At 53.7% G+C, this 255,529-nt stretch overlaps 6 protein-coding genes and 3 long non-coding RNA genes across 22 annotated transcripts; 5 read left to right on the top strand and 4 right to left on the bottom strand.

The window, feature by feature from the left end:
• Positions 1-28,491: 28,491 nt before the first annotated feature.
• Positions 28,492-90,734, bottom strand: NUDCD3 (NudC domain containing 3). Of its 2 annotated transcripts, XM_086697182.1 has the most exons (7): positions 90,232-90,731; positions 84,911-85,209; positions 52,493-52,625; positions 39,433-39,576; positions 31,906-32,094; positions 29,609-29,837; positions 28,492-28,611 (listed from the first exon to the last, which is right to left on the bottom strand). In XM_086697182.1, exons 1-6 carry the CDS (start codon positions 90,421-90,423, stop codon positions 29,727-29,729), a joined length of 1,068 nt encoding a protein of 355 aa, XP_086553308.1. In that variant the 5' UTR covers positions 90,424-90,731; the 3' UTR covers positions 28,492-28,611; positions 29,609-29,726. The 2 variants fall into 2 exon arrangements, with proteins under 2 accessions (XP_086553308.1, XP_086553309.1); XM_086697183.1 differs by lacking the exon at positions 29,609-29,837 and having other exon boundaries at positions 90,232-90,734.
• LOC147583393 (uncharacterized) lies at positions 90,502-95,705 on the top strand. Its single transcript, XR_015248174.1, has 3 exons — positions 90,502-90,978; positions 93,096-93,276; positions 95,341-95,705. It is a non-coding gene; the product is annotated as an uncharacterized LOC147583393 (long non-coding RNA).
• NPC1L1 (NPC1 like intracellular cholesterol transporter 1) lies at positions 94,259-114,183 on the bottom strand. 2 transcript variants are annotated; one of them, XM_086697180.1, is made up of 19 exons: positions 110,098-114,183; positions 107,747-109,275; positions 105,777-105,877; positions 105,123-105,295; positions 104,796-104,924; positions 104,330-104,512; positions 103,768-103,882; positions 103,534-103,661; positions 103,095-103,232; positions 102,884-102,973; positions 98,704-98,894; positions 98,465-98,589; positions 97,844-97,970; positions 97,703-97,758; positions 96,810-96,960; positions 96,469-96,700; positions 96,268-96,381; positions 96,025-96,187; positions 94,259-95,817 (listed from the first exon to the last, which is right to left on the bottom strand). In XM_086697180.1, exons 1-19 carry the CDS (start codon positions 110,149-110,151, stop codon positions 95,621-95,623), a joined length of 3,996 nt encoding a protein of 1,331 aa, XP_086553306.1. In that variant the 5' UTR covers positions 110,152-114,183; the 3' UTR covers positions 94,259-95,620. The 2 variants fall into 2 exon arrangements, with proteins under 2 accessions (XP_086553306.1, XP_086553307.1); XM_086697181.1 differs by lacking the exon at positions 102,884-102,973.
• LOC147583392 (uncharacterized) lies at positions 95,973-99,999 on the top strand. Of its 3 annotated transcripts, XR_015248176.1 has the most exons (6): positions 95,973-96,160; positions 96,478-96,672; positions 97,249-97,352; positions 97,721-98,582; positions 98,746-98,885; positions 99,227-99,999. It is a non-coding gene; the product is annotated as an uncharacterized LOC147583392 (long non-coding RNA). The 3 variants fall into 3 exon arrangements; XR_015248177.1 differs by having other exon boundaries at positions 96,503-96,672; positions 97,721-98,885; XR_015248178.1 differs by lacking the exon at positions 99,227-99,999 and having other exon boundaries at positions 96,503-96,672; positions 98,746-99,026.
• An 11,538-nt stretch (positions 114,184-125,721) lies between the features above and the next one.
• On the bottom strand, positions 125,722-133,527 carry DDX56 (DEAD-box helicase 56). The gene is made up of 14 exons (XM_086697179.1): positions 133,381-133,527; positions 133,131-133,292; positions 132,519-132,679; positions 132,196-132,366; positions 131,988-132,078; positions 131,224-131,468; positions 130,798-130,917; positions 130,197-130,310; positions 130,026-130,120; positions 128,894-128,967; positions 128,672-128,761; positions 128,427-128,532; positions 126,364-126,440; positions 125,722-126,054 (listed from the first exon to the last, which is right to left on the bottom strand). The coding sequence occupies exons 1-14, from the start codon at positions 133,438-133,440 to the stop codon at positions 125,977-125,979; spliced, it is 1,644 nt and encodes a 547-aa protein (XP_086553305.1). The 5' UTR covers positions 133,441-133,527; the 3' UTR covers positions 125,722-125,976.
• A 1,955-nt stretch (positions 133,528-135,482) lies between these two features.
• TMED4 (transmembrane p24 trafficking protein 4) lies at positions 135,483-138,617 on the bottom strand. The gene is made up of 5 exons (XM_025923143.2): positions 138,460-138,617; positions 138,240-138,340; positions 137,951-138,076; positions 137,550-137,696; positions 135,483-136,946 (listed from the first exon to the last, which is right to left on the bottom strand). The coding sequence occupies exons 1-5, from the start codon at positions 138,584-138,586 to the stop codon at positions 136,797-136,799; spliced, it is 651 nt and encodes a 216-aa protein (XP_025778928.1). The 5' UTR covers positions 138,587-138,617; the 3' UTR covers positions 135,483-136,796.
• An 8,916-nt stretch (positions 138,618-147,533) lies between these two features.
• Positions 147,534-213,768, top strand: OGDH (oxoglutarate dehydrogenase). 5 transcript variants are annotated; one of them, XM_086697174.1, is made up of 24 exons: positions 147,534-147,655; positions 163,305-163,553; positions 174,173-174,364; positions 175,920-176,022; positions 181,537-181,581; positions 189,018-189,133; positions 193,588-193,742; positions 193,855-194,001; positions 194,188-194,278; positions 194,649-194,828; positions 197,826-197,954; positions 206,691-206,870; positions 207,175-207,327; positions 207,825-207,927; positions 208,043-208,171; positions 208,292-208,442; positions 208,683-208,810; positions 208,915-209,093; positions 209,486-209,557; positions 209,866-209,994; positions 210,341-210,413; positions 212,277-212,440; positions 212,528-212,682; positions 212,818-213,768. In XM_086697174.1, the coding sequence occupies exons 2-24, from the start codon at positions 163,332-163,334 to the stop codon at positions 212,936-212,938; spliced, it is 3,117 nt and encodes a 1,038-aa protein (XP_086553300.1). In that variant the 5' UTR covers positions 147,534-147,655; positions 163,305-163,331; the 3' UTR covers positions 212,939-213,768. The 5 variants fall into 5 exon arrangements, with proteins under 5 accessions (XP_086553300.1, XP_086553302.1, XP_086553303.1 ...); XM_086697176.1 differs by lacking the exon at positions 175,920-176,022 and adding an exon at positions 175,712-175,802; XM_086697175.1 differs by lacking the exon at positions 147,534-147,655 and adding an exon at positions 162,245-162,381.
• Positions 213,769-222,800: 9,032 nt separating this feature from the next.
• Positions 222,801-224,242, top strand: LOC147583391 (uncharacterized). The gene is made up of 2 exons (XR_015248172.1): positions 222,801-222,852; positions 223,123-224,242. It is a non-coding gene; the product is annotated as an uncharacterized LOC147583391 (long non-coding RNA).
• Positions 224,243-227,589: 3,347 nt separating this feature from the next.
• ZMIZ2 (zinc finger MIZ-type containing 2) lies at positions 227,590-242,446 on the top strand. 6 transcript variants are annotated; one of them, XM_086697169.1, is made up of 19 exons: positions 227,590-227,715; positions 233,368-233,501; positions 233,661-233,775; positions 234,075-234,277; positions 234,521-234,713; positions 234,956-235,219; positions 235,381-235,557; positions 236,096-236,173; positions 236,359-236,527; positions 237,115-237,259; positions 237,645-237,855; positions 238,205-238,310; positions 238,445-238,602; positions 239,153-239,220; positions 239,526-239,594; positions 239,827-240,077; positions 240,443-240,612; positions 240,692-240,931; positions 241,601-242,446. In XM_086697169.1, exons 2-19 carry the CDS (start codon positions 233,452-233,454, stop codon positions 241,706-241,708), a joined length of 2,775 nt encoding a protein of 924 aa, XP_086553295.1. In that variant the 5' UTR covers positions 227,590-227,715; positions 233,368-233,451; the 3' UTR covers positions 241,709-242,446. The 6 variants fall into 6 exon arrangements, with proteins under 6 accessions (XP_086553295.1, XP_086553294.1, XP_086553298.1 ...); XM_086697168.1 differs by lacking the exon at positions 227,590-227,715 and adding an exon at positions 227,923-228,077; XM_086697170.1 differs by lacking the exon at positions 227,590-227,715 and adding an exon at positions 229,129-232,130.
• The last annotated feature ends 13,083 nt before the right edge of the window (positions 242,447-255,529 follow it).

Raw genomic sequence — 255,529 nt, 5'->3', positions numbered from 1 at the left:
TGGTGATGATGATGATGGTGGTAATAATGGTGATGATTATGTTGGTGATGATGATGGTGATGATGGTGGTGGTGATGGTGGTGGTGGTGGTGATGGTGGTGGTGATGATGATGATGGTGGTGATGATGGTGATGATGGTGATAATGGTGATGATTATGTTGGTGGTGATGGTGGTGATGATGAAGGTGGTGATGATGGTGGTGATGATGATGGTGGTGATGGTGATGATGGTGATGGTGATGATGGTGATGATAGTGGTAACGGTGGTAATGGTGGTGATGGTGGTGATGATGACAGTGATTATGATGATGGTGATGATGGTGGTGGTGGTGGTGATGGTGGTGATGATGAAGGCCATAGCTACAATTTACAATGTACCCACTACATGCTAGAAACTTCTATAGTTTCAACACCCACCACTTCCTATAAACCTCATAGCAACCTGGCAAGCTATGGGTTATCATTGACCTCCTTTTACAGATGAGGAAACTGAGGCACAGAAGGACTCAGGTGACACAGCTAATCTGTGGCAAAACCAATATTGTTGCCCAGACCGCCTAACTTTATAGCTGGCACCTGTAAGCACTACACTCTGCTCATGGGTGACTGTGGGCTTGTTCATGTGGCTACTGTGTGCCAATTCTGTGCTTGGCTCTGCCCAAGCACTGGGTCACCCCAAGGAATGAGGTAGACAAGGTTGCTGTCTTTGCAGGGCTTACGCCCAAGACCAACAAGAAACAAATAAGAAATGTGGCATATAAGTAAATTCAAAACAAAGTGATTTGCTAGACTGTGACAGAGCGGCAAATTCAGAGTGTGCGCCCAGTGAGGGCCTCTCTGAGGAGGTAAGGTTTCAGCTCAGATCTGAGTGACAGAAGGAATGAGGGGAAAGGGCACTGCAGGCAGAAGCAGCGGCTGTGCAAAGGCCCTGTGGCTGGAAGCAGCTGGTGTGTTCCAGGAATGAAGGTGAAGAAGAGGGGCCGCAAAGGTCCCCACCCCCTGCCGTCTGTCCATCTGCATCTTCTGCCCGGCACCTGAGTCCTGCAAAGGAGCGCAAGCCGTCTACGTGACTCACAAGCAAAGAGACAAAGCTAGCTGGTAAGTGGGCAGCTCACATGGGCAGTCTCCTTGGGCCTGAACAAAGGTTCCGCCCAGGGACACAGGAGCACAGACCCTCCAGACTCCTTTCTCACTAGGCACCCAAGCACGAGCTGGGGAGCACCATCTGGCTGAAAGACACCACACTGCCCGGGCACAAGTCATCAGGGAACACGCTGAGCACACACCTAGAAGGCTCCCACTGAGCACATTTCCAGGCCAGGGCTTGGCCTTGTTCCTGCCACATCCCCAGCACCCCGCTGAGGCCTCTGGCTGCCTGGGCCCCCTCCCTGGCCCCCAGCAACTGGCACCTCCTGCCCAATTTCCTCCTGGGCAGTGTCACTGCCAGCCTCAGATATGCCTTGGGCCCTGGGCCCCAGAAGGCCAGGCACCATCCCAACCCAGTACCCCTGACCCAGTGTTGGGCTTGCACAGTATCCCCATTGACCAGGCCTGCTCAGGCCAACGACATGACCAGGCGACATGACACCAGTGCCCTAAATGGCCAGGAGGGGTCAGGGAGTCACTCCTGGCCACTGTTCCCTCACCGTGAACACCAGGGACGCATTGTGGGAACTGCCTCCGGGCATGAGTCAGGCCCCTCCTGTACCTACCTGCCCACCATCTTACCCTCAGGCCCAGAGGGCATGAGCCAGAGGCCTGGGGTTCCTGGCATGAACCCCACGTGGCATGACCCACGTGGATCAGCCTGGGGCTTGTGTGGCACAGACATCCACTCCCATCTCCCTGAGCAGGCAGCCATTCTGGTGCTGGTGGCTGCTGGCCTCCATGGAGCCCCTGGGGGACCTAGGCTGCCCCCAGCTCTCTGCTGTAGTGCTCTGACATGGAGATCCGGCCATCATGTCTGGATAGCCAAACGGAGGACAGACAGTGGACTCATCAGCTTTGTCCAGAGTCTAATCACATGACTTCATTCAGCCACAAAGGATGCTGGGAAAAAGTCTTGACCCAGCTGAGCATCTGTCCTTGAAGAAGAGGGGGGCTGTGTGTTGGGGACCAGGGGTGCCCCCACTGCCTGGCCACGTGTCCGCCCAGAGGACATCAGCACTGCAGACGGAACAGGGCCGTGGCACAGCTGGCTGGGCCTGGACCCGGACTTGGAGCCTCCTCCGCTTAGGGTTTACTAGGAGTGATGGATGCCATGCACGAATGTGACCTGGCAGCCATTTCGGAGAAGTGTTCACCAGTTTCTTCGAAAACAAAACATGGGAAGGAGGGGAAAGTGGGTGATGGGCATTGAGGAGGGCACCTGTTGGGATGAGCACTGGGCATTGTATGGAAACCAATTTGACAATAAATTTCATAATAAAAAAAATAAAACAAAACAAATACGTTCGCTTGGACCCACTAATTCCTCTCTTCGGGATTTACCCAGAAGAAACAAAAAACATATGTCAGGAAAAAACCCAAAATTTGTATAAAAATGCTACAGCTCCCCTGGGAGCAGCTGCACTGTAAACGCCATAAACGTATGAGAAAGAGCAGCTCGGGTGAGGCGTGGGGACCACGTCTGAGCAGAAGCGGCTGGACAGAGAACACATCACTCCAGAGCGGAGCCACGGCTGTTGAAACCACAAAGTGGCTGTGCCCGCAGAGGCGCGTGGCCCGAGGGAGTGTCCTGGGATGGTGGATGTGCTCTGGGTTTTCGCAGTGGACACGGCTGTCACAAACCTAGCAATGGCACACTTAAAATGGGTGCCTCCGTCCGTCAGTGTAACTTGCACGTCAGTTGCATCGGTGTCACTGGTGCTGGTGTCCCATTCGGGGACATGAGGGGACAAAGTAAATCCCATGGAATCCTAGAGAGGCAGGCTTCAGTGACAACAGTGCATTACAGTAAAAAAGAAATAACTGAAGGAAGCCGAGGAAACCCACCCTGCAGAAAATTAAAACGTCAGACGATGGAAACCACCAAACACCTGCACGACGGGACCCACGGGAAGCCGCAACACTCCGCACGAGACAACACGCAGCCCCAGAGGAGACAGGCCAGTTCGACCTCCCAGAAAACAAAAAATAACAAAATAACCCCAAGAAAGGTAAAGGGAACATGTACTAAAGACCAGATAGAAATTAGTGAAATGAAAAGCAACCCAGAGCAGAGGTAATCAGCAATATCAAAAGCTAGATCTTTGGAGGAAAGAAAGGTTTTAAGATTTTATTTTATTTGTTTAATGTTTATTTATTCTTTGAGAGAGAGAGCGCATGCACACAAGTGGGGGAGGGGCAGAGAGAGAGGGAGACACAGAATTCGAGGCAGGCTCCAGGCTCTAAGCTGTCAGCACAGAGCCCGACGCGGGGCTCAAACCCATGGGCTGTGAGATCATGACCTGAGCTGAAGTTGGGCGTTCAACTGACTGAGCCCCCCAGGGGCTTTATTAAAAATAAAAGATTTTATTTTTTTAAGCAATCTCTACACCCATTGTAGGTGTAGAACTCACAGCCCCGAGATCAAGAGTCCTCATTCCTCTAACTGAGCCAGCCAGGAGCCACTGGAAAAAAATTTGTGTGAACAACAAAAATACATCTTTGACAAGTCTGGTCAATAACAAAAAATAAGCCCCAAAAGGAGGTAGAAAAAGGGGGACAGAAGCGAAATAAAGAAATTATAAAAGAGCAACGGGCACAGCACGTACCAATAAATGGAAAAACATAGTTGAAATGGAAATTTTTCTAGGAAAATATAAAATTACACATACTGACTCAAAAAAAGTGAAATGCCATAAAAGAAACATAAAGGCTGTGAACTCTGCACAGTAAGAATGCTTTCACTTATTATATTTTTCAAAAGTGAAGAGTGTCCACGAGGGAGCACGAGCGAGCAAAGCCAGCAGCCCTGATGAGGGAGCGACCCAAGCCAGGCCCGCGAGCCCCTCTGTCCAGGTGCCCCGGGACTTCTTCCTAACATCGAGGGCACTTCTCCTCGGTGTTCATCAGTGTTACTTACGCCCACGAACCTGGGAGAACCCCCATTCCTGCCCCCACGCCCTCTGTCCACCTGTAGGGCAACTGACCACAGCAAGGGGGTCCCCGCAGCCCAGGGTGGGGGACATGCCAGGAAGTGAGCGGGGTTTTGTAGGATGTGCTGGCTGAGTCCTGGGTGCCCGTGGGGGCTCAGTTATTCAGGGTTTCAGAGGAAAGAAGGATTTGTAATAAAGACATGCACAGAGGTGCTATTTATAACCAAGAAAACTGGAAACAACCCAAATCGCCCCCGCAGGGACTGGCCTGGCAGATACACAGAGGAGGGGGAAGGAGATGCCACGTGACTCATGGGGAGGGGGAGCTCAGTGGCGACAAGAGCCTGGTGCGTGGGGAGAGCCAAATATAATGCAGTTTGCACACAGCGACCATAATTATGGGACACTGCAGGCATGGGCTCATTTACAGGTGTCAGGCCAAGGCCGCGGGAAATCAGGGAGCAACCCCAGGGTAGCCCTCCTGCGGGTGGGGCCTCTGCGAACGAGGGCTCCAAGAGGTGAGCCAACAGCAGGAAGGGGGTGTGAGGGGCCAGCTGTCTGCCAAGGGCTCCCCAGCCCTTGCCAGGCCCGTGGGACGTTTGTACAGAGCCACCTGCCCAGGGCTCCGAACAATGGACACAGACTTTAAGATCACAGGCCTTTGCCCAGAGATGCGATGCTCACCTCTGAGCTCACCGCCTCCTTCAGGGGAAATGCGGGTGCTGGGCCCCCAGGAGCAGGAGGGGAGGTGACACTTCAAACCCCCTGTGAAGTATCACTCCCCCCACCCTGTCCTGCTTGAATTATCCTTCCTCTGAGATGCTCCACACGCTCTGACTGTCTCCACTCAGGGGCCTCCCGGGCTTCTGGATGCTCATCCATCAGTGGGTGGAGGGAGGTGCAGGGGGACCCCAGGCCTGGCCCTGCCCTGGCCGCGGCCCCTGCCCCACCTGCACCACACCCCCCACCTGGCAGGCAACAGCACTCAGGGCTCCCACACAGCACAGTCACAAGAGGAGGGCTCCCTGAGGGAGGTGACTACCAAGTCCCTCTCCACATGGCTGGAGGGCAGGACCTCAGCCGGGGTGTCCACAGATGGGCCTGTGAGCCTGGGCCCTCACGACAAAGCTGGTCTAGCTGTGGTCACCCTGGGTCAGCCACCCTCACACGACCACGGCTCCTGGGCCTGGTGGACAGCGGCAGCACACCCCCCTCCCCCTGACCCCGGCCACCACCGATCAGGCCTCTATCATTGCAACCAGGTGACTGACCTTTGCGGGACCCAGGGTCTCCCCTTCCCCAACCCTCCCCTGCCCCTGAGAGAAACGGGAGTCACACCCCGAAAACTGCATATCTCCCCTCCTTCACAGTGTTGACATTAATGATGCTAGTAACAGCTACCATCATTGGCAGGGGCTAGAAGGGTCCATTTGGAAGGGCACCTTGGAATCAGGGCTTGGACGCCACACAGGTGAGTATGGGCTGCAGGGCTGCATGGGGGTGGCAGAAGGTTTATGGTGGAGACACTAGGTTCGCTCAGGGATGTGGAGGGACAGGAACCATCAGAGAAGGGGGTGGAAGCCACAGCCTGGTGAATGTTGCCAGGACGGGAGGAAAAGCCAGCGGCGGGTCTCCGGGGAAGCCAGCCCGGAGGGGAGGCCTGAGAAGGGGCAGGCAGAGGGTCAGGGAACAGGACAGACGCCACCCCGAGAGCCAAGGCTTGAGGCAGCTCTGGGCAGGGAGGTGTCACTGGGTGGGGAGACAGTGGCTGGGGAGCAGGGGGACGGGGGGGGGGGGGACGCAGCCCTTTCTCCTCTGGGAAGAAGCTGATTGGTGATTTCCATTTGTGGAAATTATGGATTCGCTGGTAGCCGCCCAGCCCTCCCACCATAACCTGGGCAGGATGTACGACACCTGCTCCCAGGCCTGAACACCAGACGGTGCCAGGCTGGAGGACCCGAGGGAGGGACAGCTTACAGCAGCTGGGCTTGGCAGTGCACAGAGCACCGGGCGCAGAGGTCGCATGGACCCGATGAGGCAGAGACCAGACTTGGGGCCGTGGAAGGGAAGCAGTGGGTATGTGTGGGGCAGGACACTGGGGAAGGAGAACTTAGGGATGGTCCCCAAACCACACGTGGGGATCCACGAGTCCTCAGGTGTCCATACACAGCACGGAACTGGGTTGTGCCAAATTACAGGGCCCGGGAAACACCTCAGATTTTCTGGGATCTGCAATAACAAAGCACAAAGTCAAGCCTGAACAAGTTCAAGGTCATCAGCCAGTGGCTGAACTACCTACAAAAGCAAGTCAACATTCTTCAGAAGAAGTTAACAGAATCTTGCGTTTCACAACATATTAGCCGCCATGTCCACACTTCAATTATTATTTTTTTAATGTTTATTTATTTTTGTGACTGAGAGAGACAGAGTGTGAGCAGGGAGGGGCACAGAGAGAGGGAAACACAGAATCTGAAGCAGGCTCCAGGCTCCGAGCTGTCAGCACAGAGCCTAATGTGGGGCTTGAACCTGTGAACTGAGAGATCATGACCTGAGCTGAAATCAGACCCTTAACTGACTGAGCTACCCATGTGCCCCCTTTTTTTTATTTTTTATTTTTTAAATCAATTGCACTGTTCAACTAAAATTAATCACTAGGGGGACACCTGGGTGGCTCAGTCAGTTGAACATCTGACTTTGGCTCAGGTCATGACCTCATAGTTCGTGAGTTCAAGCCCCACATTGGGCTCGCTGCTGTCAGTACAGAGCCTGCTTCAGATCTTCTGTCCCTGTCTCTCTACCCCCTTCCCCACTTCTGCTCACTCTCTCAAAAAGAAATAAATCTAAAAAATAAATAGGGGCGCCTGGGTGGCTCAGTTGGTTGAGCGTCCAACTTTGGCTCAGGTCATGATCTCACAGCTTATGGGTTCGGGAGCCACATTGGACTCTGTGCCGACAGCTCGGAGCCTGAAGCCTGCTTCGGATTGCGTGTCTCCCTCTCTCTCTGTCCCTCCCCCGCTCATGCTCTGTCTCTGTCTCTCTCAAGAATAAATAAAACATTAAAAAAACATTTTAAATAAATAAATAAATAAATAAATAAATAAATAAATAAATAAATAAATAAAATTAATCACTAGGTATACAAAGAAATAGGAAGATGTGATCCCCAGGCAAGACAGAAGAAGTCTACAGGAACTGAGACGCTGACCCCCAGTGACCCGCATGCTGGCCTTAGCTGACTCAAAGGCGGCTATATAAATGTGCTCACAGAGCTGAAGAAGCTATGGTCTCACTCAGTGCATTGATGGGAAATGCCAGCCCCCAAACAGATTAACAGACATGACCTGATATGCAGATTAAGAAGTGCACAGGCTGAGTGGACCCTCAGAGACCTTGCGGAACAACGTCACAGGGTCCTCTAGGAGTCCCCAGAGGAAGGGTGTGAAACTGAGGCCGAATAAATATTTGAAGACACAGTGACCAAAAAACCTTCCCAAATTTAGTGGAGAACCTGAATTTACACATCGAATAATCTGCACCAACCCTGATTAAGATAAATATGGAGGGAACAACAGACACAAAGTTCCGAAAACCAAAGAAAATTCTGGAAGCTGCTAGAGAGAAAAGACATATCACTCACGGGAGCGGTAAGACTTATGACTTGTCGCCAGAAACAGCAAAGCCAAATGATGGTGAAATGGAACCACCGAAGTGCCCCTTAAATTCTCAGCCAGCAAAAATGTCCCGAAAAAAACAAGGTTGACATAAAGACATTCCTATAAGTGAAACTAAGAGAATCTGCTGGTGGGACAGCAGCAACACAGCCCAGGCTACGGCCGAGCCCTGGCTGCGGGAAGGGCTGAGGGTAGACAAGCAGGCAGGGGTGAGGCACAGGCACCATCACCAGAAGCAGGACGGAGCCACATCGCGGCATCACCCCTGCGTCCCTGGGAGGAAACACGGGGAAGGAAACCAGGACTCGTGCGCTGGGTGGCTGGCCCCCACCGCTCACGCCCTGCTGGTGGGGCAGTGGGGTGATGGGCTGAATGCTGAGCCAGAGGACATTATTCAGGCCACAGCAAACCTGGCCTGGGGTCAGCGGAGCAGAAGGCGATACTGGAGCGAGACCGATGCCTGACGTTCACAGCTGAGCCGCGTTTACACAGGAGAGGACCCTTGTTCCGCATGAGGGCATGAAGGAGTAATGAGGCATCGTGCCCATGGCCCACTGTCAGATGCGTCCGAAAAGTATGAACCCAGGGAGAGAAAGACTTGTAAGGGAAGCGCAGTCGCGTGCTAACTTCTGGGGCTTCGGAGGGAGAGTCAGGAGCTCTTTCTGCTGTTGCAACTTTTCTATGAATTTGAGATTATGTCAAAATAAGACATGTGATTTTTTACATGTTTATCTATTTGGGGGGGGGGCAGAGAGACAGAGGGAGAGAGAGAATCCCAGTCCACGCAGGACTTGATCCCACCAACTGTGAGATCGTGACCTGAGCTGAAATCAAGAGTCGGAGCCCTCCAGGTGCCCCCAAAACAAGACATTTAAACATTTCTTTCAATGTTTATTTATTTTTGAGAGACAGAGAGTGAGTAGGGAGAGGGAGACACAGAATCCCAAGCAGGCTCCAGGCTATGAGCTGATAGCACCCAGCTCGACACTGGGCTCGAACCCACAACTGTGAGATCATGACCCGAGCCCAATTCGGATGCCCAACCGAGCCACCCAGGTGCACCTTAAAAAGCAGCAGCTTCCTTGGAGCAAGAAGGAAGAAGAGAGAAAGCCCACAGGAGGGTCGTTCTTTTTCCTGAGAGCTAACCTCTGTACAGACAGGTGCCCGGGTCACCCACCCTCCTCCACCCGCACAGCCCAGCGTGGCCTGTTCACGGGGCAGACAGTTGGGGCTGCATTCGGTCTGGTGTCTGGCTTTTCCTCCTCAATGCTGTGTCCGCGATACTCGAGGGTTCTGTTGTGCCACTAGTCTTCTGGCCCCGTCCTGCTCCCATCTCGGGGAGCACCGTGTGCATTTCTGCCGGCGAGTACCTAGCGGCGGGATTTCAGGGTGGCCAGGTATGCGTTCGCCACCCACTTTCGCGGATGCGGCAGAAACCTCCCAAAGCGGCGATACTGGGTCTCGTTCCCACTGCACGGTGAGAGGGTCTTGGGGGGTCCACGCTGGCGCTGGGGGAGGGCCAGCCATGCAGCCAGCGGCCTCAGCCTTCGCCTTCCCGTAACTCGGGAGTGACCACCTGCTCGTGGACCATCTGGGCCTTTTTGTGACATGAAGCTCGTGTCTTTCCCCCAATTTTCTCCCGGTTGTTTGTCGTTTTCTTATTGATTTGGACAAATTCTTCACATATCCTGGATCAGAGTCCTTTATCACATGTGTGTGCTGCAAATATTTCTTCCCGCTCCGTGGTTCACCTTTTCACCTGCTTGCACATTATTAATAGTCTTTTGGAATACAGTTCCTAATTTCGGTGGGACTGAATTCACCAGTGTCTTCCTCACTGGCCCTGTGCTGTGGTATTCGACGTGAGGGGCTGCTGTCTGCCCACAGATCACAAAGATGCTCCCTTACGTTTTTTCCTACAGTTTTATTGTTTGTGCCTTCTATTCTATGACCCTGATGAATTAGACGCGTGTGCATGTGTGCACGCGTGCGTGTGCGTGCGTGTGTATGCAGTACTGAGTAGGCCTCAAGAACTGTTCTCCACACACAGATTTAATTTGCCCTGCAATAATTTTGCACAAGATACTTCGTCCCCCAATTTATAAGCAAGTGTTAATTTTTCCCCACGTGTGTGGGCCTGAATCTGGATTCTGCTCCATCGGTCTGTTGTCTATCCTTGACCAAGCACCAAGGCCACCTTGGACAGTTACTGTGGCTTTGCTGTGTGATGCCTGTCAGGACCCATCCCTCAGCTGGGCTGCCCTCCTCCCTCCTCGTCCTGCAATTCATTGTATCTGTTCTCTGTCCTTCACGGTATCAGGTAGATCCTAGAATCAGCTTGTCATGTACACACACACACACACACACACACACACACACACATACACACACACACGGTTGTTCTGGGGGAGCAGTGTGCATGAAATTAGCTCAGGCTATAGAGAATTAAAAGTGTTTCCTTATTGCGTCTTCCAACCCACAAGCACGGTACACACCCTTCCATTTATTTAGGTGAGCTTCAGTTTACTTTGATAAAGTTCATGATTTCCTGTGTGGACGTTTGTCTTTGTTAGATTTATTACTGGGTACTTGATTTTTTTTTTTTGGTATTTGATTTTTTTTAAATATTACTATAAATAATTCCTTTTTAAATTTACTTATTTATTTTGAGAGAGACACAGAGAGAGCCTGCGACCAGGGGAGAGGTAGAGAGGGAGAGAGAGGAAGAGAATCCCAATCAGGCTCCGCACTGTCAGCACAGAGCTTGACGTGGAGCTTGAACCCACGAACCATGAGAACATAACCTGAGCCGAAATCAAAAGCTGGACGTTTAAGTAACTGAGCCATCCAGCCGCTCCTACTATAAATAATTCTTAACGTTTATTTATTTTTGAGAGAGACAGAGACAGAGAGAGTGCAAGCCGGGGAGAGGCAGAGAAACAGTGAGACAGAATCAGGGGCAGGCTCCAGGCTCCGCGCTGTCAGCACGGAGCCCGATGCAGGGCTTGAACCCACGAACCAAGAGATCATGACCTGAGCCGAAATCAAGACTGAGCCCTCCAGGTGCCCCTGATTGTTACTCTTTTGAAGTTCCTGCTGGTCACCGTAGCTCTCTAAGACAATCTTTGTGCTCTGCCTGGAGGGGTTCATGGAGGTTCTTGAATCAGTGGACTGACAACACTCAGTTGTCTTTTTTTTTTTTTTTTTTTTTTTTAAATTTTTTTTTTCAACGTTTTTATTTATTTTTGGGACAGAGAGAGACAGAGCATGAACGGGGGAGGGGCAGAGAGAGAGGGAGACACAGAATCGGAAACAGGCTCCAGGCTCCGAGCCATCAGCCCAGAGCCTGACGCGGGGCTCGAACTCACGGACCGTGAGATCGTGACCTGGCTGAAGTCGGACGCTTAACCGACTGCGCCACCCAGGCGCCCCTGTTGTCTTTAAAATTCTCAGCCATTATGTCCTCCAACATTTCTTCTGCTCCAGGAAGAAATCTTTCTTTTCTGGTTTCTTTCTGGGACCTCAGAACTTCTCAACACGTCCCACAGACCTTTGTATTTTCTCTCTCTCTCCCGTCTCCGTGCATCAGCCTTGAGATTTCCTCCAATCCCATCTTAAAACCACTCATTGTATTCTAAACATAAATCATTGTGTTTTCAGCTCTAGAATGTGTTTTGTCTCTAGTGAAATTCTTCATCGTACTATTTTCTTTAAAATAGTAAAGATGTGGGGCGCCTGGGTGGCTCAGTCGGTTAAGCGGCCGACTGTGGCTCAGGTCATGATCTCACGGTCTGTGAGTTCGAGCCCCGCGCCAGGCTCTGTGCTGACAGCTCAGAGCCTGAAGCCTGTTTCAGATTCTGTGTCTCCCTCTCTCTGACCCTCCCCTGTTCATGCTCTGTCTCTCCCTGTCTCAAAAATAAATAAAAACGTTAAAAATTTTTTTTTAAATAATAAGATAAAATAGTAAAGATGTGCCTGGGTGGCTCAGTCGGTTGAGCTTCCGACTTTGGCTCAGCTGATGATCTCACGGTCTGTGAGTTCGAGCCCAATGTTGGGCTCTGTGCTGACAGCTCGGAGCCTGGAGCCTGCTTCGGATTCTGTGTCTCCCTTTCTCTCTGTCCCTCCCCTGACTAATGCTCTGTTTCTCTCTCTTAAAATAAACATTAAATTTTTTTAATAAAATAAAGTATTAATAGTAGTTACTTGATAGTCTGATAACTCCAGTATCTGTGTCATCTGAGAATCCACCTCCTGTTTTCTCTTGGTGCATCTAGTAATTCATAATTGAAAGTTGGATATTGTCCATGAGAAATTACAGAGACTTTCTCCAGAGGGTCCACTCCGTCCATCAGGCGCAGCCAGGTGTGGGCAGACTCCCTCAATCACGACCATCCCTGGGGTGTAGCTGTCCCTGGGTCCCAGCTCAGATCCTGAACTCCCATTTTTTGTCTCTTCATAACCATGCAGTTGGTGAAAACACCACTCAGCTTTTCACCAACTATCTTATTAGCTTCTTAGCCTCGTTGCACGTATTTGATATGCAGGCAAAGGCTTCGGGGGAAAGACGTGAGTTTGGGGCATCCAGCCTCTTGAGTTCTGGCCATTTCAGCCTTATAATTAATTCTCTCTCCTCCTCCATGAACTTGCTGAGGCTCTGCTGGCTCCTTTACCTGTTAGCAGTGACAGCCCAGGCTCAGCTTCCTGCCTCTCTTCCAAGTCAAGAATCAGTAAACATCTGAGGGGTAGGTAGATGGTGTGTGAAAAGTCTGCTCACCTCCCTCTGATTCTTTTCTCTGGAGACATGGCTCCTCAACAAAAAAATTTTAATGTTTATTTTTGAGAGAGAGAGAGAGAACCAGCAGGGGAGGGGCAGAGAGAGAGGGGGACAGAGGATCCAAAGCAGGCTCCGAGCTGTCAGCACAGAGCTCAATGCGGGGCTCAAACTCACAAACCGTGAGATTGTGACCTGAGCCATCCAGGCGCCCCTCATCTAGATTTTCTAGTTGTTCTCTGTTGAGGCAGTGATCTGCCCAACTACTCCACCATAACTACAAGTGGAAACTCAAGGAAGGCTCATTTCATAGATGGCACGAAATCAGATGTCTGTCTAGAGTAAAAATAATAAAAATAATGATGACAGCTCTGCTTATGGTTTCTTTACTATGTAACAGACTTTGTGCTAAGTGCTTACATGTGCAGTTTGATTTTTGCAGCTACCTCATGAAAAAGGTAATGTCTGTTCCCATTTTACAGATGTGGAAACTGAGGTTAGAGAGGTAAATTAATCAGTACAGGGCATCTGTCTGTTCCCAGGATCCAAATACACAGAAAAAGAATTTAGAAGGTTTTTTTTTTTTTTTTGTGATAAAGCAATATGTAACATAAAGCTTGCCGTTTCAACCACTTTTAGGTGTACAATTCGGTGGCACTAAGTACTTTCACAGTGTCATGTAACCACCACCGTCTATTTCCACAACATTTCTATTGCCCCAAACAGAAACTCATCACCCCCTACCCTCCAGCCCCTAGGGACCTCTAACCTACTTTGTTCCTATGGACCCATCTGTTCCAGATACTTCAGACTCGTGGAACCACACAACATTTGTCCTTTTGTGTCTGGCCTATTTCCCTCAGCATAATGTTTTCAAAGTTCATCCATGACATAGCAGGTGTCAGAGACATATCCCTTTTTATGGCTGAGCAATGTTCCATGCACGTCCACACTACCTTTTCTTTATCCCCTCATCAGGTGATGGGCACTTCAGTTATTTCCACCTTTTGGCTGCTGTGAACGACCGTGGGTGGCCATCAGCTGGAGACCCTGTTTTCAGTTCATCTGGATACATACCTAGAAGTGAAATTGCTGCATCATAGGGTAGCTTGGTGTCTAACTTCTAGAGGAACCACGACACTATTTTCCACGGCAACCGTCCTGCTTCACATCCCCATGAGCAATACATCCCTGATTTCTCCACATCCTTGACAACACTTGGTATTTCCCTTTCTTCCTTCTTTTAAATACAGCCATCCTGGGTGTGTGACGTGTATCATATTGTGGTTTTCACATCTTTCTATTCACTGATGGTACTGAGGACTTTTTCATGTTCTTATCGAACATTTGCGTACCTACTTTAAAGAAATATCGGGGTGCCTGGGTGGCGCAGTCGGTTAAACGTCCGACTTCAGCCAGGTCACGATCTCGCGGTCCGTGAGTTCGAGCCCCGCGTCGGGCTCTGGGCTGATGGCTCAGAGCCTGGAGCCTGTTTCCGATTCTGTGTCTCCCTCTCTCTCTGCCCCTCCCCCGTTCATGCTCTGTCTCTCTCTGTCCCAAAAATAAATAAACGTTGAAAAAAAAAAATTAAAAAAAAAAAAAAAAAAAAAGAAATATCTGTCGGGGCACCTGGGTGGCTCAGTGGGTTAAGAGTCCAACTTCGGCTCATGTCAGGATCTCACAGTTCGTGGGTTCGAGCCCCACATAGGGCTCTGTGCTGACAGCTCAGAGCCTGGAGCCTGCTTTGAATTCTGTGTCTCCCTCTTTCTCTGCCCCTGCCCCACTTGTGCTCTCTCTCTCTCTCTCTCTCAAAAATAAACATTAAAAAAAAAACTCTATTGAAGCCCCTTGCCAATATTTTAGTTGGATTGTTTATCTTTTTATTATTGAATTGTAGCACTTCATTCTCCATTCTGGATACTAAACCCTTACTTTTTTCCATTCTATATGTTGTATTTTCACCTTCTTGATAATGCCTTTTTGATGCACAAGCATTTAATTTTAATAAAGTCTAGTTTGTCTAGATTTTTCTTTTCTTGCTTGTGCTTTTGCTGCCATATTTAAGAAGCCATTGTCAAATCCAAAGTTATGAAGATTTATGTTTTGTTTTAGGAGTTTCATGGCTTAACTCTTACATATAGGTTGTTGATCCATTTTGAGTGAACTTCTGTGTGTGGTGTGAGGTAGGGGTCCAACTTAATCCTATGAAACAGGTGGATCTACAGGGGCAGAAAGTAGATTAGTGGTTGACTAGGCCCGCAGGTCTGCGGGGTGATAGGAAGTGACTGCTGATGGGTGTGAGGTTTTGGGGGGTGAAGAAAATATTCTAAACTTAGACAGTGGTGATGGTTGCATAACTCTGAATACATTAAAAATACTGAACTGTACCCTTTAAAATGGTGCATTTTATGCTATGTGACTTATACCTCAATAAGGCTATTATTAAAACAAACAAACACAACAGCTGGTGGCCCGTAGGAGGGGACAGGCCCGGCTGCCCTCCCATGGCCCCTGTGGCTGCCAGCCAGGCTCCTGCACCAAACATGCGGCCCAGGCCAGCTTCTTCCTCCTCCTCGGGGCCACATGTTAGGTAATAAAGGGTCTCTTTCATGAATTTTCCTCCCACTTTGGCCCCAAGCCCAAATGCTGCTGTCAGCCAGTTTTTCTGGCAAATCAGTCCCAAGTGTGAAAGAGGCCACAGGCAGCAGCCTTGTGCCCCCCTCTCTCCCTGGGGGGTGGGGGGGGGGGTGGAGGGGTGTTGGGGGCGCCAAGCACCGGAGTCGCTGGATTCCCAGATGAGGCAGAGGCCTGGCTTAGCCCAGGTCCCCTCTGTGGAAGGAGGGGCTGGGACTTGGTCTGTCCCCTGCCGTGACAGCTGGCAGGTATCTGGGTGTGTTCCCACTGGTGGTGGGCATGGGCTGGCATGCTGACCAGTCCACCTGGGGTTCCAACAGGGACTTGAACATACAGATTTGTGGGAGGCTTCTCAGGAACCCAGATTTGCACTGGTCGACCGGATGAGGTGTCTCTGGGGGTGCTTTTGTGGGCGGGGGGTGGTAAGTTCTCTCTGTGCAGAGCACAGCACGGCCCCTAGACATCAGAGGCCACATACAACCCACTGCCTTCCTGCATTCAGAGGGGCGGTGGCTTGGGCAGGAGTCCGCATCCTCCCACAGCACTGTTAGCAGGGCCCCGGAGGGGTGGCCTTGGTGGCCTTCCCAGGAAGAGGACGTGGACAACAAGGGCTGAAAAGGAGGAGAAAACAGGCATCGGGTGAAGAGTGGTGGAGAGACCACATACTGCCCCTGGCACACGCTGGCCCCCTGGGTGTGGCAGAGGCCCTCCCCACCAGGCCCGGAGGGCACAAAGCCCTCCTAGCCCCAGGCACAGGACCCAGGCTGGCCCCGTGTCCTTCATCTCACGCACCTGCAGCTCTCCATCTGTCCATCTGGATTCAGCAACGGTGCGGCTGCTGCAGACCGGCCTCGGATTTACCTGCAGTCACTAAGATGCCCCCACGTGCTGCAGCCAGGTCAGCAGTTCCCGGCCTTTCCGCTCGCAGCCCACGAGCATCTCAACCTCAGGGGCCCCCACCCACTCCCAACCCCCTCGTCTGCCTCCCCAGGGCTCCCGGCCCACGGTGCTACCCCTCAGTGCACTTTCCCCGCTCATGTCCACCCTGCCTCAGGGGTCAGGCCCTGTGCAGAGGCCACAGTGACCAGGTGAGGGCAGGGGCGTTTCATCCCAGAAGGTCCCCTCAGTGGGGTCCCCCTGCCCCCTGCCCACCCACCCAGGCCCTGGCCCCTCCAGAGTCTGGGTATGATATGTGCCCCTGTCCGTTTGTCTGGTGGGATAATAACCAGGATGTCCCCATGAAAGGTGACGTGCACAGCACCTGTGTCCCTGCGCCCCCTCCAAGGCCTGCGCCTGGCTCCCAGGAAAAGCCGTGCAGCCAAACTCAGCACAAAGTGGCAGCTCTGGGGTTGAACTCTACCTAGCAACAAGATCAGCAGCTGATGTTGCAAACTTATTTTTATCTCCGGGATGAACGGCTAAAAACCGCAGCCTCCTCCCGTACCACCTGGGGACCCGCCCCCCAGACCCCGCTCCACCCTCCCTTCTCACTTGTCGGGGGGGTCTCTGAGCCCCAAAATGGGGGGTGGGTCCTCAGAGCCTCCCGAGTGTCAGCCCCAGGTCCCCGCCCTGTTCGCCTCCGCATCCCAGTGTCTCTGCACTTCCCATCCCGTGTCACCACAGCCCTGACACTTTGTCCTCTGTGGGGAAGGGATTGCGGGCCCGGGGCCTGCTCTGCACAGGATGCTCTGGACCACGTCCGCACTCCACTGCCACCCTTCTTGCCACCTTCACAATGATGCGAGCCTGCCTGCAGCCTAAAGCCTCCTTGTAGGAGCCATCCTGGTTCCTGCTTCTCTAGAGAAGATACTGGGAGCTTCTAGTTCTAGAAGAGGGCGGGGCACTCTCTCCAGCTCCTCCTCCCTGGATGCAATCCAACAGACATCACAAAGACCCTGAGATGGAAAAGAGACAGCAGATGAGCCAGGGGCCTCAGGACTGGAGAACCGGGTGCCATGTGTTGCTGGGTCCCCCACATAACCCAGGCTGGGCACAGCAGTCTGCACCTGGAGCTGCCATCCAGCGTCCACAAAACAGACAGAGGACAGAAGAGCTGCTCTCAGGGGGTGGGGTGGGGGGCAGGGGGCAGCATCCCGGAGCCCTGTATCCCCGGTGCTGAGTGAAGCCAGGCCCAGCAGCACTCTGAAAAGCAAACACCAGGACCACGGCCCATGAAAAGAGGCCAGAACCTTCGCAGAGGCGAGGAAGGGGGACTGCTTTGCTAAAATAGGAGACTGAAACCAGGTCAAGACTGTCCTCACTAGCAGCCAAAATATCCAGGATACAAGAGAAAATCCTGCATCACCCCAGAGCCAGGAGAGCACAGTTTGAGTGAGGAAAGACAACCCACTGATGCCAAGGCCAAGATAAATCAGACACTGGGGTTACCACACAAGGTTCTAAAGTAGTCACCACAAAAATGCTTCAACAAGCAAGTATAAATTCTCTGGAAACAAATAAAAAAATAGAACATCTCAGCAAAGAAGTTTTTTTGTCTTGTTTTGTTTTGTTAGAGACTGGGAGAGAGAGAGAGAGAGAGAGAGAGAGAGAGAGAGAATCCCAAGCAGGCTCCATGCTCATTGTAGAGCCCAGTGCGGCACTCAATCCCATAACCCGGGGGTCATGACTGGAGCTAAAATCAAGAGTCAGAGGCTCAACCAACTGAGCCATCCAGGCGCCCTACAGTAAAAAAGCTGTATGTTTCTTCCTTATAAATTAAAAAAAAAAAAAATGTTCTATAAAAAATTAATAGAACTGAAAAATGCATTAACCAAGTTAAATAACTTGCCAGATGGACGCAATAGCAGAGTAGAGATGAGAGAAGACAGAACCAGCAAACTTGAAGGCCAGACCAACACGGTTTACTCATCCTGAACACAGAGAAAGCAGACTGAAAAATAAGGTGAACAGAGCCTCGGAGACTTGTGAACAATAACACGAGACCCACTTTCATGTCATCGGAGTCCAGAGGACAGGGAGACAAAATTGGGGGGGGGGGGGGGCAGAAAAAAAATTAAAGAAATAACATCGGAAAATGTCCCAATTTTAACAAAAGACATAAACCTACAGATTCAAGAAGCTGAATAAATCTCAACAGGAAAAGCCTAAAAAGATCCAGACCCAGATGCATTATAATTAAACTTCTGAAAACTGGGGGCACCTGGGGGGCTCAATCAGTTGAGCATCTGACTTCAGCTCAGGTCACGATCTCGCGGTTCATGGGTTCAAGCCCCTCGTCGGGCTCTGTGCTGATGGCTTGGAGCCTGGAGCCTGCTTCGGATTCTGTGTCTCCCTCTCTCTCTGCCCCTCCCCCACGGTGTGCATGCTCTCTCTCTCTCACTCTCTCTTTCTCAGAAATAAATAAATAAAAATAAATAAAAATAATAACCTTTTGAAAACTGATGACAAAGAAGAGCATCTTAAACCCCGCCAGACAGGGGCGCCTGGGTGGCGCAGTCGGTTAAGCGTCCGACTTCAGCCAGGTCACGATCTCGCGGTCAGTGAGTTCGAGCCCCGTGTCGGGCTCTGGGCTGATGGCTCGGTGCCTGGAGCTGGTTTCCGATTCTGTGTCTCCCTCTCTCTCTGCCCCTCCCCCGTTCATGCTCTGTCTCTCTCTGTCCCAAAAATGAAAATAAAAAACGTTGAGAAAAAAACAAAACAAAACAAAACAAAACAAAAAAAAAACAACCCCGCCAGAGAGAGATGACAAGTTCTGGCAGAGAAGCAGCATTCAAATGGTAGCGGCCTTCTCACCTGCAGCCACAGTGGTCAGGAGCGTGTGGCCCGGCATTCCTTGAGTGTTGAAAGAACAGAACGTCAACTGCACACTCCACCATCAGTGAAAGTGTCCCTGTGGAGTGCAAGGGAAAGAGAGAGACCCCCAGATGAAGAAAAACTGAGTGAATTTGTTGTCGTCAGACCTTTCTTCAGACAATGTCTCACGGAAGGTCCATAGACAAGTCTTCACGGGAAAAACGATGGAAAGGGTGGAAGTGGAGGCAGACAATAGACTCCTTCGTTCCGTGAATATTTGTAATCATGTCTTATGAAGCAAAAGTTTTCTCACCATCTGATGTGCCTCAATGTAGATGAAACGCTTTAAAGTTTTGGAGGATAAAGGGACGTTAACGGAAGTAAGGTTTGTACACTCACTCAAAATGACGGCAGTCCTATATGTCTATGGGAATGCCTACGCAATCCCTAAAAAACTATACAAGGCGACATATATTTAAAAACATGACAGATACTCTGGAAGGGAATTGTAAAAAAGGCTCAAGAAATCTGCAGGCCAAGAAACACTAAACAGAAGAATGAGATGCAGAGAAAACAAACAGGAGGCAAATAATAAAGTGGCAGAGTCTTTATTCACTTAGCACTAATTACCTTAAACGCACGTGGTCTAAATACACCAATTAAAGGACAGGTTGGCAGAATGAATAAAAACATGACCCAACTATATGCTGCCTCTGAGGAACTCACTTCAAAACAGGCCAACAGTAAAAGGCTGGGGAAAGATACATCATATAAATATTAATCAAAAATATTATTTATGTCAATACAGCAGAAGTGGCTGCCTTATGTTGAGGTAAAGTAGACATGAGAGCAAAGAAAATTGCCAGAAACAAGGACAGAGCTGATCTACCCAACAGCCACAACAGTCCTGAATGCGTGTGCACCAAACAACAGAGCTTTTGAATCCATGAAACAAAACCAGGAGGGTGGAAAGGAGCTGACAAATCCAGTTAAAATTGGGGACTTTCAGAAACTGACACCACTACAAAATCAAGAATGCACCACGATATGGCAGAACTGAACACCACCAACCATCAGGATCGAATGATCTATGGGACACTCTCTCCACCCAGCAGCAGAATACACATGCCTCTCACGTGCCCACTGACACTCACTGACATAGACCATATTCTGGGCCCGAAAACAAACCTTGAGAAATTTAAAAGAATTGGGGTGCCTGGGTAGCTCAGTAGGTTAAGTGTCCAGCTCTTGATTTTGGCTCAGGTCATTATCTCAGGTTCGGGAGATCTAGCCCCACATCTGGCTCCCCACTGGGCATGGAGGCTGCTTGTGAGTCTCTCTCTCTCTCTCTCTCTCTCTCTCTCTCTCTCTCTCCCTCCTCCCTCCCTCCCTCACATTCATGCTTTCTCTCTTAAAAAGAAAAAAAGAAATGAAATCACACAGAGTATGCCCTCAGACAATAATAGAATTAAAGTGACACCAATTAGAGAAAGACAACAGAAAAATCTCCAAACACTTGCTTGCCAACTTAACAACACATTTCTGAAAGAGGAAATCTCAAAATTAAGATAAGTAGAAATGAATGAAAAAAAAAAAAAACCCAAAAGTGAAAGCTGCTGGGTGCAGCTAATGCAGTGCTGACAGAGACATTTATAGCATTATGCTTACATCAGAAAAGATCTTAAGCCAATTACCTAAGTTCCCACCTCAAGAAACTGGAAAAAGAGCAAAACAAGCTCAAAGAAGGCAGAAGGAAGAAAATACAAAGATGGAAGGAATCGATGAAATAGAAAACACAGAAACTATAGAGAAAATTAATGAAACAAAAAGCTAATTCTTCAAAAACAAAAAAAAAATCAATAGAATTAATAAGCCTCTCCAAAGATTGATAAAGACAGAGAGAAGACACAAATAACCAATATCAGGAATAAGGTGGGATATGACAGACCCTATGGCCATTAAAAGGAGAATAAGAGGGTGGTGTGAGCGCATTAACTCTCATAAATTGAACAACTTAGAAGAAATGGACCAGTTTCTCAAAAATTCCAAACCACCAAAAACTCAGATGAAGTAGATAACCTAAATAGTCCTATGACCATTAAGAAAGAAAGAAAGAAAGAAAGAAAGAAAGAAAGAAAGAAAGAAAGAAAGAAAGGAAAGAAAGAAAGAAAGAAAGAAAGAAAGAAAGAAAGAAAGAAAGAAAGAAAGAAAGAAAGAAAGAAAGACACACAAAACCACAGACAAATCTCTTGTCAACTTCTACACATAAAAAAATCCTCAATAAAATATTAGCAAATTGAATTCAGCAGGGTATAGATCAAATGTGAGTCATTCCAAGTATGCAAGGCAGGTTCAATATTCAAAAATCAATCATTGTAATATACCATGCCAACAAGTTAAAGAGGAAAAGATCATATTATCATATAAATTTATACAGAAAAAAAAACATTTGACAAAATTCAAAACTCATTCATGAAAAAACTCTCAGCACACTAGGAACAGAGATGGGTTTCCTCAACCTCATGAACAGCATCTACCAAAACCCTAAAGCTAACATCATAGGTAATGGTGAAAACTGGATGCTTATCTAAGGTCTGGTACAAGGCAAGCAAGTCTGGGTTTGCCACTCTTGCCCGGCATAGTACTGGAAGTTCTAGCCCCTGCAATAAGGACGTATAATTAAGCAAAAAGCTTCCAGATTGGACATAAAATTATCTTTATTTGTGGATGACATGATAGACTACATAGAAAACAGAATCCCGAGGAATGTACAAAAACTCCTACAATAAACGAATGGAGTAAGCTCACAAGATACCAAACCGACAAAAGTAAATTTCATTTCTGTATATTAACAACAAACGAGGAAACCAACAGTAAAGATGCAATTCCACCACTACTAATTGGTCCAAAGAACACAAAACACTTGGCATAAATCTAACAAAATGTGGGGCGCCTGGGTGGCTCTAACCCAGTGACGCGTCTAACTCTTGATATCGCTCAGGTCATGATCTCACATTGGGCTCTGTGATAACAGCGTGGAGCCTGCTTGGGATTGTAACTCTTCCTCTCTCTCTGCCCCTCCCTCTCTCTCTCCCCAAATAAATAAACATTAAAAACATAAACTATACTTACAGAAATAGGATTTAAAAAAAAAAATCTAGCAAAATGTGTACAGAATCTACATGAGGAGAGTTACAAACACCCATGAAAGAAACAGAAGATCTAACAGCTTGGGAGAGACATACCATGTTCAAGGATCGGAAGACGTAACATGGCAAAGATGGTGATTCCTCCTAAACTGGTCCAGTTTCAATGCAGTTCTTACCAAAAGCCCAGTGAGATTTTTTTGTAGACACGAAGAGGCTGATTCTAAACTTTATAGGAAAAGGGAGTGACCTTGGAATAACCGAAACAATGATGAATAAGAAGGATAGCACCCACAGGGTCAGGGCTGAGCACACCGCTCCAGGGAGGAAGGCAGGGCTGTGCTGGTGGGGGGCGGGCACACAGAGCTGTGGAACAGAGCTGAAGACTCAGAAGCCAATCCACATAATTGCGTCCAGTTAATTTACAGCAAAGGAGCAAAAACAATTCAGGAAAGGAAAGAGTCTTTTCAATAAATGCCGGAGAAACTGGACTATCATAGGCCAACCTGACCCTAAGCTTCACGCTTGACAAAAATGAACTCAAAATGGATCATGGACTTCAATGAAAACACAAACTATAAGACTCAGAGAAAAAAGAAACAGGAGAAATCTTTGAGATCCACACAAAGATTTTTTAGACTCTTTTAGACACTGAAAACATCATTCATAAAAGGAAAGTCCAATAAATTGGACCTCATGACATTAAAAACTTTGCTCTGAGAAAGAATAAGATAAAAGGCTAAGACGACTAATTCCAGACTACGAGGAACTGCTTGCAAATCACACATCTGACAAGGGACTTTTATCTAGAATATATTTTAAATTGTTAAAACTTAACAGTAAAACAATCCATCCAATTAGAAACCAAGCAAAAGACAGGGCAGACATTTCACTGAGGAAGACGCGCGGCTGGAGAGCTCCGGACAAGTCCAGCCGTCCGGCCACCGGGGAAATGCAGCTGCCAGCCTGGCGACACGCCAGCACACACCTGTCGGAGAGGTTGCCCGAATTAGCGTCCTGCTGCTGCCGTGACAAAGTACTAGCAACTCAGCGGCTTGAGAAAACACAGCTATTATCTGATGGTCCTGGAAGGCAGGAGCCTGAGACGGGACTAGAGTCTGTGTCCACAGGGCTGATTGCTTCGGAGGGCCTGGGGGAGAACCCCTCTCCTCGCCTTTCCCACCTTCTAGAGGTGCCCACTTTGGGTGGCTCACGGCCAGCAGTGGCTGGTTTCAAAATGAAAACTTGTGTTCACACAAAAAGCCTCCACGTGAACGCTCAGAGCAGCTCTATTTAATAGACCAAACTGGAGGGGCACCTGGGGGGCTCAGTCAGTTGAGTGTCCGACTTCGGCTCAGGTCATGATCTCAGGGTTCGTGAGTTCGAGCCCCACATCGGGCTCTGTGCTGATAGCTCAGAGCCTGGAGCCTGCTTCGGATGCTGTGTCTCCCTCTCTCTCTGCCCCTCCCATGCTCATGCTCTGTCTCTGTCTCTCAAAAATAAATAAAGATTTTAAAAAAAAAATTTAATAGACCAAACTGGGAACCAGAACGTCTTGGGCCCCGTGCGCGGCCCATTCCTGTCCAGGGCCTCGCACCAGCAGCGGCAAGGAGTCAGCTCCTGACTCACACGGCTGGCATGAACTCGAGCTGAGAACGGCGGTCTCAGGGAAGTACCACGTGATCCAGGAGCACAGCCTTCAGCACGCCTGTGATGGCGGTGGCCGAGAACTGACGGGGGTTCCCAGGGGTCCAGGAGCCTGTGGCCACCCCATGATGAACAGAGCAGATGCACAGAGCGTCATGTGATGAAACCACAGCGTTGCACACGCTTGGGGACGCATAGCGCTGGGAATCCGAGTTCCGTGGGCTGTCCCAGTCAGTCCCCTGGCTTGCCCTTGTCCTGCAGCCACTGGGGGAGGGGCTGAGTGAACGGGGCCCAGGACACGCCACAGACTCCTTTGACCCTCAAACAACACAGTTTGAATTGTGCAGATCCATTTATATGTAAATTTTTTCGATAAATACAGCACAGAATTGTAAATGTTATTTTTTCTTCCTTCTGGTTTTCCTAATAACACTTTCTCTTCTCTGGCTTCCTTTATTGTGAGAATACAGCATGTAATAACGGACCACACAAAACACAGGTTCACTGACCGTTACGCTACTGGTAAGGGTCCAGTCAACAGTGGACCATCAGTAGTCAGTTCAGAGGGTCCCAGGTTATACAGCGTCACCACCTGTGCTGTTGGAGGGCTAACCATATAATTATCTCAACGTCAGAAGTCAAGAGTTAACCCCAGGGGTGCGTGGGTGGCTCAGTTGGCTAAGTGTCTGACTCTTGGCCATGATTTCACAGTTTATGGGATCGAGCCCCGAATCCGGCTCTGCGCGGACAGCTCGGAATCTGCTTGGGATTCTCCCTCCCTCTCCAAATAAACATTAAAAACAATTTTTTTTATGGGCGCCTGGGTGGCCCAGTCGGTTAAGCATCCGACTTCAGCTCAGGTCATGATCTCAAAGCTCTCATGGGTTGAAGCCCCGCGTCGGGCTCTGCGCTGACAGGGAGGGAGGGAGGTGGACCAGGAGGTCAGCTGGCGACCACCCTACAGGCCAGGCTGTGCTGGCTTGGGACCGGGTAAGACAGGATCCAGGAGGGAAGCAACAGCCATAGGGGGCAATCCCTCCAGCACCACTGGGCAAATACGCATGCAGAAACCCCCGGCCCCCAAGGTCACAGCTCCCCCCACTCCCTGCCGCTCCCACAGGAGTTTCTGGGGCTGCTGTAGCCGGCAGGCTCAGGGGCTTAAGAACACAAGCTGTCCTTAGTTTGGAGGTCAGAAGTCTGAAATCAGGAGGGGCAGCATCCCCACCCCCCACCATCCAGAGGCCACCCGCCCCACCCCTGAAGCACATCACCCCCACACCCACTTCTGTGGCCATGTCTCCTTCTACTACCTGGCCCCTCCTGCCCAAGGGGCTGCCTGTGAGGACACGGGGCCCCTGGATAGTCCAGGACCACCTCATCCCAGGGCTACCACCTGGCTGTAGTCCCTGTTAGCACAGTCAGGGGACATAGCCCCGGTTCTGGGTGGGGGGCTTTGTGCTGCTGGCCACCTCCCCCCACCCTGGCAGCCCCCGCTCTGAGTGGCCCCTCACCTGTCCTGGGTGGGCGGGAACTGCAGCCCAGCCCCCACCTCTGCCCGGGACCTAAATCCCAGAGCCGGTCTGCACCCCAGGCCCCTGGCTCTGGCCCCTGTGCCCCAAGCACATTCCTGCCCTGGCCCCCCAGCCCCCGACACACACTATCTGGGCTTTCCCTCTGCCAGGGTAGCTGGCTCTGCTCCATCCAGGTCAGCTGGGGTCACAACGGTGCCCCCTCCCCACTGCCTGGTGCAGTGGTGGCGCCATGCTGGTCAGTTCTGCCTGCCAGATCCCCCGCCCCAGCACTCCCTGGCTCCCAAGGTTACAAGAGCGCCCAGAAACCGGAACTTGGGTAAAATCTCCCTTTCAACGCCAGCAACAAATGCAGATAGTTTGATGGGTGTGAGTTTCACTTTGGGACGATGAGAAAGATCTGAGGACAGACAGTGGTGACAGAGGTGCGTACTCAAACACGGTTAACCGGTGAGCTTTAGGTTTGGGGCTTTACCACATTTTAAAAGCTGTGGCCTCTTGACAGCTGTGGCCATGGCTGCCAGGTCACCTCCCACCTGGAGGTGGGGGAGGAGGTGGGGAGGGGGCCGAGGGAACCAGGCCCAGCAGTGGGGGTCCCTGAAGGACAGGGTGCTGGTGGTGGCTGTCAGACTCTCTGGTGTCACAAGGGTACAGTTGAGGAAGGTGGGGTCAAGGGTCCAAGGAAGATGGTCCGGGGCGTGGTCCAGCTCCCAAGGGGGCAGGAGTCTGGAGGGTCCAGGGTGGGTGGGAGGTCCGGCTCTTGGAGGCAAGGGGGCAGCAGACAGTCGTCCCCCAGTGCTGAGCCCTCTTTGTGGGACCCCCAGAGGGGCCACAGGCACTGACAGGGTTCTCTTGCGGAAACTGAGGAGCAAGGGGCCCTCTCCACACTTCCGTGGTACCCTCTGGCCTGGGGTGAGGTTGGGGAGACCCTCAGGTGCACCCACCTCTGCAGGGGCCACAACGCCCCCACAGGGGTCAGTAGGGAGCTTTGGAGGACTGCCATCCTGCACCTGGGCCCTGACCTGCACCTTCCCGGCAGGTGAGCAGACCTCACCACCCCTTGTCCCAGCCCTGGGGTGCACTGGGGGCTCTTCTGGCCTGCAGAATCCATCCTCAGTCGCGTTCACCCCAGATCTTTGTGCTTTATTTGGATCACGAGCCCAGGTAACCCAGGGCTCTGGTTACAGGGCTGCGTACTCAACTGTAAACACAGAGTGCACACTGTCCTGTGACTATCAGGGGCAATGACAATCCCTGCCGAGTCCCAGGATGCACTTTGTGACCTCTAGTGTGCCCGGTGCTCCAGAAACACGGCCTGCCTCCCCTTAACTGAGGGGGTGGACACACCTGACCCATCCAGAGACCAGGACAGGGACGCACCTGGCCTGCGGGGCAGTCCTGACCCTGCCAGGTGTCCCTGAGGATGCTGGCACTCCAGAAGGCAGGGGCGGGCCCTGCCCCCTTCCCCACCGGAAGTAGAGACAGGGTGGGCAATACGCCCCCCTGCCCACTCCCTCCCTCACCACGTGGGCCCAAAGTGTCGGTTTAAATGGGGAGAGGTCACCTGTCTGGGTAAGGGAAAACCTCGTGGCCAAGGACCGTTCTCTCCTTCCAAGTCCCTGCCTCCTCCTCCCTCAGTGCCTCTGCTAGCATCTTGAGCCCCGGTCTAAGGTCTCCTGTCCCCAGGCCCCCCTGTGGCTGCTATCAACCCCTCTGAGGACAGCACACCCTGGATGGCTCTGCACTTCCCCACTATGGCCCACCGGGGGCCACACCCCAGGCCACAGGATGGTCCTGACCTGGCCAGCTTCCTTACTACTCTGCCCAACGGGTGGGCTCCCCCTGGCCTCTGGCCCCACCATCTCTACACCTACACTGGAACCCCTCCTTAAGGAGGAGCCCCAGGAGAGCAGCTGGCCCAGACCCAGATTAGGAAGTGGTCGGCCACATCTCAGGGGCCCCTCTTGGAACGTCTGGGCTGTGGGGGTTCTGTCGGCAAATGACGCCGGGGGCCTAACCCCCACCTGCAGAGTGCCTGGCCACTGCCAGGCCAGTGCCACGTGTACAGCAGAGGCCGGTGGGCCCTGCAGGGCATGGGGCAGGAGCGGGCACTAGCTCCAGCCTCAGGGGTGTCACCTCTGCAGGCCTCCCACACTGTGTGGACCGAAAAGAGCCCATCCGGCTTTGGTAAACAAGCCTGGGAAGCAGAAGGCCAGGCCTGGGCTCCTTCTCCAGGATGGAGGTCTCAGGTCTGCCTGGCAGGACACCAGTTACCCAGGACAGCCACGTCAGGCTGCCAGGCTTGCTGTCCACAGCAGGGGTGTGCCCCCATCCCACTGTGTGACCCCCTCCCCTCGACACGAACAACACTGAGTCCCGGGAGCCCAGACTCTCCTGGCATGGGCTGCAGTGTCCGCGCACCTGGTCCTGTCCCCTGACCCCGTCCAGGAGGTGCCGCACTCTGGCAGACCTGCGTGGGCAGGCCGACCGTAAAGAACCCCGCCAGGTAAGAACACTGCCAGGCTGGTGCGGCTGGGCGCTTGGGGAGCAGAGCCTGAAGTGACAGAGGTTAACTCCCCACACCTCCACCCCCCGAAGCCGTGACAGTGTCAACACAGGACCGTGGCGTCCCCACCATGTCCACATGAGCGCCAACCTGCTGTCTAGGGGACTCACAGGCAGCAGCTGGGCCTGCCCGTGGGGCAGACGTTTCTGGGCACACATGTCCTTGTGCAAGAGCTACGGCCCCATGGACGCATTTCCACACAGATCGCAGACCCTGTTCCCCCTCCCACACACCTTGGGGCAAATGTGAAAGATGGGGCCACTCCTCCCTGGCGGGTTATCTCTGGCCCTGGGCATCTGTGCGTAATGGGGTCATGTGCCCCCTCCATTGGTTCAAAAATCGCAAACCAGGAAACAGCGCCAGCCCTGCCCACTGAGTGCGGTCCCCCCCGCGACAGAGTGCACAGGAACGTGGGCGTGAGGGTCCACTGGCCACAGTTTGGGATCTCTGCTCACCCTGGGTTTCCAGAACCTGCCGCAGACAGATGGGGGCCCTGCAGCTACAATCCTTTTCTCTTGATCCAAAACTCATCAGATTTCCGAAAACCACAGGTCAGAGACCAGCCTGGCTCACAAGACACCGAGGCGTTCTCGGTGGTTTGCAGTGGACATGAGCCAAGGACCTTGTGGCTGGAGTCCCAGAAACCTCCACACACACACAGACAACGTCTCAAATGACACACAGGGACCCTGAAGTGCTTAAATACAGATTTATTGCAAACAGACACTGGAGAAGGGGGACTTCGCAGGCAGGCACCCCGCGGTTCCTCGGACCTCCGCTGACGGAGCTCAGTAGCCGGTCTGCGGCTGCCGTGTCTAAAGAGAGAAAACACGCAGGCTGCACGGGCTCCAGGGCCCAGGCCAGCAGCGAGGGGCAGAGGACGCCCAATGGAAGGGCAAGGGTGGCCCAGCAGCAGCCACATGGACAGGTGCCTTGGCCCCACCGGCCGCTCCCAGACGCGGGTGGGACATGGTCACGGCAGGCAGGGTGGGCAGAAACGCAACACTGAAAACAAAGTCGGGCAAAGGAAGACACGTGACCACAGAGTCCACGGCCCCCCCATCTCCCAAGTAGCACACCCTCACCAACAGTTTTCACACGCGCACGTCAACACACAGGCGTGCAAATCCAGGGGGCCTGAAGAGGGGTCTCAGCAGCTTGGCGATGCCCTCGATGGCACCAGAGCCACCTGATGCCTGGTCGATCAGGAGACTCAGGGGTTCCCCACCCACTTCTGGCCACCCTGAGCCAGAAACCTGTCCCCACACGACTGTTGACATGCCAGCTCCCAGCTACTCAGGTGAAAGGAGGGGTCTCCTGAAGGACCACCCCCAGAAGGAGTCCTTCTCCCCAGCCCCAAGGGCAGAGCCCACGAGGGTGGCCCACGGCGACGGCCACGGGGCTGGCAGAGCAGAGGTGGCAGTGGCCCTGGGCTCAGTGGAAGAGGAGGGGCCGCGCATCGTGGTCTCTGTGATCTCCCGAGGACGCCCAGTCGGCTCTCTTACAAGGACCGGGTCCACAGGAGGACATCAGAGGACAGTTCCTGCTGCGCCTGTGGCCCACGTCCCCAAGCGGCGACCAAGACCCTACTCTGCTCCTCGACGGGTCTGAGCAGGCAGCGGACACACACAAAGGCCAAGCGAGACCACACGTGCGTGCCCAGAGTCAGGTCAAGGCTCGGACCCCGTGCCCCCTGCACCTGGGGGTGCTGGCCCAGCACCTCCCCCCCCGCCCCCCCACGGGGAAAGCAAGCAGAGCGCGCACAGCAGCGAGAAGAGAGCGGGGGGGGGGGGGGGCCAGTGGCCCGCTCACCCCACACTGCTCCGGAACAGTCTGGAGATGCGGGGCTGGGAGCCACAGGTTCACCCTTGAGAGAAAGGCTGGCAGGGGCCAACCAGATGGTGAGCCCCTGCGGGAGGGCGCCAGGGCGCTAAAACTGCACGGCCCCCGGGGAGATGTTGAACATGGCTGGGTCAAACCGCTGGCCTCGGAAGGGAGAGCCTTCTGCATCCCACCCCTTCTTCAGCATCTCATGGACTTTCTACAAACAGAAAACAGACACAGAGGTTAGCCGCACAGCCCAGAGCAGTGCTCACTCGGCCTCCTCCACGGGAGGACCTGCCTGGGCGACCGCAGGCCCTCACGCACACGCCCCACACACAGGGCAGGGGGAGAAACCCTGGTGTCCAATGAGGCTGAGGGACTGTCCTGACTGGGACCACTCTTCCCCGTCGCTAAACCCAGCGGAGCAGGGGCGAGCACATCAGACTCGCACCAGGGACCTGGACACCAGCCCCAGCCGACACAGAGTGGGTACGACGGGACCCCCACCCACTGCTTTAGCTCCAACTCCCTCCTGCCACCCCCTTTCAAGCCCTCTCCTCAGTCACACTCTCTCCACGCTGGACATGACTTGCATGGGCCCTGCGTCTCCGGGGTAGGCCCTGAGCCCACTCCCCACACCAGCCCTGCCCCAGGCCCTCACGGGGAGCCACCAGTCAGCCCTGCTGCATCTCTGGCCCCACACATCGCCCTTCTCCCAGGGACCAGCTTTCCTCCAGAGGCCACCAGTTGAGCTGTCCACAGCTGTGCGCGGCTTCAGCACCTCTGAGCCTCCCCTGCTCCCAGCACAGCCTGCCTGCGGCCCTCGCACTCTCCTTGTGGCCCAAACCCACCCCCCACACCGTGCTTCCCCCATGGCCGCGTGCAGGGATGGCCCTCGTTTGCACATACTCCTCCCCGAATCCCCACCAAGCCCGGGCGCGTCCCAGACAGCAGAGCCTGTGCCACTCATTCACTAGGGTCTCACCCGGGAGAGGGGCACGTGTGGCCCCTGGCTCCCTCGTGCCTGCTGAAGGTGCCCAGAAAGCATCGCTCGTGCCCCGGGGCCAGCATGCTGTCCAGCACACAAATCCGTCTGGACTCCCCTCCGACTCCAGGCACAGAGCTCATCCCACGAGCCGGCAGCATCTTCAAAGCTCTTCAGACACTTCCCCGTCGGCTGCCTGGCCTTGGGCCTGTCAGCAAGGGTCTCCTGCTCCCCCTCGGGCCTGAGCACCCGGCCCCCTCCCGGGCAGCGACCCTAGACCCTCCCTCGGGGTCCACGTCCACTCAGCTTTCATCCGCCAGCCACAGGCGACCGTCACGTGACTAAACCAGCCCGGCTGCTAAACTCGCACAAAGACAAGTCCCCTGCCCGCAAACTCCATGGTCACAGCCAAAGACTCGGCCCAAGAGGTACTGAGAGCCTCCCCTCCTGCCCTGTGAGCCCTGGTGATCAGGGAGCCCGGCTGAGAGAAGATTTGGAGACTGGGGGCAGGAGCCCACTCGGGATGCAGCAGTCAGCGCTCCGAGTGACCCTCGCAGGAAAGCCGGCTGCACGGGGAGGAGGGGATAAAGACAGGGCAGGCAGAAGGGACACACCAGCAGTGGACCCCCGACATCGGCAGGACCACAGTGAACGCCCCAGGACGCAGAGGACACCTCCGAATCTCAACGCCACTGGGGGGCTCCTGTGTGTGACGCACGTGGAAAAAGAAAACAAACCCTAGGATGTGGGTGGCTGTGGTGCCCAGCAACACCCCCTCACCCGTCCAGCCCCCTTAAACACTGGGGTCCTGGTTCCCAACAAGGGGAGCAAACAGTAACCTGAGAAAGGTGACCCTTTCTTCTGCTCTTGGGAATGAATGAATGCATCCACCCCACCCTCTTCTCTGCCCCCAGCGTGGGCCTCTGTGGACAAGGGGCCCCTCCCGCCGGCCCCCCGGACATCTCAGGCCTCTGACATTTGTTCCAAAGGGACTTGGAAGGAGGCCTCGCGGGGCCCCTGGTCAGACTCCCATGAGCCCTGTGGGAGGGAGAGAGCTAGGGTCACATGTGGAGTTACCGCATCTGTGTGGACCTGCCCGTCGTGGCCCCACCACCTGGGCTCTGTCCAGGTGTGGAACACGCGCCCCATGCCAGACAGAGACCAGGCGACCGGGCTAGAGCGGCCTGCGAGGACCCAGCAGACAACCGGCTATGCCACGGCAGGAACAGCCCCGCCACGCCACCAGCCCCCACCGGATCTTCCCTGCCCAGCACAGCCCCTCCCCTACATGCCCCCTTACCAGCTCATGGCTCTGCGGCTTGCCCTGCAGCTTCTGGTGGTAGTCAAAGGTGAGCCTATCCAGCACCGCGTGCTCCTCCTCGTCCACCGTGGCCATGGAACGCTCCTTATTGATCTTGTCGATGTCGATGTGCTCCTCACCCTCCAGGACTGCGCTCCACCAGTACTCACCCACCTTGTTCAGGCTCACCTGGGGCACATGGGGCAGGGGGGGCAGGGGGGTGCAGAGCTCAGTGCATATGTGTGTGGGGCACCGGTCAGGGGGCACATGGGGGGGGGAACGGGGCTCAGTGTGTATGGGGCACCGGTCAGGGGACACGTGGGGGGGCCGGGCTCAGTGTGGGGGGGGGCACCGGTCAGGGGGCACATGGGGGGGACGGGGCTCAGTGTGTGTGGGGGCACCGGTCAGGGGACATGTGGGGGGGCCGGGCTCAGTGCGTGTGTGTGGGGGGGGGGCATCGGTCAGGGGGCACATGGGGGGGTGGGGCTCAGTGTGTGTGTGGGGCACCGGTCAGGGGACACACTGTGGGGGGGACGGGGCTCAGTGTGTGTGGGGGCACCAGTCAGGGAGCACATGGCGGGCAGCAGGGGGCTCAGTGTGGGGGACGGGGCACCAGTCAGGGGCCCGGGGGATCAGGCCTTGCCCCACCCCCCACATCCTCTCTGAAGCCCAGGACCCCACCCAGCCCCCCTCACAGCCTCCCTGCACCACCAGGGATACACTGGACCCCAAACAGGAGCCTCTATCCACATCCTTCGGCCCGGCCCTGCCGGCTCACCCGGCACATGCCAGTGTCGGGACTGCATACGGGGAGGGCCCAGACTGCACGCCTCCTGGGGACTGGTGGCCAAGAACTGACAAGTGGGCGGCCCACTCTCCCTCACACTGTCCATTTACCATCCAATGGCCTGAAACCCGTCATGACCCAAAGGGCCAGGTGGGAGAGCAGATGTGACCAGCCAGCAGCCAGAGCAGGTCCACGTCGGGGCAGCACCCTGGGAAGAGGGTTACTGGCTGGAGAGCGATCATGACACCACAAACCCAGACCTGGTCCCCACCAGGGACATTTGCGAGGTCCCTGAGATGGATTCGGGCTGTGGGCACTGATACAGGGCGGGCCACAAGTGAGAGGATCACAGCACGGTGACAGCGTGGCATCAATGTCAGCACAACAGAAATAAGCCTCCCCTCTTCCGCACCGACTGTCCCAGGGGGCGTGGGGCTCTGAGTGCCCCCGCCTGCCAGCCCAGCAGAGGAAGGACTTCTCCCCGCCAATGCCGTGGTCTGCGTGTGGGGTGGATTTTGTTTCCAGATGCTCCGTTCAGCTGGCTTCTTACGGACTCTGCTCCTCAGTTTGGGCCTGGGGACCCGACCTGGCCAAGGCCCCAACACTGAGAATCTTCACTGAGGTGCAAATCTGTGTTCCTTCCAAAGCAACGAAAACCTCCCGAGTGGAAGCGTACTCCATCTTCATCGTTCCTGGAGAGATGCCCAAGGTGCTGATCTATCTCGGGAAACACAGGCCCTCTAGGCTCATTCTGTGTTCCCTCCGCTGTCACCCTGGCTGGGGTCTCTGCAGACACCCTGGAGGCCGCCACTCCAGGAGCCAGCCCTGCCCTGCCCCAGGCTCCACCGCTAGCCCTTCTCACCCGAACCACGAACCACATGCAGGGTGTCTGGGCAGGTGTGCACGCATGACCAGGCCCCGTGCAGCCTGGGGATAGGATGGGCTGATGCTGCACACAAAGAACACAGTGGGCTGCACTGCCCGCGCATCTTGGGTCCACACAGCAAACACTCCCAGGCCCTTTGCAAACCCAACAAAAACCAAAACAATCCCAATACCACTTTTAAAAAAATTCTTCTTGAGGTGAAGCTCACAGGAGGCGCCTGGGTGGCCATTGGCTGAGTGTCCAACTCTTGATTTCAGCTCAGGCCATGATCCCAGGGTCACCGGGTGGAGCCCCACGCTGGGCTCTGCACTGGTAGTGTGCCACCTGCTTGGGATTCTCTCTCTCCCTCTCTCTGTCCCTCCCCCACTCATTCTCTCTCTCTCTCTCAAAATAAATAAACTTCAAAAAACTAAAGACAACGAGTCTGTGTCAGTGCATACACAGTGTTGTACAGCCTCCACCTGTATCCGGTTCCGCAACGGGGTCACCACCTCAAAAGGAGCCCTGTTCCCGCAAGCAGCCCCTCCTCCCGGCCCTGAAACACGTCACGTGTCCTTCAGTGCCCCGCCTCTTGCACTCAGCATGGTGTCCTCGAGGTACATCCACACTGCAGTGGCCAAAACAAGACGGCGCTGAGGAGACGCCCTTGGGACAGAGCTTGAGGCCCTGGGTCTAAAGGAGCCTGATGGCTCAACGTGGGGTTTTGATTTTTCACTGTAACATTGTTACTTTCCTAAAAATCAGGTTTGTGGAGTCTGGGGGTACGTCCTGAGCCCCGACAAACACACAGCCACACAGCCAGCAGCTCCGGGTCACGAGTCCTTGACGACCAAGGGTGCAAGCACCTGTTCTCAAGTTTCTCTGCCATCATGGTTTTTTGAACATTTTACTTGCAATAATTCCAAACACATCCGTGCGCTTTTCCCCGGACCTCCCAGCAACATGCTTTATCATCACGAGTCTGCACACGAACCCTGTTTAAGGACATGCGTAACACACAGCAAACTCCAGGATTTTTTTCTGAACCACCTTGACCCTTGACCCCTGATATTTCCATGAGGACCTCCTTCCTCTACTAGAACCGCAGCTCACCTTCCCTCCAGCACGGGATGTGCGCTGGGGTCCTGTCCCCACTCAACTGGAACATTCCGCGGCCTCTCCTAAAGACCATTCTTCATTTGGGGTTTGTCTGGTGTTTCCTCCTGATTAAACTCAGAGAAGCATCCCCAACAGGACACAGCAAAGGTGACGCTGTGCCCTCCTAGCATGTCCCCCGTTTAGGCACAGACGTCATGCAGCCACATGCTCTGTGCATTCCTCCTTGACCCCATCTTCCCCACACTGGTGGCAGGGGCCTCCTCCTCCACGACAGCTTCCTCCTGGACGCCCAGTGTTTCAAAGGCCCCCACTCACTCCCGTCCCCAACTACGCTGGTGTTCAGTCTCCTGGCTTGACAGGCCGGCGAGCTCACTGCCATCTGGTAACATGCCCCCCCTTACCTGGCCTCCCTCCAGGATCCTGTACAGACTGGGTCCCAGACCCAGAACCAGCTTCCTGAAATGTCCTCACAGAAACTTCAAGCTCCACATGAACAAGCTCATAACGCCCACAACCTGTGCGGGTGAGTCACCACCTCTGCCTCCCCCACCCCCCTCCATGGCAGAGCTGTGTCCAAGCAGGCGGCCAAGTGCCTGCTGAGGTGCCCTCTGGACAGTGCAGGCTGGGGAGGCAACCATGAAAGCTGTGGACAGGGGCTCCGCGGAGGCGCATCAAGCCCAGGACAGATGACAGGAAGTTGCCCTCTGCAGGCGCTTCTGTGAGGGGATGGGGATCTGCATCCAGAACCTTCCAGAACCTGCCGGAGGCGCACCATGAGGGACGGGATCCACATCTAGAACCTGCTGGAGGCGGTGCCATGATGGGTAATCTCCTGGTGTTCCATGTTGTCCACAAGTTTTTTAAGCTTACAAATCAAAGCACCACGTGGGCCAAACAGGACAGGGCCACAGTGTGTGGTGCAGGTGTGGGGGAGGTGGGAGGACCCACGTGCTGAAAGCACAGGGCAGCCAGGTGGTGCTGAGCAGGGTCTCTGCGGGATAGAGGGACAGTATCTGGGTCCCCTGGGAGCACGGCCCACCGGTCCTGTCAGCACATCCCTACTGCCCTGGCCCCCCGCCCCCACTCCCTGCTGGGGCTCAGGGACACCTGTGGTGGTGCCAAGGTGCTGACTGTCCCAAGAAACTCCCAGGACCCCGGGAGATGAGAGTGCTGAAAGCCAAGGGCCTGCATTTCATTCTGGCGACTGGTTTTCAGGCTTCCGGCATACGCCAAAATGCTAACGTTATTTAACCTGCATTTGGGAGGAAGAAGGATACGCTCTCTGTGACACTGGTGGCCACCAGCGAGGAAACAGCAACGGGAAGGCCCTTCCTGAGAAACCCACATCCCCACCAGCAGAGGGAGAGAGAGAGAGAAAGGAGTGCAGGGGGACCAGCAGTCAGGACGCACAGGGACCCAGGTCACCACAGAAACAGCGCAGGGGGGGAGCCCCTGGCAAACGGCCAAGGACCACAGTCAGCCTGCAACTCTGCTTCTGAGAACTGAACTTAAGGACCTAAGTCAGTCATCCAAGCACGCGGAGGCACAGCATGTACACATGCTCACCCCCGTGTCCCCCGAGCAGACATGGGCCCCAGAACACCCTGCACCTGCTGAGCCAACCTGAATGGCTAGAGGGTCAGCTGATGGACCACCCCCGCCTGGGGTGCATCTCAACCCTCCACCCCCAGACCCTCCCCCTGGCCCCGGCCCCCGGCCCTGGGCACCAAGCCACCAGCACCACCTGGAGGGGAACCGAGGACAGTGTGCCGGGCGGTTCTGGGACAGAACGGTCGGGGGAGGCGCTGACTTCATGTCTCTTGCCTGAGAGGCATTCTCGAGTGTGGGAGGGAGGGAGGCAAGAGCTGTCATCCGGTTTTAGCTGCCGCCCCTGCCTGCTCCGAAAGCAACCACTTGGGCGAGGGGGGCGGCTGGGAAGCAGGCGGCCTCGACTGTCAGGAGGTCAGGGGCGCGGACCAAGGACTCTGTTGAGGTGAAGGCAGTCCTGGGGTGCCCACCTGCTCTGTGAGGCCCTCGTGGACACACTGACACCCGAGGCCTGTGCCACTGCCCCAGGGCAGCAGGGAACACTTGCCCTCTCCGGGTGAGACCAGCTGGCCCCTCCCGAGGGGTCCAGGGACGGGCTGTGGCCCCAGTCTCTGCCTGTCTTCATGTTACTACTGATTTGCGCATCCTCCTCTGTCTCACACTTCCCTCTCGTCTCCCGTGAGGTAGCACGTGCAGGTTCCAGGCTCTGGTGAGGACACCAGGACATGTGGGGCCCTCTGCAGCCCTCAGGAGAGGGGCCCTTGACCATGTTCCTTAGCGGCCCACATGTCGAGAGTGACCGACCACGGCTCTCGGCCTCATCTCGAGGATGAGGAACCGAGCTCCCATGGCTGATGAGGTTCCCAACGCCAGGCAATGCTGACCAGAGGAGGGGCCCCGCCAGCCCTGCCGTCTGCCCCCGATGCCCGAGCAACACGGGCTTGTTCCCAGCAGCAAACACAAGCAGGGCCTTCACGTGTCAGAACAGCTGAGCCACGGTATCATCTCAGATGCATGACCCCAAACATCACCGACAGATGAACTATCAAACCCAGACTACGGCCTGTGGTCGGGAGCGAGGAGACACGGGGGAAAGACTGCATCCCATGGGCAGGACACATCAGCCATGCCATGGCCAGGCTGAAGAGTGAGCTTGGGGACAGACAGGCAGGCGGTGAGGCCCGCACACACGTGGCTCCAGCACAGACAGCCAAGCACTCTGCAGACAGTGGGGAGGGACCTGTCCGGCACCCGGGGATCCAGGGTTTCCACATGGACCCTGCTGGCAGGAGGTCCACAGGGAAAACTCCTCAAAGCTGTGTTCCTGGCAGCAACAAGTGCACCAGCTCCGGGATGGCGAGGGCGACCACAGGAAGGCCTCCAACCGGCCACAGGCACTTCTCCCGGCCCCGTCCTGGGCGTCCTGCAGCGGGAAGGCCGACAGGGAGGGAACAGGCAGGCTTCAGCTCGGGTGAGCCACTTCCAGGTGCAGGGTCCGTGTCCAGAAAGCAAGCTTCCAGAGAGTTTACCGTGTTACCAGGCCACTCTGAGAGCCCGGCCCCCTGTGTGCTTGCAAGTGGCAGCCGGGACGATGAATCGCACTCCGGCCCGGCCACAGCCCCACTTAGGCACACGCGCACAAAACAGAGACAACATGGCCACGAGGACGTCAAAGTCACCTCTGCCAAGCAAAGCCATTACGAGACGCACTACCGAGTCATGAGCAGCATGTTTCCACAGCAGTGATGTCAGGTACACCAGTCACAGTGGATGTGAGGCCAGCCTGTCCTTGTACGGACATGGTTTCGTGCATCCCAGAGGAAGTGTCAGGGCAGACAGACTGCATGGTGAGGGCTTCCCAGCCATGCTCCTCTGGGGAGCACAGCAACGGTACCACCAGGACTCACCCTGGACACTGCTCTGGAGCCACTGCACCCCTTGTCCACGGGCTCCGGCCTCACAGCTCCACCTGTGCCACTGGAGCTGCCAGCAGCTGTCATGGGGCGAGGGGCAAAGAGACCCTGACTGTGCCTCCCACGACCATGGGAAGTAAGGCCGTCATCGTGAAGGTATTTTGCAAATGAGAGGAGCTGGAGACACCGCCGCCCACATGGCCGGGTGCAGGGATGGCTTTGGGGGGGGGGGGGGGGGGGGATGGGAGGCACAGCCTGACGGCCAGAAGGGCTGAGCCCCAGGTTGACGAGAGGGAGGCGGTCTCACGGAGATAAGCCTCGCAAGGACAAGGACGTGCAAAGCTAGGTTCAGAACAAGGGCCAAGCAGACCTGCCTGTGCTCTGCGACCCGGTGTCGTCGTCATGCGGAGGGGCCTGTGCTCTGCGACCCGGTGTCCTTGTCATGCGGAGGGGCCTATGCTCTGCGACCCGTTGTCCTCGTCACGTGGAGGGGCCCCATGTGCCAAGGGACTCCAGCACCCCAGCACTGACAGACCCCTCTCCACCCCACGGCCCTGACGGTCCCCACAGACAGGCTGGCCCACTGGCACCCATCCCGCGGAGATGCTGATCTTCATAAAACCGAAACACACATTTTTTTGCTTTCTTCTTTCCTTCCTTTCTGGCACACGTGAAGAACGTGCCTTTAAAACCCTCAGGTTTTGTCCAAAGACCTGGTATCTTCCTGTCTGGTGAGGCACCCGTGCCATACGAGGTCCCGCTGGGCAGCACCCACCGACCAGGCCAAGACCCTAAAGAGGGGGCGGAGCCATGGAAGGTTCCAGTAAACAGGGCACTGAAGCTCCTGCTGGGGCTCTGCAGCCCCGAGTGGCTCAATGAGACCCCCGCTGTCCAACGAGCGGTCCGACTGTGCTCTGCGTCCTCTGGTGCAGCATCCCGGAAATCCAACCTGCCTCTCAATCCTCGCCTTACTTGACTCTGCCTCCGACATGACCCAGGACCTGGCAAGCGGAAGCCTCTGGGACCAGGGGTCACATCCAAGCGAGCTCTGCCATGCAGGGATGACCCTGCCAGGAGCCTCTCCATGCTCACCGAGTGCAGCCACCACGTGTGCCCGAGGACGGACCACCGTGGGTCTCATGTTAACGTGGCTCCACTTCAGAGTGCCAAGTGGTGGGGGCCTGTAGGGCCGAGGCCAGCAAAGGCGCCCTGAGAGGCGCCCTAGACCGCAGGACCCCCCCACTGCCCCCAGCCCCCACTCCTTCCCGCAGCCCAGCATGGATGCCCACACTCACCAGAACGCACTTCCCAGGCTCCAGGCTCCAGAGGGAGCTCTCAGTATTGACTTTGTGGGTGAACTTCCCTTCCATGAGGACGTGCTCCCCAGCTTCCTCCAGCACGGCCACCCGGATGGAGCTGCTGCTCAGGGCCACCGAGACCTGGAACCGAGGAGAAGGGAGTCACCTGGCACCCCAATGGGTGCCCAGCACACTCCAAAGCAGGAGCCGGGTGCAGACCAGAACACGACACAGGACTACCCGGGGGCAGCAGGCAGCTGGACGAAGTCCATCATCCCAACCAAGGGACACCTGAGGAGGCCTGCGCATCAATCTCCTTCAAGTAAATGTACTGCAAGTTCTGTTTCCACGTGCGCAACGATGACATGGGGAAAACCACTGGCTTCCCACCAAAGCCCCTGCTCCATCAGGGGACCGAGCCCCACGCGGCAGGCAGGCGTGGGTGGCGCAGCTGGGGTGTGCCTCCCTCTCCCATCCCGCCGTCTGGCAGGGGGTGCAGAGCCCCCCCACATGCCCTCTTCCAGGAGCTGCTGAGGCTGCACCGAGCAGAGAGGCACCCACCTCGCTGGCCAGCACCCAGTGCTCCCAAACCCCTGGAGGTTCATTAGATCACGAACTGGACAAGGAGAGCAAACCAGTCCTGTCCCTTTTCAAACTCTGAAATCTGTGTCTATAATGCAAAGTCTTTTCGTGACCGCACGTGAAGAATGCATCAGGTGAAGGGACACTGGAGGTGGGAACCCAGGCCTTCCTAAGGGTGGGCTCCATCCGGTTCTGTGTGGAGGCGACACCCGCCCCCCCGCCATGTGACTCCACAAGTGCTCATTAAACATAAAGTGTTGAAAACAAACTCTGAGAGTCACAGATAGATATTCAGGCTTGGCTGCTGTAACCTAACGTGAAGTACCCTCAGGTGGAAGATGGCCCGTGGCAAGATACCATTCCATCAACTTTGGCTTTCGGAGACAAGGAGAATTCCAGGCCGCACCTGGGGACGGGTGAGCCACTGCCCACACGTGTCCCCACACAGGCTGGGTAGCATCCTGTGGGCACGACTGCCCCGCACCTAACCTCTGGGAGGGTTTACTGTCGACTCGGCCAGCTCTGTGAAGACATGGGTACAACCCGGCGTTACCCGGCACCCAGCACACTCCTGGGGGATCCAATCACTGGCCCGTCAGATGTCCTTGACCATGAACCTGGGCTGCAGCGGAGGCACCCCAGGAGCAAGCTCGCTTTAATAAAATCCTCCCAGTCGGCCTTACATAACCGTAATCTCCAAATTCGGGCAAGCTGCTCATGCTGCTGGTCTTGCACAACAGGGGATGGGCCAAAGCACCGAGGGGACCCAGACAGGACACGCTTCCAGTTCGAGATGTCACTCTGGGAGGGGTGAGTATGTCCCAGCCTCTGCGACCCACAGAAACAAAGCACAAAGAGGAAAAGCCCAGATGGCACAAGGGAGGAGGTGGGAGACCAGCACAGACAAGCTTCCAGCAGCTCCAGGGAGACCAGCACGAGCATGGGGACAGACAGTGTGGAGCAGGGACAAAAGACTGGTCTGCACCTGGGGGCCGTGGCCACCTGGGGCTTCCGGCTGGCAGTCGGCAGGCAGGGAGGGCAGACGCCAAGCAGCTCAGAGTCAGAGTCAGCCCGGGGACGGCTGTGCTGGGGAGGACCCATCAGAAAGGACAGAACACACCGTGGCCCAGACCAGCGCGGGGCGCCATCCCAAACACCCTGGTCAGCAGTGTGACGGGCAGTGTGTGGGGGCCATGTGGGCGGCCAGCCCCTCAGCCCTCCTAGGTGGGAGAGGAGCAGACCCCAGACCGATATGGAGAAAATCATCAACACCATCCCCTACCCTAAAGAATGTGGAAAATAGGTTTTTAAATAAAAAACAACCAGGGAACTCAGAATTGCATCCTGAAGGAAAATCTGCAGCATGGAACACAAAGACTAGAGAACTAATTAGGAAGAAAGGAAATCCCAAAATATTTCCAATACACACCCTCAGAGAGATGAGAGGAGTGTGGAAGCAAAAAGAAACAGGAGAACAGAATGCTCACACATACTAAACACACAGAGGCTAAAATAAAACTCCCAACAGCAAGGCTGGAAAGCATCAAGGGAGAGACAAGATGCATCAGGCGGTCAGTGTGGCATGCCATAAACCACGGCAGCCACGGGACAATGCTCCAGAGTTGAAGGAAAACGTGCCTGCTGACAAAAAACCCACTGAGGGCTACACAGAACGAATGAAAGATGACTCACACAAACTCGTGGTTTCATAACCTCAGGTGTTTAAGGCCCCGAAAGTTCCCCAGGGAAAAAAAGTTTACTCACAAAGAACCTGAATGGAAGATCTCTAGAATCAGTTACACTGGATGCAGAAGCACAAGCAGGCCATGCCTTCCATCTTCCAAGTGGAGAATTTTCGTGAAGTTAGATTTCTATTCATACCCAAACCAGAGAATAAGCAGAGGTTTAAAATAACTACATTTTAAAACATTCGAGATCTCTGGATTTATAACGTATCTTAAGAAAGTTCCTTGAGGCTAAACCACAGCAAAATGAGAAGAAAATTAAACCAGAGGAAGATCTCCCGCACAGCTTGGTGACCGCAGCTCACATCCCTGTCTCATGTGCGCAGGTTGCTAAGGCAGAACTGAAACACTCCTCACACACACACAAAACCGTAACTACGTATGGCAAAGGAGGCCACCAAACCTGCCATGGTGATCATCCCATGATACACACGGACTTCAAATCAGTACTCTATACACCCGAGCTAGTAACAGCATTATATGTCAATTATATCTTCCTAAAACTGGGGGAGGGGGAAGAGGAAGGTGCAACAGAGATCCCCAACATACTGAATTTCATCTAGAAGTGTGGTGAAAGGAAGCTCCTGGATGGGAGCTGTACAGAACTCAAACACAATCGGCCCAGGTTGGAATGAGAGGTGAAAGGACCTCGGGAAAGTGGTTTCTAGACAATACACTGTACCAGAGAGTCTGGGTGGCTCTGAGGTTATGATGAAAGCATACTATTTTTTACAAGAAAAAGAAAGCAAGAAACACACCAGGAAAACAAGAAGCTACACAAGAAATTTCCTGATCCGAAACAGAAAATAATGGAGTAAAACCCTGAAAAAGCTTTCTTCCAAAAAAGCAACAAGAACACTGGTGAAAACTGTCAATATGTAGTTTCCAAACTTTGGAAACTAACCAAAGGTTTGCAGGAATCCAGAGAGCATTTATGCAAGCAACACAAGCTTTGTGACCTTCTAACTTACCCTAGACCCATTCTCACTCTCCAGTCCCTTGGTAACCCACGCTCCCAGCACAGTATGGCACACCTGAGAGAGCAGAAAGGGGCTGGGGCTCCTTCAAAACTCCATTCCTAAAGAACTGTGAGTACCTGTCCTATGTGACAGTTCCCTGGAAGATCCCACCTGTTAGGCTGGTTTTGAATGGATTCAGAAAAGCCTTTTCCCCAGAGAGTGTTTGCTGCAAACAATTACAGGCTAGTATTTTAATTTCACTGTGGACTGCAATAGTGGATAACAGCTGAGGCAAACAAAAAAAACGCTGGGGAATACAATGTTCATGGAGGTTTTGAACATTTGGGCCACGTGAATGTGCAGGCCGTGTGCAAGCTTAGGAAAAATCCTTAGGTGAGGCCCTAACCCCTCACCACCAGCTGACTTTGAGACTCTGCATGAGCAGGAAATGGAGTCTATGGCAGACTTTTCAACTGCGAGGCTAAGTGTTAAAGGCATGCCCCGATATGTACATGGAGCTCCATGGAAGAAAGATTCACTGGTTCTAGGTGTTTAAGAAAGTCTGTCCAATCGGGACACCTGGGTGGCTCAGTCGGTTGAGCGTCGGACTTTGGCGCAGGTCATGATCTCACAGTTTGCGGGTTCAAGCCCTGCATCAGACTCTGTGCTGACCACTTGCTCAGAGCCTGGAGCCTGCTTCAGATTCTGTGTCTCCTTCTCTCTCTGCCCCTCCCCCGCTCACGCTTTGTCTCACTCTGTTTCTCATAAATAAACAAATGTAAAAAAAAAAAAAAAAAAAGTAAGTCTGTCCAATCATTTGCTGATCACTAAGCTCACCAAATAAAGACTTCACTGGCCACACATGATAAAGAATACACACTTTAGAAAATTAGTTCAGAAAAGTCATCAGGGGCAACTTGGGTGGCTCAGTCAGTTAAGCATCTGACTCTCAATTTCAGTTCACATCATCATCTCACGGTTGTGAGATCGAGCCCACGTCAGGCTCTGCACTGGGCATGGAGCCTGCTTAAGATTCTCTCTCCCTCTGTGCCCCTCCCCTGCTCCTGGGCTCTCTCTCTTTCTCTTAAAAAGACAGAAAGACAGAGAAGAGAGAGAGAGAGAAATAGAGAGAGACAGAGAGAGAAAGAGAGAAAGAAAAAAAAAGAGAAAAGAAAAGAAAAGAAAAGAAAAGAAAAGAAAAGAAAAGAAAAGAAAAGAAAAGAAGTCATCAAACAAGAACTCCATCAAGTACCAACAGCAACAAACCATGGAGAAAAGGAGAGTCTGAGTTCCAGAATTACCACATTGTTAGTTAAAACGCCCAATTTTCAACAAAAAAAATTATAAGACTCACAAAAAACAAAGACAGCCCATACACAATGTACAAAAACAAGCAAAATCTATTCCTGAGGAAGTCTAGACATGAACTTAGTAGAAAGTCTATAAATCAACTATGGTAAATACACTCAAAGAGCTAAAGAAAACCATGTATAAATAACTAAAGGAAAGTATGGGAACAGTATCTCATAAGAAAATCAATAAAGAGATAGATATTACTTTTTTAAAAGAACCAAATACAAATTCTGGAATTCAAAAGTAACTGGGGGAAAAAGAACTGAAGCAAAAAAACCTACTAGAGGGTCTCAGAAGCCAATTACAGCAGCCAGAAGAAAGAACTGGAAAATTTGAAGATAGGTCAAATGAAAGTAGTCAGTCTGAGGAACAGAAAGGAAACAATGAAAAACTGAACAGAGCTTCAGAGACCAGGGGGATGGCAAGAAGCATGCCACAACGTGCATAATGGAGCCCCAGAAGGAAAGAGAAAAAGAGTAGAAAGAATATATGAAACATGGCTGAAAACCCACATTCAAGAAGCTCAATGAACTCCAAGTAGTATAAATCCAGAGAGACCAAGACCTAGACGCATCCAGATCAAACTGTCAAGAAAGCCAGAGTCAGAGAGAGAATCTTGAAAGCAGGATGTGAAGCCACTCAACACCAGGCATGCTCCTCAGCAGGTGCACCAGCTGGTCCACCGCCAGAAACCAGGTTAGAAGGTGGTGGGAGAGAGTACTCAAAGGGTGAAGAGAAGTAGTGTCAACCAGGAATTCTATACCCAGCAACACTATCCTGCAAAAATGAAGGAGAAATTAAGACATTCTCAGAGTAAACAAACAAAAATCCTGAGGGAATTCACTTAACAGGCTCATCTTTCCTTGCACAGGCCCTGCAAGAAACACTAGCCGTCTTCAAGCTGAAATGAAAGGACACTAAACAGTAATTTGAATCCACATGAACAAATAGAGAGTGCTGGTAAAGGGAAATACAGAAGACAGCGTAAGTGTGCCTTTCGTTTGTTAACTCTTCTTCTCTCCTATTTGATTTAAAAGAACTGTACCACAGGGCGCTTGCTGTACTGGGGCGGGGGGCGTGGGGCGGGGTGCTCAGTCAGTTAAGCATCCAACTCTTAATTTCAGCTCAGGTCATGACCTCACATTTTGTGAGATCAAGCCCTGTGTCAGGCTCTGCACTGACAGTGTGAAGGCTGCCTGGGATTCTCTCCCCCCACCCCCCGCCCCTCCCCTGCTCATACACATGCTTTCTCTCTCAAAATAAAAAAATAAACTTAAAAAAAAAAAAGAGCTGCAACACAAAGTAGCAGAGAACAGAAATTACCATATAAAACCCAATTCTGGGGGCGCCTGGGTGGCTCAGTCGGTTGAGCATCTGACTTCAGCTCAGGTCATGATCTCACGGTTCATGAGTTCAAGCCTCGCATCGGGCTCTGTGCTGACAGCTCGGAGCCTGGAGCCTGCTTCCAATTCTGTCTCCTCCACTCTCTGCCCCTTCCCTGGTCATGCTCTGTCTCTATCTCTCAAAAATAAATAAACATTAAAAAAAATTTTTTTAACCCAATTCTGCATACACATTGAAGTTAAGTCTATATTGACTGTAATCCAGAGAAAACAATAAGACAATAATCCCCAAAATACAGTTTAATAAAAGATAAGGTAATTAAATTTTTTTTTCAACGTTTATTTATTTTTGGGACAGAGAGAGACAGAGCATGAACGGGGGAGGGGCAGAGAGAGAGGGAGACACAGAATCGGAAACAGGCTCCAGGCTCCGAGCCATCAGCCCAGAGCCTGACGCAGGGCTCGAACTCACGGACCGCGAGATCGTGACCTGGCTGAAGTCAGACGCTTAACCGACTGCGCCACCCAGGCGCCCCAAAAGATAAGGTAATTAAAATACTACACTAGAAAATCTCTAACACAAAAGAAAGCAGTCATAGAGGAAAAAAGGAACAAAAAATTTCAAAACGTACTACGAAGATCCAAAACTGTGGTAGTGGCATAAAAATAGACATACAGATCATTGGAATAAAATTTAAAATTCAGTAATAAACCCATAAGCTTTATAGTCAGTTGATTTTAAACAAGGGTGCCAAGGCAATTCGATGGGGAAAAGAAAAGTCTTTTCAATAAACAGGACGGTGACAGGGATGTCTACATGCAAAAGAATGAAGTCAGAGCACTCCCTCCTGCCTTCTACAAACATGAACTCTAAATGAATCAAAAACCTCTATGTAGGAGCTAAAACCATAAAACTCTCAGAACGAAACAAAAATGTAAATATCCACACCATGGATCAGGCAACAGTTTCTTAGGTGTGCATGTGCAACCAAAAATAAACAGACAATACGGTCTAGACTTTATAAAGATTTTTGTGCTTCAAAAAACATCATCTCTTGGAGTGCCTGGGGGCTCAGTCGGTTAAGCGTCTGACTCTTGGTTTTGGCTCAGGTCATAATCTCACAGTTCTTGAGTTCAAGCCCCGCACTGGGCTCCGTGCTGAAAGCGCAGAGCCTGCTTGGGATTTCTCTCGCCTCTCTCTCCGCCCCTCCCTGGCTTGCTCTCTCTCAAAAAATAAACATTTTTTTTTTAATTAAAAAATCAAAAAACCCATCATCTCTTGAGAAAGTAAAAAGACAACTCATGGAGCAAAAGAAAATATCTACAAATTATCTGACAAGGGTATAATATTTATATTTAAAAAGAACTCTTACAATTCAACAATAAAAAGAAAGCAATTTTTAAAAAGGCAAAGACATTGAATAGAAATTTCTCTAAAGAAGACATACAAATAGCTAATAAGCACATGCAAAGATGCTCAACACTATGAGTCATCCGGAAAACACAAACGGAAACCACAACGAGATAACTCCGGGCAGTCATCAGGAGGCAGACAACAGGTGACAACAGGTGTCGGGGACGTGGAACAGGAGCCCGCACACACTTCTGGTGGGTATGTAAAATGTTAAAGCTGGTGTGAGCACTTTGGAATACAGTCTGCAGCCCTTCAGAAAGGGAGCTACCTTTGTTACCGTGTGCACCAGGTACATATCCCTGAGAACTGAGAATGTGTGTCCACGGGCGGGGAGAGAGGGAAAGACAGGGCTGACACACGTGGGTACGCAGTGGGAAGGGCAGAGATGCCTCCTCCCCTCCCTCGCCTCATCCCAAGTGACCAGGCCTGAGATGCCGGGGAAGGACCAGGGAGGCGGTCCCAATGTAGAAACAGAGGTTGAGACCACCCTGGAAAAAAATCTCATGTTCAGGAATGTCCTGTCAAAGGCCAGAGGCCATCACCCCAAGGTGCTGACAAGGACCCTACCAAGGAAGCCCACATGAGATCAAGAACACCCACAAGGTTGAGAGATGTGTCTCTTACTGAACAATAAATAAAGAAAACATGCGAACGCACTGTGTGGACACATCCAGAGAACACATCCACATTTACTAAACATGATTAACCTTCCATCCCACCCAGGACCTGCTTTCAAACCAAGAGCACTCCCTCCTCACCAGCACGCCCACCACCCTTATCCACACACAGCGATCTGTAGCAGAGCCTTTCCTTAAAATAACATTTTTAAAAATCAACACTAGTGTCCATTTCCATTCTCAGTTTTAACTAATTCTGTTCAAGTTCTCCCTGTACTTTTTGAACAGGAGCATTTCTGGAGTGTCTCCACCTAATCAAATACAATAATCAACTTCCTAAGTGACAAAATTCATACTGTGTTAGTTAGGCTCCTGGTTAGTAACCAATGAGATAAAGCCCAGATCACCACACAGCAGTGCCTTCCATAAGAGAAAAATCATTTCATTTCCGTAACAGTTGAATGAGAAACCATTAGAATTTAGACAAAACTGCTCAAAAGGGGCGAGAAAATCCAAGTGGATTATAAGGCAGCAAAGGTTCAAAGAAGTTCCATCAAAACACAACCTACTCCGTTCTAATTCCAGATGCCACAAGAAAAGAGACTAATTTGACTACATAAAAATAAATTAAGTTCCCCAAGGAAAAAAATACCAGAAGCCAACTCAAAATATTAGTAACAAAATGAGGTAATAGGTCTGCAACACACACCACAGACCGGGGGCTGACCTGAGATTATAAAGAGCTCCTAGAAATCATTAGGGCAAAGGGCCTAACGTCTAACCAGCACACGTAAAAACATGCTTAACCATACTCCCAAGAGGAATACAAATCCACATACACCCAGAAGCTCCCTTTCCACCCATCCAGCTTCTACCACCCCCAAACCTGATGCTGTACCCCTGTGCACGATGACGACGGGAACGTGGATCGGTGCCCACCCCTTTGGGGGCCATCAGCAGTCCTAAAGGGATGCCGCACCCTTTGCACGTGCGACAGTGCCTCCCGGCACGCGTGCTACGTGGCACGCGCACGTGCAGTACGGAACGCACCAGAGGGCGTTCACTGCGTCCCCGTCTCCAACAGCAAGACACTGGCAATGACCGCAGTGCCAGCTACCAGGCGGGGTCAGGAACCGCCCGCCCCTGAACATGCCCAGGACGTGGCAGCGCACACTCACACGTGACCCAGAAGCTCACGACATGGTGACTGAGGCCAGGGCAGGGACTGGAGGAGGACAGCTGGACAGGGGCAGGCCTTGTGAAAACATCACATGTGAGCACCCTACCGCACACGCCCCTGCATGAAGTGGATAAAAATGGTCCTGGGACCACAGCTCTTCCCCACTCCGAGAAGGGAGCTCCGCTGCTCGCTCGCTTAGCGCTTGCAGGACAAATCCCACAGGTGGCCCCAACAGCTCAGGGCCGAGCGCCACAGCAGGAGCCTCAGTGCCAGTGCCGCGGTGGGAGGTTCCCGTGGCGAAGGCGCAGGACTCATCCTCAGCAAAGACCACACGTGGTCCCCGGGGAGAAGGGGGGTCATGCATTCCAGCCGGGACTCTGTCTGCACGCTTTTGGCCAAGGGCAATGGCCTAACGGGGCAGGAGCGGCCCGGGGGCTCTCTCGTCTGCACAGGGGGTTGGCCTCAAAACTTCCGGAGCTCCACTTCCCGGCGGCTAAGTCCTGGCGTTCGGTGAGATGCCAGGAGTGACTGGTGCCGGGGGATGCCAGCAGGGGCAGAGGCACCTCCACCCCAGCGCAGACGTCCCCTGCTCCTTGGCACAGCGGGCGAAGGGCGGCTGAGTGCACTCACTCCTGCTCGAGGCGAAAGCCTCTAGAGTTTGGCTCTAGATTCACCAGCAAAAAGGCCACGGGAAAAGGCAGGACCCTGGCCGCCAAGGGCAACGCATGCGCTCTCCTCCGCCTGCTGCACCCGAGCACCAGCGCAGAGGGACAGCGGTCGCTCTGCTGCTGCTGCTGGCGCCAGTCACCGCCGGGCAGGAGGCCCGGGGACCCCTGCTGCCCCCTCATGCACTCGCAGTGCCACGGGCACACCCACCACCGTGACTTCACCACTGGACCGCTGCGACCACAGCCACCACCTCCACGATGATTGACAGGTGCCACAGTCAAAACCCTAAAATAAACACTGCTGACAGGTAGCTGTGACAGGCACCTCGGGGAAGGGCTGGAAAGCAGCCAGTCCAGAAAGAAACTGACTACTCCAAGGGAAAAACCCCTGAGACCAGCAAAAGCCAAGACATCCAAAATAAACCTATTGCTAAGTTTTAAGTGAACTGTAGGTAAAACTCTTAGATCACTAAAAAATGTGAGAGGCCACAGAGTTTCACAAGAAGGTTTCAGGGGGCGCCTGGGGGACTCAGTCGGGCTGATCTCAGCTCAGGTCATGATCTCACGATTTGTGAGTTCAAGCGCCCTACATTGGGCTCTCCAGAGACTGCTTAGGATTCTCTCTCCCCGTTTCTACCCCTCCCCTGTTTCGGTATAGGAATAACGGGGAATTTGACGATTGCCAAGAGATTATCTTAGAAGTTCCCATCACAAGAAAAACAGTGTCACCATGTGAGGTGACAGGTGTTCACCAGACTTACTACACCGATCATTTCACAGCACAGACATATATCAAATAGCCATGCTGCACACCAGAAGCCAGTATGCCTATATTACCTCAATTTCTTAAAAAAAAAAAAAAAAAAAAAAAGCCGTAACATGGACCAAAAATACTCCCGAAGAAGATAAAGAAAACGTGAATCACGTCAGAGATGAAGCCAGGCCGGCAGAAATACGGTCATCAGGTGTCATAAAAATGCCAACACAGAAATCACCTTCTTCCAGCACCGTGCTGGTCTCGCAAATGCACCAGCGGCCGACGCACCGCGGGCAGCCACCACTCCCTGGAACTGCCACACCAGTGCCGGCTGTCACTGCCTGCACCCCACAAGGTCAGCCCCAGAGCAGCAATCTTGTCCAAGCCTTGGGGACCATCCCATGCTCAGTCAAGGTCTCAGGAGGGAACGAGCACAATCCAGAACCACCCTTGGTGAAAGTAAGGACATATCGAAGTCACAACACATGCATCTGACCCCCAGGTGCAACAGCCTGTCCCCTAAGGGGACACGATGAAGGGCACAGAACCCTCAAGACACAGGGCTTGGGGGAGAGTCAGCATGTATGTTTCCTGGGGTGGGAAGTACAGCCAGAGACCAGGTGATCTGGGTCTCCAGAGTCAAAGAGAAAATAACCAGTTTCAGGTTAGGCCTGATACAAATTCTCCTGAAGAAAGTTCCAGAAGTTTGTGGAGAAGTAGGAAGATAGGAAGTGGACCAGGAAGCTGGAGCTATCTTCAGCAAAGTTTGTAGCCAGCGCTTTTCTTAACTGACTTACCTGCATACAAGGTAATCCCAACACAACATGACGCCTGCCCCACCGGGCCCCAGAGAATGCTGGGCCAAGTCCCCCCGCACTGGAGCCCCAGAGGACACTGGGAAAAGTCCCCCCTCCCCCGCCACTGGAGCCCCAGAGGACACTGGGCAAGACTCCCCCCCAACACTGGAGCCTCAGAAGACACTGATCCAAGTTCCCACCAACACTGGAGCCCCAGGGTACACTGGGCAAAGTCCCCCCTCCCCCCCACAGGAAGACTGGCCTGCACCCACCAACACGGGAGGGGACATGGTCATCAGAGCGAGATGCTGTGTGGATGACCCCTGGTCATCAGGTCTAACGCAGACCTTGAAGTCCACGTGACAGGGGTCACCGTGCTCTGGTGACATCTCTGCACACAGGTGGGAAGAGGGAGGAGGGAGAAATGAGTGGACGCAGTGCTCCAGCTAGCATGGCCCAAGACCCCTGACCCACAACCACATGGAGCCAAGAAGCCTCGGGGCTCCTGCCTTCCCTCCCGACACTGGTGGGAGTGCAACTTCTGGGGGCTGCCTGGCCCCTGCCAGTGTCCTGCGCACGGTTGGGCCCGTTCCAGGTGCAGCCTGGGCAGTCTAGGGTCAGCACCTCAGGACAGAGGCCCCAGAGGGACTAGCTCACCGCCCAGCCTGGTTTTCTTCACACACAGCCAAGCCAGCCGAAGCTGGTGCCGCTTCACACGGCAGTCATTTCCAGAAAATGTAGGAGCTAGCCATGTATAAGCTCTACTTTGCATGTTCCGGAACCTTCTCTTTGAAAGAAGCCAGCGGCACTGCTCTTTGAAAAGCTTCAGAGCTTTTCAGAGCTTCAGAGGCAGCGCACCTGCGCTGACCGCAGTCATTCACACAAGTTCCCAGAGCACTCGGTGATCCCAGGCACAAGTGAGGGGCACCTGTGTCACCTGGGGGGGGGGGGTGGCAAGGAACTGCTTGGCCCCGCCATCTTGCCTACGAAACACGGAAGGCACTGCTTACTGCGCAGGCTGAAGAGTCTTGTGAAGACAGAAGCAAGAATACAGCTTCTCTGGCAAACAGCACTCAGGGGACAACCTCACAAATTACATGGGGTTTTTCCTTTAAAGTGAGGCCTCCCTACGTGCACAACTACTGAGTAAACATCTCTCTCTCTCCCCATCAAAGGTTACATTTCTACTCCTGCTCTCAAGTAGAGACACCAGCTAAGGCTGTGAGCACCCCTGCTCAGGCCGATGCCCCCCCCTCCCCCGCCCCCCCACCCCGTGACCACCCAGTGCTCCAGACAGCACAGGCCCAGGAACCATGGGCCACTGCACAACCTGGGGATCTCCGCCCTGCCTCTCCAGGCGCCTGCTCCATCCGTGAAATGGGCGTGACGTGGATCACCCTGCCTCCCTTGTCAGGCTTTTTGTGGGGACGCCACGCAATAAACCACGGGAGGGGGAGGACACTGGAGCTCAACACCCAGCAGCAGGTGCACCCCAGCAGCACAGCAGGGCTGGCAGTCATGTCTGCGGCTGAAGGACAGTGGAGACCACAGGACAGGCCAGTCGGCTCCAGCACAGCCCACACCAGACAGCCGCGGCCACAGAGAAAGCTGTGTGGAGGAGCTGGAGGGGCCCCAAGGTTACCTGCCTGCCCTTCACCACGTGCTTGGGCACCGGCACCTTGAGCTCCAGGTCAGTGTAGTCCTGCGACCAGGTGTAGTTCTCACGCACGGCGCCATTGTAGCTGTCGGGGTTTCTCTGGAACTGCTCCTGCCTCCTGGGGAAGAAGGACAGGTGAGATAGCACCACGCCCCAGCCACGCCCCACCTCCAGCTCCCAAGGGGCTCCCTCTCTGAGGCAGGGTGACTTCCTTCCTGGTCCTCCTCCTCAGGCCTCCCGGGGAACCCAGGGACAAAGGGACATGCTGCAGAAAGTCCACGAATGCAGCACGCCGGGGACGGGGTATGTGGCCGCGGTCAACGGCACAGCCTAGCCTGCTGGCCTTTGTGGACCCCAGAACGCTGCTCAGTCCCTCAAGCGAAGGGCCTCGGTAATACGGCCCCAGGGCTCCTGCTCCCCCAGAAACTGTCCAACAACTTCCGCCTGCAGCTTCCACGCAAACCCAAACGCAGCCCCGCTTTCTCCTGAGACCTGAGTGGTGTGCTGGAGCTGCCTGAAAAACCCGTCGGCCACACCCCACTGTCCCTGCAGGGCCAACCCAGCACGGGTGCACACGGGCCTGGCCGAGCGCCTTGGCTGACATTACAAATAAAACAGGAGAAGAGATTTGCTGTTAAACTTAACAGTGCTAACAATAGCATAAACACCACATAGAAACGTTTGGACTCTCAAGCTTACTACGTGAGTTTTAGATCTAAATTAAGGACAGAAGCCTAATTGTGGACAAGGCAACACCATTGAGTGAGGCCGTCCCAACAACAGGTGCAGTTCGCCCACCTTCTCCAGCCCTCAGGGAGCCCGGCACCCACACGTGGAGGCAGAGGCCTGAGGACGAGGCTGCACTCATGGGGAGACACAGAAGCGAGCACATGTTCATCTGTGCAGATGAAGACGCGCAGAAAAGGGTCGGAACACGAGCACCCCCGCAGCCCCCCATCTCTGGTCAGGTGGTGGTTCGCAAGTAACGTGTGTACCTCCTGTGGGTCTGCCTCGTACACTTTATATGTGAGGCTGGCATCCATCATCGCCCAGCTCTGGCAGCTGATAACTGGCTGCTATCGGGGGTTGAAGCGTGACCCCAAAAATTCTATGGTGTCCTACCCTCCAGCCCTCAGAATGTACCTTATTTAAAAGTTTAAATGAGGGGGCGCCTGGGCGGCTCAGCTGGTTAAGCGTCTTTACTTCTGCTCAGGTCATGATCTCACGGTTCGTGGGTTCAAGCCCCACGTCGGCTCTGTGCTAACAGGTCAGAGCCTGGCACCTGCTTCAGATTCTGTGTCTCCCTCTCTCTCTGCCCCTCCCTCTCTCATGCTCTATGTCTTTCTCAAAAATAAATAAAACATTAAAAATAATAAAAATTAAAAACAAAGTTAAATGAGGTCACTGGGAGGCCCTGGTCCCACCTGGGTCCTTCACAAGGGGAGACCAGGACACGAAATACATGCAAAGGGACGGCGGTGTGAGGACGGCCGGGCAGCTGCAGGCCAGGGGCTAGTGGCTGTCCACATCCCCAGAAACTGACAGAGGCACGGAGGACCCCACCCAGAGTCTGGAAGGGAGCTCGGGAGAGAGCCCCAGGGAGCAGGGCAGAAGAGGCGGGAAAGGTCAAGACCAGGCAGGCTTGACACGGATGCCAGGACACAGAAGTCTGCAGAGGCCGCTGGGCTACATGAGGAAAGCGTGCGGCTTTGAGTATGGCGTGGGTCCATTTACTAAGAGACACTCATGGGCGTGTGGGTAAAAGCAAGCGCCAGAGTGTTAAGTCTCCGTGGTGTCTCGGGTGGGAGACGAACAGGAAGTTTGGCTTTCTTCTGTTCCTTTAACCATTAACTTCCTTGCAACACAGACATCCTATCCAGAGAAAAAAGGCTCTTCTTCAGGACTCCTGGACAGGAGGCGGCAATCCAGCCTGTGTCCCCAGGACCAGGCGGCCATCGGCCTGCAATCTGACACCCAGACACCTGCACCGGGCCCGCCAGCACCCGATGCAGCTCCAGAGCCCTGGCGTGACAGCCATGCTGGAGTGTGCAGCGAGCACCCGAGGGCCTGGCCAGGATGGGGATGGGGGGTGTCGTCCTCCCTGCACAGCCTGCCGCACGGCCTAACGGAGTGTGTGCGTTAACTATTCAAAACCATCCAAGTTATGGAAACTCAGAAATAAAATACACACAAAACAGAGGCCAACATGGTCTGGCACTTGGCAGAAATCCAGAGACAAATCTTGGGACCCCTCACAGAGGAGGGACAGCCACATCCCACGACACAGGGCTGAGCCTTCAGCCACGGCCAGAGCTGCTCCTGCTCGGGGGTGCCCTGCACCCCAGAGCTGTGGGCTCACAGAGGGGCTCTGCTCACACAGCACCACAGAGCCCGGCACCCTGCTGGGTGCTTTTTTTAACACTTGGAATCCACATTCTCTTTAAATAAAGTGGATTATTTGCAGTCAACGATGTGTAAAAATAAGCCTCCTGTCATGTGCAGGTGTTCTGGGCCCCCTTGCCCCATCATCCCTGACTGGCCGTAGCCACACCCCTGCAGCTGCAGATGTAGCTGCAGAGGGGAGGGGAAAGGAGGGGAGGGGAGGAGCGTGAGTCAGCACGCAGGCCTCCCTGCAGTGTGGGCATCCCAGGAGCCCACGGCCGGCCACGTGAAAGGAGCTGCCAGGCCGGGCTCCTGTGCCACAGCCAGCACCCCCTCCCCAGGGTGGGAGCTCTGCTCAGGTCACTCCCGCCCCTCCATACCCCTGCGCGGGCAGAAACCAATGCCCCTCCAGCAGTGGCCAGCGTGACAAGTGGTAGGCGAAGGAGTCGCGGCCTCTACAGGCGCTTGAGCAGGAGCTAGCACCGTAGGGCATGGTTTCTAACTGGGGGCACGGGGGCCACCCTCGGGCCCCTTCCAAGGTTCCAGGAGTGGGGGTGGCTCCCCAGAGTGTGCCCATGGGAGGGACCAGGGCCTGTGCATGTGTGTGGCATGAGTGTGTGGAGTGTGGCACGTCTAAGGCAGTTTACCCTCTCCCCTCGTGGGACACCTCCGTCCCTGCCACAACCTCCACCCCCTCAATGCTCCCACCACCTCCATCCCTCCCACGACCTCCCTCACTAACCCCACTGCCTCCAGGACCTGGGCAGGGGACACAGCAGGTAGAGGCACAGGGACTCTCCTGTGGGCTCCTGCACTCCTGAGCTGGGTGAGGGGAACCCACCCTGGAGGCCAATGCCCTGCTTCGGGAGCCTTCAAGCAGGTTCGTGGGCCCCATCTCAGCACCAAGACGTGACGGCCATGTTCCCCACACACCTTGGACAGGAAGGGTTGGACCGCACAGTCTGTGCACAGTGACCCACACAAAGGGCACCAGGCAGGCCCAGCGTGCTCACAGCCTCCTGCCACCTCTTCCAGGCTCCTTGAGCAGCAGAAGCCCATGACCTCGGGTCCCACGCTCCAGGTGCCTGACACCCCGTCCTGCCCGGGGCCACTGTCCCCCTCACACTTGGTCGCCACCCTCTTCAGCGCACTCCCACCTGGAAAGAAAGTTTGGCTCAGGACAGAGGCTTGTCACCATCCTGCCCCAACAAGGGGCCTAAAATCCATCCCGTTCCGCCAGCGTACGGCAGGCAGAGGAGCAGAGAACATTCTCACCAGAACCAAGTCCAGAATGCTAGAAACTACAACAAAGTTCCATGTTTCTTTACAAGTAAACAGCAACAGTTAAAGAGGAAAGCACAAGAGTTCTAAATCAGAAGGCCTGGCAGACCTGCCGGAACGCTGGTCCAGAAAAACCAGCCATGAGAAGACAGAGACACTCAGGAAAACATGAACACAGACTGGGCACTGAAATTCACGACAATCACATTAAGCTTAAGTGTTCGTTTTACTGACTTATGCACGGTGAAGTTTTGTGATTTCTGGGTGTGTCCTATCATGTCTGGGGGCAGGGAGACGAGACAGGAGTCGAGAATGCCACATAAGGAAGTGGAGGGAAGCTTCGAGGGCATGGATGGTGCCACTCTCTCCTTTCGTGGAATCTTTATAACCTAAGGGTTGGTCTGAGCACCCAGCGGGGGACCTGCTGGCCCGGGACCACCCCACACCTGCGGCGTGCCCAGGCAGGGGTCCTGCCCCCCGAATACACAAGAGAGGAGTCTCGTGGCTTCCTGTGTGCTCGTGCTTACTGGCCACACGAGCTCCTTCTGAGCCACTTGCGCTGCAGCCTCTGTCGGTGCTCCCTGGCCGCAGAAGTGCTCTTCACGTGCTGGAAAGACTGTCGGTTCTGCAGCTCCCACGTGCTGCCTCCTACTTTCCTCCCGGCGTCGCACTAACCCGAGGCCCATCTCGGGACACACTTGCCGCCCCCCCACCCCCCACCCGGCTTCCATCCCTGTGCCCTGAGGCCATCAGCCCACGTCCTACCTCGCTCCCCTGCGTTCTTGCTTCTGCTCCTGACCAGTCGTAGCAGAAGCCTGCGGGACAACAGTGTGCCGCCATGGGGACACCCAGGGCACTGATGCCCCCGGCCTGTAGCTCCCGCTCACTCTGCCCCCAGGAGACTCTCCACCACCGCCATCAGCGTTTGATACAAAGTTCTTGTCACAAAGTATATTTTGATAATCTGCCTTTAACATTTTAATTATGGAGCACAATTAAAAATACCAGATGATTCACCTGAAATACCTGAAGCCCCTCATAATACGCCCATGAATAATTTGATAGGTTTTAATGCAAACTGCTCGGAAGGTCAGCCCGCAGAAACACCATCCACATTTACTATATGCTGTTTTCATTAACCGGCAGCACAGGTTTCTTACAGCAAGACTTCCTCTTAAATCATGTCATTTAGAAAAAATTTTTTTTAATGTTTATTTATATTTTGCTGGAGAGAGATACAGAGCACAAGCAGGGGAGGGGCAGAGAGAGAGGGAGACACAAAATCCGAAGCAGGCTCCAGGCTCTGAGCTGTCACCACAGAGCCCGACGCGGAGCTCGAACTCATGAACTGTGAGATCATGACCTGAGCCGAAGTTGGACGCTTAACCGACCGAACCACCCAAATGTCCCTCACGTTAATTATTTTGACAAGAGAAAGAACATTCCAAATATTTTCCAAGTACGTGAATATATAGTACACATTTTCCAACAAAAATGAGGTAACCTGCACATACATGACAAGTGGAGAAGGCTGAATTCTTAGTCTTAACTCCATTTTCTTCTCCTCATCATCCAAAATCAAACAAGTCATGACCAGCTTTTTTACTACCTCTGCTCTCAACAGACTCCCCAGCTGAGCAGTAATCCCACCCAAGAAAACTGCACCAGACCTCCAACACTCACCGACAGCAGGGACAGGAGGGCCAAAGGCCCAAACATCCACCAAGGCATGCAGAGAGCCCTTGATGGCAGGAGGCGGGGCCGGGGGTACCATGGAAACCCCAGAGTGGCTTCCCCAGGGAGCAGGGTTTACAGGGTCAGGACCCCATCCCACCCTCACTCTGCAAGACCCACTTCTTATGGGGCCACCCCTCTGCCCCCCATGGCCCGCTTCGGGTACGCCAAGGTCGGGGGAGGGGGGGGCAGCAGGTATCAGTCTCATTAAAAGTAAACAAGAAAACGTGGCAGAAGGACACTGGGAGGCCCAAAAGCGGAGTGAAAGCAAAAACGTCAGGGTGGAGGGGCGAGCCTCAGGCACACACAGCCCACCCTCTGCTCATCCTGGCGCCCAGGAGGGGCAGCCCATCCCATACTGGTGAACGCTGGGACACCCAGGATGGGTGGCCCGAGCAGGGGCAGCACACACAGGGTGGGGTGGGAAGGGAGACCAGGCCAGCTCATGGGGTCCGCGGGAGCACAGAAGGCCAGGGACACACCAGTAGGTGGCCCTGCAGCCAGCAAGTCTACGGACCTGTTTGTCATCGCCTCTCATCACCGCACACCCCTTCCCTACCCGTGGAAGGAGCAGTCCCACCTAGTGTGCCCGCTGCTGCAGGAATGCTCAGGTCCCCATCACACGACGCATGTGGCCCCATCCTTCTGCCTGGCCCTCACACCCACTTCCTGCCAGCCCTGCACTGCACCTGCACATCGCAGCCCATGTGCCCCTCGGCCAGCCCCCCACCCTTCCCAAGATGCTACCAGCAGCAGCACCACAGGAGGGCTCCAGACAGGTGACATCAGCACACCAGGCCCAGGGAGCTGAGCACCTGGTATCAAGAGGGGGGACGTGCCGGCCCGATCCCACTGCCTCCGCCCTCTCCCAGCAGCAGTGTCACCCGGTCCCTGTCTGCACGGGGACCATGACCCAGGAAGAGTGATGTGAGCCGCTGCAGGAACGGACTATTAGGAAACACGGACACCGGGCACCCCCTTCCCCGTCCGTGAACAAAGGAGCACACACAAGTGGAAGCATCCAGACAAGGACACACTGCTCACAGCAGTTCAGAAGGAAGGACAGCCGCCAGCACCGTTCTCTAACACAAATGATAAATGACAGGGTTCCCTTACATGAACACCTTCTCCGCACTAACGCGTGTTCACAAACAGCGTGCCCGGCGAAGGGGAGATTCCTTCATGCAAAAGCCCCAAGAGTCCATTTTCTTGCAATAAGCCATGGTTTTAAATTTGCCTGGATTTGCTCTCATCTCAAACACAACAGGTGTTCTCAAGACAGATGCATGAGAAATTTCATGCAGAAACCTTCCTACCTCCAAATATAGAAACAAGACCCATCCAAGAATAGGAAAGGTTTTAACTCAGGCTTTAAAATTTAAAAATTAAGTCAGGAATTCTCAGGTCAAACTCTGTTATCCCAAAGTAAAAACAAAGTTTTAGGAACTCTTTTCTGAATTGAAAAACAAACTTACAAAGCAACCAATTTACACCACAGAAGCTCCAAGGCTCCATAAGGAGCGAAAGGTGGGGTCAGTACTGGCAGGGGCGAGGAGTGTGTCCAGGAAGAGGCAGCCGTCCCAGCCACACGACCCAAGGTTTCTTCCACATGGCACTGGAGGTACAGACGCACCCACACGTGTCTCCGTCCTCCTGTGTGCATCCGCCCGCCCGTAAGATGACCCTGCAGCTGTGAAACGAGAGCAGCAGCTACAATCCCACTCAGAAAACACAAACTGTGGGACGGAGGCATGACCACAAAGAAAAAGCCAACCCAACACAAGGACCAACAGCTACAGTGGAGGGAATCATGCATGAGTTTCCCAGGGGAAAAAACAAAACAAAACCAGGGGCACCTGGGTGGTTCAGTCAGTTAAGCTCCAACTTCGGCTCAGGTCATGATCTCACAGTTGGTGGGTTCGAGCCCCACGTCAGGCTCTGTGGGGACAGCTCAGAGCCTGGAGCCACTTCGGGTTCTGTGTCTCCCTCTCTCTCTCTGCCCCTCTACCACTCACGCTCTGTCTCTCTCAGTCTCTCAATAGTAAGTAAATGCTAAAAAAGAAAAAAAAAAAAAAACAAACTAAAATGACAGAATAAAAAGAAAGCAGCTGGGACACTGGAGCTGGCAATACAGTTCCTGAAAAACAGAAAAACTAAATGAAGATAAAGAAAATAAAGGGGAGGGGCGCCTGGGTGGCTCAGTCGGTTGGTTAAGCTTCCAACTTCGGCTCAGGTCATGATCTCATGGTCCGTGAGTTCGAGCCCCGCGTCGGGCTCTGTGCTGACAGCTCAGAGCCTGGAGCCTGTTTCAGATTCTGTGTCTCCCTCTCTCTGACCCTCCCCTATTCATGCTTTGTCTCTCTCTCTGTCTCAAAAATAAATAAACATTAAAAAAAATATTAAAAAATAAAATAAAAAATAAATTAAAAAAAAAGAAAAGAAAGGGGAAAGGAAAAGCAGAAAGAATTTAAGGAGTGTCAGTGGAGACGCGGGACATGCCCCCACAGGCTGACAGGCGCCCAGGGTCTGACCCAGAGCTGCACCTACATGCTCCGGGGCCCACCGGGAGCAAGAGTCCAAGTGATGGCCAAGTCCCTGGGAGGTCACCACCACCCCGATACCCCAAAGACACAGTCACCTCACACATGCGAAGCTCCGATGGCCTGCGTGATTCCCAGGAGGCTTCCTTCATTGTGCACTGGAGCCCCACTGGGTGATGGGCAGACCGCCCACCTGTCAAACTAAAAGTCCCTTATCCCCAGATGCCCTTAATCCCAGGAAATCAGTAAGGTGGTGAGATGTCAACAGCCTCCTGTCATGGTCGCTTCCGCTGAAGGTGCTGGAGGATGTTCTTGAATGAGACATGGGAAGAGCGAGGGCCCCAGCTCCCATCACACTTAACTGGAGTTTGGGCACTGTCCCCACGACTAGGGAACAGACAAGGGGCCGCTGTGACCACTTCCATCCAGTACTTTGCTGGAGGTACCGGGCAGGGTGACTGGGCAAGAAAATAAACAAGTAAAACACTTAGATTGGAAGGAAAAAGTAAAACTCTATTTGCAGATAATATGGCCTTGCATAAATACATTAAATCCTTAAAAGCCTACTAAATACTTTCAGAAACCTGGGTGGCTCAGTCGGTTAAGCATTGACTTCGGCTCTGGTCATGATCCCACAGTTCATGAGTTCAAGCCCCACATCAGGCTCTGTGCTGACAGCTCAGAGCCTGGAGCCTGCTTCAGATTCTGTGTCTCCCTCTCTCTGCCCCTCCCCTGTTCATGCTCTTGCTCTCTCTCAAAAATAAACATTAAAAAAAATTGTTTTTAAAAGAGCCTACTACTTACAGTTGATGAGTTAAGCAAAGTTACAGCTTACAAAACCAATATGTAAAAATTAATTGCATTTCTATACAGTAGCAATGAACAATCCAAGAAGAAAACAATTCCAGGGGCACCTGAATGGCTCAGTTGGTTGAGCGTCCAATTCCTAATCTCAAGGTCATGAGTTCAAGCCCCAAGTCAGGTACAGAGATTACTTAAATAAATAAAATTTAGAAAAAGAATAAAATGCTTAGGAATAAATTTAACAGCAAAAACACCTCACAAAAAAATTAATCTCCAAAAACAGCAAAACATGGTGAAAAGAACTGAAGATAAACTGAACCAAAACAGAAAGGCCTCATAAGTTCATGGACTAGAAAATTTAAATACTGGTAAGCGGTAACTCCCCGAACTCATCTACAGCCAATGCATAAATGAGTACCTGTCAATACCCCCCAACAGGCTTCTGTGCAGAAACTGACAAGCTGACCCTAAAATCTATATGGAAATGCAAGGGCAGAATAGCCAAAACAATCCCAAAAAAGGAAAACCAACAGCAAGACTCACACTTCCTAACCTCAACGCTTATAGCGAGCCTCGACAGCCACGACAGCGTGGTACCCGCATGAGGACAGACATGATAGAGAGGCAACAGAATAGAACTGAAGGCCCAAACACGCACTCTCAAGTTCACGGCCAACTGCTTCTCAACAGGGAAACCAAGTCCGTTTGTGATGCTGGGACAAGTGGATACCCACATGCAAAACACTGAGGTTGAACCACAACCTCAGACACACAGAAACGAACTCAGAAGGGTCAGAGATTGCAAGAGCTAAAATTATAAAACTCTTAGAAGAAAATACAAAAGTAAATCACTGTGATCTTGGGGTAGGCAATGGTTTCTTAAATACGATACCACAAGCATATGCAACTAAAGAAAAACTAGATAAATCAGACCTCATCAAAATTAAAAACTTCTGTGCATCAAAGATCGTTGTCAAGAAAGAGAAATGGGAACCCACAGAATGGGAGAAAATACTGACAAATCATTTATATGAGAAGGGCCTAGTGTCCGGTATATATAAAGAACTCTTCCATCTAACAGTAAAATGGTAACCCAATTAAAAATGAGTGAATGGCCTGAATAGGCATTTCTCCAAAAATGATACGCAGTCAATAAGCACATGCAAAACATGTGCAACATTTTTAGTCACTGGAAAATACAAATCTAAACCATCAAGACAAAAAAGACAGATAATCACAAGCATCGGCAAGGCTGCAGAGACGGGAACCCCCTCACGGTACTGGTATGCAAGGCTGGAGCAGCTGTGGAAAACTCTGATGGTTCTTCAAAAGGTCAAACGCAGAGCTACTGTATGATTCTGCAATCCACCCCCAGGTATATGCTGAAGAGAAACAAAAGCATGCGTCCACACAGAAACACATACACAGATATTCACAGCACCACTATTCGTAACAGACAACCCAAGTGTCTGTTAACTGATGACCTAGTAAACAAAGTGTGGTCCATCCGTACAATGAGGTTTTGACCAACAAAAGGAATGAGGCCCTGATACTTGCTACAAATACGGATGAACCTGGAAAACACTATGTTGAGTGAAAGAAGCCAGACACCAAGGCCACAGACTGCTTGATTCCAAGTACACAAAATGCCAGAACTGACAAAACTATGGAGACAGAAAGTAAGCTGGTGGCTGCCTAGCGACGGGAGGTTAGGGAGGAAATGGGGAGGGGAGTTCTTTTTGGGGTAAGAACGATGGCTGGAATGAGGCCGTGTGATGGCTGGGCAGCCTTACAGATACACTAAACACTGAACTGTACCCGACAGTAAGTACTTTTACAGTATGTGGATGATTATGTCCCCATTTCTAAAACCTGTGTGAGGATATTCTCTGTGGTGTGTAACATTAGCTACAGAATTAGGAGAATTTATTTTTATGCATACGTACTTACAACTCTCCTGTTACAACAGCCAAGTAGTTTTTAATATTAAAATGATCTAGGGCACCCGGGTGGCTCATTGGTTAAGCGTCCGACTTCAGCTCAGGTCATGATCTCACAGTTTGTGGCTTCAAGCCTCACGTTGGGCTCTGTGCTGACAGCTCGGAGCCTGAAGCCCGTTTCAGATTATGTGTCTCCCTCTCTCTCTGCCCCTACCCACTCACGCTCTCTCTCTCTCTCAAAAATAAACAAACATTAAAAATTTTTTTTGATTTTATATATAAATTATTTTATAATTTTTAATATATAGCAAATATAACTTTTTAATTGGACACCTAACAAGATACTAATAATGATGAAACCAGAGAAGTTTTCTGTTTTCCAAATTTTCTAAAACCTGCTTTTATTATTACTTTTATAATTAACCATTTTCCTAACAAGCTGTAACACATAGTGGGAAAGATACCATTCCTAAACTCAGCACAAACAATAAATATCTGGGTATTAACTGAACTCAGGACACACGAAATCTGTACCTAATTCTGCAGGGCAACTGTCAGTAACTGAATATAAGGGGAAAGGAGGGAAATGGGAGCCACAAACAATGCAACGATACACCAGCTTTCAGTAGCAGAGTTAGTAAGACTAAGCCAGTGACAGTCTTCAGGTTAACACGCAGTTTCACTGGGATACCAACTGAAGAGCCCAAGGTTATAAAACAGAAGTTGGTCACAGTGGTGTTAATTTTAAAGGAATCAAACAATATTAGAGAACAGTCTGGAGTCCTTCTGTAGATGACAGAAGGGTACATCCACCCCACAACGTGAAGGGAGGCAGAAATTGCTACATTGTAGCACAAAGGAAATCACCCAAGACAAGACACTGTTTGGGAAAATCCTCCCCAGGATGCAGTGGACCAACCGGAAAAAGGAAAGTGGTGCATAAGAAGACACGCTAAGTTTTATTTGTAAAACTGGCCCAAAGGGCAGCAGCCAGATTCCAGGCCCTGGAGTAATGAACAGAAGCAAACACTGAGGGCAAGTCACTGTGCAGGACATGTCAGCTCTCTTCCAACGGACGCAGGACAAAGCGTAAGGAGCCACCACACGTGCAAGGGTGCCGTCTCAAGCCACGTGCTGTCCACCCCACCCCCCCCCCCCCCGGCCCGCCCACAGCCCGTCTGCAGAGAGCAGACCACAACCACAGGCCCTTTTCAAGAACTGGCAGTGCGGGTGATACCACTACCACCTAAGCCACACTGGCCAAGACAAAAGCCTGCCATCAGAAGAAAACACTTCTGAGCACTGTGGCCTGGTGACTCCTGTCCCGCACCAAGGACACGGGAGAAGAGACTAGAAGTGCACTGAGAAAATAAAGGCGAGACAGAGCCGATGCTCCAACTTTTGGGGGAAAAGGCCCAGGTACAAGAGAACCACAGCTCGCGACACCACACAGAGCACAGCACGCTCCGGGGAAGGTCACCGCTGCTCAGGCATGGCCACCACACCTCCCATGAAGCCCAAACGGGAGGGCCTCCCGTTTGCTCTGTTGGAAGAGCGCGGTCTCCTCCGAGCCCGTGTGAAGTGCGCCGTCACTCTTTCCCTTGGCTGCACCTGCTCCTTCTGGACCCCCACCCACCCACCCCACATGGCTCCCCAGGGCCTCCCCAGCCCACCTTCAGTGGAAGGAAGTGGGAAGGAAGAGTGTTGGATGGCCCGCGGTCCAGACTGAGGCTGTCTGTCTGTGCCACCTCGAGGTGAGCCTTTCCTACATCTCCCACTACCCCCCTGCCCCCGGTGCCCGGAACGGAAGGACACAGGGAAGCCCGGGAACCAAGCCCAGACAGAGGGATGTGGCAGTTGCTGGGGGCCACGAGGAAGCTGCCCAGCGGTGCGATGAGCAGGTGACGATGGGGCTTCCACAGCAACAGCCTGGTGCTCAGACCCAACCGCCAAGCAGGTGGTGTCCCAGGGAGGTACTCGGCACCGTGGACCAAGAATACGAGCAGCGTGGGGGCAAAGGCAGAGTTCTCCCACAGCCCTGAGCCACGGGTCTGCATGGACACGCATGGACACACAGGGGAGAGGGAGACACAGAGACACGTGTCTTACCTCTGCCTCGAGGACGTATAAAGTGACTTCATCAAACAGCCAGACCCATTCTGCTTACAAACACCACATTCCGTGAACTGCTGTGAAATTTCGCACGAAAAGCTTACCATCCAGGCTCTGGACTGCGTCCTCAGCACCCTCAGCATGCCCGCTACGGAAGTGCCTGCACGCTGTGTCTCAGGGGACATTTCTAAGTAGGAATTCACCAGTGGACCTACCGCCTTCACTCCCCATGGAGCACAGGACCCTGAAGCAGGTTGCTCCCCACACGCATCCCAGCCGACGGGCGCTGCTGAGCACCGGGGGCCTGGAGGGAGCAGGCGATTCCAGGGCCCCGGGCGCTGTCCTCCGCCCCACACCCCCCCACGCACACCCCAGACACCAGTAGGCAGAAGCCTGTGTACAGATAATCTCAGCATAGACAGAAACCCTAACATTTCTCACGCAACTCACCACAGTGTGACTTTTGCAGGCACACATCTGCATGCAAATGTGTTCAATTCTGGGCTCTGCGAAAAGTCTCCTGCCCTCCAGAAACTCACACAGGTGTAGCACTGCTCTGGTGACTGCGCAGGGGCCCGACCTCAAGGTGGGAAGGGCAGTGCTGCAAACTATTCCTTATAAAAAAGGAGCACTGGGCGGGCAGGCCTAAGAGGGTAGTTTACAAGGAAACCTTGTGTTCACATCCTAAACAGACACTAAGCCGCCTGCAGGAGAACCACCCCTGGAGATAAACACACAGGTGTCCACGGCAAAACAAGACCTAAGGAAGGACGCTGCCGTGGGGTCTACACCACCAGCTCTTCCCTGCAGACAGAGCCACCTGCCAGCCGGCCTTCCGAGCGCACAGGAGCAGTGTCCGCAGGACTCAGAAGATGCAGCGGCTCAGGGAAGGACGGGTACCATTCACACTGCTTCACGGCCTCTGGGCTGAAGACCTCGGACCAGCCGGCAGGACCCTCCACTCATGCAGCAGAGACGTGCACTGGTACAAGGGCTGGTCCGTGGGCACACAGCCTGACCCAGATGGACAGGGGAGCACGGTGGCCCGGCCAGCCTCAGGGAGGTCCACACGATTCCTAACAAGTGTGCCAGGCCAACAGCAACATGGGGCTCACACACACACGCACACAGCACACAGACACACACACACAGAGACACACACAGCACACACACAGCACACACACACAGATGCACATACAAAGAGACACACACAGCACACAGACACGCACAGATATGCACACAGCACACACACAGAGAACCACACAGCACACAGACACAGACACACAAAACACAGCACACACACAGCGCAGACACAGCACACACACACACAGCACACACAGCACACATGCACACACAGACACACACACACAGCACGTACACACACAAACAGCACACACAGCACACAGATCACAGGCGCACACACACACACACACACACAGAGCACACGGATTGCAGGCATGAACAGAAAAGTGACACCACACCAGGTCACTTTCACAGAATCATAAAATAAAGCACAAAATGGAAAAATGGGTGAAATCCTTCATAACCTCAGTGTAGGGAAACCTTTCTAACTCAAAACCCAGACACAAAAGAAAATAAAGGTAGGATGAATTTTATAGCATTTTAAATGTTAAACACCTTTGCTTGGAGAAAAAACTATCACAAGCAGTATCAGACAAATAAAAACAGACAAATTAGGGGCACCTGGGTGGCTCAGTTAAGTGTCTGACTTCGGCTCAGGTCACGATCTCACAGTTTGTGAGTTCGAGCCCTGTGTCGGACTCTGTGCTGACAACTCGGAGCCTGGAACCTGCTTCAGATTCTGTGTCTCCTCCTCTCTCTGCCCCTCCCATGCTCATGTCTCTCTCTCTCTCATGCTCTGTCTCTCTCTCTCTCTCAAAAATAAATAAATGAATAAATGAATAGTTTAAAAATTTTAAATAGGGGCGCCTGGGTGGCTCAGTTGGCTGAGCATCTGACTTCAGCTCAGGTCATGATCTCACACTCCATGCGTTCGAGTCCCGTGTCGGGCTCTGTGCTGACAGCTCGGAGCCTGAAGCCTGCTTCAGATTCTGTGTCTCCCTCTCTTTCTCTGCCTCTCCCCTGCTCATGCTCTGTCTCTGTCTCAAAAATAAATAAAAACATTAAAAAAAAATTTTTAAATAAAAACAGACAAACTGGAGAAAAATACATCACAGATGAAGATCGAATTTCCCCAGTCTGTACGGAGAGCTCTTAAAAACCGAAGTACAAGATAAGAAGGTCCCACAGAAAATGGACGGAAGACATAAGGAGCACTCTCAGAAAGAGATACCAGGGCCCTTCGATGCACAGAAACACAACACCTCATGCGCGAGAGAACTAAACACTCGAACCTCACGTGCCCCTCTCGGGCCAGTACAACTTGGACAGTGTAGCGCGCTCCCCTGGCAGCGTGGTCCCCTGGTGGGGACAGAATGCCACACATGCGTGTGCACAGCCATCCATACAGGGGGCTGGGGTGCCCATCTACCAGAATGGGGTGCACAAATGTAGCACCTGGGGGGCAGTGGGAAAAATGGGGGGCCTGGGGAAGCTTCCAGTCATTTCTCATTGAGGAACACCTTGTTCCAGGTGGTCATCTGTGGCAGTGCTTGGCCTGTACAAATGCCATCAGCCGAGACTTCACAACCACACCCGCAGATGCGTGTGGCGCAGCAGGCTGGCTCAGGGGGCCTGTCTCCCTGGACCCCTGCCAGGTAGCTCACAGTTAGTCAGGAGACACCCGACAGACACGGGGCTCAACCCCATTGTCACAGCCGCAAGACACTGAGGACAGTCCCCACGACGCAGAGTGTGGTGGAGAGCGGACACATGGCTCAGGGAAGGGCTGCCGCAGGGACCCTGCCAAGTGGATGGGCAGAGGCAGCGTCAGGGTCCCCCTCCTCTAGGGAGGAAAGAGCCAGCACAGGCCAGGCAGGGTGATACTCTCGGTGCCTGACAACCTGAGAACATGGCCTGGACCCTGGGCTGCAGGCCTCACGCCTCAAGCTTAAGTGACACTCACGCACAAGAATGTGCACAGCCCATGTGCAAGAGGACAATGGAACGAGAGCAAGGGCACGGGAGGGGCTGCCTTGGAGGAAAGGAAGGAGCCCCCACTGCACAAGGCAGGTCCAGGGAAGTCCCCACAGAGACTGCCCAACAGAGGAGGGACAGCAGGGGACACTGCCCAGGAAGGCCTGAGCTCAGAGAGTGGAGAGGGTGTGCAAAGAAGGCAGAGTGTGAGGGGCGGAGCAGGGAGGAAACCTAAGAGGTGAGGGCCTGCCGGGTTCACAGACATGTTTGCACGTGTGCACACGTGTGTATGGGGCAGCCAGTTTATACACTCAAGGGAACGAGCAGGTGACAGTGGGGGAAAGGCTCCAAGCCCAGCTCCGGAGCAGGGGGCATGAGGCCCAGCTGGGAGGACAGATGCCTGGTGTCAGGGGCTCCGCTGACACAGAACCACAGCCGGCACAGATCCCCCCCGACCCCAGGTCACCCCAGAGACACGAGACAGCACCGCCACAGAAAGGAGACAGCATTCACAGCACTCCCGGGAACCTGGAACGCATGGCCATGGTTCCCTGAACCCTGAGAAGAGCCGGCTTCCCGGAAAGGAGAGGGCACAGGATCCCACAGGGAGCAGTGACGCCCAGGACACTGCAGCAGGCAGACCACATGCGCCAAGTGACACCGGGGAGGGACACAGACTCAAAAGTATCCACGGCCGTCTTAGAACCACCATGCTCTCTTAAGTCCACACCTTCATGGGTGGGAGCACCATGACCATAAGTGCATCTACAGTTGCACAGGAGCGGCTTCATCACCTGTGTCAAGGAAAGATCATGACAAATTGCAAAGAAATCTACTTTCTAGATGAAATCTACTTTAGGCTTCTCCAGACAAGTGCCCCTCAAGGGGACAGCAGGCTAAATGGGAAAGAAAAGGCCCCGTGGTCCAGCTGATGTGGGAACGCATCACTCTATCCCAGGACCCCCGGGGTAAGGGTGCAGACAGATAACTCACGTCTACACCAGAAAGCTTTAACTCTTGAGTGTCTGCAGGACAGAGGGGCCGACATTCAGTGGGGGCCCAGCCGGGCACGACCCCAGCAACCAGAGAACACATAATGGTCATTACCAGTGTCAGAGGCGCTTTTAATCCTTTTGTCTTGTTTAAATACGTATCTCCGAGTTTCCCCCAATGAGTACGGGTCACTTCTGGAGACCTTGTGGTCATCTGTATAGTCCCCACCCTGCCAGAATTCCAGAAGAAGGCCAGGTCGTGGAGCACAGCCCAGCAGAGTACACTGGGCACCCACCCTGGAGGACACGCAGCATCGAGGTCGATGGGGATGCTCGTGCAAGACATACCGTGGGCAGCAGGGATGCAGATGGCACGGGGGGAGGCCCCGTGTGGGCAGGGGTGTAAGAACCACACCTGCTCACTCAGGCGTGGAGCCCAAAGCTGGTCCAGAATGCAGAACCCGTGGCGAGTGCCCTCACGCATCTCCCAAAAGGCCTCTCCATGGAGAGACGAAGGCAGGGGTCCCAGTAAAGCAGACAGAGCCCCACTGCACCCCCTCTTCCACCACCACGGCCCCTTCAAGTATCTGCAGGCAGCATTTCCAAATTGCCAACAAAAACCTACGTTTCAGGAAAAAGGAAGCTCCAAGGCTGGAGAGCTACCATGGAAACAGATCTAAATAAGGGCTACAGCAGCAAAACCCCAGGCGCTCAAGCAGAGATCCAGAGCAGGGACACGATGCCGGCACAGACAGGCCCGCAGCCGGGACGGGCTGCCAGGCCCGCAGAGTCTCGTCCCAGGACCACGCTCGGCGGAGCCCTTCCCCATGGCCCTGTCATCCCACAGAGGACCCTGTCACCAGAGAGGGCCGTGCTGACCCGCCAGAGAGGGGACCGCACCACATTTGTGGGCCCTCGTGGGGGGTGACTGCTCCCTTTCTTCCTGACTCTGACGCAGGCTCTGCTGCTTTTGTTATTCCGAGAGCCTGGGACCTGTTTTCCTCGGGGGTCCTCCTGTTTAGGGCGCAGGGTGGGCGGTCACCCGGGAGCAGGTCAGGAAGTCCGTCATTGCCACGCCCACCCTGTGCAGTACCCACCATGCCGGGGCACAGGCACTAGGTCACGGCCACAAGAGGAAACGAGGACCCGAAGTCTGCTCTCCTGGGAGAGGGCACAAGCATCAGAAATGACAACCTCCTCCCGTGTTCTGCTTCCCGGGGGCCTCCTGGAAAACGCTCAAGTGTTTCTAGGTCACAGCTAGTCCCACCGCCCACTTACTGCAGAGCGCTGGAGCAGACAAAGCTCTCAGGGAGTCTGACTGCACAGGGACGCTGGCGGGGGGGAGGGGGGGGGGCGGTGTGGACAGAGGGATGGCCCAGGCAGGGCACTGGGACCAGTTGGGGGAGCAACCCAGACCTGTCCCCTGTCCCCCACCCTACAGGTGCCAGGAAGGGAGCATGACACACACACCCCCCCCTTGAAGATGCTATGCAAGCACATGGGGACTTGGGGCCACTGCCGTGGACACCTGAGGGCACTGGCTGCCTTCCTTCCAACGTCCCCTCACCAACCCCCAGACTGCACCTGCTGTCAGCCACACCACACCCCTGCAGCCCCTCGCTGACCCCCCCCCCAGGTTCCGCCCACTGTCAGCCACACCACACCCCTGCAGGGAAGCAGCTCCTTCCCACCCTGCAACACGACGGTGCCGCCCAAGGGAAACAGCACCACTCATACAATCAGGGACCATGACACGCCACCCATCTCCACCGCCTCCGGTCAGCAGACCCCCTGGGCTGGCGCTCCTGAAGAGAGACGAAGGGACCCACACGCTCAGTGCACAAGCACCACTGAGAGAGAGCGGCGGGCCCAGCCAGGTTCCCACGCCCGAGCACTGCCTCACACGCCCCTCGAGTGAGCCAGGAAGCCAACGGCTTCCCCCCAGTGCATGCAGGGAAACAGTGGCCCAGAGGCCAGCGGCTGAGCAACATGGGACTGGCATGTGAATGCATTTTCCTCCAGCCCGCACCATACATTTACAAAAGGGAACATGGGCTGTGATCGGGAAGTGAAAAGCTGAGGACGGTTTCAGCGGGTGACAAAATCCAGACCAGGCAACGAGCATGAACAGGCCTGGCTCCAGCTCCCGGTTCTGGAACTGTGCAGGAGGATCTGCACACCACATGGCGTGACAACACGGACACATGCTCAGAAACTGTGAAAACGTGTCAACAGGACAAGTCCACAGGATGGGGCACCCTGAGCAAAAGAACCAGAGGCGGACACCAGTGAAGACGCGTCCACACAAGCACATGGGCAGCTGAGAGAGCAGGGAGGGGGGAGAAGCTGTTCCACAGGACAGCCCCATGGGCACCTGCACAAGGCAGTCTGGGACCTCAGCAGTAGCTGCTCCGGGGGCCAGGGGAGTGAGGACCAGGGTGGCAGCCGGGCGGGGACCAGGGGCAGTGTGGGAAGGCGGCCTTCAGATGAGCCCTGGGCAGCCCCCACTCACAGAAGACACTGGCATCTGGGGATGTGGGAACTCTCTGTAAGATCTTTGTAACAGGTTTCTCAGCAAATCTAAATAATCTAAAAATACAAAGTGTTTTCAGAGACCTCGAAACAAGCAGCAGGAGAGCACCCGCTGGCCTTGCTCCGCCGCCCCAGACCCAGGCCTCCAGGCCTGGCTCACAGCACGGCCATCCGACAGGGCCTCCTCCGTGGGTCCTCGCGGCAAGGGGCGCGACCAGGCCTCCACACACCCTCTATCAGCACCCCCTGGATGCTCCAAGTCTGCCTGCCACCCACTGTGGGCTTCCAAGAGGATGCCACTTCCAGGAGGACACGTGCAGGCCAGATCGCTCCTGCTCCCGAGGGAAGGCTCACAAGCCTGAGGCCTGTTCAGACGGGCCCCCTGGCGCACCGTCCAGGGCGCTGGCCTGCTGCGGCTCATGCCACCAGGGAGGCTCTCCGGGAAATGCCACAGAGGCTTCCAGGCCCAGCAGGGAGGCTGAAGAACACAGAGTTGCCATAAAAGACAGGAGAAAGAGAGCAGGCGTAAGGCAAGCGCCATTACTCTGAAAACTCGAGGGAAGCCGAGCGTTACTAGGTCATGGCATCCATCAGATGTGCTCAAGCTCAAGGGTTTATCATGTTCTAATGTGACTTTAAACCGGAATCATTCATTCGCTCAACTGGTATGAGTGCCAACTATGTGCCAGGTATGCTCCAGGCGACAGGACACAGAGTGGACAAGACCCACAGAGCCAACAGCAGTACCCTGATTCCAAAACCAGAGGAGACCCCACTAAAAAAGAGAGCTACAGACCGTTATCACTGACAAAGACAGATGCAAAAATTCCCAATAAAATACTAGCAGATGAAATCCAACAGTACATTAAAAAAAATCATTCGCTACCATCACATGGGATTTATTCCCAGGATTCAAGGGTGGTTCACTGTTCACAAATCACATCCTAAGAGCAAGGACAAAAACCATATTATTATTTCAATGAATGCAGAAAAAGCCTTTGACCAAGTACAACATGCGTTCGTTGATAAAAACCCTCAACAAAGTAGATTTAGAGGGAACATAACTCAACATGATAAAGGCCATCGTAGGAAAAACCCTCAGAGAATATCATACTCAGTAGGAAAAAACTGAGAGCTTTTCCCCTAAGTTCAGGAACATGACAGGGATGTCCATGGTCACCACTTCTATTCAACATAGTACTGGAAGTCCTAGCCTCAGCAATCTGACAACACAAAGAAATAAAAGACATCCAATGCAGCGAGGAGAAGTCAAACTTCTTTTTATAGGTGATATGGTACTCTATATAGAAAACCCACAAGACTCGACCAAAAAAACCACTAGAACTGACACATCCAGTAAAATCTCAGAACACAGAATCAACGTACAAAAATCGGTTGCATTTCTATACACTAATAATGAAGCAGCAGAAAGAAAAATTAAGGAAACAATCCCATTTACAATTGCACTGAAAATAATAAAATATCTAGGAATAAACCTAACCAAAGAGGTGAAAGACCTGTACTCTGAAAACCATGAAACACTGATGGAAGAAACTGAAGACAATACTAACACACGGAAAGACATTCCATACTCCTGGATGAGAAGAACAAACACTGTTAAAATGTCCATACTACCCAAAGCAATCTACACGTTTAATGCGATCCCCATCAAAATACCAACAGTGTTTTTCACAGAGCTAGAACAAAACAATCCTAAAACTTGTGTGGAACCACAAAAGACCCCAAAGAGCCAAAGCAATCCTGAAAAAGAAAAACAAAACTGGAGGCAACACAATTCCAGACTTCCAAATTATATTACAAAGCCGTAGTCAGGACAGTGTGGTAGTGGCACAAAAACAGACACACAGAGCAGTGGAACAAAACAGAAAACCAGAAATAAATCCACAATTATACAGTCAATTAATCTTCAACAAAGTGGTAAACTATATATAATTGGAAAAAGTCTCTTCAACAAATGGTGCTGGGAGAACTGCACAGCACCATGCCAAAGAATGAACCAGGACCACTTTCTTACACCATACACAAAAATAAATTCAAAACGATGGAAGATCTAAATGTGAGATAGAAACCATCAAAAGTCTGAAGGAGGGGGGCGCGTAGGTGGCTCAGTTGCTTAAGCATCTGACTCCATTTCAGCTCAGGTCATGATCCCACAGTTTCTGAGTTCAAGGCCTGCACTGAGCTCTCTGCTATCAGCGTGGAGCCTGCTTGGGATTCTCTCTCTGCCCCTTTCCTGCTCACATTTTCTTTCTGTGTCTCAAAATAAATAAATAAACTTAAAAAAAAAAAATCCCAGAGAAGAGCACAGGTAGTAATTTCTCCAACATCAGCCATAGCAACATTTTTTTAGATATGTCCCCTGAGCCATGGGAAATAAAAGCAAAAATGAACTATTGGGACTTCATCAAAATTAAAAGTTTCTGCACAGCAAAGGAATCAATTAAATCTAAAAGAAAACATATAAAATGGGAAGAAATATTTGCAAATAACATCTCAGATAAAGGATTAGTGTCCAAGATATATAAAGAACTTATACAAACCAACACCTCAAAATCAAACAATCTAATTAAAAATAGGCAGAAGACATGAACAGATATTTCCCCAAAGATGACCTCCAGATGGCCAACAGACACATGAAAAGATGCTCAACATCACTCATCATCAAGGAAATACAAATCAAAACCATGATGAAATCCCATGTCACACCTGTCATAATGGCTAGTATCAAAAAGACAAAAAAACATGGTGAGGATGTGCAGGAAAAGGAACCCTCGAGCACTGTTGGTGGGAAGGCAAACTGGTGCGGCCACTCTGGAAGAGAGTATAGAGGTTCCTCAACAAATTAAAAATAGAAATGTGAACCGGTAATTCCACTACTGGGATTTTACCCAAAGACTATGAAAACACTAATTTGAAAAGATATATGCACTCCTATGTTTACTCCAGCATATTTACAATAGCCAAATTATGTGAATAAGCCAAGTATCTATCGATGGATGAACGGATAAAGATGAGATATATATACATGATGGAATATTATTCGGCCATAAAAAAGAATGAAATCTTAACCACTTGCAACAACAGGGATGGATCTAGAGAATATAATGCGAAGCAAAATAAGTCAGAGAAAAACGATTACCATGATTTAACTCATATGTGGAATTTAAGAAATAAAACAAGCAAAAGAAACAGAGAGAGAGACAAACTGAGAAACAGACTCTTAACTACAGAGAACATACTGCTGGCCACCAGAGGGGAAGTCAATGGGGCAGAGGGGAAACTGCTGATGGAGACTAAGGAGGGCACTGGTCATGATGAGCACTGATGATATGTGGAACTGCTGAATCGCTATACCAGGCCAGGCTGCCCCTACACGGCTTTCAGCCCCTCAGACCCAAGGCAGCCCTGGCCCAACCCGAGGCCCCCAGGACCAGCCCCTCTTTTGCTCTTCCCTCAGCAACCATCAGCCCCATCCTTCCAGGTGCGCTGGGCAAATTTCAAGGGTGAGAAAAAATGCAGGAACATTTAAAATTCTAAATGTTAAAAATGTATATAACTTATTACTAAATACAGTTGTTATTAAGAAATAGATACTAACTATTCTGTATTCCTGAACCATGCAGAGGTTAAGGGCGCCAACTGCTCCCTGCAGTGGAAAATCCACCTCTGACTTCTGCCTCTCTAAAACCTTACCTAGTAATAGCCTACCACTGCCTGGAAGCCTCGGTGATAACAGTCAGTTAACACATACTTCGCATGTTCCCTGTGTCATATGCTGCATTTTTACAACGACGTCAGCCAATGAAGACAAAGTCTTACTACACTGACGTTCTACAGGGGAACATAAAACAGGACGAGTAATGAAGACATAGCCTGTTCTCAAACAAAAAGACTCAATAATGTAAAAATGTCGATTACCTCTAATGTAAAACATAAATTTAATGTATTTCAATGAAGATTTCAACAGAATTTTACATGGAAAATTTTTCCAGAAAAGCTGGGGGGTCGGTGGGCAGGGGACAGGGAGATAAACCACTAGTCCACCACGTGCGAAAACGTGTTATAATAAAGTGCTGGTAAACAAAATAGCCTAGTCCTGGCAAACAAATAAAACAAAGCGTTTAATACCTGTGAGTAAACAGAACAGAAAAGGAAAAAAAAACACAGCGACATACACAAAGCCAATCAGAACCCAACATATGTCAGATAAAACAACGCAACAAAGCGAAGAGTGGCCAAGCGGCGGGCCAGGGCCTCGGTGGGCGTCCAGGGTGGGTCAGGTGCCACCGAGAGCCTGGCAGTAGGAAAACTGGTACTCTCTCTGGGGCCAATACGGCAATACCCGTCACAGTTACACACACTGCACCCTCTGACCCAGTAACTCCTGTCCCGGGAATTCATCCAACAGATATTCATACACATTTTCCAAGAAACACGCACAGCGTATTCATTGCAGCATCATCGGTGACGGCAGCAGACCAGAAACCACCTAATTACACTCCCCACGGGGGCCCTGGTTAGTGACGCTACACCCACCAGGTGGAATACTTGAAGGCAGTCAGGAGAAAACCTGGCAACAGAGTCACCTGGAAAGCTCCTGAAAATCGCAACCCATGCTTCCCCCCCACCTTTCCCACCAAGGGCAATTCAATCAGATCAGTAGGGGTGGGTCCAGGAGTCAGCTTTTAAAGCCCCAAATACAAGTGATTTCAAGGACAAGCTGGGGAGCGGGGAGGGCTACACGACAGCAGGGCTGTGGGCTGTGTAGTGGAACACTGCCCTCCCCACCAAAGGCAAACCCAGGTTCTGCTCATCTCCAACGCAGCCCCAGCTCGGGCGGGTCCTTACCTGCGTGACGTGGGGGCCGTGAGGACACAACAGAGCCCCCAAGCGAGAAGAGTGCCTGGCAGCAGGGAGACCCCAGCACGCTTGCAGGTGAAACAGAAAGTCCACACGCAGCACAGCATATGTGATGAGGGACACAACACAGACATATGTATACACGTAAACGTAAAAAATAAAAGTTGTAGAGAACATGCGCATTTCACAAAAGAAAGTATGGACGATGGTTCCTATTAGGGAGAACTCATTTCCACTACACACTCTTGTAACTTTCCAAAATGTTCACCCAAAACGTAACTGCCAATTTACTTCACCCTATAACAATCAGTTAGCGGGAAACAACATACCAACAACCTGTTTGCTATTTTTAGGTGCACTCTTTGCCCAACATGGGGCTTGAACCCATGACCCCGAGATCAAGAGCTAAGTTCTCCACCAACTGAGCCAGCTGAGTGCCCTGATTCTTTTTTTTTTTTTTTTTTTTAACAAATCAACTGTGAGAAAATAAAATAAGTAGGTCAGCTACAAATGGTATGTGGCTGGAGCCTTATTTACAGATTTAAACAAATCTTTATTATTAAAGTAGGGCATAGAAGAAAGCTGGAAATTTAAACGCTAGTTGAAAATATTGACAGGGGCGCCTGGGTGGCTCAGTGGGTTAAGCGGCCGACTTCAGCTCAGGTCATGATCTCGTGGTCCGTGAGTTCGAGCCCCGCGTCGGGCTCTGTGCTGACAGCTCAGAGTCTGGAGCCTGTTTCAGATTCTGTGTCTCCCTCTCTCTGACCCTCCCCTGTTCATGCTCTGTCTCTCCCTGTCTCAAAAATAAATAAAACGGTAAAAAAAAAATTAAAAAAAAAAACCAAACTATTCTTAAAAAAAAAAAAAAAAAGGAAAAAAGAAAATATTGACAGATGAAGTGGAATTTGCTTTTTGTTGTTTTCATTTATTTTGTGAGCAAGAGCACGCGCGCCAGCAGGGGAGGGGCAAGGGAGGAGAGAGAGAGAATCCTGAGCAGGCTCCAAGCTCAGCACAGAGCCCAATGCGGAGCTCAATCCCCTGACTGCAAGATCACAACCTGAGCTGAGATCAAAAGAATTGGACACATAAGGGACTGAGATACCCAGGTGCCCCAGAATTTGTTTTAAAATGACTCCACAGGGGGCCGTGTCAGGTGCCGAGGCTGGTGGCCGGCAACAAGTGTGTGTGGGTTCCTTATGACACGCTGTCTGCTCTCCTCCGTGTTTAAATTCTACCTGATGCGTTCTTGGCAAGGTGCATATATTTCCTTTTCAATGAAAAAAAAAAGCAGCTAGCATAAAACGTTACATTCTTTAATGTTCTAGAAATATGTTTAACTACAAGCTGGTTGTTTTACTTCTGAAAAGTATTTCTCAGATCTGGTAATAGCTGCTTTTTTTCTTTTTTCTTTTTATTTATTTTTGAGAGAGAGAGAGAGACAGAGCACAGGCAGGGGAGGAGCAGAGAGGGAGACACAGAATCCGAAGCAGGCTCCAGGCTCTGAGCTGTCAGCACAGAGCCTAACACAGGGCTTGAACTCACAAGCTGTGAGATCATGACCTGAACCGAAGTCTGGCGCTCAACTGACTGAGCCACCCAAGTGCCCCAGCTACTTTTTTCTTAACACAGCAAAGCAAACACATCCAAGTTCAGGCCTTGGAGAGCACCAAATACTTAAGGCTTCGAGTCCCGCTGATGCTGGCCCTGCCTTCTAACCACAAGGTTTTAAGCAAATCTTCGGCACTTACATCCCAATCCCTCTATCTGTAAAAATCAGCAGACTTCCAGGGGGATGAGCTCCCCGGGTTTCCACACGCCTCCCCCCAACACACAGATGCGCTCCCCCTGGCCTCCACCTCACAGGCCAGGATGCAAGGTCACTTTTCCCACACAGTTTCAGTACCCAACGCACTCAGTACAAGTCACTGTTCTAAGATGTACAGGCCAACCTCTTCTAAAGATGAAGCCAGTAAGCTATAAATTAACTGCAAAACAAAGACAAAACTGCAGCTTCTAGAAAGAAAAAAAGTACTTGTAACCAACAACCTGAATCAGACTCTCTGGATTTGGAGAACTCATACCCTGTGGAGGGCACGTGAGGGGGGCTCGGAGAAGGGGCAGTTTCAGAGCAAATGGTTGGAGGACGACAGCAGCGTCCACCCCAGATGGGCCGGAGAGAGAGACGGGTGGCTCATGTGAGAGAAGGAATACTGTTCGCAGAAGCTCGTGCCCGCTCACTATGTGCGGGGATCCGCGTTCAGCAGGTGTGATGCAGCCAACGGGGCGGCTACACGGGGTGGTGTTGTGGGGTGGTGTTGTGGGGTGGTGTTCTGGCATGTCCATGTGACTCTGGCAAGGGGCCTCCTGCCACGGGCACCCGGAGAGGCCAGGGCCAACAGACAAAGGACCCGTTTAGAGACAAAGCCAAGAAGCCAGCTCATCAGGAGTGGATGCCCCGGCAGGAAGCAGCACCCCTAGGGCACGGGACCACGGGAGACACGCTATGAAACCGAGTCAGTACACCTGTCGGGCTCAGCTCACATGTCCAGCAGGCTGCTGCCCCAACGCTGAAACACGGCGGAACCACCAGCGTTGAGTGGACCGTGAGGTGAGGACAGACGGCCAGGAGGCTCTGCTGAGTGTGGGCGTGGACGGGAGCACGGAGGAACAGGGGGCTGCGCCCGGGTCTGGGGGCAGCCAAACCGGGACAGAAACAAAGCAACTGCCAAGAGTGCCGCTAGGAAACCTGAAAGCTCTCCTCCAAATGACTCCGTCCCCATCCCAGGAAGCACCTGGATCTGTCCCACAGCAGGACACAAGGGCCATGCCACCAAAACCAGGGACCGCAGCAAGCAGCTGTCCAGCGCACCACACTCTTCCAGGAGACCCCCTCCCCCCCACCCCCCGCCACTCAGTGGAGTGCTTCCTGCGCAGGGAAGGATGGCCTGGATGCTCCCGGGGCACACACCACCCTCAACATGGGCAGCCTGGAAGCACCCTGTCCCTCATCCAGGCACAGCTCTAAGGGCAGAGACACTATTTCCAAGTGATCATTTACTCCCTGATAATTATTCCTTTATTTTCTTCTCTTTTAAAGAGTTCTGTTTGTGACTTCTAAAGGCAAAAGCCAGACAAGGCACAGCCTCTGCGGATTCCAGTAGGCTCGCCAGCACCAGCCAAAGCAACCATCACTGCATTACCTACAGCGCCACCTGCTGGCCAAGAGGGGGGCTGCAGGAGACCCCAGACCCGGAATGCAAGAGGGGAGACCCCCAAGGCTCCGAGAGGGGCCTCAGAGGCCTTTGATGCTACTGGAATTCAGCCCCTGTCCTTTCACAGCACCAGTGATGCGGGCGGCATTTCTGAAAGCTGCCCAGCACCCCGGGAGTCCTCCGAACCCAGGGCACAGGGCCACGCACGGGGCAAACGCCAGGACTCAGGCAGTACCTCCTCCAGTCTTTACTGTGGACGCTCCTTGCAGACACAGACATGTTCTCAATGCTAAGCTGCTGTGTGCACAGGGACATCTGCGCGCCCAAACGTCCTCTCTCCGCTAAAGAACAAAACTAAGCACTTTAAGCAGCGGGGAGGGGCATTCCTGAACTTCACTGGAAAAGTCCTGACAATGACAGCAGGGCAGCATCGAGAATGAAATTCACAGCCACGGGAAAATTAGATCCAATTCAAGTTTCCCTCAAATAACCCCTCATTCACCAAAAAAACCCCATATGTGTGGCTTTAAGATAAAAATCAGTATGCAATTACAGACAAATAAAAACATAGACTGCAAAAATTGGGAGGAAGAAAACAGACCCATGGAGATGCCTGGCTGGCTCAGTTGGTTAAGCATCTGACTTTGGCTCAGGTCATGATCTCACAGCTTGTGTGTCGGGCTCTGTGCTGACAGCTCAGAGCCTGGAGCCTGCTTCGGATTCTGTGTCTCCCTCTCTCTCTGCCCCTCCCCTTCTCATGCTCTGCCTCTCTTTCTCAAAAATAAACAAACATTAAAAAAAAATTAAAAAAAGAACAGACCCGTGGTTGGCATAGGTCCAGATGGGGGACTGGGTGGGACCCTGTCTGAAGCACGATGGCGCTCACAAGACCACACCTGCAGAAGTCAGTAACTACTGCCAACGAGCAAACTGTGCTGCAGGGTGAACTACATCACAGCAAGACAAAACATCCCTCTACCATCCACAACCAATAGCTGATGACAAACATACACACATAAGGCACAAAGATATAGGTTTTCACTCTCTTACTTGGTTTTTCCCTGGTGCCTATGCTGAATCTGTTTAATTCAGTAAGTGTATATGTGACTTTCCTGTCCAACGAGAGAAGGGAGAGTCTCCCGTCAACACTGCCAATCCGGGCAGGACTGCCAGCACACGGGTGGCAAACAGGAGGAGCAGAAATCAGCCAGCTCAGACCCAAAGTGCAGGTGACTTGCTTGTGAACAGACGGCCCACACTGGGCAGGGCCCCTGTGTCATTACACTACTCAGCACAACCCCAGAGAGCTACAGTTTATAGGACAAGCGATCTTGAGCACTGACCGGAAGGACGTGGGGTGCCACTAACGGCAGAACCGGGAAAGGGTGGCTTTCCATTCCTTCCCCAGGACTGCCGCAGCCCTGCGGCTCCGCTCCAATGAGAGACGTGGGAGCCACAACTTCCTGATCCGCTCACGGAAAGCCAGTTAGGACCTGAAGGCAAAGAAGGTGCCCATCCTTGGAAGGGTTGGTCCTGCGGCACGAGGCCAAGGATCCCGGAACACACCCCAGTCTTCACTCTGTACCCACACTGGTGCGCAACTCGCACAACTCAGGCTGATTCCAGCCCAGAATACAACTTGTAGGTTCGAGAACAGAAAAATAGGGTCTCAACATGTGAATGAAGCAGCCATTCGAACCCTAACCCACAAATTAAAAACAAATCCCCTTTTAAAAAAGCTTTTTGAATTATTTTTAAAAATGAGATAAAAAATTTAGTAAAACAAAACGTATGCTCATTGTAGGAAACTTAGAAGATACGGTAAGGGGGGAAAGATGATAATAAAAACCCAAACCACCACTCTCTGATAACCAGGACTCACCATTTATCCCCTCGAAGGCTGTGTTCTCTGCGTGCGTATAACTTCACGGTTTTCAAATTCGGCATCACACTGAAAACTGCTTTTCTCACATAACATCATACAACAGGAGTATCTGTGTGCAGCAGGGTTCATCCACAAAGACACGACCAGTAGCACGCCATGCAGACACTCGGAGAGTCCCGCGAGGAACGGGCTCATGTAGCTGTGGTGGCTGGCAGGCCACAAGCGGGCTCTCTGGGAATGGGGCAAAGCTGTTCCACGGTGTGAATGTCTCCTGCTTCAGGGAAGCCTCTGCCCTGCTTCCAGTGCGCTTCACCTCACTGATAAGACCCACTCAGGTCACCAAGGATGATGTCCCTCACCTGGAGTCCAGTGGTTACGGGCGCCGGTGACCTCCACAGAATGCCCCACAGCGACCCCTGGGATGGGGCCCACCAGGCCACCACGTAAAATGGGCCATCACGACACCCACATTGGTCACCTTTTTTAAGACAGTCTATAAACATGAGTAACTCTGTACGCTCAGTCTTCCGTCTGATACCCAAACATTTTATGCAAAGACCACAGAAAGCAGGCAGCTACACACAGAAAAACTCAGAAAACTGCCCAGGGTCCCTCTGAGTCTTTGCCAAACAGTCAACTGTCCCCACATGAGCGCAACCCCAACAGGGAGGGACACAGCTTCTGGGAAACAGGCGCCCCTGGAGTGCGATCCCGACAGGGACTGAGATAGCCCTGGAATAAGAGATGCTCTAGACACATCCCCAACAAAGCTGAAAAACATGCTTCTGAAAAATCATACTAATCTGTGATAAATAACTGTGAGGACAGGGGCGGCTGGGTAGCTCGGTTAATGGTCCTGGACTCTGTTTCAGCTCAGGTCACAATCTCATGGTTCGTGGGATGGAGCCCTGAGTCAGAGCCTTGCATCAGAGCCTGCTTGGGATTCTTTCCTTATCTCTCTCTCAAGTAAATAAACCTAAAAAAAAAAAAAAAAAAAATGAGAACAAAACTTGGCACTCTTTAAAGGAAGAAAACAAAATCCAGAGATGTAGCTACATAACATCAACAATGTCAGGCATCCAGTAAAAAATTACCAGATATGTCAAGAAGCGGGAAAATGTAATCCCAAATCAGGAGAAAGCAATAGCAAACAGCCAATAACAAACCAAGAAATCAGAGATGATGAAATTGGCAGATAAAGGCTTTACACAGCTATCATGTTTATGAGATATGGAATGTGTTTAGAGAAAAACAATGAAGGTAGAGATCGAGGCCATAAAAAAGAATGAATAGGAATTTGGAGAGCTGGAAAATAAAAAGCGTGCTGATGAATTTAACTGAAGGTTAGACACTAAAAAGGAGAAACGAGTAAATGTGAAGACAGGGAGTTAGACACTGTTCCAAAGGAGGCACTAAGGATCTCAGAAGGGTGTAAATGCAACAGAGGCAAAAGGCAGCTGAGAAACCCCCAGGGTACAAACACGGAGAACACCACACCGCAGGAGGTTGTAATCAGATCCTGAAACTAGTGATAAATATCTTAAAAGCACCTGGGAGAGGGGACCCACCAAGGGGAACAGAGAATACTCACTCACTTCTCATCACAAGACAACAAAATAATGAAACGACATTCTTTAAAACACTGAAGAAAAAAAGTTATCTGGAATTCTACAGACCACAAAAGTATTCTCAGAAATCAGCATCAAAGAAAGACATTTGCAAACCAATAAAAGCTGACGGAATTCATCTCCAGCAGATTTGCACTACAGGAAACGTTAGAGGAGGAAGGAAACGGCAAGACCTGGTGACTCTCTGCCAAGACCCCTCCACTTCCAGGCCCCATTTTGCCCCCTTTTCTTTTTTTTTTAAATTTTTTAAGTGTTTATTATTGAGAGACCGTCAGAAATAGAGCACGAGCATGGGAGGGGCAGAGAGAGGAGGAGACACAGAATCCGAAGCAGGCTCCAGGCTCCGAGCTGTCAGCACAGAGCCCAACGCAGGGCTCGAACCCACAAACCGCAAGACCATGACCTGAGCTGAAGTCAGATGCTTAACTGACTGAGCCACCCAGGCACCCCCCATCTTGCCCCTTTCTGACCCAAGATCCACCTGCAAGAACTGCTCGTCTTCATCAACAGGCTTGCCCCGAGAACTGCTGACCGTGAGCCCCCCTACCTAGTACGGCTGTCATGACCCCGTAGTCTCGCCCACCTAATCTCATGGAACGAACCCTCCCTACCCTACATTTTGTGTCGCCGCAGGCTGTCTGCTTTGCTTGTCACCGTTACCAAAGAGCTCCATTCACAGACCCTCTCACTTGCAGCAGAGAGTGCGACGAGAGGGAAGAGCATGGAGCAGTTACGGGGGAGAAGGGACAGAGGTGGAGAGCGGACTGTGCTAGAAGAGAGGAGGCCAGAAGCAGCCGTTGCCACCACCTCGCTTGCACACAAGGAGGTGCCAGATCTTCACACGGTGTAGCCCTGCTCAGCGCCAGGAAATAGAGCCCCTGGAAAGGGAGGAGAGTATGGCCCCAGGCACGGGGGGATTCCAGCATGGCCACACACAGGCTGCAAGACCCCAGGCTCAAGTGACAGTCACAGAGGACTTCGAGGCAGGTGCTGCATTATCACCTCTGCTCCACAGGGGAGAAAGCTGACACACAGGTTGGCTACTTGCCAACCACCCCATTCACGACATGGCCATCTCCCAGGGGACTCCAGGTACACAGTGGGCACATGTCCCCACAGCACCAAGACACAGCCTCCACACAGGCGGGCGGGTTGAATCAGGGAGCCCGGTGCTCTCATTCCGGCTCTAGCTCTCACCCGGCTGCACAAGTGGGGTGGATCACGGCCCCGCCTTATGGGGAGGACAAGAGGATGAGGACAGAAGCAGATTGGCCTCCTGCCCCATATGGGCACACTACTGGGACGCACCACAGCTTGGGACCTAAACGTGGAGAGTCGGTGTGGTACCAAGCAGGAACCAGGGACGACCATGCCACCCACCGGATGTCGAGCAAGAAAGAAACCGCAAAGGAGGAATTCTTACCTGGGAAGGGCTGGTGGCCCTTTCGCAGCCTCCGTGGCACCTGCACACGCTCCCGCAGGCTCTGCCTCCACCGAGCTGGGGGCCACCGCCGGCTCAGCGTCCCGGGGTCCCGGTGGTCCTGGAGGCCCGGGGTCTGTGCTGGGGCCGACCTCCACCTCCTGCCCCGCGGCCGGCACTGGCTCCTGCTCGGCTGCGGCCACCGCGGCCTCCTCCACCTCCTTCCTCCTGGCCTTCTCCTCCAGCTCCTTCCTCCTCTTCTCGTCATCCTGGCGCGCCATGTGCTCAAAGGCTGTGAACACCTACAATCAAACAGCAAACTGGCCGTGAGTTTCCCGACCGGTACTGAGCCACACATGCCATGCAAAGGTGGTCAAACGTGGTAAGTAGAGAATGGAAAACTAGTAGACCACAGACGTGCTCCCCCTGACAAAACGCAAACGCACTTCAACTTCACCAGGAGCTGCCGTGAAGGAATCTCTAACAGGAGTTCCAAATGCGCAGAAGGGAAACCAGGTAAGCCAACGCTCATGGCACCTATGCGCCCACCGGCTAACTTCTGGGTCTAAAGGACACGTAACTAAATGGTCTCACCTGTCCTTAGTTCTTTTTACAGCCCCCGGTGAGACCTGCTTGCCACGGGAAGAAGACACCGTCCTGGTAGCAAGAGCTGTAAAGACGCCAACAATTCAGACTCGAGAAGAGAAAACAGGAAATCAAGTTGAACCCACTCAGTACAGCAGAGTCACCAGACAGCTGCCGTCTTCCCACAACGCACAGGTGGAAGGGGTGTGGCTCTTAAAAAACGTGGGAATTTCATCCCCCAGATAGCCATGCCGTGTCTACAACGAACAAGGAACACAAAAAATCCAAGTAACAGCTCCTACCCTCTACGAACTCAACATTCTGGTATGAGGACCAGCCCCTACTCTTTTCTGGGACGGTCACACCCACACAAGCGCTCGGACTCTCCACCTGAAGAGCACACAAGAAACATGGCATTTCGTATGCACCTTTCAAGGGCGCACACAACTTCCAACATGGCTAGCACAGACCCGTCCATGACAGCGCCACTGGGAGAGACCGTGAGGAACCGCTGCGGTACCTCGCTGTGGGCGCACAGATGCTCGCTGCAGGTCCCAGAAATCTAGGAAGTTCCTTGGAAGGAAGGGGCTCGGGTAGACCTTGAAGAAAAGGAACGTGTTACCCTGGGGGCTACAAGGGGCAAGACCAGAGCTCCGAGGGGTGGGGCCATGGGGGGGGGTTGCTCCTCTGGCAACTGGAGGCGGGAAGACTGGGAGAGCCTCCCTGGGAGGTTGGAGGGGCCCAGCTAGTAGCCCTGCTCCCCACAGGTCCACACAGAAGCCTCAGTCGTAGCTGCCACAACCTGGGAGCAACCAGAATGTCCCTCAGCAGGTGAATGGATACCACATGGCGGTCTGTCCAGACAGTGGAGTATTACTCAGCACTAGGAAGAAATGAGCTATGGAGCCGTAAAGAGACGAGAAGGAAACTTAAATCATATCACCAAGTGAAAGATACCAATCAAAAAAGCCCATACATGTTCTGTAGGATTCCAACTCTATGACATTCTGGAAAAGACAAAACCACAGGACAGTAAAAAGTTCAGTGGTTGCCACGAACGAGGCAGGAGGGAGGAATGAGTGGAACATGGCAGATTTTCCTGGCATGAAAAATACTCTGTGTGACAGACACCAGTTAAACACTTGTCCCTACCTCATAAAATGACATCACTAAGACTGAACCCTAAAGCCAACTATGGTTTGGGTAGTCTGACACGAAACACAGGTGCATCGACTGTACCACAGGCACCATCTGGTGGGGATGCAGGTAATGGGGGAGGCTGAGGGGACAGGAGGTACATGGGAAACCTCTGTACTTTCCCCTTCAATTTGCCTTGAACCTAAAACTGCTCTTGCAGAATGGTCAGAAGCAGGTCGGAGTCCCTTTCCAAAGGACAGGAATGCAGACATACGTTAAATAATCATGTTCCACATTCCATGTGCTGAGCAGGAAGACAAAACAAAAGGTCTCTAACTAACTACTGAACTATGCCAAATGCTTTCGGATTCCCCAAAACCTTCCCAAAGATGCTGTGAGGAAGACAGCACTGACATTTCCAACATGAGGAAACACTAAGCTCAGAGGAGGTAAGTGTCTTGTCTGAGTCCTGCAGGCGAAAGAGAAAAATAAAAATATTACAAGAACACTGACGTCAAAAGGCCACGTCGGCAGAAAGAAGCAAAACCCTAAAGCTGAAACAAGGCAACAATTCCAGACCCATTTCTACTCCTTCAGAGAACCTGAGCCTGACAACATTTCACACCCGTGCTTGCAACACCTGACTTCACCCTCACAGCCATACAGCCCCGGACACCCGAGACCCTCATCCTAACTTCACAAAAAAAAGGAACAGCAAGGACTCTGTCTCCTCACCCCCCGGGACCTCCCCGGCCCCTGGGCCTGGTACTCCTCGCTGCATCCACCACCTCTGCTGACTCAGCCCCCTACCTCCTCTAACCTGCCACCCGCCTCCCCTGTCCTTGGCTCCGGTCGTTACAGACCCAGGTGCCTGCTGTACGACCACAGCACCATGGAGCTGGAGGAGAGGTCTGTGACCTCCAATCCACTTCTCTACTGACAGAGAGGAGACGACCCTCCCAGCAGGTCCGGTGAGGACAAGTGGGGAGGCTCTCCTGATTCTGGGGCAAGAGACCTTCTACTAAGCAGGCTTCTCAAACTGGACCCAAGAAAAGCAAAAAGTATCAAATGAATGAAGTGTCACTGTAAACTATTTTGTTCTTAAAACACATAAAAGGGACATCTGGGTGGCTCAGTCAGTTGAGTGTCCGACTCTTGATCTTGGCTCAGGTCATGACCTCAGGGTTCGTGGGATGGAGCCCCACATAGGGCTCTGTGCTGACAGCGCAGAGTCGGCTTGGGATTCTCTCCCTCTCTCCCTCTCACACGCATGCTAAGTAAATAAACAAACAAACAAAAAATACACTAAAATATCACGGCAAGGAATACAACTTGCACGTGCATCTTTCCTGCTGAAGGTCGTCCCTCAAGCTCTGCACCCAGGCTGGCCAAGCCCTTAGAATTAGGAGAAAGAATCGTGCATCACACCAACAGTCCAACCTCAATATATCAGGACACTTTCAAGTTCCAGAATGGAGCACCCCAGCACTCCCATCTGAGCCCTGCTTGCCTATGTTCAGGACAGACTCCAACCACCCACCTGAGGTGGGTCTCTTGCCCACCTCAGGAAGGGGTCTCTTGCCATCAAGTCAGGTGCAGGGAAGAAAACCCCTAAGAGGCAAACGAGCAGGGATGGGGGGTCAGGAGGACACAACACCAGGAAGGAACACCGTGCCACAGCAAGTTACTCAGTGGGACTCGGCATCTTAATGTCCCACCCACAACGGAACTCCCGTCCAACACTGAACTCACGAGTCTCCTGCCAAATGCCTCTGTGGCCAGAACAGTCCCCCCAGGATTCACCCCCACCCACCCAACAAAATGCCCTGGGAACATCTGCTTCTTCAGAGTCCCTAAGGCATTGCTGACTGCTGGGAACAAACTGCAGAAACACCGCTCCTCTTAACCATCACTAGGAAGTGTCCCCTGGGTACTGCCCTGCCCACTTCCTCCCCTCCCTTACTGCTGCTCAGGCAGCCTCCTGCTTCTCCCATCCCTTCACTGGGGACACCCCTCAAAATACTGCCCTCCACCTTCGGCTCTTCTCTTCCCCTCAAACCACTCTGGTTCCTCCATTCCGTGGTTCCAGAGCCTGCCAGCAGGGACTCTTGTCTGCAATCTCAATCCTAACTTGTCTGAAACTAAGCTTTTCCCCCTAAACTCAGGGGACAGTTCAATTAGTGCATGATTATTCCAAGTTTGAAACCACGGGTCATCTGTGACTCCTCCCTTCCCACCTCCTCTTCCTTACACTGCTCACCAGGTACGGACATACTTCATCCCTGTTACTAGAAAAATGAATTCCCTCTGCCCATTCGTGTGTGAGACAAGCGCAAAGACCCACCTTTCAGAATATTGGTACTAAACAAGGTTAACACCCAGCACGCTAACCAGTACATACCCGCTGCTCAGTAAATGTTCCTTTCTCCTCCACATCTTTTCTGCAAGCTACTGTCACCCCAAACAACAGTCTTCCCGCTCTACTATGTTAAGATCTGGACCCATAAAGATGAAGTTCCGAGTTCCAGCTCTACGGTAAGTTCCATCCAATCACCTAACCTTGCCGAAGTGGCACCCTCATCTCACATAAAATTCAACCCTGTTTCCCTGGGGCTTGCATGAAAGTGATAAGCTACCCTTAGCAGTCTGCCAGAAACCATCTCTGACGGTCCTCTGATCACCCAGATGACACTCAGCCACCAAAGGCACGAGAAACAGCCTCAGTTCCGACCCAGAGTACCAACACCGCCGATTCATCTTCAGTAGTCACTCAAACACCCTAAGCTTTCGCTTCTCCACAGGAGCACCAAGAAAGTCACGGCCTGACCACTGGACACTCCACCGAGAAAGTAACGGCCTGACCACTCGCTCAGGCTGTACACAATCTGTAAAGCCCGGGGAGGTATTACCAGCATTTCCATCTACCCAGGCTCAACGCTTGGCTGAAGACCTGCTTCCAATCCCGTCAAAAACTCCACCTCCCCTACAAGCCCTTTTTCCTGATTTCCACACCACGTCTCTGACCCCTTCCCGGCAATGGGCTTTGTCACACAACCGGCCTCACACAGTTCTGTCCCTGTCTGTGCTCTGTCTCCCCGACAGGAAGGAAGACGTCGCAGGAGACTCGGAGCCGTGCACTCGGACTGTGCGCCTCCAATGCCTGCGGCAACTGCGGTGTAGCACCTGCTTACTACGGGGACGCTCCTGGGCACCCGGTCGACTTCGACGCCCGTCCAGCGCTCAGCGAGTTCGCCCCCACGTGAGAGGAGGACGGCGAACACGGCCTCGAACCGCCGACTCCGCGGCCCCCCTCCCGCCTCCACGCGTCGTGCCTGTGGGGCGCACAGGCGCCCCCGGGGCGTCCCGCTCGGCCCCCCTCCCTGCCGGGCCGTCCTGGCACCTCCAAGCGCCCCGAACGCCGAGCCAGGCCCGCTCCCGCGGGACGGTAACTCGACACCCGAACGGCGCCTCGGCTTACTCGCAGGCGCGGCCGCGGGAGGCTGGTGGGGGGGGGGGGGGGGCGCCCGAAGGGAAACTGAGGCCGGGCTCCGCCGCCCCCACCCCCACCCGGCCCCGGGCCCGAGCCGCCCGCCGCGCGTTACCTGCAGGACCAGGGCCTGCGCCGCCCCGGGCGGGAAGCCCATTCGGTCGGACGGATGGCGCAGCAGGCGGTAGAAGTCGGTCTTGCGGTAAAGGAAGCCGAAGAGCACTCGCAGGAAGTCCTGGACGTTGCCCACGTGCTGCAGGATGCCCAGCAGGGCCTGGTCGTACAGCTCGGCCGCTCCGGGCTCCATGGCGTCGCCGGCCGGAGGGACTGTGCTCACTGCGGGCGCGGCCCGGACGCCGGCCCACGGCCACTTCCGGCACGCTGCGCTAACGGCTCCGCCGCCCGGCGCGACTTCCGGTCCGCGCTCGCTCCAGCCCCCCGCGGCCGGGCCGGGTCGGGCGGCAGCGGAGCGTCCCCGCCGAGGGCCCCGCCCCGCCTCCCGGCCGGCTCTCCCGGGCGGCCCCACCAAGGGGCGGTCTTGGGCCCCGAAGTGGCTGCTAGGCGCGGGAAGGCCCGGGGCGGCGGGACCGAGAGCGCCCGGCAGCCATGTTGCAAGCGGGCGGAAGAGGTTCTGTTCGGGCAGCGTCATGTGATCCCCTGTGTCGTCACGAGGTGGGCGGGGTGCCGCCCTTTGCCAGCAGGGAGGCTGGCGGGTCGGCCTGGATGGGGCTGGCGGTGTGTCAGGCTCCCAGTGACGTGCAGGCCGAGCGAGCGCTACGTGTGGACGCGAGTGTGGCAGAATCTGTGAACACGCGCGGCGTGCATCGTGTCTTCAGTGTCTGTCACTATAATCCTCATTCAGGTACCCGATAAACATACGCCAGAGGACTATCGAGTTAACCGAGTAACCAGTAATATGGTAAAGCGGGTCCCAAGAGTATTGGCAGGAAGCGGGTATTCATAAACATTTCGAGGAAACCGAGTAAGATCGTTAGGATGGGTACAAAGCTGGCCGGTGTCCCGCAAAATAATAAAACCGTAGGTTACCTTTTCTACTGGATACAAATGATTTCCATGACAACTGGACTAAGGTCTGCAAATGAACACCTATCTTCAGAGTCAACGGGCTCCAATTAATTGTAAATAAAGTCAGAACCAGAACCAGATAAATCACCCTAGGGCAATGGTCCTGAAACCTCTGGGTCATTTACACTCCAGGGGAACCTGGGTGGCTCAGTCGGTTAAGCATACCACTGGATTTCAGCTCAGGTCATGATCTCACGGTTTGTGAGAGCCCACACTGACAGCGAGGACTCTCTCTCAAAATAAACTTTTAAACTTTTGGGATTCCCCCCCTCAAAATAAACTTAAAAAATTAAACATTTATTGAAGACTCCAAAGACCTTTGATGTGGGTTGTGCTTATAGTTACCATAGTGTGTTATCATTTTCCTAATGTTTATTTTTGAGAGAGAGAGCTCAAGAAGGGGAGGGAAAGGGAGAGAGGGAGAGAGATAATCTTAAGCAGGCTCCATGCTCAGCGCAGAGCCCAACTGGGGGCTTGATCACATGACCACGAGATCATGACCTGAGCTAAAATCAAATGAGTTGGACTTTTAACTGGCTAAGCCACCCGGGCACCCCCACATGTTAACATTTTTGTGAGGAAATAATGTTCTTCAAAGCAATGAAGTGTAGCGAGAAGCGTAGCATAGTTTTACATTTCTGCAAATCTCTTTAATGTCTGGCTTAATTGAAGACACCAAGATTCTCACATCTTTTGCATGCACTGAATTGCAATATGTTGTTTTGATTGAAAAATACGAAGAAACCCAGTCTCACACAGATTGTAATTGGAGATGAGAGGAATATTTTAATTGTCTTTTCAAATAAAAGTATTTTTTTTTAAACCAAAATTGAACAGGTGGTAGTTTCTCAACAGTGGTAATACGGAATCTGAAACAATATCCATACCCATGGTATGTCCTGCACTTTGAATGGATCTTTTATATGCATGGTTTTGTAACACCAGACTGGAATGCAGAACGTGACAAAACAATCAAACTGTGTTACAAATGTAAGAAGCAGTGAGGAGGATGGTAGGAAAACACGCTGACCTAAGTGACTTTGGAAATGAATGGAGTCTAAGACAAAGGGCAAAAGGAATGAAAAAGGGCCGCTTCGCTCTACAGCTGTTTGCCATGGCAGTGTGGGCTGTCATCTCTGAAAACACTAAGCATATACAGTGGAAGGCAACAATTAGGCAGATCGAGTTGGGGGTAAAGCCAGGCTTCTTGCTGTTGGCAGGAGAGGTTACAGAGAAGCAAGGGAGAAGTCTAGAAGTATTCCTGAGGTGATGAATTCCCCCTGGAGGCATCAGCAGGAACTCCAATTTAGCTTAACACAGCTATAGATGGCTACGTATAGGAATATTTCTAGAAATGTGTACATATAGGGGCGCCTGGGGGGCTCAGTCGCTTAAGTGTCCGACTTTGGCTCAGGTCATGCATGATCTTACCATTCGTGGGTTAGAGCCGAGCGTCGGGCTCTGTGCTGACAGCTCAGAGCCTGGAGCCTGCTTCGGATTCTGTGTCTCCCTCTCTCTCTGCCCCTGCCCCGCTCATACACTCACTCACTCTCTCTCTCAAAAATAAACATTAAAGGGGCACCTGGGTGGCGCAGTCGGTTAAGCGTCCGACTTCAGCCAGGTCACGATCTCGCAGTCCGGGAGTTCGAGCCCCGCGTCGGGCTCTGGGCTGATGGCTCAGAGCCTGGAGCCTGCTTCCGATTCTGTGTCTCCCTCTCTCTCTGCCCCTCCCCGGTTCATGCTGTCTCTCTCTGTCCCAAAGGTAAATAAACGTTGAAAAAAAAAATTTTTTTTTAAAAATAAATAAAAATAAACATTAAAAAAAACTTTTTTTAAGAAATGTGTACATATATGTGTGGGTTCACACACACGTATATTTCCTTGTTGTCTCAGCTGAGAGAGCCCAACAGCAACAATGCCCCAGCAGCAAAGCATACATGGAACACCAGATCCTGGGTTCTAATCCCATCTCCAGTAGAACGGCCAGGGCTCCTTGGAGAAATGACTGATCCTAGGACCGGGGCAGAAAATATACAAGCTGAGCCTGGACCAACTCGTAGTGCCAGAAAGCAAGGTAAGTGCTCAAAATGGGAAAACCCTCCATGCTGGGGGTGTGACAAGGGACAGGAGCCAACAGAAGGAGCCCCCTGGGGGGGGTGCCTGGGGGGCTCAGTTGGTAAAGCGTCCAATTCTTGGTTTTGGCTCCGGTCATGATCTCAGAGTTTTGTGGGTTCGAGCGCCGCATCAGGATCTGCACTGGCAGCACAGAGCCTGCTTGGGATCCTCTCTCCCTCTCTGCGTGCCCCTTCCCTGCCCGCGTTGTCTTTGTCTCTCTCAAATAAATAAATAAAACTTAAAAAAAAAAAAAGCTCCCGATAGCCCAAGCTGGAGCGATCTGAGCAAGAAAATAAAGTAGTGCCATATTAGAACGCAAAGCACAAAAATGAGTATCCACGACTCCATACTGTATATGTCATAATAAATAAATAGATGCAGGAGAATAGACAATCTTTCTGTTAAGAAGAGTTCCAAATTTATGTAAATACTCCACCCTCCAGAAGGTGGGACGTAACTCCCCACTCCCTAAGTGTAGGCTGTGCAGAGTGACTTCCCTCCAAGATGCACAGCACGGACAGTGTGGACAGGGGCAAAGGATAACTGTGGAAGAGATGCCAGGCAGACATGACCTTGGCCAGATGAGGAGACTCAATGCCAATGGTGGGAAGTCATGGGGACAGTGTGCACCCCTTACGTGTGCCAAGAAGGGTGCTGCACCTCTGAGGTCTCCCTGCCAAAAACCCATAACCTTGGTCTAATCGGGAGAAAAACACCAGACAAATCCCGTTAGAGGGATAGACATTCTACAAAATGCCCAACCAGTCCTCCTCGAAACCGTCAAGGTCATCAAAAACAAGTCTAACAAACTGTCACAGCCAAGAGCCTAAGGAGACGTAACAACTAAATGTCACATGCTCTCCTGGACAGGATCCTGGAACAGAAAAAGGGACACTAGATAAAAACTAAGGAAATCTAAATAAAAGTATAGACTTTAGTAGTAATTATCAATACTGGTTTATTAATTGTATATTGACAAATGTACCATACTAATATATTGATAGGGTAAACTGGACGTGAAGTATGCAGGAACTTTCTGTACTATCTTTGTAATTTTCCTGTAAATCTAAAACTATTCTAAAATTGTAAAAAGGTTTCTTTTGAAAAATGTATTTAAAAATGATTATCACCCACAATGCTACCCTTTCCCCCAAAGAGCAAGTGGACATACAGTGTTGTTGGTACGGGGAGGGAGGCCCCTCACCGAGGCCGGTGGGTGGGGTGTGAATAGGGCAGCGCTTTCCAGAGGCAGCTGTGGGTCCCCTGCAGTCCCTCGACACTGCCTCCAGGCAGCTCTCCCACACCTACAGACACATCAATGCCTGCTCAGCCTCACAGAGTTTCATCTTCTGCACCTGAGATCCCCTTGGTGTGATGAATTTCAGAATTTAGAAGGTTTTTAGGAAAGTAATTTGATGCTTACACTGCCTTAGATATTACCCCCCATCAGGGCCCGGGGCCGCACACAGCACACAAAGGCACAAACGTGCCAAAATATCTGACTGCTCACATCAAGGAGACAAAGGGCGTAAGGACCCCAGTCGTAAAGGTGTAAATAAACACCTCTCATCTGGTCCAATGAGATTGTCCCAAATGTACAAGAGAAAAAAAGCAAACGCAGTTTTCAGAGATTTGGGGATTTGGAGATTCCACAGAAGTGATTGGCACTATACTGGAAAACAACTGGGACCAATCTGCCCACCAGCAGGGAACAGACAGAATCATGGTGTTCGTGGGGCCAGGCCGGCTCAGTCGGTGGAGCACCTGACTCTTGATCTCAGGGTTGTGAGTTCGAGCCCCACAGTGGGTGGAGGGATTAGAAATGAAACCTTTAAAAATAAAGCAATCGTGCTCATTCATGCAATGGAATAATCCAGGGCAGTCGCAGTGACTGGACCACAGGGACCAACGTGAATAAATGCAAAATGCATGGGGCATGGGGGAAGCTAGTGAAGGGATGTGTCAAGTCATTTATGGAAGACGTTTAAACGTGGAATGATACTCTATCTCTGTTCACATATAGACACGGAATTAGAGTGTAAAAACCTGCTCCGGGAAGACATACGTCAACTTCAAGAGACAGGAACAGACCACACCCATGCTGCCACATGCCTCCTTCATCCTAATCTTGTCCTCCTGGGTCCCACCTGGTGGCCAGAGACCAACCACCCGCCTTGGGCACTCCCATGGCCACTGCCTCTCCTAGGCCCTGAGTGGGAGGACGGGTGAAGGGACCCCCATTAGGGAAGCTGCACAGCCCCAGGGGTCAGGGCTGGTGAGCCAGGACAGGAGCTCTGGCCTCCTCAGAACTCCTGCCCACCGCGGGACAGAGAACCGACAGCACCACCCATGCTCTTGGCAGGATGTTCAAAGCCATGGTTGATGTAGGTGCTGCTGGCTGTGGATGTCGGGGCCTGGTGGGTCGGGCAGGAGGCCACCCTGGCCCTGGCGGCCTCCTCCATCTTCTGCTCCAGCACTAGAGCCACATTGACATCGGGCCCTGCAGAGGAACAGCCCCAGAGGCCCAAGTTCAGGGAGGCCACGTGCTGGGCAGGAGATGGTGCGGGGGTGGGGGAGGGCCCCCTGGGTTGGGACTGCTGGGAGTGGGTGGGGGAGGGCCCCTGGGTTGGGACTGCTGGGAGCGGGTGGGGGAGGGGCCCTGCTGTGCTGCAGGCCAGCAGGTGCGGGAAGGCCTCTGGGCACTCACCCACGAAGCTGAGGACGACTGGCAGGAAGACCAGGCCGTGCAACAGGCCCAGCAGGGTGATGAGGAGGTTGAGGCGGAAGAAGAAGATCTGGATGAGCTGCGCCTTGGCCAGGCCCAGGACGAGGATGCCCGGCAGGTTGGTCATGGCCACGCCCGCGAACACCTGGGGGTCACAGGCCCTGTGAGACGGGGGCACAGGGTGGGGGGGGGCGGGAACTGCAGGGGGGTGGCCGGCCCACTCACCGCGCTGCCCATGAAGATCGTGGCCTCCTTGGCCCTCTCCAGCCGGGTGAGCCGGGTGCTGATGGCAAAGGCGCGGGTGATGTGGGACACAAACTCCACGGAGATGCCCACCGCCTGGGGGCAGAGAGGGGCGTTAAGGCATGCGAGGGCCGGGGCGTGGGGTCTCTGGAAGGAAGCAGAGTGTCCGGCGTGGCGCATTACCGTGACCAGGTTGATGAGGGACACGGCGTTGTAGCTGATGCCCCACAGGGCCATGAAGCCCACGGTGTCCACGAGGATCATGACGATGGAGAACAGGTTGAGGAGGCCGGAGCGCAGGTCCATGCCCAGCAGCAGGCAGCAGACGGCGAACGTGGGCAGCAGGCACATGGCAAGCATGAAGAGGCCTTCGGGGACCACCATCAGGTACTGCTCGTAGAACACGTTGGTGATCCTGTGGGCGGGGCAGCGGAGCGCTGTCACCGCTGGGGGCTCGCCACTTCCCGCCTCCGGCTCAGGCTCCAGGCTCCCGGGGACCCTCCCACCCCTGCCATGGGCCTCACGTGTAGGGGAAGACCTCGAAGGCCGGGTCGGTGCCCGGCACCTGCCGCAGGTGGGCAGTGATGTTGGCCGCCAGTGCGCGTGCCGCCCGCAGGGCCTCCGTGTAATCCTGTGAGTTCCGCAGTGGCTTGTGGTAGGCCATGAACCTCGAGGCTGCGCCCCCGCGGGGCCAAGGAAGGTCAAGGTCACTGCAGGCGCCCTCAAACCCCAGGGACACTTGGGGGATGGGGCTGGGCAGCCACCAGGATGGAATTCTTAACTTGTGAGCGAGGGGCCCTGCCTTTGGGGGTTGCACCCCTGTGGGAGGCCCGCCCGGCCTGACTGCCACGGGCGCAGCCTAAAGACACCAGGATAAACCCAGATGCTGTTGTCCGGGGTTTCAAAACATGCATCGGATGTTTCAGATTAATTCAATTACTTTTTCGATGTGCGTCTTCCTAGAGGGAAGATCCAGAAAGGGAGACAAAACCCTGCAAGTAGTTCACCTGACAGGGCTGTGCTGTGGGTGACCCCTGGGCAGGTGCAATAGCCATTCGCTTAACCAGGTGACCGCCTCTGGGCGTGATTTGTGCATGTGAGGAAGGGGTGTGGGTGGCTTGGTGCGGCACCAACTGGTGAGAGTCTGTGAATGTCTCACCGACTGAGGATTTGGGGCAGGGCGTGGGGGAGAAAAAAGCAGGGCACACAGGGGTAAAGTCTGAGAACGTGGAGCTGGGTAACACGACCTCTGAGGACAGGGCCAGGGAAGGCCAAAGCCCCCACGAAGGAGGGAGGAGAGAAGACTGGAGGCTGAGAGGCTCTTCCCCGGGGCTTGCAGGGACCCACCCCCCCGCCCCCGCCACTGCCCTGTGAGCAGCTGACTCTGGTCTTGCCTACCAGGTGAGGTCACGCTTACCTAAAACTTGGTTACCAGGTCCCAAATCCACGGAGGTGCTATACGCTGCCAGTCCACTGCCGGAAAGTCAGAGCAAAGGCTTCATCAAGGCCATGGCCACACTCGGGGACCGTCCCCCGCCAGCACCCACCCCAGGCTTACCCTTTGGGACACTTGATGTTGGGTGGGTCCTCCAGGAACCAGGGCAGGTATTTGTGGAACTGGTCCACTGATGGCCGGACGGGGCCCAGAGTGAAGTTCACACAGCTCTTCAAGCAGGCCAGGGAGTCTGCAAAGAGAGCAGGGGCTCTGGGCAGAGGCGTCACCCCCCCTCTGGCTCCATTCCCACCAAGGTCCCCACATACTTCCACCACCCAACAGCCATGTGACACATGTGGTCTGGAGGGGTCTGCCCTTGTCTCTGTAGGACAGGGCTGTGGAAACTGCTGGCAGCTGTAGGCAGGTGAGGAAGAGATGTGCAGGGCAAAGAAACAACCCCCTTGGGCCTCCCCACTTCCCCTACAAGCGCAGCTGCTCTGGGACCAGAGCCACATGCTAACCTGGCCCTCCACCACCCACCACCCTCGAGTGTTGGTGTGCCCAGAGATCACCACTCAGGGGGCGCCTGCACAGTGGGGCGTGGTCACCCACACGTGTGCTCTGAGCCCACACCCCCACCCCAATCGACCCTGCAAGTGGGCCTCGCCAGTCTGCTCCTCTCTTGCCTCAGTTTCCCCAAGCTGTGTTAGGTAGGCCATGAGCCCCCAGAGGCCCTGCACTCACTAACGGTCGAGGGGCAGAATTTGTCTTTGTTGGCACCAAAGGCATACAGGCGGCAGCAAGAGGACGGGGTCAGCCAGTCAATGAAGTCATCCACCCAGGAAGAGGCAGGGATGGCCAGGTAAGACCTGAGGGCACATGGAGAGGAGGCTGGGGTAGGGGGACCAGGTGGGCAGTTCTTCTGGTGGCCCCAAGGTACTGGGTTTCCTCAGAGAGTCAGGAGGGGGCAGCTGGCCACTCACTCGTTGGGGAACTCAGTGGCGAACTGTATCTTCTGGGTTAAGGAGAAGCTGTCGCATCCTGCGCTCGAGCAAATGGCATTCATTCCTGCCTCACTGGAGAAGTTGTAGCCTCCAGTGGTGACGAAGTAGACTGGAGCCCCCACCTCAAAGTAGCGGTTCAGAAAGAGGAAATAGTCGAGCAGGTAGGAGTCCTGGAACAGAGGACGGCCAGTGAGGCTGGGGCCAGACTCACCCCAGGGGCGCACTACAGCTGGTGCTCACGGAGGTCTGCAGCACACCCAGGGGCGCGATCCAGCTCATGCTCACAGAGGTCCGTATACACTCACAGAAGTGTGTGCAGGAGGTACACACATGGGCGCACCTGCTCATAGAGACGTGCTCACAGAGGTGCGTGTGCACATCGTATCCTAATCACCAGTACACACACAGAGCCACATACTCCACCCCACGTGAATACACTCTGACAGGCATACAAACATGCATGCACGTGTAACACGATCCCTTCCTATTATCTCCCTTCCAGCACAGCCCACAGGCGTGTGCACGTGGAGACAGGTGGTGTGTCAGGCACCTGCATGGCCTGTTCCTTTCTCCCAAAACCTCTGAGCGCTGGAAGAGAAGACGGAGTACGAGAAGCCAGGAGTCCACCCCCGCCCCCAACCTAGACACAACTGCACAACCCATCTGATGGGGTCTGCAGCCCTGGGGGCAGTTGAGGGCTCACAGCTTCCAGGGAAAGGCCTGGATGGTGAACTGTGCTTCGTGTCAACACCTTCAGCTCCCAGCACATGCAGGTGTCCCAGGGGCAGTTTGTATACCGCTTGCGGGGTCCAGCGTGGGACATAAGGACCCCACACTCTATACATGGCGGATTTGCGTTCTGATTGCCGGTCACTGAGCTTCTGATCTCGGTGGTGCAGAGTCAGGCTATACCGTGGTCTCCCCCGCCTCCAGCTGGCCCGACTGCCAGGATATTTAAATGGCAAGTGACTGGCTTATTTTCCGCTTTATGTTTCCCCTTTTTCTTTTTTGGGGAGCCAGCCATTTAAGGAATAGGACATTCAAACGCAAATACCAAAGTCACCGCACATTACCAGGGAAAGGCACAGGCTCATCAGACTTTAATTTTATACCACAGGCTAATCTCCCGGACACAGACACAGCAACGTCACATTTGGGGGAAAAAAAAAAAAAGCAAACCTTAGAGAAGGGAGGAGAATCTGATCTTCAGAGTTACCATATGATACAACTCAACTGTGTGTTTTTCAACAACAACAAAAATCGCAAGACACACAATCAAAGTGTGGCCCATACCTAGGAACAAAAACTAATCAACAGATGATCTTGAGAAAGAACAGACAGAATCAGACAGAAACTTTAAAACATCTGTCTTGGGAATGCTTACAGAGCTAAAATAAGATACGGACAAAGTCAAGAAAAGAAAGTATGGACAAAGTGGAAAGACCACCAAATAGAAGACATAAAACGGAGACCAGGAACAAATTCCAGAGCTGGAGAGAAGGAGAAATACAGGAAAAATTCTGTTCATAGATGACATGATGGTATGTATATAAAACTAACATTCCACCAAAAAACCCCTTAAAACTGGTAAAGAAATTCAGCAAAGTGGCAAGTTACGAGATCAACACGCAAGAATCAGTTTCATTTCTATACACGAACAATGAATAACCCAAAAAGGAAGCCAAGGGAAGTGCAGTTATAAGAGCATAAAGCGAGGGGCGCCTGGGTGGTGCAGTCGGTTAAGCGTCCGACTTCAGCCAGGTCACGATCTCGCGGTCTGTGAGTTCGAGCCCCGCGTCGGGCTCTGGGCTGATGGCTCAGAGCCTGGAGCCTGTTTCCGATTCTGTGTCTCCCTCTCTCTCTGCCCCTCCCCTGTTCATGCTCTGTCTCTCTCTGTCCCAAAAATAAATAAACGTTGAAAAAAAAAATTTTTTTTTTAAAAATAATAAGAGCATAAAGCGAATAAAATACTTAGGGATTAACTTTACCGAGGGTGGAAAGACCCGCATGCTGACAGCCATGCCATATCTCAGAAAGAAATTAAGACACAAATAAATGGGGAGATGCCTGTGCCCACGAGCTGGGAGGATGAATATTATCCAGGCCACCAAGGAGCCTCCAGCTTCAGTGTGATGCTATCAAGATCCCAATGACGTTTCTTACAGAAATAGAAAAATTCATCTTAAAATTCATAAGGGACTCCAAAGAGCCAAAATAATCTTTAAAAAGAATAAAAGTTGCAGGACTCACATTTCCTGATCTCAAAACTGACCACAAAAGCACAGTAATCTAAGCAGTGAGGTGCTGGCATAAAGACAGACACACAGACCGATGGGACAGAAGACAGCCCAGATGTAAACCCTTGCGTGTATGGCGACATAGACTCTGACAAGGGTGCCAAGACCATTCTGTGGGGAAGGGGAGTCTCTTCAACGCTTGCTGCTGGGGACACGGGATGTCTACACACAAAAGAATGAAGTTGGACCTTCAAAAATATACATAACTATGCACAAAAATTAACTCCAACGGACCCAACACTTAAGGGCTGAATTTGTAACTCCCGGAGAGGAAAGCACAGGGGAAACCTTCCAGATACTGGGTTTGGTGATTATTTCTTGAATGACCCCAGAAGCCTGGGTAACAAATGGAAAAATAGGCAAATTGGAATTGATGAAAACTTTAAAAAGTTTTTTAAAAGGTTTTATTTTTAAGTAATCGCTACTCCCAGCACAGGGCCTGAACTCACAACCCCGAGATCAAGAGTTGCACACTCTGACTGGGCCAGCCAGGTGCTGTGAGAATTGAAAACTTCTGTTCATCAAAAGACATTTCTGATAGAGTAGAAAGGCAACCAACAGAAGTGGAAAAGACATTTGCCAATCATGTATCTGATTAAAAATACTCAGAATATCTAGAGAATTCCCAAAACTGAGCAAAGAGACAAACAAACAAAAACAACCAATCTGATAAAAAATGAGCAAAAGACTTAAACACACATTTCTCCAAAGAAGACACACAAATAGCCAATAAACATATGGAAAGATGCTCAGCATCGCTGATTATCTGGGAAATGTAAATCAAAACCTCAGTGAGATGCCCCTTCACACCGGGCAGGATGGTACTATCAAAAGGGGGGGGTGGGGTGCCTGGGTGGCTCAGTCGGTTAAGTGTCTGACTTCAGCTTGGGTCATGATCTCACAGTTGGTGGGTTCGAGCCCTTCGTCAGGCTATGCTGACAGCTCAGAGCCTGAAGCCTGCTTCGGATTCTGTCTCCCTCTCTCTGTGCCCCTCCCCTGCTCGTGCTCTTTCTCTCTCTCTCAAAATAAATAAATAAAGTTAAAAATAAATTACAGTTAGCGTTATCACGTGGCCCAGCAGTTCCTCCTCTGGGAACACACCCAGAAGAATGGAATGCAGGTTTGGAGAGAGATCTCTGTGCACCTGCGTCTGCAGCAGCCTCATTACAAACGCTGAGACAGGAAGGAAGCCTTGTGCAGAGACAGGGGTAAAGACAATGCAGAGTGTGTGTGTGTGCGCGCGCGCGCATGAATGTGTGAGCATCGTCAGCCTTGACAGGAAAGGACGCTCTGACACCAGAGAACCTGACGCCGAGTGGAAGGAGCCAGACACAGAAGGACACGCACTGAAGGGGGGGGGGGTCCTGAGAGGGGTCCAGTCCACAGAGACAGAGAGGACACGGTGGGTACCAGGGTGGGTAGGGCAGGGGGAGTCGGTGCAGTCACCCTCGTTGCCATCCTCCTCAGATCCTTCGCATGCCTCTCTTCCACTCACGAGGCCATCTGGCCCCTCCAGCCATGGAGGTCTTACCTTCCACAGAGCCTCTGACCTTCCGTGTCTCCCGGGCCCGAGGAGGTGGTGTGCCAGCACAGGGCAGGCATGAGGTGAGCCGTCAGTCACTCTGCCTGGATGCTCGCCCCACAAGGCCAGCCCCCCATGGCCTGCTTCTGCCCCCCAGGAGCCTTGGGGCTGGCGCCGCCCCTGTGCATCCACACACCGGCTCAGCTGCTCTCCCGGGTCCCCGTCGTGAACAGCCCCACACTGCCCACCAGGTCCCCCCGCCCACACCTGGCCCCCGGGGGTGTGCCCTGTCCCCCCTGAACCCTGGGCCACCGAGCGGAGGTCACAGGGCACAGCTCACCTTGGGAAGGGCCAGCTCCTGATCCAGCCCCACACTGGCCTGGCACATGAGGTACAGCCCGGCTCCAAACAGGCCCGTGAACAGCAGAAGCTGTGGGGGGGCGGGGGGGCAGGGGGGGCACTCTGGAGCTGGGCCGATGGCGTCCCAACCACCCCGCACACGGGCGAGCTCGAGGTCCCTGCGGGCAGGCAGACCCTCCCACTCCACTCACCACAACCACACGTGTGACCCGGTGCAGCAGGAGTGGGACATAGACCTTGCGGAAGAATCGCAGCAGGAGCCCCTCGCTTTGGCCCGGGGGGGGCAGCTCCCGAGCGCCAGCACAGCAGCACACATCCATCCTGGAGGCCTGCAGGGGCGCAGGGTGGGGGGACATGCCAGCGTGCTGTGTTCTCAACTTTTACTTTCCACGGTGATGAAACACCGCCACACTTTGCACTGTCCCTCTCAACATCTCACTTCTAGCTTTTCTTGGCCCTTTGTACCTTGCAGATTTGATCCTATTCCCCTAAGTTATCAAACCAAACTTGCTTCTCCGTGGGGTCCTAGGGACTGCGTGGCCCGCACAACCCCACATGCCGTCCCTGCACCCAGCCCCGCTCTGTGAGCCGGCTCTGCCGGGCAGGTCCCGGGTCCTGCCCCAGCCCTACCTCCTGCCGCCTACTGTCCAGGGACAGCAGGGCCACGAAGGCTGACACCTGCAGCAGAAAGTCCAGGATGACAGCCAAGCCGGAGGTCAGGGCGAAGGTCCTCACCGCTGGCATGGGGGTCAGGGCCCCTGGGGGTGCAGGGGTAAATCTCAGGGTGCGGCATCTGCTGCCACAGTGGAGGGAAGGGGCCGCCCACACGCACCACCCCGGTGGGGAGGGGCTGCCCAGCCTCACCGAGAAAGAAGCAGATGGCCTCAGACAGGCTGCAGAGCAGCATGCTGGGGGCCACCCTGCCCAGTGCGCGGCCGATGTGGTCCTCTCGCCGCTCTCCAGGCCTCCGCGGCAGCCTCTGTGTGGGGACACCAGGGACAGCATCCAGGGCCAGCAGGGAGGGCACAGCCCTGGCAGGAAGGCCCTGCCCCAGTGAGGAGCAGACCCTGCGAACACCCTGCTTCTCAGGGTCTGGCCGGGAGATGTGCTTGGCGTGTTCCAGGCCATGCACGGCACACTCCTTCCAATACATCCCTGGGTCCCTAAAAGTGCACCAGTGGGAGAGGCTAAGTCCACGGGGATTGCATGTCCGTGGACTGCTACAGAGAAGGCCAAGTAGTGCCTCATGACGTTCAGCACAGGGCAAGGAGGCACACGTGGTAGGAACGCACGTGTGTGCAAGATACAGGATGCTCCGTTTTGCACAGACTGTGGACACGAATGCTGGTGCAGAAGAGGAGTGCGCCAGAGGCCCAAACCCGTACAGGGCTGGGTCTGCGAGAAGAAGAGAGCCCCGCCCTCTCACCTGGTACTCGAGCACTAGGATAAAGATGTTGTCAGCACCCACGGCCAGCACCAGGAAAGGCACCACCTGCAGGATCACCAGGGAGGAGGGGACGCCCAGGTACGAGAAGAAGCCCATGGCTGCCGTGACTGCTCCCAGCACCACGGCCACCCCGCCCAGGCCCAGCGTGGCCTTGGCATCCACCTGCAATGGAGCGGGGTTCAGTCTCCTCAGCTGCCCCAGGTGCCTCCCACCCCGAGCTGGAGAAGGGTGGCAGGCCTGGGGCAGGCGTGCTGGGGGTCTCTGCGTTCCCACATCCCCCAGCACAGGTCCTGCCCCAGGAGGATGGGAATCGATCATGAGGCCTTTTGAGCAGAAGTATCACTCCTTGGGGAGCCACTGCGGGGATGTCTACAGGTTGCTCTGTGGAAGGTTCTGGATGCCCCGACAGGCAAGCCCACCCCACTGGGCCCCTCCAGATCCTTACCGCCACCCGGCGCCAGCTGGAGTAGCTGCCCAGGGCCAGGGAGATGTACAGGAAGATCACAATGTAGCTGACCCCGAAGACCGGCAGGTCCTGGGCCGTGGTGCGATTGATCTCGTCCTCCAGGGAGCGCTGTGGATGCACACCCCCCGGCCCCGCTGACCTGAAGGCTCCGTAAGCCCAGCCAGGCCGCTGGGTCCTGTCTTCCTCGTGGGCAGCTGCAGGCCCAGGGTCGCCCGGGGTGGGGAGGGGTCCAGGAGGGGGACACAGTGACCCACCAAAGCCACCTGGGTCGCCCGCCCCTCCAGAGGCAGGGAGCCTGAAGCCTACCTCCGCCATGAATGTGACCTGGAACCTGCCGGCTGTCCGCTGCTGGAAAGCTCTCATCGTCTCCAAGAAGGCCCCCTCCCAGAGCTTTGCCTGTGCCAGCCGGGAGTCCCGAGGGGCGTAGTTGTTAAGGGAGAAGGTCATGATCAGGGCCTCTGCCTCAGAGTAGTCTTTCCCTGGGATAAGAAATGTTCAGCCACCCTCCTTCCTCACCCCTGCTCCCCTCCCCACTCCAGCCTCACCCCTGCTCACCTCCTCCCTCTGGCCTCACCTCTGCTCACTCCAGCTCCATTCCCCCACTCCAGCCTCACCCCTGCTCCCCTTCCCCCTCCAGCCTCACCCCTGCTCCCCCCCCCCCCGCCTCTAGCAGCACCCCTTCGTCCCTCCCCAACCGTCCATATCCAAGTCATTGTCTTACCCCTCCACCCCACTTCCCTCTTTTAGCCAAGGGCAAGCCTGTGAAGTCAGGCACAGAACCAGAGGGCCTGAGCAGGCCGGGAGAAGATGAAAAAGATAGCAGTCCTTTGGCCCCAGCCAGCCCCCCACAAGCCTGGCCACCCCAGGCAGTGAGAGCCCATCAGTATTCCCACCCTCCCACCCACCGTCCCTGCCCCATATTGCCTCCTTACTGGCCTTCCCCAAAGCCACCCGGCTTACCTCTGTAGCCCCCCACAGCAAGAAAAGGGAAGACAGGGCCCCCGTAGTCAGCCATGCAGCTCAGGGCTAGGGCTGTGCCGTCCTTGAAGGTGAGAGGGGCACTGGGGGGAGAAGGAAGGACCTTTCCTGGCCCCGTGCCCATTGCCAGCCCCAGACTGCCAGCACTGTCCCCTGACCCATGGTCAGAACCACTTTTCCCCAAAAAATTTCCCTCAGCCCGACCCAGAGTGGAGCAGAGTTCTGTGACCAGGGCTGTGTGAGCTCTCCCTTCACACCTGCTGACTCTGCAGGCTCGAGACCACATCCCAGACAAGGCAGGTCCATGAGCGTCACACACGTGGACTGCCGGGGGTCACCAGGACTTAGCCCTGGGAATCTGGCACAAGCTCCACTCCTACAAGACAGCCTCGCAGTGTTCAGCCTGTCCCCCCGCCAGCCTGGAACCCCCAGGCCCTGAGACCAGATCTTCCTTTCTGTGCACAAATTACTAGCCCAGACCCCTTGGACATGTCTCTACTGAGCCTTCCTGCAAGTGCGTGTCGGGTACCCTGACAAAGTGGTCTTTGTGAGTGAGCACGTGGGTCACCAGCTATCCTGGGCATGCCGGTTGCTATGTGACCTTGAGCCACTCACCACACCCCTGGCCCTCAGTTTTCCTGTCTCTGGAATGGAGATAATCAGACCACCCCAGAGATGTTGTGAACATCCAAAATCAAAATAATGCCAACACAAGGACTGGACCTGGGGACAGAGCTCCTTCCCTGACTCGCCAGTTCTGAGCGCCAGCCAGGACCAAGACACCAGTTCTGGGAAGCAGCCCGAGGGGTGGAACCCTGGGTCCCTCACCTAATGCAGTGGTTCTCAGTGCGGTGTCAGGGCCCGGGAGTCTTAGACACCCTTTCGAGGGTCTGCAAGGTCAAAACCAATCTCATAATAATATAAGGTGCTTTCCGCCTTTTCCCCTTCATTTGCCATCGGGTATAAGGGATAGAGACAGTCTGCTGATGTGCCTTCAGAGTCCATATCGCAACTAACATTTAGGAAAAACCACATGCTGAGTTTGGGTGTATATCAAAGAAAACCGCCAAGTACGTGGGGAGGCTCTCACGATGCTCCCCCCTCGTCCGGCCACATGGGCGTGACGTCAGAGATTCTCACTACGGCCCCAGCCAGCAGGCCACATGCAGAAGCCAGAAGCCAGCTATCCCCCATTAAACAAGACAACAAAGGGATCTGTAAAGATGTAAAACAATGTCACTCTTATCACTGACTCTTCTTGTTTGGAAAATAGTTATTTTGTATAAAAGTATGCTATTCATGTTGACATGTAATGGGGCTTGTTACTGTCGTCTCATCATGTGGTGGATGTCAGTAGACATAGCCTCTACCTGGGCCAGAGCAAACCGGGGTATTCGGTCTCTTGTGACAGTGTCAGCAGGCCCAGACCAGGCATTGTGGACCTCTGCACACTATAATCTCAGGGAGCCTCGGCCACTGCCCGCCCGGGTGAGCCTTCACTCTCAACCCCAAGGCCCAGCAGTCTCACTACTGTCTCATTTGCAGCACAGCAGAGTGGAGGCAGCTGGGGACCAGACCCCAAGATTACCACGGTGTGTGGCTGCACCCTGCACAGGGGCACCCAGCCCCTGCTGGGTGACCCTGCGGTGCTGGGGGCCTGCATGGACACACACACATCACATTGCTCCATCACACTCAAAGAAAGAACAGCAAGGAGGCAACTGCTCTGTCTGAGCGGGGTCAGAACCAGGGAGGCCATGATGGCCACGCGCAAACCCACGCCAGCCAGTGGGAGCCACGGCGGGGGTGGCAGGGAGGAGTGTGGAGAGGAAGGGTGTGTTGCAGCCCCTGAGACAGAGACGCGGGGCCACATAGGACCCCAGGGGCCGGGCCAAGCCCCGCTGCACCTGGCAGTCCCCCTCCCTCCCCAGGGCCAGCCGGCGAGGACTCACTTAGCGCAGTAGAGAAAGTGGTCCCTCCAGTCCACTTGAGAGGTCTGCCCAGTCAGCGTCTGGTTGGCCGTGAGCAGCAGGCGCGTGCGATTGTTCTGGAAATACTGCAAGAGGCTGTTGACGCAACAGTCGGAGAGGCTGGTGTTGTGTGGGTTGAGGGGCGCGAAGCACACGTCCTGCAGCGACACATTGCGCTGCTCCTCGGGTGACCACACCTGCAGGTGTCGCAGCGTCTCCTGCAGCTCCAGCACCTCCAGCAGGACGTCGGGGGCCAGAACCCCACTGAAGTTCTTGGGCCCCAGCAGCAGGGAGTTGTAGCTGGAGCCAGGCCGTGTGGGTGCCGTCAGGATCACCTGGTTGGTCCGCAAGAAGGGGCCGAAATGCTGGTCATGAAACTCCTTCTCTCTCCGGGCCTGGCTGCTGGGGGCCGACCACAGCTCCACGGGGTCCGTGGTCAGCTCCATGAAGGCCAGGCCTCCTGAAAAGGCCACCACCACAGCAATGGACACCAGCAGGATGCTCAGCGGCCACGAGGCCACCCATGTGCCCCAGCCCTGGAAGCACCGGCTGAGGAGGCTATGCGTGGACAGGCTCAGTTTGTCAGAGAGGCTGGTGCCCACCGTGGGGTCCCGCATCTTGCCCTTGCCCCAGTGGGAGGCCAGGCGGGGCCCCACCAGGAAGGCGGTAAGTACAGCAAAGGCCGAACAGAGGGTGATGACGAGGGCCAGCCCGCCTGCCATCCGGCCCATGTAGAAGGTGGCGTCCAGGGCCTGGGGCTGGGCGATGGCGGGGCACGAGGCGGCGCAGTCTTGGCAGGAGCAGGCGGCTGTGCCGTCCGCCTGGGACTCGTTGCACGGTGCCACCTCCCCGTTCAGAAGCTGCACCCCACTCCCCGGCGTCTGACCAGGCTCCAAGAGGTAGAAGGTGATGTCCAGGGGGGCCAGGCCATTTCCTGTGTCCCCCTGGAAGTTGAGCCAGCGCTGAGCGTTGCAGAGGGCGGAGCCATAAACGCCACACATGGTGCCCACAGCTAGCGTGGCTGCTGCAGGGACACGCACCCGGCTGCATGAGTCGTAGGTCCGCCTGGCGAAGCTGCTCTGGTAGAAGGCCTCGTAGGCCACTACAGCCGGCGGCCGGCCGTCCCCGCGCCGGGCCACGCGTGTCACGTTGACAAACAGGCTCTGGTTGGGGCTGCAGGTGTTGTGGCAGTGCAGGCTCACGAAGTTGTCGGTGCAGGCGGGGCAGCGTGCGAGGAGCGCCTTGGTGACCGCCAGGCTCGCCTCCAGGGACACCAGCTGCTTGGCAGAGCAGCAAGCGTAGGTGGTGTCGGGGCCAGCGTACAGGCGGGGGCAGATGCGCCGCAGGAGGGCCAGGTGCTCGCCGGCCAGGAGGCGGGCGGGTGTGTTGGACAGGCAGGACACGTTGGCCAGGGGAGCCAGGCCTCCGGACAGCTCTGGGTTCTTGCCACACTCATCGTAGAAGGCGCAGTAGCCAGACCGGTGGATGGGTGTGTACAGCTCGGCCTGGGCCTACGGCGGGATGCCATCACCATGGGGCCCAGCGCCACTCGCAGCGGATGGCCTCGGGGCAGGGGCGGGCATGGGGTGCACAGCCCGGGGACCTGGGGAGGGACGGGCGCTCCCGCAGTTTTCAGGGCGTGATGACTGGACAAGCCAGGCCTGTGTCCCAGGTGATGGGGTTACTGAGAAGAGGGAGGTGGCCGGCAGACCTGCATTTAGCAAGGTCATGCCGGAGGGTGAGGAAACAGGTGGGGAGAACGGCGGAGCAGGGCGGGGACACCCTTGGAGGCTGCCACCTAGTCCTGCTGAGAAACGGCAGCCACGACAGGTTGGGGGGCTGCAGGCTGCATCTGGGGGCCCAGGGCCCCTCTGGGAGATTCTGTGCAGACCTTCCCTCACCTGCTTGGGGCTGACAACCTTCAGCCGCCCCCCGCCAGACGTGCCACAGCCCAGGAACTCCTCCCCACCTAGCGTTCAACCCTCATTGGGTGATTCCCATGCACCCCCAGCCCACCCCAAAGGCATCCCACGATGGGACCCTCCTTCGTCCCTCCACTGGCCACCTGAGGCCAGGACATCCGCAGGCACCAGGGATGGGAGGCACACAGGCACCCCCTATCCCCAGCACTCGTGTCCACCTCACCCTATGACCCTGAGCTATGGGCCACCCAGGACCCCCGCCCACACTCCTCTTTTGGGGCGCCTGGGGTCCCTCATCTATCCACAGACCAGCCCCTCAGAGTCAGGCCCTTCTCACTGTGGCCAAGCAGCCCCCTGCCCGACAGTTCTGCGGGCAGCAGTGGAGGGGTGACCACTGGCACCGGGACTCACCGAGTGCAGGAGCAGGGCCCATAGCAGCCAGCCCCTCAGTCCGGCCTCTGCCATCCTGGCTCTGGGAAGGCGTCTAGGGGAGAGGGGCCAGGCCACGGGGACAGCTGAGGGCTGGCTCCTGGGGACACACAGTGCCGGTCCAGGCAACACATACACTTAACCCGGGGGTGCTCAGCAAGGCAGCGTCCCCGTTGGGGAGGGCCTGACCTGACTGGTCGGGGACCAATGGGGCTGAGCCCCACAGCTCCCAGCTGGTTAATGATCCACCTTCTGCCCTCCCACCTGAGTCCCACCCTCTCCACGAGCCTCCAGGGGAGGTGCTGGGGTCTCCCCTTCATCCGCTTCCCAAAGCAAGGACTGGCCCCCAGAACCCCTGCTCGCCACAGCCTGCCCCCCCTCACCCAGCCCAGAGCCCCTCTCTCTCAGCCCCCTCCTGGGAGCCAGCCAGCTCCGGCTGGGACACACCTTTGCACTGTCAAGCTTAGCAACAGTTAATTAATATTAACAGCCTGATAACAGAGGGGACTGTTATGGGTGGAGTGACCAGTGACAAAGCCCCCTCTGGGTGGAGGGGGCAGACCATCTCCCGAGGGGTCTGACAGTCCTAGAGGTCCCAGATGTGACAGCCACAGCCCTCCTCTGCCTGCCCGGCTCTCCCATCTCGTCCCCCTCTCTACTGTCCCTACAGGGGCAGAGTGTCAGCGGGAGCCCCAGGTGTGCAGCAGACACCTTCTCTCCCTCCCCCGGGCTCTCCCTATCACCAGATGGGCCAGACCTTGGCCCCTATGCCAAGGCTGAGCTGATAAGGGAGCCTGTGGGGAGCGACTCCTGTCGCCCGCCCGCCTCCGCACAGCAGGAAGGAAACGTATTTCATGGACCCTGGCCTGACTCAGAGGAGCCATGCAAGCCGACAAGCCAGACAAGCTGAGGGGGCTCAGGCCCCTCCCCAGGCCCTGAGTCAGCCACAGGTTGGGGAAGAATCCAGCACAGCCCGGGGCTGTGCTGGCTGCCGGCCGCCATCCAGTTCCCTGTGGGCCCAGCCCCCTGTACACCTGGTGCCAGATGCTGAGACCCCAGCCCCACTTGGGGTCTCTGTCCCTGCTCCTGCGTACCCTCCCCAAGAAGCCCACCTGAGACAGGGATTTCCCTGCAAATAGTTTACTGAGAGGCGACCCCACATGGCACCAGCAGGGACGGGGAAAGGGCAGGAAGCCACATGGGCACCCCGGGGCTTGCCAGGGACTCCTGGAGACTGTGGGGCACATACCGCATCTCCTCCAGTGGCCGGTTGGGGACCTGTGACAGCTTTAGCCCCAGGCTTCTCTGGTGTGTGGGGCCACTGCCCCCTTAGTCCTAGTTGTGTCCCAGCAGAGGCTGGCAGATGGAGGCCCCCAGAGACGGAAGAGCCATGCAGAAATGAAGGAGGCTCGCAGAGGCAGTGGGGTGGGGGGGGAGGCCCACAGAGGCAGGGGGCAGGGAGGGGGTAGGCCCAAAGAGGCGGAGCCCAGATGCGTGGTCTGGGGTCTTCCCTGAAACACACCCAGGATGAAAGCAGACCTGGGCTCTGAGCAGATGAACTTGCTCTCCACAATCCCCTCGGCATCTCTGAAGTCACACTGCCACCCAGATCTGAGTTGTGAGTGTGTGTTCGCTCTTGACTGCCACTCTTTCTTCTTTGAGCACACATCCCCCACGCCTCCTTCCCTCTGATCAGCGCATTCCCTCTGGCTTGTGTCCTACAGAGTGACAGATCCAGTCTCCAGGAGCCGGAGGCTGGGCATCCCATTAGTTTTGGGTTAATGTCTTCATGCCCAACTCTATTTTCCTTGACTCCACATTGATGTAAACCGAGACCCTAGAGATGAGGCTAGTGCGCCAGCGTAGCAGGTGCGTGCTAAGTGCACGGCCCAGGAGCTCTTCCCGTGCACTAATCTAGAACACGTCGAGTGATTACCACACTCTTGCTTCATAGTATGCGGTTTAGGGCTCAGATGACTGAACCCCCAGGACTGAAATGCTTCCCACAGATGCCAGCAACCCAGTCAGCAGCCTCACCTTCACCGTCTATTGCATGTTGTCAGACTGGACAAACAGAGTCAGTAAGAGGACACCTCATTTCCCGCTCTCCTTTGTTTCCAGGGAGAGGGGTGTGCCTGCTGAGGCTGGATAGGAGTGAATGGGGCAACAGGGGTGGGAGGTGCCAGCTGCCTGCAGGGAAGCCCCACGGGGTCGGGTCTGGTGGATGCCTGGCAGTCTGTCCCGGTCCTGCACTGCTGGCTTGCTGCAAGGTCCAGGGGTGAGGCCGTGACGCTCAGCCAGCCTTTGGCTGGGGCCATGGCACCTGGCTGGGTGTGTGCCATGCACTGACCAGCCACATGGTGGCCAGCCTGCAGGGGAAGACCAGGGGTCCGGTCACCTCGGGGCAGCCTTCATCTTCCCCATTGTCCAAACCCTGCCACTATTTGCTAAGGACTGTGTCCTCTGTTCTCCCAGGTTCCTCTGTAGCTGGCGGTGGCCCTGGGACCTGATTCTGGCCCACGTGAAGGTCTTTTCTTTTTACATAGGTGTCATTTTCTTTGAGCAGTCTCATGTTTGCAAATAAAAAAAGTGAGCAGAAAGTACAGGAGCTCCTGTAGACCCATCACTTCCCCACAGCCCATTACTCTTACATTTGTGGGGCACATCCGCCGCAATTGATTACCCCATAGCGACATGTTATCAACTCAAGTCCGTGGCTTACGTTAGAGTTGTCTCTTGTCTCAATACTCTGGGGGATGTTACAGATACGCAGTGAAATGGGACCACTATCCTATCATACAGAATAGTCTCTCTGCCCAAAAACCCCATGCTCCACCTGTTACTCGCCCTTCAAACCCCCGACAGCCACAGCTCTTTGCACAGATGCTATTCTGCATGGCAAAAGACAAATAGCCTGGGGGCGCCTGGGGGACTCAGTCGGTTGAGCGTCCGACTTCGGCTCAGGTCATGATCTCTCAGTTCCTGAGTTCGAGCCCCGAGTCGGGCCCTGTGCTGACAGCTCAGAGCCTGAAGCCTGCTTCAGATTCTGTGTCTCCCTCTCTCTCTGCCCCTCCCCTGCTCATGCTCCGTGTTTCTCTCTCAAAAATAAACATTTTTTAAAAACTTAAAAACAAAAGACACATAACACAAACATTCCTGTCTTACCCATCTATAAGCACACAGTTCAGTGTATTACGTATGTGCGCTCCATTGTGCAGCCACTGACGTCGTCCATCCTGTGAATATGAACTCCTGTCCCTGCCAAACCCCAACTCCTCCAGCCCCTGGCGACCGCTGTTCTGCTTTCCATCTGTCCGATTTTGGCCACTGCATGCACCTCACATGAAGGGAATCACACAGTATTTGTCTTTCTTGTGATTGGCTTATTTCACGCAACATCACATCCTCAAGATTTGTCCATGTAGTAGCAGGTGCCAGAAGTTCCTTTTTAAAGGCTGAGTGATATTCCGCTCTGTGGACACACCACACACTGCTTATCCAACCATCCATTGATGGACACTTGGGGTGCTTCTGTGTTTGGGCCACTGTGAATAATGTTATGGATATGGGTGTGCAACATCTCTTCCAGATCCTGTTTCAAATCTTTGGGGTACAGTTCTAGACGTGGAATTGCCAGGTCATACAGTGATTCTATTTTTAATTTTGTGAGGAACCAGCATACTGTTTTCCACAGTGGCTGCGCCATTTTATATTCCCACCAACAGTGCACGGGGACATTCAGGTCCTCGATCTTCAAATTTTCCACGTGGTTTCCTGTTGTTTCAATGGCAGCCATCTTGATGAGTGTGATGTAGTATCTCACTGGGTTTTGATTTGTATTTCCCTGATGATCAGTGATACTGAGAATCTTTTCATGTGCTTATTGGTCATTCCTACATCTTCCTTGGAGAAATGTCTATTCAAAATCTTTGCTCATTTTGTAATCAGACTGGGTGTTTTTTAAATTATTATTTGTTGAATTTAGTTGTCATAAAATCTGGATATTAATCCTTTATCAGATACATAGTTTGCATATATTTTCTCCCATTCTGTAGCTTGCCTTTTTTTTTTTTTAATTTTTTTTTCAACGTTTATTTATTTTTGGGACAGAGAGAGACAGAGCATGAACGGGGGAGGGGCAGAGAGAGAGGGAGACACAGAATCGGAAACAGGCTCCAGGCTCCGAGCCATCAGCCCAGAGCCCGACGCGGGGCTTGAACTCACGGACCGCGAGATCGTGACCTGGCTGAAGCCGGACGCTTAACTGACTGCGCCACCCAGGCACCCCTGTAGCTTGCCTTTTTACTCTCTTGATAATGACCTTTGACACGTAAGATTTAAAATTTTTCATGAAGTCAAATTTGCTGATTTGCTATCTGTGCTTTTGGTGTCATAGCCAATGAATCACCGACAGATCCAATGTCACAAAGCTTTTGTTTCTTCCAAGAGTTTCATAGTTTGAGGTGTTTCATCTTTGATCCATTTTGAGCTAATTCTTGTGTTAGTACGGGTCCAACTTTGTTCATTATTTCACAGAGTGGATATATACTTTTCCAAGCATTTCATGAAAAGACTGCCTTGGCTACCTTGTCAAAAGTCATTTCACCTTATTTGCAAGGGCTTACTTATGGGCTGTTCATTCTATTCCACAGTCTATATGTCCATCTTAAGTCAGCACCACTGTCTTGATTACTCTATTTTTGTGGTAAGTTTTGAAATCAGGAAATGTGATGTCCTCAAACTGTTCTTTTTCCAAGTTTGTTTTTGTTTCATTGGTTACTTGAGGTCTCTTGAGGTTCCACTATGAGTTTTAGGATAGATTTTTCTGTTTCTACAAAATATGACTTTGGGATTTTGATAGGGATGCATTAAATCAGTAGCTCACTTTGGATAACAATATTATTCCAACCTGTCCATGAACACTGGATTCTGTTCCATATTTACATCTCCTTTGATTTCTTTTACCAATGCTTTCTCATTTTCAGTGTATAGATCATTCACTTCCTCAATGAAGTTAATTCCTAAATATCTTATTCCTATTGATGCTATTGCAAATGAAACTATTTTTCTCAATTTCTTTATCAGATTGTTCATTGTTCTTGTATAGAAATACAACTGATTGTTGTGTGACTTTGCAACTTTGCTAAATTTATTTATTCCAACAGGTATTTTTGTGAAGTCTTTACATTTTTTTTAAAAAATTTTTTATTTTTTTTTTAAATTTTAAAGTTGATTTACTTTTGAAAGAGAGAGAGAGAGAGAGAATGGGGGAGGGGCAGAGAGAGAGGGAGACAGAATCCAAAACCGCTCCAGGCTCTGAGCTGTCAGCACAGAGCTCAATGCAGGGCTCAACTCACAAGCTGTGAGATCATGACCTGAGCTGAAGTGGATGCTTAACCAACTGAGCCACCCAGGCGCCCCTTGTCTTTAGGGTTTTTTATATAAGACCACATCATTCACAAGCAGAGATCATTTTACTTCTTCCTTTCCAGTTTGGATGCTTTTCTTCTTCTTCTCTACTCCCTGCTCTGGCTGAGAATTCCAGCACGAGGTTGTATAGAAGTGGTGAACATGGGCATCCGTCCATCTTCTTCCTGGTCTTACAGGAAAAGCTCTTAGTCTCTCACCACTGAGTATATTTGCTGTGGGTTATTCATAGATGACTTTCATTATGTTGAGGGATTCCTTTCACTCATGGTTTGTTGCACATTTTTATCATGAAAGCATGTTGGATTTTGTCAAATGCCTTTCTCCATCAACTGAGATGATCCTGTGGGCTTTTCCTCTACATTTAGTTGATGTGGCATATTACATGGCTTGATCTTTGTATGATGAAACATCCTTGCATTTCTCGATAAATCCTACTTAGTCACGGTGTTTAATCCTGTTAACATGTACTGCCATTTATTTGCTAGTATTTTGTTAAGGATTTTTTGCATCAATATTCCCAAGGGATATCCTTTTCTTGTAGTGTCTTTGTCTGGCTTTGGTATCAAGGTAATCCTGGCTTCTTAAAATAAATCAAAAGTGTTCCCTCCTCTTCAATTTTTTAGACAAATTTGAGGAGTATTGGTGTTAACTTTTCTTTAAATGTTTGGTAAAATTCGCCCGTGAAGCCATTGGGACCAGGGCTTTCCTTTGTTGGAAGATTTTTTTTTTTTAATGTTTATTTATTTTTGAGAGAGCACGAGCAGGGGAGGGGCAGAGAGGGGGAACACAGAATCTGAAGCAGGGTCCAGGCTCTGAGCTGTCAGCACAGAGCCTGATGTGAGGCTCAAACCCACGAACACGAGATCACGACCTGAGCGAAAGTCAGACACTTAACTGAGCCACCCAGGTGCCCTGGAAGATTTTTTCTTTTTTAAGTTTATTTATTTTGAGAGAGAGAGAGAGAGCACCATCAGCGAGTGGGGTGGGGAGGAGGGTTAGGGTTAGAGAATGAGAGAGAGAGAATCCCAAGCAGGTTTCACACCATCAGCACCAAGCCTGATGTGGGGCTCGAACTCCCAAACCATGAGATCATGACCTGATCCAAAACTGAGAGTCAGATGCTTAAGCGACTGAGCCCCCAAGGCGGCCCAAGATTTTTTATTAATGCTTCAATCTCCTTGCAATGGAGGTCTATTCAGATTGTCTAATCTTTCGTGATTCCGTCTCGATAGGTTTTGTGTTTCTAGGAATCTATTTTATCTGGGTTACTCAATTTGTTGCCACACAATTGTTCACTGTGCTCTATTATTAACACTATATATCTGTAGAATTGGCAGTATTTGTCCCGGATTTCATTTGATTTTAGTCATTGGAGGCTTCTTTCTTTAGTCAACCTAGCTAGAGGTTTGTCAATGTTGTTGATCTTTTTGAAGAACCAACTTTAGGGTTCATTAATTTTCTTTGCTGTTTTCCCACTGTTTCATTGATCTTTATGATTTCCTTTATCCTGCTAGCTTTGAGTTTTGTTTCTTCCTCTTTCTCTAGCACCTTAAGTTGTAGAGGTAGGATGATGATTTGAGATCTTTTTAAAAATGTAAACATTTATGAATCGTAACTTTCCCCCTCAGTAACTGCTTTCACTGCATGCTGTTAAGTTCTGGTATGCTGTGTTTTCATTTTCATTCATCCTTAAGTATTTTCTGACTTCTTTTGTGATTTATTCCTTGGGCCATTGCATGATGTTTTTATGAGCGTGATGTATAATTTCTACAAGTTTGAGCTTTAGTTTTCTGTTTCTGCTTTCTAACTTTATCCAGTTGTGATCAGAGAATATATGTCCGATGATAATTATTTCTTAAATGTGGAGATTTAATTTGTGGACTAACTGCATGTATATTTGAGAAAAATGTGTATTTTGTTGCTGGCAGGCAGAGTGCTTTGTATTTGTCCATTAGATCCAGTTGGCTTATTGTGTTGTTCGTGCTATTTCCTTACTTATGTCTGGGTGTCCTATCCATTATCGAGAGATAGAGCCATGGACTCTCTTACTCTTGCTGTAGGAATTCCTAATTCTCCTTTCAATTCTATTAATTTTCCCTTCATAGATTTTGATGGTCTGTCATTAGGTGCATAAATGTTTACACACACTTTTCCTGTACTGACCTTTTTATTAATATACAATGTCCTTCTTTGTCTCTTATAATCTTTTTGATGTAGAGCCTATTTTGTGTGCTATCAGTATACTGATATACATAGTATGGTATACTGTAACAGTATACCGATGCCTATAGGCACCCCTCCTTTCTTTCATTTGCATGGAATATCATTCTCCATCCTGTCACTTTCAACCTGTGGGTGTATTTGAATCTCACAGGAGTCTCTTGTAGACAGCACAGGGCTGGATCGGGTTTTCTTACCCATTCTGCCAACTTTTGATGTTTCATGGAAGAGTTTAACTCATTTACATTGAAAGTAGTTACTTTAAATTTAGTAATTTAAAAAGGAGGGACTTACTTCTGCCCTTGTGTCATTTGTTTTTCATATATCCTGTAGCTTTTTGTCCTTCATTTTCTTATTTTATAGTGAAATGTTTAAATTCCTCTCTCATTTCCTTCTGTGTACATTCCATAGCTGTTTTCTTTGTGGTTGCCATGGGGATTACATTTAACATTCTAAAATTATAACAGATTTGGATTTATCCCAGATTAATTGCAAGTAATATACAAAACCTCTGCTTCTTTATAACTCTGTCCCCACCTCTTGCAGTTAATGCAAAATTACACCTTTATACAGTGTGTGCCCCCAAACATAAGCTTATCATTCTTTAAAATGCCTTAGTCTTTTTTTAAAAAACATTTTGTTTTTAAAAATTCTTAAACATTTATTTATTTTTGAGAGAGCACAAGCAGGGGAGGAGCAGAGAGAGATGGAGACACAGAATCCAAAGCAGGCTCCAGGCTCTGAGCTGTCAGCACAGAGCCTGACGTGGGGTTTGAACCCACGGACCGTGAGATCATAACCTGAGCCGAAGTGCTCAATCTACTGAGCCACCCAGGCACCCCATCCAAGCTCTTGATTCCCCTCAGAAATGTTGATAAAACAACAACAGGGGCACCTGGGTGGCTCAGTGGGTTGAGCATCCGACTTCAGCTCAGGTCATGATCTTGTGGTCTGCAGTGCGAGCTCTGTGTCGGGCTCTGTGCTGACAGCTTGGAGCCTGGAGCCTGCTTCAGATTCTGTGTCTCCCTCTCTCTCTCTGCCCCTCCCTCAAAAAGAATTATCACCAATCCTACTTAAACTGTTCCAACAAACTGAGGAGGAGGGAACACTTTCTAATTCATTCTATGTGGCCAGCATTACACTGATACCAAAGCCAGACAAAAACATTACAAGAAAAGAACATTAGATCAAGATCCCTTATAAATACAGACGCAAAAATCATCAACAAAGAACTAGCAAACCAAATCCAATAGCATGTTGAGAGGATTGTATGTCATGATGAAGCGGAATTCATCCCATGAATGCGAAGACAGTTCAACATAAGGAAATCAATCAGTCTGACATTGTCACCTTACTAGAACAAAGGGGAAAAGCCACATGGTTCTCTCAGATGACGCACACAAGCTGACAAAATCAAACACCTTTTTGTCATCAAAAACATCAGGAATAGAAGTGAACTTCTTTAACATGATAAAGGACATCCATGAAAATCCCAGAGCAAACATCACACACCATGATGAGCAGCTGAACATTTCCCCAAGACCAGGAACAAGCCAAGGATGCCTCTCAGCACTGCTATTTGACATCATCCTGAATGTTCCAGTCTGATCAGGTAGACAAGAAACAGAAACAGAAGGCGTCCAAACTGGAGAAAATGAAGTAAAACTATCTCTATTCACAGGTCACATCATCCTATATGTAGAAAATCTCAAAGCTACAAGAAAGTTACTAGGGCAGGATAAATGAATTCAGCAAAGGGCAGGATAAAAAATCAGTTACACAAAAATCAGCTGCATTTTCACACACAAACAATGAGCAATCTGAAAAGAGAATTAATAAAAGAATTCCATTTGCAATAGGCTCAAAAAGAATATACTGCTCAGGGATAAATCCAAGGCGGTGGTGGACTTGTACGCTGAAAACTACCAAACATTGCAGAGAGATGAAAGGAGACACAAAGGAGGGAAGGACATCTCAGGTTCGTGAACCAGTAGAGCTCGTGTTGCCGAGATGTCCATACTACCCCAAAGCAATCTACAGATTCAGTGTGATTCCTATCAGAATCCCAACGACACTTTTGCAGAAATGCATACGGATACTTGAGGGGCCCCAAATATCCAAACAATCTTGACAAAAAGAACAAAGTTGGAAAACTAACACTTCCTGTTTCAACAATGCCTACAAAGTCACAGTCCTCAAGACGAGTGTGGTACTGGAGGAAGGACGGATGTATAGACCAGGGACAGGCTTTCCATCACATGGTGCAGGGAAAGCTGGATGTCCACACACAAAAGAGTAAGGTTGGACCCTTACCTGTCACCGTACACAAAAACTAACTCAAAATACACCAAATTGGTGTGCCTGGTGGCTCAGTAGTAGCTTAAGCATCCAATTTCGGCTCAGATCACAATGTTGCAGTTTGTGGGTTTGAAGCCTGTGTCAGGCTCTGTGCTGACAGTGTGGGGCCTACTTGGAATTCTGTCTCCCTTTGTCTGCCCCTTTTCCGCTGACTCCCTCTTTCTCCAAAGTAAATCAACATTTTTAAAAAGCAGACCAGGGACACCTGGGTGCCTTAGCTGGTTAAGCATCTGACTCTTGCTTTCGGTTCAGATCATGATCTCGAGGTTCATGAGATTGAGCCCTGCATCAGGCTCCACGCTAACAGTGCAGACCCTGATTGGGATTCTCTCTCTCTTTGCCCCTCTCCCACTCACACTGTCTCTCAAAATGAATAAACTTAAAAAAAAAAAAAATGGACCAAACTCTCAAGAGGTAAAAGTATAAAACTTTTTTAAATTTTCTTTTAGTGTTTATTTTTGAGAGAGCAAGTGAGCACGAGTGAGAGGGGGAGGGGCAGAGAGACAGAAGGAGACACAAAATCTAAAGCAGGCTCCAGGCTCTGAGTTGTCAGCACAGAGCCGGACGTGGGGCTTGAACCCCTGAACCGTGAGATCATGAGCTGAGCCAAAGTTGGATGCTTAACTAACTGAGCCACCCAAGCTGCCCCCTATAAAACTCTTAGAAGAAAATTTAGAGGAAATTCTTCACGATGTTGAATTCAGCGATGGTTCTGATGCTATAGCAAAAGCACAGGCCAAAGGAACAGTAAATAAATTAGAATTCATCAAAGTTGAAGTCCTTTGTGCATCGAAGGACACCATCAAGAGAGTGCAATGGTAACCCACAGAATGGGAGAAAACATTTGCAAAGTATCAGAAACATATCTGATAAGGAATTAGTATCTGGAATATATAAAGAACTCCTAAAATAACCAAGGAACTCACCCAACTTAAAAACAGACAAGGGGCCCCTGGGGGGGGGGGGTTCAGTCGGTTGAGCATCCGACTTCAGCTCAGGTCATGATCTCAGTCTGTGAGTTTGAGCCCCACGTCGGGCTCTGTGCTGACAGCTCGGAGCCTGGAGCCTGCTTCAGATTCTGTGTCTCCCTCTCTCTCTGCCCCTCCCCTGCCCACACTCTGTCTCTCGATAATAAATAAACGTTATGGGGCGCCTGGGTGGCGCAGTCGGTTAAGCGTCCGACTTCAGCCAGGTCACAATCTCGCGGTCCGTGAGTTCGAGCCCCGCGTCGGGCTCTGGGCTGATGGCTCGGAGCCTGGAGCCTGTTTCCGATTCTGTGTCTCCCTCTCTCTCTGCCCCTACCCCGTTCATGCTCTGTCTCTCTCTGTCCCAAAAATAAATAAAAAAGGTTGAAAAAAAAATTTAAAAAAAAAAATTAAACAAACAAAACAACCCACCACCCAGACTCCAGCGTGCTTCCCCTGCTCCACCCAGCATGGCACTTGGTTGGCTGCCTTCTCTGTGTGTGTCCTGCTCCTGGAGGCTGACTTCCTGGTTCCTGGGTACAGGGATCCTGAACACACATAAGGGTCCCATCAAGACATTTCAGTGGACAGATTAGATCCTTTGTCCCTGGAGCTCAGCAGCAGTCAGGACTGACAGCTGCAGAAGCTCGAGAGCTCAGGCTGTCTGCTCTTTTGTTCCCACTTGCCCATGGGGCAGCCACCAGCATCTCAGGAGGGAGCCCACTCCTCCAAGGCCACTGCTGACGTGGGGAAGGGCCAGCAGCGAGGCCAGCTGTCTGCTTTATAGAACCCTTACACGGACAGACCTCAGGTCCTTCCCGAGGACTCCCTGGACGGGCAGCTAGGACAATCCATCCCTCACTGCTGCCTCCATGGGCACCCCTGGCCCATCTCCAGGATCTGGCAAAAGAAGACGTTAGATGTTAACGTGACAAGATGTGGGCAGGGCTGAGAACACAGAAGTCAGACCACCAAACAGGGCTTGGAGTTCAGGCACCCGGGCTGAGTGGGGACAAGGCTCGGAAAGCTGACCCCTGATGCCTAGTCTCTACTTGACAAGCATGTGGCTCCTCGTGTCCTTCCCAGCCCTTGGAGCTGGCTAGGCAACTTCACAGTAGCCCTTCCATAGTGGTCTCTGTTGGCACTGCCCCTGCACTTTCTAATCTGGAGCTGAGTTGGGCGGCGAAGGGACCTGAAGCAGGTCACCAGCCAGGGGTCCCACAGCCCCCATCCAGGGAATGGGCAAGGGCAGGCGGGGGTGGGCCTGACGTCACTAGATAGATACCCAACAGCTTGGCAGCCAGCCCCAGGCTGGGGCAGCCCCATGGTCTCCGCCCTGAGTCACGGAGGGGACACACAAGGTGCGTCCAACCCGCTGTGTCAGAGGGCAGAGTCCAGCCCGGTCGGTACATCCTTTCCTTTCACTTTTCATTGTAAACAGTCAGGAGCCTCTGGCACCAGGACAGTCCCTTAGTCGAGCCCCTACCTCTGGGTCTTGCATCCCAAGGTGGACAGCAGGACGGCCAAGTCCGTACTAGAGACACAGAGGAGGGTGGCCAGCTCAGGTGGGGAGTCAGGAGGGCTTGCTGGACAAGGCTGTGCTCTAGCAAGGGAACTTCCAAATTTAGAAAAGGTCAAGGGCACCTGCGTGGCTCAGTTGGTTAAGCATCCAACTTTGACTCAGGTCACGATCTCATGGTTCATGAGTTCGAGCCCCACGTTGGGCTCTGTGCTGACAGCTTGCAGCCTGGAGCCTGCTTCAGATTCTGTGTCTCCCTCTCTCTGCCCCTCCCCTGCTTGTGTTCAATCTCTCATAAAATTTTTTTAAAAATTCAAAAAAAAGGTCAGCCAGGTAGATCTGAATTTCAGACAATGGATAACATTGCACGGGACACACTTATGCTAAAAAGTGACAGCCCTCATCACGTATGTTACAGATGATCAGGCTCGACAAGGGATGGGACAGGACTCAACCTGAGCTCTCTCACCTGGGGTTCCAGAGTGGGGTCCGCAGATCCCAACACCAGCCCAGTCTGTCCCTCAGCCAGGTGCCACTGGCCTGGCTTTTCTCTGAGCCTCAGTTTCCCCATCTGTAGAATGGGATAGGTGCATAGACATGAAAGCTCACCTCTCAAGGGGTCTTGAGCCCAGCACCATCAGCCTCCCCTGGCAGGAAGGTCGTGAGGAACACAGAGCCCCAGGCCCTGCCCGAGACCTGGTGGCTCAGACCTACATCCCTGCATCGTAAGGGGAAGCCTGTGCCTCAGGTGTCCGCAGAAGTGAGGGGAGGGGTGCCGTGAGCAGAGCCCCCGTGGGCATGTCCCACACAGGAACACTTGGATGGGTCACTTCACTCCACTCACAGAGACACAGGGGAAAACCAAGAGAGGCGAGGTCCCCCCCTGGAAGCCAGCTGGGCCGGCGCACCGCAGTGTCACAAAGAGCCCCTGCCTATGTGCCCACTCTGCTCAGTGGACAGACTGCTGGTGGGCTCGTGGGCGAGCAGACACTGAACTCTAATGTCCCGAGAGGCATCTGTCCAGTGGTGCCTGGCCCACTCCCCACGCAGGTGCGTGAGCACCACCCCCTTGTGCATGCACAAATTGCTGTGACAGACAGAAACAGGGCACCCCAGCACTTCCTTCTGCAGGACAGAGGCCAGCATTTGGCAAGGGTGCCTCCCTGCACGTACCCCACTGGACTGCCCCTACCTCTCAGGGACCCTGCCCCTAGGGACCAAAGTGCCTGGAACGCGTTCCCCTGAGTCACTGGCCCGCGGCAGATGGGTATCAGTTAGCTGGAAACACTCTGGGTCCAGAGGTTTCTAGGAGCACAGTGTTCTTCCGTCCTTTATCTCCACGGCCCCTCGGCTATCTGATCCGGATGCTCCTCTGCTCCAAAGCCACCTGTTCCTCCCTCCAGCTTCTCAGCACTTAGCACAGGACTCTTATCTCAGAAATAAATTACTTCCTCAGCCTTTCCCTATTTGGAAGACACCACTTTGTTTTCTTTTCGCCCTCAGATGCGTCAGGATCCCACAGGCTGTTTCCAGTCAGGTCTGTCTCAGTCAGCACGCTGCCCAGCCCCCCACCCCACCCCTGCACCTGGCAGGTCCCAGCAAGTGTGTGGTTTGCGGCTCGGGTGCAGTGAAGAGCGGATTCCCACCTCCCAGAAGCACCCACTCAGGCGTCCGTGTGGGTGTGACTCTGCCGGCTTGGGGTGACATGGTCCCTGCACTCTGCCGACCTTTCGGCTGTGAGCCTTATGCTTCAGGCTTATTGCAGGCTCACCCAACCCCACCCCACCCCTTCTAGGTCCAGGGTGTCCGCCCACACGCCCACATCCCTAGGGCCTGTCCGGCTCTGGTTTGGACACACATTGGATGGACAAGTCTAGCCCCAGAATGTAAATTAAGTTTCCCCACATGTAAATTAAGTAAATGGACACAGCAAGGCCTATCCCCAGGGTGGGGTGGGGACTAGATGACCCTCTGTGGCGTCAGGGTGCAGGGATGCCCCACTCTCTCCACTGCCCCAGCTGGCTGACATTCTAGCTCAGGGAGGGGTGCGTCAGCACAGCCCAGCTCCCACGTGCCTCAGACGGCACCTGCCCCATGGTGGTCAGAGTGCTGGCCAGGCCAGCTGCTCCTCCACTGGGGTGGCCGCTGGGCCAGCACAGGGCCCACATCCCATCCACCAGCCCTCACTTGCCCCGTGAGCTCAGTGCGCCGGGAACTTCTGAACCCTGCTTCCCACCCGAGAATGGGGACCGGCCTTCTCCAGAGCTTGTTGAAGACAACAGGTGTACAGCCTCAGCTCTGTCTCCAAGTGGGGACCAGGCCCAGGGCAGTCCCCTTGGACCCAAACCCTCCTGCACCTGGATCCAGGCTGCAAGCTCACTGGCCAGGAGCATGTGGAGGTGGTAGGGTCAAAAGGACAGGGAACCTTGGGGAGAAGGCTGCTGTGCCCTCGTAGGCAGCCCAGAACACCCAGGGCCCTCCTGTGCTCAGGGCCAGGCCTCGGCTCCTCCCCGCCTCATAAAGAAGCTTCAGGCCTGTTGGAACCCCAGTGGCCCCCCGCGCTCGCTCACAGAGCCCCACCAGCACACCTCAGAAACCCTCAAATGCAACAGCAGCAGGAAAGGTCAAGCCCCAGCAACCCCAAGCGCCACCACACCCTCACAGGAAGCAAAGACACAGCTTCCTCGCTGCCCTATGTTCTCTCCCAACCAGCCCGGCCTCACAAGGCCCACAGCAGGTGACAGTCACACCAGGACACGGCACGAGGGAGACCCCTGCCTTTGGACAGCAGCAGACGCTGGGATCTGCTCCTTCTGGGGCCTTCTGGCTGGGTGGAGAGCCTGGAACGCTGCACATGCACACACCCTGTGACGACTCCCTGGGCTCCCTGCCTCCGGGAGGCATTTACGACGCACCCAGGCTTGGAGGGGGAGGTGTGGGGCTCACGGCTGGGAAGGCCCGCCTCCTTGTGGTGCTCCAGGGGAGCAAGGTCATCCCAAGTCCTGGGCGCGGCAGTGGTTGGGCCAGAGACCCAGGCGAGGTGGGTCACAGCGCCGCACGGCTGACCTCTGCTGGCCCGGCAGGTACCACACGCAGCAGGCAGAGAGCCAGGCGCCGCCTCCTGGATTCGGTTTAATTCCCAAGGTTTCCAGGGATGAGCATACCTTCACACAGAGAGGAAGCACAGGCCAGGCCAACCAGAATCCTTATTCTGTCGAGGAACAAAGTGCCAGCCTGGTGGCACCAGGAACCAGCACCACCACGGCGCTGCCTGCCCCACCATCCAGACCATCCAGGGCGGGAAGCTGGCCTCCGCTCCCTGCTCAGCCCCAGAAGGCATCCCCAAGACCAGAGGCTGCACGCACAGCCTCAGGGAGGCACAGCGGTGGGCCTACGTCTCTCCTCTCTGTGCCTGAAGCTGCGCAGTGGGTTCCGGGTCCGTGCCTTCTGCGGGGCAAAGTCACAGGTTAGCCAGGAAATTGGGTTCAGCGGAGACAGACTGGGAGAGATGGGAGGCGTGGTCCCCGCTAGACAGGGCGGGCATCGGGGGCAGAGCAGACCCTCATGTGTTCTTGAAGCCGCTGGCAAGCAGCCCAGGGAGTGTCTGCCCCCACGACTAACCTGCAGCCCAAGAGCATGGGCCGAGTTCTCAGGGCCCTTCCCCCACCTCCCAAGGGCAAGGGACATGCACACCCCTAGGACAACGGAACGAGGTAGGAGAGCCCTGCAGCATCACCAAGGACCCAGAAAACTTACCTTGACCTTGGCCTTCTTAGAGGCCAGCTTCTTCCGCTTCTTGGGAGGGCGGACGAGACCACGCAGAGCAGGAGGGACTAAAAGACACATAGACCCCATGGCTGCCACCACCCCTGCACGTAGCCCACCTGCCCACCCACTCCCCTGGTGACCGGCGGGCTGGCTCCAATCTGCCCCTATGTCCAAGGGGCCCAGGAGCCCCCGCTGCCTCCCGCCACGTGCCCAGGGCTGCGAGGGTGGCTGTGTTCTGGGGCAAGATTGCAAAGACACAGGTTAAGTCCCTCCCCGACGGTGTTTGTTTGCTGTGTTAAGAACGTGGCAGAAAGATAAAATCACATGCATTTTTAAGGCAAAAAAAGATACTTCTGAAACAGAAAAAAAGCCCACGTGTAACTTCTTCACATGTGGTCTGTTATTACAAATTCATACCCAAGCAGAGCACTTCCCCCACATCCTTTCTACACCCACCAGGCCACATAGTCACTGCTGCCACCTGCTGTAATCCTTGGCCTCTGACCTCACCACCACCTGACCTTGGCAGGGCACCCACCCAATCCCCACAGGCCTCCACATCCCACTGCCGACCTCTCCCACCTCACCTGGCCCCCTAGGCTCCCCGCCACACACTCTTACCAAAGACTTTGCTCCTGTGGGATGCAGGACAGGGTTCCCTCACCCCCTTCTCCCTGTCTCTCCAGGTCAGTCCTTGGGGACCTGGCCCCCACCAGTCCCTCCAGGTCAGTCCTGGGGAACCCGGCCCCCACCAATCCCTCCAGGTCAGTCCTGGGAAACCCTACCACACCAATCTCTCCAGGTCAGTCCTTGGGGAACCTGGCCCCCACCAATCCCTCCGGGTCAGTCCTGGGGAACCTGGCCCCCACCAATCCCTCCAGTTCAGTCCTTGGGAACCCGGGCCCCACCAATCTCTCCAAGTCAGTCCTTGGGGAGCCCGGCCCCCACCAGTCCCTCCAGGTCTTTGGGGAACCCAGCACCCACCAGTCCCTCCAGGTCAGTCCTTGGGAACCCAGCCTCCACCAATCCCTCCAGGTCTTTGGGGAACCCGGCCGCCACCAGTCCCTCCAGGTCAGTCCTTGGGGAACTTGGCCCCCACCAATCCCTCCAGGTCAGTCCTTGGGGAACCCGGCCCCCACGAATGCCTCGTCAGTCCTTGGGGAACCCGGCCCCCACCAATCCCTGAAGGTCAGTCCTGGGGAACTTGGCCCCCACCAATCCCTCCAGATCAGTCCTGGGGAATTCGGCCCCCACCAGTCCCTCCAGTCTTTGGAGAACCTGGCCCCCACCAGTCCCTCCAGATCAGGCCTGGGGAATTCGGTCCTTCCAGTTCAGTCCTTGGGGAACCTGGCTCCCACCAATCTCTCCAGGTCGGTCCTTGGGGAACCCGGCCCCCACCAATCCCTGAAGGTCAGTCCTGGGGAACTCAGCCCCCACCAATCCCTCCAGATCAGTCCTGGGGAATTTGGCCCCCACCAGTCCCTCCAGTCTTTAGAGAACCTGGCCCCCACCAGTCCCTCCAGGTCAGTCCTGGGGAACCCGCTCCACCAGTCTCTGTGGCACCTTCCCGTGTTCTGAATCCTTCTGTGCTGCTGGCCCAAGCCTCTCCTGCACACCCACGGGCTTGAGAGGGCCAACTCTTACTGGCCCTTCCCCCTTAACCCGTCTTCAGCAAGTTCAGCACAAAAACACACATGCTTGTTACCAGAGACACCACACACCGGACACCGTTACCAGGATTACGGCTGCACAAAGAAAACTAGACACCTGGACCACCTGCTTGAATTTTGGCCTTGACTGTACCCCAGAAGCCGAACTCATGGTCCATTCCTGACATGACGGTAACCTGGGCATCTCTGGTCCCCATGAGGCTCAGACAGGCCTGTTCCCCAATCCCCCACCCCTGCTTCACCGCCTGCCATGACCCCCTGCCACACTGGCCCTGCTGCATAACCAGCGGCTGGGATGGTGCTGCTGGGCCTGGGTGCGGCCTCTGCCAGTACCTGCAGCGTGGGGTCCCTGTCCCCGCCCACACAGGGGTATGCGCTCACCTAGGTAGTCAGGGACATGGCCCAGGTGGGGCTTCACCACAGCAGGGTGCAAAGGCAGATCGTGCCGCAGCAGCTGGAGGTCCCGGGGGTTGTCTTCGAAGTATGTCTGCAGGGGACACGGGCGAACAGCAGGCTCGCTCTTCCTTCTGAGGCCCTCCTGTGAGCAGCTGCGCCCCACGTGCTCCCTGCTCAGAGCCACATGTGTCCCCCACAGAGGCCGAGTCCCCCCCATCACTGGCCCTCACCTTGAGCCTCTCTGAATGCAGAAGTTCCTCCTTGATCTCCTTCAACCTTGCCTCTCGGATGGCCTGTTTTGTCACTGAGCGCATGGCGTCCTGGGTGTGCACACCAGAGGTCAGGACGGCGAGGCTGCCCAATCCTCCCTCGTGCCCGGCGTTCAATAGCAGGGGTCTGACCCAGGTCCCTGAAGAATGGACCCCCCTCCCCCCACCCCATGTTCCACTTACCCTGCAGCGATACCGGAAGGCCTCAATCTCCACCATGCGGAACTGGTAGGGAAGCAGGACAGGGGCCTCATTCTCTGTGGAGAGAACAGCACAAAGGGTCCCCTGGGCTGAAGGTTCAGGGTGGGTCTACTGGGGGGTCACCTGCTCAGAGCCCCTTGTAACCCCTCCCTGGGGCGAAGCAGCCCAGAGCCCAGCCCACTGCTTCCCTGTGACGTTCATGTGCACCGAGAAACCGGAGTCTTGTGGATGGCCCACGACAGCTGCTCCAGGACACTGTGGCTGGGGCAACCCATCATCCCCTGGGTGCCAGACACATCCTCAGCCTCGCAACCTGCCCACTCTCGCCATAAGAGCAGCAAAAGTACGGCAAAGGGCAGCACAGAACACCACCACCTGCAGCCACGCCCCGTTCTGAGCAGGAATGGCCACGCTGGGACGCTCAGCATCCGTGACAAACCAGCGTCCCAGCTGAAGAAGCCAGGGCACAAAGCACCCCTCGCACGCCTGCCAAGCGGTGCCCCAGCCCATCTTCTGCACGAGCCCACAGGCTTAATGCCACGTGGTGAATGGTGTCTTTCCCGCACCCCCAACACAGGCAGCAATGAGACTACACAGAAGCCCTGTCCGGACCTCCTTCCAGAACCTCCTGGCTGGAGGGCAGCCCCAGCCACGCCCCTTGCACGGCCCGCCCCTCGGCCTGGAAAGATGCCAGCTACGCTGCTGCAACGTAACCTTGAAGACACAGAGGAGCCCAGACCACGGCTGCTGGGCTACCTGGGGGTCAGGGAAGGACACCCCGCGTAGCCTCCTCTCCCAAAGTCCTCTCCTAGGACACCACCAGCCCCCTCCCTTTTCTCCAAACCCCCTCCCCTCCCTTGGCCCTTCTGCCCCTTGAATCAGACAATAAACGTGACTCTGACCACCTGCCCGACAGCTCTGGACCTCGGCTTAATCATTTGTGGGGGATGCCGCCTGCCACCCTGAGTGTGAGAAGGTGGAGCAGGAGGGAGGGGCAGGGCAGGGCCGAGCAGAGCAGGGCCGAGCAGGGGTGCTACTGCCCACGCTGGTGTCCCCGCTGCCATCCCCACCACTGCGTCTGAGGTGTGGCTGGAGAGGAGGGCTGGGCTCTCACCTCCACAGAGAAGCTCCTCGATCGTGTCCAGGTGCGACTGCTCAGCGGGCAGCACGAAGGTCAAAACCATGCCTGGGTTGTTGGCTCGCGCCGTTCTGCAAGGACACGTGGCCCGGCATCAATCTCCAGCCTGAGGCCCACTGCCTGCCCGCCACGCCCCAGCTCTCCTACCTGCCAGCCCGATGAATGTAGGCTTCAGGGGTAGGGGGCAGATCAAAGTTGAGCACAGCGCACACGTGGTGGAAGTCTATGCCCCGGGCCACGCCGGCCTCCGGATCAGAAGCCCTGTGGGGAGACATCCCAGTGTCAGACTGACCTCCTCTTCCCTCCAGACCCGCGATCTCCAGCCTCTCAAGCCTTTTAATTCACAACGTCTCTCAATAAAGCCTGATAAGAAACCATAAAACCCTAATGGGTTTAAAACCCTAGAATTGGTACTGTTTCAGGACCTGGGGTAGTGGCGGCGGCCAAACCTTTCACCCTGACCTCAGCGCGGGGGGGGGGTGGGGGGGGGCGGGGGGCAAACTCACTGCATCACAAAGCGATCCGAAAGCCACACCTGGAGTCTGTCAGACTCACGTTCCCTTGGGGAACCTGCTCCTCACCCATCACAGACGCACACCCAGCACAGGACGGCCCACCAACAAGCCAAGTTTAGCCCTTACCGCTGCCCTGGGGCGCGTGCAGGTACACCCTTCACCCCTCTTCTGTGGACCCGCAGGCCTGAACACCAGACTCCCTGCAGGGGCTGGGAAGAGAGACCAGCACTCACCTGTCTCCCTTGGGGCCCTTGCCTCGACGCTTGCCCTTAACCGGGGCTCCCAGAACTTCGGTGTCAGTCGCTATGACACAGTCGTAGAAGCCTTGGTTGAACTGTGAGATGATGTGGCACCTGTGGCCCGAGGGCAGAGGAAGCGTCGGGTCCAGGAGGCAGCTGGAGTCCCCCTCCCACCCTGACATCATCGTAACCACCACCCTGACACTTTCCTCCTCTCCAACTCTGTTCCTGCTCAACCATCGTGCCTCAACAGCCTCAGCTGAAGACAAAGCGACGGCAGGAGTTGTAACAGGGAAAGTCAGCGAAGATCAGTCAGGCCCACAGCCAGGCCTCTACTTTGTGCTTAAGAGAGAACGCCAGCCACGCCCACCCCCACCAACCCCCTCGGGCGCATCTCAGCTGGGGGGTGGCGTGGCCCACCTGGAGCGCAGTGGCAGCTCCCCGTTGAGCACGCAGGCGGGGATGCCAAACTGCTCCAGGAACAGGCGCAGCCTGTAACTCCTCTCCAGCGTGTTGACAAACAGCAGGGACTTGCCCGGGATCAGCGAGAGCTTGAGCAGGGCGTACAGCAGCAGGAACTTGTCCTCCTCGGTCTCACAGACCACCTGAAACTGCTTTAACTGGTCTGGCCCTGGCAGCTGGGATTCCTGCAGCTTGAGAGTAACCTACGGGAAGACGGCCCCGCGGCCCGCGGTCAGGTCAGCTACTGCAAGCTGCTGGCCAACCAGGGCACAAAAGTGTGAGCCAGGGCACCCTGTGTCCCCTTCATCTGGGCGCCATGACAATTCAACGCACCCTAACCGTCGTATGGGTGGAGGACACAAGACTACGATGCGCTAGAGGCACGTGACAGAGAAACACAACATGAGGAATGGCCCTCAGGAGGAAAGCCCTACGGCAGTGACCTTTCAGAAGAGTCCAGCTCACGTAAGGTGAGAGCTTCGGCCATGCTGCTCAAAGCAGTCTTTCTGACCCTTGGGGGTCCCTGCTCATACCCTGAACCACCCCAGTGGACATACGTGTGGTTGTCTGTAGCAGACAGCGTGTTAACAACCGCCGACCTCTAGCGCCTCAGAACCAGAGAGGCTCACGCCCTAACAACCGTCCCACCCGAGATACCAAAGAGCTCCTTCGAGAAGAGAGTTTCACATCAGCGGCTCCAGCTGGTACTGCAGGGCCCTTACCGGGTTATGCAATACCAGCTCCTTGAGGGCCTGCACGTCCTCGTTGAAAGTAGCTGACATCAGAAAAGCCTGATAAATCCGGGGCAAGTGACTGGAACAAAGCAGAACCTGTCAGACTCCAGCTCCGAGCCACCAAGTGTAGCAGGTGAAGCTCCAGCCCCCTGCTCCAGGCCCTGGAGCCTGTTCCCACCCCACGCATCCTCCTTACCAGAGCAGACTCTTGAGTTCCTCCTCAAAACCAAAGGAGAAAAGAAGGTCAGCCTCGTCCACCACCAGCAGCTCCAGGGAGTCTCGCAGGGTCAAGCTGTCTTGCTGCAAGTGGTTTAAGATTCGAGACGGGGTCCCCACTACTATATCGGGCTTCTCCATCAGCACAGCTCTGCAGGCAGGCAACACCTCAGTATGGGGGAGAAGAGCGCAGCTGGGGCCTCACCCCTGCCTGCTCCTCCTCATGACTGCATAACCCCCCCCCCTTAGCCCCCCCCAGGCCGATGCCCTTCATTCCTCCACGGCCCTGCTGCTCTCACCTACCTCTGAGAGGCTGAGTCTTCAGCAGCGGAGACATCCGCCACCCGGATGTCCCGAGCGCAGTAGGCGGCCAGCTGCTGAACCATGGACCGGGCCTGCCGCGCCAGCTCCTTGGTGGGCACCAGCACGAGCCCTCTCACAGCCTGCTCTACCGCGGGGCCAGTCTGCAAGAGCACAAACGTCGGACTTCAGCGGGTCAGCCCGCGGCCGCAGAGCCATCGGACGCTTTGCTTTCCTTTCCTCCGTCTCTTCCGGGCAATCTGACCCAACCGTGGGAGTTTCCCCATAACCACCTGGCTGTGTCCTCATCAAGCCCTCGCTCACTTGTATTCTTCTCAGAACGGAATGCTCTTTCCGCAGGCGTCGACCCTCACGAACGGCAACTTACTTTGCGGTTACAAAGTTACTTAAACGCTAGAGGTTCACGTGAGTTAAGCAGAACCGGGAAAGGTACCCGCTCTCCATGGCACAGAGAAGGGAGTGTGATGCAATCTCTACGCAAAGAACAACGCTGGCAGCTCCTGGGCCGGGGCCAGGCAACCTCGGTTGCAGCCCAGTGCGCGGACCAGCACCAGGCTCGCCCCTCCCGCCCTCCGGGCTCCCGCCCCGACCCACCGCCTTCCTGTGGAGCAGCAGCTGCAACATCGGAATGGCGTAAGCGGCCGTCTTCCCCGAGCCCGTGCGCGCCCGAGCCAGGAGGTCCTTCCCCTCCAGGGCCAGCGGGATGGCCTTCTCCTGGATCAGCGTGGGGCGCGACCAGCCCAGGTCGGCCACGGCCTAGGAGACACGAGGCGCGGCTCAGGAGGCGCGCGGCGCTGTGGCCGCCCCCGCCCCGTCGGCCCGGCTCCTCAGCCCTCCCTGGTACCTGCAGGAGCCGGGGGTCCAGACCCATGTGCTCGAAGCCCAGCACCTCTGGGTCCGCCATGCCGCCTCTCTGCGACGCCAGCGCAAACGCACCGCAGTCAGAGCGCGACTGCGCATGGGCCACACCCCCCGGAAGTGCTGCGGCCTGGGCTTCCGGCGTTCCGGCTGGGCTGTGCGGCTGCGGCTGTGCCCAGGGTCCGGGGTCGCAGGCGGAGCCTCATCTTCAGGCCCGGCCGGGCCGGTGTTCCGGCGACGGAGGCGGGGCTGCGTGGACGCTGGTGGGGTTTTCTCTGTGCCCGCCTCCGCCCGCCCACCAAGGGCCCGGACCCGCCTCCTGTCCGCAGTCGTTGCCTGTGGGTCCACGTTCAGTTAGCGCTGCCTCTGTCAGCCTCGCCCTAGGAGTCCCGCCCGCACTGCCTCCACCGGGAGACTTAGCGTCGGGGCCTGCCTGTGTGCACCCGCCGCCGGGGAGGGGGCCCCCCGAACCCGCCCCCGGGTCGCGGTGTGTGCGCCTCGCCTGCCCCCGGGCCGCCGCGCTTGAGGCCACCTTCTCGGCACCTGCGGCGTCCGTGGAGTCCAGGCTGCAGTGGGAACCGAGCAGGGGGTGGCGGCTTGCAGAGAAAACAGGTGACCCTGCATGCACCAGCACAAGGGCTCAGGGCCCCGAGGCACTCCACAGGACAGACAGGCTGCAGCACCTAGGCCGTACTGGGATGAGGGCTGGAAAAACGACTAGCATGAGAGAGAGGAAGGTCGGCCGGCCTGGAGTTCCCGAATGTGGCTACCCATCAGTTACCTGCACAACGTGGTTAAAAATAAGGATTCTCGGTGGCCACCTGTATTCCCTACTGCTGCTGTAACAAATCAGCATAAACTTAGCAGCATAAAACAACACAACTATTGTCCTATGGTTCTGTAGTTCACTCTTACGAGGTCTCACCAGGCTGAAAGAACTTTGGCAACACTGCATTTGCTTCTGCAGACTCAAATAATTATTTGCTTTGCCCTGCTTGCCTGGGGTCCACTTCCTTCATCCTCAGCGCCAGCAATGGAGGGTTGAGTCCTCACGTCTCATGGCTGTCTTTTGCCTCCACTTTCAATGAACCTTGTGATGCCGCTGGACTCACCCAGGTAACCCAAAATAATCTCCCTAGTTAATAGCAACCCTCATTTTCCTTTGCCCAGAGCTGGAGACCAGGCCTCTCCCCCTACCGTTTTTTTGTGGTTAAGGATGTCATACTAAGAAAGGAAGAATTTCAGAATGTAATCAGGGTAGTATTGTGAATAAATCAGATTTCCCTGAATCTAGCCAAACTTGTTTTCTAAAAAAAAAACCCAAAAAACAAAAAACCTTTCATAGACCACAAGGTATGTGAATGTCACACACCAGCACGAAGATCCTCCTCTCCACAGCCACCACTTGCTGGCCCATCATCTTTCATTGACCTGCCCCATCAGTGGTCCATGCCCCTTCCTTTCAAAACCTCACAGAAGAAACCCAGAACTCACAGACCTACTGGCATAACCAAGATCCACTTGACTGTGTCTGTAGTGGACAGACTGGAAGCCTGCTCTGGTTCTTAGCTGTAGTCTTCTGCCCTCCCTCAGCCCGGGCTCCAGCAGAACAGCCACAGTCCCGGCCACAGCCCTTAGTCCCCAGGCGCCCCAAGCCAGAGGTCCGCGTGGCTAACAAGTTCCAGGGCCACCTCTTTTTCCCTGTGTTAATTCTCACCTAAGAAAATTTTAAACTAGGAGCACCTGGGGGGCTCAGTTGGTTGAGCACCTGACTTTGGCTCAGGACATGATCTCCCAGTTTGTGAGTTATAGCCCGACACTGGGCTCGCTGCTGTCAGCCTATCAGTACAGAGCCCGCTTTGGATCCTCTGTTCCTCTCCCTGTTCCACCCCTGCTGGCACTCTCCCCAAAGTAAGTAAATATTTTTTTAAAAATTGAAAACTAATTTTAAGTATTCAAAGAAATTTTAGAGAAGTCAGTTACAGTAGTTCACTTACTGGACTGTTACACAACCATCCAGAATCAGAAACAGGAGAAACACTTAATTTTAAATATGCTTACACATATTGAATGACAAAGCCTAGAAAACAAACTTGCATGTGTTTTTATGATTAAAAACATGAACACATGTGGAATAGTATGGGATGCAAAGAAAAAGATTTAGTTCTGTGGGTCAAATAATGTTAAATGAACAAATGCATGTAATAAAACCATGAAAGAAAAAGCCAAGAATGGGCAAGTTTACTACAACAGGGGGACAGTGTACTAAGATCTGTAAAAGATTCCAAGGGCCAAGAAACAGGTAGTTCATCTGCTTGCGCGATTCCCTGCTGATGGGCCTGCGTGGCCGACCTCTGTGAGTGGCTGAGCAACTGCCCTGTCCGTCCCACACCCATGGACACCCATCCGGCCAAACCCCTGCAGAATGAGGCCACACTGAAGCCCACTGTGGGACAGCACGGGAGCCAGCAAGGCCAAGGGCCTTTCTTCCACTTCCTTTCGTGCCTCCCCTCTGCTCACCACCTCTTACTTCATTTCAAACACAGCTACTACAACACATTTTATTTCACTGGAAAAATCTGTGTGAAGAACCAAACGTGGCTCCTGCGAAAAAACATTTACCATGGCTTAAATCAAAGTGAAAAGAAGAGGGTAGGAGGGCCCCGCCGGGGCTAGCTCTGTGACTGCCTCACTCTCAGAGACCCTGCGTGATGGAAATCGCAGGTGCCTCAGGGAAGTCTCTGCCCAGCCGCCTGGGGAGGCAGTGAGAGCACCTATGATGTCTGTGAGCTGCTGCGGCCCTTAAAACTGTTTGGAGAAACAGCGAAGGGGAAGCTGCATGGGTGTTTTCACCTAGTCAAACACAGGCAGGAACACTTCAACTAGGAAGTAAAATATATATAATTTATCAAAAAATAGTTCTAATATATAGAAAAACATTGCAATTCTCTGAGGCCTCTGCCCCTTATTTACATTCACAAAGCCACTGAGCAAACCCAGGACTAACAAGGGAATAGGGAGGCAGGGCCGCCCCTGGCTGGGCGTTTCAGCTGCCTACTGCAGAAATAGAGAGAAATTAAAGGGGTAGCAGACACTTTTTCACTTGCTCTTTTTGTGCCAGGATGGGGGGGAATCCCTGGATATAAAAGACCCAAGACTAAGTCCCGGGTCAGTTCCGACTCCAAACAGACCCCAAATGGACCTTTGGAAACTCAGACCAATGTCCTGGGTTCTTGAGAACCAGTGTGCACAAGTGGCTGACGCGAATGCTTTGTTGCCATGGAAACAATGTGGCTTGTGGTCTTTTTTCATTTTTTTTTCCCTCAAAATCCAGGTGGAGAAGTTATCAGGTGGGGAAAGTACCAAAAATTGATGTGACGGGAGGATCGGATGGAGAGGATACTACACCAGCTTCTTGGCCTCAAAGAAGCTTTTGAGGTGACGCATCTGCCAGATTCCAGTGAGGATGAGGATGACCGTCTGAGCAATTGACCACCACAGGACCCTCTGGTTGGTGCTCTCGCTGGTAAGACGGAAGCGCTCCTCACGATACTGCGCAAGACAACAGAGGTGGGTTAGAGGCACAGGGGAAACGTCGCCGGCTATTGTTAGGCTCCTCCCTCCTGCACAGGATTGAACTTCAGGACCAAGTGCCTTTTGAAATACCGCCCCTGAAGGGGCGTCTGGGTGGCGCAGTCGGTTAAGCGTCCGGCTTCAGCCAGGTCACGATCTCGCGGTCCGTGAGTTCGAGCCCCGTGTCGGGCTCTGGGCTGATGGCTCGGAGCCTGGAGCCTGGAGCCTGTTTCCGATTCTGTGTCTCCCTCTCTCTCTGCCCCTCCCCCGTTCATGCTCTGTCTCTCTCTGTCCCAAAAATAAAAATAAAAACGTTGAAATACCGCCCCTGATCCCACTGGCAGTGGCCCCAGGGTGGCATGCTGCCCTCCGCAAGCATCCCTGCTGGGTGGGCAACAGCTACTGCTAGACTGGGGACTGTCCTCTCTTCGCTTGGTCTACAAAGCTTGAAGACAGCTATGGAGACCGATACTCCCCCGTGTCAGCTGATCCCCCAAGTAGGAGAGGCCCCAAGCAGAAACTTCAGTAGGCACAGAGGATACAAAGGTCAGTAGCCATGTCCCAGTACAGTCGCGTGCTTACCCTCTGGTAATCCTGCTCCTTCTGGATCTGCTCCACCTGATCAAGCAGCTGTCGAGCTCGGAGCTGCAGTTCTGTCAGTTTATCCTTGGCGGCAATCTCGGGGTAGTTGTTGGCATGCTCCCCACCCTGGATGTCTAGGTGCACACGCTACAAAGACACGGGGTGAGCGCCCCAGGGTCCTAAGGTCAGAAACCCTCTGAGGTTACAGTGTCTGAGCCCAGGGGGCCTCCGACTCTGTTCCAGGCTACAGAACCTCCTCTGGTCCCTGGCTGTGGGATAGGAGTGCTGCGTCTGTCTCCCTGTGACCGTGTCACAAAGTGTCACAAACAACAATGGTCATGAACTCAAAACTTGACAAAATCAAACTCAAGATTCTGTGGCCAAAGAGAACATTCTCTTACCAGTCTGCCGCCAGCAAAGAGGGACATCCTGGTGGAGTTGGAATGCAGGCAGATCTGGTGGTCACCGGGAGTGTGAGAAGTAAAGGTGAAGCGGCCCTCCGAGCCATACTGCCGGGACAGCACCACCTGCAACAGGACAGAGAGAGCCCCTACCTGTACTGTCACCTGTCCCAGGGCACGCTCACGTCCTCTGAGCTCCGCGCGTCCCAGACAGCTCTAGCGAAGGAAGCCCGACGGAGTCTGCAAAGCGCCCCTGCCCCAGCCTGAGCACGGCCATAGGGGGCCCTACCTTGCCTTCGGGATCCTTCACCTCCACGTGCATGCCCAGGCCCGGGGTCGAGGGCAGAAAGACTTCCTTCTGCTTGTCCCACATCTGGGTGCGGTAGTTCCCTGCGGAGCAGACAGAGCCGTCACGACCCGCCTGCTCCGCGCGACTCCCACGCTCCGCGGGGCGCCGTGACCGCGTCTGGGGGACACGCTGGGCCCTGTCCTCCCTCGCCCCGCCTGACCGATGACCATGGTCTCGTCGGGGATCTCCTCGATGAAGCAGCGCTTCTCGGTCTCGCCGATGTGGAAGTAGAGGCCCCGGGCGCCAGCTGCGCACAGCGCGAGCAGCAGCAGCGCCAGTTGTCCCATCGCCCGCCGCCACCCGCCCCGACACCTGCCAACGAACGCCCTCGGCCCGCCGCGCATGCGCGCGCCTGCGCCCCAGTCCCGGCGCCGCAGCGGGGCCAGACGCAAAGTGCGCATGCGCTGTGACGCCGGCCCTGCGTCCGTCCGGGTCCGCGGGTCTTCCAGGCCGTGCAGCACGGCCGAAGAGGAGAATGCGCATGCGGGGGACGCCCGGGGCCCCTTCCCGCTTCCCCGGAGATGTTGCTCTCCTTGACATCTACCTAGCGCGCCCTCCTGTGCGCACGCGCACCCCTGCGCCCCACTTCCAAGAGACGCTGCGCAGCCGGGGTCGGAGCGCTCGCGCGCTGATTTGCTCGCTCCCCGACTCTTCGCCTGGCGTCGGGTCCCGCCTGCGTGGGGGGCGTCGCGAGCACTGGCCGAGGGCCCGGCCCCGGGGAAGGAGCTGGGGCCCCGTCCCGCGCGGGGGAAAGGGTGGGGCGGCTGGAGCTAGTGGGGCTCTGGCGTGACCCGCGGTTGTGCCGACGTTTCCCGACCCTTGCGTCGGAGACACTGGCTGAGCGGGTGCGGGGACAGAGACCACGTTGACCGGTACGGGGACTGATGGCGACAAGAGTCCCTTAGTCAAGATTTTACTGGACCCTGGGCCTGCGGGGTGAGATGTGGCGACGGCCTCGTTTTGTACCCGCAGTCCCCGTGGCTTTCTCAGCCTGTGGACTGCTCGCTGTCCCCAAGGTGAAGATTTGGGACGTGCGTGACCTGGATTCGGGCTGTCGGGCCGCTGGGAGGTACACCTGGGGCCTAGCGCGGTTGTGCTGAGCGCCTTCCTGCTAAACACAAAGAAACCCTGCAATACCGTCCTTGCCGAGCTGGGCAGCAACACTCCTGGGGATTAAAGAACGCGGTCGGCAAGGCAGGGCCTCCCAGGCAGCTCTAGTGGGGGAGGACCCAAAGCCTGTTTTTAAATCTCTCTTCTTCTGAACCTGGAAATTTGGGTTTGGCATGAAACCTCCAGGTTTTTAAATATAGTATGTGGCTCACTTCTGTCTAATGGAACGGACAGTGAACACACTCTGGCCACGTTGGGCAGTCTGACCTCCGGTCAAATCTCGGGCCAGGCTTCGGGTTACAGGACTCTCCCTGCCTGCTGTTGCGGCTCTCCCTTGTCCTTTCGTTGAACGAGCTGGTGCAAACTGGCAAGAATCTGGGCTAGAGAATGAGAAAAACTCAGAACGAGCAGGGCCATGAGGCGTGTTTACATCTAGTAACACCGCCTTCTGCGGGGCAGAGGAAGACGGAAACCAAAGCACACCATTACTGGACATGCAATCACAGCAGAGGGTGCTACATTTTTTATACTTTCCAAACACACATAAACATATAAATTACAGGCAACATTCATATACTCATCACCTGCCTTCAGCAAAAATCAATTTTTGGCCTTTGTTTCATTTTTTCCTGCACTTTCCCCCTAAAGTATATTAAGTATATTTTTCCAGACATCACATCTATTTCACCCATCAGTACTTCAGGGTGTGTCTCTGACAAGGACTTTACAGAATTAAATACAATTCTTTAATGCCCTCTAATACTTGGCGTATGAGAAGTTTCCCCATTGTCTCAGAAAACTTGAGATTGTTTAATCAGGATCCAAACAAGGTAAACCCAGTGCATTCATGATAATCTCTTTTAATATGTAACAACTCCCCTCCCGTCTCTGCTGTTGATGATGATGGTGCCATTTATGTACTAAAGCACCTGCATCGTTGGACATCGTGGGTTTGGCTGGTTGCATCTTCACATGTCATTTGACATGCGTCTGTCACTGCTACATCCTGTAAACCATTAAATCCAGAACCTGGGAGGATTTTCAGTAAAACTAAATGTGTGCATACATGACAATCACTACTCCTTTTGAAAGATACTCAAATCGCCTCATAAGACATCCAGTTTCTCTAAGCCCTTTTAACACCGTTCTGGTAGTCTTAAGTGGGTTCCTCGCTTCTGATTTTGAGAAATGGAATTTACATTTATAATTTTGTGCATTTTTTAAAGTTTATTTTGAGAGAGCGCACACATGCTCACACAAGGGAGGAGCAGAGAGAGGGAGAGAATCCCAAGCAGACTCCTCCCTGTCAGCGCAGAGCCTAACGTGCAGCTCAAGTTCACGAACTGAACCGTGAAATCGTGACCTGAGCTGAAATCAAGAGTCAGACACTTAATGGATTGAGCCTCCCAGGTACCCCTTGTGGGCTTTCTTTTCATAAAGACAAACCCTAAACTTTGTCCTAAGTAACGGGTAATCTTAAAGAGACAGCATTACCCACAGGAGAAAATCTAAGTTAGGTAATCTAAATCTAAATCCCCAGGCCCAAAAACTTCTCCTCAAAGGTGGTGTGGCAATTTCTTCCAACACTTACCTAAACTAGCTACCCCCTCACTCAACCAATATCTAAGAGCAGCTAATTGTGCCAGACGCACTTACCTTTTTTTTTTTTAATTTTATGTTTATTTTTGAGAGAGAGACAGTGTGAGCTGGGGAAGGGCAGAGAGGGAGACACAGAATACCAAGCAGACTCCAGGCTCTGAGCTTCAGCACAGAGCCCAATGTGGGGCTCAAACCCATGAACCATGAGATCATGACCTGAGCTGAAGTTGGATGCTTCACTCACTGAGCCACCCAGGCACCCCTGGAGACACACTATTCTAAGCCCTGGGGACACAACGGTGAAAACAAAAATCGTTGTCCTTGTGGATTTATTTTGATTATTGCCCTTCAATAAATAACATATAGCTTGTCAGCTGGAGGTCAGTGTCAAGGGGAAAAATAAAGGAGGGAAGCTGTTAAGGAATGCAGGGGCTGAATGTCATCTGTGTTTGAATCCCTGGAAGCTATGAATGTGACCTTACTTGGGGAGTCTTTCCAAATGTACTTAAGGATCTTGCTGCTTATTCATGTGGGCCCTAAGTCCAATGACAAGTGTCTTTATAAAAGATACAGAGATACCCGCATACCCGCAGGAAGGCTGCTATAAAACAAATGTTGGTGAGGATGTGAAGAAATCAGAGCCCCTGTGAGCTCTGTGTGGCTTTGTGAATGGTACAACCACTATGGAAAATAATATGCAGGTACCTCAAGAAATTAAAACCAGAACTGCCCAATGACCCAACAATCCCCCTGCTGGGTAGATCTCTAAACGTGATGAAGGCAGGATCTTGGAAAGGCACTGGGCACGCCCAGGCTCACAGCAGCACTGCTCACAGTGGCCAAGAGTAGAGGCGACCCAAAAGTCCATCAACGGACAAGCAGACGAGAGAGAAAACATGGTATATACACACCATGAAATATCATTCAGCCTGAAAAAGGAAGGGAATTCTTCAATGTTACCACATGGGTGAACCTTGAGGACGTTATGTTAGGTAAGCCTGTCACAAAAGATGGATGCTGTATGATTCCACTTACAAGAGGCTATCTAAAGTAGTCAAATTAGTAGAGACAGAGAAGAATGCTGGGTGCTGGGGCTGGGGGCAGGGGAGGATGGGGAGTTGTCTGATGGACAGATTCTGATTTGCAAGATGAAAAGTTTTGGAGAATGGTTTGACAACACTATGTCACTGAACTGCACACTTAAAAAGAGAGAGCTACACAGAGAAAAGGAAGCAGACGTGTGATCACAAAGGCAGACGCCGCAGGGGTGTGGCCACAAGCCAAGGAATGGCTGAAGCCACCAGAAACTGAGGGAGAAACAAGCAAATCTGTCCTAGAGCCTCTGGAGGGAGCACAACTCAGCTGACATCTTGATTTTGGACTTCTGCTCTCTGGAATTGTGAGAGTAAGTTTCCAGTTTGCTTCATTCATTCATTCATTTATTTTTTGTTTTTTGTTTTTTTGAGAGAGAGAGAGAGAGAGAGAGAGAACATGAGCAGGGGAGGGGCAAAGAGAGAGGGAGAGAGAGAATCCCAAGGAGGACCTGCATTGTCAGCACAGAGCTCAATGCAGGGCTGGAACCCATGAACTGCGAGGTCAGGACCTGAGCCAAAATCAAAAATTGAACGCTTAACCCACTGTGCCATCCAGGCGCCCCAATTTCTGTTGTTTTAAACCACCATGTTTGTGGTGACTGGTTATGACAGCCACAGGAGACCAACGTAGAAGGTGTCTGGTTAGAGGCAGGGTGGGGTACAATGGAGTGGACAAAGAAGGATCACCAAGAAGGCGCCATGGGAGAGAGGGCAGGTCACATGGATACCTGAAGAAAGAGCAAGAGCCCCAAGGCCGGTGTGGGGTGTGAGAAGGTTAAGGGGGCCAGTGTGGCAGGAGGATTAGGTGTGGGGGATGGGGTATGAGAAAATGAGGTCATAACTGGAGGTGGGAGAATCGGGTGGGCCTGTCAGGCCACTTTAAGGACTTTGGCAAACAAGAACCAAGAGCCTGTAGGGGATTCTGAGTGAAGAATACCTTGATCTAATTCCTATTTTAAGATTTTCATCCTGTCCAGGCAGCAAATGATCACTGCCAAACACAGGCTCATCAATGGATCAAAGGATCAGAATGTTGTTGTAAGTAATGGTTCATCTAAATCAGGTCTTCTGTCCTATCTTCCAGTTCACAGGAAACTCAAGAGTTCAAGGGCAGTGTGAGGAAACAATAAGGAAGTTCAGAAGCTGGAGCGAGTGGTGTCTACCTTCTAACAACCGAAGTCAAGAGGAGATAGAAATGTGGGGCGGGGGGGGGGGGGGTTGTACTTGAAAACTACTGAAAGGAGAGAACTAGAGATGCACAATGACAGAAGGTGTGTAAGCCGTCATGGGACCCGTGTGCTAGCATATCTGCCGTGACCTGTGCCAACCTCCCCGCCACCCCCCACCCCCGTGTCTGCACACCGCTCTGCCTGTGAAGAGGTGGAGTGCATCTCCGCCCACAGGGACCTCCACTGGCCGGTGGCTTGTCCTGCAGACTCAGTGCGTGCAGCAGTGCAGGGAAGCTGTGTGGGCCCTGGGCCTGAGCCCTCCTCAGAGGACTTGCGGCTCCTGCTTCCCCTCCCTGGGAACCCAGGAGGCATGAGGCTCAGCGCACCCCAAGCAGCCACCAGTCACTGGGAGGACGCCGTGTTGGGATACTCCCGTCCCAGGGCGGCTGCCCTGGCCAATGCCACATGGAACAGAAATGCACCATCCCCACCAAAACCACGCTTCACAGTTTTGCAACTGGCAAAGCGAGGATGTGCTCTATGAGCTGATACAGAAAGACACCTGTGATGTATTCCTAAGTTAGAAAAGCAAGGTGCCAAAGAGAGTAGGGAGTGGCTGGAAAACACTGGAAGACTCCATAGAAGATTCCAGCATTAGTAGTCACTTAGAGTAACACGAGTATTCAGCCAACACACACTGGTATGGATGTACAGGTCAAAATATAGAAATACTTTCCGGGTTGCTGAATGGCCACTCCCCGAGCCCCTGGATTCCCTCCACCTCTGGTGTCTACCCCAAGATGATAAATCCAACAAATACAGAGCTACCCCTGGCAGGGATGGGATCTGGCAGGTCAGCAGGCATTGAAGTGGATGGTGACAGGGTGCAAGAGAGACTTTGCAAACTGGACCTTTTAATATCTTACTCATTTCTGAACCATAGGAGTACGTCCCCTATATAATACAATAGAATTTAAAAACTAAACTGCAGCTACCACCACCCTCAATCCATTTGATGGACTTAAGCTGCTGTCAATCGCTAGCTTGTTGGTTTGTCCTAGAATGTCAACTCTGTGACAACACAGTTCCTGCCTTTCTCCTGAGTTCACCTCTTATGCCCAGAACCTAGGGCCAGACAGGTATAAACACCTGTTGAACGACTGCCAGAAGTATACTTTATAAGAAAGCACACTGAGCAGAGGCCAGAGGATGCAGTGAAGGCAGTGCACAGAGGAAAAATTTATAGCTGTAAATGTCTACATTAAAACCAAAGCGGGGCGCCTGGGTGGCTCAGTCGGTTAAGCGTCCCACTTTGGCTCAGGTCATGACCTCACAGCTCTTGAGTGCATCAAGCTCTTGGCTGTCAGCACAGGGCCTGCTTCAGATCCCCTGCCCCCCCCCTCAAAAATAAATAAATATTAAAAAAAACTAAAACCAAAGACATCAAATCAAGAGCCTAAGCTAACGCTGAGAAACTAAAGAAGGAAAAACAAAAAAACAAAAAACACTAAACCCAAAGCTAGCAAAAAGAATAAAAATTTAAATAGAGATAAATAAAACAGAGAATAGAAAAACAATAGTCAATGCAAGCAAAAGCCGGTTCTTTGAAAAGATCAACAAAATTGACAAACCTTTAGTTAGACTGACAAAGAAAAAGAAAGAAGACCTCAGTCACTAAAATTAGAAACAGGAAGCAGAGACATTTCCAAGGACTTTTCAGAAATAAAAAGGAGAGAATACTGAACAACGTCACACCAAGTAAGGTGATTTAGAGGAAACTCCTAGAAACACACAAGATTAAGAAGAAGCCCAGGACCAGATGGCCTCACTGCTGAATTCTACCAAATATTTAGAGAATTATCACCAATCCTACTTAAACTCTCCCAACAAACTGAGGAGGGAACACTTCCTAACTCATTCCATGAGGCCAGCATTACACTGAAACAGAGAAAATACCACAATAATAGAAAATTAGACCGACTTCACTTAGGAATATAAATGAAAACACTTCAACAAAATACTAGCAAATCCAACATATTAAGAGGATTATACATCACGACTAAGTAGGATTTATCCCATGCATGTGAGATAAGAAAACCAATGTAATAAATCACAGTAATAAAATGAAAGAGAGAAAAACACATGATTGCCTCCACTGATGCAGAAAAGGCATTTAACAAAATCAAACACCCTTTCATTATCAAAAACACTCAGAACTAGGAATAGAAAGGAACTTCCTCAACATGATAAAGGACATCTGCAGAAATCCCATAGCAAACACCATTTTCAATGACGACAGACTTAAAGCTCTCCCCCTAAGACCAAGAACAAGACAAGGATTCCCACTTTCACTGCTGCTATTCAAGATTGTACTGGGTGTTCCGGCCAGATCAATCAGACAAGAAACATAAGGCATGCAAGCTGGAAAGGAAGAAAACGTATGTTCACAGATGACATGATCCTATGTATGAAAAAAATCCCAAAGAATCCAAGAGAAAGTTACCAGAGCTAATAATGATTTCAGTGAAGCTGCAGGCCACAGTATCAGTACACAAAAATCAACATGCCAGTAATGAACAACCAGGAAAGGGGGCTAAGATGGCAAGTCCACCTACAAATGCATCCAAAAACACACACACTAGAAATAACCAAGGTAAAAAAGGCTTGCAGACGAAAACTAAAAATAGGGGCACCTGGGTGGCTCAGTCGGGTAACCCCCCAACTTCAGCTCAGATCATGATCTCAGGGTTAGTGAGTTCACTCTGTGCTGACAGCTTGGAGCCTGGAGCCTTCTTCAGATTCTTTGTCTTCCTCTCTGTTCCTCCCCTGCTCACGCTCTCTCTCTCTCTCAAAAATAAACAAACATTTAACAAAAACTTTTAAGAAGAAAACTAAAAATATAGCTAAAGGAAATTAACACAAATAAATGGCAAGAGCCCATGGACTGCAAGACTTAATCGAGTTAGGATCTCAGTACTACCCAAAGTGGTCCACCAATTCAGCACAGTCCCTATCAAAATTCCAAGTTTTTTTTTTCTTTTTTTTTTTTTTTTTTGCAGAAGTAGAAAATCCTTAAATTTATATGGAATTAGAAGGGGTCCCAAATAGCCAAAACAATCTTGAAAAAGTGGAATAAAGTTGGAGAACTCACACTTAAGGAGTCCAATACTACAAAGCTCCAGTAATCAAAACAACGTGGCCGTGGCATAAAGACAGACCCACGGAATAGAACTGAAGAGTCCAGAAACAAACCCAACTTATATGGTCAACTTATTTCAAAAAGGGTGCCAAGTCTATTCAACGGAAAAGAATCCTCTTTTCAACAGCCGGTGCTGGAACAGCCTGAGTTCATAAGAAGCTGGACCCCTAACACACACCAAACACAAAAATTAACTCAAAATGGATAAACCACCTAAACATAAAAGCTAAAACCAGCCAACAGGCACTTGAAAAGATGTGCAACATCACCGAGGCACAGGAAAGGTGCTGTTGGCTACCAGCCGTGTGGGGGGGGTGGGGAGCAGGCACAGTAGGTGAAGGGGATTAGGAGACCTAGACTTTCGGTTATAAGCTAACGGAGCGATGGGGACGTAACGTACTGCACAGGGCTATGGTCAAAGCCGTTTATACTCTAGCTCTCTATTTCTGCCCTCCAAAAGTGTTGGGCCTAAGGTCCGCGACCTGTGGACACGGGGACAGGGGGGTGGGGGAGGGACGTGCAGACCCGTGCCCGGGAGAGGAGGCTTCCCGTTGGCAGCGGTCAGCGCGCAGAGCTGCGAGGGGCTGACCTTCCCAGCCGGGGGTCTGCACGCCCTGCCACACTTCAGCAGTACTGCAGGTCCGCGGGATCCCGCTCCGAGACCGGGCAACGTCCCCCGCCCGCGGCCTCCGAGGAGGAGCCCTGCACGACTTCCAGCTCGGGAGAAGGGGCACGCACTTTTCCTGTCTTGCCAGGACGACGACCCCGCGGAAGGCTTCTGGGAGGGCGCAGAGCAGAGTCCAGCGCCCCGCCGCCCCTGCGAAAAGCCTTCACGTCCACGACGGCCTCAACACCCACTCGCGACGCCCCGAGGTCTGCCGTCCAACTGTCTCCTTCCGCTCCGACCACGCCAACCCAGGCAGGGAGCCCACCGCCGGCGACACTACTGGGCACGCGCAAAACCCAGCGCTCAGCAGCACCCGAACCCGCCCCGCCCACCACAAGCCACTGGCACGCGCTGCAGCAACGCCGGCGCGGCTCTATGACGCCCAGGCGGCAGGGGTGGGCCTTCTCTTCCGGGGGCGGGGCTGCGTGCTGACGCCACACGCCGGGGCGGGGTCAAGAGTTTGGTGCCCCGGAGTGGGGTGTCGGCGCTTCATTCGGGTGGAGCTGAGCAGAGGACAGGTAAGCGCGCGCTGCCCCCGGGCCTGGCCCGGTGCGAGAAGACCCGCGCCCTTGGGTAGGAGGCGGGGGTTGCAGCAGAGGGCGAGGGCGCCGCGTCCTCGTTGTCACTGGCGCTGCGGTGACAGGGAGTGAAGCCGGATGGAGCAGGGCTGACGGAGGGAGGTGGGCGGGACGGGACCTGACGGACGGGTGTGACAGCCATTGGCGCGGCGAGCGCCGCCTGACAGGCAGAGATTGGCGGGTGCGGGCGCGCGCGGGCGTCGCGGGGGGCGCGGAGCGACGCGCGATTGGCTGAGGCGGGCGGGGGGGCGGGACGCGCGGCGGATGTGAGGGAACGGGCGCCAGGCCGGGGTGACCCCCAAGGTCGAGGAGGCGTCACGAGGGAGCCTCCCGTCTCTGTCCTCTGCGCGGACGGAAGGGTGGCGCGCCCTTGACGGGACGGCTTGAGGGCGCCGGGCCCGTGCTCCACGCCAGAGCCTGTGCGGGGTCCGCCTCTGTTCTGGCTGCGGGCGCCGCTGGGGAGACGCCCTAGAGTGTGTTTACCCTGCTCAGCTCCCCTCGTGCTCAGTACGCCTCCTCCGGACTCAGTACCCCGCCACACCCATCCTCCCCTGTTCCTGGGGAGACGCCCTTGAGCAGACTTCCCCCGGCACCCTGTATATTCAGGACCCATCTTAGTACCCCACCACACCCATCTTCCTTGCACGGCTAGGATGATGTCCTCGAGTGGACCAGCACCCTATGTGCTCAGTACCCCGCCAAACCCATTGTCTTTGCACTCCTGAGGAGATCTATGAGCATATTTGATGTTTGCAGCACCCTGTGTACTCAGTACCCTGTCTCACCTATCTTCCCTGAGCCCCTGGGGTGACAGTCGAGCAGAGCACCCTGAAGCACCCTGTACTCAGTACTTGCCCTATGCAGTACCTCACCACACCCATTTTTCTCCCTGTGCTCCTGGGTTGACACCCTTGAGTCCTTAATTTCTTCAGCTCCCTGTGTAGTCAGTACTCCTCCATCCTCAGCACACTGCCACACCCATCCTCCCTGCACTCCTAAGGTAACACCCTGGAGAGATCACCCTACAGCACCCCATGTACTCAGTACTCCTCTGTCCTCAACACCCGTGTACTCAGTACCCCTCTGTCCTTAGCAGCCCACCCACCACACCCATCCTTCTCCCTGCACTCCTAACTAAGGTAACACCCTGGGGAGATCACCCTACAGCACACCCTGTACTCATTACTCCATAATACCCCTCCTTTTCTCCCTGTGCTCTCAGGGTGACACCTCCCAGCATCACCACCCCACCACATTCATTCTATTCCCTGCGAATCTCCTTGCCGCACCCCTTGGTATTCATCCTTCTTCAGGAGGTTTGATAGCCCGTGTTGAGGTGATGCACATTTCTTGGAGCAGCATGCTAGTCCTGTGCCGCCTCCCCTTTGCGAAGCTGCCTGACAGAAGTGTAAGCTGTACCAGAATGTAGTAGAAAACTTGCAGCATGGGGGGGAGAGGTGTGATGTCTGTCTTGGTGCTCCTCCGTGCCTCGTTCTGCAGTCCTGTCCTGTGAAGCAGGGACTGGACGCTTGCTGCCAGGCTGACAGCTCTGAGCAGCTTCAGGACAAGTGGCCTGGAATGAAACCTTGTTTGCACAGTGGCGGGGGCTACAATAGTCAAACCGGTGTTTTTGTGAGGACACACTTCATATGAGAACATGCAATACTATTCTAGCTTTGCCAATTAGCTGAGGATCGTGGAACGTTGGAAAAGATCAGAGTTTCCTGATGATTAAGAGTGCTTTCCACATTTCAGTTTTTTCTTTTACACACACCTCTATGGAGACACAGTTCACACGCACCGTGCAATTCACTCATTTAAAGTATATGACTAAACAATTTGTAGTGTATTCACAGTTATGCAACCATCACAGTTCAGTTACTTTTAAAACCTAATTTCAGGGGTACCTGGGTGGCTCAATTAGTTAAGCATCTGACTCTTGATTTCAGCCCACATTGTGATCTCACAGTCATGGGATCCAGCCCCAAGTCAGATTCTGCGCTGACGGCATGGAGGCTGCTTAGGGTTCTCTCTCTGCTCTTCCCGCATGTGTGCACGCTTTCTCTCTCAAAATTAGTAAATTAAAAAAAAAAAAAACTAGTTTCAGAAACATGAATTTCTGTTGGTTTCATTTAAATTTGCACAGTTTATTAAATGGCAAATATTTGCCATATTTATTAAATGCATATCACATGTATATCATATGTTCATGTATCTGTGCTTATGTGCATATCAGATCTACTTTTAACTGGTCTCACTGCCCCATTAAAAAAAAAATGTACCGTCTACCTTTTAAATTTGTAGATAGTTTTTTATTTGGGGATAACCGTATAATTATTGAGATATGTTTTGAGAATTGTACACATAAACATATTACATGCAGTTACAACAGATAGTACAGAGAGATCCCAGTGTTCCTTTATCCCGTTCTTAGAGTGATAACATTTTGCAACAACTATAGTATGATATCACAGCCAGATAATGGCACGGATAACAGTGAAGATATGGACTATTTCCGTAGTCACAAGGATCCCTCCTGTTGCCTTCTTACAGCCACACCTGTTCCCTCCTGCCTCTGTGTCCTTAGCTCCTGGCAACTACTAATCTCTCCATTTCTATGATTTTGGCAAACAAAGCATGTTATGTAAAGAGAATCACAGTATGTAGCCTTTTGGGATTGATTTTTTCCTACTCATGATTCTCTGCAGGTGCATGCAGCTTGTCGCCTGGATCGGTAGTTCCTTTCAGGCTGTGGATGTACCACAGTTGACTCATGCAATAAAGGACGTCTGAGTTGTTTCCATTCTCTGGCAGTTATGAATACGGCTGCCATAAACATTCATATGCAAGTTTTCATGTGAACATAAGTTTTTGTTTCTCTGGGACAAATGCCTAGGAGTGCAATTACTAAGACATAGAGTGTTTGCGTTTTTACTGTTTTAAGAAATAGCCAAGTTTTTCCAAAGTGGCTATACCATTTTACCTTCCCACTAATAGTGTATTTGAGATCCACTTTTTCCACATCCTTGCCAGCACTTCAGGATGATACTGTTTCTTTATTTTAGCCATTTTAATAGACGTGTAGTAATGTGTCATTGAGGTTCTAATTTACATTTCCCTGATGGTTAGTGACGTCATACATTTTCCCATGTGCTTCCTTGCCGTCCGTATATCTTCTTGAGTTATGCCTTTTTTGGGGTCTTTTACCCATTTTATGATAGATTTTTTTTTTTGTAATGTTGAGTTTTGAGAATTCCTTATATACTCCAGTCCTTTGTTAGACACATGATTTGCAGATATTTTTCTCCTAATCTGTAGCTTATCTTTTTATTTTCTTAACAGGATCTTTTGCAGAGGAAAAGTTTTTCATTTTGATGCAGTCCAGTTTATCAATTTTGCATTTTATGGATCATGCTTTTGGTGTCAAAATTAAGGACTCTGCTTAGCTCTAGTTCCTGAAGGGTTTCTCTTAGGTACTTTTCTGTAAGTTCCATAGTTTTGTATTGTGCACTTAAATCTCTGATTCATTTTGAATTAATTTCCATATAAGGTGTGAAGTCTAGTTTGAGGTGTTTTTTTGTTTTATTTTTCAGGTGGGGTTGGTTGCCTGTGAATACCATTCATTGGTTGCCAACCAATACCATTTGTTGAAAAGACTTCTGTTGAATTGCTTTGGCATTTTTGTCACAAATTTGTTGTGTTTATGTGGGTCTGTTTCAGAGTTCTCTGTTCTGTCCCATTGGACTTTTGGTCCATCGATACCTCATGGTTTATGATTACTGTAGCTATATAATAAATCTTGAAATTAGGTGGATTGGGATTTTGATAGGAATTGTGTTGTGTCTATATATCAGTTTGGAGATGATCAAAATCTTTCCCGTGTTCATTGTTCCCATCTATGAACAGTGTGTCTTTCCATTTATTTAGATTTTTTTATTTCTTTCATCAGTGTTTTGTAGTGTTCAGCATACAGGTCCTGCACCTGTTTTGTTAGACTTACACTAAATAATCCTTTCTAGGGGCGCCTGGGTGGCGCAGTCGGTTAAGCGTCCGACTTCAGCCAGGTCACGATCTCACGGTCCGTGAGTTCGAGCCCCGCGTCAGGCTCTGGGCTGATGGCTCAGAGCCTGGAGCCTGTTTCCGATTCTGTGTCTCCCTCTCTCTCTGCCCCTCCCCCGTTCATGCTCTGTCTCTCTCTGTCCCAAAAATAAATAAACGTTGAAAAATAATCCTTTCTAACATTTTATTTTTTTTTTTCTTTAGAGAGAGAACATGTGCATATGAATTGGGGGAGAGGGACAGAGGAGGAGAGAGAAAGAATCTCAGGCTCCATGCTCAGCCTGGAGCCTGATGAGGGATTCGATCCCACAACCTGAGCCAAAATCAAGACTTGGATGCTAAACTGATAGAGCCACCCAGGCACCCCTAATATTTCTTTTTTTTAAAGTTTTGGTTTTCTTGTGTTAAGAGCATATAGAAATGTTAATGATTTTTGTATGTTCGTCTAGTATTTTATGATCCTGCCAAATTCACTTGTTGGTTCTGTGATTTTGTAGATTCCTGGAAATTTTATATCAAGACAACCATGTCCATATGCAAACAGTTGTAGTATTCTTCCCTAATCTCTAATCTGTATGCTTTTTAGTTTCTTGTTTTCCGTTTTTGTTCTGGCTGCCGTTCTCAGTACTGTGCTGAGTAGCAGGCATAAGCATAGACGTCCTCGCCGGTGTTGCTCCCGGTTTTAGAAAGAAGTATTCAGAGGGGCGCCTGGGTGGCTCAGTCGGTTAAGCATCTGACTTCGACTCAGGTCATGATCTCGCGGTCCGTGAGTTTGAGCCCCGCGTCGGGGTCTGTGCTGACAGATCGGAGCCTGGAGCCTGTTTCAGATTCTTTGTCTCCCTCTTTCTCCTCCCCTGCTCATGCTCTGTCTCTTCTCAAAAAAATAAATAAACGTTAAAAAAAAACTTTAGAAAGAAGTATTCAGTCTTTCACTGTTATGTATAATGTCAGTTGTAGGCCTTTGTGGATGTGCTGTATCAAATTGACATTCCCTTCTGCTACCGTTCTGAGGGTTTTTATCATAAGTAGCTGTTGAATTTTGTGAAATGTTTTATCTGCGTCTATTGTTATGATCACGTGATTTAAAAAATTTTTAATGTTTATTTTTGAGAGAGAGAGACAGAGTGTGAATGGGGAAAGGGCAGGGAGAGAGGGAGACACAGAAATCTGAAGTAGGCTCCAGGCTCCAAGCTGTCAGCACAGAGCCTGACATGGGGCTCAAACCCACAAACTGTGAGATCATGACCCTGAACCGGAGTTGGACGCTTAACCGACTGAGCCCCTCAGGTGCCCCTCCTGTGATTTTTCTTTTCTAGCTTGTCAGTATGATAGATTATGTTGTTTTTCTGAATATGGAACCAACCTTACATTCCTGGAATGAGCCCCACTAGGTCATGGAGTATAATTGTGTTTATACATTCCTTGATTCTATTTGCTGAATTTTGTTAAGGATTTTCTTTTTCATCTGTACTCATGAGGAATATTACTTTGAAGCATTTTTTTTTTTTTTTTGTACTGTCTTTGGGTTTGGTTTCAGGGAAATAACAGTTTCATAAAATGAATTGGTTTCTCATATTTTCTGGAGGAGATTGTGTAGGATTGGAATTAATTAATCTCTGAACATTTGGTAGGATTCCCCAGTGAAACCGTCTAGGCCAGAAAATTACTTTTTTAAGATTTTTAATTATACATTACATTTCTTCAATAGTTGTGGGGTTGTAAAATCATTTTATATTGGGTTAATTGTGGTAGTTTGTACTTCTGCCAAATTCCTCTATATACTTGTGATCTAATGTCTAGCTGTTCTACCTCTTGTTGAAAGAGGGCATTGGAAGTTGGAAGTCTCCAATTATAATTGTGGGTTTGTCATCTTTTTAGTAGTTTGATTCACATATTTTACCCTTACGTTGTTTGATGCATGCAGTATCTTCTTAGTAGATTGACCTGTTATCATCGTATAATGTCTCTGTCTCCAGATTTTCTTGGCTCTGATGTCTACTTTGACAACATAGCACTTCTGCTTTCCTTTGATTAACATTTGCATGATATGTAATTTTTCATCTCTTTGCTTTCAATTATTCTATATAATTTTGTTTGAGTTGAGTTTCTTGTAGACATGCATATAGGTGGATCCTGTTTTATTCACTTTGCCAATCAGTGTCTTTTAATTGCTGTAATTAGATCGTTTTATGTAATTGTTGGTATATTAGGAGTTGAGCTTGTCATTTTTTTTTAATGTTTATTTATTTTTGACAGAGAGAGCATGAGTGGGGAAGGGGCAGAGAGAGAGGGAGACACAGAATCCTAAGCAGGCTCTAGGCTCTGAGCTGTCAGCACAGAGCCCGAGACGGGGCTTGAACTCACAGACTGTGAGGTCATGACCTGAGGCCAAGTAGGACGCTCAACCAACTGAGCCACCCAGGTGCCCCGAGCCTGTCATTTTTTTAATCTTCTTTATTTTTTGTTTCTCTGCTTTCTTTTTCCTGACTTCTTGCAGATTATTTGAACACATGTCAAAATTCTACTTTTACTTATAAATGCTGATTTTGAGAATGTCTCTTTATATGGCCTTCTTAGTGATTGGCACGGTATTATATGTACACAATTTATCACAGTCTGTTGGTGTTACCATTTTATCAGTTTGAGTGAAGTGTAGAAAGCGTGCCTCCATTTACATTTCTTTGCCCTCCCTCATTTAAAATTGTCTCAAGTATTACCTCTACGTATGTTTAGAATCACATCAGACATATTGCAATTTTTGCTTCATCCATTATACAGAATTAGAAGATTCAAGAGAAGAAAGAAATTATATTTACCCATATGTTATTCTTTGTTATTTCATGATGTTGGAGGATTCTTTTTTTTTTATATATAGTATGGTGTAGATCTTTCTGTACATCTGTACATATGTGTATGTGTAGTTTAGGATACTGCACTAGCAATCACTGACAGGCAAAGAGATACACTAAGCCAACAAGAGAGATAAAATGGAATTATAAAACATACTTAACACAAAAGAAAACAGAAAAAGGAAATGAGAACAAAGAGAACAAATAAAAAACAAAAAACAAGATGATAGATTTAACCTAAACCATAACAAAAATCACATCAAATGTAAATGTTCTAAAACATGATTCATTAGGTAATTAAAAGGTGGAGATTTTAAGATTGGATAAAAAAGCAGGCATGAGGCTCTGGTCAGCTGACCTAACCACTTAGATGTTAGATAGTCTTGTTAAAGGAGGATTCCTCATTTTATCATTTCATTTCTGTTTAGAGAATTTCATTTAGCCATTCACTTAGGTAGGTCTGCCTATCGTCTCTTAGTTTTTCATCATCTGAGAATGTCTTGATTCCCTTTTCATTCCTGAAGAATATTCTCACTGGACATAGAATTCTGGGTTGACAATGATTTTCCTTCAGCACTTGAAACGAATTGTGCCACTTTCTCTTGGCCTCCATAGTTTCTGGTGAGAAATATGCTGTTCAAATTGTTTGTAGTTTTCAAGTTTGATTAGGGGGGCACCTGGGTTAAGCGTCCGACTTCAGCTCAGGTCATAATCTCACAGTTAGTGAGTTCGAGCCTCATGTCAGGCTCTGTACTGACAGCTCAGCCTGGAGCCTGCTTCTGATTCTGTGTCTCTCTCTCTGCCTCTCTCTCTCTCTCTCTCTCTCTCTCTCTTTCGAGAATAAACATTAAAAAATTTTGGGGGGGCGACTGGGTGGCTCAGTCGGTTGAGCGTCAGACTTCGGCTCAGGTCATGATCTCGCAGTCTGTGAGTTCAAGCCCCACGTCGGGCTCTGTGCTGACAGCTCAGAGCCTGGAGCCCGCTTCAGATTCTGTGTCTCCCTCTCTCTCTGCCCCTCCCCCATTCATGCTCTGTCTGTCTCTCTCTCTCTCTCTCTCTCTCTCTGTCAAAAATAAACACTAAAAAAAATTTTTTTTAATCAAGTTTGATTATAGTGTGTCTTACAGTGGATTTCTTTGGGTTTATTCTTTTTGGGGTTCACCCAACTTCTCAAATCTTTAGGTGGTTGTCTTTTGCCAAATTTGAGAAATTTTTGCCATTATTTCTTTGAATACTCCTTCCACCCCTCCCTTTTTCTTTTTCTCTTGAGATTCTGATGACATTTTCATGTCATCATTAATATGATGGCATTCACATTCATCATTAAATCTTGTATGATAGTCCTACATGTCACTGAGATGCTGTTCATTTTTCTTTCAGTCTGTATTTACTGTTCAACCTGAGTACTTTTTTTTGTTCTTTCTTCACGTTCTCTGAGTTTCTTCTGTCCCTTTCATTCTGCAATTTAACCCATCAGATTTTTTTATTTTGGTTATTTTTGAGTTCTGAATTTCCATTTGGTTCTTCTTTATGTCTTCTCTTTCTTTGTTGAGGCTTTTAATTTTTTTTTTTTTTTTTTTTACTTGTTTTCAAACTTGTTCATAGTTGCTCAAGGAAGTGTTTTGAGGCTGGGCTCCTTTAAAGTCTTTGCCAGATATTTCTGACAGGTCTGTCTTCTTGGTGTCTATAGATTGTTCTTTTTTGTTTTGGTTGAGATCACCCTGCTTTTTGATGTGATGAGTGATCTTTGGTTAAATTTTGGACATTTTGGGTGTTCTGTATGTGAGACTATGGATCTTAAATGTCTGAACACAGGCTTCTGCTGACACTGTTGGGCGTCATTGGGTGCTGCCTCATTACTGCTGGGCAAGGGTGGAATCCAGGCTCCCCACCCAGCCTCCTTGGTGTCTGCAGGGAGGGAATCCTTGTTATTGCTGTGTGGGTGAACGTTCCCCAGTAGGCCTTTGTGATTCAACCCTGCGTGGGAAAGGAGGGGTGCTGCCCTGTTGCTGAGGGCACAGGTGGACTGCAGGCCCCTTCCTGGCCTCCATGGACCTGCTGGGGGTCATCCGGTGGGGATGGAAGCCCCGGATCTTCTCTGACACCATCAGTTGGGGTAGTGGTGGGCCACAGTGTTTTCTGTGGGGTTAGCCGCAGGCTGCAGTAGAGCAGTTATTGTCTAGAAATGTCTGTCCTTTGATCAGAGAGAGCAGGGGCTTCTGTTTCTATTGGTCGGCATTTCTGGATTGCCAGCTTCTTCAGCACCTAGTCTGGGATATGTGAGGCAGAAAGAAAGTTGAGGACTTGATGCTGTATCTTTTCGAGCCCCCAGATCCCTTTCCACTCCTGTTTTGTTGGATTTAAGTGTAACGTCTTATTTCTTTAGCTGCATTTAGTGAGAAACAAGTCCTTTATGTGCCTTTAAAATGTTTAATAAATATTGACAAATAGCCTTGCTTTAATAAATACTTAATCATTTATACTCTGGTCATTGAAGGATGCCTGCTTGGCCGCACCCCAGAGCACCGCACAGTGGCAGTCTGGGTGAAGGCGCCCCGAAACCTGGTGGGGGTTCTGACCTCGGAGGTGGAAGTCTCTCCCAGCAACCTGGTCAGTTGCCCACTCCATGGTAATCTGGGAACCTTGCACCTTGGGAACTTGGTTTTTAAGAGAGATGAGTTGGTCTTTTTCCTGCCGGTAAGTCGTAATTCTTTAGTCATAGAACACTTTTAAAGTGTGCAAAAGTATTTTCACTTCTGCATCATAATCACAAAAAGCGATGCCAGGGAGCACACCTGATGGCAGAAGAGCCTAAATGCAGAGCCTGCGATGTGTCTGAGGCTTGCACAGCAACGTGGTCACTTTGCCCGTGTGTCCTGTGGGCTGACCATCGTTTCTACCTGGTACCAACAAGAGTCCTTTGCACTGAAAAATGGTCCTCACTACCTCCCTGTCCTTCAGTTTGTTGCTGGACGAGGCTTCCCAAGTAAAAGACTTGAGTTCTTTGAGATTGTCTGCCAGCGAGGGGACAGTTGATATCTGTGCTCTCTGTGCACGTTTCTGTCTGTGTCCAGCTGCGGGAAGTACGGTAAAGGTGGCCGTGCAGTCACGTAGCATGCGTTGTCTTCTTGATTCGTTACCTGAATCTTCCTGCATCCAAAACCGTAACAGAAGAGAATGGGGAACGTTTTCAAGATAAGTTGTTATGCTTTTAAAACTGCTGTCCGGTAACATGCACAGGGAACGATCACATCGCGATCGCGTGCTCGTTTCCTGGGACTCCTTTCCTGGGACTCCTTTCCTGAGGAACTGCCCAGCCTGTGCTTGTTAGACCTTGCCTCTCTAATTGCACCCCTGCCCAGCTGACGTGACCCTGATAGGCATCAGGAGTCAGTTTATCTCTCCACTCTGTGTACGGGGAGGTGGCCTTGGGTAAAGTGTATGCCCAGCTGGGGAAGGTCCAGGCACAGGTAAAGTCCTGTCTAACATCAGCATGTAGGTTCTGAGGGGCAGTAGATTGAACCCTTAAAAACAAAGTTTGCTTTGGTTTGTGTTTATCTTAAATGTTGTTTTTTCAAATGGACAGGTTTAGACCTACGTCTTGAAATTATGGGTCACAAGTAGTGTCACTTTGATACTGGTAGACTCACTTTTATTTTTTCTTAGACATAGTTCTTTTTTTTTTTTAATTTTTTTTAATGTTTATTTTTGAGAGAGAGACAGAGTGTGAGTTGGGGAGGAGCAAAGAGAGAGGGAGACCCAGAATCTGAAGCAGGCTCCAGGCTCTGAGCTGTCAGCACAGAGCCCGACGCGGGGCTCGAACTCATGAACCACGAGATCATAACCCGAGCTGAAGTCGGACGCTTACTGACTGAGCCACCCAGGCGCCCCAGACATAGTTCTTTTTGAAACAACTTTTGGCACAATTCATATACCATACAATTCACCCGTTGAAGTTTTACGATGGGGAATTCTCCAGTATGTTAGAAGGTTGTGTAACCATCAGTATAATCTAGTCATGGAGCATCTTCATCGCACCACCCCCCCAAACTAAAAAACTGCACACCCATCAGCAGCCATGTGTGCACTCGGCCCCACCCGCCGGCCCCCAGCCCTGGGCAGCCACCCGCAGGCTTTCTGAACGTTTTATAGGAGTGAAATCACACAGTATGTTTTCTGTGGATGATTTTCTTCACATTCTGGAAGTTTGTCTGTGTTGCAGCACATAACAGTATTTCCTTCCTTTTTATTGCCCACTCTATTACATTTTGGGGCTAGTATGAATAATGCTACTGTGAACACTCACATACAAATGTTTGTGTACACATATGTTTTCGTTTCTCTCCTTTATGTATCTAGGAGTGGAATTGCTGAGTCATATGGTGACTTTCTGTTTAACTCTTTGAGGGCCTGCCAAACTGTTTTCCACGACGGCTACACCAGCTTCTGTTCCCACTAGCGGTGCAGGGGGCTCCAGTTCCTCCACGTCTTCAACACTGATTTTCTCTCTAATTGTACCTAGTCTCCTTGCGTGAAGTGGTCTCTTACGGTTTTGATGTGAAGTTTCCTAATGAATGATTATTTCGAACAACTTTTAATGTGCTTATTGGCTATTTGTATATCTTCTTTGGAAAATTGTTCATATCCTTTGTTAGATTTTTGATTTAGTTATATTTCCCTTTACTATTGAATTACAAGAGGTGTTTTTTGGGGGTCGCCTGGGCAGCTCAGGAGGTTAAGCATCTGACTTCAGCTCAAGTCATGATCTCATGGTCTGTGGGTTCGAGCCTTGTATCAGACTCTGTGCTGACATCTCAGAGCCTGGAGCCCGCTTCAGATTCTGTGTCTCCCTCTCTCTCTCTGCCCCTCCTGCACTCACATTCTGTCTGTCTGTCTCTCTCTCTCTCTCTCTCAAAAATAAATAAACATTTTTAAAAAGAGGGGTTTTTTTTTCACGTATTCTGTACATAATCATATGATTTGTACATATGTTTTCCTATTCTGTTTGTGTTTCCTCTCTCTTGTTGGTGTCCTGTGACAACAAACCATGGCTTTTATTTTGATGAAGTCCAATTTATCTGTTTTTTCATTTGTTTGTACTTTTGATATCCTAACTAATAATCCATTACTTGACTCAAGGCCACAAAGATTTACTCCATTTTAACTTGGAAATTATGAAACTTCCAAGGGTCTTACAGTTTTTTAGTTCTTCCGTTTGGGTCTTTGATCCATTTTGAGTTAATTTTGGATATGGTGTGAGATAGGGCCCAATTTTGTTCTTTTATTTGTGGAACCCCACTTGTCCCAACACCATTGGTTGAAAAGACTACTTTTTCCCCATAGAATTTTTTGGCACCTTTGTGAAACAGAAATACTCATCCAAATGAAAGTCAGAACACTTGGACTTCTGGGACAGCCCAAAGGTTTCATGAAACTCTTTGAACAATTGAATGTCTCTAGCAAAGAACACGCTATTCTTACAGTTGACTTTGGAATTGGAAGGACGGAAACTGATTCTTCCAAAGTCTGAATGTAACCCCAGGGTCTGCTCTGGATCCATCTGATAGTGGACAGAGAACAGCTGCTCCTGGTTACCCTGGGGTGGAGGTAAGGGGTCCCGAGCGATATGCTGACAGACAGTCTTTGTGATGAGTCATCTTTTTTTTTTTATTTTTTATTTTTTTTTTTTTTTTTTTTTTTTTTTTTTTCAACGTTTATTTATTTTTGGGACAGAGAGAGACAGAGCATGAACGGGCGAGGGGCAGAGAGAGAGGGAGACACAGAATCGGAAACAGGCTCCAGGCTCTGAGCCATCAGCCCAGAGCCCGACGCGGGGCTCGAACTCACGGACCGCGAGATCGTGACCTGGCTGAAGTCGGACGCTTAACCGACTGCGCCACCCAGGCGCCCCAGTGATGAGTCATCTTGAGGGAAGTTTGATGCTTGCGATCTGTCCCGGTCATTGCGCTGGGCAGCAGACTCTGTGACTGCAGACAGCTAGAGAACACGGTTCATTTGCACGTGGGATTGGAAGGACAACTTTGGGTGGAACAGAAGAAACAAGTGGTTTTGTGATTGTCAGTGTGGTCCTTGTATAATTGGGCACCACGGCAGCTGAATGATGACAGTGAATGGAGGTGAGACTGCTGTGTTCCTGGAGGAGAGCCTGACTCAGAGACGGTTGCGTGGTTCTGGAGGTCCAGAGGGCAGCAACACCAGAGGGGAGACATGAGCACTTTCCTCTGGACGTAAATAAGAGAAAGAAGACTGATGTCCAGAGCAGCAGGCATGCTTTCTGCCGTCACTGTGTGTGAAGGTGCTGGTCTGCCTTGACATGTTTGTGAATGAGCGAGGGGCGAGGGGCCGGGAGACCCGCCGGCTGAATGTGGAACGTGTGACTTGAGTGAAAACAAAACACAGGCTACGATTGCATTCTGGGGCCATGTTCAAAATACATGGCCTGTCTATCTTTAAATTTTTTTTTTTTAATTATTTTACAGAGAGAGCACATGAGTGGGGGAGGGGCAGAGAGAGAGAGAATCCCAAGCAGGCTCCCCGCTGTCTATCAGCACAGAGCCCAACAGAGGGCTCGATCCCACAAACTGTGAGATCATGACCTGAGCTGAGATCAAGAGTCAGATGCTTAACCAACTGAGCCACCCAGGCACCCCCGTCCATCTTTAATTTTCAATGGGCAAGTTTTCATTTGTTGTTGGTTTTCAGAGCACATGTTCTGCTTTTTCCTTTTTTTTTTTTTTTTTTGAATTAATTAATACCTATACTCAACGTGGGGCTTAAACTCTCAACCCTGAGATCAAGAGTCACATACTCCACTGGCTTAGCCAGCCAGGCACCCCCCCTGCTTTTTCCTTTTGCTGACCTGTCTCTTCCAAGCCACAGAGCCGGCTGGGTGCCCTCTCCATCACAGGCCTTATGTGTACTCTGATCGTGTTGGGGCCAAGAGGAAGAGTTCTTGTAAACAGTACAGAGGGTAGTTTACTCAACATGTATTTCTGGGGAATTCTCAGCACATTTCAGAGCTTGGATCTCCCTCCGGTAGATGGGGGGTGGTGCGTGACTCCAGCCAGGGCACCTACTTTGAGGCTCTGGCGTGAGTGATGTGGTAGGCCAGCAGCACACAGGGCAGCCCTGGGCGGGGGTCTGCGGTGAGCCTTGCCTCCCGCCCTCCTGGGGTCCCCGGAGTCTGAATAGAGGTGCCCCTGGGCAGCTAGGATTCTTGGGAGGAGGACGGCATAGGGCCCCTGCCCTCAGACACGCAGGGTTCTTAGACATGGCTGCAAGTGGTTCAGGGTACCCTGGGAACAGTCTGGCTCTCGCATGGTCTGGTGGATACAGCCGCTTCTTTTGTAGTGTGGCTGTGTCGGACAGGTATACATGTTAAGCTTAGTAAAATTATGACCGTCAAGCACTATGACTGCCAAGCACAAGGTCCACTCAGATCAGAAGCAAGTAAGTGGCCCCCTCTCCCCCCTCCCTCCCGGAGTCCCTGCCCTCCCGCCCCGGCCTCTCCCTTCCTCTTCAGCCGCTGAAGGGCCAGGCAGAACAGGAAGACAGGGTTTGCATCCTGGCTCTGCTGTTGACGGCCCTGTGACCTTGGGGACTTTCTTTCAAGAAAGAAACTGAAACTCAGAAAGGCAGTCCATAAGTAGAGGAGCTGGCACCTGGCTTCTAGGGGTTTTGTGTGGTTCGTGGAGTCCTGTCGTGTCTCATTGCTGACCGTCTAGCGGCACAGGGCAGGTAGACATCTCTTTAACCATGGCTGTGCGTACTTTCCTTTTGAACCTTTGTTAGAGCCACTCACTCCCCTGGCAGAACCCCCTTGCCTCCCCCCCACCCAGTGCTTGTGAAACATGGCCTTGCTGCGTGTGGGGTGTCAGGATCCTCTGTGTGGTCCTGCCCGGCTCACCCCACCCTCCCTGTCTTTCATCAGACAATTCTTGCTCTTCCTCTGGGCCCCTTCCACACTTTTCCACCTCCGTCTTTCCTTCTACTGATTCTTTTATGATTGTTTTCTCTTCTGCCTCAAGATAAATTATTTGAGGGTGAACACAGTGTTTTTCTAGTTTCTCTGTACTTTCCAGAGCACTCTGGGTCCAGCAGGTGCTCAGTAGTTCCAGGATAGATTAGAAAATGTTTTTCTCAGGGCACCTGGGTGGCTCAGTCAGTTGAGCGTCCGACTTTGGCTCAGGTCATGATCTCACAGTCCGTGAGTTCGAGCCCCATGTCAGGCTCTGTGCTGACAGCTCAGAGCCCAGAGCCTGCTCCAGATTCTGTGTCTCCCTCTCTCTCTACCCTACCCCACTCACACTCTCTCTATCTGTCTTTCTCTCTCTCAAAAATAAACACTAAACAAATTTTTTAACAAAAAAAGAAAATGTCTTTCTCGCTTTGTAATTAATCCTGATCTAATCCCATTGAATAATCCTTGTTGCCTTTTCTGTGATTGTGTCACACGATGCACAGACTTGACAAGTATCACATGTCGATCGTTGCTTCGTTTCCCTCCTATGAGACCGAAGCTGCGTCTCCCCCTCAGTGTCATGTCAAGTGTGGGCCTGGGCACTGGGGCGGGGCGCAGGGTCCCTGGTGTGTCCGCCAGTCTTTCCTGGTGGCCTTGTTCACTAAAACACTTTCTGACTTCTCTTCCCTTTCTTGTGCAGACGCTCGCGAGAGGCTTCGGGACGAGAATGTTTCACTTAAGGACTTATGCTGCTAAGTTGAGGCCGTTGACGGCCTCCCAGACTGTGAGGACGTTTTCACAAAACAGATCGGCCGCAGCTAGGACGTTCGGGCAGGTTCGGGGCTATACCGCCCCCGTTGCTGCTGAGCCCTTCCTCAGCGGGACTAGCTCCAACTATGTGGAGGAAATGTACTATGCGTGGCTGGAAAACCCCAAAAGCGTACACAAGGTAAGGCTCTCCGAGCAGACGTCTTCCTGTGTTTGGTGTCTCGGCCTGCCATCGGCTGGGCATCCAGGTAAGTGCCAGTGTGCTGAGGAGCCCTTGGGAAGGCAGGCGGCTGGGAGCCCCACCGACCGGAGTCCTCCACATCAGCCCGACCACGACCGCCACGCCACCGGAGGAGCGCTTCCCTCCCCTTGACAAGCCGCGCACTTGAGACTTGCTTCCGGGAACAGAAGGCCCATCTACCCTGCGAGGGTGTGAGAAGGACGTGCTCCACCTCCAGCATCTCCCCGAGGACGCTGCAGGACACAGACAGCGGAGACAGGCCGTGGCCAGAGCGGCGACCCTGTTGGATGCTCCCCAGTCCTGTCATGCCAGGAGCACCTCAGAATCATCACATTGGTTTCTGCGCAAATGGCATTTCCAGTTAGCGTGCCGTGTTTTTCCTCCTGTATCTGGAAGTGAATTCCCTGCAGGCTTCTTTCTGATGTATTTCTGTTGCCTGTGAGGCACGTCCTCCCGGTCACCCATGTGCATGAGTCCGTCCACAGGGCAGGCCTGGCCTCTAAACTTGACTGGTTCTGACACCCATTTCTTGTGTTCACATTGGGCGGTGGCCCCACGGTAGGAACCAGAGGGTGGTGGGTCCACAGGTTGCCGTCATGCCCCGACGCAGGCCAGGGGAGGTTTGGCGGAGACAGTGCATGTGAGGTGCTCAGGGCCTGTGCAGAGGAAGCGCCCGACGGAGCCTGGCTGCCATGCGCTGCCGGCCTCGCCCCTTCCTCACTTGTGAATCTTAGGGTCTCATCATCTGAAGGCAGCCTGCTTCCATCAGGCCCCCGAGAATCCGCTTTACCCTGAAATGGTAGTGGTGTGTAAGGTTGGATACGTTCATGTGACTGCCAGAGCCACCGGCCCTGTTTTGTTGCGAATGCCCTCCTGGTCTGACCTCACTGCTCAGGGCACCCAGCCGGTCATTCCCTACCAACCTGGAGGCCACTGGCTCCCTGAACAAGGTGAAGCCTGGTTTCCTGTGAGAGTAGGTGTTCCCTGGCCTGCAGACAAAGACTGTCCACAAGTGCGCTGTAGGAACGGCCGTGCCTGGCCAGCTGGCAGGCACTCTGCAGGCAGGTGTGCACGGTGCGCTCTGGAGGGGTCAGGTCGGACAGTCATCTGGTGCCCCAGCCTGTCCCTCTGCCTTCCTTTCCCCAAACACAACCTCTTCGTGGAACTAGCCACGTCTTGTATGTGTGCTGATGGGCCCAGGCTCAGGAGCGTCCACACCAGTGCCTGGCCTCGGACTGCGTTGCAGTTAGGAAGCGCACCGTGGCTCCGGCACAGAGCACAGACAAGTGGGGCTGACACGGCACCACGGCTCCTGCCGGAAGTTTCTTGAGAAGGTTTTTATGGGGATCTGATTGTAGACCATGACGCCTAAATGGGGCCAGTTTTCCTTGAAAAAAATTTTTTTTCTAGGTTTGCTGTTGTTGTCAGTAGTTTGAGTTAATATCATTATGACTATTATTACTGGGTTTTTTTTCCAAAATCCTTTTTAATCTTTATTTTTGATAGCGTGAGCAGGGGAGGGGCACAGAGAAAGAGAAACAGAGTCCGAAGCAGGCTCCAGGCTCTGAGCTGTCAGCACAGAGCCTGACACGGGGCTTGAACTCACCAACCACAAGATCATGACCTGAGCCGAAGTCGGACACTCAACCGACTGAGCCACCCAAGCGTCTTTGATTATTACTGGTTTTGGGGGTTTTTTTTAAGGACTTTTTTGAGAATCCAAGAAGTAGTGCATGCAGTCTGGGCTGTCGGGGAGCCCCCTGATTTCATTCCCACTCATCATCACCAGTAACAGGACTGGTCTTAGGCCAGCTGAGGCCCTGTGGACCCCTGGGATTTACTCTTTAGACCAGCTTTTGGTTCAGCAGAAAAATTGAGGGTCAGGTATAGGGATTCCCCATGTACCCCCGGCCCCCATGCCCGGTCTCCCCTACCATCGGCACACATGCTGGGGTTACGACATTTATCAGGCTGGGGAACCCACACTGACACATCTTCTTCGCCCAAAGGCCCCTCGTGGTGGTATGTGTTCTGAGGGTTGGGACAGGTGCCAAGTGACATGTATCTCTGTCATGGTTTCCCATGGTATCCCAGTGTTTCCACTGCCCTCAAAGTCCTCTGCACCCCACCTGTTCTTGGAAAGTGTTTTTACCACATGGTTTCAAGGAAGCCCCTCAGAGGTTCTCAGGCCGGGAAGGGGTGGCCATGGTGCCCGTCCATCCTGGGAAGGACAGCACACCAACAGGTCCACTGACAGGCACAGGTGCCGTGGGGCCGGGGTTTTGGGGGGAATTCAGGAGGGGCATGGCCCTTGGACTCTGCAGGCCAGAGCGATCACCACATGGAGATGCCACAGAGACATGAAGGACGCCAGAAAGGCACTTTTCAGTTCAATGAGAGAGTACGCACAGGCTATCATCCCCGGGTCCGATTTTACATGCTAGTTTCTGTTGCCAGGGTTCTTCAGGGGGTGCACGTCAGTGGGTGTGTCCTCGTCCACCATCCCTACCCTGTGGAATTGATCACTTCTCCAGGTTTCCTTGGAGGCCCCACACCTGTGTACGTGCTGTTGCAGAGACACAATCTGGAACTTTCACCAGATTTTAGAGGCATCAGCGACTACAGAAGTCCTCAGAAATAATTGACTACATTAAGAATGCCTCATTTGTTCTCGTGTTTTAGAACCCATGGTTCAGGAAGAAATGACGATTAGATTTTCAGGTTTAGACTGAGTGCCTCTGATCCCCCACTTGTGCGTTGTTGTGGGGTGCAGCCTCCTTGTCCTGAGGGCTGCTTCTGTTCCCTCCTCCGTTGGCACAGAACTTGTTCGTATTCGGCAGGAACAGCACAAGCTTAGCATCTCCCCTCCCTGCCCTACTGCACTTAGCTTTCTGATTACTTCTGTAACATTTCCTGTAGAGAGAAGAGTACGAAGTGAGCCTCTGTGAGGAGACCCACATCCACCTTCAACGGCACTCTACAGTTTGCTAGGCCTTAAACCTCTTCCTTCCCCGCTCATTTGTGCTGGTTGGTTTCTTGGGGGCAGGGGCGGGGGTGGGGGTGGCTGGGAGAGTCTGAAGGCAGATCCAGACCTGAGTCATTTCCACACGGCTCTAACCAACACAGGGATGTCTTCCTAACCACACCTAACAAAGTTAACAAGATAATTCTCTAACACCTAATTCTCAGCCTCAGCCAGCTGCCAACTGGCCAACTTACGGTTGGTTGTCATACCCCTGTTTTTAAAGAACACTTCTATTTTGAAATGTCTAATTGTGGAAATTGGTAAAGTAATTGAGCAATTTGGAGTCATAAGCCCCTCATGCTGCTGGTGCCCAGGTCAGTGGCTGGCCCCGGCGGCGCCCGTACGGGCTGCAGGGGCCCCCAGCCCCTCTGTGCCCCCTGCTGCGGCCTCCCCCACTGTCCCCTCCAGTCCTCCACACCTTCCCAGGCACAGCTCACTGCCTGACCCCCTAGGAACCCCCAGCCGGGGCTTGTGATGTCAGCCTGCGAAGCCTCCCTCATGGCGTCTCAGACATTTTGGGGACAAGTCAGATGGCAGCATCTTTCGTTTATGTCTCAGAAACGCATAGAATCAAAGGCAGATTGCCCCATTTATGCGTCAGACAGGCAGGCATTGGGAGCCCCTGAGCCCTTGCCAGGCCCCATTTGTGCACGGAGGCACGTGCCCACCCACACACAGAACGACGTCAGCCCTGGTGCTGGCGGGAGACCCGCCAGACCTGTGCTCGCTGGGCCCCCCACAGCCTCGGAGCTTGCTTCCCCCACTGGGCCTTTTGGTGGCCTCGGCCCACTTCCTAAATGCCGTCTTCCTCTTTTCATAACCGCATCCGTTTCTTATGCCATTCCTGGGTCGGCTCCAAGTGTAATGACAGCTCTGGCCCAGCTCGGTCACCTCACCCGAGGTGGAGTCTCCAGACTCGGTCCCACCTCTCGGGGCTCGGTCGTGCCCCCCTTCTGGCCTGGATAGCTCTGCCTCTTCCACGCTCATAAAACACAGTCCTGTCGTTTTTTGTGAGTGAACCAGACCAGCAGGGAAAAACACAGCCCCCAATTCATGGTGACATGTGCCTACTCGCTCTGTGGTTTTGAACCATCCCGGGCTGTGCTTGGAGAACCGTGGGCTGGCCCCCGGGGGCGGGGGGACACCTATGTTGAAGGTCCTTGGAGCGCTTTGTGGGATTTTGGTGAGGGAGGCTACGAGCCTCAGCCGTAGTGGCTTTGTGTATTAAGTTAACCAAACAGGTGGAGTGCTTTCCCTGACCTTGGTATTCAAGGGGCTTTCCACCTGCATGGTTCAGTCCAAGGACAAAGTGAGCACGTGTGAAGAGTGAGAAGCGGGAGTAGCGCCTTCCCTTATGCGTACATCAGCCCAAGGACTGCGGGGGGGCGGCTGTTGGGACCCTGTAGGGCCCTGTGTGCCCAGGCCAGGTGCCGCCTCTCCTGGGTGGGCTGTGATGAGCGAAGCCCCAAGGGGTCTGAAGATCCTCGGGCTCTCAGGGGTTGGAAGTGAGCCCGGGACTCAGAGCCCACGAGGGGACGTGCTGCAGGCCTAGGAGGACCCACCGTCACTGTCTGGAGGGACTGCCGCCTTTAGTCCCTCAGGCAGAGGCCCATCACCATCTGCGGAGTCCACGGGCAGAGCAGAGGCCACTGTCCTTGGCTGGTCTTGGGTGGTTGCTGGCATTTTGCTCGTGCGCCCTCTGGAGAGATGGTGGCAGAGCCTGCCCAGAGATGTTCCCTCCCCCGTGCTGTGCTCTGACTGCACGTAAATTCTTTCAGTCTCTGTAACCAAGGAAGTCCCAAGCAGAACCCCCAGTTTTTAGCTGCTTCTAGTATGAAGTGTTCCACGGTGGCAAGGCAGTTCCCGACCCCAGTGCGTGGTCAGTCCTTGCCTTCCAGACACAGTGTCTGTGGATGGAGGGGTCAGAGCCCCACTGGAGGGCAGGCATACAGGGTGTATTCGAGGAAGGCCGGGACCCAGTGTTTGGCACAGATAGAGCACTTCAAGGTGGGTGTGGGAACCGTCCAGGGCAGCCTTTGCATGTACACCCACGCCATGGCTGGGCTGCCGTGCACAGTCACCTGGATGCTTAGGAAATAACACAGGGCCACCAGCACACTTCCTGAGCCCACAGAGCCCGTGTGCAGGGGGCTGGGGAGGACAGGAGCCTGGGAGCATCACCTGCTGGCCCCAGTGCCACCCTTAGCTTGGGGAGCTGCTGCTGCATGTCTGTAGGGATTAGCCTGAAGCAGCCAAACCCTTGTTTCAGGATGACCTCTGGTCACTTAATGCCCCAAGTTTCATGTTTGTAGCAGCTAAACATTGTTAACATTGGAACTTAGTAACGCGGTTGTCTGTGAATGTGCTGGGTCCAACCCCAATGACTGTGGGTCACTAGATCATCAGCCTCGTGGTGGCCTTTGAGCCTAGGGTTCGGTCCGTTCCGAGGTGGCCAGAGGTTGCCTCACCCACACTCCCCAAGCTGGCTTTACAGCAGGGTCCTTGGCAGGATGCCAGCAGAGGGTGGTGGTGGCATCAGGTGACAACATGTGCCAGACCAGGGTGTGGCGTGCAGGCGCATGGCGCCCCCTGGTGGAGCAGCGTCTGAAGGGGACTTTGGAAAAGGGGAAATGGTCTGGTCACCCTAGAACCCAGAGGCGTACAATTTGGTGTCCAGAATCAGCATCAGTCGCGCCCGTGGTCAGTGTTGATCAACAGCTTCTGCAACAAATCCAAGTATCCTGCTGCTTTTCAAAGCATGAGCAGGTGTGAAAGTGCCAGACATGCTCCTCACACTTGCAGGCGAGGCGTCGGGCACACACACTGTCCAAGCCGCTTCCCTGAGACAGGCTTGTCGCCACAGGGCCCTTCGGTCACACGCTGTGGGGGCCTTCCTTCCCAACAGCAGAAGGGCGCCAGGTAGCACGTGTGCCACCCTTCCGAGACCAAAGCTTCTTGAATGGCCTCTGGCATGAACTCCACAGCCGGGAACTAGGCCCAGAGGCGCTTGTGATCTGCTGACTGAATAATTTAGGGCAGAGTCCACTTGGCTCACTGACCTGCTCACACCCATGTTGCTGGTGAGCAGTCCTATGCTGACCAGTGCCAGCACCTTCTCTGAGCTGAGGTGGGGCCTCTGGACTCTGGAGGCTGTAGGTGTCTATAGCTGACCCCCCACCTGGCACCTCACCTGACCGCCATCTAACCTCCCACCTGGCACTCACCTGGCACCACACCTGACCCCCCATCTAACCCCCCACTTGGCACCTCACCTGACCCCCCACCTGGCACCACAGCTAAACAGCACACTTGCCAGACTCAGCCTGTGAAGGAGTCTGAACCTGATTTATCTCAGTTGAGCACCTACTGTGTGCAAAGCCCGGGGACATTGCAGAGGAACAGGGACCTGTTTGCAGCCTTGCACGGGCTTCCTCTGCTTGGCTCTCAGAACGTTGGGACTGCAGGGAGCACCTGGCAGGTCTATGGGAAATTGGGGGAATGCGGGTGCCATGGCTTTTGGGACAGAGCTTCAATTACCTAAAATTTAAGAATTGTGGGTTCATTTTGACCAGAATATTCCACTTGTTTACATTCAGAATGTACCGTGTTTTGGTGGTGGTCTCAGCCCCCCAGCTCCGCTGATGGCTATGCCCCCTTCCCACGCAGCCTCTGCTGGCTCCAGCCCTTTCTCTGGTCTTGTCTCCGGCAGGTCCCTCGGGTCCTCTCCTTGGGCTCCTCATACCAGCCGTCCCCCAAGCACCGTCTCTTCTCACCTCCGCACCTGTGCCTGCTGCTCCCGAGAGAAGGGAGGGCTTCCCACAGTCATCCCCCTGGCCCCAGGCTTCCAGGACACTGCATGAGGCTGCCTTGGTGTGACCATGGGACCAGACTTTGGAGTAAAGTGCTCACCTTGTGTGTGCATCCCGTATGCCTTTGGGAAGAGTGTTCACGTGCAGGGAGAAGGTCATGGGAACCCTCTGGTCCTGGCAGGAGGAGAAGCTGGCACCTTTTCGTATCCCCCTCAGGCCACCACTTCCTCCAGCGGTGGGCAGAGGACTGGGTATCCATTACTGGCCACCAGAGGCCACTCTCCAGACCCCAGACAGAAGCCAGTTCGGCTTGGCTTGTTTCTCGAGGTGTTCAGAGACCTGTGCTTTCTCCTCACTCCTTGCTGGGTCACCCCAGTGACTGCTGGAGGCACAAGTCCCTGCGCCGTGGACTGGGGCATCCACACAAGAGCACGCGATCGTTAGGGATGAGTCTGGCTCAGAGAAAAAGAGAACTTCACTGAGGTGGCCAACATGGACAGGGTTTTTCTTGACAAGAGCTTGGGGCCACCTGCCTTGATGGCACATCAGCCTCATACCTTCAGGCTCAAGGAGCCTGTGGGCAGGCACAGGCGTCCTCTTCTGGAAGCTTCCTCCTCAAGGAGGGGAGGGGCGCCCCTGAGCAGTGCTGCAGCCTTGTGGTCACCTTTCCGCGCACAGGTCTGTAAAACCTGCCATCCAGGTGTGTGCGTGTGAGGGCTGTGGTTGTCAGATAGGAAGCTCTCTCTCCAGGTGGTGGCAAGGGGCCCCAGTCTGGAACGGGTGGGTGGAGGTGAGAGAGAGAGAGAGAAAGAGGCTCCTAAGGGAACAGAAAGCACTAGAGGGACAAGACGCGCCCTCCACTTTCAGGCAGACTTTTCTGAGGTCTGACCGACATGAGTGGCAGCGCGGCAGTGGGTTTGCAGGTGTGCATGGCCTCCCGGGCTGCTGTCCTTGGGCGGGTCACATGAGGGCAGGTGCCCAGCCTGGCCGGGTGTTGGGGGTGAGCACCAGGGGAGCGGGTGCTGGCTCCCTGCTTTCTGCAGGACTGCCACCAACCAGTTTCTTCTGACCGCCTCCAGCGCGAGCAGGGTTCGTGGCCATACGTTTGTTCTCGGCCAGTTGAAAGTCACCTGGAGTTGTATTCTGAGCACAAAAGAAGGTCAGAGAGAGGAGGCCCAATGATGGCGATCGCCCCCTTTCTCAGGGCCCGGGCTGGACGGGCCCCCACAGCCCTTGTCTCCCAGCTGCGCCCTCGGTGTCTGCTGGAGAGGCCTTTCATTTCGTCATCTGCTTGGCGGGCGGGGGGGGGGGGGGGGGAAACGGGTGAGCAGGGCCGTGTGCTTGGGGTTGCCCGCCAACCTGGGTCCCCGCTGCTCAGGCCTGCATGCCGGTGGTTCTTGCCTGGCTGCTGCTGCCGTCTCAGGCAGGGGGCTTCTTTCAGGTCAAGGAGAGCCCTGGGCCACAGCCACTCCCCAAATGCAGGGGCTCCCTGAGACCTGCTGGCAAAGCTCCACGAGGTCAGAAGTTGGGGGGGGGTGTCCTTGTAAGGAATCAAGTGGGTGCCAAGCAGCGGGGATGAGAGGGTGGGGAGGGCAGCCTCATCTTCCCCAAGGAGTCCACACTGAGGTGGCCTCTCTTTCCCTCCAGAGACTAAGGCAGCTGCCTTCTCTGGTGGACATGTGTCAGAAGGGCCAGCATAATAGGACGATGTTTGAAGGGGGAGGGGGGTGGCCCTGGGCCTCTGAGTCCTGGATTGCACAGGGTGTCTGGCCTCAGGTTTCATGCCACAAGGTGCTTTTGTGTCGGTGTTAAGGCAGGTGCCCCCAGAGAGCCACACTTCCCTCCCACCGTCAGCTGGCACACTCCAGCTTAACCAGAAAGGTAAAAACAGTTAAAGCGTTTTAGAATTGTTACTGAGTTCTAAATCACATAAAGTATACAACTCAGTGTTGGACAGTCATCTTGTTTCCGGTTTGATTTTTTTTTTAATTAATTTTTTTATTTTAATAAAATTTATAAATAATTAATAAAATTAATAAAATTTTTTATTTTGAGAGAGAGAGTGAGAAAACCCCAAGCAGGCTCCACACTGTCAGCACAGAGCCCGATGCGGGGCTTGAACCCACGAACCCTGAGATCATTACCTGAGCTGAAGACAAGAGTCAGACACTTAACCTACTGAGCCACCCAGGTGCCCCTAAAAACCAATTTTTCTGAATCCAAAAGGAATATGTTCTTATTGTAGAATGGTTTAAACATTCTGCAAAGCTCCCTCAAAAGTGGCTGTAGGGAGAAGCCAGACTGTCCTGCAGGAGGCGGTGCTCTGGGCCAGCACAGTGAGCCGGTAACACCGGTGATGAGCTTGTGAGCGGCTACTGAGGGGCCATGGACTCAGTAGGTCTGTGCCCTGAACAGCACTGAAGAGCCCTTCTGAGAAAGCCAGAAGACGGCGAGGACCAGTGTCCTCAGCAGACCCACTCGCTGCCCACCGAGCCCCAGCCAAGCCACTCCGGAAATGGTCCTGGTAGCTCTTCCTGGGCGGACGAGCACAAAAGTCCAGCGACATTCCTCCTGTCCAGACTTTCCACGAGTCTAAATCAGAGCTTACTGATGGAAGAATCTTGGAAACTGGAGTATGTGTGGCCGACAGGAAAGACAGTGTTCTCGTGTTTCTGAATTTGCCACTTTTCAATAGTGTTCTTTTCTCCACAGGAATTTTACTGAGTTTTCATCTCCCTGACCTCTAAAATATTTACTTTAAGCCTCATACCTTCGCATGAGATGATAAATTATTCTAGTTCGTGGTATCTACACAGATCAGAAATTGGATCATCCAAACACGGGATAAGCAAATGTAGGAGGAAGAAGTAGATGAGGTGGCTCACATGGGCCTGGAGGAAACTGCCTGCAGGTCACGTGTGAGCGTCTTTCACCGCGTGAGTTGATCTTTACAGCAGACCTGTGAGAAGTACTTGTGTCTTCCGCTCACAGATAAACCGAGCCCAGCAAGTCAGGAGGCTCACCAGGATGTCAGGGCCAACACACCAGGTCCCCTCTCTGAGCTCGCTCCCTGGGCCCTTAGCTCCAGAGTCGCCCTCCTGAATTACCGAGACTGTTTGTCTAGGGTCCAGTGAGGGAGCCTGGCAGGCCGCCCGGTATAAGCTCCCGGCTCCTTACAGGCCCTGGTTCCATTTTGCACCTGGGGACACGAGCATGAGCAAAGCCAGCCTGGGCCCCCAAGGCCGTGCCCAGTCTCTGGGGTTTGGAGACGCACTTAGGATGCCCCTTCCCCCTCAAATGGTCTCGTGGGGGCAGCTGCAGAGCTGCAGGCCAGGGGCCAGGAGCGCTGGTCTTTGCGATAACCGGACTGGGGGCAGATGGGGTGGGAAGGCCCGCGTTCACCTGCCCCCCGGGCAGCCTGCCATAGAGACACTCGGCATGTCACTGGGGTGTGGCATTGCTGGGCGACGTTGGGCCTTTGGGGTTTTGATGGCAGGGTAGCCTCAAGTCCTCTGCATCTTGGGGTGGGGGTGAGGAGGGGTGTCCTGTGGGGATGCTGGGAGCAAGGCCCCATACTTCAGGCCTGGCATCAGGCCGTCCAGCGGAGGAGCACATCAGCCCCCCCAGGATGGGACTTGCCTGCCAAAAACAGAGCTCCTTTGGGCTAAAGATGAGTCCTGTGTCCTAAGTGATCAGGATAACGTGAGTTCTTTGTTTGTCTTTAGTCATGGGACATTTTTTTCCGAAACACCAATGCCGGAGCGCCCCCAGGCACCGCCTACCAGAGCCCGCTCCCCCTGAGCCCAGGCTCACTGTCCGCCGTGGCCAGAGTGCAGCCCCTGGTGGAAGCCCAGCCCAACGTGGACAAGCTGGTGGAGGACCACCTGGCAGTGCAGTCGCTCATCAGAGCCTACCAGGTAGGGTGCTGGCCGGGCGGTGGCACATCTGTGACACCGGGCACTCCGCGTGAACTGTCCTATAACTAGCACCCCACCAACCCTGAGACACACCCTCCCTGCCCGGGGGCCTGGGGAGCACACCTGAGATGTGCCAAGACGGAAGGAGCCAGGACAGTTGGACCCTGTTTGCAGATGTGAACAGCTCCTCATTTCTTCCCATAAGTTGGCAAGAAGAGCTTGTGGGCAGGGAAAGAAGGTCATGGCTGGGGGGTGGGGCGGGGTCCTAGCCACCGGGAGGGAGCAGTGACCAGGAGGGGTGTGCCCCTTCTCAGTCGCCAGTGCCCGGATACAAGAGAAAACGAACCCGCAGAGTTGGGGACAGAAACTGAGCCCGCAGACACGTGAGGGTGGAGCAGTGTCCAGGAATGTTCCAGTTGGTGATCAGCACCACTGAAGGGAGTGTCAGGGCAAGTGGGGCTCCCCTGATATTTCTTCACCTGACGGGGAAGAGCCCAGAATTCAAACCTGAGCACCTGTTCTGAGGGTAGCCCCGAGAAGGATAGGAGGAGAATTCAGGCCTGGGGTGTCCCTCCGGGGGTCCCTAGACACCCAGGGTGTCCCTCCCGAGGTCCCTAAGCACCCAGGGTGTCCCTCTGGGAGTCCTTGGCACCTGGGCTTGCTGCAGTCTCCTCATCCGTGTTCTGTCTCTAAGAGACGGCACGGCTGGGGCAGGTGGCGCGGGGGAGGGTAGTGGGTCCTGGCGAGCAGACGGAGAAGCTCCAAGCCAGTGGCCAGCAATGCTCTCCAGCATTGTTCAGTTGAAAGAGGCATATTGGGTGGCTTCTGACTGTCGCCTGCCTCCTGCAGCCTTAGTAATGTCACCTGGTCCCATGTCCCTCCAGCAGCCGCCCCTTCGCAAAGAGCTAGCACACAATCGTGGGCGAAACAGTCAAGACTTAAAACTGGGAGGGATTTTCTTCCTTCTCTTGCTCCTCGGGCAGTTGGGATCAGATGGGAAGGCCCTGTGCCTCTCGGCGGGCCCGGCCGGGTGTAGGGCAGACCCCCAGTGGCCACTGCCCCCCCCCCCCCAACTCTGGGCCAGCACCTGCTCATCCCCTCTCAGGGTGCAGAGGTGCTGAACTGTGTGGCTTCACGTGGGAGTGAGCACCCAGCATGTCCCGCTCCACTTACCCAGGGGGCAGCAGGGCTCCCCAAAACTGATCTCTGAACCGCCAGGTTCATCCGTGAGCACAAGTGTGCTTCACGATGACGACTAATCTTGTTGTTTTGGGTTCAGGTTGGACCAGGTGTAACATCCCCCACAGCCCGGGTCCTGCTAACGCCTGCCTGTGTTATTGCTTCCAGGTCAGGGGTCACCACATTGCAAAGCTTGATCCTCTCGGCATTAGTTGTGTAAATTTTGATGGTGCTCCGGTAACTGTGTCTTCAAACGTGGGTGAGAATGCGTCTGTAAACGCTAATTTTAATGTAATTTTACTTTTTTTTACCCCTTCCCTCTTTTTTTTCTCCTGTCCTCTTGTGTGTGACCCCTCCCTCGCTGGCCCGCTCGTAGATACGAGGGCACCATGTAGCGCAGCTGGACCCCCTGGGAATTTTGGATGCCGACCTGGACTCCTCCGTGCCCGCTGACATTATCTCATCCACAGACAAACTTGGTGAGGGTCTGGGGGCGGCCAGCGCCGCGCCGCCGCCCGGTGTCACATCTGTGGCGGCCAGGGTGTCTTCAGGCGCCAGGGAGAGACTCTGAAGTTTCCTTCGTTCTGATCACTCAATATTTAGTGCGTTTGGGACGAGTTACGTTTATCCCAGCTTTTCAGCCAGACAGTGTGAGCTCAATTGTCTGGGTCTCAAAATTGGAGAGTAAAATTTGGGGCAGAAAAGGTTTGTGGCACAGAGAAAAAGATGGCCTCACTGGGCAGGCAGGTCAGAAGACATGCTGGAGGCCAGCTCTGCCGGCTGGGTGTCCAGATCCCGGTGCAGTGCGGCCTCCACCCCTCCAGGGACTCTTCTCGGGGCCATGGGCACGCGCTGTGCTCTTGGGCACGAGACATGGCTGCCTGTAGCGGGCGGGTCCGTGCTGTGCGCTGGCTGTCAATCCGTAAATGCTGGTGATCACACCGAGGAAACTTTGGAAGGTGTCCCGGCGTGCAGGGAGGCGTGTGTGTGGCGCTCGGGCACTTGCTGTCACACGTCCCCACCCTTCCTTTGCCACCGTGCAGCACAGGGCGCTGGGTTCACCCTGCAGCTGCTTCCTCCAGTTAATCTGCTCTCGGTCACTGTGCCACTAACCTGTGCTGAGATGTGACTGATCTCGAAATGGCCAGGCGTCCACAGACACACCGTGCATGCTACTAAAACTGACGATTGCCTACCTGCCTAACGCTGCCCTATCGGGGGGACGGAACCCACCTCCTCGAATAACGGTCTCCCGCACCGTAGTGTCCCGGCACCCCGTAGGCTAGGTTTCAGACCGAATCGCTGCCGTCTCCACTGGAGAAATGCTGCTGGGGGTACAGGGCTTCCTCCCTTTCCTCTCCACCCTGCAGCACTCAGGCCCCACTCTACCAATACTTGCCTGTCCTGAAGCCCTGGCTGGCGCCTCCAGTCCTCCCCAGGGAGTCCCCTCCAGGTGTGGAAGGCAGGCGAGCCGCCCGGGGCCAGCTGGGGGCCTGGGGCCTCTCTCCCAGAGACCAGTGAGGGCCTCGGAGGCTAGTGTTCCCAGACACAGGAGGTGGGGGCTGCCATCTCCCACCTGACACCGCATCCCATCTGGGGGCATCCGTGCTGGCAGGGTGCTTGGTATTAAAGTGGACCTTTCCTGCTGGTTATGGGCTCTCATTAGCACTGCAGGGAGGGAGGGCGCGCAGCTCTGCTCTGCCCCATGTGAGGCTGGTCAGGCCAGGACCGAGCTGCATCCTGCGGGCTCCGGCACAGGATGCTTACAGGTCCCCCGGCTGGTCTGTGCAGGGTGGGAAGCCTGTGGACTCTTCAGTGTCTGTTCACAGCACTGGCCTGGGGCAGAGGCGGGGGTCAGGGCAGAGCTTACATCATGCTTTCCAGTTCTTTCTGGGCTGCTGTGGCCTCCCCTTAACATTCCATCTTAGAATAGTGTCCCTGGGCATTTGTGCTTGTGTGAAGTTGAGCGTCAGCATGGAATAGTTGTGCTGAGTTCTTGCTTTACGTGCAAACACTGGAAATAGCGGGTCTGCAGGTGCAAACACTGGAAATAAATCTGCAGGAATGTCAGTTTGGCACGTGCAGGTCTTCAGGAAAACAGCCGGTCCAGCCTGACCGCTGCTCATGTGCCCATGAGCGCTAATGTGCCCATGGTCTCCTCTGGGCCACGGGCCTGGCCTCAGCACCAGCCCCCTTGGTGGGAGCGGCTGTGCACCTCCGTCTCCTCATCCGTGAGGCTGTTGCAGAATTAGATAAACTCGTTAGAATGCTGCCTGGAGCTTCCTGAGCTCCGTGGGAGTGTGAGCTAGTGCGGTGCTTAGCAGTCTTCTGACGTAAGTAGCTGTCAGACCTCGTGGTCACAATGAGAGCAACTGAGGGGGCAGGCAGCCTGGGGTCACACCGGAGTCAGTAGTGGTGAGGGAGCCCAGAGCCACGGCCGGAGTAGGGTGGCCTGCACATTCCACGTGGAGGTCTCGGGGATGCACCACCCAGTCACGCGGCAGCTTCCCTGGGCCTGGGACCCTCTCGCACCTCCTCCAGGCTGACCTCTCCTTGTGGAGGTGAGCACAATTTGTCCATTCTTTTATGGGGAAACCAAGGCTGGGGAGAAGCTCGCTCCACACACGTTTGAGAGCACGTTCTGCTGAAGAATCACGTGGGAGGGGGCACAGCGCTGGGCAGGCGTGGGCTCCGGAGGCAGACAGCACGCGGTGTCCCGTGCTGAACTCGTGTGCAGTGCCGGCATGGCTCGTGTCCACTCGGAGTTGTTTTTTTATTTTAAAGAAAGTGGATTATGTGAAATAGTTTCCACGAAGCTCTTGCCCCTTGGCCAGTATTGAGAAGGGGAAATGCTGGCTTAGGGTCTGTACCCTACCATCTCGTGCCTTCCAGCACCTGAATAAACAGATACCAGTAGCCAGGCTCATACCCGTCCCAGCAGGCTCTGTGGCCAGCAGTGCTCCTGGACAGCCAGGGCTCCAGGGTTATGTCGGATGTGGCGCACACAGAACACCGCCAGTGGCAGGAACGTTGAGGACATGATTATTTTAACTATGATTTTAAATTTACACTAATGTTGGTACAGTTTCTGAATGAGGCCACAGTTGGGTAGGTGATTACTGGGAATGGGGCACCTTTTCCCACCTTTTGTGGGGAGCCAGGTGTCCCAGGTGGGCCCCAGTAACGCATCTTCATCCGTGTCAGGTTGTACTGTCAACCCCACGTCTGTGGAGGAGAGTCGGGAGCGCTGACCTGAGAGGCCCCGGCACATGCTCCACCTTGAACCCCAGGGGAAGCTGTGGGGGGTGCATACAGGATTGGGTTTCCTAGTGAGGCCTCTTCTGCTTGGTGGGAAAGATGGATCAGGGTGTGACGGATGGAAAGGTCTAGACAGAGAGTCCTGTGGAGTCTGGGTATTGCCATCTTCACTACAGACTGTGGACGCAGCCGCATTGCCTCACCTGTGTGCGGTTCTGCCTTGGGGCTGGTGTTCTGTGCCCGCAGCCCTCGCTTCCTTCCTTTGGGTGGGGAAGGAGCCTAGTCACCCTCGCATGGTCTGGGGCACCCTCGGAGGGGTGGTTTACCACGGTGTGAGATTTAAACACAATTAAAGGGGGCCCGAGACAAAATCTGTAAAGAGCAGGGAAGAACCTCACAGTGCTGCTCCTGTTTGCCACCATTGTTCACATTTGAGTTCAGTGCAGGGCTGGGGTAGGGCGGGGGGGGGGCGTGGCTGGAGACCCCTCGAGCTCAGCTCCAGACCTGCACAGGAAAACTGGTGTGACGCTGAAGCCTGCCCCGTGAGCACTTTGGCTCCCTGCGCGTTTGCACAGAGGCGTTCACACTGTGAGTGTGCAGTGGAGCACTGTGAGTAAAGGCCACGTGCGCACCTTGGTTCGGAATACTTTATGCTGAAAAGTGCCATCCGGCCTTCCTCACATCCAGACCACAGTCAAAGTGGAAAGTTTGAAACAGTGAGAATCACCATGTGACACAGAGACAGAGTGCACAAATACGGTTGGACAAACAGGGCCCATAGACTTGCTGGTGCAAGGTTGCCACAAATGTGTCAACTTCTAAAATTTGTTAGACCGATCCTGTCTGTGAAGTCCAACAACGCAAGGTGTGTCTGCAGTTACAAAGCCAAGTCAGAAGTGCAAGATCACGGCAGCATTGATGCTTGAGTGCATTAGTGGGGGACAGGGCCGCCCTGCCCATCTTCCTGGTCCTCCTGGTCCTCCCCATCTGCTCCAGCGATGGGGCTTCCCTGCCCATACTCCTGTTCTTCCTGGTCCTCCCCACCTGCTCTAGCAATGGGGCTTCCCTGCCCGTCCTCCTGGTCCTCCCCACCTGCTCCAGCAATGGGGCCTCTCTGCCCATCCTCCTGGTCCTCTTGGTCCTCCCCACCTGCTCCACCACTCCACATCCCCCAGGGCCAGTTGTGCTCCCTTGATGGCCGGGGAGAATAACTAAAATAGAGTTGATTTTTTAGTCAACTTTCCTAATTTCAGAGCAACAGAGAACAATTCACTTAATGTTTAGGGACTGCCATGTGTGGCGTGCGGAGCCACCAGACACCCGAGTGAAGAGCTGGGAATCAGGCTGGAGTCAAGCCAGGGCCACAGGGGCCGTGCCCTGCAGAGGTGTCCTGCTGGATGCCCCAGGGCACCGTGGCCGAATCCCAGCCTCTCCACGTCCAGCGTGGTGTCGCGTGTGGATAGCTAGGGCCCCCATGCACTTTCTGTAAATGACAACCAGAACGCCGCTGCCGCTCCACTCGCCTTCAGCTGGTGTCTTTGTTCACGTTTTATTTTAAAAAGACAAAGAAGTACAGATGAAACTGAACACGTTCACATAACCAGTACAGAGTGAACAAATGTAAACATTTCAGGACATTTCGTGTGTTGCCTGTAGATTGTTAACAGATGTGGCCCCCTACATTTCCCTGTTGGGTGGGGGTGGCCGCCTGGTGTGGCCCTGTGTCTTAATTCTGAGGATAGAAGGAGAAAAATGAAGATTCTTTATTCTTGCCTCAAGCCGAGTATCCGCACTTCTGGGCAGAACTCGACGATCTGTTGTCTTAAGAGCCACCGGCTCTGCGGTCTTTGCTGGGTGCTGCTGTCCCTGTGGGTGGGGAGGGGGGCTTACCACCCAGAGCAGGGGTCCCTGCCTGCCCTGCCTCAGAGTTTTCACTCTCAGCCCCCAAGACGGCATCCACTGGCCTTCCTCTGCACTCCCAGGGCAGGGACCAGCTGCAGTGACCGTCAGTCAGGCCTTGGTGCCCCGCTGCCACGAACCTCCCCGGGCTCATGCCCCCTGCTGGGTGACCAGGGTCAGAAAAGTGCTCTGTGCGTCCAGACAAACGTGTGGGTTTTCGCCAGCGGCCCGGAAAGCGCCAGGAACGGTACAGGCACTGAAAAGCTTGCAGCGGGAGCCATGTGTAGGCCCCCTGGGTGGTTCTCTGCAGCCGGGCTCCCCCCCAGCTCTGCCGTCTAGCCAAGGGGGGGACCGAGGACCTGCATGTGTGCTCTAGGACCCATCAGAGTCTGGAGGTGTAGGTCTGGTCTGTTGCCTGGTGCTCCCGATTCTGAGGACGGTATGCTAGACATTAGGCCTTCTCCTTTTCTGTTCCCAAAGCCAGCTGGGTTGGGTGGGTCTGACGTCCCAGGAGAGGCCTGTGTCAGCCGCTTCTTCCAGACAGGACGGGACGGGTCGGGTCGGGAGAATGTCTTGCCGCTACTGCGGTGGCTGGCCCGCATCCCTCCCTCAGGATCCCCTCACTCCTGCTCTTCCTGAGCGGTTTCCACACTTACCCCAGCAGCTCTCAGCCCCCAAGCCCCACCCTGTTCCCTTTTGGTGTCTGTCTGTGTGACGGTGTCTGTGCTCCCCGTGACCGTGGTGACGGTGCAGGGTTGGGGTGTCTGGGTCCTCAACTAACTCTTGCTGTCTTTTTCCTCCTGCGCTCACCCATGCCACCTCACTCTGCCTCTCAGACCTTGCAGTTTTCAAGGAACGACTCCGAATGCTAACCGTAGGAGGTAGGAAAACAACGAGCCTCTCCCCTTTCTTGAGCCGAGGACTTCATTTCAGCAGGATGTGCAACTTTTCCCAGCATGCCATTTGGGGAAAGTTGACTGTTGATTGTCCCGTCATTCGGCTGTCACCCAGCAGGGAAAGCCACTTCTGTGTCGTCTCTGTCCCTGTCCATTTTCATCTCCTGGAGTGTGTGGCCGCTGCTTCGCTGGGCTTGTCCGGTGCAGGTGGCCTGTGGCTCCTGCCGGGGCCGGTGGGGCCTGACACCACACGGTGTTGTGCATGTCGGCTCCTCCTTCCCACCACCTCCCGTGCTGTGCCTTCCACGGGGCTCTGGATTCTTTCAGATTCTGCTTCCCGGGCGTTTTGGACAAGATCTCTCTTTGATTTTCCCATGTGTGAAGGACACCTGAAGTACTGTAAACACGTACTTCATCGAGTAAGGAATCCTCAGTGACCTGTTCTTCTGGGCAAAGCGCCTTTGAGGAATCCAGAGTGAGGTGCTGGGGGCCATCTGCCTGTCGTCATCCCCCCACCCCCCACCAGTGGCCAGTCTTACCCACGCCAGCTGGCGCTCAGAGGGTCTCTTTTTCCTCCATCGTCCCATAGCTGTGACTCTCATCCTGATTGCACTTGTGAGATCGCTGTAGATTCACAGCAGCTCTAAGAGTTCACAGGGGTCCCCCGTGCCGGTGTGGCCACACGTCACCTCGGGTCCTTCCTGCTGCCCTTCTCAGCCCCAACTGCTTCCCCTCCATCCCACCCCGTGGAACCCCTGGCAGCCACCACCCTGGTCTCCATTTCTGTGATTCATCATTTCAGGGTGTTATGCAAATGCAGTCATAATACGTCGCATTTTGGATTTGGCATTTTTCAGTCAACGTGATTTTTCTGGGTTTGATCCAGGCTGCTCTGTCACTCTAGCTTGTCCCTCCTTGCTGAGTGGCACCCCTTGCCGTGGGCTCCCACCGTTGTGTCCACTCCTTACTCATTAAGGGACCTTCACGTGGTTCCCATTCTTTGGCTCATAGAGTCTTTTGAGAGGCAAAATTTTAAATTCTGATGAGGTCTGTTTGTCAGTTTTCCCTTTGATGGATTGTGCTTTCGTTGCCAAGCCTACGAACCTGAAGATTGTCTCCTGTGTATTTTTCTAGTGGTTTTTCTAGGTTTGCATTTTACATTTAAATCTGAAAAAAGGCTTGTCTGCGTTTACAGAGCGACTTGCTGACATTTTGGTAACGATGGTGCTAAACCTACAGCTTGGTTAAAGAGATTTTCTGTCTTTACTCCATTGCCTCCCAGTCCATGAACGTTGTATGCCTCTCCGTTTATGTAGATCTTTTTTTATTTCTTTCGTCGGCTTTTTGTAGTTTTCAGCTTACCAGTTCTGTATGTGTTGTGTTAGATTTATACCCAAGACTTTTTTTCTTGTTAATGTTAGTGTCTACGTATCATTACCAATATCTAGAAATGGAATTGATTTTTGCATTTATGTTGTATCCTGTGGCCTTTCTGAGCTCGCTTATTCTAGGACCTTTTTTTTTTTTTTTTTTTTTTGTAGAGTATTTAGGATTTTCTGTGTAGATAATCATGTCACCTGACAATAGGAACAATTATTTCTTCCTTTCCAATCCGTGTGTCTTTTATTTCCTTTTCGTGCCTAATTGCCCTAGCTAGAACTTACAGCACTGTGTTGAGTAAGAGTGCTGAGAATGTACATATTTGCCTTGTTTCTGGTCTTAGGGGGAAAGCCTTCAGTCTTTCATCACCAAGTATAATATCAGCCACGGATTTTTTTGTAGATGCTCTTTATCAAGTTGAGGAAGTTCCTTTCTATTCCTATTTTTGCTTATTGTTATTTATGAGGAAGAGTGAAAATTTTCTGTATCTGTTGATATAATCGTATGATTTTTCTTCTTTAACCGTATGGTAGATTACATTGATTGATTTTCAAATATTGAACCCAGCATGCATTGCTAGAACAAACTTCTCTTGGTTATAATTTTTTATACATATTCCTGCAACTGTGCATTTCTTGTATTTATATTAATGAGGGAGATTCGTCTGTAATTTTCTTTTTCAGCTGTCTTTGCTCTTTGTGTCGGTAATTCTAGCCTCATAAAATGAGGTTGTTTTTTTTTTTTTTTCTATTCTGTTTTCTGTTTTGGAAGAGATTGCATATATTGGTGTTCATTCTTTTTTAAACATTCGGTAGAGGGGCACCTGGGTGGCCCAGTGGGTTAAGCATCTGACTCTTGATTTCAGCTCAGGTCATGATCTCCCAGTTCGTGGAATCGAGCCCCATATCAGGCTCTGCACTGACAGCACGGAGCCTGATTGGGATTCTCTCTCCCCTCTCTCTCAAAAATAAATAAACATTTTTTTTAAAGTGCTTAAACATTTTCTAGAATTCTCAAAAAAAACCATCGGGTTTGGAGATTTCTTTTTCAGAAACTTTTTATTTATGAATTCAATATCCTTAATAGTGGCAGAGATATTGCAAATTATCTGTTTCATATCAGGTGAGTAATGCAGTTTGTATTATTCTAGAACTGGTTCATTTCATATGAGTTGTCAAGTATACGTTGTACATGTATAGAGTTGTTCGGAGTATTCCCTAAGTATCTTTTTTATTTCTGCAGGGTCTGTATTGATAGCCACTTTTATTCCTGATATTGGTAATTTCTGTCTTTTTCTTTGTTAGTCTTATTAAAGGTTTGTCAGTGCTATTGATCTTTTCAAAGAACCAGCTCCTTGTTGCACTGATTCTTCTCTGTTGTTTGCTATTTTCAATTTCAGTTGATTTCAATTGATTTCTGCTTTTATCTTTATTTCCTTCTGCTTTCTGTGTGGGGTTTCCCCCCTCCTTTTCTAGGTTCTTGTGGTTGGAGCTTATATTACTGACTTACGACTTTTTCTCTTTTTAATGTGTGTGTTTACTACTGTCAATTTAGCTGTCCCACACATTTTGATATGTTGTATTTCTTTTTCATTCAGGTCATTGTATTGATACCCTTTAATACTTCTTCTGTGCTCTGTGGATTATTTAGGGTCATGTTGTTTCATTTTCAATAATTTGGAGACATTCCTTTTGTCTTTTTGTTACTGATTTCTAATTTGACTCATTTGTGGTTAGAGGGTGCACTCTGTTCAATTCCACTAAACTTGTTGAGGATTTTTTATGGCCCAGGGTGTTGTCTGTCTTGAGTTCCATGGGCACTTAGAAAGAACGTGTGTTCTGCTACTGATAGGTGAAACGTCCTGTCAGTGCCCATTAGATCCTGTTGGTCGATAGTTGTTGAGTTCTTCTACATCCTTGTCTATTTACTTTTTCAATGAATTACTGAGAGAGAAGAGTTGGAAGTCTCCAACTATAGTTGTGAATTTCTGTTTCTCCTTTTGGTCCTCAGTTTTTGGTGCATATATTTTGTAGCTCCACTGTTGAGTGCATGTGCAATTAGGATTGCTGTATCTTCTAGGTGGATTGACCTATAGTTATGTCATGCTCCCTCTGTGTCTATTAACTTTCTTTGTTGTGATGTCTAATTTAGCTGGTAATAAGAGAGCCACTTCTGCTGTTGCTTGGGTTTACATGATATATCTTTTTTCATCCTTTTACTTTTAATCTGCCTGTAAGATTATAGTCAAAGTGGATTTCTTAGACAAGCATATAGTTGGGTCCTGTTTTTTTGTTTGTTTGATTTTTAATCCACTCTGCCAATCTCTGTCTTCTAATTGGTGTATTTAGGTCATTTATATTTAATGTAATTATTGTTATGCTAGAGCTTAAGTCTAACTTCCTATTCTTTCTTTTCTGTTTGTCTTCTTTTTCATTTCTTGGCTCTTTTTTCCTGACTTCATATGGATTTTTAAGCCTATATTTTATTTATTTATTTATTAACGTTTACTTACGTTTTTTAGTAATCTCTGCACCCAATACAGAGCTCAAACTCACAACTCCAAGATCAAGAGTCATATGTTCTTCTAACTGAGCCAGCCAGGTACCCCAAGCCTACATTTTAAAATTTCACTTTTATTTATATATAGTATTTTTGGTCATATTTACATGTTTTTAGTAGTTTTTTTCTGCCTTTTTTGTGGTTGTCTAGGTATGATACTATATATATAGAACTTACCATAACCTACTGGTGTCGCCATGTTACAAGTTCAAGTGAAGTGTAGAAAGTGCACCTCCCTGTACGTCCCTTTACCTTCCCCATTTAAAGTAAAATTGTCTTGAATACTTACTCTGCCTGCATTTAGAACCACATCAGGCAGGTCAGAGGTTTGACATCACATCAAACCAAACTTAGAAGACCCAGGAGGAGAAGGAAATCTGGTTGGTTTGCCTGTGTTTTGCCTTCCATGTCCTGACTTCCTCCTAGTGTTTAAGAGCCCTTTTGACATCACCTCCTTTCTTTGTAGAGCACCTCCAATAGCCATTCCTTAGGTGACAGACTCTATTCATTCCCTGTAACTGAGGATATCTCCATTTCCCCTTCATTCCTAAAGCGTGTTAAACCCGGCACATGGGGTTCTAGGGAGACAGCTCTTTCCTCATGCTTTGGAAAAGTGTGCAGACCCCACTCTGCCCCCTTGTTCCTGATGCAAAACCCTCAGTCATGCAAGTGGTTTTTCCCTCCAGGTGAGGTGTCCTGGACAACTGCTACTTTTGAGACTCTTTCTTCATCTTTAATTTTGAGAAGTTTATGCCGTGTTTTGGCGTGGTCGTACTTGGGTTTCTTGTGTGAGTTCGTACCACGTCTTGAATCTGTGGGTTGAAGTCTGTGGCCATGTTTGGGGCATTTCAGCCATTATTTTCCAAGTCCCTTTTTTCAGCTTCCCTCTCCCTCCTCCCCTTCTGGGATTCATGGGTACAACACAGTCTCTTGTTTTATGTCACGTGTCTCCGAGGCTTTCTTCGTTCATTCCCCAGTCTGCTTTCTCTCTCTCTTTCACATTACTTCATTTCTACTATTCTGTTTTCAGGGTCCCCAGTCCTGTGACCCTAATTCTGCCCCTGAGCCTATCTGCCAGCTTTAACTCAGGGCTATTGCATTTTGCAGTTTCAGAATTTCCCATCTGGTCCTTCTTGGCGTCCCCAGTCTTTGCAGAGACTTGGTTCCCCACTGTCTCTGTCACATTCTCATTGCTCACCAAAGTCGTCTGAGGACGGCTCCTAGGGAGCCCCCGCCAGGTAATCCCCAGCGTCCGTGCCACCGGCTGCTGGTGTCTGTTGCTTGTCTTTCTTCATTCAGTCTGCAGTGTTCTTGTTGTGACGGATTCTTTTATTGAGACCAGGACATGCGGGTGTTACCAGACGTGGAGTCTCACTCGGAGCTCTGTGACAGCAGGGCCCGTCTGCACACTGCTGCGGCAGGGAGGGGCCGCCTCCTCACTGCCAGCTTGGGGTGCGCATCCCAGTCCCCACAGACCCCGCTGACACTAGGATGGGGAAGTGGGCTTGTGCACAACCTCCCGGAGGGAGTGAAGCCTGAGCTCCATCCTGGGCCTGAAGCCTTGGGACGGGGCCAGAGATTGGCATGCATGGCAGCCTGGCAAGGGTGTGGTCTGTGTGCTTGGGTAGAATAGAGCCGTCATTGTCAAAGCTCTCTGTCCTGCTCGGCTGCCCCTCTCCCGACCCTTTAGAGTGGCTCTGATTGGGGCTTTTTTTTGTCTGCATTTGCAGGAGTTCACAGATCTCTGGTTCTTTGCCCCACATCTGGGGTATGGGAGCCCAGAAGCAAATCCAGGGACCTCACTGGCTGGTCAGCCTTCTTCTGCACCCTTTGACATTGTCTTACATTTTATGTAGGATGTCTGGGTTCTAGTTGCGGTTAGTGGGGAAGAGATACGAAGATGTCTGCTCCACCTTCCTGGAAACAGGTGTCTGAGGTTCCGTTTCTCACGTGAAGCAGGGCTGGCCGTGCAGAGGCTCACTGGGACAGCCCCAGAGTGTTCAGATAAGGTGATGGAGGCAAAGAGCCGTGCTGAGGCCAGGGGCACTTTATGCTGAAAGGTCATGGCAGGCTGAGGGTCTCCGGGTCAGAATGTTCCCGAGAGTAGCCACGCCTGGTGTTTTCATCAGCTAGGGAGAATGCCCCTCTCCCTGCGCCCAAATGACTTTGGCTGCCCCCCGTGACTGCCGCGCGCTGGACTGTGAACGCCCAGAGCCTCCCTGGACCTATGCGATGGCCTGTCCTCATTCTTGGTAGAATAGCAGCAGGACACGGACGCATGGGGTCACCCACACCACTGCTGCCATTGCTACCCCCACGTGAAAAAGCCAGCAAAAAGTGTTTGAAAAACAGAATTTGCTTTGAAGACTTACAAAACGTGTGCAGAATTGCTAAAGACATAAAGGCTGTGGTTCCCATGGCAGCTTGAATGGGAACACCGGGGGACTCCTGGCCCATGTGCCGCCAGTGAGTCAGCTCTGGGGATGGGGCCTGGAAATATATAATTTTACAAACCTCCCAGCAGTTCAGACACACAACTGTATTTGCCGGCAACTGCCTGAGTCCTACACTGGGCCGTCGCGTCTTGTTGCCACTCGGGTAGGCAGAAACCAGGACACAGTCTGACCTTGCACAGCCAGGTGACAGAGACCGCGGCGCGCTGGCGTAGAGCTTCCCTGTCCGTCCTGGCATCTGGGATGCTGGTGTGAAGTGACCCTGCCTGCTGTGTCACCCGACAGTCTGCCAGGTCTCCTCCCGTGACACTTACCTTGACACGAAACAAGCATGTCATGCCTGAGAAAGAGCCCTCCCTTCACATTTTTGTCAGTTTGAAATACACTTTCAGATACAGAGGCGCCTTGTGTGGTTGGCAACGTAGAAAATACTAGTGGTTAGTCAGCAGGTCCTTGCTGGTGTGGTACTGGGGGCATCTGTGCACTTCCACTTGCAGGATGGGTGCAGATGTGCGGTTCCTAGAAGGGAGGGACACCTTCATCCAGGGCGGCCGTGGCCCATGCCCTCACGCCCCAGTCCCCCGGTCCCCCAGCCCCCCCAGCCCCGCCCGCCACCTCTGCACACAAGGTCCTAGCCCTATTCTACACCAGTTCTTCAGTGTCTACCTGAATTCCTCCCTTAACTGCTTCTCTTTTGCTTTCTGATTAACTTACCCAGTGCCTTTCTAAGTCAAAATTTATGTCCTTGGGACCTTGAAGTACAGTGCTTCCTAAATTATGAAAAACTGGTTCACTGGACTAGTACACACATAATATGGACGTTTTTCCTGTTTAACTACCACACCAGTAATGTTTACAGCTGTTTGTTGCTAAAGTTTGTGTTCCTAGCTATAAGACATTACTTATTTTCATATATATCAGAGGTTTTTATGACTTTGCTCTTCTCTTTTCTCTCCCCTGGGGAGTCCCTTCCCCTTTCCATAAACTATGGCCCCCGTGTGGCTGTGCCCCTCTCTCCTCACCATGCAGGATTCTACGGGCTGGATGAGTCTGACTTGGACAAGGTCTTCCACCTTCCCACGACCACGTTCATCGGGGGACAGGAGTCGGCGCTTCCTCTGCGGGAGATCATCCGGCGGCTGGAGGTGAGGGGGCACAGGGTGCGTCCACAGAAACCCAGTGCACCTGCTGCAAACCTGAACAGACAGGGGCTTCCAGATAGGGTGGGGGCAGGCAGGGGGTGGGGGAGGGCCTCCAGATGAGGCAGTTGTTCGTCTTGTTTTCTGTTTGTTTGTTTTTTAATGTAAGGTAATGGGGAGCATTTTTGCTATTTTGTAGATAAAGATTCACGCTTTTTATTTTTACAATCAACCATAGAAGAGAAAAAGCATTTCTGTGCGTCCCAAGCTCAGTGGCTTGCTTCGGGAGTGTGAGGTCCCCCAGAGCATGAGTTCCACCTTCTGGGCCCCGTTGGGAACGAGCCCCAGGCTACCCGGCAGGTCCCCACCCCAGACAGGGTCCTTCTGTGGTTTTCTTTTTTTCCTTCTCCTTTCTGGGGCTGGGCCTCACAGCCTGCTGGGCGCTGCGCGCGCGCACACACACACACACACACACACACACACACACACACACACACACTGGGGCTACACAGGGCTCTGCTGTTGGCTGCTGGTGTCCAGCCCCACGGTCTACACAGGGTGGGGGGAGGCTCCATATGCAGACACTGCCCATTCAGACAGACTGAGAAAAAAACTACCCTGCAGTGGGCTCCCCGCGGGTTTGTGCAACCTTCTGGGGTGCTGCCTGGCACGCACGCTTTGAATCACGGGTGGCACCTGGTGTTCCTGGAATCCCCAGCTGAAGGACACCGGGCAGCGGGTCTCCAGGCTGGGCCCTAGAACCACCACTGACACCTCCATCCACTGAGCCAGAGCCCCAGCCCTGTGACTCAGGTGTGACGATGGGGACCCAACTCCAGCTGGTGGGGTCTGATCAAAATGCTCCTTTCAGTAGTACCACATGTGGCTACGGTGGCCTAGAAAGGTCTGTCTATTGGTGACATTGTCTAACTTGTGACAAGTGGCCTATGGCATCAGCACCTCAGTTTGGTCTTCGTCACTTCTAGGCTGTGGGGTAAAATGTAGAAACTTGGTGACCTGGTGCCAGCATGAGGGTGTGGACATGGGGAGGGGTGGGCATCAGGGAGGGGTGGGCATGGGGGACAGGTGAGTGTGGGAGGGAAGGGGGGGAGGGTAGACATCAGGGAGGGTGGGCATGGGGGAGGGGTGAGCATGGCAGGGAGGGGTGGACATTGGGGCAGGGCGGGCATCAGGGAGGAGTGGGCATGGGGGACAGGTGAGCACAGGGAAGGGGGGAGGTGGGGGAAGGTAGACCTCAAGGAGGGTGGGCATGGGGGAGGGATGGGCATGGCAGGGAGGGGTGGACATTGGGGCGAGGCAGGCATCAGGGAGGGGTGGGCATGGGGGACAGGTGAGCATGGGGAAGCGTGAGGGAAGGTGGACATCAGGGAGGGTTGGGCAGGATTGGCCAAGGCAATGGACTTTTGGTCCCTCCTCTTCCTCCGTGTGCACCTTGACTGCAGTGTATAGACCCACTCTGTGCACACGCGGCCAGCAGCCACCTGTGGTGGTTGAGCACTGGAAGTGTACAGAGGATCTGAGTAACCTTTTAGTATTAAAGACCTGACCTGTTGATACTTCACTACATGGTCTGAGGACTCATTCAGCGCTATTAGAAAAATTTTAATTCCATGTGTGCTCATGTTGTGTTTCTCTGGGACATTCCTGACCCAGGCGCTCTCCTGGTCTAGACCCCAGAAACAGCACCCCTTGTAGACCTGTCCTCATCCAGATGAGCCTGTGCACGCTGCACCCCTGCCTGCAGGCACCTCAGCCATCTCAGAGCTGACAGTTTCTCCGGAAGGCAGGGACTGGACCAGTCGGCACAGGAGCTCATGCTGTGCATCTGCCCCTCCTTCCCTTCACAGAGATGGTCTCCAGTGGGGAGCTCAGCCCTCCTCCCCTGCCAGAGCACAGTGGAGATGTTCAGAGCCCTGTGCTTGACCTCCTCAGACTGGAGTCCCCGGTGGCCCTGACCCCGGCGTTGGGAGGGAGCAGAGCCCCACGGCTCTCTTTCAGCCCAGGAGCCCACTCTTAAGGTGTGGGACCTTGACCATAGCGTGTCCCAACCCCAGGGTGCCCACATCCCCACCCCAGTGCCGTGCTCATGGTGGCCAGGCATTTGGGCAGACCTGCCTGCCTGCCAGTGGTGCGGACGTTCACGCACGCCTGTCCACACTAGGTTGCTGGCGCACGTGCGCTGCCAGAACCACAGGCCAGGCCCGGGGCCCCAGGGTGATACAATCTGCTTGCAGCCAGGGCCACTTGGCACCTGTTTCTAGGGAGAGAGGCTGAGAACCACCCCTGAAACTCACTGCTGTTTCTCCTGGGGATGGAGCCAGGAACGGGAAAAACAAAACTGCGTCCAGGTCCCAGTAACCACGTGTCCAAGTTAGCTCAATCCACACTGACCTCACTCCTTTCTAGTTTCTGCCTGATCTTTCCTTTGATCTTCTAAGTGTTCCCTCAGGGAAATTATGCCCCACAGGTGTGAGCAGGTGTCAGGGGCACCTGTCATTGCCCTCTTCCCACCTGTGCCCAGAGCTTCCCTGTCTCCTCCTTCCCCCTCCCCTCCCCTGCCCCCTTCTTCCTTCTCCATCCCTTCTCCTCTCTCCCTGCCCCCTTCCTCCCCCTCGCCCTTCTCTCCCCTGCCCTCACCCTCTGTCTCCCTTCCTCTTCTCTCTTTGTCCCCCTCCTGTTCCCTCTAGCCCCTTCTTCCTTCCTCTCCCTCCCTCTTCCTCTCCCTGCCCCTCCCCTTCTCCCTTCCCCTTCCCTCCTCTGCTTTCCCCTCCATCTCTCCCTCTTCCCCCTCCCTCCCCCTCCTTTCTCCTTCTCCCTGCCTCTCCTTCCTCTCCCTCTTCCCCTCCCTCTTCCTCTCTCTCTCCCCTTCCCCCCTTCTTCTGCTTTCCCCTCCATCTTTCCCCCTTCCCCCTCCTGTTCCCCCTCTCTCCCTCCCCTCCTCCTTCCCCTCCCTCCCCTCCTCCTTCCCCTCCCTCTTCCCTCTCCCTGTCCCCTTTCCCCCCTTCTTCTGCTTTCCTCTTCATCTCTCCCTCTTCCCCTTTCCCTCCTTCCTTCCCCTTTCCCTTCCTGTTCTCCCCTCCCCCCATTCTTAACTCCTGACCTCCCCTCCATCTCACTCCCCCTCTCTCTGGGCCTTGAAGATTGTATTGAGACCCCAGGAAGACCTTTTTGAAGCTGAGGGAGGAGTGTTCATGTTCAGAGGCACTCTGGGCTGTGTTACATGTTCTGTGGGTCAGCCTGGGCACCGTGAAGCTAGTGCTAACCGTGCAGTCAGGGAGGGCGGCCCAGCAGCCCCAGCCCCGGACTTCTTGCACCCTCTGTTATCACTGAGACACCCTCATTGACCTGGCTGATGAACCGATCCGAAGCACCAAGGCCCTCCCCAGCTCGCTTCCTCTTCATCCCCAGACAAGGTCGTCCTCCTCCTGGCTAGCATGATGGCGTGTGTAGTGCTTGGCTGTTATTTTGAGTTCAGGGCAAACCTTCCTTTGTTTCACAATCCTGGAGCAGTGTGCAGAGACGCCCACTCTTCCAGATGACAGGATCAAAGGGCCTGGGGCATGTCCCCGCCCTGCCCTGTGCCAGTAGGCTCCGTATCTGTTGTAAAAACCGATGGGGCACAGACAGAACTTGGTACTGAGTGCTTGGATGGTGTGGCTGTTGGAGACGTTTTGGGGTTCATAAAATCGCCCTGTTGCCACACCAGGTGCTTTCTTCTTTAGCTCATGTGTTGATTGGGGGTTTGCTCTCACCCTGAACTGGTGGAGGATACAGACGGGCCCGGGCCCAGGCCCCCCACCCTGAGGCTGGGCCCTCCTGGCCTTCCTGTGTCCCCCCCACCATTTCCTGTCCAGGGAGCCCATGCTTCCCACAGGACACACGGCCTCCCTCCCAGTGGCAACGTCTGCACCGTGGATGGGATGCGTTCGCTCTGTTCAGGGCCCTTTGCTTTGCAATGTGTGCAAGCACGCTGCTGTAGGACCCGGCCTTCCCAGGAGGAGGCAGTCACTAAAAGTTGAATTTAAAACCTAAGCACCTGCAAATCTTAGGTGGCCATTGAGCTCCATCACCTACCAACAGTGTGGTCCCTTCTTTCTTTTGGCACCAGGCACAGTCTGACCTTGGGCTCAGGGAGGCTATCTTCCCAGATCGTCTGGTCCCCTGGCAGGTGCCTCCGTCCTCCTGCCACAAAGGGAAGCACTGTGGCCCCATGGTTCTCGCTGCCCCTCCCTGCTTAGTGGGCACAGCGTGACCCCAAGGAAGCACCTCGCGGCCACACTGGCAGCAAGAGGGGGCCGTGGACCCAGGCCTGGCGCCACCCTGGTCTCTGCCCTGGGTCACAGCCGGCTCTGCTGCATCTGTTCTGGCCTCCTGGCTGGGTGGGCGGCCAACGGCCCTGGGCAAGCAGCCTTGATGGGTTCTGTGTGTGTGTGAAGCAGATGGCGTACTGTCAGCACATCGGGGTGGAGTTCATGTTCATCAATGACCTGGAGCAGTGCCAGTGGATCCGGCAGAAGTTTGAGACACCGGGGATCATGCAGTTCACCAACGAGGAGAAGCGGACCTTGCTGGCCAGGCTCGTGCGGTCTACCAGGTGGGGGCTGCGCTCAGGGCAGGGGGTCGCTGCAGGAGGCGGGGCTGCAGGCCCTGCGAGCCGCACTGGCCCAGGTGACCTGGCTCTTCGGGGTGACTCGGTCCCTGTCCAGGTTTGAGGATTTCCTGCAGCGAAAGTGGTCGTCCGAGAAGCGCTTTGGTCTGGAGGGGTGCGAGGTACTGATTCCTGCACTCAAGACCATCATCGACAAGTCCAGTGAGAATGGAGTGGACTACGTGATCATGGGGATGCCTCACAGGTGCCCGCCCCGGTGACCGTCCCCATGAGCCTCCCCCATCCCCGACCATGTGGGGCCGCAGCCGAAGGGGCTAGTGGAGTGTTCCCCATGGGCAGCGGCCTGTTTTCCGCCTTCCTGCCTCCTGCCACACCGTGGCCTGAGGTGCCCAGAGCAGCTGATCCCTGCTCACCAGTCTCTGTGTCCCAGGGGACGGCTGAACGTGCTTGCCAATGTCATCAGGAAGGAGCTGGAGCAGATCTTCTGCCAGTTCGATTCAAAGCTGGAGGCTGCCGATGAGGTGAGGCCCCCACTTTCTCCCAGAAACGTCTGGCGCAGCTCAGCCCACATGGGATCCCCTCTCCGTGTGTTTCTCAGGACGGCCTCCAGGGGTGGGGGCTCCACCCCACTCCACCCCACTCACAGAGGACGTGCCCGGGGCCGTCCTCTCTGAGAAAAGAGGGACGGCCACAGGTCAGAGGCCCAGCAACAACCCCCAGGCCTCCTGCTGGGGGTCCAGGATGTGCCCCTTGGCAGGGGACCTCCTCCCGGTGCCGTGGGCGGGAGCCGTTCTGGGAAGAACCTTTGCAGGTTGGGAGTCCTAGGACTGGATGTAGCACAGCAGCCTGAGCCCCTCCCTCCAAGAGCCAAGACTGCTGTTTGTGTGTCAGGGTTCCGGGGACGTGAAGTACCATCTGGGCATGTACCACCGGCGCATCAACCGCGTGACCGACAGGAACATCACCCTGTCACTGGTGGCCAACCCCTCCCACCTCGAGGCCGCAGACCCCGTGGTGATGGGCAAGACCAAGGCCGAGCAGTTTTACTGCGGGGACACAGAGGGCAAGAAGGTAAGGCCGTGGGGGGCCGGCCAGGACGGGCTCACAGGCCCAGTCGTATCTCAGACCTCGAGTTTCTGGCATTTAACAAAGTATTCTGAGTGGACCTCAAGGGACCTGTATATGGTAACCCAGGCCTGCCTTCAGAGTGCTCCCTCCCAGGTGGTGAGCACAGGGCTGGGCTGGAGGGGCCACTGCTGCCATCACATCTGTGGTGAAGCTGGTCTTCCAAAAAAGGACCTTCTCTGGAGATGAAGACGGGCTAAGGTAGAGGCCTGTCGAGGGCACTGAGGGCAGAGGGGGCCGCTGGCCCAGGGTAACCTTTACACGAGTCAAGCTCATTACAGGTGGAGCCGAGCATTCATTTACCGGGTTTCGTGATTCAAAATCCCATAGGTTCACTAGTACCACACGCAGAGGGTGACAAGGGACGTTGTTAGCAGCGATGGGTCTGGGCCAGGCATTGGCAACAGAAAGTGGTTCCTGCGCTGACGGATGCCCTGCAGACAAGGGGCAGGATGTGAAGGCCACACCCAGGGGCTTAGGGGCCTGGGCGGTGCCGTATACACTCCAGGTGGAAAGGGACCCCATGCAGCCCCTGGGACCAGCAAGAACAGGGTGGCCGGGGAGGGATGGGGAGGAGGCCAGCATGACCATTGCCTCCAGCATTTCCACTGTCCTGGACTAGGACACTCGCTGGGGCGTTGGGAGCCGAGCAGGGAGCAAGATGACAGGAAGCTCCATGTGGTGTCCTCGTTTGTCCCCAAAGTAGCACTCAGTGGGAGTGCTGGGAGCATCCTAGAGAGGGAGGAAACTGGCAAAAGCTGTCAGGCACAGCTAACGTGCTCCAGGCGACAGCACTGATAAGTCCTGCCGTGCAATGTGCGGCCAGGAGAGGCTCCAGTCTTGGGGAGCGCTGCTGCCCAGGCGTGAGCCCGCACCCGCCTCAGCCGTGAACCTAGACCCCACCGTCTGCAGTTTCTGTTCCACTGAGGATGCCGGGCTGGGGTCTGTTACACCACATCACTCGGCGTTTAAGAACAGTCATGTAACCTCTGTAGGCGTGACCAAGGCAGAGTCTGGCCCTATTGGCCCTTTGGGTGTTTGTGGGAAAGCGGCCCCTGGTGTAGAGGGGTGGCTGCCCTGAGACCCGCTCCTGTCAGGGTCCGTGTGGGACACCGGGGGCTGTCAGACACCAGGAACGCTGGGCACCTGTGGCATCAGCAAGCAGCACCACGCCGAAGGAGCCTCTGGGACAGCCATGTGGCTTTACCAGTTCAGGAGAGACAGCACGACGGGAGGAGGGCTCCCATGACCTTCCCCCCAGCTGCACCAAGCAGACCCCTGCACAAACCTAGCACCATGTCCGCCATTCCCCTGTCCTCGTGAGCATCTGGAGGCAGGACACGCAGGGTTCTGTTTAATAGATCTAGATTTCGTCCCCAAGAAGGACGTCGCAGACCTTCCCTTCCTGCCACTGAGGACAGACACACGGGAGGTTGTCAGGAGCAGGGGTGCTGGGGATATGTCGAGGCGGCAGGAACAGTGTCTCATGGTGCAAGAGGTGCTCACAGACATGCAGGGAGGAGGGCGCGGGGCAGTGTTGCCATCCTGCCAGAGACACGGACACCAGGAGACACCCTTGTGCGCAAATACTAATCTTGGATCCCGTGCTTTGCTCAAGGACGCGGGCTCCCAGAGAAATGTGGTTCCAGGCTGTGCGGGGGCCACGCAGCGTGAGGCTGAACCTCGCCCGGACAGAGAGCAGGAGGCGCGGGAGCCACAGAGCCCATCCAGACAGCACGGGGCTCCCATGCCAAATCTGGGATGGTGGGTGCCACGGAGTCACTATCACACTAATCGTTTACAGTCTCCTGGACAGACTAGGGCTCTGAGCCCGTGGTGCTTCCCAGACAGACTAGGGCTTCCTGAACCTGTAGTAGCACACGTAAAGGGTGAGAAGGGAAGGCTCTTCTGGAACCCCAGCAAACACACGCTGGAGCGACCACAGCCGGGCAGAGTTTGATGAGAAGCGGGGTACTGAGGTCCTCACAGAGGCCGTTCTCATGACACAGGGGAAATGCTGAGTGAATGGGGGACACAGTTGGATGAACGGGGGACACGGCTGGGTGAATGGGGGACACAGCTGAGGTGTCCTGGCACAGAGGGCGCCATTCCTGAGCCTGTTCATGAAGCACCCCAGAACCCCAGGCCTGTCTGGGCTGTGGACACAGGAGGGGCAATGGGCTGCTCCCGGTCGAGGCCCGGCCTGCATTGCTGCCCTGGTGGAGGGTCCCACCTGCTGTGCTCAGCATGGGGTCCGTGGGCTCTGTGACAGGTATGCAGATGCAGGGCAGACACACTGGCAGGAGTCTAGGGGGTCTTGTGTTCTGCCACTTCTTCTAAGTCTGAAATGGTCTCAAAACACGTTATTTTGGGGCGCCTGGGTGGCGCAGTCGGTTAAGCGTCAGACTTCAGCCAGGTCACGATCTCGCGGTCCATGAGTTCGAGCCCCGCGTCGGGCTCTGGGCTGATGGCTCAGAGCCTGGAGCCTGTTTCCGATTCTGTGTCTCCCTCTCTCTCTGCCCCTCCCCCGTTCATGCTCTGTCTCTCTCTGTCCCAAAAATAAATAAATGTTGAAAAAAAATTTAAAAAAAAAAAAAAAACACGTTATTTTGAGGAGTGCCTGGGTGGCTCAGTCATTTGAGCCACTGACTGGCTAAGGTCATGATCTCACGGTTCGGTTCGTGAGTTCCAGCCCCACATCAGGCTCTGTGCTGACAGCTCAGAGCCTGGTGCCTGCTTTGGATTCTGTGTCTCCTTCTCTCTTTCTGCCCCTCCCGTGCTCACGCTCTGTCTCTGTGTCTCGAAAATAAATAAACGTTTAAAAAAAATTTTTTTTTTAAACATTATTTTTGGGAAAGCAGACAAGTGACTGTCTCTGGGGTGCCTTGTGGACGTGGTGGTCGGGGCTCTGTCAGATTTGGGGTGTTCTCTGCACGTGTATAGGTCATGTCCATCCTTCTGCATGGAGATGCTGCCTTCGCCGGCCAGGGCATCGTGTATGAGACCTTCCATCTGAGCGACCTGCCGTCCTACACAACTCACGGCACCGTCCACGTGGTCGTCAACAACCAGGTAACCCGGGCTCCAGGCAGCCTCTGCATCTTGGTGGCAGAGACCACTGAGGCCACAGCATCGGGTTTGTGGTCACACCCTCCCAAGGGCCCTTGTGCTCATATTAGTCTTACCTAGGGTGGCGTGTGTCAGTTTTTTAGCATAGTTGCTCTTTTCTGATTATAAAAATACATGTCTTTTTATAAGAATGTGGACAATGCATTGTCTTTTTTCTTTTTTTTTTTTTTTTAATGTTTGTTTATTTTTGAGAGAGAGGGCGCAAGCAGGGGAAGGGGAGGGGGGACCAAGGACCCTGCACCAAAAGCACAGAGCTGACGCTGGGCTCAAATCCATGAACTGTGAAAGCATGACCTGAGCCAAAGTCAGACGCTCAACCGACTGAGCCACCCAGGCGCCCCTGGATCATGTTTTTGATGTCAGATCTAAAGAAACTTTGCCTTGCCAAGGTCACAAAGATTTTCCCCCATCTGGAAGTTTTACAGTTTCATCTTTTCTATAGGGTGTAGTCTGTGATGTATTTGGAGTTTCGAGGTGGGTGTAGATATCCACTTGTTCCGGTACAGTCTGTGGAAAGGACTGTCAAATGAATTGACCACGTGACTGCAGGTGTGTTCTGCCTCTGTTCTTTTCTACTGATGTGCATGTGTCCCTTCTGCTGACACCGCGTTGATGACGTAGCTCTGCTGTGTGTCTGGAGGCCGCCGTGGGAGTCCTCCGGCTTCCTTCTTTCTTCACATTGTTCTGGCTTTTCTAAGTTGGTAGCCTTTTCATCCAAACTGTAGAAGCAGCTTGTCAGTTTCCACAAAGCTCTGGTATTGTGATTAGAAGTGCGCTGGCAGGTATGTCCGCTAGGGAGGGGCCACAGCTGCAACAACATTGAGCCTTCTGATCTGAGAATATGTAAATCTCTCCATTATTTTGATTCTTTTTAATTTCTGTCTAGGTATTTTGTAATCCTCCAAGTATAGATCCTGCACGTGTTTTGTGAGACACCTAAATATTTCACTGTTTGGGGGCTATCATAAAAGGTACTTTTTAAACACTTTACTATCCAGGTGTTACTAGGATATAGAAATAGAGTTCAGTTTTGCGTTTTTTATCCCACAACTTTATTACACTCGCTTTTACTAATTTTTTTGTGATAGTTTGGAATTTCTGTATTAACAGTCCTGTCTTGGCGACAGTTTTGTTTCTTCATGTCCAACCTACATACATAAACACCTCGTGTTTCTCTTTCCTGTTGTGCGGCCAGGATGTAAGCAGAGCGTGGAGGGGGGAGGGAAGACGTCCCTTCCTTGTTCCCCATTTAGGACAAAAGCGCTCAGTCTTGGCCGCTAAGTGTGGTGCTTGCAGTGGGTTTTCTGTCCGTGCCTTTGCAGGCGGTTCCCAGTTTGTAGGCAGTATTTATCACAAGGGGCTGGTGTTTCTTAGCAGATGCTTTTCTGCGTCTCTGAAGATGGTCAACTGGTTTGCAGACAGTGAATCCACTCTGAGCGTGGGACTCTTGTGTCCGCTCACACACCACGTGGTTCTGTGTTGTTCTGGCCGTGTCAGCCTGGTCTGGCTGTCCAGGGTAGCACTAGCCTCATAAAGTAAGCTGGGAACTTCTCCCTCGTCTTCTGTTTTCTGGAAAAGCCTGTGTAGAGTGGGTGTTAACTTCCTCTATAAACACTGAGTGGAATTTGCCGGCAGGAGGCTTGGTGGCCCAGAGTGCTGGCCATGGGAAGGCCTTTCCCTTGTCTTTGCGTTCAGGGCTCGACTGCATGGCACCTGATTTCTTCCCGTCCACCCTGTTGGGGCTTTGCTCCACGTTTTCTCTGTCTCAGCAGCTTTACTGAGCTGGGATTCCCACAACGGACAGCGGCTTCTGGTGTCCTCACTCTTGTAGAGCATCACGTCGTCTGAAGAAACTCTGTGTCTCTTAGCTGTCACATGCTTGCCCCCCGTGCTCCCCAGGCCTACACAGCCATTAGCCACATCATAGTCAGGACTTCATCCTTGTGATGGCCATGGATGGCTATCCTGTGGCTTTGTCAAGTGCTGTCCACCCACGTGTCTGTTGATGGACATTTGGACCGTTCGTACCTCCTGGCTATACACATAATGCTGCTCCGGGTGCAGGCTTCTGTGTGGCACGTACCAGGAGCGGGGTTGTGGGGTCACATGGTAGCTCTGAGTACCCTCTGGAGGACCCCACAGACTGTTTTCCCAAGAGGCCGCCATTCCCCCCATGTCTGCAGTGTCTGAGGGCTCCCACTTTCCCAGGTCTTCTCTCACACTTCTTACTGTCTCCCTTCTGTCTCAGCCATCAAAGAGGGTGTGAACTGGTTTTTGCATTTCCCTAATGACTGACGATGTTGAGCATTTTCACATGTGTTTATTGGCCATTGGTAGATCTTTGGAGAAATATCCACAAAGATTTTCTGCCCATTTGTAAATTGGATTCTTTGTTATGAGTTGTGAGAATTCTTCATATATTGTGGATACAAGCCCTTTATCAGATAAATGATTTGCAAATGTTTCCTCTTACTTTATGGCTTTTTCACTTTCTTGAGTTGTTTTTTGAAGCCCGAACAAACGTTTTGTACTTTTCCTCCTTTGTTTCCCTCTAAGCTCTTATGTCTGTGACCCCCTGGAGTTAACTTTTGGGTGTGAGGCAAGGAGGGGGGGCTTGCCTTACACCTCACCACCTGTGAAGAAGACCGTCTTTCCCCCACCCACGTGACTTGGCATCATTCAGCTGCTTGAATCTGTAGATTTGTATCTTTTGACAAATTTGGGGAATTTTCAAACGTATCTTTTTTTCCAAACCACTTTCACTCCTTTTACCCATGCTCCTCCCCACTCCCACCTCTGGCAACCACCAAAACGTTCTCTATGAGTTTGGGTTTGGTTTTAAATTCCGCATACAAAGGAGTTCATACAGTATTTGTCTTCAACTTATTTCACTTAGCGAAATGCCCTCAAGGTCCATGCGTGTTGTCACAGATGACAAGATTTCTTTCTTTGATTTGTTTTTGGGGTTTTTTTTATGTTTATTTATTTTTGAGAGAAGGAGGGGAAGGGCAGAGAGACGAGGATGGGCAGAGGATCAGAGGATAGGAAGCAGGCTCTGTGCTGACAGCACAGAGCCTGATGCAGAGCTCAAATTCATGAACCTCGAGATCATGACCTGAGCCAAAGCGGGACGCTTAACCGACAGAGCCACCCAGGCGCCCCTCCTTCTTTGATTTCCTAATAATTTTCCATTGTATATATATTACATCTTCTTTATCCATTCATCCGTTGATGGCTACCTGGATTGTTTACGTGTCTTGGCTATTGTAAATAAATCTGCAGTAAACATAGGGGTACATGTATCTTTTTGAATTAGTGATTTTGTTTTCTTCAGATAAATACCCAGAAGTGGAATTACTGGGTCATAAGGTAGTTCCATTGTTAACTTTCTGAGGAACCTCTGTATTGTTTTCCGGAGTGACTGCACCAGTCTGCGTTCCCACCAGCAGTGAACGAGGGCTCCCCTTTCTCTGCATCCTCGCCAACACCTGTTGCTTCCTGAGTTGTTGATTTTCGCCATTCAGACAGGTGTGAGGTGGTATCTCATTGTGGTTTTGATTTATATTTCCCTGATGATGAGTGATATGGAGCATGTTTTCATGTGTCTGTTGGCATCTGGATGTCTTCTTTGGGGAAATATCTGTTTAGATCCTCTGCCTGTTTTTTAATTGGATTGTTTTTTGCTGAGTTGTATCAGTTCTTAATGTATTTGGAGTATGAATCCCATATATACAATTTGATATACAGTTTGCAAATATTTTCTCCCATTCCATGGCTGCCTTCTCATTGTGGTAATGGTTTCCTTCGCTGTGCAGAAACTTTTAGTTTGATAGAGCCCCACTTGTTGATTTTTGCTTTTGTTTTCTTTGCTTTTGGTGTCATTTCCAAAAAGTCACTAAGACTAACATCCAAGAGCTTGCAGCCTGTGTTTTCTTCCAGGAGTTTTATGGTTTTCAGGCCTTACATTCAAGTCTTTGTTTTGAGTTTATTTTGTGTGTGATGGAAGAATGTGGTCTGGTTTCATTCTTTTGCATGTAGCCGTCCAGTTTTCCCAATGCCGTTTGTTGAAAAGACTGTCCTTTCCTCATTGTATATTTTTGGCTCCTTTGTCATAACTTAATTGACCATAGAGGTGTGGGTTTATTTCTGGGCTCTCCATTCTGTCATTGGTCTATGTGTCTGTTTTTATGACAGGACCACTGTTTTGATCATTACACTTTGTAGTATCATTTGAAATCAGGAAATGTGGCACCTCTAGCTTGGTTCTTCCTTCTCAGTACTGTTTTGGCTCTTCGTGGTCTTGTAGTTCCATATAAATTTTAGGATTGGTTGCTCTATTTCTGTGAAAAATGTCACTGGTATTTCTATAGGGATTGAATTAAATTTGTAGGTGGCTTTGGGCAGTTTGGGCATTTTTAATATTTATTTTGCCAATCCATGAGCATGGTATATCTATTTGTGTCATAATCAGTTTCTTTCATCAGAATGTCCTCAGTTTCCAGAGGACAGATCTCTCACCCCCTCTTTTATATTTATTTCTGCAGACAGTGTCTCTTACTTCAGACATTTATTAAGCCCCACCCCTCTTTCTGGGTCTCCAGCGGCACCAACATCAGACACGTTGTTAGACCCCACATTTCCTGAGGCTTTGTTCATGGTGCCCTTCAGTCTCTATTTCTTGAGATTTGGGGTGATCCCAAGGTCACTGATTCTTTCCTCTCTGCCCTGTTCCACTATACAGACCTCCATTCAGCGTTTTCCCCCAATTTCCTTTACTTTTCAGTTCTAAACTTCCTCTTAGTTCTCTTTATGTCTCCTGTGTCTTTGCTGAGAGCTTTTATTTTTTTCACGTGTGCCAGGCATGTTCGTAATTTCATCAAAGTGTTTTCCTGACATCTTTTGTGATGTCTTTGTGAGGTGATTCTAACGTGTGTCATCGTGCTGCTGACTGCTGATTGCTTTCTCTCACTCCATGAGGTTTTCCCAGGTGTTGGTGTAACATTCCACTGGTTTTCAAATGACATTGGGATGTTTTGAGCATTGTGTTGTGAGACTCCGATCTTACTTAAATCTTCTGTGAGGCTCACCTCCTAGGCATCTTGGGTGGGGGTGGGGAAGGGCCACGGTGTTTTCTGTGGGCTGGCTGCAGCAGGGTGACGATTGTCTAATAGTGTCTTGGTCCTCTGGCTTTCCTGCCTGTGCCTGCTGGTGTTAGTTTATTTATTTTGAGACAAGAGACCGTGCAAGCAAGGGAGGAGCAGAGAGTGAAAGAGAGAGAGGATCCCAAGCACACTCTGCACTGCCAACACAGAGCCCAGCGAGGGGCTCGAACCCATGAACCGTCAGATCATACCTGAGCCAAAACCAAGAAGGCTGACACTTACCCAACTGAGCCACCCAGGCGCCCCCTGCTGGCGTTGCCGAGCAACCTGCTCCAGCACCCAGCCCAGGGTATAGGAGGAGACGTCCTGGGACCTGTCATTGAGTCACTCCTCAGGCCCTATGGTCCCTGGCTAGTCTGACTTCTGTCTACCTTCAGAGTTTCATGTTTACTCTACAGATAATGTCCTGGGGCTTCCGTTGTCCTTGGTAGGAAGAATAGGGAAAGGTTCACCTCCTTCATCTTCCAGAAGTGCAAGTCCCTATGAGAACATTTCTTTTAAGTATAAATTCCATTTCTTTAGTATACATAAGACTCTTCAGGTCTGTTTGTTCTTGAGTGAGCTATGGTAATTTCTTTCATGTAAGTCGTACAATTACAATTTGTGTCCTTAGAGTTTGTGATGTTCTGTTATTAGCATCTGTCCTGGAATCCCTTATCTCATTCCTGATATTGATAATTCGTGTCTTTTCTCTTTTTGTTTTCAATTGCTGTGGCTGTAGATTGGTTGTTGTTTCCAAAGGGACAGCTTTGGCTTCATTGCATTTTCTGTATTTTCCTGTTTTTCTAGTTCATTGATTTCTGCTCTTTGTTGTTCCTTTCCTTCTATTTGCTTTGGATTTAATGTAGCCTCTCTTCCTGGTTTCTTAAATCACTGAGGTGAAACCCTCCTTCTCTGCAATAGAAACATTTAATAACATTCCGATTTAAGAATCACGTTACACAAAAACGGTACAGGTAGGCCTTGGGTGTGTCAGACTTCTTGTGACAGAAAGCTAAGCATCCTGGTTGCACCTACCTGAGGCCAGATCCAGGGGAGAGTGTCCTAGGATGGCGGTGTCTGGAAACTACCCTCCCAGGAAGCTGGGCCCGTGTAGCCCAGAAGATAGAAGACCCAGGAAGCATGAGGACTCCTTTCCTGTGAGCGAATGATTCACACAGCAAGAATGTGACAGCAGAGTCGGCACCATGGGTGCTAACAACCAGAAATCAGGTCTCGGTGGAGTGACAGGAAGAACTTCAGCAACCAGCTCTGTTCCAGCTGGGGACCAGCCGCAGGGCTGAGGGAGACAGGGCTCCAGCCAGGGCTGACCTCAGGGTCTCTGGCTCTCACACCAGCAGTTCCAGTCAGTGGGGTCTTCCCACTGGTGCCCTCACGATGTCTTTAAAGACATCGCTAATGCAACAAGACCAGACATGAAAATTTCCATCCCTAGATCAATGGGGAGCTGGTTACATACTTTATGGTGTACCCACATGTGTGTCATATGGCTTACGTGAATTAACGCATGAAAATTAATATACATGAAATGCTCAGAATAGTGCCTGGCCCACGAATAAGCACTGACCTAAGTTATCGAAGTGATTAATACCACGCAGTGAAACTGTTTCAACTGTTTCATACACTGTTGAAATGACCTACAAGATCTGTTACGTGCAGAAAGGTATTGTGTGTAAACACCTATCTCCCTACGTCTGTGTGCGTGCACACCCACAGAGCACACCGTCTCCACACACACGTGTGTGTGCCCACATCCGTATGTGCTTAAAGACACAGAAGCTGGTAACTGGCGGACATTGGGGTGGGGGGCAGCCGAGGGCCTGAGGTCTTAACCTTCCAGAGCAGTTTCCTTCCTGTGAGGCACTAGAGACGGCACGCATGCTGTGATCACTAACTCACCAGTCCCTGTGCTCATTTCCCAGGCGAGGAGACTGTTGAAGACGTGTCCATGAGAACTGTCATCAGTTAACATCCTCATCGGTTTCTATTTCTCATCTCTTTAGCTAGTGTGATAAAGGAGAGTACATGAAAGCAACGTGTGATAAATGATGCCCAGTCTTCTGTAACAGCTTCAGTTTAGCAAGGGTTTTCTTTAATCTCTTCACTGATTCTGATGCCACAGTTGATGGCGTGCGTGGGGTCGGTAAGATCTGTAGCAGGAGAAGTGGCTGCCGTCCTGGCCCTTGTCTTGCTAAGAACGTGTCTCAGGTTCAACCTTCTAAAATTCTCTCCTGAGGAAGCCTTCGAGAGCTAAATATTTTTATGTGTGTGTCAAAACCATGTTGGTACAAGAGTGGGAAATAAGCTATATGCCTGACGATAGAAGCCTTTGCATAACTTTTGGCAGAGCCATAGGAGGCAGTGCCGTATAAGCGTTAGAACATCTGATGTCTTAGAGAAAGAGTCCCCGTGCAGTGAGAGGAAGCACAGGGCACTCGTTTGTGCTGGCAGGAGCGTGGGGCACAGACACGCATGCTCACACTTTTGAAGAGCAGTTTACTGCTGTTCAGAAATGTCCACAGTGCTCGCCCTGTGCCTCAGTTCTCCCTGCTGGGAGAGTTCGCACATGAAGTCCATGTTGCTGGACCAACCCTGTGTAAGAATGTGTCCAGCAACAGCAGATTGACCACAGGCCACCAACATAGACAAATGCCAGTGCCTCGGAAAACCGAGGAGGTGGGGAGCCTTCCAGATGAAGGGAGACAAGACTGGCACGGGGTGATGTGCTGGATTGGACGCTGGACCGGGGCAGAAAGGTGGGTCATCAGGCACAGTGTGTGTGGACACCGTGGCTCAGGTTATGTATTTGGGACATGGAACTGCTCAGGCTAGTGAGGGCATGTCCCTGTTTTAGGAAATGGGGATTCTACAACTCAACCCTGAATGCTTCAGGAGGAAAAGTGGGGGTTACGGTATAGTTAGGGTTAGTTATTATAGGCTGTTAGAGAATAGCATTCAGAATTTTAAACATAGGTTACATGTGTACATGTGCAAAGAAAAACATCAAGATATTTCCACTGGCTGGTGGAAAGATACACAACTTTGTTTAACTTTTCATTTTTTTATACTGTTTTGCAAACTCTGTATATTGAACATGTATGAATTTTGTTCATAGAATAAGAAACAACAAAAAATTTTTTTAAAGACCTAGGGGCACCTGGGGGGCTCAGTCAGTTGAGTGTCTGACTTCGGCTCAGGTCATGATCTCACAGCTTGTGAGTTTGAGCTCCAGGTCGGGCTCTGTGCTGACATCTCGGAGCCTGGATCCTGCTTCGGATTCTGTATCTCCCTCTGTCTCTGCCCCTCCCCCTCTCCCTCGCGCGCACGTGCTTTCTCTCTCTCTCTCTCTCTCTCAGAAATGAGTAAACATTAAAAAAATAATGATGTAAATTTACAAATAAATAAATAAATAAATAAGTAACCCTAAACAGGGACTTGGGGACCTGGTGGGGCTGGTGCAGCCGGGTGGCCGCCAGCTGGTGGCGCTCTGCCCACCCTGCCTGGGTGTCCCTTGCAGATCGGCTTCACCACAGACCCGCGCATGGCCCGCTCCTCACCCTACCCCACTGACGTGGCCCGCGTCGTGAATGCCCCCATTTTCCACGTGAACGCGGACGACCCAGAGGCCGTCATGTACGTGTGCAAGGTGGCAGCCGAGTGGAGGAGCACATTCCACAAGGACGTGGTGGTGGACCTGGTGAGCCACCCCCGTCTGAGCCAGGGAGAGAAGGGCCAGGCTCCCTGGCGCAGGTTCGCCTTGCCACCCCTCCCCAGAGCTCCCGAGGCTCCAGTCTGGGTGAGCCATGCCCGGGAAAGAAAGTAGCTGGGGTCTCATCCCAGGGTGTCCCCAGGTCGCTCTTGTTCCATCTCCTGTGACAGAGCAACTCTGGTGTGAAGGAGACATAGACCCTAATTCTAGAGGAGGTGCACTGAGGCATCACACAGGAGTTGGGGGCAGGCGCTTGTGTGTCTCTGACACTGGCATCTTGGGCTGTGTCCAGGTGTGCTACCGGCGCAATGGCCACAACGAGATGGATGAGCCCATGTTCACGCAGCCGCTCATGTACAAGCAGATCCGCAAGCAGAAGCCAGTGCTGCAGAAGTATGCGGAGTTGCTGGTGTCCCAGGGCGTGGTCAACCAGCCTGAGTACGAGGTGAGTATGAGGTGCGGCCGGCCGGAGGCCCCAAGTGAGAGTGTGTGCAATATTTACAACTGTCACTTCTTGACTGTCCTGCGGCTGCAGGGAGCTCACAAAAGAGGTGGGTCCTGAGAGCCCGGGGGCGGGCAGGGGCAGGTAAAGGGCCTGTTGTGGATCTGGTCACTCCTGACAGGTTTAGAGAGGCTCGTGCCCATGCTCAGGGCACAGAGGCAGGAAGGGCTGGCCGTGGTGGCCGTGTGGAGGTCAGGGCTGGTGATGGGGTGGCGCCGCGGGCCTCCCCTCTCCCAGTGGTGCTAGGAGTCCTATGAACTGGGCCAGTTTGCAAGGAAGCCAGCGGGGTGGGGGTGGGGGCTCCCCAGACTTGGAGAAGAAGGTGCTGGGCACAGAAAAGGACGGTAGCTCCTCGCTGGCCTCTGAGTGGTTGTGCACACGGGGACCCTGGAGCCTGTTGCGCAGCGCCCCCAACAGCTGTGCTGTGCCCCGCCCTCCAGGAGGAGATCTCCAAGTACGACAAGATCTGCGAGGAGGCCTTCACCAGGTCCAAGGACGAGAAGATCCTGCACATCAAGCACTGGCTGGACTCCCCCTGGCCTGGTGAGCAGCGGGGACGTTACCATGCGCCCCTCACCCACCCCCACAGCGCCCCCAGGGCCCACAGTTTGGTTCTGGGACGGTGGTGGCTGTGCGTCAGCTGGGCCTCCCATCATAGGCTTCTTCACCCTGGACGGGCAGCCGAGGAGCATGACCTGCCCGCCCACGGGCCTGACAGAGGACATTCTGACGCACATCGGGAACGTGGCCAGTTCCGTGCCCGTGGAGAACTTCACCATTCATGGAGGTGAGGAAGCCTCTGCCCCCTGGGAGGGAGTCAGGACCCCAGGGGCTGGGGCAGAGGAGACACCACAAGCTCTCATCACGAGGGGGTGTGACGGGCAGCTGGTGAGCGTCGTCTTTACAGGGCTGAGCCGCATCCTGAAGACACGCGGGGAGCTGGTGAAGAACAGGACCGTGGACTGGGCCCTGGCGGAGTACATGGCTTTCGGCTCCCTCCTGAAGGAGGGTATCCACATCCGACTGAGCGGCCAGGATGTGGAGCGAGGCACCTTTAGGTAACTGCGTGATCTCGTGGCCCCAGTGAAGTGCAGGGGACAGAAGGGGAGGGCCCTGGCATTTATCCTGAGAAGAAAATCACTGCTGGGAAGCAGCCATGCAGTCCCGTTATTGGCCCAGACACACCCCTTCCCTGCTCCGATGGGGGCACTTCGGCTGAGAACGAGTTACTGCCTGGGTCTCCTCGTCGGTCCAATGCCCTGCAACTCCCTCGTCTACCCTGTGCTGTTCCACCCCAGCCACCGCCACCATGTGCTCCATGACCAGAACGTGGACAAGAAGACCTGCATCCCCATGAACCACCTCTGGCCCAACCAGGCTCCCTACACCGTGTGCAACAGCTCGCTGTCTGAGTACGGGGTCCTGGGTGAGTGCCACGTCCCTCAGGCCCAGCCCTTGCTGCCCCTGCCCGCCCGCCTGTAGGCTCAGGTCCACTCTCCTCCCTCCACCCTCCTCCTCCGCGCTCTGCAGGCTTCGAGCTGGGTTTTGCCATGGCCAGTCCCAACGCCCTGGTCCTCTGGGAGGCACAGTTTGGTGACTTCCACAACACGGCCCAGTGCATCATCGACCAGTTCATCTGCCCAGGACAGGCCAAGTGGGTGCGGCAGAACGGCATCGTGCTGCTGCTGCCCCACGGCATGGAGGGCATGGTGAGTCCCCGCCCTCCCTCCCGCCCAGGGTGCGGTCTTCTTCCCCCCGCCCCCCAGGGCAGGTGGTAGGTCCCACTCCACCTCTGGAGGGAAGCAGGGGTGCCAGTGCGGGTCACACCAGCTCAAACGCCCTGCCACCTCCCTGTCCCCGCCCTGCGCCTAGGAGGACTGTCCTCACTGCCGAGACCCCACGGGAGGAGCCGTGTGGAGCCAGGCTGTGGGCCCTGTCCTGACACAGAAGCGCCCCTCCATGCTCTGGGGGCAGGAAAGGGGTCGAAATGCCAGCAGGTCGATGGAAGTTGGTGTTTTTCAGACCAGAAATGACCCAAGTCCGTTAAGGAAGAGACATTGCAAATACATCTTCTGCCTATAACTTGTGTGTCTGGTTCCAGGGTCCAGAACATTCCTCTGCCCGGCCAGAGCGGTTCCTGCAGATGTGCAATGACGACCCGGACGTCCTACCAGTGAGTAGAGCACCCTCCCCCCACCCCCACCCCGGAGTGAGAGGCTCTGTACTGCTGCTGTGGGTGCTGCCTCAGGGGCCTGCAAGGAGCAGCTGTGCACAGATGGGTTCAGGCAGATGCTGTAGAGGAAAGTTCTGGCAATTTCAGGACTGACGGAGGGAGGGAAGGAGGGAGGGAACAGGACACAGAACCTCAACGAGAGCGTGTGGCTGCTGCCAGAGCTCCTGGTGGGGTCCCTTCGTGCGCGCACCCTGCCAGGGCAGCCATGGTGCCTGAGGCAGGGCTGGGGCCTCTCCCTCATGCTGCAGAACCTGGAGGAGGCCAACTTCGACATAAACCAGCTGTACGACTGCAACTGGATCGTCGTCAACTGCTCCACGCCCGGCAACTTCTTCCATGTGCTGCGGCGGCAGATCCTCCTGCCCTTCCGGAAGCCGGTCAGTCAGGGCGTCCCTGTGCAGAGGCCGGGCCTCAGGAGTCCAGGGCCCCTGCCCAGCAGGGGGATAGACCTGTGGGTGGGGGATAGTGGGTGCTACACCAGGCAGGGTCCCAGTGAGCGGGCTCCTGGGCGGGACGTTAAAGGGGAAGTGGGTGTGAAGGACCCACAGTCCACAGAGCCTGGCTGTGGGTGGGGACCCCGAGGAGAGGCTGGGGGCCCAGGGCCAGGGTGCCGGCACTCAGCGCAGCTGAGAGAGTGGATGCGGGGCTCCTGGCCACACAGTGGGCCTCCCTCTGGACCCCATGGGGCCTGACCCATCACGGGCCTGTGCTCCTCCATTCCAGCTCATCATTTTCACCCCCAAGTCCCTGCTGCGGCATCCCGAGGCCAGAACCAGCTTCGACGAGATGCTCTCAGGTGGGTATGCCGGGGGTAGGGTGGTGACGGTCTCCTGCGGTCGTTGCACACACACCAGTGAACGCAACGGCCCAGAAGCCAGAGTTTGCGCTTGCGTGTTGTGCCCCCGCCCCCGTCTGCAGCCTTTGCCTGGGCGCCCCAGGCCTCCTTCAGAGGTGGCAGAGCAAGTCAGCTAAGATCTCCCCCACTCTGAGGAGGGGGGCCTGCCGTGAGACCCACAGAGACCCCAGGCCCCTGGGCCGGGCAGCTGCCTTCATCTTCAGTCGAGGTGAAGCCTCCCCAGTCTGTTTGAACCCCCCCAAACCCAGTGGCTACCACCCTGCTGCTGTGCCTGGGTCACCCGGTAGGGGCCCTGCACGTGGGTGCAGCCGTGCAGCTCATGTCCTCCTGTGTCTGGCCATTTGTGCTCCCGTCCTGCCCTGCAGGCATCACAGAGCAGGTGCCGGGACCGTTTCCGCCCTGTGGCTGTTGACCTACCCTGTCTGGGCGGTTTGCTCGAGTGGACTGTTCATCCTTTGGTGCACATGGTGTTGCTCCCACGTTCGAGCAGTTGAGAGTGACACTTCCGTGGACGTGGGTGTACAGACGCCTCTTCTGGAGTCTGCTTTCCACTCACTTGGGCCCATCCCTGAGCGGGGACCCACGTAATTCTGTTCGTGGGATTTTGAGGAACTGTTGTCCACGGCGGCCACGCCATCTCACGTTCAGCCCGCCAGAGCTCGTCTCTACACTTGTGTGACAGTGATGCTGAGCCCCCTCACGCATGTCTGCTGGCTATCTGGGCGTCCGCTTTGGACAAGCATCTGTGCGTGGTTTCACCTGAGTTTGAGTTAGGCTGTTTGCCTTGTTGAATTGTGGTTCTTGGTGTGTGGAGGTTACTAATCCAGCATCAGGTACGTCACTACGGAATAGCAATAAGCCTGACCCCCCAGGACACGCGTCTTTGTTCACTTGTGTCTTCAGTGCTTTTCAGCAGCACTTACAGTTTTTATCCCAAGTCCTCACCGTTTCCGGTTATCCCGTCGATGCTGGTGCACATGGGCTTTCTGGTTCGTGTTTGGATTAGTCGTTGTTAGTCTGCAGAAATACAACTGAGCACTGAGTATGGACATTTTTATCCTGCAACTTTGCTGGGTTGGTTTATTCTAATCTCTAGGGTTTTGGCCATCTACACACCGATTGTTTTACCTTTTCCTTTCCCAGTTCAGAGGCCTCTCATTTTCCTTTCTCCCCTCACTGGTCTGGCTGAGACTTCCAGCATGAGGTTGGGCAGGAGTGGTGGCCGTGGGCGTCCCTGTCTTCTTCCTGATCTTAGAGGAAGAGCTCTGTCACCCCCAAGTCTGGTGCTCGTGGTGGGCTTTTTGTATCTGGCCTATATTCCACAGGCAAAGTTCCTGTAGCACGATTGTGCATGTGTCATGTGTGTATCACTAAGTGAGACCCTTTTCTGGATGCCCCTTCCAGAGGGCAGTCTGGTTCTCCTGGCCGGGCCAGCGCTGGAAAGCTGAGTATGTGTTCCAGCTACGCGGAAGGCTCGGTGTTTGTACCTCGTGGGGAATCTGAGCCGAGTGAGCAGAGTTCGTTGCCCTCCTGTTGGGAGGAAGGAACCAGTGTTGCTTGCTGTCTGGGGCTGGCCTTGCCTACTATGCACTGCACACGATGTGCTTCTCAAGGCGCTCTGGGTCCGGAAGGATTCCAGGGCCCCCTCCCCCAGGCTGGTGCTCGTTCAGAGCTGGTGTTCAGAGCTGGTGTTCTCGCGTGGCTGCCCCGGGGGCCCGGCTCCTGCACGAGCAGCAGCAGTGGGCCCTGGGTGCCCTCAGCCAGGTCCTGAGAGGACCCCCGGCCGTGGGGATTCTCTTGTAGGAACCCACTTCCAGCGGGTGATCCCAGAAGACGGCCTGGCGGCTCAGAACCCAGCAAACGTCCGGAGACTTCTCTTCTGCACCGGCAAGGTGTACTATGACCTCACCCGCGAGCGGAAGGCCCGGGGCATGGCCGAGCAGGTGGCCATCACCAGGATTGAACAGGTGGGGGCAGATGGCACTGCGGTGGGGGCCAGCATCCCTCCTTGCCCGAGGCCCCATCCCCTCTGACGGGAACCCCTCATTCTGCAGTTGTCCCCGTTCCCCTTCGACCTGCTGCTGCAGGAGGTGCGCAAGTACCCCAACGCTGAGCTGGCCTGGTGCCAGGAGGAGCACAAGAACCAGGGCTACTACGACTACGTGAAGCCGCGGCTGCGCACCACCATCAGCCGTGCCAAGCCAGTGTGGTGAGCAGGGGCTGGGGGCGGCCCTGGGAACTGGCTGCCTTGGGGGCAATGGGGGCGGGGCCTGGGAGCTGGCTCAGCGGGGGCTGAGGCTCTGGGCTCACTGTGCCCCCACGGTACCCCCCCTCCCCCCCGCAGGTACGCTGGCCGGGATCCAGCCGCGGCTCCGGCCACTGGCAACAAGAAGACCCACCTGACAGAGCTGCAGCGCCTCCTGGACACGGCCTTCGACCTGGACGCCTTCAAGAACTTCTCGTAGACGCTGCCCAGGCCGCCTGAGCCGCCACCCTCCACGCCACGGCCGCCCCTCGCTTCTCCACTAAAGAATAGTGCCTCAGCGCTGTCCGCACCTCTGCTGTCCACCGCACCGCACACCCTGTCCCGCTTAACGTTAGGCTGCTATACCCCCAGTGCTTGGCCACCCCCCAGGCCAGATGCCCCCAGGCACCGCGACTTCTGTCCAGCTGAGCATCCCGCGTGGAGAGGGGCCCTTGCGGGTGTCCCAGGAGGGTCTGCCGTGCCCCGGCCCTCTCGCACTGCAGGCCCAGCCTCACACCACCCACCCCAACCCCCAGAGCGGCGGGAGAGGGCAGGCTCCACTGGGGCCCCCACTGCGTGGTGAACCGAGGCGCTGGGTGGGGCTGCGGGCGGGAGGTGGCCTGCATCTGGCCTGGCACAGAGAGGGCAGGTCCGTTCTCTGCGGCATCCACTTCTGGCCCTCGAGAGGGGCCTGGGCCACTCGTGGGGCCCGTGCACACTGCACCCACCTGGGGCCAGGCCACACCCAGGCCACAGGATGCAGGGCTCAGGGCCAGGCCAGGGCGTGGCCACTGCCTGCCCCCCGCACACACACCCGCCCCCTCAGCTCACCCTCGTGTCCCGCTTCTCCTGACGCCAACGCTGTGGAGACGGAAGTGGTCTTGTCTGGGCCGTGCCATAGCTGGTCAGGGGGTACTGGAGGTCCGGGGCCAGGGGCGGCTCCCCTCACCCATCACAGGGACAAATCTGATTTATTTATTTTGGTTAAAAAAACAAAAACAAAAATAACTGCATTGCATTTGGCTTGACCCATAAACGAAGTTACCCTCAGGCCGTCTGTGTGGTTCTGTTACCCACCCACCCCCCCCACCCCCATCCTGCCGCAGAAGCAGCCTCTCACTGCATGGCCCTGTGTCACAGGTACAGATTGTGCCCGGTGGTCCCTTCTTAGACCCCGGGCTGGTCGGCCTGCTCCCTGACGAGTTTGTGCCCCTGGACAACCTCTGCAGGGGAACCAGCCACGCGTGCAGAACCCCCGGGGCCTGGTGTCCCCTCTTGACAAGAGCCCCACCATCTTGGGCTCACAGCACACCATCCTCTGCCTCCTGGGGGGTCAGCAGGTTCCAGCACTGAGCGAGCTCAGGGAAAGGCCTGAGTGTGGACACGGGCTAATGGCCACCCCATCTTCTAGGACGCACTTGGGTCCCTTGTTCTTGAAGCCTCTTGGAATCTTTTCGTGTTGTCCCGTGTGCTCCTTGTGGCTTGGCCGTGGGTCCTCCAGCCCTGGTGTGACTGGCCACACACAGGCGGAGCTGGGTGTGGGGTCAGGACAACAGGACCAGCAGGGCGCTGCATCTGATGGAGTCGGCAGGGTGGATCAGGGTTAAAGGAGGCAAAAAATGAGAGGCAGGAGCCCCTTCCCTTCCCTTCCCTGGGGTCCCCTCTCCACTTGCTGCAGCCTGGGAGGCCTGCGGTGAAGGAATGTCGCCTCTCGATGCCGCCACCTTGTGGTTGGCGCGTAGAGCGAGAGCCGTTGGGGGGCGCTTTGACAAGGCGCTGCTTAGACCTCGCTGGGCAGCTGTCTGCTCACCCTTCGGTCGCCCCTACCTCTGCGCGAAAGAAGAGCATCCTGCCTGCTCTGACAGGGCTTTAGGGAGGGCGAGTGTGAGCATGCACCTGCTGAGGGGTGTTTCTGGACAGAGAGGCCCTTCGGACACCCGCACCAGCTTGAAACCTTGCTGTGCTGGGGGGCCTGGACCCCAGGAGGCTGCAGCCCCAGGACAGGTGACCTGGGCAAGGAGGAGGTTGGGGCGGGGGGGTGGCCCAGGTGCGGCTGACGCCTGACCCATCTTAGGCAGGTATGGGGTGAGGTGCCCACCCAACTTCTCCAGTGGAAATAGAGGGAATTGGAATCAATGTGGAACCTATTTCTGCCCTAAATTAGGTGGGGCAGTGAGCTCCGCCCTCCCCCACCCCCCACCGTCAGCTAGTATTCAGTTGGGCCCAGACCCAGCAGAATGATAGAAAATGGTCTGGGGCCACACTGCCCACACCCCCACCTCAAGCTCCCACTGTCCCTTCAGAGCCCATGTCACATAACCCCCCATCTCCCAGCCCTGACGACTTCATCACCTCAGGGTCCTTTTCCTTTTCTTTCTTTTAATGTTTATTTACTTTTGAGAAAGCAAGAGACAGTGTGAGCGGGAAAGGAGAACGAGAGGGAGACACAGAATCGGAAGCAGGCTCCAGGCTCCGAGCTGTCAGCACAGAGCCTCACGCGGGGCTCAAACCCACAAATCATGAGATCATGACCTGAGCTGAAGTTGGACGCTCAACTGACTGAGCCCCCCAGGCGCCCCATCAGGGCCCTTTTCTTAATTGAGAGGTAATTGATACATGCCGTTATAGTCCAGGTGTACAACGTGGTTCCATGTTACTAGCATCTGTACCATACATACTTACAATTAGTTTTTCTTACGACGAGAACTTTTCAAACTTACTCCCTTAGAAACTTTCAAATACGCATTAACTACAACCACTGTGCTGCGCGCTGTACCCCAGAGCTCGCTCACAGTGTAAGGAAATGTGTCCCTTGTGACCCCCTGCGCCCAGGGCCCCCCTTTCACTGCCCCAGCCTGTTAGCCCCTGTGTGCCTGGGATAACCACCCGGCCTCAAGCCCTCCCTCTCCCCGTCCCCCCATCTGCTGGGGTCAGATGGGCAGGCAGAGGCCCCGTCTCCCCAGCCCAGGGTCCCCCTGCCTTTGGTGGCCCTTGGCTTGGACACACGGCCCCAGGGTGTTCCTGCCATCTCCCTGGTCGGCTGTGGCCACCTGAGGGAGTCTCTAGGGCTGTGCTCTCCCCTCCGCGCTGGGACCTTCTTCACCTTGGGAACGAGGGGGTTCAGATTTCCTGCTGCCTCCTTGGCTCCAGATCACGATTAGCCTTAAGAACGGGGTTTGGCAGCCCCAAATAGGGACATTTATTTCTTCCTTTCCAATAGACATGGTTTTTATTCCCTTTTCTTGCCTTGTCACACAGGCCGGAGTCACGTCACCATGCTGGACGAGGGCTGTGACGGCAGATGGCTTGCTTTGCTTTCAGTCAGGGAGAAAGAGCTCAGTCTTTCAGCATTAAGTATGATGTTAGCCGCAGGTGCTTTGTAGACTTCTTTATCTGGTTAGGAAGTTCCCTTCTGTTTTTATTTTTCTGGGAGTTTTTATCCTAAATGGTGTTGAATTCTGTCAAATGCTTTACCAACAGTGATGGTCACAATCATGTGATTTTCCTTCATTAGTCTGTCATATTGGTTGGTTTTTGAACATTGAACTGTCCTTGGATCCCTGGATGAACCTCTGCTTGGTCACGATGTGTGATGTCTTTTATACATTGATAATATTTTGTTACGGACGCTCTTCCATGAGGATTCTATTCTCTATGCAGCTATCAATCTATAGCTTCTTTGAGTGCGATCTGCGTTCTTTACCAGTCTTGCTAGGGATTGGTCAACATTATTGATCTTTTCAAGAAACCAGATTTTTGTTTCATTAATTTTCTCTACTTAGCTTTTCTGTTTCTGGTTCACTGATTTATAGTCTTTATTATTTATTCCTCTACTTGCTTTGGGTTTATCTTGCTCTTCTTTTTCTAGGTTCTTGGGTGAGAGTGTAGGTTATTAAATTGAGACTTTTCTTCATCTCTAATTAATGCATTTACTTCCATAGATTTCCCTGTCAGCACTGCTGTTAGCTGTGGCTCGCAAATTTTGATATGTTGTATTTTTTCATTTTCATTGAATTTGGTACATTGAAAAAGTTTTCCCTTGAGACTCCCTCTCTAAAACATGTGTTGCTTCCTGTTCTCTTTCTGTTATTGATTGTGTTGATTCCATTGTCCCTAGAGAAAGGCACTCTATATGACTTCAGTTGTGTCAAATTCACTGAGATTTGTTTTATGGCCCATGATATGGTCCATCTTGGTGTGTGTTCCATTGGCACTTGGAAAGAATGTGCATTGGGCAAAGTGTCTCGTCAATGTCTATTAGATCCTGTTGGTTGATGGTTGTTGACTCCTTCTACATCATGATGGATTTTCTCTCTAGTTTTCCATAGTTGTTGAGAGAGCGATGGTGAAATCTTCAAGTACAGCTGTGGTTTCTCATTTTCTTCTTTCGTTCTTAGTTTTTTGTTCACTTATTTTGTAGCTTTGTTGTTTGGTACATGGACATTTAGGATTGCTGTGTCTTCTCGGTAGATTGGCCCTTTTTTCATTATGACTCCATTAATTCTCTCTACTCTGAAGTCTACTTTATCTGATGATAATAGAGCCACCTCTGCTTTTCTTTGCTTAATATCTCCAGGTATATGCATATCTTTATCTTTTTCCATTCTTTTATTTTCAACCTGCCTATAAGTTATTTTTTAAGTGAGATTCTAGTAGACAGCATGTAATATTTATCCATTCTTCCAATCTTTATCTTTTAATTGGTATATTCAGACCATTTACATTTAGTGTAATTGTTACTATGTCAGAGCTTAAGTATGCCATGTTATTTTTAATTTCTGTGTGTTCTTCCTGTTTTTAATTTCTATCCTTTTTTTCTTGCCTTTCTGTGAACTACCATGTTTTTTATAATTCCATTTTTATTTATCTGTGGTGTTTTTGACCACTGGTATTTGTCTATGGTATAGCTTCTTAGTGGTTGCTGTAGGTATGACATAATGTGTATGTTACTTATCACAGTCTATTGGAGTCATCATTTTAACAGTTCAAGTAAAGTGCAGAAAATGTATTTCCCGGGGTGCCTGGGTGGCTAGTCGGTTGAGCATCCGACTTCAGCTCAGGTCATGATCTCACAGTTTGTGGGTTCGAGCCCCACGTCGAGCTCTCTGCTGACAGCTCAGAGCCTGGAGCCTGCTTTGGATTCTGTCTTCCTCTCTCTCTCTCTGTCCCTCCCCCACTTGTGCTCTCTCTCTCTCTCAAAAATAAATTAAAATGGTAAAAAAAATTTTTTTTAGAAAATGTAGTTCCCTGTACATCCCTTTACCCTTTCCACTTAAAATATAATCGCCCTAAATATTTCCTTTGTGTACATTTAGAACCACATCAGACAGTGTTATAAGTTCTGCTTCAACCACCAAACACAATTTAGAAGACCCAGTTCTATTTTACTTAAAAACATGGTTTGCTCTCTGTGTTTTTTCCTTTCTGATGGTCAGACGTGCTTTCTTTTATCATTTCCCTTCTGTTTAGAGAACGTGTTTCAGCTATTCTTTTAGGGTAGGTCTGCCGCTGACAAATCTCTTACTTTCCCTACATCTGAGAATGTATTGGCTGCCTCTTCATTCCTTGAGGATATTTTTGCTGCTTTTGCAGTTCTTTTCTTTTAGTGTTTGGAAATGTGTCACTTCCTTCTGGCTTCCCTGGTTTCCAATGAGAAATCCTGTCACATTAATTGTCCTGCTGCATGGAACAGTGTTTCTCAGTCTTTAGTTTTTAGAAGTTTGCTTATGATATGTCTCGGCATAGGTCTCTTTGGGTTTATCCACTCTAGGACTTGCTCACCTTCTTGAAGCTGTATGTGTTTGCCTTTCGTCATATTTGGAGTGTTTTCAGACACTATTTCTTTAGGTGCTCTTCCAGCTGCCCTCTTTCTCCTCTCCTTCCAGGACGCTGATAAAAACAAATGTTAGATCCTTTGTTCTTGTCCCACAAGTCCCTGAGCTTGGTTTTGTTTCATTTTTCCAGTCAGTTTCTCTCTGTTGTTCAGACTGGGTTCATTTCTGTTGTTCTTCCTTCCAGCTGTGCCATCCTCTGCCCTCTCCATTCTGCCGGCAAGCCCACCCATTGAGTTTTTAAATTTCAGTTATGGTGTTTGTACTTGTAAATTTTCCACTTGGCTCTTCTTCATACTTTCTATTTATTGAGGCTGTTTCTTAAATTTGTTCTAAGAGTGTTCATAAGTGCGTGTTGAAGCATGTTCACGACAGCGGCTTTAAAATCTCTGTCAGATAATTCTAACATTTCTTTCATTTTGGCATTAGCATCTATTGTCTTCTTAAATATGAAGTTCATGAGACCGAGCCCCACATCAGGCTATCAGTGCAGAGCCCACTTTAGATCCTCTGCTCCCCTCTCTCTCTGCCCCTCCCCTGCTCACGGTCTCCCTCTCTCTCTCTCTCAAAAGTAAATAAACACCAGGGCGCCTGGGTGGCTCAGTTGGTTAAGCATCTGACTTCAGCTCAGGTCATGTCATGATCTCATGGTTTGTGAGTTCCAGCTCTGCATCGAGCTGACAGTGTGGATCCTGCTTGAGATTCTCTCTGTCTCCCTCTCTCTCTGCCCCCCGCTCCCGCCCTGCTCATTCTCTATAAATAAATAAATAAATAAATAAATAAATAAATAAATAAATAAATATTTTTAATTTTTTTTATGTTTTTTTAATTTATTTTTGAGACAGAGAGAGACAGAGCATGAGCAGGGGAGGGGCAGAGAGAGGGAGACACAGAATCCGAAGCAGGCTCCAGGCTCCAGGCTGTCAGCACAGAGCCCGACATGGGGCTTGAACTCACAGACCGTAAGATCATGACCTGAGCCGAAGTCGGACGCTTAACCGACTGAGCCACCCAGGCGCCCCAGTAAGTGAATATTTTTTTAAAAAAGAGACATAAATGTAAGAGCTAAAGTTATCAACTGTTAGAAGAAAACGTTAGTATAAACCTTTGTGACCCTGAATTAGGCAATGGGTTTTTTATATATGATACAAAAAGCATAAATAACAAATATATATTAGACATCATTTTAAAAATTGTAAGTCAATAGACACCATCAAGAAAGTAAAAAGGCAACTCAGAGTGAAAGAAAATATTTACACATCATCTATCTGATAAAGGACTTGTGTCTAGAATATATAAAGTATTCCTACAACTCGACAAGGCAACTAATTAAAGTATAGAAATAGGTAATGGGCACATTAAAGATGTTCAACATCATTAGTCATCAGGGAAACGCAAGTCAAAACCACAATAGGGGGCGCCTGGCTGGCACCGTTGGAAGAGCTTGTGACTCTTGGTCTCAGGGGTCATGAGTTTGAGCCCCATATTGGGCATAGAGGTTATTTAAAAAACACGTGCACACACACACACACACACACACACACACACACACACACAATGAGGGGCGCCTGGGTGGCTCAGTCGGTTGAGCGTCCAGCTTCAGCTTAGTTCATGAGCTCATGGTCTGAGTTTGAGCCCTGCGTTGGGCTCTGTGCTGACAGCTCAGAGCCTGGAGCCTGTTTCAGATTCTGTGTCTCCCTCTCTCTCTGTTCCTCCCCCACTCGTGCTCTTGCTCTCTCTCTCTCTCTCTCTCTCTCTCAAAAATAAATAAAACATTTAAAAAAATTACAAAGAAAAAAACACAATGAGATGCCACTTCACATTCACTAGTATGACTATAGTGAGTAAGACACAGGATGTGGAAAAACTGAACCCCTCGTGCACTGGTGGGAACGTAAGATACTGTGGAAGACAATCCAGTGGCGCCTCACGTGCTAAACCTAGAGTTCTCGTATGACCCACAACATGTCCACACAGAAACGTGTATATGCATTTCTCATAATAGCCAAAAGGCAGAAACAATCCAAATGCCCCTTAACTGATGGGTACAAAGGCCTGTCCATCCACGTGACAAGCAGTCCTCGGCCTCAAACAGGAGTGCGGTCTTGCAACAGCGTGGCCGAACCCAGGAACAGTAAGTGAGGCGGCCAGATAGGAAAGACCACGTGCCATGTGATACCGTAGGTAGGAAACGTCCAGAGCAGTCAAATTCAAGGGGACAAAAAGTAGACGGCTGGTTGCCAGGGGCTGGGGGAGGCTTGGGGAGTGAGCTCCCGGGAGCAGGATTTCTCCCCGGAGGATGCAGATGTCCTCAACTTGTGCCTATGGCGGCACTATTCCGAATACACATAGTGCCACCAAATTGTATACTTCAAGCGGCTGAACAGTATCTCCACTAAAATGATGTTGAGAACTGGGGTTTGGACGGTGGTGGCTGTGGGGGAGGACCTGCCAGAGGAGTGGGATCAGTGGGCCTGGGGCAGGATCCGGAGTACCACCTGTGCACATGCCGAGGCCGGAATCAAAAAGAGACAGACGAGGGTGGCAGGAGATTCGTGAAAGACAAAGCTCCAGGGCCACACGTGTCACCTCAGAGGGCAGCCCTGAGGACTGAGCCCAGGCTGGCCACAGCCCGGGGACGGTGGGGGACAGCAAGTCTGGAGAAAGTGGGGTGGCTGCAGGGAGACAGGTCCCCGAGGGCTGGCAGTCCCCGGTTTTTGGTGGGAGGCGCTGAGGGACCTGATGCAGGGGAGGAGACAGAGGAAGCAGGCCCCGCAGACACCCTAACAAAGGACCACAAACCAGGGGCCCCAAATCACAGCAGTTCATTCTCCCCAGTCTGGAGGCCGAAGTCTGAAATCAGAGTGTGCGGGGCCACACTCCCTCTGGGGCTCTGGGGTAGCACCCTTCCGGGCACCTCCAACTTCCTTGGCTGCTGGCCGCATACCTCCCGTCTCTGCCCATGGCTGCATCGCCGTTTGTGGGTCTGTCTCTAAAGTCGCCTTGTCTCTCCCTGACCCTCTCAGGACCACCTGGCTAATCCTTTCCCAGTCCTTGGTCACACCTCTTGTCCTAGGAAGTGATGTCCACAAACTCTGGGGACGAGGACATGGACATGTCTTTGGGGACCACTAATCTGCCCACTGCAAGCAGCAACCTCCAGGGAAGAGAGGACTGGGTCAGTAGCAGGTGCAGCTGGACAAGGACGCGGGTTGTGTCCCCTGTTAGTTCGATTAGCTCCTGAAATCCCGAGCAGGCCCTCTGGAGAGCGTGCAGGAAGCTGGGGACAGTGGTCTATGTCTGGCAGAGCTGGATGAATTGACCAAGAACAGGTACACTGTAGACAATGGTGGGGAAGGAAAACAGAGGCAGAGGGGGCGGGTGCCAGGCTGCATGTGCGAATGGAGACAGGTTTGAAGAGCCCAGGAGCAGACGCTTCGGGAGGATGTGGATGCCACCAGAGGTGCTACCTTGGTGGGGGTGCGTCCTGTGTCACAGGCTCTTGGGGGACACAGTGTGGACACTGCCCTTCTCTCCGCTGCCCACCCGCCCCCACTGAGGCTCAGGGCTGGAGTGTTGCCCTGTGGGCGTGGGAGCCTCCGTGGCTGGCAGAGACAGGGACGCAGCTGACTTTTGTCCTCACCTTCCAGATGTCCACCCCTTGCCGGACCCCAAGGGTCAGGGGCTTGGGAAGCAAACAGTAACAGTGAGAGTCTTGCTGGTCATGGGTCACAGGAGCCCCCAGGAGACCCTGCCTGTGCCAACGGGGCAGCCCCCGCTGAGACACAGGAACGCTGGGGTAGGTAGGTGGAGGTGGAGGCGGGTGACCCCAGGGACCCAGGAGGAGGCGGAGTCAGGCCCAGCTCTGGGTAGGGAACAAGTGCGTGTGGTCTCTGCTGCTGCCCGAGAGAGTTTACACATGGAATACAGGAAGGAGGTACACCAAAAATAATTTTTGTTAGGGGAGACGAAGTTGCAGTAAAATTTATTCTATTTGCTTATTTTTAATTTTTTACATGAATATGTATTACTTTTATGACAAAAAAATTTAAAAACTAATACAATTTGCTAAGCCTGGAGGTGGGGTCTGGGGTGAGGCCAGGGTGCCTCGGGTGGGGCGGGGCCTGAGGCTGGGGTGGAGTCTGGGGTGGGGTGGAGTCCGGATGGGGGCCCAACCCTGAGGCCCGGGGTGAGGCCTGGGTGGGGCGGGGTCTGGGTGGGGTGGAGCAGGGGCGGGGTGGGGCGGGGTCTGGGGCGGGGACCCTGAGGCCTGGGGTGAGGCTTGGATGGGGTCTGGAGTGAGGTGAGCTCTGGGGTGGGGTAGGGCCTGGGGATTGGGTGGGGTCTGGGTGGGGTGGGGTCTGGGGATGCCTGGGGTGGGGCCTGGGCCGGGTCCGAGGTCAGGCGGGGTCTGGGTGGGGTGGAACGGGGTGTGTGGTGGGCAGGGTCTGGGGATGGGGGCCGGGAGGCCTGGGTGGGGCCTGGGCGGGTTTCCTCGCCAGCACCCCTTGCAAGAAGAAAACAGGACGGTGCCCCGGGAGCAGTCCCTGAGCGCCGACCTGCCGCGTCGCAGTGACCCTGCCGTGCCGGCGCCAGGACCGGTCACCCAGCGCGGCCTGCAGCTCCTCGCCAGCGGCCAAGGACACCCTTGAGAAAAAGTTCGGTCCCCTGTCCCCGTCTCCGAGTCCCTGGGAGACACCGCCGTCCTGCGCCACCGCCCACCTCGGCAGCCCCTGCCGTCACCCCGCGAGTCTGCCGGGACTCCCGGAAGCCGCTGTGCGCGGCCCAGCGTGCCCCGAGGCTCTGGGTTCCCTGCCCTGGGCGGAGGCAGCCAGCTACAGCATCGGGGGTTTGAGGAGTGCGCGCACCACTTACAAACACGCCCTCCATCCACTTCCTGCCTGTGTCTCTCCTGCCCCCGCGCCCCGCCACGATTCTGTCACGTGCCTCCACTTCCGGCTGCACACCTCTCGGCGGGTCTCACCGGGGCCTCTAGGCCGGCCTCCGGTCCCCAGGTCCCGCCGGGGTCCCCCAGGGCCGTCCGCAGCCAAGCCCCTTCCTTCCCGCCTGTAGCCCGCGCCCAGGGAGCCCCAGCGTCGCCGCATGCCTTCCCCACCCACCCAAGGTCGCGGCGAGGGTCCCGGCCCCGGGGCCTCTGCCGGCCATTTCCCCAGGCCGATTTTCTGGAGTTTTCCGAGTCAGACCAGCGCTGGGGGCTGACCCCCGCGTGGCCTTGTCATGATTAGGTTCAGGTTAAACATTTCTGGTCGCGAGTCACACGGATGTCAGCGGCCCCGCGCCCAGCCTTGCGGACTTGGTCACTCATTTGGTTAAGGGGGTGTTTGAGCCACATCTTTATTGCAAAGTACTTTTCTACACCTGGGGAAGATCTGCTCCATGAACGGTTTTAAGAAACTATGCTGTCATCATACACAACTTTGTATCCTGGTTTTTTACTTAGCAGATTGAATTGTGAATGTCTTCTCATACAATTAAACAGCTCCAACAGCTGATTTGGGCGCTCCCTAAATTGCAGCCTGCGGGGGTACTGTACTTAATGAGCATGACTCCGGGCTTACAGATGGACGCTTGGCCACCGCACGTTTACCTGGGCTCGCTTGCTGATGTATTTTCAGCTGAGAACAATGTCTGGCAAGTAGCAGGAGCTCAGTGAAAAGTTTTGAAAGGTCGAACTCAGCTTGAATCCAGTTGTCCAATATTACAGGAATTGCCTGTGTGCAACATCCTGGCGCACAAACCTTCGCATTGATTTTAGGAGGCTCAAACATTTATGAGAAGGGAAACATTTCTGTTGATGGAGTGAAAAATAAGGCTGCAAAGTCACACGTGTGCTCAGATATGTGGAGAACCATCTGAGAGAAAATAGACCAAAAAATCAACAGGGATTAACGCTGAACATTTGGATGGTGAAAGGTTTCGATTTATTATGAAAGTTCCTCTAGGAGCACCTGAGTGGCTCAATTGGTTAAGTGTCTGACTTGGGCTCAGGTCATGATCTCACGCTCTGTGAGTTTGAGCCCCGCGTCAGGCTCTGTGCTGACAGCTCAGAGCCTGGAGCCTGCTTCGGATTCTGTCTCCCTCTCTCTCTGCCCCTCCCCCGTTTGTGCTCTGTCTCTCTCTCAAAAATAAATAAACATTAAAAAAAAAGTTCCTCTGTATTTTCTACAATCAGAATAAAATACTCGTATGCAAAGAAGTGGTAGGTTTTTTCTTTTCAAAGTCAGTTTTGCAAGTCAAGAACAGGTGAAGCTATGTGTGTTTAGCAGCCATTCATAAAGACCGAGGGCCCAAGTTAAAAAGCAAATGTAGCTTTAGGCCACACTTAGAGTATTGTGTCCCCCACTTGGTGTCACATTTAAAAAGGGCACTGCGGGGCGCCTGGGTGGTGCAGTCGGTTAAGCGTCAGACTTCAGCCAGGTCACGATCTCGTGGTCCGTGAGTTCGAGCCCCGCGTCAGGCTCTGGGCTGATGGCTCAGAGCGTGGAGCCTGTTTCCGATTCTGTGTCTCCCTCTCTCTCTGCCCCTCCCCCGTTCATGCTCTGTCTCTCTCTGTCCCAAAAATAAATAAACGTTTGAAAAAAAAATTTTTTTTAAAAAGGGCACTGCCCAGCGGAGGGAGTGGAGGGAGGGAGTGGCCTGGAGGGAGTGGCCTGTTGTATTGGCTCTGAAACACTTAAGGGATCAGTTACATGTGTCCTCCAGACCAAGATTCAGGGGCAATGAGAAGTTTCTTCTAATCCCTGAAGAGCTGTCACATACCAAAGTGAGGACTGTCATTTTATGCAGTCACAGAAGAAAAGTTTGGGGAGGGCATATTTTTCCCAGCAAATAAGGAAGACTCTTTTAACAGTTCATATGGTCAGAGATGAAAACACGATGTAGAAGGGAGTGGCCACCAAATGGCATCTCCCAGGATGAGGGGGGCAGCTGTTGCCCTGGGGAGATGACAGAGATGCCAGTCTTAGGCCCAGAGGCCTGGTACAGCCCTTCTGGCCTCCTCCAGACACCTGCCTGCAGCTCCCCCAAACCCATGGCCTCCTGGAGGCAGAAGAGGGGCAGGTCCCTTGGCGCCTGCCTCCCCCTTCATGTGGGCCAACTCTCCATAGAATCTTCCCCCATTCTATCGCACTCCCCATCCCCTGCTCTGTCCTTATTTTTCTTCCTAACCCTCTCCCTGAAGGACACATTGTTACTTGGTGAGTCACCTGCTTCTTTTTGTCCCCTCTACTGGGGCTGGAGAGTCCTTGCTGTCATGGTCACTGTCGACAGACCAGTGTTCAGAGCCCAGATGAGTGCCTGGCACAAAACAGATCCACCATTTGACAAATGGTTCTCTGAAGAAACAGAGCACCAGGGTGCCTGGGCAGCTCAGGTGGTCAGGCATCTTACTCTTGATTTGGGCTCAGGTCATGACTTCATGTTCTTGAGATCGAGCCCCACACCCAGCTCTGTGCTGACAGCACGGAGTCCACGTGGGGTTCTTCTCTGTCCCTCTCTCTTTGCCCCTCATCTGCTGGCCCACACTCTCTCTCTCTCTGTCTCTCTCAAAACAAATAAACATTTAAAAGAAGAAGAAGAAAGGGGTGCCTGGATGGCTCAGTCAGTTGAGCGTCTGACTTCGGCTCGGATCATGATCTCATGGCTCGTGGGTTCGAACCCCACACCAGGGGGGAGCCTGCTTTTGGTTCTGTGTCTCCCTCTCTCTCTGCCCCTCTCCCACTCGCACTCTGTCTTTCTTTCAAAAATGAATAAACGTTAACAAAAAAAATTGTTTTTAAATAAATAGAAGAAGAAAAACAGCACAGGGTTCAGACAGTCTAGAGGGAAGAACGTTAAAAGCCATGGCACATCCACCAAAGGATGAATAAACAAATTGCCAAACATCCATACAATGAAATATTATCAGTCTTAAAGAGGAAGGAAATTCTGGGGCACCCGACTGGATAAGTTAGTTAAGCATCTGACTGTTGGTTTTGGCTCAGGTCATGATCTCACGGTTTGTGAGTTCGAGTCCCACCCATGACAGGCTATGGCTGGGAGTGCGGAGCCTGCTTGAGACTCTCTCTCTCCCTCCTTTTCTGCCCCTCTCTGCTTGTGCTCCTCTCTCTCTCAAAATAAATTAAAACTTTAAAATAAAGAACTGCCCAGTGCATAGTAATTGTTCAAAAATACTTTTTAAAATAGCTAAGATGAGGGGCACCTGGGTGGCTCAGTCGGTTGAGTGTTCGGCTTTGGCTCAGGTCATGATCTCGCGGTGCGGCAGTTCGAGCCCCGCGTCGGGCTCTGTGCTGACAGCTCGGAGCGTGGAGCCTGCTTCGGATTCCGTGTCTCCCTCTCTCTCTGGCCCTCCCCCGATAAAAAAAGATTAATTATGAGTACTCAGGAGAACGAGGTGTCCCTAAAGCAAGGATAGGAAAAAGCGGACAACTGAAAGAGTGAGAACAGTACTTGGAAGGTAGATCAGATCAGATCAGAGGCAGATCAGAGAAGGCGCTTCATCGGCTAAAGCGCTACAGCGACCAGTCCAGCGTGGGCGGGCCCTCTTTCCCTCCAGGCCCCGCCCCTGAAGAGACCCCGTTCACCTCCCGCCTCCGCCCTTCAAGACAGGCCCTGCCCCCAGCCAGGCCCCGCCCCTCCACCGGCCCCCTCCGCCAGGCCCCGCCCCCTAGCCAGGCTATGATACACCGCTTCTGACAGGCCCAGGCCCCGCCCTCAGCCCTGCCCCCGCCATCTGACTGGCCCGGCTCTCAGCAAGGCCCCGACCCCAGCCCGGTTTTGAACCCCCTCTACCAGGCCCCGCCTCTCCTGCCGGACCCCTCCCCTCTGACAGGCCCCGCCTATCGGCAGCGCTCTCCATTCCGCTGTGCCCTCTCCACCAGGCCCCGCCCTCCAGTCTGGTTCTGACACCCCACTCCGCAAGGCCCCGCCCCTCCGGCTGGGCCCCGCCCCTCCACCGGGCCACCTCCACCAGGCCCCGCCCCCTAGCCAGGCTCTGACACCCCCCCTGACAGGCCCCGCCCATCAGCCGTCCCCGCCGCCGCCCGGGCCCATCCACTCCATCAGGCCCCGCCCCTCCATCTGGCCACGCCCCGGCGGACAGCGAGCAGGAAGCTTTGGAGGCTCCGCAGGCGCGGCGTTCGGAAAGGTGTGGAGGGAGCGCGGGTCGCCGGTCGTGGTCCCCCGCCGCCCGCGATGCCCGCCCGCTCCCGGCTGGGCCCGACTCGGTCAGCCACCCCGGCCCGCGCAGGCCCGCGGCAGCCCCGCCCGAGCGCCGGCTCGGGGCTCTACTGCTCTGGCCTGGGGGGGCGGGGCCGGCGCGCGGCGTCATGCATATGCATGAGCGGCGCGGCGGCTCCATTGTGCCCTCGGAGCGGGCGGCGGCGCGATGGCGCGGGTGGTGGCGGCCGCGGCCCCGGGGCGGCGGGCGGCGCGGAGGGCGGGCTGAGCGCATGGAGCGGCGCGGGCCGGGGGCCGCGGCGGCAAGGGGCCGGGCCGGGCCGGGCGGAGGTGAGCGGGTCGGGCGGGCAGGTGCGGGCGGCGGGGGCGGCAGGTGCTGCAGGTGCGCGCGGTGGGCAGGTGCGGCGCCCCGGGCCCGGCGCTGCGGTGCCTCTGCCCCGGGGCTCCGGCCGCGCTGGGGGCGGCCCCGGCGCCCACCTGCCGCACCTGCCGCGTGCGCGTCGCGGTTTTGGGCCCAGCGACCCCCGTGCGCGCCGGGAGACCCTCACCTGAGCCTTTGTTGGGGCTGGTAGCCGGCCGGGCGCCCGACGGGTGTGCGCGGCCCCGGCGACCTCCTGAGCGGGGAGGGTGACCCCCGGCCCTCGCCCCACCTGGCTCCGCCGCCTCCGCCCCGCGCTCTGGCCGGCGGGCTCGCCTTCCGGGCTTGTCTTGGGCCGTGCGCGCCCACCGTCCAGCGACGTGGGACCCACGCAGGTCTGCTTCGGGCCGGCGACACTGGCCGACCTTTCAGCCTCCGGCCGCGGCTTCCGTGGGGACACCCCTTTCCAAACGGGACGCACGAAGCTGAGGCGGGAGGGTGTATTGCTCCCCCGACCTGCTCCCTTCCTCCTCCGCTTTCCCCCTCTGAGCTGCTCCCAGCCATCCTCCTTTCTCCCCCTCATGACCTGCTTCCTCCCTGCCCTGGTCCCCTTTCCCCACAGCCCTGCTCCCCTTTACTCCCTCCTACCCCCCCACACTTGCTTCCTCCCTGCCCTGCTCTCTTCCTGATAGTTGCAGAACATCTATGGCCACGTCTGTAAGTCGTTTGTTTTATCTCAAGATTTCGCAGGGACCTACACAGAACACGTGACTTGATCTGTAAGCCGGTGGTGGATGTAGAGAGAGTGAGCACAGACTCACCAACCAGACCCTGGCTTGCTAGCAGCGGGGGCCTCTCCAGGCTCAAGGGAGGTGCCAGGATCCGTGCGGGGTCTTAGCCTCACCTGGTGGGATACTGGCCTTGAGGACCTGCCATGCCCAGGGGCTGGTTACTGGCTGGGAATAGAAGTCGGGGGGGGGGGGGGGGGGGAGGAGGAGGAGATGATGAAGGACAGGCAGGGTGTGCCTGGGGAGGACTCCAAGGGCAGCCAGGCTTCCCCATGGCGTGTCCACTGGTGGCTGCCTCCACTACAGCAGTCAGGGCTGCTGGCATAAATGCAGTCATGTGTCTTCCTCTTTCCTCAGTCCTGGGGTGGCTACCACGTACCCATTTTACACATTGTAAACCGAGGCTCAGAGTAGTGAAACCCTGTAGCTGGTCTCTGATGTGTCCGGTGTCTGGGCCATTCACAAATGCTCCTTCCTGGGTGTTCGGACGACTCTAGTTAGCTGGTCAGTGTTGGGGCCTCACATGTAGAGCGGTAGGACCTGCAGACACCAGAACACCTGAGTCCCCACCTTGTGCCGTCGCGCTCACTGGAGCCATCATTTCTACCTCCTCTGAGCCCATTTGACCCTGGTGTCCCTCCGGTTGGGGACTCACCCTGGAACCATGGGCTCCCTGCTCTGTGACCGTGGAGTAGGCCTGCCCTCCTAGGGTCAGGTGGCTTGTCATGGGGCGTGCCGCCCCTGGGTGACCAGGCGGCCTGGACAGGGTGGAGTGGAAGAGGTTGACCCACATTAACGTCTGCCTTTGGTTGGCACGCAGGAGCCTGGGCGCAGCTGCTCTGAGGCCCTGGGGCAGGGGGCCTGAGTGGTGAGTTTTCTGGAGAAAGATGGGGCACAGAACCAGAACCAGGGCAGTTCTGCCAAGGGGTCCCGGCTTCCAGCTGGCACTGGGGCACAAGCCCCATGGGCCCGCACCGGTTTTCCTGGCTCTGTCTTCAAGGCCAGGAAGTGGGAGGAGGGTCTGCACTCAGAGGGCACCTGTCCATTTGTGGGGAGCAGCGGGTTGTGGGGTGCCCCACTCGGAGAGTCTGGGTCTTCTCAGGGAGGAGAGCAGACTCAGTTTGGCAGGAAGTCACACATACACCCAAGCACCCAGGCGTGCAGGAGGCTTAGGGGGAACTGGAACCGTCTGTGGTCTCGTCCGTGGCAGAGAAGTCTTGGGGGTGATGTAGGAGGCCTCCTGGGGCCCCTGCCCTGCCCCCTCCTCCCCGGATCTCCGGGGCTCTCAGACTGGGGTCCCTGCGTCAGCAGCAGCCTGACCCTGACCCACAAGCTCTTTAGAAACAGGAGTCTTCCGGCCCCCGCCCTCCAGGTGAGTGTGATGTGCCAGACAGGAGGCCCGGAGCAGAGTGGAGCACCTGCAGTCTTGGGGCTCTGCACCGGGCAGGGGGCTGGTCTCCCCCCTGCTTCTGGGACAGCTGAGTGGGCCCGGCCAGCCCAACCAGCCTGGGCTAAGGGAGCATTGCCGGGGGCTTCTCTGTGGAGACCACGGGTGGTGGTGGTGGTTTTTCAAGTCAACTTGTATTCTGAGAGAATTCCGGATTCACATGCAGCTGTGAGAAATCACCCTTGTATCCTTTTCCTGGCTCCCCTGGCGGTGACGTCTCACCAGACGACGGGCACGTCACACCGGGATGCTCCGGGAATACGGGCCAGATGCACATCTCTCCTTCCGCACCTTCTTCTGTTCGCACCTGCTTCCCTCCTCCCCACCTGGCAGCTGGGCTCTGCTCCTCGCTTCTGTGATTTCATCATTTCAGGAACGTTACATAAAGGGAATCATACCGCGTGTAACCTTCGGGGACTGGCTTTTTCCACGGCTCGATCCTCTGGGGATTCCTGCTCGCTCTTCCTTTTCATGCCTGCGGGCTGTGGATGCCCCACGGCTGGCTAACTTCACCCGAAGGGCATCTGGGTGGCCGTTCTTGAGCTGCTAGGAGGAAGCTGGTGTAGACACGCGCATAGTTTTCTGTGAACCTCAGCTTGCATGTCTCGAAGAGGAGTGCGGTCGCCCGGTTGCCCGGTAGCTGTGTGCCGACTTTTCACAAGACGCTGCCAGACTGTTTTCCAGAGTGGCCGCGCCATTTTCCAGTCTTACCTGCCGTGGGTAGGAGATCCAGTCCCCCCAGTCCCCCCAGCCCCAGCACTTGGTGGTGTCACTGTTGTAGCCACTCTGATAGGTGCATAGCGATGCCTCCGTGTGGTGTTAGTTTGCACGTCCCCGGTGGCCATGACGTCGGATGTCTGTCTCTTCCTGAGCTGGCATGCCGTCCGGACGACCTCCTTGCTAAAATGTCTCTTTGTGTTCTCTGCCCATTTTCTATCTGGGGTGTTTATTTTTCTTTTGAGTTTTGAGAATTCTTTATATATCCTAGATACTAGTCCTTCGTCAGAGATGCGACTTGCGGGCATACCTGTCACTCTGCATCAGCAGGGCCTTTCTGAGATGACTCCCCCTCTCCCTTGTGAGGACTGCACTGGTGTCACATCTAAGGGCTCTTTTCTTGGTTCCAGGTCCCGAAGAGTTTCTCCAAAGGTTTTGTCATTTTCTGTTGTTCATTTACATCCGTGGCCCATTTCAAGTTAATTTTTGCACAAGATGTGAAGTTTAGAACTTTTGGTTTCGCTTGTGGGAGCCCCGCGTTGCAATGCTGGTTTCCTCCGGTGCCTGGTCTGTGCCCTCTGTGGTCTGGTCCATTGGTTGGCAGGTCCACCCATCCATATCCACGGTGGCCGCATCACCGTCCTGGAGTTGGACGGTAGGGACCGAGGACACCAGCCTGGCTGGGTGATCCTGGCTCGCAGGCCTGTGTGTACCCAGATTCCTGGGGCCACAGCCTTCTGGACCCACTGACTCCTGCATTTTCTGGCCTCTGTTTCCAGAGTGGGACCTGGTCTGGGTGGCAGGGGAGAACAGCGTTCAGAGGGGGAGCAGAGCCAGGTAGGAAGCAGACCTGCCAACTGTTCTGCCCCAGCCCCGGCTCTGCTGCGGCTCCGGGACCCACTTACCTCAGTGCTGAGTGGCACGAAGGGCCGAAGGCAGAACCACCCGTGTCACAGTTCCCACTGTACCCCTTCCCTGCTCTGGGTCCCTGATGAGGGTCCCCCCACACGCACCTCCAGGACTATTTACAGACGACATGGTAACGTTGAGGTCCCTGGTCAGCACTCAGGAATGTGAGTCACGGGCTTGGGTGGGTTCTGGGGCGACTTTCTCACTCCTAGGCCAGAGGGAGGTGCTGTGAGTGCTGGGGTGTCTGGGTTGAGCCACCACACATTAGCTTGTCCAGGGTGGCACGTGTGCATGTTGTGGGGGGGGGGGGGGGGCTTGCAGCCCCTAAAAGGCACTGGTGCTCCAGGACAGAACCTGGACACCAGGAGGGCAGAGTCCCCCCACCTGGGATTCCCGGGGACCCCTGAGAACCACAGCCAGTGCGCCTCTGTGGTTGGGTCAGGCAGACGTAGGTGTGCAGCATGCCCCTGGGGGTGCCAACAAGGGCTTGGGCTTGCTTTTGGGGGTGTTGGAGGATGTGAGTGCCTGGCCCTCCCTCCCTCCCTCATTTTTCTGAGACAGCAGTTGGAGGGGGCGGTGAGCCTCACACAGTAGGAGGATGCCCCCTGCACGGGCACATGGGTCCCAAGAAAGTTTGCCAGCCACTGCCGCCGTGTTCCCCTTGGCCCCTTGACATGCCCTTGGGCTCGCACCAACCCCCTGCCCATTGCTCCATGTGTGCATCCCTCCCCTTTGGGGACCTCTCAGTGGGTGTCACCGTGGCCTGTGGGGGGTCAGGTCCGCCTGGCCCTGTGCCCACATCAGCCCTCGAGGGGCTGTCAGCCAGGAGCACGCAGGTGACCTGTACTCCCTTCCCCAGGCCAGGGTGAAGCCGGCAGCTGGCTGACCTTGCTCAGCCCTGTTTAGCAGAGCCCTCTCCCCAGAGTGGGCAAGTCTCAGAGCCTGAGCAGAAGGTGGCCGCCAGCTGGTCCTCCTCTGTTCTTCTCTGCTGGCTCTGGCCTTGGCCTCCACCCTGGGGCCTACCTGGGGGATTCTGGCACTTGGGTCCTGGGAGTTCCCTGACTTTAATGGATATCCAGGCCTTCTTGAGGGAGGGGCGTGTGAAAAGGATCTGGGTCAGAAAGCCTGCTCTATTTCAGGGGCTGTGAGTAGCAGGGCCTGGCCTGAAAGGGTTAATGCTGGCTTCCAGGCTGGCTTTAGGGGGAGAGGACAGAGGTTTGTCAGGGTGGGCAATTCAGGCTGAGGCTGCCCCCACCCCCACAGTGGCCCTCAGACCCCGCTGTCGCCCGGCCCTCCATCAGTTAGAGCAGAGCAAGGGGGCCTGGTGCTGGGGGTTCCCGGCACCCCACCGACAGCCCCCGGCCACTGCATCTCCACTGACGTCCTCCTCTGTCCCCACAGCCAGACCAGCCGAGTCCCACGTAAACAGCTGTGAGGACTACTTCCTGCCACCCGCAGACCCGGCCTTTAGGCTGCCCGAGGCCAATGAACCCCATGCACCCCGTAAAACCCGCCCTGCCCCCCACACCGCACGGGTGAGTGCGTCTCCTGCCGCCCTCCCTTCTCAGGCCTCGGGTACGGGCGGGGTGGCAGGGCAGGACCTCTCCGCCCCCAGTTGCCAGCCTCCCCAGCCAGGGGTCTCGACACCCGTGGCCTCCTGACCTGGGCCTCCCCACCCACCTGTCTACTTGCAGTGATGGTCCATTTGCTTATGAGCCGGTACCTTGGCAGCAGAGCGCCACTCAGCCAGCAGGGTCGCTGTCTGTCGTCACAACCGTGTGGGGCGTCGGCAACGCGGCACAGAGTCAGGTGAGCCTGCAGTGGGGCCACCCCCGAGAGCTGCCAGGGCCCCCCTAGACCTTAGACAGAAATGGGGTTGGGCTCTCCAAGTCTGCCCCATCCTTGTAGACGAGTCCCCCCACCACATGTTGTGTGGGACTTCTTCCCCCGTCTTTGGGCCTCTGCACCCCTCCTCTCTTCCCCTCCTTCCTCCCTCACCTCTGCCCCCAGCCCCTCACTGGCAGGCCTCTCCTTTGTAGCCCTTTAGAGCAACTGCAGGAAGTGAGTTGTTTGGATGATTCCCATTGGCAATTCTTGCTTCCTCGCAGGTTTTGGGGAACCCCATGGGCCCTGCAGGGAGCCCCCCCGGCAGCTCTGTAATGCCTGGTGTGGCAGGTGGTGGCCCTGCCCTGAACTCCGCACAGTGCCTCGGACAGCAGGCGTTTGGCGAGGGCGCTGCCAACAAGGGCTTCGTGCAGCAAGGAGTGTATGGCCGCGGGGGCTACCCAGGGGGCCCTGGCTTCACGGCTGGGTAAGCAGGACCCCTGACCTGTGAGGTGTGCTGGGAGTCCTCCAGGTGCAAAGCTTCTGGTTTGGCAGGTGCCTGGGACCATGTGAACCAGTCTGTTGACTGTTGTGAGTGTGATGCTCTTGCGGGCTCCCACGGCTGACGCTGGAGCATCTAGACAAGAAGGGGGCCCCGGCAGGTGCTATGTGGCCCCCGGGCGACAGGCAGGGAAGCACTTCTGAGCCAAGCCATCTGTGTCTCTCACAGGTATGCGGGCGGCCCGGGGGGGCCAGGGGGCCTGGGTCTGCCCTCACATGCCACACGACCCTCCACCGATTTTACTCAGGCGGCAGCAGCAGCTGCAGTGGCTGCTGCTGCGGCCACCGCCACGGCCACCGCCACAGCCACCGTGGCCGCCCTCCAGGAGAAGCAGAGCCAGGAGCTGAGCCAGTACGGAGCGGTGAGGCCCAGCCGCTCCTCCTGTGCAGCCCACATGTGCTGGTCTGGAAGGCAGGGACCAGTCGGGCAGCTGGGGTTGGGGACTGGGGATGTGCACACAGAGAGACGAGGGGGTTGAGGGGGCGCAGGGGGCAACTGGGGATGTGCACACAGAGAGACGAGGGGGTTGAGGGGGCGCAGGGGGCAACTGGGCAGCACCCACAGTGGTGGGGGTACTGAATGGCTCCTCTCTTTTCTCCCCAGATGGGGGCTGGGCAGGCTTTTAACAGCCAGTTCCTGCAGCATGGAGGTCCCCGGGGGCCCAGCGTCCCTGGCAGCATGAACCCCACCAGCGTGGGAGGGCTGCTGGGCCCCTCTGGCATGAACCCCATGGGCATGAACCCCACCCGGGCAGCAGGCATGGCACCCCTCTATGCAGGGCAGCGCCTGCCCCAGCACGGGTACCCTGGGCCTCCCCAGGCCCAGCCACTGCCCCGACAGGGGGTCAAGAGAGCCTACTCCAGCGAGGTGAGTGTCCATTCCTCCCTCATCCTGAGCTCCACCCAGACCCATGGTGAGGTTGGGCATCTGTGTGAGAGAAGCGGCCACGCCTCATGGAGCGGGCACCACATCCTCCCTGGGACCTGGCTTCCCCGACACCTGTTCCCCTGGCATGGTGCCTCTTTCAGGTTTATCCAGGACAGCAGTACCTGCCAGGAAGCCAGTACGGACCCAGTGCCACCCAGTACACGTCTGGTGCCGGGCCGCCCCCTGCCCCGTCCTCCTACCCTGGGCACCGGCTGCCCCTGCAGCAGGGTGTGGGCCAGTCCCTGTCCGCCTCTGGCCCAGCAGGACTGCACTACAAGGTAGGCATGGCTCCTCCGGGCCCGACACAGCTCCTGCTGGGCCCTGTGCACTCAGGGTGACCAAGAAGCCAGGAGCTTCACAGGGTTCCTGACTAGGGCAGGGATCCAGCTCTGAAAGGACCCTCAGAAATTCATATATCTTTATCTTGTTGGAAAGTGGGTGTAGGGAGCAGTAGGCAGGCCCCCAAGTCACTTGAATTTCATTGTGGAAAAGTGTCTCCACTCCCTCCACTCACCATGGAGAAGCCCAGCAAGGCCTGGGGGGGGGGGGGGGTGTTTTCAGCCTCTCTGTGGCTCTCCCAAAACCCCTCTGACACATGGGGTCATCTTGTTCTCTATAGTAGCAATTTTTTTTTAATTACACAATGATACGTGCTCCCTGCAGATCACATGGTAAACTTCAAAAGTGTACAGAGAAAACAGGCTAGTGCCATGTGTGTGGTGGGCTCCCTGCTCCCAGCCCACTCCTTGAGTCAGGTTCAGGGGCCCAGCGGCGGGCAGGCTGGGGCCCCGGGCGCACACCGTGTTTTCCCTACAGCCCACAGAGCAGTTCAACGGGCAGGGTGCCAACTTCAACGGGGGAAGCGTCAGCTACAGCCAGTCCGGCCTGAGTGGGGTACGGGCACATGGGTGGGCGGCTCTCAGGGTGGGCACATGGACAGAGGGCACCCAAGCAGGAGGAAGTGCGGGTGGCCAGCCAGATACCCCTGCCCGTTTCTGTTGTGACTGGTCCCAGCGGGTGCTTCAAGAACAAACTCCACCCCCCACCATCCCACCTTGACTGTTTGCTCAACCCCACAGCCCACCCGTTCCATCCCTGGCTACCCCAGCTCCCCACTGCCTGGGAGCCCCACGCCACCCATGACCCCCGGCAGCAGCGTCCCCTACATGTCCACCAGCCAGGAGGTCAAATCGCCCTTCCTGCCGGACCTCAAGCCCAGCGTGAGCTCCTTGCACCCATCACCCCCCAGTGAGTGTCACCTGCTCTTAAGACGGTTGGGCGGGGGTCCCAGGACCCCAGAGTTCTGCAGGGAATGTGGGGGTGGGGGGCCCTCAGTTTCATTTTGTGCTCCTAGAACTCTGCACATCCGTTCAAGGTGTTGATCTCCTCCCTAGAAAAATACCCCCACACACAAAGTTCTGTGTATAATTTCAGGGGATTTATGGGCCTCCTGAGGTCCACTCCTGGTTAAGAGACCCATGCTCTGGGGGAGACCACCACACAGAAGCTGGGGTCCTAGAACCCTAGCTCAAGCGCTAGGATGATGGCAGGTGGTCCGTTCACACCTTCTTAGCCTCACACCCCTTCTGAAAGCAAAGGAGCACCCTCTTTTCTGGGTTTGGGGCACGTTCTCCAGGCATAACTTAGGGGACATGGGGCCAGGTGACTGAGGCAGGACAGAACAGCGGGAGAACCAGGACAGAACCAAGATCCTATTCCCCTTGGGGGTGATAGCCGGGCCCAGGACCCCGGGGGAGATGCCGCCCACACCAGCCCGAGCGGGAGGATGAGGGGACCTGCCACAGGGGTGGCCGGCTCATAGCAGCGTGTCGCAGGCAGCGGCCCGGGTGACGAGCTGCGGCTGACCTTCCCGGTGCGGGACGGGGTAGTGCTGGAGCCCTTCCGCCTGCAGCACAACCTGGCTGTGAGCAACCACGCGTTCCAGCTCCGGGACTCTGTCTACAAGACCTTGATGCTGAGGTGAGCGGGCCCTGCGGCCCCGCCTAGCTGCGCAGCCCCCTCCAGCGCCTGACCCTTCTCAGAGGCCCCGCCCCCAGTGTGGCCCCGCCTAGAGACCCCTGTTCAGTGCCTCCGCCCCACAGTGAGGTCCCACCTCAAGATATTCCCTCCCACCCACGCCCCACTCCATGAAGCCCTGCCCCTCAGCCACATCTCAGCGGCTTGGAGCCCGGCTCCGCCACACAGTGTGACCCCACCCTGCAGCCCCCTTCCCAGAGGTCCCGCCCTGCCCTGTGGCCCTGCCTAGCTGCCCCTTTCTAGGGCCCCGCCCTCTTGCCCCATCCCCACTGTGGCTCTGTACCGAGCCCCGCCCTGCATCCCCTGCTCAGCGGCCCACCCCTCGCAGGCCAGACCTGGAGCTGCAGTTCAAGTGCTATCACCATGAGGACCGGCAGACCAACACCAACTGGCCGGCGTCGGTGCAGGTCAGCGTCAACGCCACCCCGCTCACCATCGAGCGCGGCGACAACAAGACTTCCCACAAGCCGCTGTACCTGAAGCACGTGTGCCAGCCGGGCCGCAACACCATCCAGATCACGGTCACAGCCTGCTGCTGCGTGAGTGCCTCCTAGGCCTGCAGGGGCCTGGCTGTGCTTGCCCCCGACCCCAGCCCCTGCCGAGAGAGGGGACCTCCCTCCTCCTTGGTGAGGCCTGCTCACCGGGGCCTGGCGCTCTGGCTTACTCCCTACAAGATGGCGGCCTGTCCTTCCCCAGCGGGAGGCTGACCTGAACCCTCCCCGGCTGGGGACTCCAGGCAGGCCCAGGCCCTGCACAGACACCAAGGTGCAGTTTGCAGGGCGTGCAGGGGGGCTCTTGGGGGTCGGTGCTCTGACAGGCCGCAGACAGACAGCTAGTGCGGGATGTGGGGGTGTGGGCCGCGCCCCTGACCCTCCTCACCTCCTGCAGTCCCACCTGTTCGTGCTGCAGCTGGTGCACCGGCCGTCCGTCCGCTCGGTGCTGCAGGGCCTCCTCAGGAAGCGCCTCCTGCCCGCGGAGCACTGTATCACCAAGAGTGAGTGGCCGCCCGGTGACCAGCCACCACATGGCACACCCCCACATCTGCCGGGGCTGGGGACTCGGGGGGTAGGGGCAGCGGCCGGCCCAGCTAGCAGCCCCTCACTCGAGTCCTCTCCCCGTGCATGCCAGTAAAACGCAACTTCAGCAGCGGCACCGTCCCCGGCACCCCTGGGCCCAACGGTGAGGACGGGGTGGAGCAGACAGCCATCAAGGTGTCCCTCAGGTGCCCCATCACATTCCGCAGGATCCAGCTCCCCGCCCGAGGCCATGACTGTCGCCACATACAGGTGGGTGGTCCAGAACTTGTGACGTGCAGCGGTTTCCCGCGGACCCTCCACCAGCAGGTGACCAGCCAGCGGGCGGGTAGCCGGCTCCCCCACGTGCTTCCCAGACCGGCCCCCACGCACTCACCAGACCGTCCCCCACGTGCTCCCCAGACCAGGCATTGGTTTCTTGGAGCGCACCCCATGGTTTCCTGCGTTCTCGTGTCACATCTCAAGAGGCGTCAGGGTGGCGGGTGGGGTCTTCCTGCCCTGGCCAGGAGCAGCACGCACAGACCCCGGCCCTAGTTTCCCTTCAGCACCGTGTCCCGGAGGCGGGTCTTTGCCAGCACAGATACCCTATTCTTTGGCCACAAGGCACTCTAGTCCCACGAGGGCTGTGCTCTCCCGGCTGCCCCCAGGGCCAAGCACTTAGCATGGTGGCCCGGGCAAGCCTGGCCCACGTGGCTTCTCAACATTCACGTAACTCAGCCCGAAACCACAAGGCTCAATCGCAGAGTGCGGCCCGGTTGCCCCCGGCACCCGCGTGAGAAGCCATCTCTCCTGCTCCCCGCAGTGTTTCGATCTGGAGTCCTACCTGCAGCTCAACTGTGAGCGGGGGACCTGGCGGTGCCCTGTGTGCAAGTGAGTGTCTCCCAGACAGTCCTCCTGGGATCCCAGGCACGGGGACCAACAAAACCCCAGGTTTAGGGGGTCACAGAGCAGACGAGGACGGTGCGGCTCAGGGCACAAGTCTCGCACAGTCGCTTTGTGCGTGGTCATCTCTGAGATCATCTCAGAATAGCTTTTTGTGGGGTCTGTGTACACGGGGTCATCGCATGCGGGGTCACTTCATGCCATGTGGCCTCAAGCAGGGTGAGAGAGCCGAGAAGTGTGCCGGGGCGAGGTCGGGCTAGGCCCCTGAGCCACATGCCTTTGGTTTCCTACAGCAAGACAGCGCTGCTGGAGGGCCTGCAGGTGGACCAGTATGTGCTGGGCGTCCTCGTTCACATTCAGAAGTAAGTGTCTTCGTGCCGTCCCGCCGCCGGTGGCCCTATGACAGCTCGGCCACGGGGTGGGCTGATTCCGGCCGCAGATGGAACCCACATCCAACCGGGCCCGGCCGCCCACGGGGCCTGTGTGATGGGCCATGCGGCTACAGGCGTTGGAGTGGAGGTCTGCTTAGAAGCGGGCCAGGGGCCAAGAGAGACGGCAAGGACAGCTGGTGACCAGCCATGTGTCCCTGCCCAGTTCTGACTACGAGGAGATCACCATCGACCCCACGTGTAGCTGGAAGCCGGTGCCCGTAAAGCCCGACGTTCACGTCAAGGAAGAGCCGGACGGGCCAGTGCTGAAGCGCTGTCGCACCGTGAGCCCCGCACATATGCTCATGCCCAGCGTGATGGAGATGATAGCAGCCCTGGGCCCCGCCGCTGCCCCCTTCGCCCCCCTGCAGCCACCCTCGGCCCCGGCCCCAGCCCCTGGTGACTACCCCGGCCAGGGTGAGTGCCACGGGCCAGTGATTTGCTCTCTCCAGACCAGTCTGCTGCGGGCCCTGTGCCTGGGGGGGCCTCCTGGGGACCTGGTGGGGTAGGTGTGGCCACGCCATGGGGACGGGCAGGGGCGCCCGGCATTTGGGAACGGAGGCTCTCTGCTGGCCCGCTGGGGGCCCGGCCCCACCTGACCCCATGTGTGGGTGTGGCTGGGTGAGGCCCGTTCCCTTGTGATGAAAGGAAATGCTCTTTTCTGTAAAACCCAGAGCTACCTGCGGAGAGCACTGGGAGCCTGGGCCGCCAGCCCCCCTTACCCCCCGGCTTCTCCCCAGTGCAAGCTCCCAGGCCTCACCCAACATGGGCTCTGCTCTCAGGTTCCAGCTTCCTGGGACCCGGGACCTTCCCTGAGTCCTTCCCGCCTGCCACGCCCAGCACCCCGGCCCTTCCTGAGTTCACCCCAGGGCCACCCCCCAGCTCCTACCAGTCCGACATTCCTAGCAGCCTCCTGACACCTGAGAAGTCTGTTCCCTGCCTCCCAGGCCAGGTCAGTGCAAGCTGTGGGGCGGAGGGCCAGCTCCAGGGGACCAGGAGCTGTTCTACCTGGTTCTTCTCTCCTTCTCCAGATGCCGCCAGCGGGTCACCTGGACCCTGCCCACAACCCAGGGGCTCCAGGGCTGCTCGCCTCCAGCCTTGGAGGGGCCCCAGGGCCCCAGCTGCACCATCCAAACCCTCCCCCAGCATCCCGGCAGCCCCTGGGCCCAGTGAGCTCAGGCCCCATCGGCGAGTTGGCCTTCAGCACTGCCACAGGCGTGATGGGGCCCCCCATGTCTGGGGCGGGGGAGGCCCCGGAACCAGCCCTGGACGTGAGTACAGGCCCCATGCCAGGGAGCGCATGGGAGCTGGGGCTGGGGACGGTGTGTCCGTCGTCCCCAGGGTCCACATGCTTCATAGAAGGGAGGACACTGACGCCCTAGTGACCTCGAAGCCAGGACAGCTGGTCAGATAGCGTCAGCTCTTTTGATGATGAGTGTCAGGTACCTGAGTAGCCGCGGGATGACTCTGTCCAGGCAGTTGGCTACAGGAACCTGTGTAGAGTCCCCAAGAAGATTGGGCTTGCAGAGGACCACACTGGCCTCGGTGTGGTTTGAGCTGACCCACAGGTGTCGCGTGAGCCAAAATCAGTGCGTGCACTGCAGGTAACGGTCTTTCTCTCTAATAAACCGAACACCCTGAAGTTCAGCGGGAGAAAATTAGAGCAGCTCAAAGCAGAATATCCCAGACACTGGAAACCCCATTTCTTGCATTTGCTCTGTTCACATCGGGGTCCCCACATGGCCCCGTGCATGCCCCCTGGGGCAGACGCTCTGTGTCCCAGGTTGTCCTTGGACAACTTGTATGGAGTGATTCCTGGTCAAAGAGCAGCCTTCGGCAGGGAGAGCCCCGTGCAGGCTGAGGGGCTCAGGCACAGGGTCCCCTGCAGGGGTGTGGTGGGCCTGAGGCCAAAGCTGCTGATGGCTTTGCTTTGTTCCCAGCTGCTCCCAGAACTGAACAACCCCGAAGAACTGCTGTCCTACCTTGGCCCACCTGACCTTCCCACAAACAGCAATGATGACCTTCTCTCTCTCTTCGAGAACAACTGATCCTGTCGCCCCCGCCCAGCTGGCGGGGACACACCCGCAGATGCCACCACACCCTGCCCCAGCCACCTGCCCACCACCCCCCTCGGACTGTGGAGGCAGCTGCGCTGGGTGGGAGGGGACCTCAGACACCCCGCCCCCGCCCAGCTCAGCCCCACCCCATCCACCACCTGCTGCCCCCGACCCCAGCTGGGCCCCATCCATACACACCTGTATCCCCAACCTCGCCCCTGGACCCAACCCCGCCTGCTCCCACCAGCCTGCATCTTGTCCAGCATTGACCCTTCTGTTGCAGTGACCCTGTGGCTCCCTGGCGAGGAGCAGGGCGGCCCTGTCCTGAGCCTGAGCTCGCAGTGGGAGCGGGTCCGTCTTCCCACCCGAAGCCTCAGGCCAGGGCCATGGGGTAGGAGGTCCAAAGCACAACAATGTACATAGTGTAGAAACACTAAGAGCTCTGGGCAAGCAGCCGGGGACCCCGCGGGCTCCTGCCTCTCCTGGGTGCAGACAGCGGGGCAGATGGCCGTGAGCTTCGATCTCCCCGGGGGTGGGTGCCCAGACCCAGCTCTGTGTACAGACTCCAGCGGGCTGCCCGAGTACCCCTTTTCCGTGAACGTGAAAAATTGGTCCCGCTGTGTTTTTTAAAACTGCCTCTCCCACGTCCACCCCGGGGCCAGGCCGGGTGGGGGAGGGGGGGCCAGTCGTGTCCCCTGTCTGCCAGTCTCTATTAAAGGACTCCCTCAAGGTGGGCCTGGCCAGTCCCTCCTTTGTGCCCTGCCCGTGTTCCTCACGTGGGCAGGGCTCCATTCCAAGCCAAGACCCGGCTGTTCCTGCCTCACGGTAAATTTCCTGGTCTCTGGAATTTTCCAAGTTGGCCTCAGCTGGAGAACTATTTTGTGAGGTGCCACCAGGGCCAGGAGACACATCTGCCACCATGTCACTGTGCGTGGACGTGCCTGGGGTAGGGAGCCAGGGGCCTCAGGAGGGGCCTTAGACACCAGCCCCAGGCGTCTCATGGAGGGTGGTCCTGGGCTCCCGGGTCCTGCAGGCCCCTCCGTCTGCCAGCTGCTTGGGTGGCCCTTTCCTTCTGGCCCCGAGGGTCTTCCTGTACAGCAGGTCTGAACCCTGTGGTGGGGTGCTGAAAGCTCGGGTGGAAGGTGTCCCACCCCAGGTGGCTTTAGCCGTTGACATCTCGGGACCCCGGGTGTGAGCCTTAGTGTCTGCCTGCAGCCTGTTCCTTGCTGAGGGAATGGGAATGCCACCCAGCATGGCAGGGGACGAGGGGCCCGTCCAGAGTGCTGTCCCCCTGGGGGGGGGGGGCAGAGCAGGGTGCCATGCGGGGTGTGGTCTCGCTGGACATCCGTGCACTGTCAGCGTGTTCTAGGTGCTTCTAGGTGGAACGGAGAACTCTTAAACCTGAGCTGAGGCAGTCCTCCCAAGGGATGGGCGGGGCCACGTGGGGACTCCCCTCGAACAACGTGGGGTGACAGCAAAGTGCGATCATTCACATAGGACGTACCATTTTAGTAAAGCACAACACCAAATCTACCTTTCACGGGACTCCTATGTATGCGCTATAGTTCCGGGGGACAGCGAGGGCACACCGACGTGCTTCACCATGGGGGGTACTGGTGATGACCTCCAGGTGAGTGGCAGCTGTCCTCGTGCTTCATCATGTCCTCATGTCTGCCATGTGTGCAATATGAAAACAAGCCGGCGGGACTCAGAGCACTGACCACCACCCACCAGCTCTTCTCAAATGCCCGGGGGGGACACCCCTTGCCTGAGGCCACGGGACAAGTCTCCATAAATTAAAGAGACAGAAATCCTACGAGGTACCTTCTCTGAGCCCAGCGGGACAAGGCTGCGTGTTACCAACAGCATTCAGGTGGGACACCATAACCTTCTATGGAACAGTAACGAGTGTGGAGGTCAAACAACCGCTACGGTCCAAGGCGCAGAGGAGTACGGAGCCGAATTACAAGATACTTTGCAGCCAAGCAGGCATTAAGAGGCAACAGTGAAAGCAGCGACAGGAGGGAATTTTCTAGCTGCCAACAGCTCTCAACACCCCAACTCTGCACCTGAAGGAACTAGGGAAACAGTCCAAAGCTGCAGAGAGGAGGAAATCAAGGCCCATGCAGAGGAGACCAGGTGAACGCGCATCTCTAAGAAGCGACAGAATGATCCGACCTGGAGTCTGACCGAGTGACTAAGGTCAGCAATAGGGCCAGAAACTGCGGCCACCATCACAGAGAGGAGAAGACAGACAACCCAGTGTGCAGGTCCCGGGAGGCGAGGGGACCACAGAGTGCACACTCTAGCATGGTTGCGGAGCCCCTGGTCAACCCACCCTCCAAGCACACACACACAAGCTGGGACCCCATGCAGCTCGGGTTCGTTTACCTGACATCGAGGAATCCCCCATCTTTAGCCTCAGGAGCCCCTTCCCTGCAGCGCGGCCCCTGCCTCACTCCCTCCCAAGCTGGGCCAGCCACGGGGACCAGGATGGGCATCATGACACAAGTCGGGACACCAGGCCCCTTTTGGAGGGAGGGTCCCTGGACAGGATCACTTGTTTTAGTTTACATTTGAGGTTAGGAATCACTGGCCACTTGCCCAATCCAGTTTTGTTTTGTTTTGTTTTTTTTTCCCAATCCAGTTTTTAAAGTTGGTGTCTATGAATTGCCCAGATGCTAAGTGTAGTGGGCTCACGTGAGGTGACGCACCGTCACTGTCCCTGTTGTGCGGCCACCCACCACTACTCTGCATCTGTCAGCAGACCATGACTTAGCATGGTCTTGAGCCTGTCAGTGGGGTCACGGGGCTGCACCCCCGCGTTAGCTGCTGGTCACCCAGGCTGGCACCTCCTTGTCTGTGACGGGTGTGGGGGACAAGCTGACACCACTCCCGCCTCCACACCTCCGGCCAGGCCCCCTCCACTTGTGCCCTTTCCGTGTGCGTTCGCCACGGCTCAGGCTGCGAGTGACCGGGACCAGCTTGGAAGGGAAGGATGGAAGCTAACCATCCTGAAAGGGCCACCCAGTGCCTTGGGGACAGCTGGACTCTGGCAGGCACAGCCCCGGAACGGCCTGCCCCCGTTGAGGGCCTCATTCTCCAGAGCAGCGGCTGCCAGGGAGCAAGAGACCTGCCTTTCCAAGCCCTGCCTGCTCTCGCCGACACCCCACCAAGGCTTCAGCCACCTGCTTTGCAGTGGGGGGGCTCTGGCTGGCTGGCTAGGGGGTCGAGACCAGGGTAGGGTCAGGAGTGCTCCCCACCACAGGGAACAGGTACCAGAAGTACCACAGCCCCTGCTGACCTGTCACAGGCCACCTGCCAGAGACACACAGGCTTCTCCTCCCAAATCCAGGCTTCGCCTGACCTGCCCCTGCCCCAGGGGGCCCTCCTCCAGAACAAGTCGGGGCGCCTGCTGTGGCCACTGCTCTCTCCCTGGCTGCCTCCGTGGCCCCCGTGCAGCTGATCACAGACAACTTGGTAGTGATCATTCCCACATGTTTTATTCACAATTTTTTTTAATTTATTTTATTTTATTTATTTATTTTTGAGAGTGAGAGAGAGAGTGAGCAGGGGAGGGGCAGAGAGAGGGAGACGCAGAACCAGAAGCAGACCCCAGGCTCTGAGCTGTCAGCACAGAGCCCGACGTGGGGCTCGAACCCATGAACCACAAGATCATGACCTGAGCCGAAGTCAGACGCTTTAACTAACTGAGCACCCCCAGACGCCCCCCGATGTTTTATTCAAAAACACTTCCATCTTTGCAAAGTTAAACAGCACAGGGAGCGTCTGCACAACCCTCGGGTTTGCGGACTGAGCATTTTGCCGCCTTTTTCCTCCCACCATCTTTTCGTGTAGCTGTGTTTTTTATGTGCACACAGTTGTTGCCAACTTTGGAAAGTCAGTTGCAGATGGACCTTTGGTCTCTAAACACCTCAGCTTGCGTCTTGGAGAAACAAAAATGTTCCCTTACGTGAGCACATCCAGTCCCACTGCGTCCTCCATCACATTTCAGTGTCCCAATGCCTTTTATAACTTTTACCAACCGAGACTCTGTCAAGGCTCACATTTTGTGACTGGTGGCTGTGTCTCTGCTCTCTCTAAGAGAGAAGAGCCCTTGGCTTTTTTCCCTCACGCTGATTTTCTGAACAATTTGGGCCAGTTGCCTCACAGAAAGCCCCACGTTCACCTGTACATATGGTCCTGGCAACACTCAGTGCTTTGCCCTGTGTGTCCTGTCCCCTAGAAGGGATGTCTAGAGCTTGCCTGAATGCTCCTGGTCAGACAAGCCTTGGTTTTTAAGTCCACCCTCCAGACTGTGAGCTCCATGGGGGCGAGGACCAACTTCTGTGTCGCGATTTATCCCCAAGCCAGCAATGTTTGTCCGAGAGATTAAGCAGGGACGAGGACCCGGTGCCCGGAACGAGCCCCCCCACCCCATGGCCGGCTAAGCACCCAGCACCCCTACTGTCGCCCGCTTGCGTCTCTCCAACCAGCCTGCCGCTGTCCCGGCTGAGGCCCTGTGCCCTGCAGGTGCACCGTGGGATGGCCGGCAGGTGTCCAGCGAGCATGTGCTCCGATGAGGATTGAGGGCAGGGTGAGCCCTGATGGCCGGGGTCCCAGCACAGGCCTACGCTAGGAGCCCCTCCAACAACGTGATGGGGGTACCTCCCCTCCTCCCCCCGCCTCAGGAGCGGCTGCCCTGCTCTCTGGCTGGACTGAACCGGCTTCCCACACCCAGCCTGCAGGACGCTGCTCCTCTCTCCTGAGCGGGCAGGACGCGGCACCCAGACCCCGGGGCCTTCACTCGTGTGCTCAGGTTGGCAGCCGTGCGGTCTGAGCCTGGCTTGTGGTGGCTTCTGTCTCAAAGCCAAACCTTATCCTGACCGAGGCTGCCCAAGACCACAGAGCCGGAGGCCCCTGGTTTCCAGCCGTCTCGCCAGCGACTGGCCGTCCGCCTCTGTGCCCTTTGACCCTCCCCATGGGAGCCCAAAGTAAGAAGAGCCGGCGGTCAGCCACAGGGGCCATGGTCCCCAGAGCTCCCTGCGTGGGCAGGAAAGCTTCTGTGCTGCAAACACACACACGTGGTGAAAGAAATAATAGAGCAGCCGGAGGGCTCACCCGGTGGTGGTGGGAATACAAAATGGTGCAGCCGATTTGCAGGACAGTTGGGGGGGGTGTTGTAAAACTGAACATATTCTCACCATACAGTCCGGCTAGCGAGCTCCTTGGTATTTTCCCCAAAGGAGCTCAAAACTTGTGTCCACACAGAAGCCCACACACCGGTGTCACAGCAGCCTCACTCATAGCTGCCACGACCTGGGAGCAACCAGGATTGCTGAGGAGTGTCCCTCAGCAGGTGAACGGATACTACACGGTGGTCCAGTCACACAGTGGAGTATTACTCAGCACTAGAAAGAAATGAGCCTTTGAGCCATGGAGAGATGCGGAGGAAACGTAAACCTTATTGCCCAGTGAAGGAAGCCAGGGCTACACACTGGTCCCAATTCTCTGACCTTCCAGAAAAGACACAATTTCGGAGACAGTACAGAGGTTGCTGGTTGCCAGGGTTTTGCGGGGAGCAATGAACAGGCAGAGTGCAGGGTTTAGCCCCGTGTGACACGACAACAGTGGGTACATGCGGGACACTTGTCCAAACCCGGAGAATGCCCAACAGCAGGAGGGAGTCCTCACATCAAACGTGGACTTCGGGTGATGACGCATCAGCGTGGGCTTGTCGGTTGTAACCAGCACACCGAATCGTGGGGGTGGTGATGGTGGGGGGATGTGGGGGACGTGGGGGGAAATCTCTGTACGAAGCTTCCACTCAGTTTTGCTGTAAACCTACAACTGTTCTAAAAATGTCTATTCACAAAGTCTGTTAAAAATTTGGCGTTTTACGTATTATTTTTAAATACCAGATACAAATTCTTAATCATTGTCATTGACTTTATTTTTATTTTTTTTTAACATTTATTCATTTTTGACAGAGCATGAGCAAGGGAAGGGCAGAGAGAGAGGGAGACACAGAATCTGAAGCAGGCTCCAGGCTCTGAGCTGTCAGCATAGAGATCCACACGGGGCTTGAACCCACAAACTGCGAGACCATGACCTGAGCCGAAGTCAGACGCTTAATTGACTGAGCCACCCAGGTGCCCCGTCATTGACTTTAAAACAAACAAAATGGCCTAAACGGGTGGGAAGCAGGCAGGACTCCTGTAAGCACATGTATGCCCTGCCCACACAGGTCCCCCAGCGGGTGAGGCCTGGGCTGCCACAGCCGCAGGGCCAGTTGGAGCACCAAGGCACTGGGCGGCATCCTTCCGGATGCTGGGGCCATGTAGGCTCCTAGTTCCTGCCCATTTTCTGAGCCTGCGGCCCCAGCCCTCCACTGTGCATGAGCGTGACCAGATCGGCCTAACTCAGCCGGGACTGTTTCTGCTGATAGGCACACGATTTTTGGCTAGTTGATACATATTTTTTAAGTTTATTCATTTATTTTTTTTTAAGTGTATTCATTTATTGGGGGGGGGGGGCAGAAAGAGATAGAGAATCCCAAGCAGGCTCCACACTGTCAGCAAAGAGCCCAACACAGGGCTCAAACCCATGAACCGTGAGATCGTGACCTGAGCTGACATCAAGAGTTGGATGCTTAACCCGCTGAGCCACCCAGGCACCCAGATACACACATCTTTAAAAAACAACCTTGGACTTCTGGTTTAGTCATCGCAGAAGAACTCACTCCCCTCACCCCATCCTGTCAGCGTCAGCACTGGACGCAAGAGACAACAGCTCTCAGCCGCCAGACAGTCAGACCGTGGTCTCTGGGAGAAGCAAGGGGCCTGGGGCACGTCCCACATTCCCCGTGGCACCAGCCAGACCAGGCCAGGAAAGCAGACCCAGAGAGAGCAGGGCCCCGGGACTGAGGAAACCCTGCCCCAGCAGCAGGGCCTGGGGTCAGGTCCAGAGAGGACCCTGCAGAGAGGCAGCTCGGGGACTCCGATGGCACCGCTGGGTCTTGGCTGCACCTCTAGCTGCACTTGCATGGCGAGCGGTGGCTTCAGGTCAGGCCACTGCAGAGTCACACAGGACCTGTGCTCAGAAGCACCGTCCCTGTCTTGAAACTCTTCATAACTTCACAGGAAGCGGCCCCAAGTATTCATTTTGTCCTGGGCTCCAGAGTTTGTGTATGAAGTCCCGGCAGAGCCAGAGTGAGACGAGGGGCCAGAGGGACAGCTGCTGGGGGTGGGGGTGCTGAGCCAAGACTTGAAAAGTGGTCCTGGGGCAGGGACACGGCCCAGGAACGCCCCCGCGAAGGGAGGAGTGAGGGCCACCTCCCAGCACGGCCACCAGAAAGGGAGCCTCCAACCCCATGTCCGTGGGAAAGCTCTGGGGAGGCCCATGCTGGCCGGGCCTAAACCAAATTTGGTCTAAACCAAATGCCATCACATTTCCTGGCACGGGCAGTGCGGTGAGGGGGCCCCCGAGGGCATCGGGGCACTGACGGGAGCGGGTGCTCACCCGGCACAGCCGTCTACTGTCCACACAAGCCAGCAGCTCGACTCTGATGGAACGTGGCTCCCTTGCGACCTCACGGCCGGAGGAGGCCTCCCATGCCTGTGCCCCCCCCCCCCCACTGCGTCCCAGCAGCTGCGGCCCCCGGGTGAGCTGTCCAGGCCCACCCGCCTCGCCTGGGGCTTGGACAGGGGCCGGGCCACAGGTCTAGTGATGGGATGACCTTCCCGCCTCCCCACGCTCTCCCCCACCACTTCCCTGCCAGACCCAGGCTGTCTTCCTGTCCTTCTTCCTCCCTCTCGTTCTTTCTCTCTCTCTTTTATTAAGGCACTCTACTGAGGTATGATGTACAAACAGCTGCGTATTCCGTGTGTCCAACTCAAGCCTAGAGAGAAGCCTGGCATAATTTCCTTTTCCATCTCTGCCAGAGCAGACACCATGGACAGTCTTATGTCATGCTTTATGTTTCTTTGATGATCGGTGGGCCGCATCCCGTTTTTCATACCGAATGTTCCTTTTTTGGTTTTCTTCTCTAGTGTCTTTTTCTAGTTAAAAGAACACTTCAAATATTACAGATATTGACCTTCTGTCTGTGCCTGAATCTTGCTTATCTTAACCTTGTTTATAGACTTTGGCTGGAGTAGTTTTTAATTTTATTATTACTGACCTATGAATCTAGTCCGCGTCTCCTGGCCGCCTCTCTTCTCCGAGATTATAAAAAATAACACCTCAAACTTTATATCTGGTTCTTTTAAATGTCTTATTTTTTTTAATAGTATTCAGAATTTTAAGGCCATTCAAGGGTTTTACTGACCATTTCAAAAAAAATTTTTTTTTTTTTTTTTTTTTTTTTTTTTTTTTTTTAAATTTTTTTTTTTCAACGTTTATTTATTTTTGGGACAGAGAGAGACAGAGCATGAACGGGGGAGGGGCAGAGAGAGAGGGAGACACAGAATCGGAAACAGGCTCCAGACTCTGAGCCATCAGCCCAGAGCCTGACGTGGGGCTCGAACTCACGGACCGCGAGATCGTGACCTGGCTGAAGTCGGACGCTTAACCGACTGCGCCACCCAGGCACCCCTCAAAAAAAATTTTTTAATGCATGTCTTTTAACATTTATTTATTTCTGAGAAAGAGAGAGAGAGAGAGAGAGTGCAGGGGAGGTGCAGAGAGAGGGAGCCACAGAATGCAAAGCAGGCTCTGGTCTCTGAGCTGTCAGCGCAGAGCCTGACGTGGGGCTTGAACTCACAAACCGTGAAATCATGACCTGAGCAGAAGTCAGACACCCAGCTGACTGAGCCACCCAGGCGCCCCTCTTTGTTTGTTTTTAAATCCATTTTGGGATTTCTGGGATCAGTTGACCTTCAGGAAATGCTAGCTGCAGGCAGGTCGCACAGTCAGACACCGTCTCACACATCTGCAGTGCTGGCTGCTGCTTTATTTCTCCTGATTTTTCTTTATCTTCATATATCTGATTGGATCATTTCTTTTGCCCTGTTGTCTTAGTCGACTTGGGCGTCCACAACAAAACATCACAATTTGGGTGGTTCAACAGCAAATGTGTATTTTCTCATGGTTCTGGAGGCTGGACGTCCAAGGTCGAGCTTCCGGCTGATCTGCTTTCTAGTGAGGCCTCTCTTCTTGACCCTCAGGAAGCTTCCTTCTCGGTCCCGCAGTCTTTCCTTCATGTGTGCGCTGAGCGAGGGAGAGCCAGACGTGAGGAGGGCATAGTCCTATGTGATCGGGGCCTGCCCTCGTGACCTCATTCAACCTGAGTTACTTCCGTGGAGACCCCATCTCCAACAGAGTCACGCTGGGGCTAAGGGCTTCAACACATGACTTGTTGAGAGGGACAGACGTCCAGTCCACAGCTGCCCTCAAACCCGCCGGGACCTCCCTCTGTGAGTCCAGTCCACTCTCCGTCCTTACAAGAGGCCTTCATCTCCAATGTCCTATTTCCTTCTAATTTCATAATTTCCCTTTGCGGCAGCTCTGCTCGGGTCTTCTTTATTGTTCTCTCTTTCCGCTGAAACCCCCATGTCTTCGCGCATGCTGTCCACCCTTAGCACTACACCCTATCACATGCTCCCCGGGATTAAAGACTGTCTTCCCACACTGCTGCAGGCCATGCCTGGGTCTGCTTCTATCGACTGTCGCCTCCCTGGACGATGGGCCACATCAGCTTGCTTTTTTGGGGTGTCTGTATTAAAGTTCTCCAAAGAAATAGAGCCAATAAAAGACACACACACATAAAGGAATTAATAGAATTAATATAAAGATATTTATCACAAGGAATTAACTCGCATGAATACAGAGGCTGACACATCCCAAGGTCTGCAAGGTGAACTGGCAGCCAGGGCCCCGGGACAAGTGATGGGGTAAGTTCCAGGCAGGAGGCAGGAGGAAGGTGGGACAGATTCGTGACTGAATGCCAGGCATTGTGTGACAGGTCAGCGGCCATGTGCCCAGGACGGCCTGCCCCTTCCGGTGCTGGCTGTTGGTTCTGGGCTCGGCTGTGTGGCCTGCGGGCAGAAGGATCATACCTTCCTCTAGGTGGAGTGGGGCAGGGTGGCATCTGAGTGGGTCGGGGTCTGCTGCAGCAGGCCAGGTGGCCCTGTGCTGGCCGGTGGCCCTCTGTTCTCTTTCATCTCCCCGAATGGTAGAGGGCCACCAGCTGGCAATCGACACACCCCATGTTTCCCTTGGTGCCCCCCTGCCCCCAGAGCACCACGAGTATCTGGGACCTGAGCCTCTGCGTGGACTTGGCTCTCAGTCGAATCCCAGGTGCTACCTGGTGTGAGGCCCGCCTGGCTGGTTTCTGCCAGGCCTCCTGCTCCAGTCTCAAGCTCTGGTAGCCTCAGGCCGGGGCCCCACTCAAGGCTCCCCGCAGCAGATGCACGGTCACTCCTGGGATCTTACTGGGAAGCCCCTGTCCTGGAGGGTCTCTCAGGGCCCGGGTCTTCCCTCAGACTCTGGCAGGCCCTGAGCACTGGTGCCTCAGGGAGCTCCTTGGTCCCCTGGACCCCCCACCGTCTTCCTTATGAGTACTTAGTGACGGCTCTTGGAAGAGAGCTGAGCTATGTGTGTCTGGAGCCCCCCGGGGACTGACAGGTTGTCGCCAAAGGCAGTGCCAGTGCATGTGGCCCAGGGGTTCTCAGAGAGGACTTGCATTTGCTTTAACACTCTGCTGTCCCTGTCTCGAAATCCTTGATAAATTTTTTTAATTGTATTTATTAAAAAAAATTTTTTTTTGTAATGTTTATTTACTTTTGAGAGAGACAGTGTGAGCGATGGAAGGACAGAGACAGAGAGGGAGACACAGAATCTGAAGCAGCTCCAGGCTCCGAGCTGTCAGCACAGAACCTGACACGGGGCTGGAACTCCTGAACTGGGAGATTATGACCCGAGCTGAAGTCTCTTAACCTACTGAGCCACCCAGACGCCCCACCATGGTTTTTTTGTTTGTTTTAATTTCAAGCCAAGCCCTGCTGATGAGCACCGAGCAGAGAGTCAGGGAGAATGGGCGTCCACCCTGGCTCTACCTTTGGCTGGCTGTGCAGTCTTCAGGAAATTTCTCATCCTCCCTGAGCTTTCTCTGCCCTTGGGGAAAACAGCAGCGTCACGGGGCTGGGGGGCCCTGACAGTCCCCAGAATTCTGAAGGAACTGGGCCTCGTTGCCCTGCTTCAGGTACTGCGCCCCTTTCTGTGCCGGGGACATTTCCCACCTGGCGAGTCCCAGGGGAGGCTGTGTGCACACTCCAGACAGCAGCAGCCTCTAGAGATCTGTGTGACCCAGGCTCCACTGGCAGATGGACCGCCCCCGCCCCGCCATCGCGTTGACGATTCTGGAGGCCGAGGCAGCAGCTGCATTCCCCACCCCCCCCACCCCCCCCCCACCCCCGCCCGGGCCGTCATGGGCTGGGGCGTCTCCCCCAGCGGCGGGTGCTGCTTTCCCGGCTCTGATCGCCTGCTACTTCCCGGCCTGTGCCCCCTTCTGCCCCCAGCCAGCCAGCTACCCAAACCCAAAGCGTTGCTCCTGCTCCCTCCTCACCAGCAGGAGGCGGGGGGGGGGGGGGGGGGGGGGGGTGGCAGCGTGCCCGGACCCACACATTCATCTTCCCGGATTCCTGCACCAGGGTGCAAGCAGCTGGGCGGGCTCCCGGGGAAGCCGCCGAGAACAGGCCTGACTGGTGGCGTCACTCCCAGCCTTCTGGCCTCTTCCTTCTCTCCCCTTCCTAGTCTTCCGGCAGGCAGTCGGATGAAGAACGTGAACTTGGGGGCTGCGGAGAGGCCCCTGAGGTGACTGGCCTGAGCCTGAGGGACGGGAAGAGCAGAGTCCCCGGGGCCCCTGTCTGGCGATTTGGGACCTGGGGCTTCTTTATGTAGGAAAAGGACTCGGGGTTATTTTGTTTTACCTTAACAGCTGATATCTCATTTATTAAAGTTGTCATTTTAAAACATAACTCTTTAGCTTAGAAACCATGTTAGTATCTTTGTGAGTATAGCAGATTTGAACTTGTTTTTAATAATTTTCAAATATTTCCTTTTTTTAATGTGTTTTTTTTTTTTTTTTTTTTTTTTTTTTTTTTTGACACAGAGACAGAGAGAGCATGCAGGAGAGGGGCAGAGAGAAGGGGACAGAGGATCCAAAATGGGCTCCACACTGTCAGCACAGAGCCTGATGTGGGGCTTGAACCCATGAACCATGAGATCATGACCCAAGCCAAAGTCTGACTCTTAACCAACTGAGCCACCCAGGTGCCCCTCAGTCAATTTTTAACTTCACATTTGAAAATGCAGTTTTGGGACGGGAACAGGGAGTTACTAAAAATGGGCACAAGGTCCTTTTTGGAGCCAAGAGAATGTTCTAATCTTAGATTGTGGCGGGATCTGCACAGCTCTGATTTCTCTCTCTTTTTTTAATTTTATTTATTTATTTTGAGAGAGAGAAAGAGAGAGAGCACGCAAGCAGGCGGAGCAGGGGAAGGACAGAGAGAGAGGGAGGAAGAAAATCCCAAGCAGGCTCTGCCCTGACAGCACGGGGCTGGAAATCAGGAACAGAGAGATCATGACCTGACCTGACGCCAAGAGTCAGACACTCAACCGACTGAGCCCCCCCAGGCGCCCCACAGCTCTGGTTTCTACAATTCACTGAACTATATGTTTAACACAAGTGAATTCCATGTAGGTACATAAATCAAAGAGAAAAACAAGTGCATACTCTAACACCTAACCAAGGTCGGTGCCAGCGACAACGGCCTGTGGCCACCCCAGCATGCCTGTCCCGGGCCCGGCTCCTGCCCGCAGCCCACTCAGGGCCCCCTGTCCTCACTGGAAGGGGACGCACGGACCACGTGTTTGTTTCCTCTCTCCCAAAGCACCCTTACGCATGATGCCGCAATCAGATCCATAAACATCTTCTCCGTATTGGGTCAACCTTGCCCCATGGTGCCTTTGTGGCCTTCCCGGGCCCAGCTGCTCTGGGGGGGCAGGCATGCCTGCTGAGAGGTGTCCCCCGCACAGCTCTCCTGACTGAGGGCACCGGGAGCTGTGCTCTGCCCGTGACCTTCAGCACGGAGATAAATTCCCAAGGGACCCACTGTGGTGGGGTTTCCCCACCTGCTGCTGCTGTGCCCTGACCCGAGCGGAGGGGCTGGGCACTGCAGCCCCGAGCTGGGCACCCTGCCTCTTCCATGGGGTCAATGCCAGCCACCACAGAGCACGAGTCCTTGCGGCTTGTGAATCCGAGATCCTGGAGCCTGAGCAGGGACAGCTTGGGGTGCGAGTGACCGCGGGGTATGCAAACTCACTGACTAGCCCCCTGGGGGGACACCTCAGTGCCAGGCTCTCACCACACGCACCAGGGCTGACCTCGTGTATGTGTTAGCTCAGTGCATCTTTGCTGAGTTTTGATTCTGCACGGTGTTCTCAAGCAACCAGTTCTGGGAGAGCTCAGGAAAGCTTCCCAGAAAGGACCAAGCACAGTGGGGAGCTTTGCTGGCGGGGAGCAGGGAGGCCCTGCACAGCCCAGGGGTGAGCCTTGCACACACAGGGAGCAGTGTGGGGAAATTCAGCGCGGCCGGAGAAGAGTGGAAGGCGAGCCAGCTGAGACAGTGCTGCTGTGGACCACGCTCTGTAGTGTAGGCAACCAGGAACCCGGGAGAGGCCGTCCAGCACAGGAGTTACAATTGCAGAGGGTTTTGAGAATAAGCATCCTGGAAGTCCCTGGAAAAACTGGGGCCCAGTAATCAGTCAGGAGGCTGCTGCAAACAAGGCCAAGCAGGAGCTGTAGCTGTG

Source organism: Puma concolor, chromosome A2, assembly GCF_028749965.1.
Source record: "Puma concolor isolate L17-30 chromosome A2, mPumCon1.1.hap2, whole genome shotgun sequence".
NCBI lineage: Eukaryota > Metazoa > Chordata > Mammalia > Carnivora > Felidae > Puma > Puma concolor.
This window is presented reverse-complemented; position numbering and strand designations above follow the sequence as displayed.

Bases quoted from the DNA above. Each gene is read 5' to 3' on its own strand.
- NUDCD3 (XM_086697182.1), bottom strand. From the start codon at position 90,423: ATGGAGCCCGGAGCGGCCGAGCTGTACGACCAGGCCCTGCTGGGCATC. The intron at 85,210-90,231 runs GTAACGCGCGGC...GTTTGATTGTAG, and splicing joins CGCAGGCCCTGGTCCTGCAG to GTGTTCACAGCCTTTGAGCA. The intron at 32,095-39,432 runs GTGAGTGTGGGC...CATGTGCCCCAG, and splicing joins AGCCTGGGAAGTGCGTTCTG to GTGAGCCTGAACAAGGTGGG.
- NPC1L1 (XM_086697180.1), bottom strand. From the start codon at position 110,151: ATGGCAGAGGCCGGACTGAGGGGCTGGCTGCTATGGGCCCTGCTCCTG. The intron at 105,296-105,776 runs GTAAGCCGGGTG...TTCTTATCCCAG, and splicing joins TGCTGTGGGGGGCTACAGAG to GGAAAGACTACTCTGAGGCA. The intron at 104,925-105,122 runs GTAGGCTTCAGG...GTGCATCCACAG, and splicing joins AGGTCACATTCATGGCGGAG to CGCTCCCTGGAGGACGAGAT.
- DDX56 (XM_086697179.1), bottom strand. From the start codon at position 133,440: ATGGCGGACCCAGAGGTGCTGGGCTTCGAGCACATGGGTCTGGACCCC. The intron at 132,079-132,195 runs GTAAGGAGGATG...GCTTTGTTCCAG, and splicing joins GAACTCAAGAGTCTGCTCTG to TCACTTGCCCCGGATTTATC. The intron at 128,968-130,025 runs GTGAGAGCCCAG...TTCTCTCCACAG, and splicing joins CGAGGAGCTTCTCTGTGGAG to AGAATGAGGCCCCTGTCCTG.
- TMED4 (XM_025923143.2), bottom strand. From the start codon at position 138,586: ATGGGACAACTGGCGCTGCTGCTGCTCGCGCTGTGCGCAGCTGGCGCC. The intron at 138,341-138,459 runs GTCAGGCGGGGC...TCTGCTCCGCAG, and splicing joins CGACGAGACCATGGTCATCG to GGAACTACCGCACCCAGATG. The intron at 138,077-138,239 runs GTAGGGCCCCCT...GTCCTGTTGCAG, and splicing joins TGAAGGATCCCGAAGGCAAG to GTGGTGCTGTCCCGGCAGTA.
- OGDH (XM_086697174.1), top strand. From the start codon at position 163,332: ATGTTTCACTTAAGGACTTATGCTGCTAAGTTGAGGCCGTTGACGGCC. The intron at 207,328-207,824 runs GTGAGTATGAGG...CCCGCCCTCCAG, and splicing joins TCAACCAGCCTGAGTACGAG to GAGGAGATCTCCAAGTACGA. The intron at 212,683-212,817 runs GTGAGCAGGGGC...TCCCCCCCGCAG, and splicing joins AGCCGTGCCAAGCCAGTGTG to GTACGCTGGCCGGGATCCAG.
- ZMIZ2 (XM_086697169.1), top strand. From the start codon at position 233,452: ATGAACCCCATGCACCCCGTAAAACCCGCCCTGCCCCCCACACCGCAC. The intron at 233,502-233,660 runs GTGAGTGCGTCT...GTCTACTTGCAG, and splicing joins CTGCCCCCCACACCGCACGG to TGATGGTCCATTTGCTTATG. The intron at 236,528-237,114 runs GTGAGTGTCACC...AGCGTGTCGCAG, and splicing joins CTTGCACCCATCACCCCCCA to GCAGCGGCCCGGGTGACGAG.